Genomic DNA, 288358 nt, shown 5'->3' on the forward strand with positions numbered 1-288358 from the left:
CAGAAAAAAAATAAGGAAGACCCAAATAAATAAAATCAGAGATGAAAAAGGAGACATTACAGCCAATACTGCAGAAATTCAAATGATCATTAGAGGCTACTATGAGCAACTATATGTCCATGAATTGGAAAACTTAGGAAAAAAAATGTGTAAATTCCTAGAAACATGCAACCCAGCAATATTGAACCATAAAGAAATCCAAACCCTGTACAGAACAATAACATGTTGATATGGTATGGATTTGTGTTCCTGTCCAAATCTCATGTCCAAATTGTAATCCTCAGTGTTGCAGTAGGGACCTACTGGGAGATGATTGGGTCATGGGGGTAGACTTCCCCCTTGCTGTTCTCATGATACTGAGTGGTTCCTCATGAGATCTGGTTGTGTATAAATGTGTGTAGCACTTCCCCCTTCTCACCCTCTTCCTCCTTCTTCAGTCATGTAGGACATGCCTGCTTCCCCTTCACCTTCTGCCATGATTGTAAGTTTCCTTAGACCTCCCCAGCCATGCTTCCTTTACAGCCTGTGGAACTGTGAGCCAATTAAACACCTTTTCTTTATAAATTACCCAGTCTCAGGTAGTTCCTTATAGAAATGTGAGAATGGACTAAAATACATGTAATAAGATTAAAGCTGTAATAAAAAGTATCCCAGAAAGAAAAGCCCAGGACTCAATGACTTCACTGCTGACTTACTGAACATTTAAAGAAGAACTAATATCATTCCTACTCAAACTATTCCAAAAAAATAGACAAGAAGGAAATACTTAACTCATTCTATGAGGTCAATATTACCTTGATACCAAAATCGACAGACATATTAAAAAAGGAAAACTATAGGTCAGTATTCCTGACAAACATTGATGCAAAAATCATCAACAAAATACTCACAAATCAAATTTAACAATACATTAAAATAATCATTCATCATGACCACCCAGGGATGAAAGAATGATTCACATAGGCAAATTCATCAATGCACTACATCATATCAACAGAATGAAGGACAAAAACCATATGATCCTTTCAACTGATGCTGAAAAAGCATTTGATAACATTCAATATACTTTCAAGATGCAAACCTTCAAAAAATTAGATACAGAAGGAACATACCATAACACAATAAAAGCCAACTGTATTAGTCCATTTTCACACGGCTGTAAAGATACTACCTGAGACTGGGTAATTTATAAATAAAAGAAGTTTAACTGAGTCACAGTTCTGCATGGCTGGGGAGGTCTCATGAAACTTACAATAATGGCAGAAGGCTGACATGGGGATTACAATTCAAGATGAGATTTGGGTGGGGAAACAGAGCCAAACCATATCAGCCATATATGGCAGACCCACAGCTAGTATCATTCTGAATAGGGAAAAACTGAAAACCTTTCCTCTAAGTTCTAGAACACAAGGATGCCACTTTCACCACTGTTATTCAACACCATACTGGAAGTTCTAGCTAGAGCTGTCAGACAAGAGAGAGAAATGAATGGCATCCAAATTGGAAAGAAAGAAGTCCAATTATCCCTGTTTGCAGATGATATGATCTTATGTTTGCAGAAACCTAAAGATTCCACCAAAAGAACTATTGGAACTGATAAATTCAGTAAATTTGTGGGATACAAAATCAACATACAGAAATCAGTACCATTTCTATATGCCAACAGTGAACAATCAGAAAAAGAATTTTAAAAGTAATCCCATTTACAATAGCCACGAATAAAATAAAATACCTAGAACTTAAACAAAGACACGAGGGATCTCTATAATGAAAACTATAAAACATTAATGCAAGAAATTTAAGAAGATGAAGAAATGGAAAGATGCTTATAGACTGGGAGAATCAATATTGTTAAAATGTCCATACCAACAAAAGCAATTTACAGAGTCAGTGAAATCCCTACCAATGACATTCTTCACAGATACAGAAAAACAATCCTAAATTTTTTATAAAACCATAAAGGACTCAGAATTGCCTAAGCTATCTTGAGCAAAAAGAACAAAACTGGAAGAATCAGATTACCTGACTTCAAATTATGCTACAGAGCTATAGTAACTAAAACTACGTGGTAGTGGCATAACAACAGACACATAGACCTATGGAACAGAATAGACAACCCAGAAACAAATCTAAACACCTACAGTGAACTCATTTTTGACAAAGGTGCCAGCAACATACACTGGAGAAAAGACAGTATCTTCAATAAATGACACTGAGAAAACTGGATATCAATATGCAGAAGAATGAAACTAGACTCCTATCTCTTGCCATATAAAAAATCAATTCAAAATTGATTAAAGTCTTAAATTTATAACCTCAAGCTATGCAACTGTTAAAACATTAGGGAAACTCTCCAGGACATTGGGCAGGGCAAAGATTTCTTGAGTAATACACCACAAGCACAGGCAACCAAAGGCAAAATGGACAAATGGAATCACATCAAGTTAAAAAGCATCTGCATAGCAAACAAAATAGTCGACAAAGTGAAGTAACAACCCACCGAATGGGAGAAAATATTTGCAAACTGTCCATCTGACCAGGGAATAATAACCAGAATATATAAGTAGTTCAAACAAAGCTACAGGAAAAGATCTAATAATACAATTATAAAAATTGGCCAAAGATCTGGATAAACATTTCTCAAAAGAAGACAAACAACAAACAGGTATATAAAAAGATGCTCAGTATCATTGATTATCAATGAAGTACAAATCAAAACTCAAATGGGATTTCATTTTACCCCAGTTAAAATGGCTTTTATCCAAAGGACAGGCAATAAAAATGCACGCAAGGATATGGAGAAAAGGGAACCCTCATACACTGTTGGTGGAAATGTAAAGTAGTACAACCACTATGGAAAACACAAAAAACTAAAAACAGAGCTACCATATCATCCAGCAATCTCATTGCTATATACAAAAACGGAAGAAAATCAGTATATGGAAGAGATATCTGTACTCTCAGCACTATTCACAATAGTCAAGATTGGAAAGCAACCTATCCACAGAAGAGTGGATAAAGAAAATATGGTACATATGCACAATGTAGCACCATTCAGACATAAAAAAGAATGAGGTCCAGTCATTTGCAACAACATGGGTAGAACTGGAGGTTATTATGTTAAATAAGCCAGGCACAGAAAAACAAACTTAAAATGTTCTCACTCATTTGTGGGAGATAAAAATTAAAACAATTGAGGGGGTGGAGCAAGATGGCCGAATAGGAACAGCTCCAGTCTCCAACTCCTAGCGCGAGCAACACAGAAGACTGGTGATTTCTGCATTTTCAACTGAGGTACTGGGGTCATCTCACTGGGGAGTGCCGGACAATCAGTGCTGCTCAGCTGCTGCAGCCCGACCAGTGAGAGCTGAAGCAGGGCGAGGCATTGCCTCACCTGAGAAGCACAAGGGGGAAGGGAATCCCTTTTCCTAGCCAGGGGAACTGAGACACACAACACCTGGAAAATCGGGTAATTCCCACCCCAATACTGCGCTTTAAGCAAACGGGCACACCAGGAAATTATACCCACACCTGGCCAGGAGGGTCCCACGGCCACAGAGCCTCCCTCATTGCTAGCACAGCAGTCTGCGATCCAACTGCAAGGCAGCAGCGAGCCTGGGGGAGGGGCACCCACCATTGCTGAGGCTTAAGTAGGCAAACAAAGCCGCTGGGAAGCTCGAACTGGGTGGAGCTCACAGCAGCTCAAGGAAACCTGCCTGTCTCTGTAGACTCCACCTCTGGGGACAGGGCACAGCTAAACAACAAAAGGGGAAGCAGCAGAGGCCTGTGCAGACGCGAACGACTCTGTCTGACAGCTTTGAAGAGAGCAGTGGGTCTCCCAACACGGAGGTTGAGATCTGAGAACAGACAGACTGCCTGCTCAAGTGGGTCTCTGACCCCTGAGTAGCCTAACTGGGAGACATCCCCCACTAGGGGCAGTCTGACACCCCACACCTCACAGGGTGGAGTACACCCCTGAGAGGAAGCTTCCAAAGCAAGAATCAGACAGGTACACTCGCTGTTCAGCAATATTCTATCTTCTGCAACCTCTGCTGCTGATACCCAGGCAAACAGGGTCTGGAGTGGACCTCAAGCAATCTCCAACAGACCTACAGCTGAGGGTCCTGACTATTAGAAGGAAAACTATCAAACAGGAAGGACACCTATACCAAAACCCCATCAATACGTAACCATCATCAAAGACCAGAGACAGATAAAACCACAAAGATGGGGAAGAAGCAGGGCAGAAAACCTGGAAATTCAAAAAATAAGAGCGCATCTCCCCCTGCAAAGGAGCACAGCTCATCGCCAGCAACGGATCAAAGCTGGTCAGAGAATGACTTTGATGAGATGAGAGAAGAAGGCTTCAGTCCATCAAACTTCTCAGAGCTAAAGGAGGAATTACGTACCCAGCGCAAAGAAACTAAAAATCTTGAAAAAAGAGTGGAAGAATTGATAGCTAGAATAACTAATGCAGACAAGGTCATAAAGGAAATGACAGAGATGAAAACCATGACACGAGAAATACGTCACAATTCCACAAGCTTCAGTAACTGACTCGATCAACTGGAAGAAAGAGTATCAGCGATTGAGGATCAAATGAATGAAATGAAGCGCGAAGAGAAACCAAAAGAAAAAAGAAGAAAAAGAAATGAACAAAGCCTGCAAGAAGTATGGGATTATGTAAAAAGACCAAATCTACGTCTGATTGGGGTGCCTGAAAGTGAGGGGGAAAATGGAACCAAGTTGGAACACACTCTTCAGGATATCATCCAGGAGAACTTCCCCAACCTAGTAGGGCAGGCCAACATTCAAATTCAGGAAATACAGAGAACACCACAAAGATACTCCTCGAGAAGAGCAACTCCAAGACACATAATTGCCAGATTCACCAAAGTTGAAATGAAGGAAAAAATCTTAAGGGCAGCCAAACAGAAAGGTCAGGTTACCCACAAAGGGAAGCCCATCAGACTAACAGCAGACCTCTCGGCAGAAACTCTACAAGCCAGAAGAGAGTGGGGGCCAATACTCAACATTCTTAAAGAAAAGAATTTTCAACCCAGAATTTCATATCCAGCCAAACTAAGTTTCATAAGTGAAGGAGAAATAAAATCCTTTACAGATAAGCAAATGCTTAGAGATTTTGTCACCACAAGGCCTGCCTTACAAGAGACCCTGAAGGAAGCCCTAAACATGGAAAGGAACAACCGGTACCAGCCATTGCAAAAACATGCCAAAATGTAAAGACCATCGAGGCTAGGAAGAAACTGCATCAACTAATGCTCAAAATAACCAGTTAATATCATAATGGCAGGATCAAGTTCACACATAACAATATTAACCTTAAATGTAAATGGACTAAATGCTCCAATTAAAAGACACAGATGGGCAAACTGGAGAAACAGTCAAGACCCATCAGTCTGTATTCAGGAGACCCATCTCACATGCAGAGACATATATAGACTCAAAATAAAGGGATGGAGGAAGATCTGCCAAGCAAATGGAGAACAAAAAAAAGCAGGGGTTGCAATCCTCATCTCTGATAAAATAGACTTTAAACCATCAAAGATCAAAAGAGACAAAGAAGGCCATTACATAATGGTAAAGGGATCAATTCAACAGGAAGAACTAACTATCCTAAATATATATGCACCCAATACAGGAGCACCCAAATTCATAAAGCAAGTCCTTAGAGACTTACAAAGAGACTTAGACTCCCATACAAAAATAATGGGAGACTTCAACACTCCACTGTCAACATTAGACAGATCAACGGGACAGAAAGTTAACAAGGATATCCAGGAATTGAACTCATCTCTGCACCAAGCGGACCTAATAGACATCTATAGAACTCTCCACCCCAAATCAACAGTATATACATTCTTCTCAGCACCACATCGCACTTATTCCAAAATTGACCACATAATTGGAAGTAAAGCACTCCTCAGCAAATGTAAAAGAACAGAAATTATAACAAACTGTCTCTCAGACCACAGTGCAATCAAACTAGAACTCAGGACTAAGACACTCAATCAAAACCACTCAACTACATGGAAACTGAACAACCTGCTCCTGAATGACTACTGGGTACATAACGAAATGAAGGCAGAAATAAAGATGTTCTTTGAAACCAATGAGAACAAAGATACAACATACCAGAATCTCTGGGACACATTTAAAGCAGTGTGTAGAGGGAAATTTATAGCACTAAATGCCCACCAGAGAAAGCTGGAAAGATCTAGAATTGACACTCTAACATCACAATTAAAAGAACTGGAGAAGCAAGAGCAAACACATTCAAAACCTAGCAGAAGGCAAGAAATAACTATGATCAGTGCAGAACTGAAGGAGATAGAGACACAAAAAACCCTCCAAAAAATCAATGAATCCAGGAGTTGCTTTTTTGAAAAAATCAACAAAACTGACAGACCGCTATCAAGACTAATAAAGAAGAAAAGAGAGAGGAATCAAATAGACGCAATAAAAAATGATAAAGGGGATATCGCCACGGACCCCACAGAAATACAAACTACCATCAGAGAATACTATAAACACCTCTACGCAAATCAACTAGAAAATCTAGAAGAAATGGATAATTTCCTGGACACTTACACTCTTCCAAGACTAAACCAGGAAGAAGTTGAATCCTTGAATAGACCAATAGCAGGCTCTGAAATTGAGGCAATAATTAATAGCCTACCAACCAAAAAAAGTCCAGGACCAGATGGATTCACAGCTGAATTCTACCAGAGGTACAAGGAGGAGCTGGTACCATTCCTTCTGAAACTATTCCAATCAATTGAAAAAGACGGAATCCTCCCTAACTCATTTTATGAGGCCAACATCATCCTGATACCAAAGCCTGGCAGAGACACAACAAAAAAAGAAAATTTTAGACCAATATCCCTGATGAACATCGATGCAAAAATCCTCAATAAAATACTGGCAAGCCGGATTCAGCAGCACATCAAAAAGCTTATCCACCACGATCAAGTGGGCTTCATCCCTGGGATGCAAGGCTGGTTCAACGTTTGCAAATCAATAAACGTAATCCAGCATATAAACAGAACCAAAGAAAAGAACCACATGATTATCTCAATAGATGCAGAAAAGGCTTTTGACAAAATTCAACAGACCTTCATGCTAAAAATGCTCAATAAATTCGGTATTGATGGAACGTACCTCAAAATAATAAGAGCTATTTATGACAAACCCACAGCCAATATCATACTGAATGGGCAAAAACTGGAAAAATTCCCTTTGAAAACTGGCACAAGACAGGGATGCCCTCTCTCACCACTCCTATTCAACATAGTGTTGGAAGTTCTGGCTAGGGCAATCAGCAAGAGAAAGAAATCAAGGGTATTCAGTTAGGAAAAGAAGAAGTCAAATTGTCCCTGTTTGCAGATGACATGATTGTATATTTAGAAAACCCCATCGTCTCAGCCCGAAATCTCCCTAAGCTGATAAGAAATTTCAGCAAAGTCTCAGGATACAAAATTAATGTGCAAAAATCACAAGCATTCTTATACACCAGTAACAGACAAACGGAGAGCCAAATCAGGAATGAACTTCCATTCACAATTGCTTCAAAGAGAATAAAATACCTAGGAATCCAACTTACAAGGGATGTAAAGGACCTCTTCAAGGAGAACTACAAACCACTGCTCAGTGAAATCAAAGAGGACACAAACAAATGGAAGAACATACCATGCTCATGGATAGGAAGAATCAATATCGTGAAAATGGCCATACTGCCCAAGGTTATTTATAGATTCAATGCCATCCCCCTCAAGCTACCAATGAGTTTCTTCACAGAACTGGAAAAAACTGCTTTAAAGTTCATATGGAACCAAAAAAGAGCCCGCATTGCCAAGACAATCCTAAGTCAAAAGGACAAAGCTGGAGGCGTCACGCTACCTGACTTCAAACTATACTACAAGGCTACAGGAACCAAAACAGCATGGTACTGGTACCAAAACAGAGATATAGACCAATGGAACAGAACAGAGTCCTCAGAAATAATACCACACATCTACAGCCATCTGATCTTTGACAAACCTGAGAGAAACAAGAAATGGGGAAAGGATTCCCTATTTAATAAATGGTGCTGGGAAAATTGGCTAGCCATAAGTAGAAAGCTGAAACTGGATCCTTTCCTTACTCCTTATATGAAAATTAATTCAAGATGGATTAGAGACTTAAATGTTAGACCTAATACCATAAAAACCCTAGAAGAAAACCTAGGTAGTACCATTCAGGACATAGGCATGGGCAAGGACTTCATGTCTAAAACACCAAAAACAACGGCAGCAAAAGCCAAAATTGACAAATGGGATCTAATTAAACTAAAGAGCTTCTGCACAGCAAAAGAAACTACCATCAGAGTGAACAGACAACCTACAGAATGGGAGAAAATTTTTGCAATCTACTCATCTGACAAAGGGCTAATATCCAGAATCTACAAAGAACTCAAACAAATTTACAAGAAAAAAACAAACAACCCCATCAAAAAGTGGGCAAAGGAGATGAACAGACATTTCTCAAAAGAAGACATTCATAAAGCCAACAGACACATGAAAAAATGCTCATCATCACTGGCCATCAGAGAAATGCAAATCAAAACCACAATGAGATACCATCTCACACCAGTTAGAATGGCAATCATTAGAAAGTCAGGCAACAACAGGTGCTGGAGAGGATGTGGAGAAATAGGAACACTTTTACACTGTTGGTGGGATTGTAAACTAGTTCAACCATTATAGAAAACAGTATGGCAATTCCTCAAGGATCTAGAAGTAGATGTACCATATGACCCAGCCATCCCACTACTGGGTATATCCCCAAAGGATTATAAATCATGCTGCTATAAAGACACATGCACACGTATGTTTATTGCAGCACTATTCACAATAGCAAAGACTTGGAATCAACCCAAATGTCCATCTGTGACAGACTGGATTAAGAAAATGTGGCACATATACACCATGCAATATTATGCAGTCATAAAAAAGGATGAGTTTGCGTCCTTTGTAGGGACATGGATGCAGCTGGAAACCATCATTCTTAGCAAACTATCACAAGAAGAGAAAACCAAACACCGCATGTTCTCACTCATAGGTGGGAACTGAACAATGAGATCACTTGGACTCGGGAAGGGGAACATCACACATCGGGGCCTATCATGGGGAGGGAGGAGGGGGAGGGAATGCATTAGGAATTATACCTGATATAAATGACGAATTGATGGGTACTGACGAGTTGATGGGTGCAGCACACCAACATGGCACAAGTATACATATGTAACAAACCTTCACGTTATGCACATGTACCCTAGAACTTAAAGTATAATAAAAAAAAAAAATTAAAACAATTGAACTCATGGAGATAGTAGAAGGATGGTTACCAGAGGCTGCTAAGGGTAGTGAGAGAGTGTTAGGATGTGGGGACAATTAATGGGTACACAAATTAAGTTAGATAGATTGAATAAGACCTAGTATTTGATAGCACAACAGGACTATACAGTCAACAGTAATTTATTGTACATTTAAAAATAATGGAGTATAATTGGATTGTTTGTAACACAAAGGATAAATGCTTGAGCTGATGGATACCCCATTTACTTTATTATGCGTTGTATGACTATATCAAAATATCTCATGTACCCAATAAAATATACGTCTACCATGTACCCACAAAAATTAAAAATTAAAAAATGTTCTTCAAATATATATAATATATATAATGTTATATATTTCATATTTTTATGAATTAGAATTTAGAATATGAAAAGAATGAGAGCATTAATGTATATTCAATTTTGGGAATTAATCATTTCATTTTTTTACTACTCCCCAGCAGGGATACTTTTAGAACAAAACGTAGAAGAGAAAAACTAGATTGGGTGCATTTCTTGTACTGAATTCTTACGCTACTAAGTTGTTTTGACACATGCTGTTGTAATGGTTATTGTAATCTAATCTTTTGCTCCTGTCTTGGAGCAGTAAATGTGAATTTTCAGAGCAATCATACAATTACCAATGACTAGTGAGCTATGTGAAAACTAACAAACTCCCTGAATCACATTAGGATGATGCAGTGTACTATATGTGATGTTGAAGAATCTGATGATTCTTCTGATTAATTCCATTATTTAATTACATACAGTAGTCTATCTTTCAGTTGGAGGCACTGAAAGCAGGCAGTTTGGGGGGTGATGAGCAGCCCAAAATTACATATTCTTAGAGTTTATCCATTCAGTAATTTTCAGATACATAGTTATGATTATGAGGCCTTCAGTTTATATTTTCTTCATTATAGAAAGCATTACTTGAACCCTAAATTTTACCTACATTTTAATCCCTTCTGAAGTAAACTAGGTACAGAATGTCTGTACAGTTAAAACTAATTCTTTTAATGGAATGCACAGTCCATCAAGCTGTTTCATCTGTCTTAAAAGACCTCTTTTCTTCCTCCATCCCTCTGACATATCCAAATGTCAAAGTACTATTCTTCGCTCATTTAATAAACATTTATTGAGTGATTGCAGTACTTTTAGACATTCTGTTAGATATTGGGAAAAGAAAGTCAAAGAAATATAGCATCTATCTTCAAGGAGCTTATTATCTAGGAATGGCACTTGTTCTGGAGCCCATGGGGATTCCTTGGGAAATCCTTGTATAGGTATCTGCGTGCGCCTGAAATTGTGAACGCGTTTTTCCGGAAAGTGTGTCTAAAGTGTTTATTGGACTCTCCATAATTTAAGTGTAAATGGCTCCCCCAAAAGGTTAAAAACTATTAGTTTAAGGAAAAAGAAATGCATGTAAATGAAGAATAATTTTGATAAAAGTGTGCATGTGTTCTATGGTAGCAGAGAAAGGTCATATAAATGAAACTGTGGACCCTTGAGGAGTAGATTATAATTGAACTGACTTTTGAAGACTGGATTACTACATGAGAGGACAGAAAAAGTCCTAGGCAAAATATTGTTGGTAGGCATAAAGGCATTACACAGTACAACACTTTTTTTTTTTTTTTTTTGAGACGGAGTTTCGCTCTGTCGCCCAGGCTGGAGCGCAGTGGCCGGATCTCAGCTCACTGCAAGCTCCGCCTCCCGGGTTTATGCCATTCTCCTGCCTCAGCCTCCCGTGTAGCTGGTACTACAGGCACCCGCCACCACACCCAGCTATCTTTTTTCGGTATTTTTTTTTAGTAGAGACGGGGTTTCACTGTGTTAGCCAGGATGGTCTCGATCTCCTGACCTCGTGATCCGCCCGTCTTGGCCTTCCAAAGTGCTGGGGTTACAGACTTGAGCCACCGCTCCCACCCATGTACAACACTTTTTAATCCCTGAAAGTAATATGGTAAAATTGAGGGGAGGAGAGGTGATGAAGAGGCAGGAGGCTGATTAGAAAAGCCTTGAGTATTGAGGCTAGGGAGATAGGTAGGAGTCTTATGTGCAAAGCTACCCAGGAATGTGAAACCCCTGTTATTTCACATAATGTTCAGCATAAATACTGAGTCGAGAAAGTTTGGTTTGAGATTAAGAAGCCTTACTTTGCAGCTAGAAGACAGGTGACAGGTTGGATGCAAAAAAAAAAAAAAAAAAAAAAAAAAAAAGGAAAAGAAAAGGCAAGGAGGACTGACTTAAAGCTATTACCAAGGTAATAAAGAGGGTAGAACCAAGGGATACACTGATAAAGCACAGAATCCATAGGATTTGCTGGCTTTCTGTTAGAGGAATGAGTGAGATGAGGTTAGGGTGTCCCTCAGTCTTTTATCCCCACTCCCTCAGTGGATTGTGGTGCTGCTCATGGGATAGAGATTTCAGGAAGAGAAGCACATTTGAGAGAAATGGAATATGGTTTGAAACATATTGAGTTTAGGTATCAACAGGGTAATCAAGTAGAGTTTGATGTACAGGTTTCAAATGCAGACAGTAGGTAAAACAAGGAATGTAGATTTGGAGACATCAGCATATGTTGGAAGTATGAAGAATATTGGTATCAAAGGGAGTACATGATAAAAGAAACTTGTAGAAACACTGGTAGGAAGCATTATTATGGATAAGAAGAGGGGTGGAAAAGGAGAGAAGAGAGAGGGAGAGATAGAGACAGAAAGACAGATAGAGGAAAGGTAAAGAGAGGGGAAGAGGAAGGAGAGAGAGACAAAGGCAGGGGAGAGGGAGAGAAGGAAAATGAGAAACTGAGAGAAGAACAGCGTAACTAAAGGAACCAAAGGTGTCCAATGTTTCAGGATGATCAAGTAGGATTAAGGCAGTGAAGCATTCCACTGAATTGCTATCCTCACTGATGTATACCCATATTTTCCCTGTTGGTTTGTAGGTGAGTAGGAAGCACCTACAAGGACCCATTCCAGATTTTTCTTCCTGGAATTGATCTCTTTCAGCCCCAGTATTCTCACAGCATGTTATTTAAAACTTTATATTCCCCTCTACTTTTTTTTAGTATATAATGTGTATTTTATTTCCTTCACTAGATTGTAAATTAGAAGATGGCAGAAACCAGAAGTTATTTACCGTTGTATGTAAGACCAGATCTATATGGTTCTAGGCATAAAATAGATTCCTAATATTTGCAGTATTAAATTACATTATAGTTTTTTTGTGAATATATCCCATCTCCTATGCTAAATAGTTTTCAGTCTTTGTTTGTATAGTGATGTTTTTGGTACTTTGCTTCCATAAAACAATTTTCCCATGACTCAGCATTTATTACAATTATATAGCTGGGGTTTTTGGTAGCACTCAACCAGTGATTCCAAATTCTTATTTTGTATCATGGCACACTAGCTCAGGTAGTGTCATTAGATTTTCAAGAAGATCTTAACATAAAATGTACTATAAATTTATAAAAATAGCACATACTTCCATACCTCTTTTGAGAAGAGAGAGGCACAGATGTTTTAAAACCTAAAAAAAAAAAAAAAAAAATGCACTGCAGAATTTCACAGCACCAAACCATTTGTGTATCAAAGTTTTAGATGTTCTGGTCTGCTGGAATATAGGACATATTTGTCATTTACCTACAGATCTTGAAGTCCTGATCTTATTTGGAGGGCTTTGGCTTTCCCCTGAATCCTCTGCAAAATAAGAATCAGGGTGAGTCTTGCCTACATTTAAAGATGAATTCATTGTATATCAGCAGCTCTTTTAATGTTAATGGGGAATTTGGAGTCTCTGCAAGTTTTAACCATAGTAAAACAAGCAAACAAACACCGCTCCAAGACAGCAGAACTTATATATATATATATTTTTCCATTTAGAGAATTTCTGCAAGACCAGTTTTGAAATGTTGTTTCATCTACATTGAGCTTATAATTCCTGTAGGGCATTTAATATAAGAACATATTTTGACAATGTTCAGTTGTTAGTTCTTCAGTCATTAAAGTTGTACATGTGAGCCAGGAGGAGAGTGTGCTTTAGATGGAACAGAATGAGTTGTTGATGTGGTCTGGCTCTGTGTCCTCACCCAAATCTCATCTTGAATTGTAATCTGAATTGTAATCCTCATGTGTTGGGAAAGGGACCTCAAGGGAGGTGATTAGATCACGGGGATGGTCCCCCCATGCTGTTCTCATGATGGTGAGTTCTCACAAGATCTGATGGTTTTATAAGGGGCTTCCCCCTTCTCTCGGCACTCATTCTCTTTCCTGCCGCCTTGTGAAGAGATGCCTTCAGCCCTGATTTTAAGTTTCCTGAAACCTCCCCAGCCATGTGAAGCTGTGAGTCAGTTAAACCTCTTTTATTTATAAATTATCCAGTCTCAGATATTTCTTCATAGCAGAATGGGAAGAAACTAATACAGTCGTGAAATCTGAACTTAAGTTGTAACTCCAGCCCTGATGTGCCTTGTGAGCCACAACTCATTCAACAGAGAAGACCCAGGCCTGTTCAGTGGTAAAGCATCAGAATTCCAGACTTTGGATCTAACTCAGCACTCTGTCTGCCCTGGGGCAAGCTTCTTAACTTCTTTAAATTTTAGTTTTCTGTAACATGTGAAAAATTATAACAGATAAGATTGTTATAAAGATTAAATGGGATAACTATGTAAAGCAATTTATACAATACCTAGCTCATGATAATATCCCAGTAAGTTATACACTAAGCATAACAAAAATTCAATTTTTGCTTTTGTAAGATGAAAATGGTAATAGTCACTGCCTCATGGAGTAGCTGTGAGGATTACTTGAAGTTCAATGTGGAAGGTACCTTCTTTTTTTATTTTTATTTTTTATTATACTTTAAGTTCTAGGGTACATGTGTACAACGTGCAGATTTGTTACATGTGTATATATGTGCCATGTTGGTGTGCTGCATCCATTAACTCATCATTTACATTAGGTATATCTCCTAATGCTATCCCTCCCCTCTCCCCCCTCCCCCCTCCCCACAATAGGCCCCAGTGTGTGACATTCCCCTTCCTGTGTCCAAGTGATCTCACTGTTCAATTCCCACCTATGAGTGAGAACATGCAGTGTTTGGTTTTCTGTTCTTGCGATAGTTTGCTGAGAATGATGGTTTCCAGCTGCATCCATGTCCGTACAAAGGACAGGAACTCATCCTTTTTATGGCTGCATAGTATTCCATGGTGTATATGTGCCACCTTTTCTTAATCCAGTCTGTCATTGATGGACATTTGAGTTGATTCCAAGTCTCTGCTATTGTGAATAGTGCTGCAATAAACATAAGTGTGCATGTGTCTTTATAGAAGCATGACTTACAATCCTTTGGGTATATCCCTAGTAATGGGATGGCTGGGTCAAATGGTATTTCTAGTTCTAGATCCTTGAGGAATGGCCACACTGTCTTCCACAATGGTTTACAGTCCCACCAACACTGTAAAAGTGTTCTTATTTCTCCACATCCTCTCCAACACCTGTCGTTTCTTGATTTTTTAATGATCTCCATTCTAACTGGTGTGAGATGGTATCTCATTGTGGTTTTGGTTTGCATTTCTCTGATGGCAAGTGATGATGAGCATGTCTTCATGTGTCTGTTGGCTATATGAATGTCTTCTTTTGAGAAATGTCTGTTCATATCCTTTGCCCACTTTTTGATGGAGTTGTTTGCTTTTTTCTTGTAAATTTGTTTGAGTTCTTTATAGGTTCTGGATATTAGCCCTTTGTCAGATGAGTAGATTGCAAAAATGTTCTCCCATTCTGTAGGTTGTCTGTTCACTCTGATGGTAGTTTCTTTTGCTGTGCAGAAGCTCTTTAGTTTAATTAGATCCCATTTGTCAATTTTGTCTTTTGTTGTCATTGCTTTTGGTGTTTTAGTCATGAAGACTTTGTCCATGCCAAGTCCTGAATGGTAATGCCTAGGTTTTCCTCTAGTGTTTTCCTGGTTTTAAGTCTTATGTTTAAGTCTTTAATTCATCTTGGGTTAATTTTTGTGTAAGATGTAAAGAAGGGGTCCAGTTTTAATTTTCTATATATGGCTAGCCAGTTTTCACAACACCATTTATTAAATAGGTAATCCTATCCCCATTGCTTGTGTCAGGTTTGTCAAAGAGCAGATGGTTGTAGATGTGTGGCATTATTTCTGAGGCCTCTGTTCTGTTCCATTGGTCTATATATCTGTTTTGGTACCAATAGCATGCTGTTTTGGTTACTGTAGCCTTGTAGTATAGTCTGAAGTCAGGTAGCATGATGCCTCCAGCTTTGTTCTTTTGGCTTAGGATTGTCTTGGCAATGTGGGCTCTTTTCTGTTTCCATATGAAATTTAAAGTAGTTTTTCTCCTAATTCTGTGAAGCTCTGAGGAGGTTGTTATTACCCACCTTTTGAAACCTACTTCTGTCAATTCATCAAACTGATTCTTCATCTAGTTCCCTTGCTGGTGAGGAGTTGTGATAGTTTGGAGAAGAGGAATTCTGGTTTTTTGAATTTTCATCCTTTTTGCGCTGGTTTCTCCCCATCTTTGTGGATTTATCTACCTTTTCTATTTGAAGGCGGTGACCTTCGGAAGGGGTCTCTGAGTGGACGTCCTTTTTGTTGATTTTAATACTATTCTTTTCCGTTTGCTAGTTTTACTTCTAACAGGCCTCTCCGCTGCAGGTTTGCTGGAATTTGCTGGAGGTCCACTCCAAGACCCTGTTTGCCTGGGTATCACCAGCAGAGGCTGCAGAACAGCACAGATTGCTGCTTGTTCCTTCCTGTGGGCTTCATCCCAGAGGGTCACTTGCCAGTTGCCAGCTGGAACTCTCCTGTATGAGGTGTCTCTCAACCCCTCTGGGATGTGTCTTCCAATCAGGAGGCATGGGGGTCAGGGACCCACTTGAGGAGACAGTCTGTCCCTTAGCAGAGCTTGAGCACTGTGCTGGGAGATCCACTGCTTTCTTCAGAGCCAGCAAGCAGGAATGTTTAAGTCTGCTAAAGTTGTGCCCACAACCGTCCCTTCCCCTAGGTGTTCTGTCCCATGGAGATGGGGTTTTTATCTATAAGCCCCTGACTGGGGCTGCTGCCTTTCTTTTAGAGATGTCCTGCCCAGAGAGGAGGAATCTAGAGAGGCAGTCTGACAACATAGGCTTTGCCGAGCTGCGGTGGTCTCTGGCCAGTTCATACTTCCTGGTGGCTTTGTTTACACCATGAGGGGAAAATCACCTACTCAAGCCTCAGTAATAGTGGATGCCCCTCCCCCACCAAGCTCAAGTGTCCCAGGTCAACTTCAGACTGCTGTGCTGGCAGTGAGAATTTCAGACCAATGGATCTTAGCTCGCTGGGCTCCATCGTGGTGGGATCTGCTGGGCTAGACCACTTGACTCCCTGGCTTCAGCCCCCTTTCCAGGGGAGTCAACATTTCCGTCTTGCTGGCATTCCAGGTGCCACTGGGATATGAAAAACTCCTGCAGCTAGCTTGGTGTCTGTCCAAACAGCCGCACATTTTTGTGCTTGAAACCCAGGGCCCTAGTGGTGTAGGCATCTGAGGCAATCTCCTGGTCTTTGGGTTGCGAAGACTATAGGAAAAGTGCAGTATCTGGGCTGGAATGCACCATTCCTCATGGCACAGTCCCTCATGGCTTCCCTTGGCCAGGGGAGGGAGTTCCCTGACCACCCTGCTTCGGTTTGACCTCTGTGGGCTGTACCCACTGTCTAACCAGACCCAGTGAGATGAGCCGGGTGCCTCAGTTGGAAATGCAGAAATCACCTGCTTTCTGCATTTATCTCTCTGGGAGCTGCAGACTGGAGCTGTTCCTATTTGGCCATCTTGCCAGCCCCCCAGTATATATCAGGATCTTATGAGTAGAACAAGACATACATTAATCACTGGTCCTAGGAACAATAGGCTGGAATTATTATCTTGGTTTCTCTATTCTTTAGCTTTGCAAATTTGGTTAAGTCATTTAATATTTTGGTAGTCAGTTTATCTCCTAAATGGTGATAGTAGCAACTGCCCCCAGCCTAACTTCAGGGGTGACCTGTTGACAGGACCAAGGTAATACATGTCCATGTGCTATGTACTCTGCCAAATATTACTGTAACAGTTTGCTTCTATTCCCCTGGCTGAAGAGACAGAAGGTACAAAGTTCCTGGGTGCACTAAAAATTCTCTGAGAATGTTCAGGTGAGAAATGGACTGGGAGAAGACTGTTATGCAGATTTCCCCCCTCCTTGCTTTTGGAGTTCTGTTATTTGAAAAGTCCCAGAAGTCAAAATCATCTAAATTCCAAAGGGGACATTATCATAGATTTTAAAGGTTAAGCATGTCAATACTAATGTGAAATGGGCAAAGAATTTTGTTTAAGTGATAGTTTCTGCAATGATTCTTATAGTCCTGATGCTGCCAAATAAACTACCATCCCGTGCAGGACTAAACTTCAGATTCCAGCCCAAATCTGGATATCTCAGAAGCTGATTTAATGCCACCAAATTCTACTGGATTTGCTAATGTTATTGCTCCACACCACAAACCTCCAGTCAATTCGTGTTTGCCTGACTTAAAAGACAATTCTTCAGACTAGCAATATGCTATTTCCTGTTCTCTTATGGGCAATCTGTTTTCTTTGGTTTCTTTTAAACAGTATTTAAAAGCTTAGGAGGCTGGCCATGTGTGGTGGCTCAAGCCTGTAATCCCAGCACTTTGGGAGGTAAAGGTGGGTGGAACACCTGAGGTCAGGAGTTCAAGACCAACCTGGCCAACATAGCGAAACCCTGTCTCTACTAAAAATAGAATAACTAGCCCAGTGTAGTGGCATGTGCCTGTGATCCCAGCTATTTGGGAGGCTGAGGCAGGAGAATAGCTTGAACCTCGAAGGCAGAGGTTGCAGTGAGCTGAGATCATGCCACTGTACTCCAGCCTGGGTAACAGAATGAGACTTAGTCTCAAAAAAAAAAAAAATGCTTAGGATTCTTAGAGTGATTCAAACTGGCAACACACATTATTGGCTGCTGTAGTCACATTCTGTCATGTTTCTGTGTTTACAATCTAGAAATCTCAAACCTTACATCCAAAAAACTGTGTGAGGCAGTCAACAGTAGAGGTGCAAATGTTGAGAAACCCTTGCTTTTAAACAGGCATGGGACCAACTATGAAGTGAAGAATTTTCTTCCCAACATTTTTTATACTTTCTCTCATGGGAAGATACCATTTAACTTTCTGATACCAAATCTTTTTCATGTTGTTTTCTCTAGATGGAATTGCCAAAGTGATCTCTTTATAAATAAATCCATGTATCAATTTGAGGATTAAAGAAATAGAAATAATTGAGAAGTATGTTTTCAAAATCTGAAAATGTCAGGCAAATATTTATAAATAGTAAATAACTTTTCTCTGAATTAGATAATTTTTTTCTACATTATTTCCAGGAATAAAAGTGATCATCCTAATTTGCAGAATATCAAAAATTTCTGAAAGTTGAGAGTGTCATAATGCTGTAGCAGGGAAGGCCCCTGAAAATCGAGAGCTTCATAATGTTGCAGTAGGGAAAGCCTCTGAAAATCGAGAGCATCATAATGTTGCAGCAGAGAAGGCCTCTGAAAATCGAGAGTGTCATAATGTTGCAGCAGGGAAGGCCCCCGATGTGTTGATAGAGCAGGCAGGCCCTTTGGTGGTATGACTTGGTCAGAAGTATCTCATCTACCTCAGTGCTTCGATTGCCTATAATAACTCCTTTGGAAAACTTGTGGGGAAATGTAAGCAGTATTAGACAAATGGACAAGTAGATCAAGACTCTGACAGGGAAGTTCATAGAATGGATAAGTTTTAATGGGAAAGAAGAAAAATGGATTTGGAGCACTGTGGAATCCACTAAGTTTCTCAAAAGTCACATAATGGTATTGAGGATGTATAATGTAAACAGGAAAAAGGCAAATATGCTTCCTTCTCTACATGAATTCAACAAATATTTAAGATCATATACATGAGAATACATAGTTTCCATGTTCAAAAAACTTACAGGACCAGGTTCAGTGGCTCATACCTGTAATTCCAGCACTTTGAGAAGCTGAGGTGTGAGGACTGCTTGAGGTCAGTAGTTTGAGACCAGCCCGAGAAACATAGCAAGACTCCATCTCTACAAAAATAAAAATTAAAAAAATGACCTGGGCATGGTGGTTTATCATGGTAATTCCAGCTACTCAGGAGGCTGAGATGGGAAAATTTATTGGCCTAGGAGTTCAAGGCTGCGGTGAGCCATGACTGCACCACTGTATCCCAGCCTGAGTGACAGAGTAAGACCCTGTTTCTAAAAAAGAAAAAACAGAAAAAAGCCAAGAAGCTTACAGTACTGAGGGACATAAAGGTCAACAGTTAATTTCAATATCCTGCAAGACATGCTACAGTAAAAGTAATACAGAAAGATATAGGAGCATGAGAAAGGGGTGCTTACCAACCCAACCAACTAACCTTTTCTTGGAAGAAGTGAATTCTGAACTATGACATTTTTATGATCTAAGAGAGCAATGGTAGAGGCAGAGGAAACATCACTCTCTCCCTATCTATCTCTTGAAGGCTGCATTTCAGAAGAACTGCAATGAGTTCAGAGTACTAGGAGAGGATCTGACCAAAACAAGGCTGTTGAATATGGACTCAACCCACCTTAGTTAGGAATTGAGCTTTATCCTAAGGGCAACAGAGACAGTGCATTCTCAACAGTCCTATAAGAAGACACAGCAAAATAGAATGTTTAGGATTATGGGCTCCATTCCTCATTTTTCCTATCTGTAAAATGGGGATGACAATAACAAAACCTCCCTCATAGGGTTGTTGAAACAATGGAAAAATTTAAACCCCATAAAGTACATAGAATAGCTGGAGTACTTAACCTGGAACATAGTAAGCACTCCATAAATGTTAGCTATTGAATTATAATGTGTTTTAATCTAGGGAATGTCATGATTAGACGTGTGTTATAAAATGATGACTCTGATTTCAGAGAGGGGAATGGCTTCTCAGAACTGCAGTTTATCCAACATTGTGAGATTTTTCACTATGGGGAATACTTGGATATAGATGTTCATTGTGGGCAAGGGATGCAATGGAGTTTAGAGTAAACATTTTGTTGAAGTTAAAGTGTAGAGTTTTAAATTTCTAAACTGAAGAAAACCTTATATGATCACTTAGGTTTAACCCTCTCATTTATCAAAACTTCAAGAGGTTAAATGACTTACTCAAAGTACCACAGTAGTGGTGGCAGTTTTGGTATGAGTACCAGGTCCTTTGGATTTTAGTACGTAGTTTTTGGTGGTTGTTGTTGTTCTTCCTTCATGTTCTTAAAGGGCCTTGAGAGGAGTGAGTCAACAATGTCTAAAGTGCATTCTTTGGCCCTTTTCTCTACAGCAAGTCTCATTCAAACCATCAGGAAACACCGTGTCCTGCATTTCAGTAACCTCCCCAGGCACTGTCATCTTGTTATTAAAAGATTTTTGTTGATTCTGTTTTCTATCTTACATTTCAAAAGATGAAAGGAGCTCTTAGTTGAGGATATTCTATCTATTTTCCAATTTTTGAACCAAATCCTTTAAGTGAAATAAAAAACAAACTACGCTCTTGAATGCAAGTGACTGTTAGGAAGGTAGACAACCTGGGAAATGTTTGTTTCACAGATAGTGTCCCTTAATATAACCTTTTAAAACCTTCTTCAAGAGCAGCATTTTTTCACTGTGGAAAATAAGGAGTAATTTTGATGTTACTTTCAATCAATGAAATTGGAGCAAAGCTTTTAGGGCCTCTGGTTCCTCCTGTCTCCACTGATATGTTGTTATCAGAATATCACAAATAGCCTTGTCTGACTCTACATTGGGTGATGGGATCATGGGGTCTGGTGCTGGCATTCTCTGTTCTGTGCCTTTGGGAAAATGATTTGATCCCCATCAATGAAATAAGAAAGAATGAGTGACCTATAAAGATTGCTGTCTAGTGTGACCTGGCACAAAGTATTCAAGAGACTTTAAACTCAGAGAATTAAACTCAAAATTGTACCAGTTATGTTCCTTTTTTTTTTTTTTTTTAAGATAGAGTATTGCTCTATAGCCAGGCTGGAGTGCAGTGGCATGATATCGGCTAACTTCAAGATAGGAGTGTCATTTTTGATGCAGAGTTTTGGGGTTATAGACATGTAAACATAGAACACAATATTTATTTTGGTGGTCTATACATATCTATCTCTTACCACTACCAAAATATTGTGTTGGTGAGGGCTGCTAGTAAAAATCTTACCTATCAGAACAAGGTATATCAACAACCCTCTTCCCTAGAATCAAGTAGGATTGGAATCATGCCAAAGGGCAATGGGCATTTGCTTTATAACTTTATCTACTTGACTTGCATTAATTCAAGGTGGGAGAATGTATAATTTGGGGCCTGCTTCCCCTTGAAAGAGAGCCTCATGTTACGTAGTGCTAGCAAAGGGATTTCCATTTTCAGTATCCACCATAGATTAATAACATTCTCAACCAGGCCTAGTGCAAACTGGATAATTAATGTTTGTTCTCCAAAGGAAGGAGTTCAGGTTAACAGAGTTTGTTTCACATGTGTGTAGGAATAGAAGGGAAGATGAGAGGAAGTGGACATTTTTAGCCAAGGAGACTTTAGTGAAGAAGGTGTTTGAGTTTGAGAGGTATAAAGATATTATTGAACTAATACTTTCTTCATTCACTATACATGTAATTTTTAAGCACTTGGTTACAAATGTATACACTATCAGAAGACTTTCTTAATGACTTGCTGGGTACTGCACAATGGAGAATAGTAGGAGAATCCTGGCTGTGATAATTATTAATGGATGACATCCATTACATAGAACACAGTATACATTTAGAAAGTCATTGTGCTCACTTGGTCATTGTGAGAAGGAATTTAAGAAATAGCCTGAGAATATTCCAGAATCATAAGGGCTATCATTGCCTTTGATCAACTTTCATTTTGGTAGGGAAGACTGTCCTTGCCCAAATTTTCTTTATTATGAATTAAATTAGATAAATTACTCATGTTTAAATATAACATAAGAACCTGAAACTTGTCATCTTCATCTTGTTGCCTTAAGTTGGGTTCTAGCCTCAGCCCTATTACTATAGGCTCTGTGACTTTGGGTAAGTCATTTAACTTCTAACATTCCAGGATCTGTGATGTGGGGTCCATGGGGGACCAATGGACAGAACATAGAAAACGTTGAAGAGACTTTGGAAGGTTTTAAGCATAGGAATGTCATTATCTGGATTACTTTTGTAAAGGCTCGCTCTGTCTGCTATGTTTGCGGGCTGTTACAAAAATCCAGGTGAGAAGGGACAGTGCCTCACACATGGATGGTAGCAGGATCTGTGATAAGAAGTGATCAAATTCCAGATACATTTTGAAGGTGGAGTCAACTAGACTTATCTTGTCAGATTGTCTGTGGGACATGTGCAAAAAGAGAAGTCAAAGACAATTTCAAGGTTTATGGCCTCAGCAACTAAAATTATACAGAGTCACAGCAGCTACAATGGGAATATTGTAGGTGAATCAAGATTGTTCTTTCATGTGTGGGGTAGCAGTGGGATGATCTGAAATTCAGCTTTGGCATATTAAACCTGAAATTTCTGTTCATTTTATTCACAGATGAGATGGCAATCTTAGCCAAATGACCTCCAGGTTGTTCAAGAGTCAAAGAGGTAATGAGAAGAATGTGGACACTACAGTCTGATAGATCTGGGCTCCAGTCTTATTGTCTCATGGTTGTAAAATGGCTACTGTAGCTCTAGGCATGTTGGTTTTTCACAAGCAAAATAAATACAGGAAAAATGGATATTTTATTTTATTCATAAGAGATCTTTTCCCAATATATTTTAGAATACTTCTTCTTACCCAGAACTCAGGAATATGCCCATTTCCATATTACATAATAGGCCAGAATTCTCTGAGAGAAAAAGATCTCTTCTCAATATTGTAACAAACTCAAGATTCTGTTTGCAAGACAGAGGAAAACAACTAGCTTTTGGTTAGGTAGATGCCTGTTGCCTTCAGTAATTCAATATAGATGGAGTGTAAACTATGAAGTGGAGAGTGGTGAACTATAAGATCTGATGAGGAAACAGATCATAACATTCCTAGTATGTTATGCTAAGGAGTTCAGATTTATCATTTTAAAATGGGGCATCATTTAAGGGTTTTTAGAAAGAAAGTGACTTACCAGATTTAGAAACATATGCAAATGAAAATATTTTTGTAATTATACTACATATAACTACTATGTAATTTATATAATTTTTGTTCAAAAGTTTGTTCCTCATCCTATTTTGTTCTACCTTCTCATCCTCATTTAAAACAAAACTCTCTCTGTAGATATCATCCTAAATAAAATGCTTGTGTACTCAAAATAACTCACCTAGATGTTACATAGATGTATACAGATGAATACCAATACCAGCTTTAGTTCTATATTACTGAAGCTCCTTGCCTATTACTACAATCTTAATTATGTAACTAATTGAGCACATGGGATTTAATCTATTTATTACTGGGTAAATAAATGTTATATTTCCACTACCTCAGTTGGAAAAATAAAGGGGACTATTTTTGGTGGTACTGTGACAGACTCGATTTTATGAAGAGCCTGTCTGCTAAAATACAAGTAGATCCTACATGTTACAAAAATAAATTTTCGCCCTGTATTCCTTGAAAGTAATGAAACCTACAAGCTTACCTCTAGCCCCCAGCCTCCCCAAGATAAAATTGTGAATATGAAAGGCAATGGAGTCCTGATGATTAGTGATGCAATAGGGAAATGAAGCCATAGACAATTAGTAGCATATTTTGATGCCCTATAAAGTGATAACTAAATTATCTTGGAAGAAAGCATTTCCACTGTAGTTGCCTATAATTCTGGATTAAGTTCAATAAAATATGAACTTGAACATGAATGCATTTTTAAACCCACAGGATGAGAAATCACTATAGAGAACCAGCAAAATTAGTAAACAGGACATCTAAGAGCTTCAGATATTAGTGTTTTCAAGTTCCATATATAAAATAAATGTGTATAAAATTTTCAAGAAGTAAAATAGAAAATAAAAAATAGACCCATTGTTTGATCCAGAAATTCTGCTACTGAGTATCCACCCAAAAGAAAACAAAATAAGTTATATCAAAAGATACCTGCACTTGTATGTTTATGGCAGCACGATTCACTTTATAGCAAGGATATGAAATCCACCTAAGTGTCCATCAACAATCAGACGATTGGATAAAGAAAATATGATGCATATATACACAATGGAATACTATTTAGCCGTAAAAAGAGTGAAATCATGTCTTTTGCAGTAACATGATGGAACTGGAGACCATTATTTTAAGTGAAACAACGCAGATACGAAAACACAAATATCGCATGTTCCCACTTAAAAGTGAGAGCTAAATAATCTGTGCACGTGGGCATACAGTATTGAATAATGGTGACGATGCTAACAATGGAAATTTGGAAGATTGGGGGTGGGTAGGAGGGAGGTAGGTGATGTAAACTTAGTTAAAGGGTACAATGTTTGTTATTCAGATAATGAATACACTAAAAACCTTGACTTCACCACTACACAATAATTCCATGTGACAAAATTATACTTGTATCTCATAAAATTCTATAAATGGTAAATAAATAATCAAGAATTAAGAGAACACCAAAATTACTAGGCAGATCTGTAAAATAATAAAAGAGAAATTTTAGATAGAAATTAAATTTTAAATTAAAAGCTTAATACATGATTATACAGAATATTAGTCAAAGCTGAAGAGAGAATCTTTAGAATATAAGCCTGAATAAATTCTCAGACAATCATATGGAGAAACAAGAAGATGACAAATATAAAATAGAAGATAAGAAATATAGAAAGTAGATAGAAAGTTTTATGTATGTGCAAGGGTGTTTATATATTGCTGTGGTTTGTGTGTGTGTTCCCCAGAATTCATGTGTTGGAAGGTTCCTTATCACGGCAGCAGTGTTTGGAGGTAAAGCCTACTGGGAAGTGTTTGGGTCACAGTAGTGGAGCCCTCATGAATGTGTTCATATTATTATAGCAGGAGTGGGTTAGTTACTGGGAGAGCAGGTTGTTACAGTGAGTTTTCCCTGTGTGCTTTTGTGATCTCACAGATGCCTGCTTCCCTTTCACTTCTCTGCTATGTTATGACACAGCAAGAGGCCCTCGTCAAAAGCTAACTAGATTTGGCCGCCCATCTTGGACTTCCCAACCTCCTGAACTGTGAGTCAAAGAAAACTTTTCTCTTTCCTTGACAAATTACCCAGTCTCTAATATATTCTGTTATAGCAACAGAAAACCAAATATATCATAATAAATGTAAATGATCTAAACTTCCCAATTAAAAGATATTTTTAGATTTGACAGAATGAAAAATGAAAGTCTATGTTGTTCATTAAAAGGAACATGAAAAATATACAATCATAGAAATGTTACCTATAATATACAACTACTTGAGGGGATAGACATGTTTAGTATTATATTGCAAAGCTTCTCACCTGGTCTGTAACAGATGCTTAATAAATATTTAGCAAATAAATTAATGAGCCTAGCTATTAAATTCACACTGTAAAGTTATATTTCATTGTACATTTAGATAAATAAGATATTGACTAAAACAGGGTATGGAAGCACAGAGGGGGGCAAAATGGCTATTGATAAATAGTGTATAGTACTGGCCTCATTGGTGAAACTAGAACTTTTACCAAAGTGTCCTAACTCGTGGTCCATTTCTCCCTCCCTTCTCCCTCTTGGCTTAACATATGGCTGCTGATAATCCTGATATCATTTGTAAGGCAGCACTTAAAAGATCACATTTTGTTGGTGTAGAAATTTGCTTAAGGGATAAATAAATCCCACAGAGAAATAAGAACCATAAAAAAAATGGAATAATATATATGGAAAATATTAACACTTCATATATTCATTGTTTTAACATGTGTTCATTCTCCCTTGTGATGATTTTCTATAATTTTTGCTATATGGTTGTCATACATGAAAGACTTGACTTCACTTACCTTCATTTGTAAGACAAGATTAAAATGTTTTCTGCCTCCTCATTACTGAGCTCAAATGCCCGCTGTTTTTAGTGGAGAGAAATTACATTTTCTTGTAATAGAATACAGCTTTGTTTTTTGATCCTTGAATATTTGAGAGTTGCCTGGAAAAAGTGAAGTTTCTGTTCCTTTAACTTTACCTGCTATATTCTGATCATTGACTTCATGTTCTAGAAATAACTTTTTAAAAATTTTCTTGCTTCTGAGTCCTTTTGCACTTTCATTTTACTGTAATAATCTTTGTGGTTTCACCAGTAAGTAGCAGCAACGTGTGGGTAAATATTCTTTAGAATATAGTAAGCAATTTTTGTGTCCAAAATTAACATGGCAGAATAATGCATTCAATGGACTTATTTCCTTATTGTATATGATTATACAGGCATGAAAGAATTTGTGGAAAAACCAATTATTCATGTAAAGTTATTATCCATAGAAAATTCTCCTAAACAATTCCTGTTTTCCTCTTCCGATAAGATTATTTTTCAAGATTATTTCACTAAGTGGATAGAGACTACTTACCATCAAGCCTTGTGTTACCTCTGATGAAGCACTCTAATTTATTGGCCAAAAGACTGCAGCAAATTTTGGTTTGGGAGACTTCTAAGGACACTGAATTTGAATTTGATTCATTTATTTCCACGTCCACAGAGTTGCAATCAATTCTGTAAGTGATTCATAAGTCAACAAGCAGAACACATTGAAATGATTTGTAGTTTGTAAGAATAACATTTATCAAGTTCCTGCCTTTTTTTAAACCTGCATTATAGTTATTATTGGACAAAGAAGTACCCCTATATCATCATGGAAAATCAAGTGAACCACAAGAAAATTTAATAGATGCAATTTAGTAATATGTTAATAAAATTTCTCAGTTTGGAATATATCTTCATCCTATATTTGGCTACTTTTATTTTGTTGGCCAGCTCATATGTATTTTGTCCAATGTTCTTAGTTTTTTTTCTGACAACTCAAATGTAACATGTCTGAATCAAAATCAAGAATGGATATGGACTTTAAATGCAACACGTAAATTAAGTCTCTGTTTACTCATACATAAGCTGTATGGCTTTTGGCTAGTTAATACATCTGAAGCCTTAGCTCAAAGGAGTATATTAACAGATGCACCTCAAAAAGCTATTGTGAGAATTAATAAGACCAATGTGCAGAATGGTACAGTGCTGGCTGTTCAAAAATGGTATGTGCATTTGCATTCAATAAATGGTATCTCCTTTCACTTCCATTTTCTACACTTGGCCTAGTTGTTCATCAATTTCCAATGAAAAATAATTTGAATCAATTCCAGAGTTGGGGAATAATCCTACAACTTCCCTTCCCTCATTCTCCTATATCAATTAATTCACAGAGATTTGCTTCCCTGCCTCATATTATTTCTAGAGTTGATCTTTTCTCCATCTCTCGTATCACTAAAGAGCCTCTTCCAACAGGACATTTCACTAGTCTTTAACTGGTTCCCTATATCTACTTTTGTTACTGTCTTCTGCGTATCCATTTTCTGAGCTTATTTTGCTGTTATTTTTCTAGCTTCTAAAGACAGATGCTTAGCTCAATAAATACTAGCCACTTTTATATTCTAATGTAATCTTTTAAGGCTATAAAATGATAGGTATTGTTTTAACTGCACCCCACAAGATTTGATAGGTAGTGATTATTGATTCTATATATTTTAAATTTTTCAATGTTTCTTAACTTCCAACATACAGAGTTTATTTTGCTATCTTTTGTCATTATTTCCATTTTAATGTTGCTGATAGTAGAAAAAAATCTCTGTGATTCATTTTCTTTGAAATATGTCTTGTTTTATTGTCCAGTCTGCAGTTCATTTTTATAAATATTCTATGTGGGCTAAACAAAATAAATCTACCCTGTTGTAATATGTTCAGTGTTCTATATGTTACATCCATTAAATATGGCTTATTGTTTCATTCAAATATTCTATAATTTACTGATTTATCTGCTTATTAGTTACTTATGCAAATGTATTTCTATACTCAGCACTTATATAGCAAAAAATCACAGAGCAAAGAGAAATCAACATACCCAGGAAAAATCTCCTACTGTTTTAAATAACTACATTTTTTTAATAGTAAATTTTTCTTGGTGAATTGAACTTTCAATTTTGACAAAGTTATCTTCATTTCTGTGAATATATTTGCCTCAAAGTTTATTTAATCTGATATTTACATAATTTTTTGAGTTTTCTTTTGGTTCATATTTGACTAAAATATCATTTTCATCCTTTACCTACTATATATATATATATAATTTTGTTTTTTTTTTTCTTTTTTAACTGCTAAGTTCAGGGGTACATATGCAGGTTTGTTACATAGGTAAACTTGTGTCATAGGGGTTTGTTGTACAGGTTATTTTGTCTGTTTTTATAGTTTAATCTGCAATGTTTTGTTTGTAAACTGGAGAATTTAAGTTGTTTATATTTGTGATTACTGATAGATTTTGGCTTGTATGTATAATATTATTTTTTGCTTTTTAGTTGTTCTATCTCTTCTGTGTTTTATTTTCCTCTCTTCACTAGCTTTGGACTGACAAATTTTTGTTCTGCTTTATTCTCTACCAGCTTGAAAGTTTTACACCTTTTTTCGCTACAAGAAGCTAGGCTAGAAATTATTACATGCATATTAACTTTTCAAAACCTAAATTTAATCAGTGTCCTACTTGCTTCCTAAGCAATAGAAGAACTCAAAACAGTTAAATTCCATTTAAACCCACTCCCCAATTATATACTACTGTTTAATATGTTTTATTTTCATCTCTCTTTAAAACTGGACAAGATATTGTTATTATTATTTATAGTTAATATTTGTTTACATTTATTTATATATTTAACTATTTATTTGTTCATCATTTCTTCTTGCACCTCAGATGTTTCATTCAGTTATCACTTTCCTTCTAAGTGAGGTACATGCTTTAGAACTTCCTTTATGGAGAGTTTGCTGTAACAAGTTCTATTTGTTTATGTTTGGAAATGTCTTTATTTTGCCCTCATTTTTTACACTGCATCATTTGCAGATGATTAATAATTCTTGAGTATTCAAGTTCATGAATTATAAACTGAACACTCCTTTGTAACCATTACCTGGATCAAGACAGAGAACATCTCTGAGGCCCTAGTGACCTTCCCTTCTCTCTTCTTTCCAGAGGTAACTTCTATCCTGGTATCTAACATCATAGATACACGTTGCCTATTTTCAAACTTTACGTATAGTATGTATTATTTGACTTCTTATTTTGTACAATATCACATTGGCAAAATCCATTCATGCTCCATGCAGCATTTGTTTGGCTATTTTCATTGTTTATAGTGCTCCCTTTATATAAACATACTACAAATTATTTATCCTTTCTATGGATGATGGACATTTGGATTGTTCTTGCTCAGGGCGATTACAATAAAACAGTGTGACCTGCTTGTACTTGTCCTTCTGTGCACATATATTAATTTCTACTGGTTATATGCCTAGGAGAAGAATTGCTTGGGGATGATTATATGCATGTTCCACAGTTATTCTGCCAAAGTGTTTGCACCTAATTGTGCTTTCAACAACAGCATTTAACCATTTCTTATCCTTGCTAGCACTTAGAAATGTGGAATTGTCAGTCTCTTTAATTTTTGATATTCTGTTGTGTATCCAGTGGTATCTCATTATGATTTTTATTTGCATTAACTTTCCTGATGACTAATCCTTTTTTGTTGTTGTTTTTTGAAGATAAATCTTCCCTGAGAGAGGATTTACTTTGTGTTAGCAGTTAAAATTGGGACAGATCATTTCAATTTGAGATTATAATTGTTTTAAAGCTAGTTTTCAGGGTTTGTGTTTATTTTTAATTCACTGCTATGCCTAGAGTGTATCCCTTTGGGAGTTCCAACTGATAGCCTACAGTGTTTATTGGGTCCCCAACTCTTTCTAGACCCACATTCATTTTACCCTGGCCTTAAAAACCTACTGAAAGGTTTGGGCAGCTTTTCAGTCCCTCAATACCTGCTTCCAAGACAGCAAATGCTTCAGTGATAAAAGTGACAATGAATGTCAGGTTTGCTTCTCTCTGTTGTCCCCTCAAGTTTTTGCTTCCTAGATGGGTCTCTGACATCTTCAAATACTTTTTTTTCTTTTGCTTTGTATTTCGTTCAGACTTTCTACTTGTTTTTGAAAGAAGTAATTATCTACAGCGATCTTATTTGCAATTACCAGAATAATCTGGTAAAATATTTTGACTGGTTTTTTTCAGCACATTGAAGATTTTATTCCACTAAATCTCCACTTGCATTATGTTGCTATTGATAAGTCAATTCCCAATCTAACTACTCTCCTTGAAAAACTATTGTTTTTGTATATTATCTCTATGCTTGGTGTTCAATATTTTCATTATGAGTGCTCAAATATAGATTTCTTTTTATCCAGCTTGGGAATTATTAAACTTTTTAGATTTGTGAATTGATGTCTTTCATTAGATTTGAGCAAGTGCTTAGCAGTTATTGCTTCAAATATTGCCGGTGTCCTATTTATTTTTGGGATATCTGGATTGATATATATTGGACTTTCTTACTCTATGATCTCTGTATGTTATTTTCTCCATCATATTTTCATATATTTTGACTCTTTTTCTTCATTGTAGATTTATTTTCCTGATATGTTTTCCAGTTCACAAATCATTTAATTTTGTATAACCTATTGTTAAAATCATCCATTGATTATTTTAAATATTAATTGTTAATTTTTTTTGAATTTTTATTTGATGCTTTAATGTTTCTTTCTAGGTTTTGGTTTTCTGTACCCTGAATTGATATTCAAGCTTGTTTTTTATTTCCTTAAATATTAGTAAACACTACTGTTATGTATTTTCTACAGATATGTTTCAGTTGTTCATTGTTTCTGCTGGTTTTTGCTTATGAAGACTTGTTTTACTCCGTGTTTAGTGATTTATTTTTATTATATTTTTACTGTAAGCTGCTCATTTTCCTTGTGGGTTTATTTGTGAGAATTATTCAATGCTTAGGATAAAGGTAATTTCCCTTCATGTGGATTTGTTCCACGTCTCTGGCAGCTACTACCTGTGTGGGACCATTTTAGTTAAAATCACTACTTAAGGTATTTTGCTTTACCCAGTCACTGTGAATTTGAGCTACAAATCCGTAAGAAAGCTACCTTATGTCACATTTCTCAGAGCTATTTCCCCCTTTTTCTCAGTAACATCATTGAAACAGGAAATATTCCATGGCAAGAGCAGGATTAGGAAATCTTGAGTTTATTTCTAATTCACTCAAGTACTGAGGATGTGCCTTTTGGGGTACCAGCTTCATAAAAATAAAGGCTGTTGTTATCTTCCATACTTTGGTTGGCCTTGCACTGTGCCTCATTTTGCCTGTACCCAAAAAGCATGAAGAACAAAACTTGAGTTCAACATCTTTAGCTGAATTTAGGCCAAAAGTGGTTTCTGTGTTACTTTCATTCATATGGGTTTCTATCTGCATGAGGATTTTAAAGTCAATATTCTGTATTTTTCTTCCATGCGGTTGATGGGGTTTTGTGTGTGTGTTTTATCTAGAATTTTTTTTCAGAGGGAAATTTGGCTTGGTTACTAAGTCTATCATAACTGGAAATGGAAAGCCTGTCCAAACTCTTTTCTTCTGACAACCACATTATCTGTTTTGTTTTTGTTTTAATTTGTCATATTACATCAAGGCTGAAACTCCTTTTATAGATTTCTGTTTCTCTTAGGATAAAACTAAAACATAGTTGGCTTACAGAGCCCTGCATGATCCCCTTTTCCTGATGCTCCAGTGGCTTCTCATGCCACGTTACTTCTTGACCTTCTGTGCTTTGGTCATACTGCTCTTTTTACAGTTTTTTGCATTCCTTATTCAAATGATTGGTGATTTTGATTTTATCTCTGAATTTAAGAGTTTCTGTTTTCCCTGTAGTAAGTGCTGATTATGTGATCATGGTAAAGTGTGGCATGTGCCACTAAGTGTGGTATTCCTCATCCTGGCTTCTAGGAGTGTGTGATCTCTTTTTCTCTGAGAATCAGAACCTATTCCCTGGTTCTGTGTTGCCCCTTCTACCCCATTATCCATACAGAGCTGAAACCTGTCAGCTAAGGTTGCTGCTGCCCATTGCTCAGCTCAAGTCAGGAAGGGCAAGGAGCCAAAGGTTTACCTGCTCTGAATATAGAGATGAAGTCAATTATCCCAACAATTGTCCAATGGCTCTCTTCTGTTCATTGTTATCTGTTGGTGGCTTTGTGGAGAAGAAAATGGATTCTGGAAAAACCTTGAACTCACTCTTTTCCTCATATGGGTTGACCGTGATTCTTTATTTTTTCAGCAAATATGATTGCTTTCAGTTTCTTTTAGGAATTCCTCAAGTATCATCTGTGATAATCAATTTTATATGTCAATAGGGCTAGGCCATGGTACTTAGACATTTGATCAAACATAATTCTATATGTTTCGTGAAGGTGTTTTTTAGATGAGATTAACATTTAAATTAGTAGACTTGTGTAAAGTAGGTTACCCTCCATAATATGGGTAGGCCTCATACAATTAGTTGAAGGCCTCAATAGAAAAAGGCTGACATCCCTGAAGAGGAAATTCTGCCAGCAGATTGCCTTTGAACTTGAAGTGCAGCATCAACTCTTCCCTAGGTGTTCAGCCAGTCAGCCTACTCTGCAGATTTTACACTTGCCTGCTTCCACAACCACATGAGCCCATATATACATATATATAATTAAATAATATATATAATATAATATAATATATAAATATATAATTAAATAATATGTCATATTACATATACAATAGCTTTATTAGTGAGAATAGGAGAACCAGTCTCCTACTGGTCCTGTTTCTCAGGAGAACCCTAAATAATACATCATTCCACTTGGTGGCACTCTTTCCTGTTTTACACATTTTTTATGCTTTTATTCTTATACTCCTTTCTATTTTTCTATTTCATGGATATTTTGGTGGACTTATGTGTTCAATATACCATCTTGATTTAAAAAATCTAGAACCTTTCTTTGAGAAAATAATTCACTAGCTATAGAAGAATTTGAAAAGATTGTCAGTCATTTAGATTTATAAGTAATTCTTGAGTCAATTTTGATGACACATTTTTCTTTATAATTAAGAATAGATTTAACATTTATACAGTATATTCTGATTGTTTACTCTGTCAGTGGTGTTACCTTGTAATTTTTTATCTTTACACCCAAACTACCTCTTATCAATACAGCCTCTAAAAACTATCAGTAGGGACAGGGATAAGGGAATGAAAAAGAGATGGACTCACTTGTAAAGAAACTCAAGTTGATATCATAAGACAGTAAAATAATAAGATCTATGGAAATTCTTCCCCAAGTCTATGCCTTAATAATGATTAAGTATTGCTTTTCTGAAATAAACCTTACTTTATCATTATATGTTAATATACTACCAGATTCTATTTTTAGTATTTTGTATAACTCAATAATTTCATTTACATTTTGTACTGAGGTAACTGCTTAAGATATGGCAACTGATATGTTTTTCTTTCACTGCATTACATGTCAATATTAAAATTGTGGAATCAGGGTAGGCTTCTCTTTCTTTTTGTGCCACAAGCCTTAGATTTTTGGGTTTTGGTGCTTTTGGCCTTTTACCTCTTCCCAAGTAAGAACTGCAGTAAGGGAAATTAGCCTCACCTTTACCTGGCAATAAGCTTGACTGTCTCTTTTCAGTCCTGTGCCTTCACTAATGATGTCTTTTGCTTATTAGTGATTGCAGGGGCTGTGGTGGGGCTTCAGGGAATGATTTATTCCCCCTTTTGTGCCAAGGACCTCAAAAATTGTCTCAAAGGTTCTTACCACAATTCAATAATGGTAGATTCCAAACCAAGTAAGGTGTAGGACAGAAATCTGAGTATAGAAATTTTAAACTATCTAAAATGTCTCCAAGAATCAAATAAAACCCGTTATCACTGTGCAGACCTTCCAGGTATATCCTCATGGAGATAATCTCACCTTCTTAATGCACAAGCTTCCCCTGGAGGCCCCATCTGCCCTGCATTTCCGGGCTGTGGCCCTTCCTTGGCCCCTTCTTGTGTCTTGTTAGCTTGGTGGTATGAGTTCATAGGTTTAATTACACCCTGTGCTGCTGGCTAGGGAAAGGGAAAACTTCTGATCCTGAGCTAGGAGAAACAAAGGGAGAATTTAAGAGTAATTTTAAATCCATATGGTAGTTTATTGTTTTACTGCCTCTTATTGGTTTCGGTTGAACTCAAGCAATTTTTTTAAATGAAAGAAGTTATCTCATAGCATAAGGATTCATCTTCTGCCAGCAGCCCTTTCAGGGTCCTCCTGCAAGGTGCATGTCCTCTCTGTCAGCATAATTTTTGTTTTATAAACATAAAAGTTTATAAGAATGTCTACTTCCTTCCAGGTCTGCATTATATTGGGAAACTTTGTTACAATCACTTAGCCTTGAGGATACCAAATTTCTTAGGCCCTCTGGATCACTTCTCTTCAACTCCTGACTGGAACAGAGACATTCTCAACCTATTTCGTTCTTTCTTTTCACTAACAATTTTACTATTCATCAGTTGTGAGGAGACTACATAAGAGTAGATATATATGTGAGTATGTGTGTGCACATGTGTGTATACAAATGTATGTGGGTTTACATATATATTTTTTTGCCAAATACCTGCATTTTGTATGCTTTAGATTCACTAGCAACTACACCAAAATATTTGTCATAGAAGAGAAAATCTCATTAAAGAAATTGATGCATTTAAAAATATGTGTGTATACATATATATGCATATACACACACATATATAAACATATGTATTTACTGAGCACATGTGATGCATCATGCAGCATTCTAGTTGATAAAAAATGGTAAATAAACTAGACAAAATATATTTTCTTATGCTAGTGGAGATTAGAGACAATATATAATTTTTAAAAAGTAGTTTCAGGTTGTGATAAGTACTATAAAGAAAATGCACTCTAATCCCAGCACTTTGGGAGGCCAAGGTGGATGGATCACTAGAGGTCAGGCATTTAACTGTAGCCTGGCCAATCTGGTAAAACCCTGTCTCTACTAAAAGTAAGAAAATTAGCTGGGCATGGTGGTGTGTGCCTGTAGTCTCAGCTACTCAGGGAACTGAGGCAGGAGAATCACTTGAACATGGGAGGCAGAGGTTGCAGTGAGCTGGGATCACACCATTGCACTGCAGCCTGGGCAACAAGAGTGAAACTCTGTCTCAAAAAAGAAAAAGAAAAGAGACAGCAAGATGATAATTGTTATTTTAGATGGTCAGGATGCTTTCTCAGAGACCAGAATGAAGGATTGTGGTGATCTCAATAGGCAACTGTGAATATATTGCTAAAATAAGAAGACTGATCAAGAATTGTTATATGTGGGTAACTGGCCCCCACACTTGCGCAGGGGCATTTGGGCCCTCTCTACCTGGAGCAGCTCTCAGAGCTCCTCTGTCACTGCCGTGGGCATCCCTTTGTTTCCATATGTGTTATTCTAAGAGTATAAGTACTTAAGTCAATATCCAAGTCAGGGATTATGTAAAACATAATTCTTCTGTCTTCCTTTGTAAATAATTAATTCTATGTTTTATAGAAATGCATTCCCTGTCATTAATCCTGTTGCTATTCTGAGTGATTTTTCTTCCCTTTGGATTCACAGCTTTACAAGTACTTTTAATTTTGGATTGGATACTGAGTTCTCTTCTTGTTTTGTACAGTCTCCTTGCCCAAGCTAGGCTAGAAGAATGTGAAAAATTCACTTAGCTTTCTACATACACTTTGAATCTAAATGTACCTGTAGCAATATTCACTTGTTTTTCCAGACTAGCCACAATGTGGATTGCTACTTTGAATGATATAGCACAGTATTCCAACAGTCTTGTTTTCTTCTTGCTCCGATTAAATACAAAATGACTGTCAGATTTTCTAGCCTGTCCCAAACTTGAAATGTTATACACAAGAACACAGTGAATTTTTATCAAATTGCTCTATTGGCCACAGCCTAATTTTTCTCCAGAGTGAAAGGGTGCTGCTTTTTCTCATTTGCTTTAGTGCAGCTGTCAGAGTCAGCACAGCATTTTTCTGCTAAGGTTGAGTGGTAAGTGATAAGAAAAACATTCCAATTGTACACAGATATATTATAAAATAAAAAATACATCCCTGCTCTGTTTTTTATATGTAACTTTTATTTTTTATTTTTTTTCTTTTTATTATTATACTTTAAGTTTTGGGATACATGTGCAGAATGTATAGATTTGTTACATAGGTGTACACGTGCCATGGTGGTTTGCTGCACCCATCAACCTGTCATCTACATTAGGTATTTATCCTAATGCTATCCCTCCCCTACCCCCCAACCCCGACAGGCCCTGGTGTGTGATGTTCCCCTCCCTGTGTCCTTGTGTTCTCATTGTTCAGCTCTCACTTATGAGTGAAAGCATGTGGTGTTTGGTTTTCTGTTCCTGTGTTAGTTTACTGAGAATGATGCTTTCCAGCTTCATCCATGCCCCTACAGAGGACATGAACTCATCCTTTTTTATGGCTGCATAGTATTCCAAGGTGTATATGTGCCACATTTTCTTTATCCAGTCTATCATTGATGGACATTTGAATTGGTTTCAAGTCTTTGCTATTGTGAACAGTGCCACAATAAACATACACATGCATGTGTCTTTATTGTAGAATGATTTATAATCCTTTGGGTATTTACCCAGTAATGGGATTGCTAGTCAAATGGTATTTCTAGTTCTAGATCCTTGAGGAATTGCCACATTGTCTTCCGCAATGGTTGAACTAATTTACACTTCCACCAACAGTGTAAAAGTGTTCCTATTTCTCCACATCTTCTCCAGCATCTGTTGTTTCCTGACTTTGTAATGATTGCCATTTTAACTGGCGTAAGATGGTATCTCATTGTGGTTTTGATTTGCATTTCTCTGATGGCCAGTGATGATGACCTTTCTTTCATATGTTTGTTGGCCACATAAGTGTCTTCTTTTCAGAAGTGTCTGTTCATATCCTTCACCCACTTTTTGATGGGGTTGTTTTTTCATGTAAAATTGTTTAAGTTCCTTGTAGATTCTGGATATTAGCCCTTTGTCAGATGGATTGCGAAACTTTTCTCCCATCCTGTAAGTTGCCTGTTCACTCTGATGATAGTTTCTTTTTCTGTGTAGAAGCTCTTTAGTTTAATTAGATCCCATTTGTCAATTTTGTCTTTTGTTGCCATTGCTTTTGGTGTTTTAGTCATGAAGTCTTTGACCGTGCCTGTGTCCTAAATGGTATTGCCTAGGTTGTCTTCTAGGGATTTTATGGTTTCAGGTCTTAGATTTAGGTCTTTAATCCATCTTGAATTGATTTTTGTATAAGATATAAGGAAGGGATCTAGTTTCAGTTTTCTGCATATGGCTGCCAGTTTTTCCAACACCATTTATTAAATAGGGAATCCTTTCCCTATTGCTTGTTTTTGTCAGGTTTGTCAAAGATCGGATGGTTGTAGATGTGTGGCATTATTTCTGAGGTTTCTATTCTGTTACATTGGTCTATTTTGGTATCAATACCATGCTGTTTTGGTTACTGTAGCCTTGTAGTATAGTTTGAAGTCAGGTAGCATGATGCCTCCAGCTTTGTTCTTCTTGCTTAGGATTGTCTTGGCTATACAGGCTCTTTTTTGGTTCCATATGAACTTTAAAGTAGGTTTTTCCAATTCTGTGAAGAAAGTCAATGGTAGCTTGATCAGGATAGCATAGAATCTACAAATAAGCTTGGTCAGTATGGCCACTTTCACAATATTGAGTCTTCCTAACTATGAGCATGAAATGTTTTTCCATTTGTTTGTGTCCTCTTTTATTTCCTTGAGCAGTGGTTTGTTGTTCTCCTTGAAGAGGTCTTTCACATCCCTTGTAAGTTGTATTCCTAGTATTTTATTCTCTTTGTAGCAATTGTAAATGGACGTTTACTCATGATTTGGCTCTCCATTTGTCTGGTATTGGTGTATAGGAATGCTTGTGATTTTTGCACATTGATTTTGTATCCTGTGACTTTGCTGAAGTTGCTTATCAGCTTAAGGAGATTTGGGGCTTGAGACAATGGGGTTTTCTAAATTTACAGTCATGTCATCTGCAAACAGACAATTTTACTTCCTCTCTTCCTGTTGAATACCCTTTATTTCTTTCTGTTGCCTGATTACCCTGGCCAGAACTTCCAATACTATGTTGAACAGGAGTGTTGACAGAGGGCATCCTTGTCTTGTGCTGGTTTTCAAAGAGAATGCTTCCAGCTTTTGCCCACTCAGTATGATATTGGCTGTGGGTTTGTCATAAATAGCTCTTATTATTTTGAGATATGTTCCATCAATACCTAGTTTATTGAGTTTTTAGCTTAAAGGGGTGTTGAAGTTTATTGAAGGCCTTTTCTGCATCTATTGAGATGTAAAAGCATTCCTATTTCTCCACATCCTCTCCAGCATCTGATGTTTCCTTACTTTGTAATGATCACCATTCTAACTGGCATAAGACGGTATCTCATTGTGGTTTTGATTTGCATTTTTCTAATGACCAGTGATGATGTGGTTTTTGTCACTGGTTTTGTTTATGAGGTGGATTACATTTATTGATTTTTGTATGTTGGACCAGCCTTGCATCCCAGGGATGAAGCAGACTTGATCATGGTAGATAAGCTTTTTGATGTGCTGCTGGATTTGGTTTGCCAGTATTTTATTGAAGATTTTCACATCTATGTTTATCAGGGATATTGGCCTGAAATTTTCTTTTTTTGTTGTGTCTCTGCCAGGCTTTAGTATCAGGATGATGTTGGTCTCATAAAATGAGTTAGGGAGGAGTACCTCTTTTTCTATTGTTTGGAATAGTTTCAGAAGGAATGGTACAGGCTCCTCTTTGTACCTCTTATAGAATTTGACTGTGAGTTCATCTGTTCCTCAGCTTTTTATGGTTGGTAGGCTATTAATTACTGCTTCAATTTCAGAACTTGTTATTGGTCTATTCAGGGATATGACTTCTTCCGGTTTGGTCTTGGGAGGGTGTATGTGTCCAGGAATTTATCCATTTCTTTTAGATTTTCTAGTTTATTTGCATAGAGCTGTTTATAGTATTCTCTGTTGGTAGTTGGTATTTCTGTGGGATCAGTGGCGATATCCCCCTTACCATTTTTTATTGTGTCTATTTGATTCTTCTCTCTTTTCTTCTTTATAGTCTGGCTAGCAGTCTATCTATTTTGTTAATGTTTTCAAAAATCCGACTCCTGGCTTTTTTTTTTATTGTTTTTGAAGGGTTTTTCGTGTCTCTCTCTCCTTCAGTTCTGCTCTGATCTTAGTTATTTCTTGCCTTCTGCTAGCTTTTGAATTTGTTTGCTCTTACTTCTCTAGCCTGTTTTATTTTTTAAAGAGGAATGCCTGGATAAGAAGAAGCTTTGTGAAAATAAAATAATAATTGAAATAGAAAAATTTTCCTGAAAGTGAGAAAAAAAGTAAAAGAAATTAATTCAACACACATTTATTAAGTGTTGCCCAAGTACTAGTCATCATGCTAAGTTCTTAGGACACCAAGATAAATAAAATGCTGTCCCTGTCCTTAAAAAACTTACAGCCCATTAGGACATGGCAATTTCACTTTTTTGACACATGATTTTAGTATTGCCCTTGGACGTGTAAATCAAAAATGAAGAAGCAGAGAGAGTGATAATCTCTATTTACTGAGGAACAGTCTAGAAAGATGTTCCAGAAGATGTTATATATGAGCTGCAATTGAAAGGCTAATTGGAGTTTATTAGGTGGCTGTGATGGGGAATTGGTAGTGATAGAACAAACATTTCACATGAAAAGATAGGTAGGTAGGTAGGTAGGTAGGTAGGTAGGCAGGTAGGTAGGTAGATGCATGCAGAGGCTCAGAATCATGAAACAGCTTAGTATATGCAGGAGTTCAGGAACAATCTTGTACTGTTGGAATATAGATCCTTGAGGGGACCAGCTGGTTGACACACTAGGCTCATCGGTGAGAAAGGAAAGAGAGGTCAGATCATGATAAGTTTTAAGTAAAACAGCTTGGCTTTTATTTTTAAAACTATGATTCAAATCTTGGCCACATATGAATCCCCTGGGGGAGCTTTGCAAAAAAATTAGATTCCATTTCTGAAGATTTTTATTTCATTTGTATTAAATAGGGCATAGCATCAGGATTTTTTTAAAGCTCCTCAGTTTTTATTTACTTATTTATTTGTTTGTCTATTGTTTTGGTTTTAATGCAAAGTCAGGGTTGAGATTCATTGCTTCAGAAATTGGGTCGTCAGTAAAGAGTATGAAAATATACAATCACATATATTCTTCTTTTGAGTGGAAAGAGCACAGACTTCAGGTCTAGTTCACTGTGTTAGCATTTGCATCATGGACAGACACTTGCCTCTCTGAGCCTCGGTTCCTGCAACTGTAAAACTAGAAACCTGGTAATATCCACCCAACAGCACTGTTACACAATCATATATGCAGAAACACTTTATTAAGTGTAAGTTCTTTCCTAGGTAGAAGTGGTTCACAAGTTGAAGCAGACATTGTTCTGGATTGTCCAACATCCATTACATTCCAGTCAACAGTAATATTTCTGCCAACTTTCTACATGTTTTATTATCGATAAGCTTTATAAAGAGGTCTATATGGAGGGATGATTTCTCTTCTTTTGCGGGACTCTGTTGTTTCCGGAGGCAACTCTTGGAACTGCTCCTGCCATTTTATTAGAGAGGAAGAAATGTAAAGAGCCTATGTCCTTGAAGACTGTTGGGGATCAAACAACCAAGCTTGGAGTCCACACGATGTCTAGGTTTCTTGTTATGTGTGAGAATACATTTCTTTAATGCCAGTTTGGATATGGCTTCCTGTAGCAAAATGTATCTTAATTGATGGGCAAACTACGAATAAAAAATAAGAGGATGCATGGAGCAAATACTCAACCTTGTTGAATGAGGCAGTTTTATCTTGAGCGTGAAAAAATTGGACTGAATGAAAACAGACCTAAGGAATCTGCCTTAGGTCTGATTTAAACTGACAAAGAATGGAAAATTGATTCCTGTTGCATATGAGAAGTTACAGGACTATAATGGGGCATTAAGGACACAAGGGGGAAACTGAAATTCATGTAATACTAAGTTCCTGAAACCAATATGATTTTGACTTTGGTATCCAGAATACCAGCCTCCAGAGAGATCACAGGATCAAGTACAAGCTCGAGGGATCACTTAATTAGTGTAATTCTATTACTTTCAAACTGTGTGACCTCTGGCAGCTTACTTAACTTCTGTGAGCTTCGTTTTCCCTAATGGTAGCAAACGCATCTGTTGTAAATATTAAGTGGGACATGATAAAGCATTTAACACAGTGCGTGGTAAATAATAATTGTTATTATTACAATAATATCCATTTGTTAAGGACTAACCATGTAGATGGAGAGAGAGGAACCATGTCTGGCAGTGATGACCCCACTAGAGTTGATCCGGACTAATTCTTGTGCCTAAAGCTATGTCTAAATAGAACTTGGCCCCCAGAAAATATGATAGGGTACATAAGCTGTCTTTCTAAAAAAACTGTAAGTAATTTAAACATAGGAACATCTCTTTATTCACTGTGGAATTTCCATAGAACACTGGAAATTCCACTATTAATATAAAAAACAGAAATTGCAGTAAGTAGCATAATAACTTTCTACAATAAAACCATGATACATCCTTAAAATGTATGAGTGATTTGCTTACAACTTGATTTTTGGCCTTTTTCCTTAGATCAACAGCTTGAATTTCAGAAAATGAGATACCTCATAGTGACTAGTGTCCCTTATAATGAAGAGATGCCCAGAACCTGAGCATTCAGAGACAGAGAGATGAGATTTCCTTGGGAAAATGGAAGACAATTTTCTTTAGAATAAAATGACAAAATGTAAAATTTGGAGGGGTATTAGGGCAGAGAATTAAAAGACATATAAAGCAAGAATACTGTGGCACAAGAAAAGATGTTTAAATCCAAGTACTTAGGAACTATGCTAGATGATAAATCTTTCAAGAATGGATGCAATTATGCTACAAATCAAAATGAGGCAAAATTTCATGAACAGAAAAGCCCAGAATGAAGGGTAAGATGGCCTATAAGAGGAAAAAGGTGAAACTAGCTTATTTAAGGAATGAGCTTCTTCCTTTCAGCATTGTTCCCAATCTTCTCTTACATTGTCATCAGAAATCAAATCTGGTCAAAATCCTGCCTCAATTTAATCTCTGGGTCATGCTACTCAGCCGACTCTATAAAAACCTTCAAATTAGGTTTAGAGTTGTCCTCTGAATCCTACTACCATCTCACTGTGTGAATGGTACTACATGAACTTTGTTCTCATTCTGCTGGATGTGTTGTAACTGTGCTCTATAGCATACACAATCTGAATTCTTCACCAAATATATATAATTTCTCATAAAGAATTCTTTGCCAAATATGTACTTTAAAATTTTTGTATTCTGTTTGCTATTCGGAAAACAAAACACCAGATCTCTTTCTTCCCTTTTTACAACATCGACACACCTGCAACCATCTGATCTTCAACAAAGCTGACAAAACCAAGCAATGGGGAAAGGACTGTCTGTTCAATAAATGGTGTTGAGATAACTGGCTAGCCATACACAGAAGATCGAAACTGGACTCCTTCATTACACCATATACAAAAATCAACTAAAGATGGATTTAAGACAACTTAAGCAATACTATTCTGGACATAGAAACTGGCAAAGATTTTATGACAAAAATGCCAAAAGCAATTACAACAAAAGCAATAAATGAGATCAATAAAAGCTAACAGCTTCTGCACAGCAAAAGAAACATTTGCAATCTGTGCATCTGACAAAGCTCTAATATCCAGCATCTATATGAAACTTAAACAAATTTACAAGCAAAAACCAAGCAACGCCATTGATTAGTGGGCAAAGGTAATTAACAGACACTTTTCAAAAGAAGGCATATATGCAGTCAATAAGCATATGAAAAAGCTCAATATCACTGATCATTAGAGAAATGCAAATCAAAACCACAATGAGATGGCACTCACACAAGTCAGATGGCTGTTATTAAAGTCAAAAAATAACGGATGCTGGTAATCTGTGGAGAAAGGAAATGTTTAAATGCCGTTGGTGGGAGTGTAAATTAGTTCAGCGATTATGGAAGATGGTGTGGCAATTCCTCAGAAAGCTAAACAAAAAATACGATTTGACCTAGCAATCCCATTACTGGGTTTATGCCCAAAGAAATATAAATCATTCTGCCATAAATATACATGCACACAAATGTTCACTGCAACACTATTCACAATATTAAAGACTAAATATCCATCAATGACAAATTGGATAAGGAAAATGTGGTATGTATACACCATGGAATACTATGCACCCATAAAAAAGAATGAGCTAAAAAGTCTTTTATGGGAACACGGCATGGAACTGGAGGCCATCATCCTTAGCAAATGAATACAGGAACAGAAAACCAAATACCACATGTTTTTACTTATATAAGTGGGAGCTAAACGATGAGAACTTATGGACACAAAGAGGGGAACAGCAGACACTGGGGACTTCTCGAGGCTGCAGGGTGGGAGGAGGGAGAGGATCAGGAAACATAACTACTGGATACTAGGGTGACAAAAAATTCTGTACAACAAACCCCAGCAACATAAGGTTACCTGTGTAACAAACCTGCACATGTACCCCTGAACATAACATTTAATAATAGAATTTTATTATTGTACAGTATTTTTACTGCTATTCTTTTACAAACATTATTCTTCTTGTCAGCATTCTTTAATAGAACACTCATAAATTTTAGATCAATAACACTTTCAATCGACTATAAAAAGTATGCCATGATTGATCCAAGTATTTATTGCATGAGTATGTATCAAAAGAAGCCAATTTGACTCAGTGCATTTTAAAAATTTTATATATTTCATGGATTCATAAGACAAAGTCAGCTTATCTTTTCTAGAATTCTATCATAGAAAATTGTTATCTTGTGTGCATTAAGCTATTCTTCAAGAATGTAAGTATCTTTGGGAGGTGTTAAGAGGAAACTTATTCATACCTCCTCAGTGCTATTTATTTTAATAAGCCATCTCTCCACTCCCACCCCCAGCAACAACCATAGCCAAGATAATATTTTTCTTTAGGGGAAAGAGATTTGATAGGAATGTGGACAGTAGGCGTGGGTGATTGTAGGTTATTGAAAATTGCCCTGTGATAGCAGATTTAGGATAGTAGCTGAGGACAGTCGGTCAGAGTAAATGGAGGAATTTGGGGCACATGGATGGAAGGAAAGTAAAAACTTCAGGAAGATTAGAGGGTCAGACTGATTTCCTTGATGACTTTACTGAACGGGTCCTTAAACAGTCTTGGAGATGAGGGGAAGGACAGGCTCTCTCTCTAAAGTGGGCTCATTGAAGAAGTTGAGAAGCGACAAGGAAACCCATCTCATTCTACCTTCACTGTGGCATCTTAAGGAAAAACAGACACAGCAGGTGATACTGGAGACCTTTCTCCTCTGGAACCCAACTTCAAGACAAGAACCAAATATCCTGACCTGAGGTTCCTGTGAAAATGTTTCCATCTACCCTGTTGAATGAAGACAAGAAGACTATGAGGAATGCTCCTCTCTCCCCTGGCTTCCATTTCTAAACCATCTCTCAGCCTACGTCCCCAACTGTCGTTGCCCCAGACTACCTACAATCCCTTAGAGTTTCCTCTAAATGCACTAGGCTCTTCCCACCAAGCTCCACCTGCACTGCTCTTTCTCCAGCCTTTGAATGACTTGCTCCTTTTAGGTTGAAATACCATTTTTCTTGACTGCCCCATTTAGAAAATGACTTTTCTGCTATTCTCCATCTCAGTGCCCAAATTATTTAATTACCTTAAAAGAAATAATTCCAGTTTCTAATATGTTCCTGTTTATTCTTTGTCCCCTCTCTCTCACCAGAATGTGGGCTACTTAAATGACAGGCTGTCTTGTTTACTACTGTTTCTGTAGCACCTACCACATGACTGACTTTTGAAGAGCACAAATACAATTCTGGTTTTGGTGGAAGCTAAATGGTGTTGCTCTCAGCTCTCAAAAGAGTCAGGCTACCGCTGTGCTGTTTAAGGTTGAAAGCAAGATTTGCAGACTTGCTTTGACAAATGGACACTCATTGCAGCCTAAGGAGTAAGGGACAGGGAATGGTGGTATCAGAAGTAGATGCCAGCATTTTCCTAGGGGAGGATGTTTATCTCTCCGTGGCAGCCAAGAATACTCCCAAAGCTAAAGTAATAACCCAAGGGAGAGGATGTTGGTTAAGTTTAAGTATAACTAATATGACTATTCCTAAGGTGATTTCCATTTCTAGCTCACTACTTTTTTTTTTCTTTCATCCCCTGACATCAGACTTGAATGATCATGGTGAAGATATGTGGAGAAGTGATGATTTGTCTTGGGCTTCCTATATGGCAGACCCAGATCTACATGCAGCCCCTAGAATACCTTGTGAGATTATGTGAAATGGTATACAATGTAGTTAACTATTTTTACTGTTATACTGAAGAATATTGAGATTCAGAGTGCTTTTGCAACGTGCTTACATTTTCAAAGCTAGAAGCTTGCTTGCACTCACAAAGCTAGAAAATGGCAAGGTTGAAATTTGAGATGAAGTTGCTATGTTTGACTTGAAAACAAATTCCATTTCCATTATAAGATTCTTTTCCAGAAAATAACCTGGGAAACTAAATAAATCGCTCACAGACTCCTGTGTTCTCCTTCATAAGGAATTTCCTTTTACAATGGAAAGGGCAGGAAGAGATGGACACTTAGACCAAAAAAAGGGGCTTTCTAATATTAGAATCTTAGATATTGTAATAACTGCAGCAAATTTCTGGAAGGAAAATCCTTCTGTGCCTGTGCAAATGGCACTTACCTGATCTTCACGTAGACCAGTCCTCAAGCCTCATTATTTCTTTTCAACCACTTTTATTCTACATCTTATTTCCGGGAGTTGATCATTTTATGTTTCCACTCCCTGGTAATTTTTTCAGAATCATTGCAGCATTAATAAAACATTAGTATCCAATTTCTTGAAAGGTTATTAAATAGCATTAGTTTGGTTCTTTTTACAAATACAAACCTTGACTGAAGCCCCAAGTTCTTTGTTAACATATGACTTCCCATGATAAACATGTCAGATGTTGTTCCAACCTATGCTGTTTCCTCTTTTAAGATCACAGTGACAAACTGACTATAAATCCAGGCTGGCAACACCCATGTCAAGTTGTTCTATTTGAAACTCAACTCTGTCACAAAATAGTATGTTGCCTGAATTGAATTTCTAAAAGATCAGGTCACAGAGATAGAGACATATTCTTTTAAATTCACCTGTGAAAAGCATCTCTTGGAAGCCACTCCATTGTATTACCATAAGCTCAACAATGCACTACATCTTGCCATAACAATGAGATAGCCTAAAATTGAAATATTTCACTCCTACATCCATTATCTCTCTCATTTCCACAACAGACTTCTGAGGAAGATGTTGCCTAACCTTTATTTATTTTAAAATTTATGTTTTCCAGCTGTATTGAGATATAATTAACAAATAAAAATTGTATGCATTTAAGGTGTATAATGTGATGATTATATATATACATATTCACTAATTTACAACATATGAAATTTGCTAAGAGAGTGAATCTTAAGTGTCTTCACTGCGCATGAACACAGACACACAAAATGGTAACTGGGTGGTGATAAATGTGTTAATTTGACTGTGATAATCATTTCACAGTATATATATATATAATTATATATAGAAATATAGAAATATATTTGCAATTTAAATATATAAATATTTGACTATGATAATCATTTCATAGTATATATGTACAGTATAAATATATTGATATATAAATACATATTTTATATATAAATATATATTTTCATATAAATATATTTTATATTATATATTTATATAAATTTTAATCTATTTTATGTATTTTATTTATATTTTATATTATATATTTATATACAACACATATAAATTATATCTAAATATATATTTATGTATATCTAATATATAATATTTAGATATAATTTAACATATATAATTTATATAACATATAATTTATGTATGTATATAAATATATGTGTAAAATACATATTTATATACATACAATTAGACTTGTACTATAGATATAAATATATTTTATATGTTATAAATATATATAGCATATATATACTGTGAAGTGATTATCACAGTCAAATTAATACATTTATCAATACCCATAGTTACCATTTTGTGTGTGTGTTATGTGTGTGTTTGTGTATGTGTGCAGTGAAGACACTTAAGATCTACTCTCAGCAAATTTCATATGCTATAAATGAGTGAAGTAGCCACGGCAAAGCAAGCTGAAGTGACAACTAAGAACTAGGACTTAAATTAACTTAAGTAGTCTGCAGCAAAAGACCCTGGTGGTGGAGAACACTGACACTGGGATCCGACAGAGTTACTTTTAAATCATGCCTCCATTATTTATTAACTGTCAGAAAACTGTCAAGTTTCTTAACAACTCTATGCTTTGGTTGAAATAGGGTTAATCATTGTACCTATTTAAAGGATTATAGGAGGATTCACTAAAACGTTATCTACGATATTATTAATTATAATTATTAGTCCCCCTTTCTTAATTCTTTCCAGTTCATTTCATCTGCAAACAAATAGTCCTGCTGCAGAATGTAGCTTCAATCCAGCTGCTGGCAAGAGAGTATCTCTCCAGCTCCCAGGGTGCCTCATGCGAGTATTTTTATGGTTACTGCAGAACACATTAACAAGAAACAGTGCTGTTTTCCTCAGAAACTACATCTCAAAGTGAGAATGGTACTCGTTCTGCCTTAAGCTTAGATCAGTGTGGACACAGCTTCCAGTACTGATGATTGCAAAAGCGAGTATTGGATTCTCACTGCCTGCTAAGGGAGATAGATTCCGTAAGTATGCAAGTCCTTCTGTTTAGTTCTTTTCCAAATTCTTATACATATCACCTTCCAAAGGAGTAAATCTTCAACCACAGGCCATTGTGGTCTCTGTACTTGCAAAGAAAAAGAAACGAGTCTCCTTGATAAGGGTAGCCATGAGAAGCAAGAAGTCATGATAATGGAGCTGGCAGACAGCAGGGACCAGATCTGTAGCAGCATCTAGAGCAGTGGTGGGACTGGGAAGAGTGGGGATTGTGGAAGATCCCTAAGGCAGCCCTGAGGAAACCATTTTTAAAGCACCTGCATCAAGATGGGGGGTGGGGATGGGGTTTGAGAGCTTGAAACGGGAGGGGGGATGGGGTGGTGGTGAAGTGTTTTAGTTGTTCAGGCTGCTATAACAAAATGCCATAAACTGGCTGGCTTAGAAACAACAGAAATTTATTTCTCACAGAGAAATAAATAGAGGCTGGAAAGTCCAGACTCAAGACACTGGCAGATTTGGTGTCAGGTGAGGGCTCACTTTCTAGTTCTTAGATAATGCCCTCTCCCTGCATCCTTATATGGCAAAAGGGGTGAGGGATCTGTCTGGGGTCGCTTTTATAAGGGATCTAATCCCATTCATGAAAGTTCTTCCCTCATGCCATAATAATTTCTCCAAAATCCCACCTCCTAATACCACCTTCAGAGTTAGAATTTCCCCATATGAATTTTGAAAGGACACAGACATTGACTGTATAGTATAGACTGTCAAGATCTGAACACCCAAATAACACTTGTGCAGGAGTGGGTAGCTGCCTCTTAGCCTATGTATGGCTCCTGTCTCTAAAACAATCTCAAAAGTGTCTCAGGCTCACAGAGAAGTCCAAGGTTGGTAAGACTTCCAGGACCTTATGTGGGCTGTTTGAAAACCAGGAGGAATGTAGCAGGCTTGCCAAGGGATGAGCTGACTTTCCCCTAAGGAGGAGAGAACAGTTCTTTATTCTTTCTTTCTCCCACAGCAAAATGAAAGCATACCCAAGGCCATGGAGACCTGTTCTCTAGGACACCCTGACCTTTCCCATTCCATTTTAGGCTTAAGGGGCAGAATCTGCCATTTAAGCCATATATCTAGTTTGTGAAATTGTTTTGCATTCAAGTTCCTAGAAAATACCATGTAGTATACTTGTACTTTTTAAAAAGCTTCTCGTTTAAGATTTGATTAATGCAAATGTTTGAATATGAGGAAAAAATGATTTTGAAAGACAAAATTTAGAGGACAGTGTTCCTTTGTTTAATTATTTAATATTTTCTTCAATGACTTGTCAAGAAATATATGGAGAATCGGTTTTAATTCCTATTCATAATTCCATTTGTATTCAAAGTCAAAACTAAAAATAGCAAAAGCATTCTAGAAGATTTAATGTATTTAAGTTCAAGGAATGGTTTCATGTCAAATGCTGACTTTGGTGATAGTAAGGCTCTATTTATGTCAAAATAAATTTTAGAAGAACAATGCCAGATTAAAAATTTGGTCAAAGTGAATAATTCAATTAAAAACAATCAAGGCTATCATTCTACTTTTTATAAATGGTAATGCAAGATAAGGAACAAACTTTTAAAAAATCTCATGTTAATAAAGCCGTATCATTGCAGCTGAACATGTTGACAGCAAACCCCAAATGTCTCAGTTTGTCAGTTAGTTTTTGCTAAATTACACATTTTTCCAGAGTCATCACACACCAGCACCAGCATTCAGAATCAACAAGTGTTTCTAAGACCCTGTATGTGCTAGGAAATTTGTCAAGGAGGCGTACCTATTTTATCACATGTAATTCCCACCATAAATGTTTAGAATTGCCTTTATTCCCATTGTAACTTTTGAGTCACGTAACTTGGTACATGCCAATTAGCCTGTCTTAGACAAGGATTTGGTTTTGTTTTTCTTATCCCTCTGTGGATAAAATCCAAGGCAGACATGAGCAGTAGTTCTCAACTTACAGTGATTTTTACACCACAGGGTACATTTGGCATTGTCTGCAGACATTTTTATTGTCACAACAAGGAGGGTGCTACTAGTGTCTAACGGGTAGAGTCTAAGGATGCCGCTAAATATCCCATGATGCACAGTGAAACACAATAGTTAATTATTCATTCGAAAATGTTAAGAGTGCCGAGGTTGAGAAACCTTGGACAAAAATAATTGAATTGGGTAACTACATCACAAAAGATGAGTCTTAGATTAGCAGTAAACATGAATTCAAGTAAGTTGAATGAACAGAAGCATTTTAAAACTGGATATTAATTTTAACTCATCTACTTTTTGGCATTCCAAAGGCTTTTATTTTTTAGTAGCAGTTAACACAGATTTTCATTTATTCATTATTTATTATACATTGGTGTGTGCCAAATATTACCCATGAAGACATAAAAATAAATAAGGCATGGCTGCTGTCCTTAGGAAGTTCAAACTCAATCAAGGGGAGGTTGACCGCAAATCCAATCATTTTTATGTAATGTGTAAGTGCTCTGATAGTCATGTAATGGAAGGGTCAAGGAACTCTGTCTGGGTCAGAGAGACTTTCAATTATGAAAATTAGAAATTTTGTTTGAATAGGAAGTTTGACTCCAGTTTCAGATTTATGGTATGCTGGTATGCTTGCAGAATCTCAGTCTACTGGGTTTTTAATATGCTTTGTCATTATGTACTTCTGGTATGCTTTTAAAAATCCCAGAATTAATTTCAAATTCACTTATATGGGCTTATGCTTTTACCAAGTATGAACAAAGTAAAAGATATTTTCTACAGTCTTTGGGAATGGAGTCACACATCTGAGTTAATAGACTTTTTCTGAGGAAAATGGCCACCCAAATGTCATTCACATAATGTGAGTTCTTAGAGTGTTACTAATGCATCCACTATAGTCCCTTTTGATTGCAAATCAAGAGTCATGGTGAGTTTATTCAAATCTCTTCATTTCCTAAGCAATTTCCCATGTAGACAATTTTTTTTGTAACCTTTACTGTCTAAATAGCAACACTCAGAAGATAAATCAATATTTCTTCAGTGTCATTTGGAAATAAAGATGTGTTGAGTAAACTGATGGACAGTTCACAGATACCTGTAACATGGGACAGATACTATGCCAGGTCCTGGGGCTACAGAGACAATTAAAGGGGAGAGACAAGTGAGGAAATGAATACGATCGTTTTGCTGTGTGCAGTTCCCATCACTTCTATCTACTCAATCATCCATCATGTTGATTCTGCTCACTACATTTTGAATCTGTGCATATCTCTCAGTTACAGTCACCAGTCAAAGCCACCAACATCCTTCTTTGGCGTCTTGTAATAGCCTCTTAACTGGTCTCCCAACATTCTCTCTGGCTACAGAGTAAAGAATGGCATGGCTGGAGGGTAGGAGTGATCTCTTACAATTCAGTTTTGATCTCTTCCCTCCTCTGTTTAAATATTTTAATTGCTTTGTTGGTCTTTTATGAGGAATTAACTCTTAGAAAACTGAAAAAGATCTATGGCCTTACAGGAAATAGAGAAGTTATCAAAATGACCTAACAAGCAATAGATAATTTGTATTTCTTTAGGAGTCCATTAATCTCAGTGAGCTATTCAGATCTTTTGGCACATTTTGTAAGCTACTCTTACTAATTCCTGATAAAATGCACTTTATTTTTTACTGTTCATTTTTTGTCCTTGGGCCTTTTTCCTTTTTTCTTAATTAAATTAGCTAGTATCTTATCTATTTCGTGTACCTTTAAAGCATATCACACATATATTAGTGATCCCACTGCTTTTTTCTTTTGTAACAATTTCTAATTTGTTATCATTTCCTTTCTTTTTATAGCTTAGATTCATTTTGTGGTCCTTTTCTGACTTCTTGAGTTGAATACTTACTAAAAATTATACAAACACTCAAATTCAAGCTATGAATTTCTTTTGTCATAGATTTAGTCATATTTATTTTTTTTAGTATTTTTATATATAGTAAATTCAATATTAGTATCTTCTAGACATTCTAAATTTTGTTTTTTATCTTTGAAGATATCTGAATTTAGGAGATTTTTGAAAAAATTTGAAGTAATGGTTTTTTTTGTTTTTGTTCTTTTCATTGGAATTATTTTCTGATTATATTGCATGTTGGTCAGATAATTTCTAATTTGGTAAATTTATAGAATTTTTGCTGACTTAAACTTTGGTCGGTTTTTATAAACTGTTCCATAATTATTTAACCATCAACCTGATTAAAAGAAGGTCTATTCTGCTAAAAGACTTTAAATCATGCTGATGCAGAGGATCTGTAGTCATTGTAAGGTTATGAGAGGATTGTAAAAATGATTGATATCTTAGAAAAAGATTCAGGGCTTAAAATCCCTAAGTAGAACAATTTCAGACAAGATCAAGTTCTAATGTATAACTATGGGAGTGGTTAGTGACAGACAAAATGATGAGAAGCGAAATGTATAAGCCTCAAGCAGTAATGGAATTAAGCCATGAAAGCATCATTGAGAATTAGAAGGATGGGGCTTCACCTTCTGACCTTCTCTTATGTAAAATGAAAGAGAATAAGCAACTCTCATAGAAGTACCTTCAGAAGGCCGGGCGCGGTGGCTCAAGCCTGTAATCCCAGCACTTTGGGAGGCCAAGACGGGCGGATCACGAGGTCAGGAGATCGAGACCATCCTGGCTAACACGGTGAAACCCCGTCTCTACTAAAAAAAAATACAAAAAAGCTAGCCGGGCGAGGTGGCGGGCGCCTGTAGTCCCAGCTACTCGGGAGGCTGAGGCAGGAGAATGGCATAAACCCGGGAGGCGGAGCTTGCAGTGAGCTGAGATCCGGCCACTGCACTCCAGCCCGGGCGACAGAGAAAGACTCCGTCTCAAAAAAAAAAAAAAAAAAAAAAAAAAGTACCTTCAGAAGAAGTTGTATCTTCTAGAACAGCTATGATTTAGTTAGGTCTAGGGAAAGCTCTTTGAAAAGAGGAAATATACATATAATAGGATTGGCCCTATATCCATGTTTGGTCAGAACAGAACCAGTTCATAGTCTGTTGCCTGGCTTAAGTGTTAATATTTCTTTCACTCATTAAATGTCTTAGTTTGGAAGATAAATTATATGGTCACCCTAGATAAAAAAGATATAATGTTTTTGAAATCCATGCAAAATGATAAAGAGCTCCATGTAAATGTTGGGAAGAGAAAAGAGATGGAAGTAATGATCAAGGGATAACAAGGCACCAAATGGTTTAGAAACAAGAATTTCCCTTGTCTCTGACTTTAAAGAGAAAATTAAAGCCAGCTAATGGTAACTCCTGATATACTCTCCCACCAAACTCACATAGTTATGGAGTCCACGCAGTATTCTTTATTATTTGTCTGTTAAATAAGACATATTGTCTTCCTGCCTAAGGTTGAACTCTCTGTCTGTACTCTTGCACATCCTTTCACTTCCATAGGTGACTGACTTTCCTGCTTTACCAGTCCCTTGCCTCTTTCAATTTATGGCCAATCAGGATTTAATTATGCTTAAATGTCTCTCCTAAGAATAATAAATTCTCTCCAAAATAATAAACTTCCAGCTGCTATAATGTGGTTTTCTATATCTATTATCACTTCTTCATCTTTCATTCATGCTTAAAGCCTCTGTAAGCTGGCCTCAGCTCCTCAACTTCATTGAGACTGGTTTTCAAGTTCACCAATGATGTTCAAAGTCACTTTTCCGTGCAAATATTTCCTTAACTTTAAGTGCTACCACCTCTTCCCCCATCCTGAAACTGATGTGGATAGGAGGCAGGGAAATACTAGGCAGAAAAGGGTGGGTTCCTGGTGAAGCCCCACCCTCAAGCCTGGATCCACGGCCCAAAGTGAGAACATGCATTCCTGTTTTCCTGCTCAAATGTTGCTTTTTGGCCTGCCCCACCCTCCATTGTGTACCCCCAAAAACCTGAGGCTCGACTGGCAGAGGGACAGCAAAGTGGCTGAGTGGCAGAGTGGAGCAGCAGAGAAAGAAAGAAAAGAAACAGTCACCAGAGGTCAAAGAGAAGCAGCTTGACTTCAGAGGGATGGCTTAATGGCAGGACTTTGGAGAAGACTTCGGCCAGGGATGCCCAAACTCCAGGAGAAGACCACCCTCCTGCTGTATCCCCTTTCCAGTTCCCCATCCCACTGAGAGCCACTTCCATTGCTCAATAAATTCCTCCACATTCACCACCCTTCGATTCATTCATGCAACCTACTTGTTCCTGGATGCCAGACAACAACTCAGGTACCAAGAGGGTGGGTGCAAAAGGTTGTTACCCTGACCCTTCACTGAGCTGTTAAACATTTAAGCAAAGCTAAAAGAGCACACTGTAACATATGCCCTCTTGGGCTCCAGGGGTCATGAGTACTCCCCTAGATGCTGCCACAGGCCTCACAGGGTTCTATTCCTGCTGGTGTCCAGAAGCACCTGTCCAAGCCCCTGTACCTGCTCACCTGCATGTTCCCCTTCCTGTGAGGTGTTGAGAGCTGTGGGCTGAATAAATAAGCCAACCCCAAGGGATCTACCCCATCTCCAAACCATCTCTTCTTTTGATAACAACACATTCCCTAATGTTCTTCTTAGCTCTCTCTGAACCCTTGTTAGAGTCTCCTTTTTGGCTTCATTTTTACTATTCACCCTTTCAATGCTGATATTCATTAGGTTCTGTCAAAGTTCCTCTTATTTTCTCACTCTTCCTGATAAGTCTTATCCGTTCCTTTTTAAATTTAATTTAATTTATTTTATTTTTTTTACTATTTTGTGTTAGCTAAGGTCTCCAAAGTCTCTATCTCCTACCCAAATCCTGCTCTTTCCTCCTGAAGTTCAGATCAGTATATACAGCTGCTTACTAAATATCTCCAGTTGACTCTCCCACAAAACCTCAGGTCAGCCTGTTTAAAATCATATCTTGTGCTCTAACATTCTATTCCCCTATGGTCCTCATCTAGGTTAACAGTACTCAGTTGCTCAAGCTGGAAGTATGGGTGTTATCGTGTCCACTCTCCCTTCCCTTTGCTCTGATATCTACCTAACTCCAAAGGACTTTTCGTATTTTTTATGTCAAAATTTATCTACTTTTCTCCATTTACATAGACACTACTACACCTTCTAACTGGTCTGCCTCCTATCTCAATTTCCAAACTCTTCCCCTACCTGCCAAGTGTACACACAGAGACATATTCACCTACAACCCATTCTCCATATTGTACCAAGCAATCTCCATAAATTGTGAATATGATCAGAGCACCCTCTTTCTAAAAAAAAAAAAAAAAAAAAAAAAAATTCAATGTCTTCTCATTGCCTTGAGGAAAACTTCAAATTCTTACAACTAACTTCTTGCAGTGTCTCCATTTGGTGGGGTATAACCTTGAAATTTTATTTATTTATTTATTTATTTATTTATTTATTTATTTTTCTCCATTCACTCCTAATGGTCAGTATTGGCTCTCCTTTCCTTGCTTAGAAGCAGGATTCTTCATGACATTTTGGGCAGATTTCTTAACACCTGAGTCATTTTTGTCTATTAAAAGTCCATTAAGTTTAAAAGGCTGGTTTCCTATTAAGGGTCGATCTAATCTCCTTCACTCTTCCTTTTGTAAGTCAAGTGTATGGGGTTGGGGGAGAGAGCCGTATTCTTGAGCTCTCTGCTTGGGTGAAGCTGCAGGATGTAGGACATGCATCTGGAATACTTTATTCTTCTCTCTCTTCAAAGTTCTAACTCCTAGGCTATGCCAGGACAGGGAAGGGGCAGGCAACATCTGTTTCTCCCTAAACTGTGCTAGTGGTTCTTCCAGTCCTTTCTCTGTTGGTTGTTGCTGATTCTCTGGCCAGTGCTGACTGACCCTCTAAGCTCTTGGTGTGTCAGGCACTCAAATGCTGATTCTTCTATTGGGGTTAGGGGAAACTTACGTAGATTCTTTGGAGGGTCTTCTTGGGTGGAGAAGTGCAGGCATTATTGCCGTTCCCTGATGTGAGAGATCCAGCTCCGCATTGACCTCTTCTAACCCTGTTCAGCAACCACTCCTAGTGATTTCTACTCAGCAACTTCTCCCTGCTGGATTTTCTTGCTAGACAGCCTTGAAAGAAGGCTGGACAATGTACAAAATATTGCCATATAAAATAGTTGGATGCAGGGCACTCTGTCATAGCCTCTTTCTCTTATATCTTCCTCCAATTCATTCTGTCCTATGTGGGTGGGAGCAGGGGAGCTCCACAATTTGGCCACTTAAACAGGTATCTAGCTAGGGGCTATACATATTACTCCCTCTGCAAATCATCTGAGTGACTCTATTCAACTTTCAAGTCTAATTTGCCATGTCACTTTTTCCACACTATGTTCCTGAAATTCTGTATTTATCCATTGTGGCCCATTTAACTGCATAAAGTACAAAGACAACCTTCAGAGGAATCTCTTTCACAGAGAGCAGTCAGAGGCACAGAGGTGGCCTGATTCCTCTTATGTTTTACTTCCTGATTTCAGGGGAGCCAGCTCTGCTCTCTGACTCAAGCCCTTCTCCCCTTTTTACCTGAAGTTCTATGACATCAACACCCACTTTCACAGGCATTCCAGCTTCATCATTTTTCCCAGTTAACACTTTAGAAAACGAAAACCGGTGACCCTTTTTTGGGTATGAGAGGAGCCAAAAGTTGTAGAACACAAAGTTCTAAGTACCCTTTTGGGACAGGAGAAAAAAAGCATCCCTCATTTTTATAATGTTTTAGTTGATTAAAAATGCATAATTAATATATTAATTGGGAATTTATTCCACATTACTTTTTTTATTTTTAATTGACACGTAATAGTTGTACATATTACAGAGTGATATTTTGATACTTGTATGCAATTCGTAATGATCAAATCAAGGTTATTAGCATTAAGGTATAATTACAATTTCTTTGTGTTGGGAAAATTCAAAATCTTCATTTCTGTTTTCATGAAAATATGCAATAAGTTGTTCACTATATTCATCCAGAAAACATTTGTTAGCTATGTACCTGACAAACATCTAATAGCCAGCATCTATAAGGAACTTAAACAAATCTACAAGAGAAAAACAACCTCATTAAAAAGTAGCAAAAGGACGTGAACAACACTTTTCAAATGAAGACATACATGTGGTCAACAAGCCCATAAAAAAAGCTCAATATCACTGCTCACTAGAGAAATGCAAATCAAAACCACAATGAGATGCCATCTCATATTAATCAAAATCTTTATTATTAAAAAGTCAAAAAATAATAGATGCTGCTTAGCTGTGGAGAAAAAGGAACACTTATTCATTGTTGGTAGGAGTGTAAGTTAGTTCAATCATTGTGGAAAGCAGTCTGGAAATTCCTCAGTGAACTAAAAAGAGAACTACCATTTGACCCAGCAATCCCATTACTGGATATATACCCAGAGGAATATAAATGCTTCTACCATAAAGACACATGCACATGAATGTTCATTGCAGCACTATTCACAATAGCAAAGACATGAAATCAACCTAAATGCCCATGAATGACAGATTGGATAAATAAAACGTGGCATATACATACCATGGAATACTATGCAACCATAAAAAAAGAATGAGATTATGTCTTTTTCAGGAACGTGGATGGAGATGGAGGCCATTATCCTTAGCAAACTAAAGTAGGAACAGAAAACCAAATACCACATGTTCTCACTTATGAGTGGGACTATATGGTGAGAACTCATGAACAACACAAAGAAGAGAACAACAGATACTGGAGTCTACTTAAAGCTGGAGAATGGGAGGAGGGAGTGAAGCAGAAAATATAACTACTGGGTACTGGGTAATACCTGGGCAATGAAATAATCTGTACAACAAACACCCACGACACAAGTTTACCTACAAAATAAACTTGTACCCCTGAACCTAAAATGAAAATTTCTTTAAAAAAAAAAAAAACATATTCACCCTACAGTGCTACAGAGCACTAGAACTTTGTCCTTCTACTTAACTGTAATTTTCTATCTGTTAACTAACTCTCCCTAACTTCCTCTCCCTCCTACCCTTCCCAGCTACTAATCATGACAATTCTACTTTCTACTTCCGTGAGCCCAACTTTTTTTAGCTGCCACATGTGACTGAGAACATGCAATACTCATCTTTCTGTGCCTAATTTCACTTCACATAATGTCCTCCAGGCTCATCCATGTTGCCTTGAATGACAGGATTTTATTCTTTTTAATGGCTGAATAAGATTCCATTGTGGGGATGCACACACACATGCACACACACACACACACAGAGAGAGAGAGAGAGAGAGAGAGAGAGATACACTACATTTTCCTTATCTGTTCATCCACTGATAGATATTTAAGTTGATTTCATATCTTGGCTATTGTGAATAGTGCTGCAGTAGACATAGGGGTGCAGATATCTCTTCAATACTGATGTCTTTTCCTTGGATATATACCCAGTAGTGGGATTGCTGGATTGTATGTTAGTTCTACTTTTAGTTTTTTGAGAAAACTTCATACTGTTTTCTGTAATGCCTGGACTATCTTACATTCCCATCCACAGTGTGTAAGAGTTCCTTTTATGTTCTCACCAGCATTTACTTTTTATCTTTTTAGTAATAGTCATTCTAACTGGGGTGAGATGATATTTCATTGTGGTTTTGATTTGTATTTTCCTGATGATTAGTGATGCTGAGCATTTTTTCATATACTTGTTGACCGTTTGCATATCTTTTTTAAAAAATGTCTATTCAGATCCTTTGCCCACTCTTTAATTGGATTATTGGGTGTTTTTTTTTTTTCTATTCAGTTGTTTCTTTTTATACTCTGTGTATTAGTCCCTTGCCAAATAAATAGTTTGCAAATGTTTTCTTATATTCTACAGATTGTCTCTTCACTCTGTTGATTGTTTCCTTTGCTGTACGGAAGCTTTTTTAGTATAATATAGTGTCATTTTTCTATTTTTGTTTTTGTTGCCTGTACTTCAAGGTCTTACCCATAAAATCTTTACCAAGACCAACATTGTCTTAGTCTTTTCATGTTGCTATAAAGGAATACCTGAAGTTGGGTAATTTAAAAAGAAAAGAGGTTTGTTTGTCTACAGTTCTGCAGGCTGTACAAGCATGGCACCAGCATCTGCTTCTGGTGAAGGATTAAGTCTCCTTTCACTCATGACAGAAGGTGAAAGAAAGCTGGTGCATAAAGGTCAGATGGCAAGACAAGAAGCAAGAGAGAGACAGACAGAGGTTCCAGGCTTTTTTTGTTTGTTTGTTTTTGTTTTTGTTTTTGTTTTTGAGACAGAGTCTAGCTCTGTCGCCCAGGCTGGAGTGCCGTGGCTCAATCTTGGCTCACTGCAAGCTCCGACTCCCGGGTTCACGCCCTTTTCCTGCCTGGGCCTCCCGAGTAGCTGGGACTACAGGCGCCTGCTGCCACGCCCGGCTATTTTTTTTTTTTTTTTTTTTTTTTTTTTGTATTTTATTTCAGTAGAGATGCGGTTTCACCGTGTTAGCCAGGATGGTCTCGATCTCCTGACCTTGTGATCCACCTGCCTCGGCCTCCCAAAGTGCTGGGATTACAGGGGTGAGCCACCGCGTCCGGCCAGGTTCCAGACTCTTTTTAACAAGCAGCTCTCAGAAATTATTACAGCAAGAACTCACTCATTTCAAGGACAGTACCAAGTCATTCATGAGGAATCCTCTTTCCTGACCCAAATGCTTCCCATTAGGCGCCACTGCCAACCTTGGGGATCAAATTTCAACATGAGGTTTGGAGGGTCGAAAATCCAAAGTATAGAAAATGTCCTGAAGAGTTTATTCTGTGTTATCTTCTAATGGTTTTAGAGTTTTGAGTCTTATATTTAAGTCTTTAATTCCTTTTGAGTTAATTTTTGTGTATGTTGAGAGATAGATGGTCTAGACTCAGTCTTCTGCATATGGATAGCAAGTTTTCCTAGCACCATTTATTGAAGAGAGTTTCCCCAGTACATGTTCTTGGTAAACATTTATTGAAGAGTCCTTTCCCCATTACATGTTGGTAATGCCTTGGTAATTACCAACATGTTGGTAATTACCACATGTTGGTAATTACATGTGGAAAAAATCAGTTGGCTGTAAATATTTGGATTTATTTCTGAGTTCTATACTCTTTTCTATGGGTCTATGTGTCTGGTTTTATGCCAGTATCATACTGATTAAGTTACTGTGGCTTTGGAATATACACTTTGAAGTAAGGTAGTATGATGCCTTCAGCTTTGTTTTTGTTTTGTTTTGTTTTGTTTTTTCCTCAGTATTACTTTTGCTATTTGAAGTATTTTGTGGTTCCATGTGAATTTTAGGTTTTATTTTTCTATTTCTGTGAAGAATGTCATTGGTATTTTGATAGGGATTACATTAAATCTGTAGATTGCTTTGAGTAGTGTGGTCATTTTTGTAATATTCTAATCCATTAACATGTGATGTCCTTTTATTTTTGTGTTCTATTGAGTTCTTTTCACTAATATTTTATAGTTTTTCATTGTAGAGATTTTTAACCTCCTTGGTTAAATGTATTCCCGAATATTGTATTTTTGTAGCTATTTTAAGTGTTTTTTTTTTTAATTTTTTCAGCTAGTTGATTGTTAGTAGGAAAATGCTACTGTTTTTTAATGTTAACTTCGTATCTTGCAGCTTTACTGAAATTGCTTATCAGTTCTAAGAGTTTTTTGGTGAAGTTGTTAGATTTTTCTCTATAGCAGATCATCTGTCATTTGCAAAGAGGGACAATTTGACTTTCCCTTTTCCAGTGTGGATGCCCTTTCTTTCTTTCCCTTGCCTAATTGTTCTGCATAAGGCTTTCAGTACCACATTGAATAAGAGTGGTGAAAGTAGACATCCTTGTCTTGCTCTAGTTCTTAGAGGCAAAACTTTCAGCTTTTCTTCATTCAGCATGATGTTAGCTGTGCGTTTGTCATATAGGGACTTTGTGGTGATGAGGTGTGTTCTTTTTATACCTAATTTATTGAGAATTTTTATCATGATGGGATATTGAATGTTATCAAATGCTTTTTCTGCATCTATTGAAATGATCATATGGTTTTTGTCCTTCATTCTGTTGATGTGATGTATCACCTCTATCAATTTACATATACTGAAACATCCTTTGATCCCTTGAATGAATGCCACTAGATTGTATTGTATTATCTTTTCATTGTGCTTTTCAATTTAGTTTGCTAGTATTTTATAGGGGATTTTTCCATCTATTTTCAGTAGGGATAATGGTCTTTAGTTTTCTTTTATTGTTGTATCATTGTCTGGTTTTAGTAGTGGGGTAATACTGGTCATATAGAATAAATTAGAATTTCCTCCTCTTCAATTATTGGGAATAGTTTAAAGAGAATTGGTGCTAATTCTTCTTTCAGTGTTTCGTAGAATTTAGCAGTAAAGCCATCTGTCTTGGGCTTTGTGTTGCGAGACTTTTTATTATTTATTTAATTTTGTTACCATTGTTAGTCTGTTCAGGTTTTCTATTTCTACTTGGTTCAATCTTGGTTGCTTATATGTGTTCAGGAATTCATCTATTTCTTCTAGATCTTTCCATATGTTGACGTATAGTTGTTCATAATAGTCTGTAATAATTCTTTGTATTTCTGTGGTATCAGTTATAATATCCCCTTTGTTGTTTGTCATTTTATTTATTGGGTCTTCTTCCTTCTTTTCTTAGTCTTCCTAATGGTTTCTCCATTTTGTTTATCTTTTTTAAAAAAACAATTTTTTGTTTGTATTATTTTTATGTCTCTATTTCATTTAGTTCTGCTGTGATCTTTCTGATTCCTTTTTACTAATTTTGGTCTTAGTTCTGTTTTTCTACTTTCTTGAGGTACATTGTTAGGTTGTTTATTTAAAATCTTTTTACTTTTTTGATATAGACATTATTGCCATAAACTTTCCTCTTAGTACTGCTTTTACTGTTTCCCATAGATTTTGGTACATTGCTGTATTAGTCCATTCTTGCACTGCTATAAAGAAATACCTGAAACTGGATAATTTATAAAGAAGAGAGTTTTAATTGACTCATGGTTATTCAGGCTGCACTGGCTTCTGCTTCTGGGGAGGTCTCAGAAAACTTAAAATGATGGTGGAAGCAAAAGGAAAGCAGGCTCATTTTACATGGCTGGAGCAGGAGGAAGGGGAGAGAGGTGGGAGGTGCAACACACTTTTAAACAATCGGATCTTGTAACAACTCTATCATGAGAACAGCACTAGAGGGATGGTGCTAAACCTTGAGAAACCATCCCCATGATCCAGTCACTTCCCACTAGGCCCCAACTCCAAAATTGGGGATTAAGATTTAATATGAGATTTGGGCAGGGACACAAATCCAAACCATATTAACTCTATTTTTATTTTCACTTGTTTTAAGAAGCTATTTTGATTTCTCTCTTAATTTTTTAAAAGACCCATTGGTCATTCAAAAGTATGTTGTTTAATTTTTATGTATTTTTGCAGTTTTTCAAGTTTCTCTTACTGATTTCTAGTTTTATTCCATTGTGGTATAAGAAGATACTTGATATGATTTTGATTCTTGAAAAGTTATTGATATCTGTTTTATGGGCTAACATATCATTTATTCTGGAAAATGTTTCGTGTGCTAATGAGAAGAATGTGTATTTTACAGCTGTTGGAAAAAAAAATGTTCTGCAAATGTCTGGTATGTCCATTTGGTCTAAAGTCCAGTTTAAGTCCAATATTTCTTAGTTGGTTTCCTGTCAAGATAGTCTGTCCAATGCTGAAAGTTCAGTGTGGAAGTCTCAAACTATTATTGTATTGGGGTCTACCTCTCTCTTTAACTCTGAAAATATTTGCTTTTTATATCTGGGTGCTTCAGTGTTGGGTGCATATATATATTACAGTTGTTATCTCCTCTTGCTGAATTGACTCCTTTATCATTATATAATGACTTTCTTTGAATATTTTATGTTTTTTATTTCAATTCTGTTTTGTCTGATATAGGTATTACTGTACATTTTTTTTCCATTGGAATGTAATATCTTTTTACATCCCTTCACTTTCAGTCTATGTGTGTCTTTACAGGTGAAATGAGATTTTTGTAGGCAGCATATAGTTGGGTGTAGTTTTTTTTTTACTCCCTTCTGCCAGACTGTATCTTGTAAATGGGAATTTAAGCCATTTACAGTCAAAGTTGTTATTGATAGATGAAGACTTTCTCCTGTCATTTTGTTTATTGTTTTCTGGTTATTTTGTGTACTCTTTGTTATTGCTTCCTCTTTTGTTGTTTATCTTTGTGGTTTGATGATTTTCTGTAGTAATGATGCTTAATTGTTTTCTCTTTCTTATTTGTGTATCTGCTCTATTGGTGAGTTTTATACCTTCATGTGTTTTCATAATGTCAGATAATTGTCTTTTTTTCCCAGATGTGGAACTCCCTTAGGTATTTCTTGGAGGGCTGGTCTAGTGGTGATGAATTATCTCATCTCAGTTTTTGCTTGTCTGAGAAAGAATTTATTTCTTCATTTTTGAAATATAACTTGGCTGAATATATATACTATTCTAGGCTAGAAGCGTTTTTAAAGAATTTTTTTCAGCACTTTGAATATATAATTTCATTCTCCCTTGACCTATAAAGTTTCTGCTGAAAAAATCTGCCGTTAGTCTGATAGGGATTGCCTTATGTGTGGCTTGACTGTGTGTGGAACAGTTCCTTGCTATTTGTAGAATTCTCTCTTTGCCTTTGACTTTTGAGAGAGAGGACATTTTTTTTTGATTGAATCTAAGTCAGGATATTTGAGCTTACTGGATCTGGATGTCTGTAGCTCTCCTAAGGCTTTGGATATTTTCAGCTATAATTTCACTAAATAAATTTTATATGCCTTTTCTTATCTCCTCTCCTTCTGGAAATCCTAAAATTCAAATGTTTGTTTAATTAATGTTATCCCATATGTCAAGAAGGCTTACTTCATTCTTTTTTCTTCTCTTGATTTTTTTTTTTGTCTGACTGAATTATTTCAAGAACCCTGACTTTAAGTTTAGAAATTCTTTCTGCTGCTTGATCTACTCTATTATTGAAACTTTGAATTGTAATTTTCATATCATTCATTGAATTATTCAGCTCCAAGATATCTGTTTGGTCCTTTTTTTGTAATATCTTTCTCTTTCTTGAATTTCTCATTCAGTTCATGAATTCTTTTCCTGATTTCTTTGTATTGTCTGTCTATGTTTTCTTATATCTCACTGAGTTTTCTACAAAGACTTACTTCAAATTCCCTATCAGGTATCTCATACTTTCCTTTTCTTTGGGATCTGAGCATGGAGAATTTTTATCCTCTTTAGGAGGTGTCATGTTTCCCTGCTTTTTCATGTCTCTTTTGTCCCTATATTGACATCTCCACATCTGTTGTAACAGTCACTGCTAATTTTATGAAGTACCTTTTGTGGGAAAAGACTTTTTCCTGTAGATGTATTTATAGTGTCAATTGAGTGTGATGTTTTGTCTTTGGTTTTGGGTAGCAGTAGTGTAGGCTTTATATGATTTATTTGACTGTAATCAATGTCAGTCGTGTCTGTGAGTTTCTCAGTGGCCTATGCTGCAGTTGTTTGCGGAGGTCATGGGCGGTTTTACAAGGGATATTGATAAACCTGTCACTGGAAGGGGAGAATTTACAGGCAGTGACAATGGAGGGTCTTGGGTAGGCTATTCCTTGGGCCCCTAGGTAGAGTACGTGGGCATCAGTGATGACAGCAGTTGGCCCCAAGTTAGCTGGTCTTCAGGCTCCAAACAGCACTCATGATGCTGGCAGTGGCAGCAGACCTTGGCCAGGCACAGATGGTGGATCCACTGGAGAGGGAGGGGTTGCTGTCAATGTGCAAACCCCAAGCTGGTGGCTCTCAGGTTCTAGGGAATACTTGCTTTGGTTCTCTGTTTCCTGGATGTAGACTCTCTGATACACTTGACCACCTGCTCTTCAGGGTGTAGAGTACTGCATGAGCTCTATTTTGGGGATGTGACTGGAGACACAGACCACTGGGTCCAGCTGATGTCACAATGCTGCAGCCCTCTGTGGGTATGGGGGGATATTGGCAAGGCCCCAAGTATTTGAACATGCAGGGGCTATTGGCCTTAGGGCAAGATGTAGTCTGGTGGTGGCTCCAGCCTCAAAATAACACCATACTGTGGTGGCCTGGTTCCAAGGGAGTTTGGGGACCAATTTTTTATTTCCTCTCTGAAACAATGCAGATGTGTGAACTCCAGGAAGCTCTTTACACAATACTCAGGACCTATAAGGGCTGCAGAGCTCTTTTGTCGTCAGTATTGCATGCCTCTGTGGTGGGAATGGAGACTTCTTGGGATCTCTTGTTTACATTTCCTCACAACATGGAGTCCCTCTTGGCTCTGAGCTAATCCTGGCCAACTGCTTCACTTCCCTCTCCATGCTTGCACTGTGAATTTCTATGCTTCGTCCCATCTTTGCCATTTCTTTGCTAAATTCCCGTGTTCTTCCTCAGTTGCTCTGTTTGATATGTGATTATCTGTATGTTATTTTAGTCATTCTTTGTGGGAGAGGCAAGTTCTTGGTGATTCTTCTCAGCCATCTTGATAGCCAAGAGTATTGCGTTTAAAAAATCAACATTAAATTGTCTTTTTATATTTTTAAATTATACTTCATACATATATATATTTATGGAGTACAATTTGATGTTTCAATACATATATATGTTGTATAATGGTCAAATCAAGGTGTTTAGCATATCTAACACCTCATACATTTATTATTTTTATGGCAAGAATGTTCAGAAGCCTCTAGCTATTTTGTAATATAAAATACCTTACTGTTAACCATTGTCACCCTCCTGTGCAATGGAACACCAGAATTTATGTCTGCTATCTAATTGTAACTTTGTACCCATTGACCAAACTCTCCGTATCTTCAGTCTCTGGTAAACACTGTTTTAGTCACAAAGAGTGAAATCAGGCAGTATTTGTCTTTCTGTGTTTGACTTATTTTACTTAATATGATGTCCTCCAGATCCATCCACATTGTCCCAAATGGCAGAATTTCATTCTTTTTTTATGGTTGAATATGATTTCATTATGTATATGTGACACATTTTTAAATTCATTCATCTGTTATTGGACTCTTGGCTTGATTCCATGTCTTGGCAATTATAAAAAGGGTGAAATAAACATGGGAGTACAGATATCTCTTCTTCATATTGATTTCATTTCATTTGGATATATACCCAGTAATGGGATTGCTGGATTCTTAGGCAGTTTGATTTTTAATTTTTAAAGGAATCTCCTTACCGTTTGCTGTAGTGGCTATAGTATTTACAATCCCACCAGCAGTGTGTTAAGTACTTCCTTTTCTAATCATCTTTTCCAACACTTGTTTTCTTTTTTTTTTATTATTATTATTATACTTTAAGTTCTAGGGTACATGTGCATAATGTGCAGGTTTGTTACATATGTATACTTATGCCATGTTGGTGTGCTGCACCCATCAACTCGTCAGCACCCATCAATTCATCATTTATATCATGTATAACTCCCCAATGCAATCCCTCCCTCCTCCCCCCTCCCCATGATAGGCCCCAGTGTGTGATGTTCCCCTTCCCGAGTCCAAGCGATCTCATTGTTCAGTTCCCACCTATGAGTGAGAACATGCGGTGTTTGGTTTTCTCTTCTTGTGATAGTTTGCTAAGAATGATGGTTTCCAGCTGCATCCATATCCCTACAAAGGACGCAAACTCATCCTTTTTTATGGCTGCATAGTATTCCATGGTGTATATGTGCCACATTTTCTTAATCCAGTCTGTCACAGATGGACATTTGGGTTGATTCCAAGTCTTTGCTATTGCCAACACTTGTTTTCATTTGCCTTTTTTATAATAGGCATTCTAACTGGAGGAGATGGTCTCTCATTGTGCTTTTAATTTGCATTTCAAATTTATGAATGGTTGGTGATACTAAGCATTTTTTCATGTACCTTTTAGCCATTTGAATGTCTTCCTTTGAGAAATGTCTATTAAAATGTTGCTCATATTTTAATCAAGTTATTTGTGGGGGAGGTGTTTTGTTGAGTTGTTAAATTTCTTGTATAGTCTGGTTATTAACCCCTTATCAGATATGTTTATAGCTTGCAAATATCTCTCCAATTCTGTCGATTATCTCTTCATTCTGTAGATTGTTTCTTTTGCTCTGCAAAAGCTTTTTAGTTTGATGTAATCTCATTTTTTCTAATTTTGCTTTTGTTGCCTGTGCTTTTGAAGTCTTATTTTAAAAATCCTTCCCCAGACCAATTCCATAATATGTTTCCCCTATGTTTGCTTCTTGTAATTTCATTTAAGTATTTAATCCATTTTGAGTTGATTTTTGTATATGGTAAGAAGTAGAGATCTAGTATCATTCTTCTCCATATGGGTATTTAATTTTTCCAGCACCATTTATTGGAGACACTGTCCTTTCCCAAATGTCTGTTCTTTGTCAAAAATCTGTTGGCTGTAGGTGCAATAATTTATTTCTGGGCCCTCCATTTTGTTTCATTGATCAATGTGTCTATCTTTTTTACAAGTACCATGCTATTTTGCTAACTATAGCGTTGTAGTATATGTTGAAATCACATACTGTGATTCCTTTAGCTTTGTTCATTTTACTCTTGATTGTTTTGGCTGTTTTAGGTTTTTGTATTTCCATATGAATTTTAGAATTTTTTTTATTTCTGTGAACAATGTCATTGGAATTTCTGTAGGTATTGCATTAAATCTGTAGATACGATTGGGTAGTAAGACCATTTTAACAATATTAATTCTTCCAATTCATGAACACAAGATGTCTTTTTACTTATTTGTGTCTTTTTCAATTACTTTTATCAGTGTTTTATAGTTTTCCATGTGGAGTTGTTTCAATTCCTTGATTTAGTTTATTCCTAGGTACCTTTAATTTTGTAGTTACTGTAAGTGAAATTGTTTTATTTTTTTCAGATAGTTTGCTATTCACAAATAAAAACACTATTGAGTTTTGTATCCTGCAACTTCAGTGAATTAATTTACTAGTTCTAACAGTTTTTTTTTTTTTTTTTTTTGGTGGAGTTTTATGGTTTTCTATATATAAGATAATATCATCTAAAAACAGGGACAATTTGACAACCTCCTTTTCAATTTGGATTCCCTTATTTCTTTTTCTTCCCTAATTGTTCTGGTTAGGACTTCCAGTACTAGATTGAACAGAATAGTGAAAGTGGGCACCCTGTCTTGCTTCTAGCTTTTCCCTGTTTAATATGTTAGCTGTGAGTTTGTCACATATGACCTTTATTCTATCAAGGCACATACTTTCTATATCTAATTTGTTGAGCATCTTGTCATGAAGGAATGTTGAATTTTGTCAAATGCTTTTTCTGCAGCTATTGAAATGATCATATGAGTTTTTTTCCTCTCTTTTTGTTAATGTGGTGTATCACATTTATTGATTTGCATATGTAGGATCATTCTTGTATACTTGGGATAGATCCCACTGGCAAATATCTTGTTAAGAATGTTTGCATCTATGTTCATCAGGGATATTGCTTTGTACTTTTTTGTTGTTGTTGTGTTATGGTTTGGTTTTGGAATCAGGGTAATGCTGGCCTCATAAAATGAGTTTGGAAGGATTTCTTCCTCTTTTGAAATGTTTGATAGAATTCATCAGTAAAGCCATCATGCCATGTTTTTTTTTTTTTTTTTTTTTTGGTAAAATACTTTTAATCACTAGTTCAATTTCCTCACTAGATATCAGACTGTTTAGAGTTTCTATTTCTTCACAATTTAATCTTTGTAGGTTGTATGTGTTCAGCAATTTATCCATTTCTTCTATGTTCTCAAATTTGTTGGTGTTTAATTTTTCGTTAGAGTCTTGTGTTTTTTGGTGTTTCCTTGATATCAGTTGTAATGTCTCCCTCCTTTTTCATCTGTAATTTTATTTATTTGGGTCTTTTTTCCTTTATTTCTTGGTTACTCTAGTTGAAGGTTTGTCAATTTTGCTTATCTTTTCAAATAACCAACTCTTAGTTTTGTTGATACTTTGCATTTTTTGGTGTCTAATTTGTTTCTTTCTTCACTGAGCTTTATTATTTCCTTCTAGCAATTTTTGAATTTTTCTTGTTTTTTTAGCTCCTTGAGGTGCATTGTTAGGTTGTTTATTAGATATCTTTCTCATTTATTATGTATGGATTTATTGCTGTGAACTTTCCACTTATAACTGCTTTTGTTGTGTTCCATGGTTTTGGTATAATTTGTTTTCATTCTTGTTTGTCTCACACCATTTTTATATTTCCCTTTTAATTTCTTCATTGATGGATTGGTTACTTAGAGGCAAGTTGTTAAATTTCCATGGATTTTTATGGTTTCTGAGGTTTTTCTTTAATTTCTAGTTTTATACCATTGTGTTCCAAAGAGATACTTGATATGACATTTATCTTTTTAAAGTTGTTACTACTTGTTTTGTGGCCTAACAGGTAATCATTCCTGGACAATGTTCTATGTGCAGTTGAGAACAACGTATATTCTGCAGCTGTTGCTTAGACTGTTCTGTAAATGTCTGTGAGGACCATTTGGTGTACGGTGTAATTGAAAATTGATGTTTCTTTTCTTTTTTTTTTTTTCATTTTTTTATTATACTTTAAGTTCTAGGGTACATGTGCATAACGTGCAGGTTTGTTACATATGTATACTTATGCCATGTTGGTGTGCTGCACCCATCAACTCGTCAGCACCCATCAATTCATCATTTATATCATGTATAACTCCCCAATGCAATCCCTCCCTCCTCCCCCCTCCCCCCTCCCCATGATAGGCCCCAGTGTGTGATGTTCCCCTTCCCGAGTCCAAGTGATCTCATTGTTCAGTTCCCACCTATGAGTGAGAACATGCGGTGTTTGGTTTTCTCTTCTTGTGATAGTTTGCTAAGAATGATGGTTTCCAGCTGCATCCATGTCCCTACAAAGGACGCAAACTCATCCTTTTTTATGGCTGCATAGTATTCCATGGTGTATATGTGCCACATTTTCTTAATCCAGTCTGTCACAGATGGACATTTGGGTTGATTCCAAGTCTTTGCTATTGTGAATAGTGCTGCAATAAACTTCTTTTTTTTTTTTTTTTTTTTTTTTTTTGAGACAGAGTCTCACTCTGTCACCCAGGCTGGAGTGCAGTGGCACGATCTTGGCTCACTGCGACCTCTGCCTCCCAGGTTCAAGCAATTCTCCGCTCTCAGCCTCCTGAGTAGCTTGGACTACAGGTGCATGCCACCACACTCAGCTAATTTTTGTATTTTTAGTGGAGACAGTGTTTCACCATATTCGTCAGGGTGGTCTTGAACTCCTGACCTTAGGTGATCCACTCCCCTTGACCTTCCAAAGTGCTGGGATTACAGGCATGAGCCACCATGCCTGGCCAGAAGATTGATGTTTTTTTGTTGATTTTTTGTCTAAATGATCTATCTACTATTGAAAGGGGGGCATTGTAGTTCCCTATTATTATTATATTGCAATCTATCTCTCACCTTAGATCTAATAATATTTGCTTTATATATTTGGATACTCTAGTGTTGAGTGCATAAACATTTAAAGTTGTTATATCTTCTTGTTGTGTTAATCTCTTTGTCATCGTATAATGACCTTCTTGACCTCTTTTTGCCATTTTTGATATAAAGTCTAATTCATATGTAAGTATGGCTGCTTCTGCTTGCTTTTGGTTTCTGTTTGCATGGATTTTGTTTTTATTCCTTTACTTTCAGTGTATATTTTTCTTTAACAATGAAATGAGTTTTCTGTATATAACATATCAACAGGTCTTTTTTTTGTTTGTTTTTCTGATGTTTCAAAAATCCATTCAGTGACTCTATCTTTTAATTGGAGAATTCAATCCATTACATTCAAGATAATTCTTGATAGGTAAGGACTTACTACTGCTATTTTGTTACTCATATTCTAGTCATTTGGTAGATTATTTCTTCTTGTTTTCCTCTCTTGCTGTTTTCTTTTGTGGTTAAGTGATTTTCTTCAGCAATGTGTTTTGATTCCTTGCTTTTTAGTTTTTGTGTATCCATTATAAGTTTGTGCTTTGTGCTTACCATGAGGCTTACAAAAGACATCTTATAGTTATAACCAGTTATTTTTTACCTGATAGCAACTTAACTTTAGTCCTGTCAAAAAGAAATAATCAAAATAAAACTCAACTCTTTGAATTTATTTCTGCCACCTCCAAAATTTTGAATTTTTGATGTCACAATTTGCATATTTTTATATTGCCTATACCTTAACAAACTTTTGTAGTTACAATTATTTTTAAACTTTTTGTCTTTTATTCTTCATATTAAGGATATATGTGGTTTATATACTACAATTACCATATTATTCTGAATTTGTCTGTATGCTTAATTTTACCAGTGAGTTTTAAACTTTCAGATGTTTTCTTGTTACTCCTCTTCTTTCAGTTTGAATAACCCCCTTTAGCATTTCTTGCATTCTCTTTGTCATTGAACTTCCGTGACCCTTATATTTACTCTGTGGATGTTGTCCCTTAGAACCTGTAAGCTTTATTTCTTTTCATTTTTAAAATCTTTTCTCCTCTGTTTATTTTCAATTAGTGTATCTTCGAGCTTACTGATTCTTCCTTCTGCTTGATCAATTGTGTTGTCCAGACCTTCTATTGTATTTTTTAGTTCATTCATCACATTTTTCAGCTTCAGGCTTTCTGTTTGATTTTTTAAATTTTTTCAATATCTTTGTTAAAGTTGTCTGATTAAATATCTGAATTGCTTTTTTGCGTTATTGTGGAATTCACTGAGTTTCCCCAAAACTGCTATTTTAAATTCTTGATATGAGAGGTTACACATTGCCATCTTATTACAGTCAGTCATTGGCTTCTTATTTTGTTCATTTTTGAGGCCACAGTTTCCTGTTTGCACTTGTTTATTTTGGATGTATGTGTCTGTGTCTTTGCACTGAAGTATCAGGTATTTATTCTAGGCTTTCTGTCTGTCTGGGTTTGTGTTGATCTTTCTAGAGTATATATGTCTAAAGGTCCTAGGCAGATTATTAAGGTCACTTATCTCAAGATTGCTGATTCTTTTTCAGCACTAGATGGTGCCCTAAGCTAATGTTTGCTGTAGCTCTTTCACAGGTTCTGAGTTTTGCATAGTGCCTATTTTGGATGGGCCTGGGGGTGGGATGAAAAGTGGATACATGGCTATCTGGGAAGGCTGGCTGAAGGTTTGTGCCCAAAGCACTCATGGATAATGCCTCCCATAGCATGATGCTTCTGAGTAGCCTTTCTGATTTCTGCCTCCCTAGGCAGAAATGAAGAGCAGCCACCAGTTTTGCATGCTGACTGCTGCTAGCCTCACCTCCACTTCTTGTCTCTGGCTGACCTAAGGAGTTTTTACCCTGCAGACACTTGCAATGATTCCCACAGGTTAAGGCAGGAATGTTTTTCCTTCTAAGGAACCCAGGATGGTGGGGAAGCCAGACGTCTGCCTTGATCACTGATCTCAGTTTTTCCAAGTGTAGAGGCAACACTTTTCCAGTGTAGAAGTTCAGGGGCAGTTTTCCATGTGCTGCCTGGCAGCTTGCTGGAGGGACATCAGGTTAAAGAAATTCATTTCCCTACCTTCTGCTCCTGGTTTTTCACTTCTCTGAGGCTCTAGGGATTGTCATAGCCTCAGTTGTAAGTTCTGGGATATTCTGGGTGATAATCTTGGCACTGGATAGCTATTTTTGCTTTCCTATGAGTGAAGCCAGGTTGCTCCTACTCTGCCATTTTGATGCTATCAGTGAATCCATTTTAAATTTTCACTAAATCGTCTGCTGGAAGTGATTAGAGAAGAAACTTCAATGTTTGACATGTTAACGAAAGGCAGCTAAGTGGTTGCAAACGTCACATGGCAGAGTCCAAAATCAGCAGCTATTGCAAGGGAAGAAGGAAGGCAAGAGCAGTCTCTTAAGGTTTCTTTTTCTGAGTCCAGCACACAGCCTTGCAGAGAAGCAACTTTTCTTCCCCATGTATTTCTTGAATTGTGTGGTTGTTGTTATTCTTTTTCATCTTCGGGCTGCTACTTCATTTTTGAGTTTTTATTTCGACATAAAAGAGGCACTGCTCCACCCTTCAGTTTGTGTTATCTTCTTTTTTGTCCACTTTATTCCATATTCTCCTTCTGCCTCTTGGCTTTCACCCATCTTTCATTTGGAGAGTATCAACAGGAATCAGCCAGAGGGATAGTTTGCTGTCTATAGAATTGGCCTCTTCAAGCTGTAGACAGACTTCCCCAGAAGGTCATTTCAATGTCAGACAGGTCTTCAGGGCAGCCACACAGTACCTGGAAGGATGGGATGGCCATAAAAATGTGCCAATCAGATCTCTTGCTTCGGGGAGCATAACTAATTGGTAGCCTCAGCTGCTCTTCTTCTGGCTCTTCCCTGCTCATTTGTTTGCAACGAGATCATGTCTCCCATGAATTCCCCCCAGATAACAAATGAGCATAGTGTGGATACTGGCCTAATAGATGCAGGCCTATTCCTGTAAAACACAGGACTCCTTTTTTTGGTGACTTTACTTGAGAATTTCCATATGGCTAAAGCCTTCTTAGAACTGTGCTGCAGCTTGGAAGTCTTATTACTTAATCCCTCTTACTTTCTCCTTTGTAAGCCCCAAAGATGTTTAAATGCTGAGAAAGGTTGAAAATGGTTGAGAAAACTTGGGACCCCAAAAAATGAGATGGGGGCAACTGGATGGATTTCCTGAGGATATTGACTCTGCACACTCCTCCCCATCCTGACAATTCTCAGAGCTTTCAGCAGTTAGCAGCCCTTCCCTAGCAAGAACTAACATGACCCTCTTGCTAGAAGATAAAGCAGTGAGTCAAGAAGAATCCCACTCAAGAGCTGCCCCTACTTCCTCTCCTAGATTCCACACTGATAACTATGATTCCAGCTGAAGATGTGCTGGGCCAGATAAGGGAAGGAAGAAATTATATACTAGAGAAACTATGAATTTTAGCTAGCTTATACTTGCATTGGAATTTTAGGGATATTTGATGGAGGGTACTGGAATGTAAGAGTGGACAAGCAAAAATTCATTGACTTGGGGAAACTTTCTTGACACTGAATTTACCATTCTCGTGAGGACCCCTGGAGATAGGGCAAACTCACTGCTAGGGTGGCTATTAGAAGCCTGGAGCACTGTGGAGGTGAATTGCAGGCGCGTTCCTGTGAGAAATGCAGTTTTGCCTGGAGTACTTCAACAGGTACCCTCAGCTGATGTGTTTGCCTTTGGCCTGGCTGACACTTTCTTAGAACCACACTGCAGTTTGCTGCAAGCTGAATTGCCTTCCACCCAGTCACTCTTCTTTTCCCCTGTTTCACAGCTGTCTGTCTCTGCCCACTCTTTGAATTTCCCTCTTCTTTATCCTTATAGGTATTTCCCCCAATGCATCTCTTATACGCAACATCTCATCTTGGTGTCTGCTTTTAAGAGGAATTCAAATTAACATACGGGAATATTCTGGTATTAGTCTATGAGAGGAAAAGCCAGGAAGAGGTAGAAACTCCATAAGAACTTGTTTTTCTTGAGGAATTATTTTCCCTGGATTTTTCCCCAAGTCTCCAGTAAACAAGCAATGAGTTGTTTGTCCCCAAGCTATCATTATACCCTCAGACTTAGAATTCTTTTTCCCAAGGCTACTCCCCTTCACAGGAGAATATAAATTATAACACTCACACAGCAGAGATTGAAGAGCTTGAGCTCCAATTTAGACTTCTGAGGCCAAAGGGCTCTGATTCTATCCTCAGAGTTCCCATTCCAAGTCAGTTTTAAGCTGATAATTACGGAAACAAAAGGAAGCTTGCTGATCGCAGTCCTGTGTGGTCTCTCTGTGTGCAATGTGTCTCAATCCCTCCCTTTACTTTCATATTTAATAATGTTGTCAGTGACCCATTAGGGAGCCATAAGATCTGTTCCCACGTAGAACCCACCCCAGATGAATCCTTGTGTGGTTCTGATTAGGTTTCAGGCTCCACCCTGCCCAGGGCTTTTGTAATTTGACCGGAAGATCTGCCTTGGGGTTTAATGAAAATATGTAGAAGTGAGAGCCTGCCTTGTGCCAATTTCCTTCCATTTGAGTGAAGTTACTTTTACTTTGCCCCTTTCACTTTCATCAAACACACCCTCACTTTTGAGCAAGAATCACCTGGTTGATATTGGCTGCCTTCCCCGAGGCTCCTATATTTTGAATTTTTACAAATATTCTTCTGCATCCCTCCTCACCTGTGAGTAGTTTGTGCACCTACTTGCCAGTGTTCATTTGCTGTGTGAAGTATGTGTTACTTTGATATGCCTTTCCTAAAATGTGTATCACAGAACATCGATTCCTTGAGATGTTAATAATTGTTCTGCAAAAATGGCTTCATAGTCAAATAAATTAGAAAAGTCTGCATTAAAAAATACATTATATATAGGAACACATAAAACATTTTGACTTTAAGACTTCTTAGGGTCTTTAAGGTGATCAAGAGTGTGGTGAATATTCAGGAGGAAGATAAAGTATGTAATAACTTCCAAAATTACTTACCACAGAATTCATGGAGTCCATTTTGATTTTTACAGTAACTTCACAGCTGATGCCTCAGGGGGTGGCATGCACAAAATTCAGGGCTGCGTGCTGAGAAGGGTGTGGGGTGTGTTACCCTGATGAGGAGTCTCTACTGAAATAAGACTGATCCCTGTTGCCCCTCCAAGGAGTTTCCTGCAGCAAGAGACATGGAGAATGCGAATGATTTGATTTTAACGTCCTGGGTGCTTCTATGGCAACATAAAAGGGTTTAATGCTAGTCCCTGCCTTCAACTTTAAACAGTGCCAGACGCAGACTCTGAGATGTGCAGTTAATTATTTTAGTTCCTTTTCTTCCTGGATTCAATTGGGTCCCATCAAAAACACAAAGCTCATCGTGGCTGAGAAAAACAGGTCACAGTTGGAATTCATTTGGCAATAGAGGAGATTGGATTATGTCCCTGAATATCTGCTTTGGAAACACTAAAACTTCCAAGCTTTTGCTAAACAAACTGTTCCTGTTTATGTGACACACCATAAGCCATGGGTCCGGACTGTACTTCTGTTCGAAGGCCTCCTAAATTGTAGTTTATATTCAAATCTATTGCGCATCAAAACCCAAAGTTTAGCAAACTCCAGGATACATATACATTCAGAGACTTCTTGATATGTGCTATGGCCTAAACATAACCTGAATTGCTTTAGAATGAACATCTTTGTCAATTATTCTCTGGAATTAGGGACACCTTTCCATGTAGATCACCTGACAAATCCAGGCGGGGAATACAGCCTAAGTCAAATTGAAAAGATTTAAGTGCTTGGCTAATACAGCAAATCCTAGGGATCTAGGATTCAGGGGACATTCCCTTATTGGTGGTTTTCTTACAATCATGAGGCTCAGTCTGATGGTTGGACATAATTCAATGTTTAAATACTCCAGGAATAACTCAATGAGCCTGGGAATATAAAGAGAACTGCTGTCACACTGTGGAATATTCAGTTATTACTTGCAATTTCTTTAAAAGTTTCCATACATTTTCTTTATATACCACTGAGGATTTACTTTAATATTTATTTTTATTTATGTATTTATTACTCACTTCCTTCCACTGAAGATCTGAGGGCATGGATTTATTCCAAGAATCTGAGATCTTTCCAAATACACAAGACTTGGTTTCTATTCATTTGTTGTTCACTCTGCACTGGTCCTCCAAAAGTGAACCACATTGCTATTCCTATAGTGACAGGACATTGCAACTCCCTCTTTCCACTTGGTAATTTTTTTCCTCGTGAAGGATGACAGTGTCTACGAGCGAGACCTGTTTGTTTTGGCATGTGGCATAACAGGGAGAAGGTCCATAAAGTGAGGAGCGATGGAAGGTTTCGTTAAGGGATAAGGAGAAATGAGGACAGAATTAATGAGCACATTAGGAACAAGAAGATGTCAGGAAACTGTGTATTTGACTCTCTGAAGTTCACAGTTTCAATACATGCGTTTGTCTTGTGGTTTAACTACATGGAGCTTTGATAATGCTCTTTTCCTAAGGGAAACACTGACACTTCAGGCTTGCAGAGACAAAAGCAGTCTAGCTCAAGCTTGTCCAACCCACAGCCCACTGGCCACATGTGTCCCAGGATGGCTTTGCAGCGCAATTATGTAAACTTTCTTCAAACATGAGACTTTTTTTTTTTTTTTTGCAATTTTTTTTAGCTCATCAGCTACTGTTAGTGTATTTTATGTGGGGCCCAAGACATTTCTTCTTCCAATGTGGCCCAGGGAAGCCAGAAGTTGGACACTCCTGCTCCAGCTGAACGCATTTTCCAGGATCTTTTTTTTTAATATCCAAAGGAAATAAAATAAAAATCACAGAATATTTTGCAAGACAAAAAGATATGATATTAATGTAGTTGGAGGCCATGACACTACGACCTAGGAAGGGGTGGGGGTCATGAGCAGGGCATCTGCTAGGGGTCTGGTCACAGTAGCAAAGGTCCATCACTTGGCATGGGAGGTTTGGATAGGCAGAGAAGAAAGTCTCTCTATAAGGATGAGGCAGTCTTTTTACCCTTCAACACTTTTTAAATCACCTTACAGGAGGGAAGAATTTGAATTATGCATTGGAAGGTTGCATTCTTTAATATGATCTTCTCATTTCTATGAATTGAGATGTTTTCTACATTCTCATTCTACAGCAACAGAGTAAAGTGCCCCCTTATCTGTACTGCATCTTTGTAGCTTTTGTGCATAGATCTGTTATCACAATTACCACCCTATTTGATTACTTATCTGTCTTCTGTATTAAATGAATCTTCAAAGGACAGGGAGTATGCCGCACTCTTCTCACTTCCTCAATGCCCAGCATTGTGCCAAGTATTTAACAAGAACTAAAACAATGTTTTTGGACTTAATTGAAGGTGGCCACAGTGGAAGTGGGGAGAGATACGAAAGGTATAAAATCTACCTTGTTTTCAGAATCAGAAGGAAATTAAGGACAGAGTTCTTGGAATCATTAAGCTTCATTTTCCACCTGCAGCAACAAATCTGTTAACTACAGTTAAATTTGCACAGACATGCAAGCATTAATCACAAACCCTTCCTCCATTGTAGCTCAGGCTGAAAACCGAGGCTCTATCCTCATAGCTCACAGCCTGACCAAGCCGATCTGAGTTTGTACCAGCCACCAGCTGCTCCTCGTCCTTGTCAGAGAGAAAAATAGATACATGACCTATAGCTGTCACAAATTACAGTGCTCATGCTACCCAGAATAGTACAAGCTGTTCTTTCTTTTCTCGACAGTCAATCAACCTAGATGTGGAAAACCCATTAGGGCACCTTTGCTGTGCTTTCCCCTGCCTCCTTCATCCTGTCATTGCATCCCCACATGAAGAGCTCTAGGCTGAACTATTTCTTTTGCTAAGTTAATTAAGGCAGGGGACAGGCATCGCTGCTGGTGGGAGGCAATTACACACATGAGCAGATTTTATCATGAATGTCTCCCCCTTAAACTGTTTCATACTCAGTTTTCCAGTTCCATTTATTACTCATAATTAGAGCCAGCTCCTACTTACTCAATTCACCAGGTACTTTTGAAGCATATATGGTGAGACTAAGGCTGTGTCTGTAACCACTGGCAGAGACAAGACACATGTAAACATCTTCTATGCTTGATATTCAGCATGCTCACTCCTGACACATACAAGCAGGGCAGCTCAAAACCGCGGCAGGATGCGTAGCTGGGGAATGTGCAGATCACTTTGTTGCTGTTGGGGGTATTTAAGTATTGAAGCAGGGGCGGCACTCGCACATTCAATCACTGTTTATTAAGTGCTTCCTGTGGACAGAAGTCCTCGTGTGGTCCACTGTTGAATAGATCCGGGAAGGTGGCTGGATGAGAACTTAGGATTGGTGGTGGTGGTGGTGGTGGTGGTTTGGGGATGGGGTTAGAAATCATTCTAGGGCAGTTTAAACTCTGATTCTTCTGGTAGGGCTGGGAAAAGCTGCTGCTTCACAGACTAATCCACTCTTCCTAAAAGAGAAAGTTAAAGTTATTCGAAGTCAGACAGCAGGGACTATTGTTTGTCCTCCCAGGTCTCATTTAGTCATTGAAAAAACATTTTCTAGTGAGTTCAAAAAAATTATTTAAAGCCAGTTTCAAAGATACTAAGTTACCTGTATCCATAAAGCTCAGCTCCCTGTTTGCTTATTGGAAAATTTTTTACTGATGTTCTCAATTTTGTGGAAAGAAGATGCAGGAGCATTATGACCTGAGAAGTTTGGGACCTCTCGCCTGGACCTTTTCCTTTAGGCAAGAAAGGTGAGCCCCGTGGGCTTGCATGATTACATCTACAGGAAGGGGCAATGGCACCCTCTGCTGGCTTACCTAGGTCAAGATGCTTTTTGCTTCTATCTTTCATTGGCAAATTGAAAGACAAATTGTTCTTTAACTTCACTGCTGATAGACAGGAGCAACTTGACCTGAGTTTGAAAATTGCTTCAACACTCTTCCTCTTGAGAGAGCCTCTTCTTTTGCAATTACTCTACATGCTTGCATACATAAACTACTGGCCTTGGTCTTCAAAGTGTTGGGTTTAGAATCCTGGTCTTCAGCAAGAACAATGATTGCTACTTCTCTAAGACGCAAGATGGGGACTACTGTGAAAATTAAATTAGCAAATGTGTTAGCATAGAACATGAAGTGCACCCAGAGAAAAATAAGATATATTAAAGAAGCATTATGTAGGCATTCATCTACTTTTTTCTCACTATGAAGTACAACTTTAATAGTCAGATGGGATCCATATATATATGAAAAAAGAGGGTACAGTGATGATTAGCAAATCTTTTTGTCTTCTCCCCAAGGTACTGAGTCAAATGCTCTGCAAGGAAAAATAAAGAAATGCTATACATTTATCAGAACCTTCTATATCCATCTTTGATCAGTTGCAGAGCTTAGGCTCCAAGGGTTTCTTACTAAACAGCTAGTGTTTGTTTTAACCTATGTGATGAGGAAATTGAATTCAGAATAAACCAGCAACAAAACCAAGAGTCTCACCAAAACAGATCACTCTTTGTATGCTAGCTTTATGTTTTTGTGTCTTTGTAACCCACAAAAATAAGTCTTTTGTGTGTGTGTGAACTCTGGACATGGCAGTGCAAAATGGGCTGTCTCTCCATGACCTGAGCTTCTATAGTGCTCTGCCCGTCACAGCTCCTCTGAGTGACTAGCTTTCCTGGTGGGCTGTGATAGTGTGTGGAGTGAGTTGTTTTTCTTCTCTGAGTGGGAAATAAAGTGGGAGCTGAAACTATATCCTTCCATTTTTGCAATGCTATAACATACCGATGCAATACCATTTAATGTGTGTAAATCATCCTCCGTCCACAAAAGTCAAACACAGTCAGGTGAATTAAGGCATTTTAACTCCAATACCTGTACTTATTGTGTTTTACTGTTATTTCCAAACAGATCTTACTTAAATCCTAAGCCTATCACATATTAGCTATATAACTTTGAGCCAGCTATTTGATCTGACTGAACTTGAATGTTCTCATCTCTGAAAAAACAATATCTACATCGTAGGGTTGTCATATTCAATGAGGTGAAGTAATTAGAAGACTTAGCACAGAATCCACCATTTATGTCTGTTTAATAGATGACAGTTATTGATTAATATTACTAAATCTTCTACAAGAATTAGGACTTTTACATAGTAAAAATTAAAAATAAGTTATTTATTAAAAATCTTTATGTTTTCAGATATATTTATGTTATATTTGAATATATTTATTTGCAAAACTCAAATATTGTAGCATCTCACTCACTGCTGGGGAAGATGACATGAAGGAATGACTTGCATATGGCCCATGTACAAGTCAAGGCCATAATTGCTTTGACTCTATGAATGGTCTTCAGGGCCCCATCTCCAATGCCATTGTTATGAGCAGGGTTATTAGAGCCTACCAGTTACTCATAAAACCAGTCCATGTCACAGTGCTCCAGGCCTCCTGGCAGGCTGCTCCAGAGCTGGAGCACAAGCTGCTCCCTGCTGGCTGCTCCTTGTCTTGGAGACGACCAACTGGCTCGTCATATGAAGAAGCCTGAAACTGGACCCTTCCTTACATCATACATGAAAATCAACTCAAGATGCATAAAAGACTTAAATGTAAAACCCAAACCTATAAAAAACCCAGGAAGACAACCTAGGCAATACCATTCTGGGTGTAGGCATGGGCAAAGATTTCACGATGAAGATGCCAAAAGCAATTGCAACAAAAGCAAAAGTTGACAAATGGGATCTAATTAAACTAAAGAGCTTTGGCACAGCAAAATAAACTATCAACAGAGTAAGCAGACAACCTACAGAATGGGGGAAAAGTTTTACAAACTGCATCTGACAAAAGTCTAATATCCAGCATTTATAAGGAACTTAAATTTACAAGAAAAAAAACCCTACTAAAAAGTGGGCAAAGGACATAAACAGGACCCCTCTCGAAGGAAGACATGCATGTGACCAACAAACATATGAAAAAAAGCTCAGTGTTACTGATTGTTAGGGAAATGCAAATCAAAACCACAATGAGATGCCATCTCATACCAGTCAGAATGGCTATTATTAAAAAGTCAAAAATAACATGCTGGTGAGGTTGTGGAGAAAAGGGAACACTTACCTTCTGTTGGTGGGAGTATACATTAGTTTGACTATTGTGGAAGATGATGTGGCCATTTCTCAAAGACAGAAAAACATTTGACCCAGCAAATTATTGGGTGTATACCCAGAGGAATATAAATTTTTCTGTTATAAAGACACATGCACACATATGTTCATTGCAACTCTATTCACAATAGCAAAGACATAGAATCAACCCAAATGCCAGTCAATGATAGACTGGTTAAAGAAAATGTGGTACATATACACCATGGAATACTGTGCAGCCATAAAAAAGATTGAGATCATGTCTTTTGCAGGGACATAGATGAGCTAGGAGCCATTATCCTTAGCAAACTAACGCAGAAAACAAAACACCAAATACCGCATGTTCTCACTTATAAGTGGGAGCTAAATGATGAGAACACAGGGACACATCGAGGGGAGCAACACATACTGGGGCTGATTTGAGGGTGGAGGGTGGGAGGAGGGAGAGTAAAAATAATTAATGGGTACTAGGCTTAATACCTGGGTGATGAAATAATCTGTACAACAACCTCCCACACACAAGTTTACCTATGTAACAAACCAGCACATGTACCCCTGAACTCAAAAGTTAAAAAAAAAAAAAAAAAAAAAAAAAAAAAAAAAAAGAGCTTCACGCATCACCCCTTCTCCACCACAGGGTAGCGCTAGAGAGTGATGTGGGCACTATGGCTTAAAGTAGCTGTGGCTTGATTTAGTCACAAACCACAGTTGGTTTGCGCTGAAATGCCGGCTCCAGTCAGTCAATTTCAAAAAGAAAAACGAAGAGATTTTAGAAACTCCTTTTTGAAATCAGTGTTCATTTGGCCCTATAATTTCCTGAGGCAAGCCCTATGCTAATTTTATTGCCATTTCTTTATATAAGTAGGTGCGAGGATGAAGGAGTGGAAGCTTCCAGGGAAATACCAGGTAGCCTGGAACACTGTCAACACTGCCTTCTAATAGGTATTTAGAAAACCCTGAGGTTAGCATCAGGTTTTCTAGGGGCAAAAGAGCCCACATGAAGGAAATTATGGGGAAAGGGTGGGAGAAAGGAGGGGGAGAGAGATTCAGCTAGAAACTAGCAGGAAGAAGGAAGGCTTGTGAGGAGGGTAGGCTGGTGTTGGAGATAGTGTGAACTGGATAGTATGTTCCAGTTCAGCTCCGGCCGTTTGTCAGAACGAAAGTCTGCGTGGAATGTCACAATGTGGGTCTTTGACCCGACCCAGCCAGTTCTGATGCTCCCAATATCACAAGAAACTGCCGTTCAGGAGATGATGGCCGAGTAAGATGAGGAAAGGAAGGTCTCAGCTCTAGAAGTGAGGGTAGGAACAGGCCCCACAGACAGACAGCCAGAGAATAATGTTGCTTTCACTGTCTTCAAAATCCTGCTGGGCCTTCCTTTTCCACTCAGTGTAAAAGCCACAGTCTCCCTGTGGCTCTCACAGCTGTCCATGCTCTGGCCCCTCTTGTGGCCTCTCTGACCTCATCTCCTCCTGCTGTCCCCCTGCCTCCCTCCAACACCCTTCTCCTCCTTGCTGTTCCGCAACTCCCTGCCAGACATGCTCATGCATCCGAGTCTTTGCACTCAGGTTCACCCAGCCTAGAATGTTCTTCTTACATATCTACTTGTTCCCTCCTCTAGCTCCTTTAGATCTTTCCTCGAGTGGCCTTTCCTGACCACCCTATTTAAAACTGCAACTCCTTTACCTCTAATTATTTTGCTTATAGTCTGTTTTTACCTCCCGGAATACAAATTCCATGGGGAGGCAGAGGTTTTCCCTGTTGTCTTCATCATTCAGAACAGCTGCTGGCACATGTTAGGCACTCAGAGCGTATTTGTTTTTCAACAAATGTATCTTGGATTCGCAATTCTCAGCACCGTATCTCTGATGGGGCACACATGCTCCTGGGAGTCTTCAGTCCTGAGCAGATGGGGCTCTCACAGAAGTATCAAGGAAGGTGCTCTAGTCCAGTAGTGCCTAGGAATGCTTACGGAGTGTTTAAGATTCAGCGATAGATCCCCGGCAGTTTATGGGATCATAACCCAGCCGACTTTGAGAACGGGCATAAGACTAGGGTACCAATGACTAAGCCCCTATCATCAAGATCAGGGAAGTGTCAGAAAATAAAGCCTGGTTGAAGCCGTATCCCCACGAGAGACAGCAGCCACATATAGAAGAGAAGACCAGTGTGAAGTTTGGAGGCAAAATTTAGCACCTAGATTAACCAAGAGTTATAGACAAGAGCAGGTATGTTTGTCTTGTTGCAACTCTGGGCCAGAGCTCCCCATTTCCCACTCTGCTATCTGTCTGCTCCCCATCTCCCCAAGACTGGTCTGTTCATGTCTCAGCCTTGTCTTTATTAGCCCAGATGCATACCCCAGGTCTTGTCCTGGGATTATGTTACAGGCACAAATATCATCTCAAGATTGAGTTGGGCCTGTAGGGTAGACCTGATGCAGATGTATAAAGCATGGTATTAGCCCAGTTCCTGAGAGGGATGCTCAATTTTAAGATCCTCAAAGAAAAAGCACTTCATATACATTTTCTTGTTTAACCATCACTCAACCTCATCAAATAGGTTATTTTTAAACAGCTGAGGACAGTGGGTCTCAGAAAGGCTCAACATTTGCCCAAGTTCACCTGGGAGGTGATGAGTGGAGGCCGGTAGGTTTTGCTCCAGCTATGACTCTGGAGCTGTGTGCGTTTCCTTGAACCACTTTGCCACATGATATCAGCACCAGCGGCAGGGGGTGGGTGCTTCCCGCCTACTTCTTCACAGGCCTTGTCACCAGCCTGCCTGAACTATGTCAGTGTGACCTCTCAATCTGGAATACTGTGTATTTTGACCAGCAATCAGGTGTACAGGAAACAAAGAGAGCCCAAGTCAAGCCAGGTTTGTATGTTCTTTCTGGCAGTCTGTAAGGAGATCCCTGTGCCAGCCAGCCAGAGATAGCTCCCCTATTACCGTACAGCGCGTCCTCCACCAAGTCTCAAAGCTGACTAAGCCTGGAGAAGGTTACTGAGGCGTCTATGTCACAAGGCTCAGCCAGAAAGTCTTGAAATGGTCCCTTGGGAGTTTTTCTCTACCTAAGGCCTGTTCCACCTTTTCCCTCCCAGGCTGTGGCTACCAGCCCTTCTGGGGTTGCAAGTCGCACCAAACAAAGGATTCATTCAACAAATGTATTCATTCAGTCAATATTTTCGAGTACCCAATATGTGCTAGAATGCCTGAAAGTGACTGTGAACTAATTCCTTGGGTTATGAGTCTCTAAAGTTTGTGCAGGGTTGTTTTTTTGTGGCAATAGAATGTGAGTACTGTGAACAAGGCCACCTAAGGGAAAATTAGTCATTCGTGCTGCTGGCTGCCTATTCTTAAGGCCGCCCTTGGCCCTTACATTTCCCATAGTTATCTAATACATTACTGCTGCCCCTCAGGCCAAGGACATTGCTATGGTATTCTCGGTTATAACGCAGCCTAACAAAATGACCCCATATTCTGGATATTTTCTTAGACTCTCATTTAAAGTTATCGATTCTGGGTCTCATTCTTTAGAGGTTCAGATAAATTCTCTCATGATAACTGGTTCACGTATAACCCTCATTAAAATTTCATTTCAAAGAAGCATATCTTCACTTAAAGGAAGGACAGTGAGTGTGCAATTTGAAGGGCCTAGCTGCCTCATAAGGTGGGGAGGTGGGCCTGGGAAATCACTGTAACCAAATGATATAACTTAATGGAGTAAGCAGCCACCTATAAAAGTAGCCATGTCCCCAGGGGACAAAGATGTCACCTGGTTTAACCCCATGTAACCCCGACATTCCTTGATTTCAAAATCTCAAAGTTCCAAAACAAAATTCCAAAATTACAAAGTACCAAAAAATCTGCCACTAAATAACATTTTAGAATTCTGATGCAATCTATGACTACAAAGAGTACTGTTTCTGGCGCTGTGCGTTGGGTGTGGAGTGGATGCTGTTAGCATTCCTCCATGATCTCTTATCAATGTGTCTGTCCATGAAGACTGTGTGGTTTTGCTTCTAAATGCCTACACCTGCTGCTTTCTCTGGACGCCTACCCTTGGGCTACTGGAGCCTTTGCTGAAAGTGCCCGAGAGTTTACATCCACCTGAGGCAGCCCTTAGCCAATGACTGATAGAAAATGGAAAATGAAAGTCCAGCTCACAGAATTCCTGTGCAAGATCTGTTTGAAGTTACCCTTAGCAGGATTTTGCCTGAATTGCACAATTGCTTGGCTTTCTCCTTCCTTGTCCTGCCTTCCCTACCACTTTCAGTTCTTTCTTGGGAGCATTTCTTCATAAATTGATTGCACATGAATCCTTGTTCTAGGGTCTCCTTCTGACATCATTGTCCCAAGGAATGGAAGTAACAATGCTTCAGTCTCAGTGCAGGGTTCCCCAAAATGTATGCTACTTCCAAACAGAAGCATCTTTGACCTGAAATTCCAGCCCACCCACCCCCTTCCAAATACACACCTAGATGCTTCTCCTGGGGGCTTTAACAGCTAATTTCGTAGGCTGCATGTCTGGCTCAGAACTCTTTGAGAGCATAAACTGTCTTAGTTATTGTTTGAATTTTAAGTGAAATGATTTGTGATCCCAGAATGATTTGTGAAATGACTGTGAACCAGTCTCAATCAATTTAGAAAGTTTATTTTGCTAAGGTTGAGGACATGCCCATGACACAGCCTCAGGAGGTCCTGACAACATGTGCCCAAGGTGGTTGTGTTATAGCTGGTAGTCAGACAGACATGAACAGGCAGGAGAAGGTCCCCCTCAACCAGGAACGTCAGGCAACCATCAGGTGATGGACGGTTATGAAGCTATCTCTAAAATAATTGGTTGCAGCCAGCACCAGGGAAAGGCAGTCTCCCTATAAACAGAAACACCTGAAACTGGTAATCAGCAGCTTCCTGACAAGATCTCAGGAGCTGGGGGGAATGGGCTCAAGCGTGCACATTAAAAGACAAAAAAAAAAAAAAAATCGCAGAATTTAACTGGTGTTGGACCTTCTAGGGACATTTGACTGGTAAGGGAAGAACGCCTCAAGTGAGCATGCATACAGCTCCAGTAAACACACTGTGCATGTGTCCCCTCCCAAGTGCTAACAGGCCACTGTGTGTGTGGACAGCCCACCCCAAGGGAAGAATCAGGGCAGAAGTAGCACAATATCCTGGAAGCATGCCAGTGAGTCAGAAGGCAGAATTGTGCACTTCATCTCTCAAGTCGCCCACTTGGCCCTCTTCCAAGTAAGTGTACTTTACTTCCTTTCATTTCTGCGCTAAAGATTTTTGATAAACTTTCAGTCCTGCTCTAAAACTTGCCTTGGTCTCTCACTCTGCTTTATGCCCCCTTGGTCGAATTCTTTCTTCTGAAGTAGCAAGAAATGAGGTTACTGCAGATTCATAAGGATTCACCGCCACTAACAGTCAGGACACAGCTTGGTTTTGTCCATTTTAGGGACACATGAGACATCAATCATACATGTAAGATGTACATTGGTTCTGTCCGGAAAGGCAGGACAACTCGAATCAGGAGCTTCCAGGTCATCAGTAGATTTAAACATTTTCTGATTGGCAATTGGTTGAGCTATTATCAGTAGAAAGGAACGTCTGGGTTATAAGAGGTTGTGGAAACCAAGATTTTATGTAGACGAGGCCTCCAGATAGGAGGCTTCAGACAGAGTAGATTGTGAATATTTCTTATCAGACTTAGAGTGTGTTCTACCAGTAATCCCAAAACACAGGAGGGTATAATAAAGCATTCTAGCTCCCCATTCACATCATGGCCTTGATGAGTTTTTCAGGATAACTTTGGAATGTCCTTGGGTGAGAGGAGGGGCCCATTCAGATAGTTGGGCGGAGCTTAGAATTTATTTTTGGTTTACAGATTGAATAAATCACATGTTGCTGCGCAGCCACAAAGTCCGAGGAACTCTTCCAAGCATGGAGACTCATAAAAGTCATTGGAATGAAAATGGCATTAGATACTTCTCTTGCAAAGCACAGGTCAAGACACGTGGAGTACTGCATTACTTTGATTTTCTGATAATGCATTTCTTATGGATATTTTTGCAATTCTCATGAAATACTGGAAAATACTAGAAGGTTCTAGGCCTGGTGCCTGCTTCGAGAGGAAGGAATTGGGAATGATTTAGATTATCTCATTGGATGCAGTCAGCAGCAGGTAGGTTACAATTAATGTCTAGATTGTAACACTAAGAATAAATGAATTGCTGGAAAAGTTATGTCCTCATAATGTCAGCCTCAGGCCAGACTTCTTATTGGAAAAAGTTTATTTTTAAAAATAACTGCTGATCCTGTGACATATTAAATGTCTTTTACCAACCACAATATTGGAGGATTTCTGGCTTGTCCTGATTGATAGCAATTCAAAGGTTATAAGGGGCCATAACTGTTCCTCACACAGGTTTTCTTTATAAACCCCCCGGGGCTCTTAACTCATTAGTGAGATGTCAGTGGTTTAGGAGAGAAACACCTACCCTAAGTTCAAACCTAAATGTTTTGGGGATTTGCAAGAGAAAGTAATTAGGTCTCAGAGTGGACAGTATCAGGCAGAAGTGATGAAATTGAGACAGGTTCTTTGTGTCCTGCTTGTTAGTGAGGCTAAATGTCAAATGAACCAATGACACAAGGTATGGATTAATTATATCCTATTAGTAGATCATGAAAGACAACTGGATCATGGCTCCGAGGAGGCCTGATAGACTAGACCCATAAATAGAATAGCAGAAAAAGCTGGCATGTGATTCGTTGATTGTTTACTTCCATTTCTTCAGCCAAAAGATAGCTTTCTTATTAAACAAAAGCATGAGTGAATGAGTCAAAAGTCATCACCTTCCAAGAGAGAGATGAAAATCACTCAGGAGCCACCCGATGACTGGACAATGTCAAGGCTTTCTTACATGGATTTGGTATGCCCTCTACAAAATAGGATGAAACCACAAGCTGTGGCAGGTAAATTAACCCAACACAAATTAGTCCAGGCTTCATTCTCAAGGGTTGTATAGCTATCTAGGATGAATAAATTAAGATGGGCCTCATGGAAGTAGCTTGTATTAATCAAGTCTTTTGCTTATAAATAGACTACTTATATTCTGTTTCTAGTACTATTACTGGCAATAGCACCCAGAACACTGCAATGAATTTCACAGGTTACAAATAAAAGTTTTGTGAGCTGGACCTAGTATGGGAGTTGCCCTAAGCCATCTTATGAATGATACTATTATAAAATGATAGAAATTATCATGCTCAAAAGTAATAAAAGTGATTTGAATTTTTCCCACATATTGCTCAAATGTGACTCATCTTTTTCAAAAATGGCACATATGTGGCATGAGGGCCAACTTCCCATGGCCATGGCAAGCATTATTCAATGTCTCTATGTCATTCTTTCCTACCAATTCTGACTGGGCCTCAGAATGCTTAGCACAATGCACTAGACATGATGTACCAAGTGATCAGAGAAACATGAGTTAGAACCTAAATTTCAATAGATTTGTGAGGTTTAAGGGAGAGATGTTTAAGATAGAGTGGAAAAAGAAATTTTGAAGCCACATGCTTTCTCTATGATTGCTAGTATTAACTGAATGCTTATCATCAGCCCAAAATGTATTAACTCATTTAATCCTCACAAAAACTCAATGTAGAAGATGTTAGTGTTTTGTTTTTTTACCTGTAGAATTGGGATAATGAGGTCCAAAAAGGTTAAGAAACTTGGTGAAGAGTATACAGCTATTGTCAGAGCTGGGATTTACCCAATACTTCTGGCTATAGATGCTATACTCTGAACCATTGGCATAAAAAGAACTCAGAGATAAATAATATAGAGAGACTAGGGAGAGAGTAAAATCATTGAAATTAAGAAAAAAACAATATAAAAGGATATGTGGGAAAAGAAAAAGATCCATATTTATAATTTTTGATAGAATTATAGATAGCCGTGTTTTGAGAAATGTCTTTGAGCATATCTACAATTACATATATATGTGTTCTTTGGCTATCCATTGTATATCATGGCAGACTTTATATATATATATATGTGTGTGTGTGTGTGTATGTATACATTTTTCCCAGTGTTAACAAAGAGTGGCAACAACAGGACATGTTAACATTTTTCAAAATATAGGAAGACACTTTACAATTTGACCTTTTCCAATTATTCTGGTGAAAGTCTATTTTCTGAAGAAGAGTGAAGGGTAAATGTCACACGGCTGAATCACAGACTACTAAAAAGGTTAAAGCAAACTCAGAGCATTGCCACAGTTCTTTTAGCCTGAGACATAATAATAAGTAAACTTACTTTATTTTGAAAAAATTGTTCCTATGGTGGTATAAGAGTATCTTTTCATAGACAATAATTAGGACAAAAATGCAGGGACGTGAAATTCCAAACTCACTTCCTGAATGTCAGCATCAAGGTTTTCTTTCATTATTTAGGGGGAAAAAAGGTGTGCTTTCGATGCATTTGCGAGAGGATGTACCTCTCTGTCAACTTTTGATACACTGCTCCTACAGTTTATCAATGTACAATGATGAAAGCCTTGTGACTTCCAGGGTGGACATTAGAAAAAGAAGAAAGGTTAAAAATTCCTTTGATTCTATACAAACCAGTTGTTATGATCTGAATAGTTGTGTCCTCCCCGAGTTTATATGTGGAAATCCTAACCCCCAATGTGATGGCATTTGAAGATGGGGCCTTTGGGAGGTGATTATGTAATGGGGCCACAGCTCTCGTGAATAGGATTAGTGGCCTTATGAAAGAGGCCCTAGAGGACTCACTTGCCCCTTCCTTCATGTGAGACACGGCAAGTGGACACTATAAAAAACCAGAAAGTGAGCCCTTACCAGACACTGAATCTGCCAGTAACTTGATCTTGGATTTCTCAGCCTGCAGAAGAGTGAGAAATAAATTTCTGCTGTTTATAAGCTATCCAATATGGTATTTTATTTTAGCAGCCCAAATAGACTAGAATATCAATCTTCTGTTTTTTCTTCAGTGTTCCAGGTAACATTATACTTACGAAGTATTACAGTCATTATGAATATATGATCTTCTTAGTAGATAAAATTACCTTTGCCATTGAATAAAGTGCCTTTTGATACGTAATTTTCATGAGATTTTGAAAAATATGAGCCACTATATCTGTGATCCACTTATATTGGATAAATTGATTATCCATCAAATGGCACTAATATTAAAAATGAAATGATCATACAGTTGGTCAGTGTCTCTAGCTATTTACTCAGCTACACAAAAATCTCTAATTTAAAATGAAGTATTTTTGATAGGTCTTATCATTAAATCCATCCCAGGAAAGTGTTTTTGAAAAGCACTTCTGGTAACTTTGATAGCTGTAGCTATGAACACAGAGTAAGGAATTTGCTTTAACTACCAGGTCTTTTAGAGAGTCTCTGCTGTGTCTCTCACCTCAGCTAGCCACATATAGAAGTAAAGACTTAGACTAGCAGTCCGTGTTTTGTACAATAACAGATAACAGCTGAAGTTTCAGTTTCTATCCATTTTAGGGTTCTGGGCTGCACTACTGCACAACCTTGGTTTAACTTGGAAACATGTGCTGTCTACATCAAAGGGCAGAGACTCTAAAGTGTAGGAATTCATATTCAGCACCATTCATCAGATCTGCCAGGATGACTGTTATGACGCTCACAAACCCTGCTTGGCACACAGTGATGAAAGAGGGTTTCAGAGCCAAGAAGGAGGTAATATTTATGTGTTCAAATCAGAACTGATGCGGGGCATGCTTAGAACGTACCACCTGGAGAAACATCCTCTGTGTCTGGGGCTCTTCCTTGGTCTGAAGCTGGTAATCAATCCTGACAGTGATTTCAGTAGGGGACTGGCTGGCAGGCAAATACTGACATATAGTCTCTCCATTTTAATTGAAAGTTCAGTTTGTTTTCACCATTCACATGGCAATAAAATTCTTTCATACTGAAACAGTGCTGGAAGGGTGGGAAAGACTGTCCAAATAAAGTGAAAACATTTGCTCCTGAGTCAATCCATTCTCCTCACTGACTCATAGCCATTGCATTTACTATTGCTCTCCGAAGAACTCCCTAAGTGTCCCACACTCATGACCAGCTCTTGGTTTTGTGCATACGGTCCCTGCCAAGAAATATACATCTCCATCTTTTATTCTTTTTTTATAACTATGACAGGGTTCAGAACATGCTACTAGAAGATATGGCACCCTAGCATATTGAATATTTTGAGCTAAAGGAATTCAAGAAACAGCAGAAGCAGGAAGGTTATTCTCACCTTCCCCCCTCACCCTTCTCTCCTGGAGCAGGTTTCCCTTTCTTCCACTGAAGCAGGTCATGAGACCCTCATTCCAGAAATGTCCTTCCTGTACATGGAAGACAGGAACCTCCTTATCTCTGAAGACACGGTGTCACAGATAAGACACACACACACACACACAGGCTTCACATCTCTCAAAGCCCCAGGTCTTACTGGCTTATTGACTGTAAATAGATTTCTGTACCCTATATTTAATCACATACTTAATCACATCAGTGGTTTTTCAAAGATATTCAACTTTACTCAGACCCCTAAAGGGAATGTTAGAGATAGATCATAAATGATTAAAAGAATAAAAGACTCTTGTTACAGAACCAAATAGTAAGAGAAGAATTTGAACAGGCCTTGCTAAGTTCCCACCACTTCAGTACCATTACATAATACCCCCTTGTCCAATTCTACTCTTCGTCAAACTTAACATAAAAATACATAAGTTTAAGGATTTCTTTGAGTCCTCATTTCTGAAGGCTCATGTGTCACATAAAACACGGTAAGTAAATTTGTACGCTTTTCTTTGGTTAACCTGTCTTTGGTTATAGAGGCCTCAGCCATGAACATAGGATGAGTGAGAAAGAGATATTTCTCCTCCCCTATATCTACAATCCTTTTGAAACCAAATCCTCTCGTAACCCACAGCCTTCTTTGCCTGATGCTCATTTTTCCCTAGACTGGACATATAACAGAAGCTAGGGTGTTCAGGTACCACGTATTCTTCCTCACCTAGAAACTTAAATATAAGCTACACAATGAGACGACCACTCTTCCATAGGGCTCATCAAGACCTACAATGAATGCGAGGCAGGCATAGTGTTCATTTCTGGCTTTGACACTCCATGTGTAAGTTACCTGGCCTCTAACTCCCTCAGTTGTCTCCTTTCCAAAATGAGAATAGTGATAGCATTTACCTCATATAGTCATTGTAAGCATTAAGTTAGATTACATTTGATAATTCATAGAAAATATTTAACATTTCTCATACTTGTATTAAGGCCCATTACCCCATTTGCTTGCAAGTACCTTGAGTTCATTTTCTTCTCCTTTCAATCCCTGGTAGTTTTAAGCAGACAGCAGTTTCTGTTAATTTCTTTGATATGCCTCATAAAATCATACTGAGTTCGTGCTATTTCTCAGTTTCAGAGTAATAAGAGCAGCAGAGAGGAAACCCAGGCATTGATGGACAAAAACGAGGACTTTGCTCTATTCGTTGGTGGTGAATCTGTGGTGAGACGGTGAAGAGTGGGCAGGGCTCAGCCCTTGGAAAGCAGCTGTGTGGTCACAGAGAAAAGCAGCACTGCTTCATCCTCCTTATGGGTGCATGAGCCTCCAGAAAGCATCCACTCGGAGGGGAGAAATAGGACAGAGAGAGCAACTGGGATAAAAACGTTTCAACTTATCGTCTTAATTTCCAAGATGAAGACGACTGCGACGTGAAGGTAGGATTTAAAACCAGTGGTCTTGAGACTTTTCCCACGCTTATGACCACCTTTTGGCAATGTGCCTGTAATTAAGCTCTTGTCAGAATTTTAAAAGATTTCTTAAAATACGTTTAATTTCCTTTTACATCTTCCAACTTAGAAGAAATGCCAATTATTCTAAGTTGGAAGATGAAATTCGAAGAGATGTCAATTCAGTTGCACTTTGATGAAAATCTGACTTTAGGACATTAATTTGAACCATAGGAGCCACCAGGAGGGTAGTGCCTTTTGCTGAGGAACCCACAGTCGTGCCTGCTGAGTTTCCCAAAACTTATATCTTGCCAAGTCAATCCAACTTAAAAGACATTGAGGAATCTGAATATCTTTTCTTTAGTCTTCTGGAGTCAAGCCCATGTGCTGTCATTGAGCATCCTTGGGATGAAGGTCCATCTCTCGCATGGCACAACACACACTTTTTGTGGATGTTAGACTATTTTAATTTGCTGATAGTGCATTTAGTATGAGGTTGACTTTTTACAACTGCTGATTCAAATATTGTCACAAAATATTTGAAAATCGATCTTTATGTATCACCAAGTAACTTTTCCATAAGTAACATCCACAAATACAAAATCACTGGATATAAATTTTCAGCTGTATTTTCTGATCTGGTTACATAAATATTCTTTGATTTAAATTAAGCCAAAATCGGAGCTAAAACAGATTTTCTGCGAACATTTCATCTTTAAGATGAAATTAAAGATCTGCATTTGAAATCTCCTGTTATTGAATTGGAAGTAGCATTTCCAGTTAATGTCCATCATCCTCTGAATGCCAGTGGTCTTTGAGTAAACATATGAACCTTCATCTCTTTTAGTTGTTTAAGATACCACTTCACATGATCAGTAAGTAACAACAACCACCTCTTGGTAAATGCACATGAATGCAAATTCCTGTTTTATATATTTGGGTAGTATAGAACATATTGAAAATAACAGATAAGTATTTACAAATTCCCACCTTATTTTTCCCCTTTACATTCAATGGCTAAGTGTGGGAATTCATCTGTAAATGCCCCTAGAAATGACACAAAATTGTGCTATAATGGAACCAAATAACCACAATGTTTGGGGTTTTGATTTTTCTCCAATAAAAGGTACTTATTTAGACAGTAATTTTTTCATCACAATAAAAATTTATAACATAAAGAGCTTTCGTGTGCCCACATGAGCCAAAAAATAAATAGGGCAATTACTTTATGTATGTGTGTACACATTTATATGTATACACACATATGTATGTATGTGTGTGTGTACACACACACACACACACAAAACAGGATCATGTTTCCAGGGTTCAGTGGAGGAAAAACTTTTTTCATTGTTAAGTGTAAAGTTTTCAAATAGATGAATCAGGAAATTTTACATAGCTATAAGCCCATTTTGTATGAACAGTATCAGTCATGTGCTTTGAGGGATAAGTAGGGTAAATGGTGGTTAAACAGCATTCTAAAGAAAGGACTAAAGCATTCTAAAGGCCCATGGATGACTCTTTCCAAAATTTCAGAGCTGGGAGTCCCCAGCAGGGGATCCACAGAACAGGGAAAAAGGAACCTGAAATAACCTTCAGAGGAATAACGTAGGTCAGCCCCTGTCTGCTGGGACCCATTTTCAGGCAGACATTACATGGCAATGACATCATCACAACAGTTATATCCAAGAAAGCAGTTTATAAAACAAGCACCAAACAACTGGACATAATTTTCATCATAATCTACAGCCTTTACCCTGAACAAAGGAGTTTAATCACCAAAAAATTTAGATACTAGGGCTCCAGAAGATAGGATGGCCCAAGTATTGTTTAACTTCTTCTTGTTTAAAAGGTGGGCACATTGGCACTTAAGAAAATAAATCAGAAAATAATATGGCTTCAAGTGGACAAATAAATATGAATTTCTAAGGAAGTCTTTGCATTATCTATTGGTTTCCTCTTGATTTGGTTCCATGGATAATTTCTCTCCAAGTTCTCTAATAAGTTCTGCTAGGTCTTCTGTATTCTGAGATTTTTCTTCAAGGAGTTCATAGCGGAGACTTGAGATGTCCTGCTTAATTTCCTTCAGTTCACCTTTGAAAGCAAGAGTGATAAGAAGTCAACTATAAATACTCACTGCAGTGACTCACTAGTGACTGTGGAACGGGAGGAAATCAGCTCTAGTTTCACACACAATTTTATTTTGAATTCTTTGAAAGGAAATAACTTCCTAATGAAGCAAGTTTTTGTTTTCTAAGCTCAGTGTTTTGGTGAATGAAGAGATTATAGCAGAATGATAACAAAAAGTCCTCAAGTAAGTTAAAACGAAACGGTGGTGAATCATTCAGGGGTTGAGGCAGCAGCCCCTTCCTTGCCTTTGCCACCCACTTCCTCCTCCCTCCAAGTCCACCATAAGAAAGAGAGCTTTTTATCTAGCAAGTGGTACCTGTCCCAGCCTGTGGAGAAATAACCTATTCCCCACTCTTTAACAGCATGGTGGCTGGTGAGATCCTGTTCTACTTTGCCCCTTGCTTGAAGTTCACTCTCCCATGCCCATCTCTGCAGCTCTCCTGCCACTCTGCATTAGGCTCCCGTCCTGACTCACACTCAGGGGCTGATTTGCTTCTGCGTTCAACTCACCTTCGTTCACTTCGTCACTCTCCTTATCTATCTGGGCCTGTAGTACATATCTCTTAATGAGCCTTTTCATTATTTTCTGGAAAACAGAGAAAGGAGAAATCTATGTCAGTTTCAGGTTCACGACAAATCTCTCATTTGCAACAAGTTTCAGAGTCCTCCTCCCTGTAGTGAGCCCTTTGGAAGTGATGGCTGTCAAAGACTAAGATGATTCAGCCAGGATACATGAGATCGCCACATTTTGCTTTCCTTTTTAAAACAGTCTTCACATCACTTGGGCTAATGACTCAAAAGTGAGTTCTTACAAAAGAATGTTTAGAGCAATTATGTAATCCTGTATAGCCATTGTCTGTATTTGATTTGAAAAGTATTAGAGCAAGACAGTCTTTCAGTAGGGTAGGTAAAAGATATACACTACTGCTCATGGAAATGGGGGATTAAGCTAATGTCTACTCATATGAGCCCAACGTCTGACCCACCAAAAAATGGAACCAGTTTTTATTTTAAACTTTCTATTAATTTGGGAATGGCTAGTTTCAGTGTAATACATTTTTCAAGTACCTGGGCTTCTATCATGCAAACATTGCTTTTACTATATATTTTTCATAAAAAGAAGGCATCTTAGTGGGTGCTTAGAAAGTCCTGGTGGATATAGAACTAAACAAAATTTTACACCTAAGCCAAGGTTAAATGATAGATAGTAAAACTCTACCTTCAAGAATCTATTCTAAAGATATGGTTTAATACATTAACAAGTATGTTCATAGAACTAGTTAGATAACAGACAAAAATGAAACTTTAAATGTCCATCAATAAGGAATTACTTTTAGTAAATTATATATTTGTATAAAGGAATATGATAATTCACTGAAATTAATAGGAATATATATTTTGTGGAGAGAAAATCACAAGCTAAAAATGATTACTCATTATATAAGTACAATTAACTCATTTATGTAGTATTATATATGCGTTTTATAATAATATTAAAATATATGTAAAATTATGCATATATAGACATATAATCAGCTGGCTGAATTTTCACCAAAACAAGCAGTCTTTGTTTCTCACTGGTGGAATCCGAAATGAATTTTACTCTCTTATGTTTTTTGTAAAGTTTGCCTTTTTCAGTGAACATGGAGACTCTCAGATCTGTGATTCCAAGACTATTTTTTTAACTTATATATCTCTATCACTTACAAAATGCCTGGTGCTGGTAATTAATAAATATTTGTTGAATTAATGCATTATTTGATATTGAGAAAAATATCCTAATACTTTAAAGCATCACATAGTTCAAGAATCTAAATATTGCAAATAATGAGTCTTGTTCCTTTAAAAATCCATGCTTACCTGATACTGTCTTGGAGGATTATTGAAACTACTGAAACGGAAATCTTCTGAGCTCCTTACACTTGGTTGCTTATTGTACCCAACCTGTAATTTGAAAAGATTTAGAAATGGATTCCTAAATTTTCTTTCAAATAATATAATGAAATTAGTTATCTAATGAACTAAGAGTCTCATACACACAAGTTATCTGTATGTATAGTGCCATTTATTGTACTTAATATTCTGTCTTCCAAGACAAATCAGTGACATTTTAGGTGTGTTAGGTTAATGGCTATTAGAGGTTGTCTGAGGAGTCTCTTAGACTTTGTGGCTGCCAATCACGCTGTCATGAGAATCGCGCTTTAACCTTCTCGCAGAGACATCCATGGTAGTCAAGGAGCCAAACAAATTGAGGAAATAATGGTGGTAATCTCAGAAGTCCATTGATGAGGGATCAACAGTGCCACCTGATTACCTAAGACATCCACACCTGCAGCAGGGTCTGATGTGGATCCTGCAGAAACACCACGGTAAGATTGTGGTGGAATAGAATTCAGTTGCGAAAAAAGCTCTAATTAATGTTTGAATTTTAGATACTGAATGCTATCCCATTTGGGCAGCACTTTTCAAATTAAAATACATTTACTCAAATAGGCAAATAACAAAAAATTAAAGCAATCTGCAATAAAGGTGGTAGCATACCATATTAACATGCTAAGAGGATGATTTAAAACCTCTTTAATGCATTCTCTAAAGGAAAAAAACTGGTTTTACAAAGAAATAGGTAGAAGAACTGAAGCAAAACAAGCAGCTCTAAATTTGCATGTTTATGATACACAACTGTTTCCTAGGGGAAGAGACACCTCGAGATTGTCTTCAAAGATACACAGTAATTCATATTTCCTAGTGACATCTATGTTGCTGTAAGTAAAGCTCAATGAGACTGAATTAAAATCCTTGCATTAACTTCAGTGCTTTGCTTTGATACCTTAAATAGCCACATACTGAATTAAAACAGCTAATCAGACATTCATCTATTGAACAAGTATATATCGAGGGTCCTCAAAATGTAAGCTGCTGTGCTAGGCTCTGTGTATAAACGAACATAAGCAATTATGGTGTAGCTGAGTTATGGTAATAGCTCAATTATGAAAAATATGACAAGATTGATAAGATTAATAATAAACAATATATAAATTTGAAAACAATTTAGATAGCATCATTTTTCATGTATCTATTTCCTTTTTCCTTCACTCTAAAAATGTCTGTGTCCAAATATTTTTACTTATACTGAATTTTAAAATCACTCTGATAAATTATATAATTCATCAAATTAACCAAAGAGAGGCAGTTCAGGTTCTCAGAAAGAGCACTTGACGGGAACCTGAAGGATAAATACCATCCAGCTTTGCCACAAGCTAGCCATGGAACAGTAGGCAAGATGCTTCAATGTTCTATAACCTTGTCTGACAATGAAGGAAGTGGTCTAGCTAGCTTCTATCATTCAAGCCCCACCAATTTATAAATTTTTGAAATGCATAAAAACTTCCACATAACATTTTAAATAATATAATGGGAACCCTGGTTTGAAACTATGATTTATGCCTTAAGAATATCATAAAAGGTGAGGACCAGTGTGAAGCTCCCACTAAGCCCATTATGATAAAGTGTGCAGGTGAGGACAGGCTCATAACTATCATGTCTCTGATTTATTTACCATCTATTCATCAACTCACCATTGACATTTTTGGCTAGATAATTCTTCAGTGTGGGTGGTCTCCTGTGCATTATGGAATGCTTAGCAGCATCCCTGGCCTCTCATCTACGGATTAGATGCCAATCACAGCTCCCACCACACCCCATTGTGACAACCAAAAATATCTGCAGGTATTATCAAATGCACTAGATTAGGGGTGGAGGGCACAATCACCTGTGGCACAGTTAAATGGTATGAAACTAAATATCTATAAATTCACATGGAGCATTTTTATGTGACTAGTTTTTTTTCTAAGTATGAAATACCAAGTTTTGGATGCATATATAACATTTTATTTTCAGAAAAAAATTCTAGTCAGTTTCTAATATATCATAGAAATTCAGTAAATGTTTCTTAAAAAAACGGAACGATACAGAGAAGAGTAAACCTATCCAATGGTGCAAGGAAGTATTATTACCACTTGGTGGCAGAAAATCCTAATATACAATTATTTAATGTCTGGAAATCCAAGTCTACAACACTTTTATACATAAAAGAAAATTCAATTTGAAAATTGAATAGTATTTAAAGCTTAAGGATTTGGGTATTTATAGATGGTGCCAACATGTATACTGCCACAAGTGGGAAGCTTGTTGACTATAAGCAAGAAGGACTGGATGCACGTTTTGTTCCTAATATGGAAATAAATACTCTCTCCAATTCTGAATGAACTATTGCCTGCCCCCTTTGTTAATACCTTCTACCACATTTTATGCATTCTTTATTCATTTTCTTTTTCATTTCCTAATAATTAGTTTAACATTTCTCATCTTGTAGTTTCATTGTAGGATTAGAGTGACCGACACTAATATATTTGTTTCTAATTCATTAAAAAGAACAAGTAATCTTAAGTCTTTAAAGTTTCTTATATTGCTGGATATAGGAACAGTTCATGGAGTCACCTATTTCCCACAAGCATTAAATGTCCTGCAGCCAGGAACAGAGCAATGAACTGAAAAGATATAGACAATATATTCAGTCAGCAGTGAATGCAGATATGAAATGAAGCTGTGTTATACAGGGCTCATAAACATACTGCTCTGAATCAAGTGGATGTTGGTTCGAATTCAGGCTCTGTCACTTGTTTGAAATGGGACTGTAGGCAAATCATTTCACCTTTATATCCTTAGGATCCTCAGATACAGAACAGGGAAAATAATATTACCCACCTCCCAGAGCTATTGCAAGAATTAAAGAGATGAGGTATAGAGAATATATAGCTTGAAATACACTGGACATTCTATAACTGTCAAAAGCTATTATTTCACAGAAAGATAAATATCTACTATGTGACTTTAGGTCTATTTCATGGTTAACTTTAATCTACACATACCCCTTTACTTATGATGGGGTTATGACCTGATAAATCCATTGTAAGTAAGGTGAAAATGCACTTAATACACCTAACTACTGAACATCATAACTTAGCCTAGCTGACCTTAACCATACTCAGAGCACTTTCCTTAGCTTATAGCTGGACAAAAGCATCTAGCACAAAACCTATTTTATATTAAAGTTATTACACAAAATTTGAATCAACAGTCAAACCTTGAAGTACAGTTTCTACTGAACGCATATTGCTTTCACACCATCATAAAGTTGAAAAATCATTAAGTTGAACTATGGTAAGTCTGGGACTGTCTGTAGTCAATTCATCCTAGAGATAGTTTGCCAAGTATGACTTTTTACTGATGTGCCCAAGTCTATGACTAAGTCCTTCAGGGAATGAACAGTGATTCCCACATTCAGATGAGCATTAAAATCTCCTAAGCTCTACCCTACATGGTTGAACACCTACCCTAAGATGACAACTGGAATGAGAGCTGTTCAGAAGTTGGAACAGGGCAGTTATTCAAGAAGTTATCTGGCATTTTCAGGTTTACACATGTAATAGACTATGGAAGAGATCAATTTTTAATTTATGCATCCTTTCAGACTGTATATCTGAAAAGCTAATGCTAGCAACCATTAAACCACACTCGGTGACCTTTAGAGTTAAAGGATATGATTGAAGATAATGACTAGGTCTGCTTATTATATGAAAAGCTAATGCTAGCAACCACCAAAGTCAGTGACCTTTAGAGTTAAAGGATACAGTCAGAGATAATGAATAGGTCTGCTTACCTTGTTTCAAAATGTATTTTTATATATGGTTCATCCTACTGATATCTATGGTGCACCTGGAGCAGATGTGAATGCAGTGTTTGTGCAGCTAACTAAATACTTTAAAATTCAAGAGGTCAGAGAGAGAAGACCTGAGGGAATCAGAAATTCACTTACCATCTTAGATATAGATGTTATGAAAATAAGATTAAGCATAAGCCATATGAGTTGGGTAGGAAAGAATGAACCACGAGAGTTTTTCTTAGTATGTATACACTAGGGCCAAACCATCTCATTAGCAATGGGCAAAAATTATTTGAAATATAAATGATTGCCTTACAACTTTTTCTCAGGAATACAGTTTAATGTATGTAGTAAAACCAAGCCATGTGAAATGTATCTCAGGTTTTGTTCACCACAGGCTCATATGGCAAGGGATAAGAGATACTTTTGTTGATTTAAGCCTCCAAGAATCAAATGCCAAGACTGAATTGGAAGTATGAGATGTACCCAGGATTATATGTATGGTATATTATATATTATACCATTGTGGTATAATATGTGGGAGCGGGAGAAGGCAGAGAAAGCCTCTCCACTGTGAGGCTTTGCTCACCTGTGAAAGAGGGAGAGGTAAGAAGATTGTCTGGGAAAGTCAGTCAGCCCAACAGGGAGCGGCACATCTCCATGGCTACCACAATACACAATTACACAAAAGGCTCTCTAGAATTTTTTTTTTTTTTTTTTTTTTTTGAGACGGAGTCTCGCTCTGTCTCCCGCGCTGGAGTGCAGTGGCCGGATCTCAGCTCACTGCAAGCTCCGCCTCCCGGGTTTACGCCATTCTCCTGCCTCAGCCTCCCGAGTAGCTGGGACTACAGGAGCCCGCCACCTCGCCCGGCTAGTTTTTTGTCTTTTTTAGTAGAGACGGGGTTTCACCGTGTTAGCCAGGATGGTCTCGATCTCCTGACCTCGTGATCCGCCCGTCTCGGCCTCCCAAAGTGCTGGGATTACAGGCTTGAGCCACCGCGCCCGGCCTAGATTCTTAAATGGACAGTGGAATCAACATTTTATTCCAAACTTCACAACTGAGGTCGGACATCAAAGGTTTAGTATTTCGTCTACAATTTGTTTTAAGCTATGATTAAAATATGTGTTATTGAAAACTGTAACTCTCGTTTACAATATATAATATACATTTTGCTGATGATTAAAATAAATTTTAATTTTCCACATTTTTAGAGAAGCTACAGGGAAAATAAAATTATTTCATTTGATAGATACCATAGTTTCTATCATAAAAAAAAAGGCATTTTGATTCTATTTGAATTTTTCTCTTATCTGTCCAGTGACTTATTATACATCCTTCATGCTTTCAGGATGAGTATTTTCTTACTGGAAAAATGTAAGACCCAATTACACTGACCTATCTTTGCAAAAAATTTATTGAGTTTTTTACAACCAAATAACAAAAAGAGCCATTTCTTTATAATACGAGTATATTACATTTGCATAGTGTCTGTGATTTTCAAAGTACCAATTAAATATTTCCAATATGCTTGTGTGATGGGTTGTACAACTTGATTATTTCTATTTTATAGATAAGGAAACTAAGGTTCAGAGAAGTTAAATGAATTGCTGAAGGGGCAGAGATGTACACTTATTATAAGATCTCAATCTTCTGAGTACTTGGTTCAGTACTATTATTATATCAATTTCCAAAGTGCAGTTTTGATAAGGAAGGAAAAGTAGTGAATATAAAATAGTGATCAAACAAGCTGAATTTTATACATTCATATTAATCCATAATATATGTTATATGCAGTCAATTGCATATTATATAAAGTCAGTACATGTACCCCTTGGCATCCACAGGGGATTGGTTCCAAGACCCTTCTGAGCACACCAAAATCCACTGACACCCAGACCCCTTATAAAAAATGGTATACTATTTGCATATAACTTACTCATAGCCACTGGTATACCTTAAATCATCTCTTACTTACAATACTTACAATGCCCAATATAATGTTATGTAACTGTAATATAAATATTGTTATACTATACTTTTTTAAAATTTGTATTATTCTTATATTATTTTTGATGTTTTTATTTAATATTTTTGACCCATAGTTGGTTGAATCTGCGAATGCAGAACATATGGATATGGAGAGTGGGCTGTGTGCATGTGTGATATTTAATTGAAATGCCCTTTGCAAAATTATAAAACAATTTTGTCATATCACACATTTTGTAGATCATAAATGGGAGGTAGGTGGAAAAGAGCCATAACCATCTCCTTGGAATATTCAATTAAGAATTAGTTGTCTGCATTGTGAAAGTACTTAATGTGCCTGAACCATATGCTTAAAAATGGTTAAAATGGTAAATTTTATGCTATATATATTTTATAACAATGAAAATAAATATAAAAAAGAAGTCAGTTGCCTGTATATTCCAACCCCAAGGGTTGCTATGAATATTTAGGTTTTAAGAGGGATACTGTTATTCTTGAGATTAATAATCCATAACTTCTTATCAGTAAGAAAACATAATGGGCCACATTGTCAATTATAACACAACTCTCATAAGAAAGACTAAATAATATGACTAGCTGAAATGGCACCCCTTTCTTTTTCCTTTAAGCATTTCAATATTTAAAATACATACAGTGAAGTTAAACTTGTAAGATAGACTTGATTATATAATGCTTGGTACACATGTTACAAATGATTGAGACCAAACAATATGTCACCAGGAATAATTGAATTCTTTTCTGAATATATCCACTAACTAGGGAAGGCTTCGAGAAATTAAATCATTTCACCTTACTCCAGTTTTCTTATGTGATATGTGCAGATAATTTAATTCACACAAACAAAATAATTTACTAAAATGTCCTAGCAAATTATAAAATTGTTTGGGCCAGGCACGGTGACTGATGCCTGTAATCCCAGCACTTTGGGTGATAGAGACCCTGTCTCAAAAAATAAAATGAAATAAAAATAAAATGTTTTGAGTTGAACACTTTTTGGAGATAAGCTATTTCATATTCTTTCAGTAACTTTTTCCCCTTCATCTTTCTGTCCATACACCTTTCCCTCTGTACATTCATGCATTCTTTTTTTTCCAGACACTTGCAGGTACCAAAACTAAAGAAGTATTAAGGATCAGAGTTAAACTAAGACATGGGCTCTATCTGCAAGAACCCACACCTTCACCAGTTAGTTTGCCTCCGATTGGTTAACACACCATGACCAATATGATTTCACCAAGGAAGAGGAATGGGAGGTAGAAACAGGCATGTGAGTAGCAAAATATACTTCCTACTATGTTTCTTGCTAGGTATGTTATTTCATTAATTTAATGACCTTTCGAGACTGTAGTAATGACAAGTGAGGAAACTCAGGCCTGTGAAGGCCATAAAGTGTATCCACATCCATTGCTGGAAAGTGGTGGGAAACCAACATGACCCTGTGTATGTGTACTATGTAAGTGTGTGTTGCTGCCAAACATACCTGACAAATGCTAATTTTGTTGCCATTTTGCAAATAATGTCTATTGACATTCAAATGCATTCTGATATTACAATTCTTCATTATTGTTTTTGTTTGTTTTTTATACTTGAAGTTCTGGGGTACATGTGCAGAACGTGCAGGTTTGTTAAATAGGTATACACGTGCCATGGTGGTTTGCTGCACCCATCAACCCAAATCTACATTAGGTATTTATCCTAATGCTATCCCTCCTCTAGTTCCCTACCCCCTGACAGACCCCAGTGTGTGATGTTCCCTTCCCTATGTCCATGTGTTCTCATTGTTCAACTCCCACTTATGAGTGAGAACATGCAGTGTTTGGTTTTCTGTTCTTGTGTTAGTTTGCTGATCCAGCTTAATCCATATGCCTGCAAAGGACATGAACTAATCCTTTTTTATGGCTGCACAGTATTCCATGGTGTAAATGTGCCACATTTTCTTTAGCCAGTCTATCACTGATGGACATTTGGGTTGGTTCCAAGTCTTTGCTATTGTGAATACGGCCGCAATAAACATACGTGTGCATGAGTCTTTATAGTAGAATGATTTATAATCCTTTGGGTATACATACAGTAATGGGATTGCTGTGTCAAATGTTATGTCTGGTTTGAGATCCTTGAGGAATTGCCACACTGTCTTCCACAATGGTTGAACTACTTTACATTCCCACCAAGAGTGTGAAGCGCATTCCTGTTTCTCCACATCCTCTCCAGCATCTGTTGTTTCCTGACTTTTTAATGATCACCATTCTAATTGGCATGAGATGGTATCTCACTGTGGTTTTGATTTGCCTTTCTCTAATGACCAGTGATGATGAGCATTTTTCATGTTTGTTGGCTGCATAAATGTTTTCTTTTGAGACATTCACCCACTTTGATGGGGTTGTTTTTTTCTTGTAAATTTGTTTAAGTTCTTTGTAGATTCTGGATATCAGCCCTTTGTCAGATGGATAGATTGCTAAAATTTTCTCCCATTCTGTAGGTTGCCTGTTCACTCTGATGGTAGTTTCTTTTGCTGTGCAGAAGATCTTTAGTTTAATTAGGTCCCATTTGTCTATTTTGGCTTTTGTTGCCATTGCTTTTGAAGTCTTTGCCCATGCATATTTTCCTGAATGGTATTGCCTAGGTTTCTTCTAGGATTTTTATGGTTTTAGGTCTTACATTTCAGTCTTTAATCCATCTTGAGTTAATTTTTGTATAAGGTGTAAAGAAGGGGTCCAGTTTCAGTTTTCTGCATATGGCTAGCCAGTTTTCCCAACACCATTTATTAAATAGGCAATCCTTTCCCCATTGCTTGTTTTTGTCAGGTTTATCAAAGATCAGATGGTTGTAGATGTGTGGTGTTATTTCTGAGGCCTCTGTTCTGTTCCATTGGACTATATCTCTGTTTTGGTTACTGTAGCCCTGTAGTATAGTTTGAAGACAGGTAGTGTGATGCCTCCAGCTTTGTTCTTTTTACTTAGGATTATCTTGGCTATGTGGACTCTTTTGGTTCCATCTGACGTTTAAAGTAGTTTTTTCCAATTTTGTCAAGAAAGTCAGTGGTAGCTTGATGGGGATAGCATTGAATTTGTAAAGTACTCTGGGCAGTATGGCCATTTTCATGATATTGATTCTTCCTATCCATGAGCATGGAATGATTTTCCATGTGTTTATGTCCTGTCTTATTTCGTTGATCAGTGGTTTGTAGTTGTCCTTGAAGAGGTCTTTCACATCCCTTGTAAGTTGGATTCCTAGGTATTTTATTCTCTTTGCAGCAATTGTGAATGGGAGTTCACTCGTGATTTTGCTCTCTGTCTGTTATGGGTGTATAGGAATGCTTGTGATTTTTGCACATTGATTTTGTATCCCGAGACTTTGCTGAAGTTGCTTATCTGCTTAAGGAGATTTTGGGCTGAGATGATGGGGTTTTCTAAATACACAATCATATAATCTGCAAACAGAGATAATTTGACTTCCTCTTTTCCTAATTGAATACCCTTTATTTCTTTCTCCTGCCTGATTGCCCTGGCCAGAACTTCCAATACTGTGTTAAATAGGAATGGTGAGAGGGGGCATCCTTGTCTTGTGCTGATTTTCAAAGGGAATGCTTCCAGTTTTTGCCCATTCAGTATGATATTGGCTGTGGGTTTGTCATAAATAGCTCTTATTATTTTGAGATACATCTCATCGATACCTAGTTAATTGAGAGTTTTTAGCATGAAGCACTATTGAATTTGAATTTTGTCAAAGGCCTTTTCTGCATCTATTGAGATAATCGTGGATTTTTTCATTGGTTCTGTTTATGTGATGGATTACATTTATTGATTTGGGTATGTTGAACCAGCCTTGCATCCCAGGGATGAAGCCCACTTGATCATGATAGATAAGCTTTCTGATGTGCTGCTGGATTCGGTTTGCCAGTATTTTAATAAGGATTTTCACATCAATGTTAATCAGGGATATTGGCCTGAAATTTTCTTTTTCTGTTGTGTCTCTGCCAGGTTTTAGTAACAGGATGATGCTGACCTCATAAAATGAGTTAGGGAGCATTCCTTTTTCTATTGTTTGGAATAGTTTCAGAAGGAATGGTACCAGCTCCTCTTTGTACCTCTTGTAGAATTTGGCTATGAATCTATCTGGTCCTAGATTTTTTTTGGTTGGTAGGTTATTAATTACTGTCTCAATTCCAGAACTTGTTATTGGTCCATTCAGGGATTCCACTTCTTCCTGGTTTAGTCTTGGGAGGGTGTATGTGTCCAGAACTTATCCATTTCTTCTAGATTTTCTGGTTTATTTGCGTAGGGGTGTTTATAGTATTCTCTGATGGTAGTTTGTATTTCTGTGAGATCAATGGTGATATCCCCTATATCATTTTTTTATTACATTTATTTGATTCTTCTCTCTTTTCTTCTGTATTAGTCTGGCTAGCAGTCTATCTATTTTGTTGATAGTTTCAAAAAACCAGCTCCTGGATTCATTGATTTTTTTTTTTGAAGGGTTTTTAATGTCTCTATCTCCTTCAGTTCTGCTCTGATCTTAGTTATTTCTTGTCTTCTGCTAGCTTTTGAATTTGTTTGCTCTTGCTTCTCTAGTTCTAATTTTTAATGTAGGGTGTTGATTTTAGATCATTCCTGCATTCTCTTGTGGACATTTAGTGCTATAAATTTCCCTCTAAACACTGTTTGAAATGTGTCCCATAGATTCTGGTATGTTGTGTCTTTGTTCTCATTGGTTTCAAAGAGCATCTTTATTTCTGCCTTCATTTCATTATGTACCCAGTAGTCATTCAGGAGCAGGTTGTTCAGTTTCCATGTAGTTGTGCGGTTGTTACGACTTCTGTTCTTTTCCATTTGCTGAGGAGTGTTTTACTTCCAATTATATGGTCAATTTTAGAATAAGTGTGATGTGGTGCTAAGAAGAAGGTATATTCTGTTGATTTGGGGTGGAGAGTTCTGTAGATGTCTATTAGGTCTGCTTGGTCTAGAGCTGAGCTCAAGTCCTGAATATCCTTGTTAATTTTCTGTCTTGTTCATCTGTCAAATATTGAGAGTGGGGTGTTGGAGTCTCTCACTATTATTTTGTGGGAGTCTAAGTCTCTTTGTAGGTCTCTATGAACTTGCTTTATGAATCTGGGTGCTCCTATATTGGGTGCATATGTATTTAGGAGAGTTGGCTCTTCTTGTTGCATCGATCCCTTTACCATTATGTAGTGCCCTTCACTGTCTTTTGTTCTTTGTTAATTTAAAGTCTGTTTTATCAGAGATTAGGATTATAACTCCTGTTTTTCTGTATGTTTTTGTTTTTTGTTTTGTTTTGCTTGGTAAATATTCCTCAATCCCTTTATTTTAAGCATATGTGTGTCTCTGCATGTGAGATGGGTCTCTGAATACAGCACACTGATGGGTCTTGACTCTTCAGCCAGTATGTCAGTCATACTGACTGATAAATTGGGGCATTTATCCTGTTTACACTTAAGGTTAATATTGTTGTATATGAATTTGATCCTGTCATTATACTAGCTGGTTACTGTGCCCATTAGTTGATGTAGTTTCTTCATGGTGTTGATGGTCTTTACAATTTGGCATGTTTTTGCAGTGGCTGGTATCAGTTGTTCCTTTCCATATTTAGTGCTTCCTTCAGGAGCTCTTGTAAGGCAGGCCTGGTGGTGACAAAACCTCTCAGCATTTGCTTGTCTGTAAAGGATTTTATTTCTCCTTCATTTGTGAAGCTTAGTTGAGATGTGAAATTCTGGGTTGAAAATTCTTTTCTTTAAGAATGTTGAATATTGGCCCCCACTCTCTTCTGGCTTGTAGGGTTTCTGCAGAGAGATCTGCTGTTAGTCTGATGGGATTCCCTTTGTGGGTACCCCTACCTTTCTCTCTGGCTGTCCTTAACATTTTTTCCTTCATTTCAACCTTGGTGAATCTGACAGTTACGTGTCTTGGGGTTGCTCTTCACAAGGAGTATCTTTGTGCTGTTCTCTGTATTCCCTGAATTTGAATGTTGGCCTGACTTACTGGGTTGGGGAAGTTCTCCTGGATAATATCCTGAAGAGTGTTTTCCTATTTGGTTCCATTCTCACTGTTCACTTTCAGGTACACTAATCTAACGTAGGCTTGGTCTTTCCACATAGTCCCATATTTCTTGGAGGCTTTGTTCATTCCTTTTCATTCTTTTTTCTCTAATCTTATTTCATGAAGTTGCTCTTGGATCTCTGATATCCTTTCTTCTGCTTGTTCAATTTGGCTATTGATACTTGTGTATGCTTCACAAAGTTTTTGTGCTGTGTTTTTCAGCTCCATCCGGTCATTCATATTCTTCTTTAAACTGGTTATTCTAGTTAGCAATTTCTCTAACCTTTTTTCAAGGTTCTTAGCTTTTTTGCGCTGGATTAGAATATGTTCTTTTACCTCAGAGAAGTTTGTTATTACCCACCTTCTGAAGCCTACTTCTGTCAGTTTGTCTCCCTCCAGTTTTGTTCCCTTGGTGGCGAGGAGTTGTGATCCTTTGGAGGTGAAGAGGCATTCTGGTTTTAGGAATTTTCAGCCTTTTTGCACTGGTTTCTCACCATCTTTGGATTTATCTACCTTTGGTCTTTGATGTTGGTGACCTCTGATGGGGTCTCTGAGTGGACGTGTTATTCTTTTGTTTGTTAGTTTTCCTTTTAATAGGCCCCTCTGCTACAGGTCTGCTGGAGTTTGCTGGAGGTCCACTCCAGACCGTGTTTGCCTGGGTATCACCAGCAGAGGCTGCAGAATAGCAAAGATTGCTGCCTGTTCTTTCCTCTGGAAGCTTCGTTCCAGAGGGGCACCTTCCAGGATACACGGGGGTCAGGGACCCACTTGAGGAGGTAGTCTGATCCTTAGCGGAGCTCAAACACTGTGCTGGGAGATCCGCTGCTCTCTTCAGAGCCACCAGGCAGGGATGTTTATGTCTGGGGTTTTATCTACAAGTCCCTGACTGGGGCTGCTGCCTTTCTTTCAGAGATGCCCTGCCCAGAGAGGTGAGATCTGGCAGTCTGGCCACAGTGGCCTTGCTGAGCTGCAGTGGGCTCTGCCTAGTTTGAACTTCCTGGCCGTTTTGTTTACACTGTGTGGCTAAAACTGCCTACTCAAGCCTCAGCAATGGCAGATGCCCCTGCCCCCACCAAACTCGAGCATTCCAGGTCGATCTTAGACTGCTGCTGTGCTGGCAGCGATAATTTCAAGCCAGTGGTTCTTAGTTTGCTGTACTCCATGGGGGTGGGACCCACCGAGCCAGACCACTTGTCTCCCTGGCATCAGCCCCCTTTCCAGGGGAGTGAATGGTTCTGTCTCACGGGCATTCCAGGCACCACTGGGGTGTGGAAAAAAAAAAAAAACTCCTGCAGTTAGTTCAGTGTCTGCCCAAGCAGTCACCTAGTTTTGTGCTTGAAACCCAGGGCCCTGGTGGGGTAGGCACCAGAGGGAATCTCCTGGTCTGCAGGTTGTGAAGACCATGGGAAAAGTGCAGTATCTGGGCCGGAGTGCATGGTTCCTCGGGCTCAGTCCCTCATGGCTTCCCTTGGGAAGGGGAGAAAATTCCCCAAACCATTGTGCTGCCCAGGTGAGGTGGTGCCCCACCCTTCTTTGGCTCGCCTTCCGTGGGCTGCACGCACTGTCCAACCAGCCCCTGTGAGATGAACTGAGTACCTCAGTTGGAAATGCAGAAATCACCTGCCTTCTGCGTCAATCTCGCTGGGAGCTGTAGACCGCAGCTGTTCCTATTCAGCCATCTTGCCAGAAATCCTGTTTTTGTTTCTTCCACTCACTACTTCATTTATTTCAAGTTTTTTTTTTCCAGATATGCCCATTTATGACTTTTAATTGGACCCCTTATTTTTTTGCATTATTTTTATAGGGCTTTTAGGCCTAGTATTATTTCTCTGTCCTCACTGGATTAATATCACTACCAAATTATGTGGTATACTTACTGTTCCTGCTCTCTAGTAATAGCAATAAAAGTAATAAGTAGCTATTACATACCCACTATGTGCTAGGCCCTGTTGTCAGAACTTTACAGTATTAAGTAATTTAATATTCAAAAGAACATTTGGGTGTTGGTGTGATTACTGCCTACATCCTGTGAACAAGTAGAGTCTTAATGAGACAACATTCTAAGTAGAACACACACAGGCATGCGTTAGAATCATAGAAATTGCTCAGAAAATATTTGAACTTAATTCTGTGTTTCCTATGTATTCTCTTCATCATAACCATCATCATGAGAACAGGGGTGGTAGGCTTCTTCTGTAAAGAGCCAGATAATAAATATTTTAGGATTTGTGGGCCATATATGGTCTCTCTCACATATCCTTATTTTTTTCACAACTATTTAGGAATGTAATTTTTTAAAAATCTCTAACTCACAGTCTGAAAACAGGCTAAAGACTAAATGTGGTCTGAGGGCTATGATTTGCTGACCCCCATGCACTAGCCTCCTAACCACTAAACTATCCTTTCTAGAGTGAAATGACTTTGTAGCTCTTTTACATTCCTTATTTTCCATTTCTTTTTTTTTTTTTTTTTTTTTTTTTTTGAGACGGAGTCTCACTCTGTCACCCGGGCTGGAGTGCAGTGGCCGGATCTCAGCTCACTGCAAGCTCCGCCTCCCGGGTTCAGGCCATTATCCTGCCTCAGCCTCCCGAGTAGCTGGGACTACAGGCGCCCGCCACCTCGCCCGGCTAGTTTTTTGTATTTTTTAGTAGAGACGGGGTTTCACAGTGTTAGCCAGGATGGTCTCGATCTCCTGACCTCGTGATCCGCCCGTCTCGGCCTCCCAAAGTGCTGGGATTACAGGCTTGAGCCACCGCGCCCGGCCCTTATTTTCCATTTCTTAAATTTCCTTTATTGGAATCATTTTTAAACGCAATCTAGATTCACCTGGATAGGCAAGCCAAACACAACTTGTCTGAACAGCAAGAATGTGCCAATTTGCAATGACCCTAATCTGCTGACTCTCTTGGATGACCAGGGACAATTTCCACTTGCCTTCTTGCTGTCTTGCTCTCAGCCCATGCAGCCCCATTGCTGTGACCTAGCCCCAGACTGTGGCAGGGCTCGTAGAATTCATGCACAGGTCTCTCACCCACATGTTACCTCCCACTGAAGCCCTTCTCACCTGTGATATTGTTCTTTGGAAGTTCTTCCCAATCAAACCTCCCAATCTTACTAGGGCTAACAGCTTAGGGTTCCCCTTACCTAAAGCTCTCCTATGTTTTCTAATTTGTAATGGGTAATGGTTGACATGCTAATGGAAGGGATGGTTAGAAAGGAAGCTGGGAGGTTGAGTATCAGATAGGGCTTAACAGGATTCCTATGTTGTTGGGGGAGGTAACATAACCAGCTTAAAAAACACACAAAAAAATGGTCTTCCTCCTTATCATTTGTATTCCATGGGCTGGCCATATATCATAGTTCTGGTCAATGAGATATAACAACAGAAATTGTTGGGAGATTCTTCTGAAGGTGGTGGCAAATTCAGCTAGCATCCCCTACTTTTCCTTTGCCCTTACTCCTACATGCCTGAAAAGTGGGTATAATAGCTAAAGGTAAAGCTGTCCTGTTCCATCTGACTATGACAAAAATCCAGAAGAATCACAGAAACTCATGCCTGGTAATAGCCCCATACTGCCTAAATCTGGAGAGTTAAATGAGGCAGGGAAAAAACAAGTGTCTTGTTTAAACCACCATGATTTGGATTTTATATTACTATGCATAATTGAATGCAGGTCCTACCTGATACATTGCCCTTTTCCTAATTCATTCCTTTATAATTTCCTTTTAGCAACAAGCATTTATTGTACCCCTATTATGTACATGCCACAAAAAAGGAAACATGTCCTCATCGTTGAGGATTTTGCTACTCTCAGTTATGGAGCTGATAGATCTCTAGAGCACATTGTTCATTATACACAGTATCAACCATAATAGCCATTAAGGTCCCACAGTGCCTTTTTCCATCACTTCTTGATTATTGACAAATTAGGATGCACTGGGGACTATGCCTGCTCTTTACCTGAGCTGCAAAGAGTGAAGTTAATCATACCGTCCATCAGATTCCTGACAGATTCATCTCTTAATATTCCCTTCTGTATATCACTAATCTTATATTCCATCACCATAAGTATATGTAAGTATTTGCTTAGTATATGTCTTAAACATACATGCTATTCTTTTTTGCTTATGACACATAGCTTACTTCTACCTCTCAATAACGGAATTGTTGAGAACTGTTAAAATAGTTGAATTATTTAATGTGTCTGCTCTCTACTTCCTAAAATTGCTTCTGAACATCTGTCCCTTTCTTTTAAAAGATAAGCCCGATCATGTGCATGACTTCATATTTTCAAATATGAGCTTACCTGTTTTTTGTCAAGTGATAATTTTGAAAGGTCTTCATGACTTCCTAAAATTCCAAGTTTCTTTTCTTCATTTATCTTTTAAAGATAGATAGTAAAATGAGTATAACTGTATAACCAGTTTCACTCTTCATTCTGTATTTTAAAAGCCATTTCGTCTAATTCCCCACAAGTTTTAACGAAAGAAACATATTCTTACGGGGTTCTTCCCTTTGCAAGTGCTTGGACATTTCCTTTGGACTCTGAATTCCCTCAGGTTGCAGTTCTAACCAGACCTGTAAACCACTCATTTAATTACATAAAATAAAGGAAAGGAAATTTTTGCCACTCAATCCACAAGATATACTTCTGGAAGAATGTCATAGATGGTATTTTTTCCAAAAATTACTACACAAATTAATCATAACTACATTTAAAGAAAGCTTTAAAATTCTCAAAGTACTTTTATATACTTATTTGAGTTGATCTTCAGGATGTAGATATAATTTTTTTCACATATTACAGTTGAGGAAACTAGAACTCAGAGAATGTGTTGCTTACTTGAGAACCCTAAATAGTAAATTGTAAACAGTACAGGAATTACAACATTTTCCTTTTATTTAATGATAGAATCTTATTGTAAGGAAACTTTATAATCATTTGGTCCAATTGCCCACACAGTGCAAAAAGGAAAAATCTTCAATAAATTCCCACTGTTAGCCATCTGGCATTTATTGACTGCTTACAATGGTGGGAAGCTCACTACTTCAAAAGGCAGCCCACTCTTCTGTTGGGCAGATTTTCTTGTTAAAAGTTTGTTCTTTTTTTTTTTTTTTTTTTTTTTTTTTTTTTTTTTGAGACGGAGTCTCGCTCTGTCGCCCAGGCTGGAGTGCAGTGGCGCGATCTCGGCTCACTGCAAGCTCCGCCTCCCGGGTTCCCGCCATTCTCCTGCCTCAGCCTCCCGAGTAGCTGGGACTACAGGCGCCCGCCACCTCGCTCGGCTAGTTTTTTTGTATTTTTTAGTAGAGACGGGGTTTCACCGTATCAGCCAGGATGGTCTCGATCTCCTGACTTCGTGATCCGCCCGTCTCGGCCTCCCAAAGTGCTGGGATTACAGGCTTGAGCCACCGCGCCCGGCCAATCGAATTAAAATTTAACTATTTGAGGCCGGGCATGGTGGCTCACGCCTGTAATCCCAGCACTTTAGGAGGCTGAGGTGGGTGGATCACGAGGTCAAGAGACAGAGACCATTCTGGCTAACATGGTGAAACCCCGTCTCTATTAAAAAATACAAAAAATTAACCGGGTGTGGTGGCAGGCGCCTGTAGTCCCAGCTGCTGGGGAGGCTGAGGCAGGAGAATGGCATGAACCATGACAGAGCAAGACTCTGTCTCAAAAAAAAAATTAACTATTATTTGAATTTTTGGCCCGTTGCTTTTCTTCCCAAGTATACCTCCTAAAGATGGAAATTACAAAGATATTTTTAGTCAATTTCAATCTTCCTTTTTCAGAAGAAACAGCCAGCTCCTTCAGTTCTCCCTCATATGACACCATATCCCTATGTGTCCCATTCTGGTCTTCCTCCTCTGGATGCACCTGGTATCTCAGTGTTCCTTCTGAGTATAGTGGTCTGTGCTCAGCAGAGATCTTTGCACAGCATAACCCCTCACCTTCCACCTCCAGTTAGACAAAATTCCACATGTTCTTTAAACGTATCTGAACATGCTGTGATCGCCCTACTGCCTCATCTAAGCACTAAATCTTTTTATTTTTTTTAAAGATTGCATCGCCTTGTGGGATTATTGTTTTCAATCAATATCCTTAGCTCTTTCTTTCTTGAACTACTTATTGCCAAGACTGGTCCCCTAAATTACATGTGAGCAACTGATTTCTGAACTTTTCAACATAGCAGTTATCTAAGAGTTAATCAAGTTGCCCCCCAGTCATAACGAGCTGCTAATGATTTACCCGGCTCTGTAAATTGAAGGAGAAGTGAGGGGGCTCTATAAATTGAAGGAGAAGTGAGGGACGTGTAGCCACAACAGCAAAAAAGCAGCCCAGAATAGCTCTTCTTTCAGTACTCGCTCTAGATAACATATTATTTTAGTTATATTTCATGAATTTGTCTTACATTCTTTTAAGTAGGAAATGTCCAGTGTGCTCATGTTGAACAGACACAAGCCAAAGGACTGTGCTGTGTGAAGTGACTGCATGTGGGAATGAATGGACGAGTCATCAGGAACCAATTCTCTTTAAAGGGATGTGGCACATGTAACAAACCTTCAAGTTGTGCACATGTACCCTAGAATATAAAGTATAATAAAAAAAAAAAGGGGATGTGGCACAGTGGTTACAGTAGTCTCAGCATTTAAGAATACAATTATACGTTATCAAGCTAAGTTACCTTGTTCATCTCTGCATCTTCCTGGAAACCTTTTTTATGACCCTGGAACAGCTCAGAAATCCATTTTTTAAGCTTCAGTAAGAGATAAAACAGGGACTTTGGACTTGGCACCAGATTGAAAGGTACGGGAAGTGTTCTCCCCTCCTCAAAGTAGGAGAACCAGAGTTTGGCTCTTGCAAATTTCCACTCCACATCGGCGTCATCCTATACAAATACACATGACAGTTCAGCAAGGAAATGCATAAACAGAATTACTGGGATGCTTTTACCATTGTGTGGCTAGATGGAGGACAATGCCTATAAACACTCTCAGACCCCAATGATCATTCCAAGATTTTTTCAAAACATTAACATTCTATTCACACACTCTTTCTTAAAATTGTCTAAATTTTTAACAGTCTTACAAGACTGTGAATCTCCAAGTTCCCATGTGTTTATAAATACCTGATAGATATAAATGTATTTTCCTACGTTCTGAAAAACGGTATGAAAAATTATTCTCTTTTTTATCCCACAATATACCACTCATTTATTTGGGACACAGAGAAAGATTTCTGGAATAAAAATTTACACTATTAATCTCAACTTGAGAAAAGGTCAATTTTGAATATCACTCAAAAAAGACTTGGAGAATAATAGTATTCATAAGCAGTAATTTTTTTGAATAAAATATAAATTTATGCTGATATAGTATTTCTAAAGTGTTTTATTAAATTGATATCAAATCAGCATTTCTGCTTCTTATGCCTTACTGCCCCATGACACCTTATTGATGTTGCATTTGGAAGCAAAGAGTTAAAATTTTCCAGATTACTGGTCAAACGAGTGTATAAAACAGGGAATGAACAAAGGGGGAAGAGCGATCCATACTTTCATCCTCATTGCTGAGTTAGTCCTTGGAATAGTTAAAACATGTAGGCACAAATGATAAAAATGTATTGAGATTATACCTCAATTTCCTGGAATGAACTGTTGATCATGGCAATTAACATATTTAGCAAAACAATGACCATTGTAACATTATAGACTCCATAAAGAACGTAACCAATGTTTTCAATGAATTTGTGATTATAGTTGATGACCACTGATTTCACTTCAGAAAGTCCAAATATAGCCCAGAACAGTGTCTTAAAACTCTCTTCAACTCTGGGGAAAAATAAAAGGAGAAAAGAAATAAAGTGTATAAGTAAATAACAATATTACCATAATAAAAGTGAGTTGGTTTAGTGTCTTTGCAAATTACTGAGTATTTATTAAAAAATCTTCACTTCTCTGAAGCTCACTTTTCTTTTCTGTAAAATGGTTACAATAGGATTGCTGCAAGGATGGCGTAATATTGTGCATATGAAGTACATAATCATAACTCAATAAACACATAATAAGCACTCAATAAATGCTATTAACATAATTTCTAACCACAGATATGAACACTTAAATAATCCATAGCTTTGGCAATGGAATTGTTAAATGTACTACTTAAAAATAACACAATTTGTTAGAATCCTTTTAGTTTTCCTGCTGATCTATACTTCTACTCATATCCAATAAATAGATAATAATCATATACATCTTAATGGAAAATACGACAATATAAACAGACAATGTTACCAAAATCACTGACATGTCTTAGGTAGGAATTTCAATGCTTTAGGCCTACTTATTGACCAAAGCTAAGCCAATTTGCTTAACTTAGGTTGTTACATTTCCCTGGCAAACTGTATTTCAGAGAAATATGGAAAACAGTAGGCTTATGTTTCAGTTGTTGCTTCTCATTGTAACACTGCAGACCTAATATTTAAATAATCTATTCCAAACACACCTTATTAAAAAAAAAAAAAAACATGTGTCCATGGTGAACATAAGTCAAAACTCTTGTCACTATTGATAAGTCAGATCTACTCAGTAATAAGATCTGAGCAATTCAATTAGGAAACAGCTGTTTTCATAGTTAGTGTCCCCAGGAGTCCCCTGTAAGCAGGAGGGTAAGGGAGTTCAGAGCAACAGATCCTAGAGTCAGCAAGCAAGGGTTACACCCTGGCTGTTCCACACACAGCTATGGAATATTCAGCAAATTACTTAATTTTTGTGAATTTCAGTTTCCTCTTGGTGAAATAGAGATAATAAAGGGAGGCATGCAAGGTATTTACTTGGCTCTAAAAATGTTAGTTATTATTTAATATTAGAAAGGTTCCTACATTTTAGAGTCCCTCCAACTCACTTTTAAAATCCCCTCATTTTGCAAAAGAGGAACTAGAGATGAAGTCTTTACCAAAACATTATTTATCCCATGGACTTACATAAACACTGTTAAACTAATATTTATTTAATTTGCAGTAACTATCATCAAAACATCTGAGATCACATACGTTGTGAAGGCTTCATTTTGTTTTGCACCAATGTAGTAGGAGTAGAGGTTGAACATTCCAATCATAAAGGCCACAAACACCATAATGAATATGACCATGAACTTGAAGATGTCTTTGACTGTTCTTCCAAGTGATATCTGCAGAGGTCCGAAGCTTTCATTTGCTGGCAAAATATAAGCTATCCTAGAGAAACTTAAAACTACAGCAATTGCATAAAGACCTTCAGATATTATTTGAGGATCAGAGGGGTCCCACTTTATCCTGGCTAGGAAAAAGCAAAGATAAAGAGTTGTGTGAGTTTCTTCAAGTTGTTTATTTAGGTAACTTCTTTTTCTGTGAAAGAAATATAGTTAAGTTAGAATCCAGTTTTCGAATGGAAGTCTCCTATCTTAAAGGGCTTCTTAAGTGTCTGCTATAGTTGGGCTTCTTAGTTTATTGAGAACATGACTCTCCTGGTTTGCTAGCAATTTCTCATAAGGGGATAGCATAATAGTTAAGAGTTCAGACTATAGACTCAGTATCTGTAAAAGTTCATGTATATATATGTACGCACATACACATATATCAAAGAACTTACAAAACTACTTCTCTTAGTTTTGTTTACCCATTTTTGAAAATGAGATAATGTCCCCTCTAACTCTCTTGTCTTTGTGAGAATTCAATAAGTCAACATATGTTCCGTGTTTAGCAAGTGCCTGGCACTTAATAAATGGTAGTGTTTATTATTCAGTCTTAAACTATAATTACACTATAATTTTAGGCTTGTAGCATATTTGTAGTCATTTAAATTTATTAGGAGTAACTTTTATTGGTCACTCAAACAAGTCTATTTTTACCATAAAATGTAGCAATTATTCACTTATGAATTTTTCTGGCATTATTACATCAGGTCATCAAAAATGCAATTAAGAAACCATTATGAAGAAAAATACAAAACAGTGTGTAAGAAAGGGGAAACACATAATTACAAATTTGAATTTGCTTATTTGCTGAGAAGTGGAATTAGGAAAGGATAACAAGAAACTAATAAAAGCAGTTTCCTTTTTTATAGTGCTTTGAATATAAGTATTATCTACAAATAGCCTTGAATTTTTTTAATTAAGTGCATTTTTTAAAATCTTTCATTAAAATAAACATTAATAATAATAGAGCCCTTATGTGATATTGCCAATAAACTCACAAGTGAATGTTAACTAATTTCTTATCAGAGGGTTTGAAATGAGTATTCAAAGGGAATATATTTTCCCCGTCCAGGTTTCTATGAGGTGGCAGCCTCCTTAAGTAAATAACTGAACCAGTTTCCATCCCTTAGTCACTTTCTTCCTGGAAAGCTGGAACGACTTATCTGATTGCTCAATTGGGATGAATAACTGGACATAGCTGGCTCGGCATTGCCTTCTCTGTCCTGCGAATTCTCCTCTGGTCCTCCATGGAGCTGCCATCCTCTTTTTGTGGGGAGGACTGCCCTGGTCCATTGCTATCTAGAAATTGGAGGATATGTCTGCCTAATTCTGGGGTTCAGTATTACTGAACCCATTAGCTAATAGACTCAGACCTATGTCATCCACCCCAGATTTTATCAGTGTTAGCGGTGATGATCTGGCCTCCATTTTAATGTCTTGTTTTATTTCTCAACTAATTCTAAGACTGGTTGGGAAGCAGTGGTGTTATTGACTGGGGAACCTCTCAGAGATCCCAACAATTCCATTGCTTTCAAATACTTTTTATATATCTTAAATGAAAATGGCACTCAAATGTGAACTTTATTATGTGTATTTATGGGGCACAATTTGATGTTTTCATATATGTCCATGTACACTGTGCAAAGATTAAATGAAGCTAATTAACATATTCATCACCTCGCATATTTACATTTTTGTGTTAAGAACATTTAAAATTTACTCTCTTAGCAATTTGCAAGCATACAGTACATGATGATTAACTCTAGCCACCATATTGTATATCTCCAGAACTTATTCACCCTAACCGTGTACGCTTTGTAAACTTTGTACCTTTGACCATCTCCCCATTTTGTGCCCCTTACCCCAACCCCTGACAACCACCATTACCTTCTACCTCTTTGAGTTTGACTTTTTTTAGATTCTACAAATAAGTAAGATCATATACCATTTGTCTTTCTGTGCCTGCCTTATTTCACTCAGCATAGTGTCTTCCAAATTCATTCATGTTGTTACAAATGACAGGATTTTCTTCTTTTAAAAGGTGGAATAGTATTCCATTGCATATATATACACACACACACACGTGTGTGTATATCCATATACATATATATACACGTATATATCATATCCATATATACACACATGTATATATCCATATACATAATACACACATATTAATGTATACAGAGAGAGAGATACAGATAGCTAGCTAGCTAGATCAAATGTGAACTATTTTTAATTTTTAAAAAAGGGGGAAAAATAAATCCAGGACATAAGACATGTATTCTCAATGAAGTTTGGTAATTAGCCAGTTGATCCAAGAGATAAAGGGAGATGGCTCTTGTGATTAAGAGAGTTTTCCAGGGAGTAGAAAAATCAAAGGAAGAAGCGGAAAGCATGCTTCCTCACATATAGATGCTCACTCTTCAGATACAGATGTTGGAAACGAACAATTTTATGAGAATTGGGCAGTAACCAAACTACTACTGACATGTGTTTTACAAGAAAATTCTGCGTTTTTATTTATATTGACTGTACTGTAAACTCACCCAAATTGTAGTATTTCACATTGTCTCCCAATGTTACTTTCGTCAAGTCCTTCAAAGTATCATTTGCGTCAATGATGCTCTGGGCTTTGGAAGCATGCCAAAATGCCATGAATCTCGCAATGAATGATGCTGCAAAAATTGCTAACATACCAAAATCAAGCATATTCCACAACTCAAACAAATATTCCTTGGGGCCTTGAGTCCAAATTTCTTTACATTCAGCCCATATCATGCCTGTATCAGAAAGGGGTTAAAATATCAATTCAGTTGCATTCAGTCTTAGCTGTTCTATAAAACAAAATATGTTTGAAAGGTCTCAGCCTGACATTACAAAACCCTTCAGAATTTGGCCCCAGCCTGCCGTCCCACCATAATTCCCATATCCTCACAAATATCATAGTCCAGAAATATCGGTGCATGCCTAAAAGCAATTTGACAAAGTTCATTGAACACCTTAAAATAACAAATGTCCTACTGATCAATTCATTCCACACATGAAAATATATTTAAAAGATGATTATTGTAGGATACTTTATAATAACCCAAACACACCCACACACTCGAAATAGAAGTAAAATGAAAGTGGGACTTCCACAGATGGAGTATTATGAAGCCATTTAATGTGATATTTTATTAATTACCATGGGACAGTGACCATGAGAATGTGCCTCAGTGACATCCAACTATAGGAATTTGATTGGTCACAGGTCTCACCTACTGTCTTCTGAAAACCACTGCCATTTTTTACCAAGGCCATGTCTCCCCCGGGCTGCTCTCAGCCAATTACTGAGGGTACCTCTTCTTGGGAGACATGGGACTCTTCTGATGGCTGACTTTGGCTCAAGGATTTCATGACAGCCTTGCCAAGCTTTCCTTAGACTGTGTAAAGATCTAGGATGCTTCTACTCAACCTTCCTGCCTTCTCTCTGTCCCTTGGGGTTTGACTTATATCCCTGCCTGAGAGCCTTTGAGACCTTTCTCAGCTTTCTCGCCATTTCCTCTCACAAGAAATGTTCCTTAATAAAATTTCCATTTCCCTTAATAAACCCGTTGAACATTTAATCTTTGTGCCTGCTTCTTGGAGGACCTGGACTAACATATGTTGCAAACATCTTTATATTGTAATGCTAATTAAAAATGTGTAAAATGTTATGTATGATGTATGGTTTATATTTAAAACCAGCACAGTGAAAGCCTAGATGGGATGACAGGAACTTATTAATAGTAGTTGCCTTTTTCTGTACTTATTAATTATTAATAGTACTGCCTATTTCTTCAAAATTTTAGTGAAGTATTTAGGAACACTGGATTTGAGGAATTTAGCTACACAGGCTACCATGGATTTGAGAATTTGTTCTTCCATTTGTCAGTTATGAAGTCTTTGATAAGGTATTTAAACTATCTAAAACTCAGGTTGTCAAATGAGAATGATATTGGTTCATTCCTGCTTCACTGGATTGTTATGAGCCTTAAATAAAATAGTTCATGTGAAATACACAGCTCAGTGTCTGGCACTTGGAAAAAATTATGACTAACATTTACTGAGTGCTTACTATTTAAAATTTTCCACGATTGGCACACGTATTTTTTTCTTAATTTGAAGAATTCCACTTTTTTAATTAAAAAGAAGTTGCTTTATCCCTATTAAGATACTCTACTCTGACATCCTGTCTCCTTCTGGAGCCATCAGGAGAAATACAACCCAAACGCCAACAACAGATCAAAACTTGTCTCCATCAAGAAGTCCTTCACAGCCTCGAGTTGAAATTAATCTTTTCCTCTTACTCTCAGCAACCACCTGCCTCAAATTCTCACACTGGTCCTAAATGTCAATCACAGAACCTGCTATAGGAATAGCTGCAGAGCCCTGTGGGGATTAAGGAAACACCCCATCTCTAATCTCCAAGAGCACATCATGTGCCTTTTCTTAAAGCCACTATTCAGTGCAACATAGAAGATATGGATTTAAGAGAAGACTTCATTACTTATTTTGAGTTGTTTCAAGTTAAAAGGGGACTAGGATTGAATTAATATAAAATCTGGGGGATCAAATTTGTGACAGGAAATACGGCCGTTTTTTTCCCCCAATGTGGTCACCGGGTTCCTGTCAGCCTCACTAGGAGATGAGGATGGTTCAGAGTAACAAGCATGGGGACTAAAGGGACATTTGAACTCATGCAGCCTAGTTGTTTTCAAAACTTCCCTTCCTCTTGTTCCTCCCACTTCTCCATCTTCTTTTCTCTTTCTCTCTTTAAGAAGTAGAATTCATGACACAAATGATGTCTTCCTGAAGCTTAAAAACTAAAACAAATAAGTGAGCTATTCTGCTCAAAGGAAAAGTTCCTGTCTCATTTGTCCTGAGGACCCCTGAGAGCTGCCAAGGAGAGTTTGAAATCCCGCATCAAGTCCAAGCTCGCCGCAAGCAGGAGACTTCACAGGGATCAAGCCTCTGCTCATACAGATCTTGTGATAAGGTACTTCACTAATTCTGAAGGCTGCTCATCCCACTGATGAATTTTCAGAATATTCCTTCAACGTGGATGCAGTGGTTCTATTTTTGCCCTCTAGAGAGGTAGCAAATGAGTCAGCTCCCTCTGTCTTCAAATTTATTTTTACAAAAGACAACCAAAAAACCTACCTGTGTGCTCATTAAATCTGTTTTTCTCTAGCAGAGGCAGGTTAAACATGAAACTGAAGCTTCTAGATGTCTTTACTTGCCCAGGCTCCTTCTAAGTCCTCCCTTTGTCTTTTTTTTGCTCTAAATGGGGCCCTCTGAATAAACAAGCATCAGATTCCACTGGGTCTTACCCCATGCCTCACCCTCTAGGGTAAGCTTCCCCAGCATCTCAAGTGCTGTTCTGAGAACGACTCACTCTCCTAACTGCTGTTGTGCTTGAAATGCTCCTTAGTTTGCCAACTGGCTGCACGGGGCACCCAGGGCCTGCAGATGTGGTCTGGCCATTGGGTAATTACTGCCCTCAACTGCCATCCTCTCCTTCTGTTGAAGAGTCAGCCCAGGACTGACCATTAAGTGACAAGTGCTCTAAGGCCCTTTTCACAAGTGTCTTTAAGCATGTCCGCCTCCCTGTGTTCCTGTTATACGTCCTCTCATTGATTTGAGCTCACTGTTCTGCCTTGTCAACATCTCCTGACACATCAGTTTTATCATTTAGCCTTTCAACTTTCTGTCAACTAAACATTAGATAAATCCGCTTTGTGACTAACAGTGTTGTCCTCTACCTCAAGCCCACATAACACACCCAACACCTCATCTAAGTAGGCACTTCTTATTAATATTTCCAGAAAGTGCAACAACTTTCTTTCAGGAATAACTTTTAAAAAAATACCCATGTCAGAAACTGAACCAGGAATCTAACATATGCTACAAAAGCATCAGCTGTCCTGAGTTGTTCATTATTTTCCCTTTAAATAAACACTGTTAGCTAGTCTCTGAAGTCAAATGCAAAGACTGGTGGGACAAAAGTTATAAGGAAAATGCTTTTGATTAAAGCCTCATTTAATATTCCTGTGTTAGGTTTCTAAGTGAAAAAGGAAAAAATATATATAAAGTTTAAAATAAAACTCAGACGGCCGGGCACGGTGGCTCACGCCGGTAATCCCAGCATTTTGGGAGGCTGAGGTGAGTGGATCACCTGAGGTTGGGAGTTCCAGACCAGCTGGACCAATATGGAGAAACCTCGTCTTTATTAAAAATACAAAATTAGCCAGGTGTGGTGGCGCATGCCTGTAGTCCCAGCTACTTGGGAGGCTGAGGCAGGAGAGTTGCTTGAACCCGGGAGGCGGAGTCTGCGGTGAGCCGAGATCGCGCCATTGCACTCCAGCCTGGGCAGCTAGTGTGAAACTCCGTTTCAAAATAAAATAAAAAATAAATAAAACTAAGACTAGTATGAGGAGAATAATTTATGGCAAAGAATAAAATGAACATGTTATATAAAACATAACTCACTAAACTCATGCAGTCTAGTTGTTTTCAAAGCTTTTCATTCCTCCAGTCCCAGGCATGATCTTCCTTCTGTATCCTCCCTCTTAGAGACTGTAGTCACTACCTACTGATCCAAGGCAGAACTCACAGCTCCTCCCTTCTGATGTGCAGTAATCACCAAGTTGTTTGGGGTTTACCTTTTAGGGTGCTCTCAAGTTTATATGTATTTTATATGTAAAATATGTTCAATTTATTCTTTGCCATACATCATTCTCCTCATACCCCTCTATATAAAATTTAATTTTTAAAATTATTTACCCCTTATAGAAAATTTAATTTTTCAAAGTTTCATCTTGTCCTAAAACAGTCATGTTTTGCCTAATAGGAAATAGCACTCCTATGTAAAAGTGACATATAAACGCTTAGTGAAAAGTTGAATAATAATTATAATTTTCTGAAATTTCTTGAACATGTCCATCGTGCCAAGTACTGTATTATTTACCTTACATATACTAACACATAAAAAATAAACTATGAGACATGGGCTTTTAGTTTAACAAGATAAAGGCCATGCACAAGTGACTGTTTATTCTTATTTTAAATCAGACATTAGAAGTGAAATATAATTCCTTTTTATAGCCTCATCAATTAAATTAGAAAAGAATTAGAATAAAATCAAAGCCATCTTCTGTGTCCAAGATTTATCATTACTTTGGTGATACAATTCACATTTTATGCCACTATCCATATTTTTCCCTAAAACATATTCAGGAAATGAAGTGATTTGAAAGTTTTGAATAACTCAAATGCTATTGAATTACATTTAAAATATTCCTATGGTAACTTGAAAAATGCTTAATATTTTGATTGATCATCTCATCAAGCTCCAGCATGAAACCAAGAAGACATGTCCTGCCTTAGAAGTGACACAAAACTGACAATGCTTCTCCAGGTCCCTAGACAGGGAGATGGGATGTTATGGGGGAAATGGAGAAGTCTATGGATTATTAAAGGATTTATATGAAAACCCCTGAGCCTAATTTTCTTTACATCTTACTTATGTTAACCCGAGGTAATTTTATGCATAGTCAGGGCCTTAAGTACCATCTGGAATTGAGGATTGCTAGAACTTTATTCAAAACCCAAATACTCCCAGGGGTCATACTTTATATTACTGGATGGACATTTCCACTTTGAAATTCCATGGGCACTTCAAAGTCAGTCATAACCTACACTTTATCGGCTTTTCATTCATCCAGTCCCAGGCATGATCTTCCTTCTGTATTCTCCCTCTGAGAGACTGTAGTCACTACCTACTGATCTAAGGCAGAATCCACAGCTCTCCCTTCTGAGGTGCAATAATCACCAAGTTGTTTGGGGTTTACCTATTAGGGTGCTCTTAAGTCCTTTCCCCTATCTCTTGAGTTCCAGGCCTCATTCTCCTCGCAGGGAGCACTTCCATTGAGTCTCAGCCTCTGGACTCTTTTAAGCCACCCTCTATTTCACAACCACTGTGACCTTTCTAAAACATGATCAGATCAGATCAGATCACCAATTGCTGAAAAGCATCTAGCCATTTCTCCACCCTTATCTCCCATCACTCACATCCATAAATGCATCTTGACTCCTTCTCTGCCTAACTCATCATATTCCAAGTGTGCCAGGTGTTGCCATAGTCTCACATCTCTAATGTTCCTGTGCCTTGTAGTATCCTTGTCCCCCAAACAGGTCTGGTTAATATTCTCATATCCTCAAAGTATCGAATTGAAGGTACTGTCCAGGAAGGGCTTCTTGCCCCTTCCACTTCACAGCCCACCTCAGATTTAGATGCCCAATCTGTGTATTTTCATAATATCTCAATAACTCCTCAATGATAGCATTTGTCACATTGAATTTTAATTATTGATTTACTTACTGACCTGCCTCCCAGACTTAACTTCCTTGAGCACAGGGACTATGTCTCATTCACTTTAGTGTCTTCATTACTTAACAAAGGCACTTAACAGTCACTGGATTTATTTATTCATAAATATCTAATTGAAATATCTTTGTTTTTATTATATTTAATGGCAAGCTACATGTACAATTGATTCTTAAGACAAATAGTATAGCAACTAAGACCATATTCCTTCTCTTCCACTTACCACCCAGGAGTCCTAAAGAAAGTTACTTGATCCTTAGATAAATCCTATAAAACAGATGTGATTATACATTATAGATTAGAAAACTGAGGTGCAGAGAAATGATGTGATTTGATGTATATAAAGTGCTTGGAATAATTCTTGGCACATAATAAATGTTCAATAAATGCAAGTGTCTATCAGCTTCAATTCCTGTCAAATCTCAATGTAAAATTGTGGTTGTATTTAAGCTTGAAATCACAGCTCTCTCTTGAAATATGAATGGTATAATAGCTTTGTGTCACTGGAGGGGTGTGATTGATAATATCCTGTTGGTTTTCTTCCTGGGTTTTCCTTGGAAATGCAAAAAGCGCACAGCATGTGAGAAGACTATGGCACTGATAATGAACCCAAGGAACTGTACTTTAAGAACACAAAGAAAATTATGATGTGTGGTGCATTGTATCATGCTGCATACATTTGTATAACTGATGTGTGAAAGAATCAGTGTCATTCAGTCCAACTAAGACTGCAAAAAGAAAACATGACAGAAAATCAGTCTTTACCTATTACCCAGGATATAATGAGCATCTCCATCCATGAGAAGCAGGATGTTTTCATCCTGAACAGCTGTTTTGCATTATCTGTGCTGGTTTCATTAGGAAGGAGTTTTGTGCCTTCAAATCTGTCAGCTGCATTCATGACAAGCAGTCCCAGAAAAATGGTGAAGGAGGCTGCGTGTGCTACAAACTTCATGAATGGTCCACGCATTATCTTCCCCATCTGCCACAACACACACCAAAAGAAAATCTTAACTTTGTTTTGTACACTTTGCAAAACACACATACATACATGCAAGAATAAACATCTGCATATTCCAGTGATCTCCTGAGATAATTGTTTATATTTATGCAATTCGTGATAGAGTAATATCTTTATGCTGTTATAAAATTTTGTTCACATTCCTTACCTACATGTGCTGATGTTCTTGATTAATAACTACATGTATTTTACTAATAAAGGATATTTAGATTCTTAAAATATACAATATTGTTGACAAAATATGGCGCATAATAATGTCAGCATTATTCATATAAAGCAACTAATTTAGTGGGCCTGAGGTATTGAGGAAGTGGCAATGAAAATATGAAACTGAGTCTACTTTGCAAGGTATAGAACCTTGGTGGGTGTCCTCACATATACTTCATTGACAGGCATGCAATTGAGGCCTGAGTGGATGTTGCTATTTTGGTGATCTTGTAAATGCAGTAAAAGTCATGAGTACCAAGAAGAGAACTCCCAGCTCAGGACAGGGCAGCAGGGCAGTTCCTATAGTGTACTGGAACAATGTCCTGGAAGGACACTGGATTTGATGTTCAACATTTTAGGTTCAGGTTCCAGTTTCATTCCCTTATTAGCTGAGTGACAATGAGCACATTTCCTAAATTATGTGAAAACCAGATTCTTTGTATGAAATATGGGGACAATAAAAGCTAGTGTGCCTTTTATAGTGTAAGATTCATTTCTGTCTGAGATGTACAGATCTTCACCTAGGCAGAGTGAGGATCTAGGATATGACTAAGGGGTCTGGACATCCTCTGAAATGAACGAAACTCAAACTGTGTGTGCAGTTTCCCCCGCCCTTTAGGAGGTGGTCCATAGCTTTCAACAGCTTTTCAAATGAGTTTATTACCACAGAAAACTTTACAAACTAATAAAATGCAACCAACACTTAGTTAGCACTCTTTTAAGTGCTTTACACTGTTAACTTGTATTCATTACAACAATTCAAAAGGGTAGATGCCCTCAAATGCCCACTTTGGATGAAGAAACTGAGGAAGTGAGATCAAGAAACTTGTTCAAGGTCACATATTTCATAAGTGGTAGAGCTGGAACTTGGACCCAGGCATTCTTGTTCCTAACTTAATACTTCTATTTGGTTTACAGAATAATTTCATACTTTCTCATCAATGGGCCTACATATGTAAATTATTAGGAATTATCTTTTAAGACTCAGAAAAGATAAATGCTATCATGGAAGGAACACAATTGGTGTTCTCTATTTCCATACCTTTATTTGTCTATATGGTTTTCAAAATAATAAAAGTTAGATGACATTATCTTGACATTCTAAATGTTAGGCCAGAAACAGGAGATATTGTATTGTATCTCTCTCTCTCTCTCATGCTCTGTGTGTGTGTGTGTGTGTGTGTGTGTGTGTGTGTGTGTGTGTGCGCGCGCACAGTTGTCCCTAGGTATCCATGAGGGATTGGTTCCAGGTCCTTCCATGGATACTAAACTCTAAGGCTACTCACGTTCCTGATATAAAATCATAATATTTACAAATAACCTAGGCATATCTTCCCATATACTTTAATACTGAGATTACTTATAATATGTATTATCATGTAAATGGTATGTAAATTTTTGTTATAAGATACATTTTTAAATTGACATATATTTGTACATATTTATGGGGGGTACACAGTGATGTGTCAATACATACAACATATAGTGATTAGAGCAGGGTAATTAGCGTAGCCATCATCTCAAATATCTATCATTTCTTTGTGTTGAGAATATTCAATATCCTGTTCATCGAATAATGCCAAAAGAAGTCTCTACCTGTTCAGCACAGACACAGTTGTTTTCAAATGTTTTCAATCTGTGGTTTGTTAAATCTACAGATGCAGAACCCACAGTTACAGAGGGCCAAAGAATAGACATAGACACATAGACACACAGAGAGTTTTAAGCCAATAGATTCTAGGATTGCAGAGCCAATTCAAAGTTACTTTGTAAAAATTTGCTGTAAAAAAATGCTTAGATACAATCACCTATGGAATTGATTTAAATTTTTTTGGTTTTTTTTTAGATCCTTTTAAAATCTAACTCTCAAGTAATCAAATGATGGCAAAATTAAAAACAAATGGTAGAAAAATTAAGTTTGATTTTCTTCTGCCTATTGTCTTTTGCTATTTTTCTTTTTAAATATAAAGTTAAAAATAAACATCAATGTTATATTTCCATGATGTGTTATACATAAAATTTTAATTCTATAATGTTTTATGTATGATTTAACTGTGTATTAAACTTATTGCAGGAATCCATATCTTTCTCATGGGAAAATCCATTATAAATCCTAAACTATTTTTTTTTAATTCTCAATTTATTTGACTGTTTGGGGAAAACTGGGATTAGAGGCAATGACTGTTAGTGAAATTCATGAAAATGTTATTTATCACCTGCCTGGTTACAGGAAGAATAAGCAGCAGCTTTCAAGGACATCATACAGTAGAGCATAAGTTAAAATAGAACCAAATAAATAACATAAATAGAAAACATGAGGTTGGGGACATAAAATGGAGTTGAAATAAAGCTATCTACATTATTGATATCTGAAAACTCTGGAACCTTAGTTTAACTGTCCCGAACACCTCTAAAGTCAATCTTCAGTTTTCAAGGCAAGGTGTCTGATCTGTGTGCCTGGCCCCTACCTGGCTTCCCTTCTTCCTCCACTGGCCTACTGACCTTTAGATAATATTACTCTTCCTTTATTTTATTCTAAAGGGAGTATCAATCCAGGCATCTTCTTCTGCTTACTAAAAGTCTTAGGGTATTTTTAGGTTTGTTTGTTGGTGTTTTCTTGTTTTGTTTTGTTTTAACAATCAAACAAAAAGCTGGTTGCCTAGAAACTAAAATGGGCATGTTTGAAACCTCATAGCCTTTATTTTTCTTACAAAAGTTGAGAATTATATTTCTCTTTAAACTGAGGGAGATTTTGGCATCTCTCACTAGACTTTAGGAATTGAAGTGAGTTACCCTTTTTAGTAAGATTTGCCATCTATATACTCTGGGATATACACAAATTTCCAAAAAATAATTGTAAAGGACGAGAGCTAGATGAAGAAATTGAACAACTGATGTACTTGGAAAATTACTGAAGATAAGCATTGAAATAAATAGTTGTCTTTAAATATTATATGTCAGAGTCTTTTTAGGTGTTTATTGATGACTAAATACCTAGCTACTCAACACCACATAGAAATGAAAAAGGTTGAGACTAGCTTAAACTAAAATGATTTGTAATTGCAGTGTGACTATTCTTATTGTAATGAACAAAAACAAGTGATGTTTGCATTACAGTAGAAGGAAGAGGGCAAGTAAAAACCAAAGGGATTTCAGAAAGGGGAAAAAATAAAATAAACTTTTGTTTCCTATAGCAAAACCAACTTTAAACAGAAATGGGGACTCAGTCACATTGCATAGGCCTGAAATTTGATCTTATTGATGTTCACAGATATATTGGAAAATCCAAAATTTTAAAAATATATTTGGAATAAAAGCACCAATTTAGCTGAAGCAATCTCCTCCCACAAAAAAATCCTGTGGCCTGTAAAGCATATTTATGTTCATTACAAATGGAAAACTATAAAATAGATTTTATCATCATGCCTCAAAGGATAAAAACAGTAAAATAGGTATTGGATAGGAGAAAAAAATACCTTGACAATGTCCTTTTAATTTGATTATTTGCCTCAATGTTCATAAACGAGGATGGAAAACAGATGCCAGAAAGAAATATGGCCAGGGAAGAAGAAATAGTAAAGGAAATCAGTTTAATTAGAATTCAATCAAAATTTAAGAGATATGTAACTCTAAGGACTGCCAAAAATAGTCTGTGTCAAAGCACCAGACACTCTGGAATACATTATGCTTTCGAACACACTGGTTATGGAAAAGGAAAATTATTCGGTTTAGGAAAGAGATTATAATTTAACTGGTCACAGAATGAGAACAGGGATAATTCAAAAACTCCCCCTATTTTAATTGTTTTAAATCTCAGATGACTCAGGAAATATAAGGAGAAGAAGAACAAAGAGACTACCTACATAGATATAACTCATGTTCTAGGGAAATACATTTAGAAATGTATTTGTCTAAATTTAAGGGGTACCAGTGCAATTTTGTTACACAAATATACTGCATAGTAGTGAAGTCCTGGCTTTTAGTTTACCAGTCACTCAAATAATATGCACTGTACCCATTAAATAATGTGTCGCCACCTGTTCCTGTTCTGAGCCCCCACTTTTCTAAGTCTCCGGTGTCTATCATTCCACACTCCATGTCCATGTACACACATTATTTTTCCAGGCAAAATCTGTCATTTCTAGTAAAAAGGGGAAAAATTTCAACTTTCTAGATGAAAATCTGTACCATAGATGTCATTTCTAGTAAATCGCACTATTTTCATTTTATGTTCTTCATTTATATTTTATGTATCTAAGATACCAAATTTTGGCCTTATATATTTTAAGGGGCAAATGTCTATGATGATGGATTTTACTCTCATGAGAAAAACGTCCAGTTTCCTGTAGTTCCTATCATCATCACTAGAAATAATTAGGATGTTTCCACTGTCTAAAAGGCTTTGCACAAGCTTTCTAGCATGAGTCATTTTGAACGGTCCTTATATGGCTAAAACACCAAAAATATGACAAAGTAATTAGAAAACAGTATGTTAGTAATGGTGTTGTTTGTGTTTGCGCCCACATATTACAGATGTTTGAAAATGAATCATGCCCATGTGTAAGCACTGGAAGTAACCCAACTGATAGTTCTTTCTACATAGCACATTAATAGATGGTCCAGCAGACATTTAGCCACTAAGCTTCAGAATTATTTCAATCTGCTTCTCAGAGTTCAACAGATCCAGAAATGTGGCTTCAAAAACATGAAGAATAGGCTTGTTAGCAATGCAGGACATAAATTTCTCCACTTGTTAACAGAATGATAGGTCAATATTTCTCAAACCTATCCTGTCATGCTAAAGAAAGGCTAGATCCATCTGAACATAGCATTTTTACCAAAGCATGGGTAGATAGCTTTTGCTAAGAAAATAGGCTATTTTTGCTCTCAGGCTCTGGTGTACTTAGTCCCTAATATAGATAGATAGATAGATAGATAGATAGATAGATAGATAGATAGATAGATAGATAGATAGATAGATTCTTTACTGAAACAAGGATTACACTAGTATTTACATGACTGCCTTTGATTTAAGATTTATCTGGTCATATTAGCTAAAATAAATACAAGACAAAACTTTCATCTCACTTTTTTCCAGAGGAGAAACAGAAAAAGTTTTCATCTTTTAGGATGTCATTTGAAATATGTGCTCAATGGTACTATGACCTCATTAAGAAATATAAAAGTATATGCATGGAAGTACATAGAGAAAAGAGTAAAAGGAAATAAACTAATATAGTTACTAACTTTCCTTTCACACATTAACAGTGGTGATATTACAGGTGAATTTTATCTTTTCCATTTTTTTGTTTCCTATAGCAAACATGTATTATCTTATGATAATAAAAGCAAGAAAATTATTTAAGCCCAAACAGGAGTTATTTTGTAATATTAAAAACAATAAAGATTACTGAAACTCAACTATAATTCCTTAAATTTTCACTTTGAAGGTAAGTTTTTCCCCACTTAAGACATTCTTCTATTAGATAACAGAGGTGTAGGCTTCACATACATACCTTGCTACATGGAGCAAACCAGTAAATGAGAGCCAGGAAGGGCAGTCCAATGGCAACAGCAAGGACCACAAGGAATTTGACCGCCATTGTCTGCTGTCGTAAACCAGAAAGATTCTCATACCAAATGGAGAGAAGTTGCTGTTGGCAGTTTGGATGAGCTACAAACTAACAGGGAAGTGACAAAACATTTAAGTTTGATTAAAGAAAGATTCAGCATAAATGATTTTCATGTGTTCTAATAGTTCCATGCTTTCCAATGAAATATATTGTTAGAATTAAAGAACAAACATAAAACATCAAATTAACAGGCAACAAGCAAATGGGAAAAGGTTCTAATATGTTTTACATAAACTTGAAGATTTCAATTTATCAAGCTTTTCCTTTATAACAAACAAGCTTTCTTTCAAAGCACAGAAAAAATTTTAATGGAATATTATAAAAAGATTAATCTACTTTTTATGTACAGCTTTTATGATTATATAGTTTTTTCATCTAGAAAGAGATCATATTAACTCAGTTGCCTAAATACTTTTTAAAAAATACCACCTTTCCTGCATTGACCTACAATGTCACACAGTTAATACTAAATTCCCATTTGTATATGGGTCTGTTTCTGGACTGCCTATTTTATTCTATTGATCTCTCCTTTTATTCTTGTGCCAAAAACTCTTTCAATTAAGAAGACTTAAATTTTCAATATTTATTTTTTGAGGGAATCTTTAAATTCTCGTGTATTTATTTTTACAATTGGAACATACATCTGGCAGTTATTTAATATACAAAAAGCAATATCCCAAAATAAAAATTGGTAAAGATATTAAAAAGTTACAATATTTAATATTAATATAAAATATGACAAAGGGTGGGTTATATGAAAGAACTATAAGTGACTCTTAAGGGTGATTAACCTCAAAGATAGTTTGAGAGGTAGGTAGAAAATGGAGTTAAGTCTAAAACAAGACAGAATGTTTATCTACTCAGAATGGTCAAGTTGGATAACACCCACTGTGGGTGGAAGAAATAAGTCCTGTCACACACTGTTGGTGTTTATGGAAACTGGTACATCATTTTTGAAGGGAAACCTAGCAAATGTTTGGAAACCTAAAAATAAAAATTGACATATTAATTCCACATCTAAGAATTTTTGTTTACAAGTAAAAGTCATGCAAGTAAGCAAGCTTTATGAACAAATGTTTACTGTATAAAAAATAAATAAAAATCTAATAACAAAAATCTGAAAATTATAATAAACATCCCTAAATAGCAAACAGATGTGAATATAATGAGATAATAATACAACCTTTAAAAAGATAAAGTGGACATTTATTGACTGTTATGTAAAGTTGTCCAAGAAAGAAATTTGTGTATAGAAACATAACAATGGTTCATTATTCTCCATTCAGAACTGGAAAAATTGGGAGGAGACATGTTTATACTATTTGAAAACTTACCATAAGCATATGTTACTTTTATTAGAAAAACCTACCTTTAAAAGCTTATCTATCTATCTATCTATCTATCTATCTATCTATCTATCTGTCTATTTATTTTGAGACAGAGTCTCACTCTGTCACCCAGCCTGGAGTGCAAGTGACATGATCTTGGCTCACTGCAACCTCTGCCTCCAGTGTTCAAGTGATCCTCCCACCTCAGCCTCCCTAGTAGCTGAGGCTACAGGTGCACGCCACTACACCCAGCTAATTTTTGTAGTTTTAGTAGAGATGGGGTTTCACTACGTTGCCTAGGCTGGTCTCCAACTCCTGACGTCAAGTGACCCACTTGCCTTGGCCTCCCAAAGTGCTGGGATTACAGGCATGAGCCACTGTGGCCGGCCAGCTTTTTAAAAGATACCTCACATAATCTAAGAGAGCAGAGATTGGGACCAATGCTTGAAGACAGAGACTAAAAATATTTCACAAATAAAAATGCAGCTGGTGGAAAGTCTAATACAACACAGAAGGAATTGAAGGCATTATTGGAAAACAGCAAGAAATGGGAAAATGGACTTGAGTCTCAAATAATGATGTTCCTGTCTTATAACAAATGTTTTAGAATTTGGATTCACAAAGTCATTGTTATATCATTAGCCCAGTCAAAGAAAGTGGCAATCCCTGTAAGGTTCTACATAAATATGTCTAGATTTTAAAGACGACTGGCATTTAGTGTAGGTAAAGTGCCTCACAACTAGTGTAGATGCTTATGATTTGTTAGAGAATCTGCCTAGTGCAACTGTTAGTTAGAAAATCCCGGCCGGGAGCTGTGGCTCATGCCTGTAATTCCAGCACTTTGGGAGGCCGAGCTGGGCGGATCAGGAGGTCAGGAGTTGGAGACCAGCCTAGGCAACGTAGTGAAACCCTGTCTTTACTAAAAATACAAAAAATCAGCTGGGCACGGTGGTGGGCGCCTGTAGTCCCAGCTACTCAGGAGGCTGAGGCAGGAGAATGGTGTGAACCCAGAAGGCGGAGCTTGAAGTGAGCCAAGATCGCACCACTGCCCTCCAGCCTGGGCAACAGAACCAGACTCCGTCTCAAAAAAAAAGAAAGAAAGAAAGAAAAAAGTAAATCCCAGCTCAATCTAAAAATATCAACCCTTTATCCTTATTTAGCACTAACAAGAACCAAAATAATGTAAATAGGCTTCATGCCTGACCTTACTTTTTTTACTTCATATTTAATGGCAAGTTTTAAACGGCTGAGATTTGGGCGACCGTGATCACCACTCTGGAGCATTTCAACATCCCCATTCAGAATGGCCTCGACTTCTTCAGTGTTTCTGCACAGATCAAGGAGTCCAACAACAAAGTCTTTGCACTGCATTGACAGTTTTTTGTAGTCATTCTAAGAAAGACAAAGCAAAACAAAAGCAATAATGGAGAATAGCTCGTTTTACTATGCTTCAGAGACTTGAAGGATTTTACACTTTAGGGGAAACATTCTACTTTTTTTTTTTTTTTTTTTTTTTTGAGACGGAGTCTCGCTCTGTCACCCAGGCTGGAGTGCAGTGGTGTGGTCTCGGCTCAGTGCAAGCTCCGCCTCCCGGGTTCACGCCATTCTCCTGCCTCAGCCTCCCGAGTAGCTGGGACTACAGGCGCCCGCCACCACGTCCAGCTAATTTTTTGTGTTTTTTTTTTTTCTAGTAGAGACGAGGTTTCACCGTGTTAAGCCAGGATAGTCTCGATCTCCTGACCTCATGATCCGCCCGCCTTGGCCTGCCAAAAGTGCTAGGATTACAGGTGTGAGCCACCACGCCCGAGAAACATTCCATTTTTAGTTTTACTGTTCATTTATCGTATTTCAATTGCAGTTTCTGCTGACTTCTAAAATATTTTAGCACATGAAGATTTTCTTCATACCCTCAAAAAGGAAATTTATCTAAAGCATAATCAAAGTTATTTAAAAAGGAGTATGCTGGCCAGGTGTGGTGGCTCCCGCCTGTAATCCCCGCACTTTGGGAGGCTGAAGTGGGCAGATCGCTTGAGCCCAGAAGTTGGAGACCAGCCTGAGCAACACGGCAAAACCCTGTCTCTAAGCATTAGGAGATATACCTCATGTAAATGATGAGTTAATCGGTGCGGCACACCAACATGGCACATGTATACATATGTAGCAAACCTGCACGTTGTGCACATGTACCCTGGAACTTAAAGTATAATTTTAAAAAATACAGAAAAAATTAGCCAGGAGTGGTGGTGTGTGCCTATAGTCCCAGCTACTCAGGAGGCTGAGATGGGAGGATCACCCAGGCAGGTTGAGGCTGCAGTGATCCATGATTGTGCCACTGCCACTCCAGCCTGGGCAACAAAGCGAGACCCTGTCTCAAAAAAAAAAAAAAAAAAAAAAAAGAGTATGAAGAGTATGGTGTACCAAACTCACCTGTTGATTCAGAATAAATAAAAAATAACCAACTTTTTCCACAGCATGATCATAGGACCTTTGCATATATCATCTCCTTCATGGGCACAACTTCATCAGTTAGGCATGCAATATACATTTAATAGGTCTTTGGAAGACCTTGTAAACTGTGTTAGTAAACTTGAGAAGCATAGAACATTTGGAAAGTTTCCAGAGAAGAGCAAGTACATGTCTATTTAACAGATTTTAATGGAAGAACTTTATATGGCAGGCACAGCCTCAAAAGATGAAATCTAGACATAGAGTCTGCAATTTGAGACTCGTCTCTTTAGAGAAAAGAAAGTTGAATGAAACACTGTTGTAGTTTTGTAGTTTGTTGCTGATGACCTAATACTCTATCTGGAAGACTTAAATTGTGCAGGTCACATTCAGATTACCATAAACTCATGTCATGCTTCTATATGGCATCGTTTTACGTCTTCATTCATGCCTAATATTTCCTCCATTTTCTTACACTAAGACCACCTATAACCAAATGCTAATCAAAAAAGCCTATTAGCAGGGGTGTTCAATCTTTTGGCTTCCCTGGGCCACACTGGAAGAAGAATTGTCTTGGGCCACACTTAAAATACACTAACACTAATGAAAGCTGATGAACTTAAAAAAATGTCACAAAGAAATCTCACCATGTTTTTAGAAAATTTACAAATTTGTGTTGAGCTGCGTTCAAAACCATCCTGGGCCTCATGTTCAACCTACATGTCCCTGGGGTGTGGGTTGGACAAGCTTGAGCTAGAGCTTGTTGTATTGCAGGTGGATGGTATTATCTCATTTAATCTTTACAATTGCTCAGGTTGAATTGTGTGTCCAAAATCATGCAGCTAGTAAGCACCAAAATCAAGCTTTAAACCTAAATCTTCTTGGCCCCAAGCCTTTTGCCTTTGGGATAATGCCACTTTATCTCTCTTATTTGTGAAGTGCTTTTCTACTTTGATTTTTGAAACAATTGAGGGGACAAGCAGAGCAAATACTGTTACCATTTTGCACATGAAAAAGCTAAGGTTCTCACACAGCTTCAATGACAGACTTTTCTCTTAAACCCAGCGCTGCAGATTTAAAGTTAGTTGTCTCCTTTTCCTGAAACCAGGGTGTTATAGGATGAAGAGATTTCTTTGGAAAGATCTAGAGAAATGTATGTGATTCTGGATGTCAGTCAATAAGGCCATATTTGGGGGGTGTCTGCATGGAGAATAGCTTAATACTAGGTATGTGTAAGGTACCTACTTGGGCTCCTTTCTGTAAATCATGCCAAAAGTGAATGTCAGTGCAGTTTAGTAACTGCTAAACAGGCTACAATTTGCTAAAATGCAGGTCGAAAAAGATTCCAGAAAAGCAAATTAATAAAGCAAATTGTGTCTTACTTGAGAATCTCTAGCTGAGAATGGCTCAAACTACTTATAAACAGATGTCTAGGCAGATAGTATATAGAGTGTTACGAGGAAATGGCTTTGCCCATTTTATAAAATAGTCTGTTAGGGCCATGGGGACAAACTCTTAGACACGGAGGTACATATTTGTCCATGTCCACTATACTACAGTAGTTATGACTTGGTAGCTTAGAGCTGGATATATGTAATCAAATCCCAACTCTTTTACTTATGAGCTATGTGACCTTTAATAAGTCAGAAGCAGTCTATCAGGTAGGGGTTCTTATTACTCTCATTTTACAGATAAGAACAGTGAGGTCTAGTGAGATTAAATAAGTATTAAAAAGATTATGTATGCCAAGGACTTAGCATGGTTGTGAGCATTTAGCAAGCATTCAATAAAGTATAACTACTTTATTTTACATTATCAAAGAGAAGATCTGAAAACAGGCCATCTCTTGATATTCAAAACATACCATGGAGCTAAGACAAAATTTAATGCACCTGTCTTCTCTGGAATGTAGAGTTCAAGTATAGTGAATTCTTAGTCCTTTTAAAAGCAACAAAGTAATTGTCAAAATCAGTGCTCTCTAGAATTCAAAGAAAGCTCAGATATATTTAGATATTGGAAAAGAACGTATGATCTTACAAATGTAGGTAACAATTTTTTAAAGCAGAAACCACATGGACTGAAAAAGTAAAGTGCAAGAGTTTTGTGGTATTTAATACCTTAATCTATAAATTTTTGTCCAATTCATCACTAATTCCTAAGACATTTTCTTAAGCAAAAATACCTATTGAAAAAGGAGAGAGAGAAAGAAAGAATAAGACTATGATTTCAGAAATATGCACTTTTTCTACTTGGGAAATCATTTACAAATATTTTCATATTTTAAGTTATTGACATTACTATTAATCCATATTTTAAGTAACTGACATGTAAGCTCACTCAAATGCAATGTTGGTGGTAGTTCATTAGCTAGAATGCAGCACTATGATGTTGGTTCCGTGAGAGGAAAAGTGAAGCTGATGGGTTAACTTAATTCTGGGTCATGTCTTTGGATCACACACCTACACCGTACATTCATTAATCAGATATGGGTGCTTGCCTATTAACCTTTGAAAAGTTGAAAAGAGATAACTCATAGTGGGCTAATGAAACACAGTTTAGAAACTACAAAAAAAAAAAACCCCTGTTAAAATGATCCTTTCGAAAGTTCCTCTTAGCTGGATTTTAAATAATAGATGTTATGATTTGTGATTTTAATCTCTGGCTCTTCTTTCTATATAAAGAATGAAGTTTACTTCATAGAAATTAACAGGGTAGAGAAAAATGCATGCCTTGATTCTCAATAATCTATGTGGGCTTTGGAGATGGCAGACCTGGGTTTGAAACTTACTAGCTATGTGACTTTAGATAAATGATTTAATCTCTTAAAGCTTCTAATCCTCATGTTTAAAAAGGGAATAATATTAGTACCCATGAATTAGGGTTGCTATGAAGATTTTACAAGACAACGAATGCCAACTTCCTGGCACAGGGTAGTGCAGATCAATGGTAATTATAATTATTACTGTCTTCATTATTTCACAAACAGTATCTAGCTCTTTGCAGTCCCCATCACAAAGCTATGCTATCAAATATCAAGTCATGTTGGAATTCCTGGATATTATCTGCAAACGTTGGAAATAAAACAATTATTCATGTATTTTCACAACAAATATTTTATGCACAGCACTGTGATAGATACCACTCTCTTACTAAGATGGGAGTTTGTAAAATGAGATTATATATGTGAAGAATAAGCATATTAGTCTCTTCCTCTTTCTCAGTCAGCAACAGAGGCACTGACACTCAAGAACTACCAGAGACTGGATGATTTATAAAAAAGAGAGGTTTAATTGGCTCATGGTTCTATGGGCTACACAGGCTTCTGCTTCTGGAGAAGCCTCAGGAAACTTACAATCATGGCAGAAGGCAAAGGGGAAGCAAGCACCTTCTCCACGTGGCAGCAGGAGAGAGACAGAGTGAAGGGGAAGTGCCACACACATCAAATTTCATGAGCACTTACTAGCATGAGAACAGCAAGAGGAAAATCCATCCCCATGACGCAGTCATCTCTCACCAGGCCCATCCTCCAATTAGACATGCGATTTGGGCAGGGACACAAATCCAAACCGTATCAGTAAGATGAGTGTATAATACTATCATATATACAGTGTTGCATTGGCCAGCCATGCTTCTTGGGACCAAGTATAACTCTGGGGCTCTCTTGCTCCTCAGGATAAATGTCACCAGATGGCACATTGATCATGGAGCTCTGTGGTGATGATTAACAAGCATTTATAAAGCATCTACTATGTGGGATTCTGAGGATATAAAAGTTAATCAGGCACTATTCTATAGAAAAGGTAAAAAGAAATGGAATATAATTTCAAAACAAGAATTGGAGAAAAACATTTTCCTAGATATGTCAGGATTTTTCTATTGATTGTTGCCATCAGCAGTGGCTGCTTAGTTAATATAGTGTTTGGTTATATACACTTAGTATAATGTCTGACTAGCTTTCACTCTTCCCTTTGCATAAGAATTTTCAGGTCCCATTGAAGCTACGAAGCTTGGAGAGCAGCAATGAAGGTAAACAGTTTCAGGGGCTGGGGTTGCTCATCAAGCAAACTGTTGCACTTAACTCCCTCCCTAACTGTTGACTTGTCACAGACCTACAGTCCTATGAGAATGAGATTTTCTCTGCCCATCTGTTTCAAACTACAATAGGACATTCAAAGACAAGAACACACATACACACACACACACCCATATCACTTTACTGCATTTATTTGTTTATGTTTCTGTCTCTCTTGAATAGACTCAATATCCTTCAAGACAAGGATTATATCTTACTCACCTTTGAATCCTCCCAACCTAGCATGGAGTGAGGTACATAGTAGGTAATCAACACATTTTGCTAACTAATGTAATGAAAGGAACATAGCTGAGAAGAAAGCATACCTGGATTTGAATTTCTGCTCTGCCACTTCAATAACTATATGACCTTGAAAAGGTTATTTCATTTGCTGGCCTTCTAATTTCACATCATTATGGACAACTTAAATTTTGCTACAGCATAGAGTGTAAATAACCAAATAATTCATAAAGCTCAGCTAAGGTACATTTTCTAGTTCCTCTTTGGTCAGGATCCAAGCTCTATTCTTCTGGAGCTGTGATTCTGCCTCACAGACTATTTTGCATGTGACACCCTTTGTCACCCTGTTAAGGTCTGATAACAGTCACATCATCTTTGTCCCAACAAAAAGTACTTTTGGAAGCAGCCGTTTTCTTGGAGGATAGTTATCTTTGAAACAATGCCAGGCATTTTTTGAATATTATACACATAGCAACGGTTTAAAAACAGACACGGCGGGCATTTCTCTACCCTTCCTCTTTCTCAGAGTCAGCAGCAGAGGCATCTGGAGGGCCATGTGCACATCCATGCGCAGACCTCTAGGAAGATGTAAAGGAGCTGGAAGACCTCCAGAAAAGCACTCTATCCAGAATGACAGAGAAGAGGACGATTCCTGCTGTATAAAAGAGGGGATTTTTTTTCCCTTTTTAATTTTTATTTTAAGTTCTGGGATACATGTGCAGAACATACAGGTTTGTTACATAGGTATATATGTGCCATGGTGGTTTGCTGCACCTACCCACCTGTCATCTAGGTTTTAAGCCCCGCATGCATTAGGTATTTGTCCTAATACTCTCCCTCCCATTGTCCCCCACCCTCTGACAAGCCCCCAAAGAGAGGATTTTTAAGGGGAATAAAAGGAAACATTGTGTGTCACTACAAAGACACAAACCTAAAAGGTAAATAGGTTCAAAAAAAGAGGGAATTAGAGACGTAAGTCATAGATCCATACTGAGAACTAAAAAGAAATTAAGAATGCTGGGGAATGTATTTGTGGACAAGACCATCCCTGGTATTGATCTCTTTGTCTTTTAAGTCTGTTGTCCCTTATTTGAATGAAAACTCAAGTCAAGGAGAGAAACCAAGAGTTTTTGCTGTCCTTCTTTGGTATCAAAACCAGTCAAAGTTTTGGGTTTTCTGTTTTTTACTGACTTTGTGTGTGTTGCCAAAATTGTCTTAACCCAATTTTAAGCTTAAGATGGCTGAGGTCTCATGCTACCAAAACCTAAAACTATTTATAAACATTCAGTATAAAAATTGAATTTGAATAGGTAAAAGTATTTATTTCCCCCAGTTTCTTTTAAAACCTGCAACTCCCCAACATCTCTTGGTTTTTTTGTTTCTGTGGCTCCATCTAATTGTTAGATTTCTCTGCTGAGGTCTGGTGTCACCTCTCCTTGGAACCAGCTATACATGTGGTGATATGAGTAACAGAAAACTTAGGCTTAGAAGGTTCAAGGCACAGGATAAAACTGCCTCGGAAACCCAGTAACATCTCCCATGGTCTCTTTCATTAATGGACTACGTTATTGTAGTAGGGGACAATTTGGAAGGTGCTTAGAAAAGCAAGCTATATATTGGAGCTTATAAAATCTTTATGGAAAGTCTCATTCTCTGACTGTCATAAAATAGATGAATCGTCTTCAAAAAGAGGTACATGAATACTTCCCAAGGAGCTGTAGAATATGGACAAATTTTAGGGAATCAATTTGCAGATCTTCCGCTTTCCTAAAATGGATTTCCTTGAAAATGCATCTTTTGCTCACCCACCCACCCATGGAGCAAACAAGAGAGAGTCCCCTTTAAACAACAGATAGTCCCCCTTTTATGTATCCAGGTACTATAAACCCTGAAAGGCTGTCTGTATTTCCCTGAATAAATACACACTTCTGCTGAAGATGAAGCTTAGTGACAGAAATACAGCACCTTGGCTCGTGTTGGGATGTTCTGATTTCAGATGGCGAGTGCAGGGTGAAGACAGAAACAAAGGCCATTTTTAACGACTTTTCCCCCTTCATTTGCCAACAATTGTCAAAGAATGAACACTTCTTGAGTGAGAGTACAGAAAGAGTTAGGCAAAGACAGCATCCGTAGGGAATACCGAATAGCAAACAATGCTTTGTCAAGTATTGAAATGTAAATGATTCCTTATATTATTCTTAATATCTTTCAGACACATCATTAGCTAGAAAAGAAAAGTATCTCAAACAGGTAAGGCAGAAAAGCTTAGTGAGAATGATTCTTTTAAATGTGACTTGGAATGGTTTACAGAATTCAAAATTTTTACAGGAAAATGGTCAAAACCCATGGATGAAACTTTTATGTGATTTCTTTCTGATTTAAAATTTTAATCCAGTAAGATCGTTATCCAATTATATCTAGAAATATTTATTCCTACTATTTATCCTTTTTTAATTTTATTCCATAAAATCTTTAATAATTTATATATCCTATTAACAAAGACTAAAATAACATACTGGCTGCCATACCAACTAATTTTTAGCTACATATACATAAATATATACAAATTGTGTATACAATTACATATTTTATATATATTTTATATTTTATATTGTGTATATATATACACACACATTTGTCTTTCCTTAACTATATAGCAAAAGCGTGAACATGATTAATACCACTAAAAAATACGTCCAATAAGAATTGTGTCACATAGTTAAAATTTATTTTTCAAAAAAAATTTTTTTTTTTTTTTTTTTGAGATAGAGTCTCATTCTGTCACCCACACTGGAGTGCAGTGGCATGATATCAGTTCACTGCAACCTCCACCTCCCAGGTTCAAGTGATTATCCTGCCTCAGCCTCCTACGTAGCTGGGATTACAGGTGTGCGCCACCATGTCCAGCTAATTTTTTTGTATTTTTAGTAGACATGGGTTTCACCATGTGGGTCAAGCTGGTCTCAAACTCCTGACCTCGGTGATCCGCCCGCCTCAGCCTCCCAAAGTGCAGGGATTACCGGCATGAGCCACCGTGCTTGGCCCATATTAATTAATTTTAACAACGGGGTTTATTTTTGTATGTTTTGATCTAATATGCTAATAATAGATATAATGACAACTCTTTCCAGAGTATTTTCAATATCCAGAGCCTTTTAGCAAGAGGAAATGAAACAAATTCTAAAATTTCATATATATGTGTGTTACATGTATTTTATTTATATATGATATACATGTTGATATTATATAAAGCGATTTTAAGAGACTTTACAATAATAAAAAGCTATAATATGAGGAATCACAGTTGTGAAGGAAATTGGACTGAAAATATAACCTCAGGAGTGAAAGGAAAGATGCAGCTATTCTGAACATTAAAGATATTGTTCGCTTAGTTGACGGTGGGTATGAAATCATTATAACATTTAGAGTCCTTTGCATGTATCTGAAGGAGAACTGAAGAGTTCTATTCTTAAATAGCAATATGTATGTCATGCAGAAATCATATCCCTTAAAAACATTTATACTTACAGAAGACAAAAAAATAGATATTAATTTTAAACTGTGCAAATGAACACATGAACACAGAGTTTTTCAAACATCTTTCAGATGGAAAGGGAGCAAAATACATACATACATACACACATACATACATACATACATACATACATACATACATACATACCATGAACAGGGAGGATCTCCTGTGGCCAATGCAATCTCTCAGGTCCCTGTGAGGCTGACCAGGCCTAGGCTATCCAGCCTCAGTGACATTTATTTCCTGAGACTCTAAGGGAATTGACTATTTAAAAAGATTAAAAAGAAAAAAAAAAAAAAAGACCGAAAGGGTACGTGCTGGCATGCTTGTAGTGTGTCAGTGTTTATTTCTTGACGGCCAAAATTAGGACTGATTTTTAAAGCTTCCTTTTTATATTATTATTTTCTAACATGGCGATATATTATTTAAGGTAAGAAAAAAGAAGTTATTTTTAAGGGCAGAAGCAGCAGACTCAGCAGCAAACCTCACCTCGGAGACATCAACTTCTCTATTCCTGTAAGGTCCCACCCTGCTGTAAACTGAGGCTGGGATGCTGGGACAAGAGTGAGTGTCACAGTAGCCATGGGTGGTGGGGGAATGTGATTTCCCTGTGAGTTTACACATGAAGGCAAGGGAGGCTCAGCCTTGTATGTGGCAAGGCTGTCCAAACTAATCTCAGAGAAAAAGAGTATTTGTTTTAATGCTTGATACCTGGCAGGGAAGAAATCTTTTCTTGTTTGTTTTTGTAAAAAGGCCTTAAAAATCAAGCCAACAACTGCCCTTTCTCCTTATGCAATACTTTTGAGTCAGGTTTCTAATTATAAAAATTGTCAAGTTCTAGGATATACTTTATAAAAGCATTTTTTTAAACTGCTACTCTTGTTTAACAGTAATCTAATTTTTGAAAGTGATTTTTAAAAGACATTAATAACATACTCCTAAAAACATTCATGTTTTCAGTTAGATTTATCTTTTCTTTGCCTTGAAACCTTCACAGAGGCAGGGCATTAGAAAAAGGTATGCATGTTCAGAGGCTCTGGGTAACTGCTCAAGACAATGGAGCAAATAGAGAAGCATAAATGGGAGGAAAGTGGCTAATCCATACACTTCACACTGATGAGAGCAGAAAGAAGGGTGTGATGAACAAACAGAAGAATGTCCAGATCTTTACATCTTCATCATCATGTGGAGACCTCAACATTTTGCAATGCATTTAGGGACCATGAAGAGTTTACATCCTGGTTAAATGTGATTCTTCCCACCTTTGAGCCACTAGCCCCCTCCTCACTCCATAAGGTCATGCCTAATATGATAGTTACTACACACAGATCTTTTCTATCACATTGGATTATAAACTAATTGAGGACAGGATTGCTGACTGAATTATCTTTGTATTTTGTACTGCCTCACCATCCTCATCCTCAACTATCCCCAATAAAAAAGAGCAGGGACTCAAAAGATGTAGGCAAGTGAATTAATGAACAAATAAAGAATATAATACTCTTCAGTGGTTTAGAGAAAGCATGTAAACAAGGATACAGTAAAGCAAACAGAAATGTTGAAATTATGTAAATTTAGTAATATAGATTTTGAAAATAATTAATATTTATCAGAGTTCAAAATGCTTTAATTTGAATCAGGTGAATTTCTCTGTGTCCTAGGAGTCAAGCAAAGAGTAGGTAAGAATCTGAGACAGGGTTGAAAAGGACCATTTGCTTGTCTTGCCCTGTTAGCTGCCAGGTAGCTGCAGGAAAACACCTTCCTCTACCTTGAGAGCCAAGCACATACTGAGTGTTTCAGTAGCCATTTCCTCCTTCTATCCTTTCTGGATAGACTGGACCTGAGGATAGATGGACACATGACATCTGATACTGGGGTGAAACATCAGTGACAGTGGCACCAAGAAGCTGCCCAGGAAAGCCTGGGCTGAAATACCTCAAGAACAGAGTATAGAAAAACAAGCCTTCTCATAGCATATAGAATGGAAAAAAATGAAACCAATATTCACTTTTGTAAAACATTGTAACTTGATGAATCAAACCTGTTTCCAACCTGCATTATTTAGTAAAGGAGATAAGTACATCATAAAAAACAATAATCCATGGTAAAAGGTGATGGGCACTAGAAGATAGATCAGAACTACCTCAAACAGGTAGAGGGAGTTTAGAGATACCCGTGGGGAAGATCTTGGCTAGGGATGCAAGCTTTCATCCTCTCCACATGTAGCACAGCCCATATGGACAATGGCAGCATCTGACACCATTTATCTCTCCATATACCTCTTATTAAGAGATTGACTGGTCAAAGTTCTAATTTCCTACTATTTTATATCTCCAATCTTTTGCTTTTGCTGGTACCTTGGCCTAAAATATCTTTTCTGTCATTCTCTGCTTCCAAACTCCTACTTGTTCCACCACATACAGCTGAAATGCCATATTCCACATAACTTCCCTGCAGCCTAATAGGAATTAAATATTGTTTCTCTGAATTTCTACAGTATGTTGCTTTTACCTCTACCTGGTAGTTTTATTTTTTATTCATGTGTGCATTTGTCTCTCAAGTCAACTGTGACTTCCTTAAACTTATTCTTCTTTCTGACATCAACAGCATCTATCACTGTGCTCTGAACATAGAAATAGTGTTTTCTGGGAGGAAAATGCCTGGACTTTTCAGAGAACACTATACCTGGATTCTGAACCCAGATGTGTCATTTCCCATTTGTTGATCTTGGGCATTACCAAAACTTTCTATGCCTTCATTTACCCATCTAGACAGGAACTAATAATGTCTCCTCAAGGGGGAGGGATAAAGATTAGACATAATAAATGTAAAATGTCTGGCGGACAGTAGAGCATCACTAAATGGTAGCGATCACAACTTTCGCTACAATGATTATAATAAAAGGCTTGTTAAATAAACTTATAAAATTGCCTAGTGTCCACAGTAACTAGCACAGTGCTGAGCACATGGTGGAAGCTGGTAAATACACCTTGACTGTGGCTTGTGGAGGGTGAAGTCTCTGTTGTTAATGACCTACCTTGAACTCTTTCTCAATATTGGCCAGCACCGCCAGTTCATTGCTGAGTTCTAAAGCCGTCATGACTGGATCTTCACTAGACAATGACAGGTAAGCCGGACTTGCCAGGCCTTTATAGGCATTAATCCTAGATCTGGAGTGGCTAAACGAGTCATGCTTCTGTTTCTGGTTGCAGTCATTGCACTTGCAGAAATAATCATGAGGCCGTTCAATCCTAGCACCCTTCCGCAGGAGGGTGTGCACAATTTCATATTCCTGGCAGTGGGCAGCCAGAATGATTGGAGTCACATCATGGGAGAACCGTGTCCCATCTTCATCATAGGCATAAAAATCATCTTGCTGGAGTTCAGACTGGCTAGGGCTGGTTGCTAACCTCTTGCCTTCAGCAAAAGCTGGATGACTGAGAATTGCTTCCACAATCCGAACATAACCTTTACTAATAGCTAGAAGCAAAGCATCCCCAACTCGAGAGAGGTTTTCTTTCTTGAGAAGAAGTTCTGTAATTTCCAGATGCTCATTGGCCACTGCCAACTGTAGGGCATTCTGGCCCATGTAATCCACACAGTTAACGTTGAGTGAGTGGCATTCTTCTAACATCTTCCGCACCACTGGGACGTTACCATATTCAGCTGCATCTAAAAAGCGTTCCTCCTCTATAGATAGGCTTGTTGAGCGATCACTAAACATGTATGCTGGTCCTCGATTAGCTAACCTTCTCCCCTTCTCACGGAGAACTGTCTGCCGCCGGTGAGCCAGTCTGTTGTCAGATCCCCGGCTGCAATAAAACAGAAAGATTGTAAACAAATCATATTAAGAGCATTTTAGTGTGCCAAATGACTTGCCATTCATCTAATACAATCCTCAAGTATATTAGATGTTGTCTCATCATCTCTAGACCTACTGTATTATAAAATGAAGATGCATTTATTTGTTAATGGATTCCAAGAACTTCACGTCTAAGAAAGCCAAGCACTTTACAGATTTTAACATTCCAATTTGGGGTGGAGACTAGCAATTGCCATAATTACTCTGTGCCATTCAAATAGAAACTAATGTACTATAGATGGTATAGACTTAGGAAAGATGGACTCTCTTATTCATAATCAGTCACAATGTGATAGAGAATATAAGACTACATTTTAAGAAGTAGAGACAATAGCAAATCCAGCCAAGCTAACAAATATTTATTGAGTCCCTCTGATGCCAGGTCCAGGAACTATATTAGGTCCAACAAAGCCAATAGTGGAAAAAATAAATAAATAAATAAAAACAGATGGGTTTCCTGCCTCTACAAGTCTTACAGACTAAAGGGAGAGATGGGCAATCAGCATATTGATTTGTTATCAGCTGCTTAATTATAACGATAAGCCTATAGCGGGGCATCTAGCCCAGATTCTGAGGGAAAATGACAAGCTGAAAATGGAAGTATGAGTAGAAGTCAGGTGAGAGTGTTTTTCGGGAGGGTGAGACAGGGGTTGGGTATAGGTAGAAAGTTTTCTCTAGCAGAGGTATCAGCTAGATGTTAGAGTATAGGTTTCATTAATATGGGCAATAAATGCTTGAACTCTGTTGTCCTAAAAATCACTGCAAACTGGAGAAAATTGCGATCAAGGTGTCAGGTAGGAAAAAACACTTTTGTGGTGCAGGCAGTGGTCAGAGCAGTGGCCAGCCTTCAATGTAGTCCTTCAATCTGTTATAAGAAGGGAAAGTGAGCCGGGTGCTATGGCTCATGCCTATAATCCCAGGACTTTGCAGGGCCAAGGTGGGCAAATCACTTGAGCCCACGAGGTCAAGACCAGCTTGGACAACATGGCAAAACCCCATCTCTGCAAATAATAGAAAAATTAGCGGTGCATGGTGGCACATGCCTGTAGTCCCAGCTACTCAGGAGGCTGAGGCAGAGTATCAGTTGAACCCAGGAGGTCAAGGCTGTAGAGAGCCATGATTATGTCTGTGCATTCCAGCCTGGGTCATAGAACAAGATCCTATATCAAAAAAAAAAAGGGGGGTGGGCGGATGTGATTCTTCCTCTGATCAAAATGCTATAATGAAGATTTTTTTTGTTATTGATTCATAACTTTGTGTCTTAAGGTCTTCTGAGCTTGAAGGGATCTCATTACAATTAGAAGTTCAACTCTTACCGGTATCACTAACTGAACCCAAAGAAGGCATGCTTTTGCAGAACTGGGACAGGGCTAGGTTATAGGGGAGGCTAAAGAGAAAGAAAAAGGTGTGATAAATGAGTATTGTTTCTTCTCTTTATGAATGTTCCAAGATTCATCCCTCTTTAAAAACTGTCACAAACTTCCCAGTATAAAGAGGACAATAAAAAGATCCAAGGACCTCATAAGCCATCTTTCCCTCCAATATGTTCAGGTCTGGAGAATCTTAGTTGCTTTCCCTACTGGCCTTTATCAATCTTGATTCCACGTCTCCAGACAATGCTGTCCGTGGCAGTGTAATGGCCAGGAATAGAAAGGAAGACAGTAAAGTTTCAGCAACTCACAAACAGATTTTGCTTCTTGGAGGAGCTTGAAGAGTATGCTGCCATATTCACAAATATTTTTCATAGATTTTCATTCAACAGTGATTCCTTTAGCTACCCAAGTCCTATTTAAAATCAACCAAAATGATGTTTTTTTAAAGAGACAACTTTGTTAGTTTCAAAAAATGACATGAAGGACTAATATCAAATCATACAATATAATAATAATTTCTAAAATGGGTCAGAAGATAATATATATGCAACTTTTATTATAAAGGAATAGCATCTGTGACTATTTTGTCGTGTAGCTATTACTTCATTTTTAATTCCATTTTTAATTTTAGTAAAGTTGCACATGTGCATATTTTAGTTTATTCTCTCCATGTCTTGATCTCCAGAGGTAATACATTTCAATTTAACTATTTTCGCTGGCTCTTTTATAATTTTAAATGTTATAACCACATGGCTTTGGTTATATTGTTACTTCTTGATTTTTCAGGTCTGGCATTACCTATGGACTTCCCATTACACCATACTTTCACACTTCTCTCTCTCTTACACACAAACACAGAGACCCCCTTCATGGTGCCGTATCATTCCAGAATTGCTATATCATGACTTTTTTAGATAACTATTTACTGTTTAAAATATGACAATGCAAGTGCTAATCACAGCTAAGTGGTATACTATAGTGTCTTTTCAGGTACAGCTTCATTATATAACCTCAAACCTAGTAGATAAAAATTCTCTTCATTTTCTCAGTGCTCTATATACATATGACTAATTCAATCAAACTCTCTTCTCCATCAATGTAAGTCTTATTTTAATACATTCGACATATTATGTGGGTATTTTTTTTCAATTTTGGAAAATCTGGACCAGTTGCTGTTTAGACTTGATACATGTATGTTGTCTTTGAATCTTCCTACAGTATCACTCCAAGGATTCTCTTTGCTTCTGTGTATTGTAGTCCTTGTTTTCTGTATCTCAGATCTTCTTTTTTCTGAGTTGACTTCTTTGTTCTAGTACAGCAAATATTCCGACAGCTGCCTAATAAAGCATGCATAGGTGAATTTTTAAAGAAGGTGTACATCTAAAACTGACTTTGTCCTACCTCTAAACTTAACTGATAGTTTGGCTGGGTAGAGAATTCAAGTTGAGGATAATTTTGGAGGCCTTGCTCTAATAAATTATAGTTTTGTGGCTACTATTGAGAAGCATGATGCAATTTTGATTCTGGATATTTTCTTTGTCTCTGGTGTTCTAAAATTACATGGTTGTTTATTGAAGGGAGTCTCTTCTTCTCCACAGTGCTGACCATTTAATCTGGAAAAAAATATGTGCCCTTTTCTAAGAAATATTCTTGCCCTATTTATCTGATCATTTTGTTTCCTGCTTTCAATGTACCATTTCTGGAACTCCTTCTTTTTGCATGTTGGACATCTTGGAATTGTCCTTTAATTTTCTTATCTTTTCTATTTCCAATTATTTATGTTCAATATTATTTATTATATTCTGGGAAATTTCTTCAACTTTAGATTATATCTATGAAAATTGTTATTATATTTTTGATTTTCAAAAACACCTTCTTTATTTTCAAATGTTACTTTTTATCAGACCTTTCTGCTTTTAAAGGCACAAAAATTTTCTCTTCTCTCTCTGGGGATGTTAATGATAAAGACTGCACAGATCACAATTCAGAGAACTTACTCCTGAGTTGCTTTTTTGTGTTTGTTTGCTTTGGTCTCTGTATTTCACAGAATTTTTCCTCATATAGCTAGTGATTCTTAATAGATATTCTTTGCTTCTTTTTAAAGAAATATTCCGTATAATGTCTTTTCTAAGAGAGTATAATTTCCCCTTATAAAAACTAGACTGAGCCTAATGCTGGTTTTGGCAAAAGGTGATTCCTGAGTAAGGGGTGAGTTTCTAGAAGAATCACATTATTTCTGAGTTAACAAGATGGATGAGGTAGAAGAGACAGGAGATCATCAAGGTTTGTTACATGAGGAACCATCCATCATCTTCCTACTGAAATTCTTAACCCTCTTCCTTTCTCTCTGTCACTTTTCTGGCTTCTACTAACCTCTTTAGGTTTTCACTTCCTCTCTCTTATCTTCTGTATTTATTGCTTTGCATAGTTTCTATTGCAGACAAGAGGAAGTTCAAAAATTAGGGGGAGAGACAATATCTTCCAAACATGGAGAATGCTTTGAAAAAGAAAAACTGTAAAATTAAGGGAGAAACAAAATAGGATCAGGGATCTACAAAAGTAAGATGAAAGAACTGGGAGTGAGAACTTGCAAGATAAGTTCTCATGTAACTAAAAAAATGACACAAAACTGACACAAAATAGTAATATACCAAAACATCAAGAACAAGCCTCCATTTTGTTCATCCATTAAAATGGGAGAAACAATTATTCTGACCTATCTTAACAGACAATGCCTCCTTTGTAGCTGGGCTAAAGGCACATGCTACCTCACCCAGCTAATTTTTGCATTTTTTTTTGTAGAGACGGGGTCTCACCATATTGCCCAGGCTAGTCTCAAACTGGTGGGCTCAAGTGATCCTCCCACCTCAGCCTCCCAACATACTGGGATTACAGGTGTGAGCCACCACACCTGCCCTTTGTTTGTCTTTTTAAAGAAAGAAAAATAATAATTAGCAACTTTACTTATATCTCAATTTTTAATCTGGTTTACAAAACTTTATTTTTTCATCCAATTCTAAGTTTACATTGAGCTAAATAGAATGTCTGAGTTATGACATCTTTTATTGTAAAACTTAAAAATAACAATCTATGATTTTCCAGCCCATTTATTTGAAAAATGACAAGTTCTATCTTAGCAAGTCACTAATCCTAATGATGTGTCCTATTTCCTTCTAAATTACTATCGCTTTTGTACTTATAACTGCTTGAAGGAACAGCAAAGATATTTCCGTAGAATTTTTTTTTTCAGTTTTAAAGCATCTTCTGTCTTAGTTGTTGTGACCACACATATTAATCATATGCAATGATATAATTTTCAGATACATTTTTTTAAAGTCCTAGATTATCATAATCTCTTTAGCACTGTGTCAACTATATATGAGTCTGTGACAGAATTACAACTCTGTCATTCTGTATCTGAAAAGCCAGAATGTATCTGATACATTTTTGTTTGTTTTTGCTTATTTTAGGAATATTACAACTGCAGGCACAATGAATTTTTATTGTTTTAGGCATATTACAAATGCAGGCACAATGAATTCAGCACCCCTTGCATGAGTAGTGAACACAGTAAAAGCTGCTCACATGTTGTTGACAGAACAAAATGCTTGCCTTGCTGTTCTCCTTATCTTTCTTAACTGCAGCCTGGAGAAGCAATACAAGATTCTATTTGTATTTTTATGTCACAAGTAGTGTCGCTTAATCCCTGCCTCTCCTACACAAAAGCAAAATGTGTAAAACAACTTTTTTTTTTTTTTTTTTTGAGGCGGAGTCTCGCTCTGTCGCCCGGACTGGAGTGCAGTGGCCGGATCTCAGCTCACTGCAAGCTCCGCCTCCCGGGTTTGCGCCATTCTCCCGCCTCAGCCTCCCGAGTAGCTGGGACTACAGGCGCCCGCCACCTCGCCCGGCTAGTTTTTGTATTTTTAGTAGAGACGGGGTTTCACTGTGTTAGCCAGGATGGTCTCGATCTCCTGACCTCGTGATCCGCCCGTCTCGGCCTCCCAAAGTGCTGGGATTACAGGCTTGAGCCACCGCGCCCGGCCTAAAACAACTTTTTAAGTAACAGGTATTTGAAAGCAATTCAAGAAAGATACTAGATGTTACTAGATTATATTACAAACCTCTCTGCAAATGGTTTTTATAAAACTATGTTGTAGAATTTTACATTAACAGCAAATGAAACCCAGCAAAGTCATCTATTAAAAAGAGGAACAACTCAGCCCATAGTTCCATAGCACTACGTCAGCAAAAGACATGTTCATTTCAGCTCAAGGGCACACTTTTCAAATACGGTTCTTCTATTTATGAAAATATTTATTATGAAATTTTCTTCACCCATTTAGCCACATTTAGCAAGGTTAAAAGCTTAGTTACCTACATTTTCATGTCTGTATTTTTATAAGGTGTTTATCACAACATATAAATACTGGTTCTAAGAAAGAGTGTAATTAGCCACCACCCCTATGGCACTCAAATATAGATTAGGTCATGAAAACCGTGTTTTTATATACCTCATTTTCCTGATTCCTTTAGTGCTTGTTGCCCTACATAGTGAGAGATGGAATAATCCATCTCTATTGAAAATGCCAGCAATGCAAATTAGCTTCTGAGTAGAGTGGACTGCATGCTTGAGTCCAGAGCATGTGTAGTAATTTTCTCTACTTCCTGTTCAACTATGATACACTTTTATCACATGGAACTGCTTTTATACAAACTAAGCTCCATATTAAGTACTCAGCTTAATTTTGCGTTTTAAAAATCCTTACAAATATTTTAAAGCACAATTCTATTACAGCAGAAGTTTTAAAATTGTAAATGGAATGTAACTATTCCAGGCAGTGTGGTCAGCCACAAGAGTAATGTAGATTCATCCTAGGAAAGTAAAAATAAAAGAAATTCCAGAATTTGCATTTTATTACATGCACAATTATCAATGGGAATAATTAGACTCAGATATTTAGAGATTAACATTATACACAACTAGCAAGTTTGCAAACCACTTTAGGGAGAGGAATGAAATAAGTCATTTGTTCTCGTTTTACAACACTGACACTGTTTTTGCCCTGACTACTTAATCTCTGGGCACATACCCTAGGCCCTTCCTCTGGGGTTGAGGAAGCAATAAACAATGAAAGTGGTTTTCCTTAGTCCTATGAAAGCAATGATGATTTTGCCTTATTCACACTGAATTCACCCCTCTTTGCAGAGGGACACATTGTAAACTCTCAGAACATAACTGCGGAATACATTAATTCCTCCTGTCAAAGGAGTAAAGTTTAAAGCCTGTTTGTTCCCTATTAACCTGACTGCAAATGACTACAATGTACAATCCTACACAGAAAAAAGGAACAAAATATAAAGGTCGAGCCACAGTGTGTTCTAGTGTATATATAATATTTTATATTCATTTCAAATAAGTAGTGAGCTCAACAGGGGACAAAGGAAGTTGAAAGCCATGTTTTTAATGGCATCCTTGTGACTTGTTTATGATCCAGAAGCAGAGATTTTCTTGACTTTAAAGGCAGAACGAGGGCCAGGCACGGTGGGTCACGCCTGTAATCCCAGCACTCTGGGAGGCCTAGGTGGGTGAATCACCTGAGGTCAGGAGTTTGAGATCGGCCTGGCCAACATGGTGAAACCCTGTCTCTACTAAAAAATACAAAAATTAGCCAGGCATGGTGATGGGCGCCTGTAATCCCAGCTACTTGGGAGGCTGAGGTGAGAGAATCACCTGAATCCAGGAGGCAGAGGTTGCAGTGAGCCGAGATCACACCACTGCACTCCAGCCTGGGTGATAGAGCAAGACTCAGTCTCAAAAAACAAAACAAAACAAAAAAATAAAAATAAAGGCAGAACTAATATTTTCTTACCCTGTTCTCTCTCCCTCTTGTTTACACTGTACATAGAGTGTGAGCACCCATCTTCACAATGCACTACCAAATCCCTTGAACTTCCAAATAGTCTTCTAGATAGCAATTCTTCGTTTTGTTTCAATTTTTCCCATGAACTCTTCTCATTTCTTCAAATACGAACTTTCTGTTTGATCAGTCACACTACATCACACCCTGCCTTAGTATTCTATGAATGAAATGATAAGAGCCTGAGCTGCTTGTCACTTTCAGTCAGGAGCCAGCTAAAGCATGACTGAAAAATGTCAGGTGCATGTAACAAATTTTTGGTTTGTGTGTATCATCAATTGACATCTTTTTTGTATAAATTAGAACTCAAACTGTGAGAGAATGAAATTGTGAGTAAATAACGGAAGTTATGGGAACTTGCCTTTTTATAAAACAATGTCTGAAATGTCATTGTTCCCTTTTAGCTTCTCCTTGGTGGTTTAATTTATTTCATGTGTCATGTCTCCCTACTTTGAAATGCTCTTTGGAAGAGTTCTGGGGCCAGACATTTATGGTGAGAATAATTAAAGACAAGTTGAGGGAAACTGAGAACTGAGTCCTTGGGGATCTGAACTTGAGAAAACTTTGGGGAACCTTGAAAAATATTTGGAAGAACAAAGCTTTAAGAACAAAATAGAGTACTCTTGGGAATATTAAAAAGTTTCTGTGTAATACTAGTAAACTATATCCAAATTATCTCATCAAAGAAGAGGTTTAAATTCTTTGCTTCTATTACCAATGACTACCATAATCATGTGTATTATACAAGCATTTTCCAATTCCACAAATATCCTGGGCATAAGATAGATTCTGGGGAGGAAAAAACATACTTCAATTATAAGACAATCTAAAAAAGTTAATGAAGGAACTGTAGGAGTATGTGTTCCGAAGTTAGGGAAATCCAACATGGCACCCAGCAGTGCTCACATCTAGGACAATGTAGGCTTAAGTCTGAAGGGGCATAAGGAGGGAACAGTTACCAGACAGGATAACTATAAGACAAGGGATACTTGACAGTGGCCCCTGACCTTCTATGAAGGCTGACAGCCCACCATCAAGGAGAGAGCCAAGGGAACTGATACTCTGACCTCACTCTCCTGCCCTCTGATATCCCACAAGTGCCTCTGATGGGCTGAACTCAGCCCAGTGCTGGGGGACAAAGAAGCCCATTGATGCAGTACACACAGGTCTGCATTGGTGCTATTGCCACAGTCAGAGAACAGTATGCAAAGCATGAAGAGTAGGCCAAGAGGACCAAGTCAACAACACCCAGCATGTGCTCTATATACGATAATTTGACTTTGCCATAATTAACTCCCTGCTCCGGTGATGAGTGCATTAAAATCTCGGAAATCATCACTAAAGAACTTATCTATGTAAAACACAACCTGTTCCCCAAAAAACCTATTTAAATAATTTTTTAAAAGATTTTAAACTACGAGGGGGGGGAAGAAATTACTGATGAAAACATATGCACCAAAAAAATGGTAAGTATATTTTTGATGATGAGTAATTATGGCATCATTGGTTCACACCTTTCTGAGCTTATTTTTCCCTTCTTTAAGCTGTCAGGAAAGATACCCACATTCAAGTTTATGCAGTCTATTATCTTAAAAAATGAACCTGTAACTAAGATTCATCCAAAGAAATTCTAAGTTGATGTTCATATGAGGCTTGGGATGAACAACTCTGATGTGGAGGGTGAGAAGAAGGATAATCTGATGTCATAGAAACATTCAAAATGTGAAGAGCACAAGCTGAAGCTGCTGATTACCAGAGATAAGGGTGCTGAAGAAAGACTTTGATAATAGGTCTGGAACATGCTCTAACTCTCCACAATGGGGGACAGCTCCAAATGCTCACAGTACAGGTTTCAGTCTGTATGAGGCTGCTATGTGTAATAGAGTACATGGAGAGAGAAATTGGCAGGACCATGCAGCACATAGCTTTCATTTATTAAAACCAAAATTGTGAAATGCTTTTCTTTGCTGATATGGTATGATTTCAGACATCTTTATCAACCCTCACACCCACCACCACTGGGATCGTGACAGTTCATTCATTCATTCATTCATTCATTCGTCAATTCAAATAGTTACTGAACCTCAGCTTCAACATGTTCTAGGTACTGTGTTAGGCACATGGGGGTACAGACAGAAAAAAATAGGGTATGGCAGAAAAAAAGAGAATAAGCAAAAGATTACAGGGTGATGAATGTCACCAAAAAGGAAGTAGTGTGGCATATAAATGATTAGCAAACAGTTTTCAACCCAATAGGAAGGTCAGGGAAAGCCTTCTGAGGACATGTCACTTAGCCTAAGAATGAAGGAGAGTTAGTTGAGAGGAGGGAAGAGGAGACTCAGCCTGCAGGCAGAGAAAATTACAGTTGTATAAGTCAGCAGCCCAGAAAAAACTCTGAAAAATGTTTATTATGGCTGGAATACATGAGAGTTCCCATCCCCAACACGATTTCTGGTTCCTGGCTCAGTTTAACTAAAGGTCTAGCACTCAGGTTTAGAAGAGAAACATCCATTGATATTCACAGTTTAGCACTTAGCACTTCCACCATAGGGCAGAAAGGTAAACATTTAGGTAATTCCTTAACAGCTCAGGATTCCGATTTAGGAGACTCAAGCTTCAAAACTCGGAGACTGGATTGCCACCCCAAAAGGTTTTGTTCTGAGGGGTTTGGAGCTTTTATAATTCAAGATCTCAAGTTGAGAATAATTGTGGACAAATTGAGGGAAACTGAGAACTGAGTCCTTGGGGACCTAAACTTGAGAAAACTTTGGGGAACCTTGCAAAATATTTGGAAGAACAAAGCTTTAAAGAAAGATAGACTGAGTTGGGAATCCTTACTCTGTCAGGTACTACCTGGGTCATCCCTCTCAGCTTCGGATTCCTTAACTGTAAAACTGGAAAGGGAACAGCATCAAGGATAGCAGTTACCTGTTAGGGTTACTATGAAATTGGTGATTTGTGGAATTCTGCTTAAGGTAATTCAATGCCTCATCTGTCATGGACCTCAAATCCTTCTTAATCATAATTATTCAAGACTTCCCAGTTTGAAAATGCTCTGCTTATTAAATGAGATAGAAACTAAGAAATCATTAAATGGCTTCTCTTCCTTTAATGCCAGCTGTTAAATCTGCACCATGTATCCAAAGAACACAGTTTGACCCCCCTTTTTTGTTTTTGTATTTTCCCTTGCTATGATGTCAACATGGCCAAAAGGACATTATGTTTTTACTCTTCAGAATACTCTGTGCTTTGTTTTGCTACCACTGTTCTTAAAGTGTGTTCTATTCTTACACCTTCATCTCTGACTATATATTTCCCTTTCCCTTCTTACCTGTATTCCTTAAACCTGAACTTATCTTTGAATTCCAGTGCCAATCACAGAGCCAGGCACAAAATGTTTTATGCATCTACAAATGAATTAAAAAGCAATAGAAAGAAGAATATGAAAAGAAAATTGAGTGGAGAGCACCCTAGTTTGTCACAGTTTTAGGAGTTTCTCAAACTATTTTACTCCCTATCAAGAACCTTTTTAAAAATTAGATAGAATTTCACGTATCAATCAATAATCAAATGCATAACAACATACTACTACACAAACTACCTCTACCGTCAGAGTTAAATTTTGCAAGGAAGTGTATCCTGTATTTACCAAGTAAGTTCTCAGTAGTCATAATTGTATTTTTTCACGGTATTTTAAACTAATTTTTACTTGTCATAAAGAAATGTACTTATCCACCCTAAGTAAAAATGAAATATAGCAATTTGATGGAGTTTGATTTTTGAGCATACTAATTGTGTCAAGTAAATTATAAGTTTACTATATATTTACCCTCTAGCTTTATCAATAAAAATACTATATAAACTTGTAAGTACACATATATTAAGTTAATTTGACTAAGGCTAGGAGGATGGAAACTGATATTTATTAAAAGTTTTTACTATGACCAAATAACTTTATAGGTGTTATTTAATTTTCACGGCATTTGGCGAGGCTGGGTTTGTTATTTCACTGCATGAAGAAATATTTGGAGATCACTCCTGAACAGGCATGGCAATATAAGGAAAAACGTTTGGGGGCTTTTTTTTGTTTTCTGAATTTCTTTCATAATGCAGCTGAAAGAAAAAATAAAAGCAGGGTTTCAATATCCCCTCCCCCAAAACTGTGAACATCTGTGGATTTCAACAATACTAGAATTGGTTATAAACCGGTTGATATCTAGAAACTTCCCTCTTAAGTTCATGCTGGCAATGAGTGGTAAGGCAAGACTGTAAACCTAGGTTTGCAGATGTCCTATTTCATTTTTTAAATCTTATTTTTTATTATTGTGAAGCACACATGCTGAAAAGAACTAGTTTTAAGATTAATAACAAAATTAACACCATTTTCCTACCCATCTCCACTTAAGAACGTGATCACTGATCACTTTTAAGACCTCTGTGTGCCTGTTTAAATTATTATCTTCCCCTGAACCCCAACAACCAACCATTATCTGGTTTTTATGTTAAGCATTCTTTTATTTTATAGCTTTTCCACCTTTGCATGCCCTAAACAACACAAATTAGCTCAGAAAAAGTAATTACTTAGCACAAGCTTGGTAGAATAAGGAAGGGAAATACTGCACTGCTACACTCTTAGAGGAAGGCTCCTAAAATAAGATAAGCAGAACAGAGTCTGTGGTTCATTATCTGACTCCAGCTTCCTTGAGAGTTTGCAAGAGCCCTTGTAGGTTGGTCAGAGGCTGACCATGAATTTCATCCTGGAACACAGGGCTCCTCAGAGCTGCAGCAGCTGGCAGGGTAACCAGTAGGGCATCTGGCCATGCATCTGCTGCTCTCTACTCCCTACTCCGCTACAAAAGAGCAGGTCAGAACACATTACCTCAGAGGCGAGAGAGGGCTCACCCTCATTGAACTCTTCCACATTGCCTTTAGGAGTAAGGTTGTCAATCAAGGTTTTTTGCCATGTTTCCCCTTTTGCCCACATTTTTAAAAAATCAATTTTACAAAAGCAAAACACTGAACTACACTGAAAGCTACATAATATGAGCAGCCAGTAGCTGGAAAGCTACCCATTATGTTGAGCCAATAATGGAATTTGTCTATATCCATTTGCAGCTGTATTCAACTTTCAGGGATGTGATCAATGTGCCTCTACTTATAATAGTGTGTTCAAGCTATAAAAGTTATATGACTTCCCTAAAGGAAGGTGAAAAGGAAAACAAATTCAGTGAAACTAGTGAAGCCATTGCTTTGGTATACCATAAAGCAAATCTAGTTGACTAAAGCCTTGGTGTTTTGGTACAACATGAAAAAAAAGTTCTATTTTCCATGGACAAGTGATTCTTATCTTACCCTTTTGGTAAGATAAGAACTCTCTTATGGTAAGAACTCTCGTTTTCAGTCTTTACAGATATAACTCAAACCATTTTTACTAAATGTATTTTTATTCCTATGCTAGTAAATTTAAATTTGAGAACTCTGCTGAAGGGTTATATTTCCTCTATGCATCCTACTCGGTGATTCTTTATTACTAACATTAGTCACTGACTGAATGCTAGTTATTTAAGTGTTTGCATGCATGGAATACATTTCTACATTACTTCCACTTTACCCACCAAAGTAATAATGATATAAATACCAGAAGGGTACTTAAAATTGGTTCAACCTTGTCACTTTTCAAGTACCTGCTTTAAGTTTTCCTAGAGGAGGGAGTATATAAAAATTATTAATTATGTAGTTAATTTCTACCTGAGGAAACCAATATACAAACTAACTTGCCCAACGTTAAACAGCTGCTTAGAACCCTGAGCTGTTAATTCATTTTTATTCCAAAATGCTGTTACCTAAAAACAAATGTTATTGAAACGAAATTAGTTTCTGGTCCTGTTAAGGAGAATTTTCTTATGATGAAGATCCAATTCAATAAACAACATATTCTTCCCTATATATTCCCATAGCTGGTGTTAAATTTGTTCCCATTTATGCTGTGGCCAAATAAAAGCAGAAGAATTGGCCTAGATTAAAAAGTTGTTTGAGTCAATATTCTTCAGATCTTAGCTGGAGCCCAGAGTTGTGATATACCAGTATATCTGCTCATGAGATGTTATTCTGGAACTTAATCAATAGAATCAGCCAGATTTTTGCCACCACTTCAGTTGAAAGAAAAGCATCATTTGCCCTCTTTGGTCTTCTGTTTCCTTGCTTCTAAAGTAATCTCTCTTCTGCACAGCAAAGGATACAATCAATAAAATCAAGAGACAATCCACAGAATCGAAGAAAATATTTGCAAACTGCCCCTCTGACAGGGATTAATAGCCAGAATATATAAATTGCTCAAACAATCATATAGGAAAAAAATTCATCATCTAATCAAAAAATAGGCAAAATATTTGAATAGACATTTCTCAAAAGAAGACATACAAATTGCAAATAGGAATATGAAAAGATACTTAACATCACTGATCATCAGAGAAATGCCAATCAATATTACAATGAGATGTCATCTCACCCAAGTTAAAATGGATTACATCCAAAAGACAGTTAATAACAAATGTTGGTGAGGATGTGAAGAAAAGGAAACCCTTGTACAGTGTTGGTGGGAATGTAAATTAGTACTATGAAGAATAATTTGGAGGTTCCCCTCAAAAAACTAAAAATTGAGCTGCCATACGATCCAGCAATCCCACTGCTGGGTATGTACCCAAAAGAAAGGAAATCAGTATGTCAAAGAGATATCTGCACTCCCATGTTTGTTGCAGCACTGTTTACAATAGCTAAGATTTGGAAATAACCTAAGTGTCCATCAACAAATGAATGGATAAAGAAAATGTGGTACTTATACACAGTAGAGGACTAGTTAGCCATAAAAAAGAATGAGATCCAGTCATTTGCAACAACATGGATGGAAATGGAGATATTATGTTAAGTGAAATAAGCCAGGCAAGGAAAGACAAGCTTTCCATGTTCTCACTCATCTGTGGGAGCTAAAAATTAAAACAATTGAATTCCTGGACATAGAGAGTAGAAGAATTGTTACCACAAGCTGGGAAGGGTAGTGGAGGTTTGGGAGAAGTTGGGGATGGTTAAGGGTACAAAAAGGATGAAAGAACGAGTAAGACCTACTATTTGATAGCACAATAGGTTAACTATAGTCAATAATGGCTTAATTGTGTATTTAAAAATAATGTGAAGAATGTAATTGGATTGTTTGTAACTCAAAGGATAAATGCTTGAGGGGATGGATACCCCATTCTCCATGATTTGCTTATTTCACACTGCATGTCTATCAAAACATCTCTTGTACCCCATAAATATACCTACTATGTACCCACAAAAATTTTTAAAAATAATTTTAAAAAACTAAAATAAGATTAAAAAAAAAAAAAGCAGCCTCTAAGGACCCTTCCAGTTAATACAACATTTAATTCTATTTCTCTGTTTTAACTAAGTGGAACATTTACTTTCGTTTTCAACAGCTTTGAGGACAAAGACTAAGCTAAATAACCTAGTCAGGTGAGAACTTGGTGAAAACTTGCTGCAAAACGATGTTCTCTCCAATATCTGCTTCACCCATCTTGTTCCTTATGTAAGTTAGTGGCACCCCAATTTTCTAGTTACTCAGAAAAAAAAAAAAAATCATGGTGGTGTCCTGGGCTTCTTTCTTTCATGCTCCAAAACCATTTAATCAGGAAATCCTGCTTATTTTTCAAAATTCTGAGCTGTATCTCAAAATGTATCCAGAATCTGAACACCTCTTGCTACCACCACAGTCCAAGCATCTAGATACTAGATCTAGATTCAATGACCTGAAGGCCTGGCACAATCTGATCTTTACTGAGTGAGGGTGTCAGAGAGTTAAAAGAATCAGTACAATCTCACCTGTACTAATTCTCTTAACTCTCTGACCCCTTCACTCAGTCTCTCTCCTCCAGCCACACTGATCTTCTTGCTCTTCCTCAATGTACCAAGCATGCTTGTGCTTTTGCACTTTCTCTACCCTCTGCCTGGAAGCTTTTATCCTGATACCTGAGCACACACTCTCAATTCATTAGGGTATTTCTTTACTTAGAAGTCACTGATATAGTTTGGATTTGTGTCCCTGCCCAAATCTCATGATGAATTATAATCCCCAGTGTTGAAGAAGGGGCCTACTGGGAGGTGATTAGATCATGGGGGTGGATTTTCCCCTTTCCATTCTCATGATAGTGAATGAGTTCACATGAGATCTGGTTGTTTAAAAGTGTGTCTCACCTCCCCTTTCACCCTCTTCCTCCTTCTCTGGCTATGTAAGAAGTGCCTGCTTCCCCTTTGCCTTCCACCATGATTGTAAGTTTCCTGAGGCCTCCTCAGCCATGTTCCCTGTACAGCCTGCAGAACCTATTTTCTTTATAAATTACTGAGTTTCAGTAGTTCTTTAGAGCAATGTGAGAACGAACTAATATAGAAATTGGTACCAGAGAAGTAGAGCATTGCTATAAAGATACCTAAAAATGTAAAAGCAACTTTGGAACCAGGTAAAAGACAGAGGTTGGAACAGTTTGGAGGGCTCAGAAGAAGTCAGGAAGATGAGGAAAGGTTTAGAACTTCCTAGAGACTTGTTAAATTGTTTTGGAGGGCTCAAAAGAAGATAGGAAGATGAGGAAAGGTTTGGAACCTCCTAGAGACTTGTTAAATTGTTATGACCAAAATGCTGATAGCAATATGGACAATGAAGTCCAGGATAAAGTGGTCTCAGATGGAGATGAGGAACTTACTGAGAACTGGAGTAAAGGTCACTTTTGCTATGCCGTTGCAAAGAGGTTGGAGTCACTGTGCCCATCCCTTAGGGGACTATAGAACTTTGACCTTCAGACTGATGGATTTAGGGTATCTAATGGAAGAAATTTCTAAGCAGCAAAGCATTCAAGATGTAGCCTGGCAGCTTCTAACAGCATTTGCTCATATACATGAGCAAAGGAATGATCTGAAGCTGGAACTTATATTTAAAAGGGAGGCAGAGCATAAAAGTTTGGAAAATTTGCAGCCTGACCCTGTAGTAGAAAAGAAAAACATTTTTCAGGAAAGGAAGTAAAGCTGGCTGCAGAAATTTGCATAAGTAAAGAGGAACCAAATGTTAATAGCCAAGACAATGGGGAAAATGCCTCAAAGACATTTCAGAGACCTTTGTGACAGCCCCTCCTGTCACAGGCCTGGAGGACTAGGAGGGAAGAATGGTTTCATAGGCCAGGCCCAGGGCCCAGCTTCCCTGTGCAACCTCAGAACACTGATCCCTCTTTCCCAGCCACTCCAGCTCCAGCAGTGGCTAAAAGGATCCCAGATATGTCTTAGGATGCTGCTCCAGAGGGTGCAAGCCATAAGCCTTGGTGGCTTCCATGTCATGGTAAGGTTGCAGGTGCACAGAGGCAAGAGTTGAGGCTTGGAAGCCTCTGTCTAGATTTCAGAGGATGTATGGAAACTCTTCGATGTCCAGGCAGAAGTCTACTGTAGGGGAAGAGCCCTCATGAGGAACTTTTACTAGGGCAGTGGTAAGGGGAAATGTGAGGTTGGAGCCCCCACACTAAGTCCCCACTGGAGCACTGCCTAGTGGAGCTGTGAGAAGACAGTCACTGTCCTCCAGACCCCAGAACAGTAGATCCATTGACAGTTTGCACTGTGCACCTGGAAAAGCCACAGGTACTTAACACCAGCCCTTGAGAGCAGCCATTGGAGCTGAACCTTGCTGAGCCACAGGGGCAAAGCTGCCCAAGGCCTTGGGAGCTCACCCCATGCATCAGTATGGCCTAGATATGAGACATGGAGTTAAATGAGATTATTTTGGAGTTTTAAGATTTAATGACTGCCCTGTTGGGTTTCAGACTTGCACAGGGCCTATAGCTCCTACCTTTGGCTGATTTCTCCCCTTTGGAACAAATGTATTTACCCAATGACTGTACCCATCACATCTTGGAAGTAAGTAACTTGTTGTTTACTTTATAGGCTTATAGGCTGACGGGACTTGCCTTATCTCAGATGAGACTTTGAACTGTGGACTTTTGAGTTAATGCTAAAATTAGTTAAGACTTGGGGGACTATTAAGAAGCGATGATTGTATTTTGCAATGTGAGAAGGATATGAGATTTAGAAGGGGCTAGGGGCAGAATAATATGGTTTGGATTTGTGTCTTCACTCAAATCTCATGTTGAATTGCAATGCCCAGTGTTGAAGAAAGGGGCTGGTAGGAAGTGATCAAATCATGGGGGTGGATATTTCCCTTACTATTCTCATGATAGTGAGTGAGTTCTCACAAGATCTGCTTCTCTGGTCATGTAAGATGTGCCTGCTTCCCCTTTGCCTTCCACCATGATTGTAAGTTTCCTGAGGCCTCCCCAGTCATGCCTCCTGTACAGCCTGCAGAATTGTGAGTCAATTAAACCTCTTTTCTTTATAAATTACCCAGTCTTAGGTAGTTCTTTATAGCAATGTGAGAACAGACTAATACAGTCACCTTTTCACTAAGGCCTTCCCTGGTTATTATTTTAAAGTAAAATCTCAACCCCTACCATTCAAGGTCTATATTCTCTTCTTTATTTTTTTCATCCTGTCACTAACATCTGTACATTTTACTTATTTATCTTGTTTATTGTTTGTCTCTTTCATAAGAATGTAGGTTCTATGAAAGCATTTATTTTCCCCCAAAGTATTCCCAGTGCATAAAACAGGGCCTGCACCTGTTAGGTACTCAGCACATATTTGTTGAACGGATGAAAGCATGCATAGAAATAACCTAGGTATCTATGTCTGCAAGGAAATGTTAGGCATAGCCTCAGTGCCAGCATTATAATAGAATTATTTGAGAAAATCCATAAAATTTGTAAAGCTCTATCAGACTAATTAGAAACAAAAATGATAGAAAACACAAATAGCCAATACCAAGAATGAGAGATGATATCCTTAGAGTCTACAGATGTCAGAAGGATTATAGTATATTGTGGACTAATTTATGCCTATACATTTGACAGCTTGAATTGGCGAAAGACTTTTAGATATGACACCAAAAGCATGATTCCATGAATGTAAATATTGACAAATTGGGCATCATCAAAAGAAAGAACACTTACTCTTCATGCTCTGATCTACCAAGGCACTTTTTTAGTATTCTTCAGACTTAAGGTCAAGTGAGTCTTTCTGGCAGCAGTTTTAGATCAACCTGTGGCTGTTCACTAGCTGTCTTTGCTTGTCCCAAAACAGGTCAGAGTGAAAGCAGGAAGCAGGAGGATGAGAGACCTGCATTAGGATTTAGCAGAGTTTTTTCTTTCACTGGTCAGAGTTATTTTGAAATTGGTGATTCTCTGTCTTCAAGTTATGCCATGGGCATGACATCTGTGAAGTTTTATTTCTCCTTTCTTAGTCTATATCATTTCTAAGATATATTAGAAAATGGAACTGAAAAGTTGCCATTGTCTTCAACTATCTGTAATTTTCTCTTATCTTTCTTATAAAACATTTTAAATCAATAATAGCAGAAATAAAATATAGATTACACTAAACTTTGTAGACTAAATCTTTGAAGAAACCAATTTCAAACTTCACTGCAGAGTAAAAAAGCAAAAATTCCACATTTTCTCTTAGTTTAGACAGGAGTTCATTTCACAGGTACTTATTGTTAGCTGAAACTGAATAGAGCAAATTGAAAAAGACTAAACCATTTCAGTGGTTCTACATTTGAGATGAAATATATCTAATCTCTACTCAAACACTTTGCTCCCCTTACAGTGATCATTTAAGACATGTGCATACAAGTAGGAAACAAGGTTGTTTTAAAATTTTTCTATTATTGCATAAAATGATTCAGAATGGAGATGGTGATTCATGTGACATTTTCTGCTCTTTTCCCTGCCTACATTTTAGTAAAATATATTGTCCCCTGCTATTCCTCTCACCCTGATTCTTCTGTGGTTTTAAAATTATAATGGCTGTTAATTTAGAAGGCATTCCTCTGAAAGGAACAGCCATTGTCTTTGTCAAAGTCAACATAGCATTACCCATAGATACTCAGCTGCCTACATCCCATTGTTTATCCTCCAATCTAAAAGTAGCCTCTCATTCATTTCACTTTAAAACAGCCTTCCATTTTCAAATTTGGGATTATAGGTTGATCAAGGTCCCTTAAGTGAATTTACCAACAAATGGAGAGGTAGGGGATTCTGCCTCAGGCCATTTTTATCCCTTAAGTTTAAATGTATTTAAATCATAAATGTAATTCTACCGTTAAATATAATTCTACCATGCTTGCAAGAGCTTTGATTTCAGCACTTTGTTTTTTGTTTTTCCATGTCAATATTCTCCATTTATCAAAATAGTGAGTAGCAGGTAGTAGGTGGTATGTATACAATGTGATACATAGACTTAATTTAAGAAAAGTAGACAGCAAAATTTGATGCAGTGTTATCCATAGAAGGAATAAGTACAGGTGATTTTATCTTTCACTTGTTTCTTGTCATTATTTTATGAATTTCCCACGGTGTGCCTGCAATACTTTTTAAATAGTACTTACTCCCTTGATACAAAATGAAACGCTGCTTCAATTCACTTTCCAACTATTTCTCCATTTCTACGCCTTAGAAATACCTAAGCAACAATCAATCAAGTCTCATTGCCTCACTTGAAATAGCCTTTGCTTTAAGTAGAAATCTTAAAGGAATTGTTGAAGAGATGAGTATGTTTAAAAGTCTGGCGCAAGTTACATTAGCCACTGATTTTTGCATAACCACAGAAGAAACAAATAAACAAAATGAAAAGTATCAAAGTACTATTGTTTTGGAACAAACACGTAATGGTCATTAGCATATCTCTTGCAATGGAAACGCAAGGTAGTAGAGCATTTTGGCTTTGGAGTCAAATGGACTTTGGCTCGAATCCTAGCTTGAGTTATTAAGAGTGTGATCTTGAGTGACTAACTTATTATCTCTTAGCTTCAGTTTCACCACCTTTGAAAGAGGAACAAGAAAACCAACTGTGCGGTTTTATTTTAATAAGTAGGGGAAATTCAAAAAGTAACCCATAGCAGACATGCTTAGCCTTAGAATTTCCAAGACATGGTGATGAATTGAATGGAAAGGAGGAAGTAAAGGGAAGAGACTAGGACAACACTCATAGTTCTGGCTTGGATGAACAGATACAAACTGAGACCTACAGGATGAGTATGAATTAGCCAGGTAAATGTTCAGTAAGAGGAAAGAGACTATTCTAGAACTTGGGAGCGCATGAACAAAAGGCAGAAGAGAGAACATGACACATTTTTGGAACTCAAAAGTATTTTGATATACTTTGACAGTCAAGTACAACAGGGTAGCTAGAGATTAAGATGGAGGGAAAGGGAAGCCAGTCATGAAGAAACTTTTGAGTTATGATGCAATGTTTGCATTTTATCCTGAGCATAATGTGGAGACACTGAAAACTTCTAAATCATATTTGAAGTTGAGAGGAGAAGGGTCAGGAAGCAGAATGACCAGGCAAGAGACTATGGCTACAAGCCACAGTGGTGGCCTAAAGGAGGTATCACCAGCAGGAACTAAGAGAACACATCAGGACAGCCTTCCCTGATTCCATAGGATGGGCAGGGCAGCTCCTTTTCTTCTGTGATCCATAGTCCTTTGTACTCATGGCCCTCATTGCAGAGTGCTTATCACAGTATATTTTAATTACATGGTAGAACAGATTCCAACAAGACAAGAGATGTGTCTTGTTTCCAGTCCTTCATGCAATTTCTGGCACCTGAAGAATTCTATATATGTACATTAATGAAAGGGTGTGAATATGAATCTCTCTCTCTCTTTGTTCTTCTCTTTTTAACAATGACCACTCATGTGCATGATGCAGACCCCTCTAATTAATGGAACTGTTTCCTCCAATAGAGAGAAGATCACTGTTATTCTTGTGGAAACTCTCAGTGCTAATATCCACGCAAAATGGTATTACATGCTGAACATTAAGTTAAATATGGCACATTTTCTGACCTCAGAAACTTTTATATAAGATACTTGCTTTGAACTTAAAAAAATAAACTTGGGCATAGTTTAGTTTCTCTTCCTTCTTTTAAAGTCAAGATCAATAAGTATAGTTGTTTTCTTAGTAAGTGAATCTTTTCAGATGTGTTATTCCTAAACTGTCTCTTTATTTGTGTACATAAATTCTTTCCAAAATTTTCTGATTAGAAGATGATTTAATTAAATAGTCTTGGCCAGGCGTAGTGGCTCACAGCTGTAATCCCAGCACTTTGGGAGGCAGAGGCAGGCAGATCATGAAGTCAGGAGTTCGAGACCAGTCTGGCCAACATAGTGAAACCCTGTCTCTACTAAAAATGAACAAAAAATTAGCTGGGCATGGTGGCAGGCGCCTGTAATCTCAGCTACTCGGGAGGCTGAGGCAGGAGAATAGTGTCAACCCAGGAGGCAGAGTTTTCAGTGAGCTGAGATGGCGCCACTGCACTCCAGCCTGGGCAACAGAAGGAGACTCCATCTCAAAAAAATAAATAAATAAATAAATAATCTTAGTTCCTGGACAATAGAAAATGTATTTTTAAAGTATATCTGATTTGGTCATGTTTCTGGTGAGCAATACTATTCACTGTTTACATAAATGTTAAATGAATGAACAAGGCTACAATTTCAAAAAATACTGTATAGCTACAAGGCTGTGTAGTATTTTACAAAGCACACTACTAACACTGGAGAAGAAAAACATGCTGGAAACATGAACAATTGTAATGACTGATGACTATTCAGGAAGAAAATTTGTTTTAAATCATTTACTGCAATATATTATTTGCCTCTGAAAGGTATACTTCCTCTTAAATACCAAATAGGGTTTCTTGGTTAGACAAGGCTCTGTTGAATTACTGCCTCCAAGTCTTGGTTAAAAATGTTTCTGTTTTCTCTAATTACCCTGAAGTTTGAAAAACAATACTGGAAAGCACTATAATCATAATAGAAACCTCTAGGACACTTAATAATTTTATGAAGCAAGTCTTTTGCTTGATCATTTCATGCCCATAATGATTTGACTGGGCTAGTACGTGTTTTTATGCAACATTCAAGGAAATATGTATTTCAAAATTTACATTTTTGATGACAGAATTCCAATACTGTATCCTAGGTTAACAGGAGATTATATGCATTTGTGAAGTGTGTGTGGTGGGTGGATGGTGTGCATACATGCACATTTTTTAATTCTTTTTATGGGCATTTTGAAGCCTTTATAAAAACAATGGTATAAAATTTGAATTTTGCTAATTGACTTTATAAAGTTATTTGCAGAAAGACATTTTAAAATAAAGCAACTAAATAATTGATTAAGGTTTTTTTCTATAGTTCTGATAAAATTCATGATAGTACAAACATTTTCCGGAATGTGATGGAGTGTAAAATATTTTTGTCGGCCAGGCACGGTGGCTCACGCCTGTAATCCCAGCACTTTGGGAGGCCAAGGCGGGCAAATCATGAGGTCAGGAGTTCGAGACCAGCCTGGCCAACATGGTGAAACCCTGTCTCTGCTAAAAATTAAAAAAATTAGCTGGGCATAGTGGTGGCACCTGTAATCCCAGCTACTCAGGAGGCTGAGGCAGGAGAATCGCTTGAACCCCGGGAGGCGGAGGTTGCAACAAGCCAAGATCATGCCATTGCACTCCAACCTGGGCGACAGAGACTCCGTCTCAAAAAAAACACCCATATATATATATGTCTATGTCTATGTCTATCTGTATATCCATATCTATAAACATATTTCTATCAATATGAATAAATAAATCTATGTTAAATTTACATATTCTTTATTATCTTAAAAAATGTGTAATGGGAAAGGTAAAAGTCAGATTAGTGGAGCATTATCTAATCATTAAAACTTAAGATACTGACATGGAAAATTGTCTACCACATGGGACCCGGAAAAATGAAGTAGATCATAAGGTGGTATATGCAATATGGGAAGAGTTTTCAATCAGCAATATTGTGCCTTGGATAAACCTCATTGCCTACACATTGCAAACCTCATAGGCACTGTCACTGCATAAAGCTTAATATATGCAATATGATCTTTTTTTATACGATCTATTATGAAATACTTAAAATTCTCTTTAAACTGATATTACTTTAGAGGGTTGTTGGCATCTATATTACATGAGGCAACATGTTATAAAGAGTTGCACATAATATGCGCTCAATAAATGAGTTTATTACTATTGTGTTATTGTTTATACCATTATGTGTGTCTGCTTTCTCTTACAGAAATCTGTGCAGATGCAGGACCATCACCTTTGCCATATGGTACTTTCTTAGCCTGTGCATATCTGAAAAACATAAACATGCTTAGCAGTATGAGGTAAGAATTAATTGCATCAATAAAAATTCATTGGGCCAAACGGAATGTCAACAGACTGAAAGATACTTAAATGTTTTCTGGAAGGCTGAGTTGACCTAAGAATGTGTATGAAGAAATAATTTGTAAAAAATACTACAGGCCAATTGGCATCTGGAATCATGAAAATATTAATGATTCTTCCCAAGCCATATATTCTGGAAAATTCCAACTAATGAGCACACAGCTGCATTAGCAAGCAGGAGACATGAACAGTGGATAGGCACTATTTTTCTCCTTTGAACAACTCATGTACTGAACATTAGTTGAAAGTAAGAAATAATAAGTACGTTTTCTAAGGAATTCCACATACTTTAAATAAAGACTTCTGGATCCACAAGACTTCATGTTGTAACACATGGGTTCACAGATCGAACTTCAAACTTCACTAAAAACCTAGAAAGATCAGAAAGGATGAAGGGAGTTCACTGCCCAATACCTGCTCCTGAGGATGGGAGTAGGATAATGCATATACAGTCGATTAGGAGGGATGGTGAGACATAGACTAAATGAGAGGTCTACGCTAAATATCAGGGCAGCATCTTGGCAATGAAAGCTCCTGCCTTTGGAACACTCCCCTAAGGGAAACAGTAGATGCTGCTGCTTCATCAAAGGAATTAAATTGCCTGGATAAAAGCATGAGCATGCACTGAGTCATCTCTTGCCCTTTAACTAGGACTTCAGACATACGTAGTACTTCAAAATTGTTTGTTTTAATGCAGAATCATCTGAATGCAAAGTAAACCAATGCTAAAGCCTGGCTAGAATAGATCGTCCTACAGAATCTGATAATCTCAGAATTAGGAGGGACCTTAAAAAACACGCGCTTATTTATGAGCTATAGATACTGCTTCCTATGTACATGCCAGGTACAATTTTAAACATGATTTTATAAATAATAAGTTAATCACAGTTGGCAGGATAGTGGAATAGGAGGCCCCCTACTCACATACCCACACAGCAAGAAGGATTTGGCAGCCATCCACTGATAAAAGTGCCTCAGTGGGAGCTTTGGGATCCAGGGAGATTTTAAAACTCTGGTACAGGCCAAAACCAAGTGGGCTCATTTTAATAGGGCAGGCCCACACTTGGGTGGCCATTTTGCTGACTATGGTATAAGCCATTGATCAAAAATGAACCCATCCCCTGTGGACCCAGCTACAATCCTGTTTAGCCTTGGTCCTGCCACCAGAACCATCCTCCAAGAAGGAGTCATGCTCATTCATGCCTGAGGTGAGAGGTCCACCAACCACAGGCCTGGCAGCAGATGCTAAAGTGCCCCTGTAACTCAGCTCCAGCCCCTCATCTACAGTCTGAGAACAATCATGCCTGCCCAGAGACCTGCTGGGAGACACACCCATCTGTGCAGTGGAAAGCAGGCTTGCTACCCTCAGTCCCATAGCAGACCCTGAAAAAGCTCTAACTTGGCTGTAGCCCCTATAAACTGTAGTCTGAAAGTAGTCCTGCCTACCCAGGAACCTGCCAGGAGTCATACCTGTATGTACCCTGGGAAGCAGGCTTGCGGAACTCCATCCCATAGCAGATCCTAAGACAGCCCAGAAATTTATCTCCAGTGCCCTTCAGTTGTGATCCATGGTCAGTTCTGCCTGTCCAGGAACCTGGCAGGAGACACGTCCATCTGTGCCTCCAGAGGCAGGTCTGAGACATGAGGCTGGGCTGTAGACCCTGAAGCAGCTGGAACTCACTCAGTTCTAGCTCCTCTTATCTGCAGCCTGGGGTCAGTCTTACCCACCCAAGGACCCAGAAGAAGCCACGCCTGTCTACAGACCTGGTAACAGGCCCATTATCTGCAGACCCTGAAGTGGATCCTTGTATCAATACCAGCCCTACTGACCAAGATCCTGGAAGTCCAGTCTACCCAGGGACCAGATAATATTCACGCCAGCTCGAGCCCCTGGTAACAGGCCTGCCAACCACAAATTGTAATCTGGAGGCAATCCCATCAGCCCTGGGACCCTACCAAGCACAAAACCAATGCATCAACAAAATAAGATATTTAATAAATAAATAGAAACCATAAAAAAGAACCAAACAGAACGACATATGTATTATCTCACTTATAATGTAGAATCTTAGAAAGTCAAACACATAGCATTGCCAGGGCCTGGGGTTGGGGGCTATGGGGAGGTGTTGGTCAAAGGATACAAACTTTCAGTTTTGGAATCTAATGTACAGCATGGTGACTATAGTAAATAATACTGTATTGTTGACTTGAACTTTGCTAAGAGAGTAACCTAATGTGTGCTTAACACATACACACACACATACACACACACCAGTTACAATGTGTGGTGATGGATGAGTTGGTTACTTTGACTATAGTCATCATTACCCAGTGCATACATATATCAAATCATCATGTTGTATACCTTGAACACATATAATTTTTATCTGTCAATTATACCCTAATAAATCTGGGAAAAAACTCAATCCCTATAAGAACTCTATGAGGTACATAATATTAGTACCACCACTTTACAGGTGGGAAGACTGAAGAACAAGAGTATAAATAACTTGGTCTTGGTAGCACAGCTGCTTACTGGTGGAACAGAGACTTGACTCCAGAAAGTCTGGACCCAAAGTCTGCATCCTAAACCTTTCAAATGCATTGCCTTTTACCTTGGTAGGCAGTCAGTATTACTTTTTCTAGATATGAAAGATTGTGTTAGTGTGTATGAACAGCATGCATAGCATTTATTCTAAAAAAGAATTTGACTCACCATCTTGATTCTGGGAATATCTGATTTTACTGAAAGAAGATTATTTGCTAATTACTCTTCCCAAATCTTATGAATAGGATGAATGAAGCAGGCATAATTTGAGACTTTTTGTATTTAATACTATTTTACTACCTACCATATTTTCACCCAATCTATATATACAAGGCCCAAATCAGCAGCTTTTCCACATCCATTGTTCCCACTTCCAGTTAGTATTGACATTATATATTACATTTTATTTGCATCTTCTATAACCAGTTGAGTTCATTGTCTGTTCCCCCCATTCTTTCTGCTCCACTGAGGTTCAAAAGCCCATTCCCGGGTTATTGCAGAACTGCCCTAAGCATTCTCTCCCTCTCCTATCTGCCTGTTTTAGTCATAACAGAAATTGCAGGTTCAGGAGATTTGGGAAAGTGTCGGCTCTGCAGTTCCTGGGCATGGCAAGAAGGGTCCTGAGGCAGACACACAGTTAGATGGACAAGGACCAAAATGAGATCATCCATGGTGCTAAAGCAAAAGCAAGTCCAGGGTTTAGATCAAGCAACAACATCATACAGTTGAACCCAAGGGCACATATATCCTGAAATGAAGTTACTCAGTCTTCAGAGTATCTCAGTGGTACAGGTCTCTTTCCAAGTCTTGGGAAAGACTCTAGCAAAGGTCTGTAAAATTATATAAGTGCAAGAATCCACAAAACCTAAATCTTCTCATTGAAGCTATGGCTTTAATTACACCGTCAAGGTGGAATTTGCTTCAGCTATTTAGAAAATTGGAAACCAGACAAAATGTGTATCTGGTGTCCTACAGTCTGCTTCACTCCACCTTTGAAGAATTCTTACTTTGTTTTATAAATTATTGAAGCTAACCTGAGTTTGAGATAGATCTTGTTCTTTTCCTAAAAGCATCCAGGAATAAAAATGATTTGCCAGCATTTTGAGTCCTAGCCTAGGGTCAGTATGCATGAGGGTCACTCATAGCATGGCATGAGAACAACTGAAAGATACATGGCCTGTTCATCAGGACTGTCCAAGTGGTGGAAGTAACTGGGAGAGGACAATGTAGTGAATTTAAGCAACTCCTGAAAAAAGAAGAGGGCTAAGGAAAAGTGTGGCTGCAGCCCTCAGCCAACATTGTTTTGCTGGTGAAATTCAGCTGCTAAGAAGGATGCTTTGAGGAGGACAAAGAATTAGCCAAGAGCACCCAGTAGCATGACAGAGGAGTGTGGGAGAAAGGGAGAAGCTGTTCCCCTCCCTGTGACTTGGGGGTGGCAGTTAAGAGGGTGAGGCAGTGTATGGGACGGCACATCAGATTTCCAAGAACAAAGGTTCTTGAGACCATGTGGCAGCCTCAGATCCTTCTTCCTCCCAGCTTCCCCAAGGATTCATTACCAAGCCAGCAGCCACTCTGAGCTCCTCAGAAAAAAAGCATCACAAAACCTCAGTGCTGGCTGAGCTGCATGGCTAGACATTCAACAGTGCCATGGTGAGCCACAAACCAAGAAGTTCAGGGTAGAGGAAGCACTTAGAAAAATGGGCTTGAGAATATAGAAAATGAACAATGAATAAGGTTCAGTCTTTGGGAGGTGATCAGGAATGAAAAAGATAGGAGTAAGAGTTTGTATTAGGCTGTTCTTGCATTGCTATAAAGACATACCTGAGACTGGGCAACTTATAAAGAAAAGAAGTTTAATTAGTTCACAGTTCTGCAGGCTGTAGAGGAAGCATAGTGGCATCTACTTCTGGGGAGGCCTCATGAGGCTTCCAATCATGGTGGAAGGCAAAGCGGGAACAGGCACATCACATGGCAAGAATGGGAATGAGAGAGAGAGTTTGGTTGTGGGGAGAAGGGTGCGGGCGGTGGTGCCACACACTTTTAAATGACCAAATCTCACTAGAACTCACCGTCACAAAGATGGCGCCAAGCCATGAGGGATCTGCCACCATGACCCAAACACCTCCTGCCAGGCCCCACCTCTAGCATTGGAGATGACAATTCAACATGAGGTTCAGGCAGGGACAAATATGCAAACCATATCAGAGTTATAGGTCTGAAGTGCCAAGTGAAACTCAAGTGTCAGGTTCAGGGAGTCACAGCAGAGAGAGCCTGACCATATTGGGATCTTGGTGTCACTCCTAAATTTAACTGGGGCTTTGCTTAAGCTTTGGCCATTTTTTTTTTTTAATGGTATTTCAGTTTATATACAGGGACTTCTATCTTTCTCACCATTCCTTTATTCTAACTTGCTTTCTGGTTAGGATTCCATTCCTTTCTGGGACTTAATCCTACCCTGAACCTCAGCCCAATATCAAAGGCCAGTTTGATGTATTCACAGCCCCGCTCAGGCAACTAAGGGCTCCATAATATATTGGCTTATGGCTGATGGTCATCCATTCCTGTAACTCCACATTAGCTATTAATAGGTTCATTGATGCTGTGTGCTATATGCCTGTCTGGAAGCTTCCATTCCATCTAGCTCAGGAGGCAGCTCTTCAAAAATCAGGCTCTGCCATCAGGAAGTTCCCTCTGTTCTTATCCTTTCTCAATGATGGATACTGAACTGGGCCCCAATTCCTTCCTCCCTTCCTTCCTTCCCTTCCTTCCCTCTCTTTTCTTTCTGATGGAGTCTCGCTCTGTTGCCTAGGCTGGAGTGCAGTGACACCATCTCGGCTCCATGCAACCTCTGCCTCCCAGGTTCAAGTGATTCTCCTACTTCAGCCTCCTAAGTAGCTGGGACTACAGGTACCTGCCACTATGTCTGGCTAGTTTTCGTATTTTTGGTAGAGATGGACTTTCACCATGTTGGCCAAGCTGGTCTCGAACTCCTGACCTTAAATGATCCACCCACCTCAGCCTCCCAATGTGCAGGGATTATAGGCATGAGCCACTGTGACTGGCACCCCTTCACTTCTTATATAATCTGAACTACTACTGCCCACACTAAAGTATCATTTCAAGGTATAACAGTAGGGATTTGGTGTAAACATAATCCTAAAATAAATGAATTCACCTAGAATTATGTTTTGAAAATGTCAAGGATATTAAAAAAAAAAAAAACCCAGGTCGCTAAATAATACTATAGAAAAAAGATTAATAACTCTATACATTCCTAATTAAAAGAAAGATTAAATAACAACTGATACAAATTTAGAATTAGTGGTTCATTTAGCAAGAGATGGCTCACATCTTTTTAACACAACTACTTCACAGCTGAGTGAGGTTTCAATCTAATCTGCATTTCAGAAAAAATTTTAAAAGGTTTATTAGGAGATTTCTAAACACCAGAAACATAAATGGTTCATATACACCTGTAAGATTTACATGAGAAAATAAACACAAACCAAACTGGGCATAGTAGCTTATGCCTGTAATCCCAGCACTTTGGGAGGCCCAGGTGAGCAGATCACCTGAGGTTAAGAGTTCGAGACCAGACTGGCCAACATGGTGAAACCCTGTCTCTACTAAAAATAAAAAATAAAAAATAAATAAAAATTAGCCGGGTGTGGTAGTGCATGCCTCTAATCCCCGTTACTCAGGAGGCTGAGGATCAAGAATCGCTTAAACCTGGGAGGCAGAGGTTGCGGTGAGCCAAGGTCGTACCACTGCACTCCAGCCTGGGTGACAGAGCAAGATTCTGTCAGAAAAGAAAAAGGAAAAAAGGAAAAGAAAAGAAAAAGAAAGGAAGGACACAAACACAAAGGCTCTGAGGAGCCAAAGTGATTAAGAAATGTGTAGTAACGTAAAAGTAAAGGTAAAAACTTTCCAGAATGCTCAGAAGTAGCACGTTCTAGTTAACTTATTTTTATGGATACCTTAGTTACTAGCCAACTAATTCCTAAATCTTATTATTTTTTTTTTTTTTGCTTTAAACCTTTGTTACTGAAAGTATTCAGTAAAAGATATTTGTCTATTTCTGTTTCAAACTTTCTGAATCTTTTTAATGACACAGAACTTCTGAGGACTACAGAGTCATTATTCTGAACAATTATGTTTACCTCAAATATAGAACATACAGAAAACTGGGCTGACTAGGATATGACTTAATAGATTTTTTTGTTTACTTGTTAGTAAAATCCCTGATAATGGACTATTTCTCCTTTGTGATTTGTCTAGTGTGATCACAGCAGAGCATAAAAGCATTATTGATTAGGCATACCAATCAGCTTTTATTGAAGTTAGAAGTTAAGATGGAAAGAATAAAATGATCTGTAGATAAATGAAATGACCTGCCTGGAAAAATTTTAATAACAAAACAGTTTGTAACCAGATTAATGGCTATAGAATATGAGGATATCCTTTAAATAATATTCCTGTAAATAAAATAGATGACATCATGCTTGATTTTAATTAATGCAAAGATTAACAAGGAAAATGGCAGACTGTTTAAAATGCTCCAATCCTGTCTATTCAGACAGTAATTCCCTTATCCATTCAATAAATATTTATTTAATCAGCATTGCTATGTGCTAGGAAATGGGGAAACTGTGGGAAATAAGCAGACAGATTTCTTTCTTCATGGAATTTCCCTGTTGATGAGAAAAACTGCCATTGAAATGTAACTGCAGGCCAAGCTCAGTGCCTCATGCCTATAATCCCAACACTTTGGGAGGCCAAGATAGGCGGATCATCTGAGGTCAGGACTTTGAGACCAGCCTGGCCAACATGGCAAAACTCTGTCTCTACTAAAAATACAAAAATTAACCAGGCTTGGTGGTGGGCGCCTATAATCCCAGCTACTCGGGAGGCTGAGGCACCAGAATCGCTTGAACCCGGGAGGCGGAGGTTGCAGTGAGCCGAGATCACACCACTGCACTCCAGCCTGGGCAACAGAGCGAGCCTCGGCCCCCTACCCACCCCTCCACCCCCGTAAAAAGAAAATAAAGAAAAAGAGAAAGAGAAAGTGAAGAAAAGAAAAGGTCACTGCAAGTGCTCAGAGTGTGATAAGAACTGCAGAATGCAATACACTCCCAGGTATATTCTCTAGTCCAGGGTAGGAATCAGGAAAATCTTCCCGGAGAAAATGATTTTTAAGATGAAAACCAAAGAAAAAGTAAGATGTAGTAGAGGGGAGAAGAAAGCATTCCAGAAAGGGAAAATAACTAATATCACGGCCCTTAGGATCCTGGCATGTTTGAGGAGCCAAAAAGTCCAGTAGGGCTGGGGGATCAGAGAGCTGAAAGGAGAGTGAGGCCTCTCTGGGCTCAGTCATTAGTCAGGGGCCAGAGCATTCAGGCCACTGTACCATTCTTAGGATTCTGGGATGTCACTGACGAGTTTAAAACCTGGAGTGATGCAATCAGATTTGTTTTGTAGAGATAGTTTGCAATCTGAGGAATAGATGGGAGGGTGGCAAGACTAGATGCAAGGAGACCAGTTAGGAGACTATTGCAGTACTCCAGGTGAGAGATGGCACCATTAGGATGGAAAGGGGTTGATGAATTTGAGAAATCTTGGAAAGGTAGAATTAATAGGATTTACAGACTGGTTGTGAGCAAAGAGTTAAGGATGTAAAAGGTTAAATGTGTTTACCAAGTGTCAGGACTGAACATCTGGGGTTACAGTGCTGCCATCTACACTTGGAGCACTTTGGGATAAGATAATGCAGACTTTGAACCTCACTTCCTTTAGAAAATTTTAAGATAATATTCAAAATAGTACTTCCGATTTAAATCCAAATTCAGGACTACAATGTTTTTCACTTAATCTCTTTTATATCTTTTATTCAACTATACCAAGAATCCTGATTCCCAAGGATACAAGGGATTACAGAATATTCCATATATATTCATTTACTTTATCCCACATTACAGCCATTAAGTCTCACTGTTACATTAATGCTACTGTTGCCTATGCAGTTACTGAGAATGGGTTTATTTTTTTCTCCCTGTGTATTTTTTTTTTGTAGTTACACCATACTCTGTCTGAATATTTGGCCATATATACTACATTCTCTCTCTTTCAAAAACACTTGTCTGAATTCTATAAGTAACTTATAGAATTCTCTAATGCTGTCACACAGCCTTATGTTGATGTTCCTCTAGCCATTTTGGATGTCCGGGGCACATTTTCTAGAAGCTTCTTCACAAATGGATCTTGGGAACTATTTCCCTGAGTTCTTGTATGTTGTTCACAGTTAAACTGAACCCTTTCTACTTGAAGGTCAGTTTGCTGAATATAAAAATCACTGTCTAATATTTCTTTCCTGGAATATCTTAAATATGTTATTCCATTTTCTGCTAGCAAAAAAAAATTGCTGTCAAAAAAAAAAGTCTGATGATAATTTACATTTCTTTGCCTTATAATTCACCTACTGGTTTTGCTTAGATGCCAAATTATTTTTTCTTTAAAATGAATAATTTTACTAGAATGTGTCTGATGTTGGTCATTTGGGGTTGATATTATTAGGTACTCCATGTACCCTCAATATATAGTTTTAAATGTATACATATTTTTTGCAGTTTTTTTTTTTTGGATTGCAGTTCTTAGTATAGTTTTCTGTCCTCTTGCTTTGTTTTTAATTTTTTTCCATAGATCTCAATTACCTTTATGTTGATTCTTCTTTGCCTATTCACAATTGTTAACTTTCTAATTCTTTTTAAAATCCCTTTCTTCATTTTTTAAAAATTTTTTACTTAGCACTCTCTAGTGTGTTTCTTCTCTCTTGTGTGGATTTTTGTTATTTCTAATACCTCAGTTCTGTTACCTCCTTTCTGAATTCTCATTCTGATGAATATTGCTCTTATATCATTCTTTTTCAAGTATTTTAGCTTATTTTGAAAAAGCTATTTCTATACTTTTCTATTGCCTGTTTTTCTATGAAATTAGTTTGAGTTTTTAGGAGGTATATAGTTCAGGGTAACCTTCTAATGTCACAAAGCTCCCTCTTCTGTCATTTCTGTACAGCAGCTTTGCTTCCCAAGACTCCCTGGCTCTGTGGCCCCTTACCTTACCCCCTCAACCAAATCCTGTGTGGAAGGCTGAATGGTCTTCCAAAGATGGCTGTGCCTTAATCCCCGGAACCTGTAAGTATGTTACGTTACATGGCAAAAGGGACTCTGCAGATGTAATTAAAGTTATAGACTATGAAATAGTCTGGAGAGATTTTCCTGGATTATCCATGTAAACTCAATCTAATCACATGAGCCCTTAAAAAGAGAAAACTTTCTCCAACTAAAGGCAGGAGACATAAGGCAGAGTGAGAGATCAGAGAGATTTGAGACATAGTAAAGACTGGACCCATGTGAGAAGGCCACTGCTGCTGGCTTTGAAGATGAATAGAGCCATGAACCAGAGAATGCTGGCAGGCTCTAGAAGCTAAGAATGATCCCCAGAACAGACAGCAAGGAAACAGAGACCTCAGTCCTTCAACTACACACTACAACGTTCTGCCACCGGCCTGAATGAACATGGAAGTGAACTGTTTCTAAAGTCTCCTAACAAGAGCCCAGACAGCTGATACCTTGGTTTGTGCTTCGTGAAACTCAGAGAAATCAGCCATGCCCATCCAGACTGCTAACCTGCAGAACCGTGAGAAATATATTTATGTTGTTTCAAGTCACTAAATTTGTGGCAGTGTTTTACGCTAGTAATTTGAAAACAAACATATCCACTTTTATTTGAATATTTTTCATTTCTTTCCATCATCTTTATTATGCTCAATTTTGACTCCAACCCTCAGTGTGAGGTCTAGTCCTAGAAAGCAGCCCTAAAGTCTCAGTTTTCAGATTCCTTAGAGCTAGACTTCTCCAACTCTGAGGCTAGACTGCTCTTATGTTTAGAATTGATCGTAAGCCTTGTGCACTTTGCTATTAGAGTGAGGAAAACCCTCCCATTTTCAGCTGCTGTTCTCAGACTGCCTGGGCCTTCTATTAAATATCTATTTCTATGTGGAGCTAACCTGTTCTCAGTTTCTCAGATGCCACACTGAGTTTTCCTCTGAAGGCACTTATTCTAAGCAGACCTATTGGCTATTGCTGACTTGCCTCATCAATGTACATTTTGGGGTTGTGGAGACACCTTGTCACCAATTTTATCATAAATATTGTCCGTCATTTTTTGGTTTTACTAAAGAGTTGCCTTGGCTGTTTGTAGGAGGGAGTTTGAAGACATTTTTAAAAACTATGCTTCTTCTGCCATAAGCATCTTTCCAGAATCCTGGGCCTAATCTAAACATACTTTAGAAAAATTACTCATATTATTCTTAAAACAGGCCATATTTCAATCTTCTAATGGCATTTGTCTTTATAAAGAAATTTAGTAATAAGTTTCTGCATAAGGAGAGTTACATTAAAATTTATTTAACTTGAGTCCTAGGCCATCTATTTTATGAATTTGGGAGTGTTTGTGAAATGAAGCCCACCTGTCTAGACATCAATGCTGGAGAATTGGCAGGTAGTGAAGGAACAGCCATTCAGAGTCAATCATGGAAGTTTCAATGGGAGCATTTGTTTTTATTATGTAATTAATTATAGATTTGAAATACTAAATCATTTTTAAACCTCTAGCTATGTCAAAATACAGCAAATAATTGAACGAGTTATATAAGATTAAAAAGCTATTCAAAAGTTCTTTAGCTTCTCTTAGCTGTGAACAACACGTATGTGTAAAATTTCCTGTTCTCTAGGAAATGCTGAAACAATTATCAGCAGTGGAAATGAGGCAACACCGATGGGGTAGACACATGGTAGACTGCCTGAGGCCTCTGCTCTTCAGCTGTGATGGGAAGGGCACAGACAGAACAAGAGCAGATGAGGAAACAAAATAACGCAGGGTCTGAGGAACATTGTGAGAGTTAAGCAGACTTAGGTACTCAGAGCAGGACATTAAATTACAGCAAATTAAATTATCTTCTGATGTTTTAATTTTTCTTAAAGACATGGAGGAAAAGAACAATGTGATATTCTTCATACCATGAAGTATTTTATCCTTTGCATTTCCTAGGCATATGTAGTGTTAAATGGCCGCATCCTACACGCTTGGAGTCTCCTGAATTTCATTCTGTGTTTTCTATGATGAAAACATAACCAAAATTTTTAAACTCATTCAGCTTGCTGGTTATCTATCATCCAATTATGTGAGGTTTTTGACAAAATGGGGTAGAAGAGTTACAATGCTTTCAACAAACTAATTTCTTCTTAAAGTGACAGTATTTTTTGTTTTTTATTTCGTTTTGAGACAGAGTTTTGCTCTTTTGCCTGGGCCGGAGTGGCCTGGCGCGATCTCAGCTCACTGCAACCTCCACCTTCCGGTTTCAAGCGATTCTCCTGCCTCAGCCTCCCAAGTAGCTGGGATTACAGGCACCTGCCACCATGCCCGGGTAATTTTTGTCTTTTTAGTAGAGATGTCGTTTTACTGTGTTTCTTATAGTCTATATAAGACAGAAAGCTTAGGCCAGAGGCAGTAGATGGATATGGTGAGGGAATTCTCCATGGGCAATTTCTGATTAAGGGCTCCACTCATGCCTACTTTTGCCAAGGGCTGAAGAACACCTTGGAGGATGTCAGGCTGGAGGATACCTTCTTCAATTGCTATGCAGCGCAAAAGAAAAAAAGTATTACATTATTAATTTTCTTAATAATTCAAGAGCTAAGGCGCAGAGCATGCTAATGTATATGCATGTTTAGCATTAGTAATGACAATGGGCTCTCAAGAGGCTTACAGGGAGGAGTCAAGCAGAGAGCCTCCAACCAAGAACCACCCTATTATCTTGAAATACATACTATGTCTAGAAGTTTGGAATATCTGGAAAATATCAGACAACTCTTGGATAATTCAGTTGAAATCAGCAATTGTCAGGTCTAAAATGTAATCGGTAGAATGGCTGGTGCATTCTCTACTGGAAGAGAAAGAAGGATTCCTAATTTTTTTTAATAATTGAAAGAACTGAAATTAGAGCCATAATTGTACTTAGCATATTTACTGTGTCTTAATCTATGGTTTTGACCATTGTAATTTCAAGGATGGGATCAGATGAGACACAGAGTAAAAGAGAAGTGCAAGGACTGTTGAGCACCTGCCTGTGGCAACCTATCTAAATATGTAATAAATGAATACCAGGATCAATTATAAATAGGGTGCCAATTAACTCCTCATGACTGAAAAAATGTACATTGGCCACACTATTCAGACCCACTGATAAAGATAGTCCCCTTAAGTAAAAATCTAAAATACATCTTTCTGGGACCAATCTAGCTGTGTTAGGTAGTTTTGCAAGTTTGTCTTGTGTAAATGCGGATTTCAACTAGCTGATAGTCACCACTAAAGTCAGCAGTCAAACTCAACTCATATGCGGAAACCAAATGATATATTTGGGTTTTGCATCCTGCATTTTACCCAGAATGAGTAATTAATTGCCTAAAGTTTAAACCATTTATTATGAATCCTAAAAAGTCACAACATTAAAAAAAAACACAAGAGGCCGGGCGCGGTGGCTCAAGCCTGTAATCCCAGCACTTTGGGAGGCCGAGACGGGCGGATCACGAAGTCAGGAGATCGAGACCATCCTGCCTAACACGGTGAAACCCCGTCTCTACTAAAAAAGTCAAAAAACTAGCCGGGCGAGGTGGCGGCGCCTGTAGTCCCAGCTACTCGGGAGGCTGAGGCAGGAGAATGGCGTAAACCCGGGAGGCGGAGCTTGCAGTGAGCTGAGATCCGGCCACTGCACTCCAGCCTGGGCGACAGAAGGAGACTCTGTCTCAACAACAACAAAAAAAACACACAAAGGAAACTAAAGAGAGAATAGTGTCTACTAAAAAATAAGCATACTTTGCCATTATGAAGACCAGTGAATAAAACAAATTCTATCTTTATAGTTAGATTTATATAATCTATTATGCCTAGTGAATGTGATATATATAATTTTTAAATGAAAATAAAAGACACACCTAAACAGATTAAAATTCTATGAACTTCAGACTTCAACACAAGAGAAAAACCTTAAGAAAACATGAGAAAATCTTTGTGACCTTAGATTAGACAAAGGTTCCATAGATAGGATATTAAAAACATTAACTATTTTAAAAATTAGTAAACAGTTCTTCATAAAAATTATAAGTTTCTGCTCTTTGATAGATACTCAAGAAAATGCTAAAAACAAATTATAGACAGAAAATATTTACAAAATACATGCACAGTAAAGAAACTCTATCCAGAATATATAAAGAATTATTACAACTCAATTAAGACAAACAACCCAAAACAAAGGGCAAAAAATGAAAACATAAATATGCAAATGTCCCTAAGCACGTGAAAAGGTGCTACATAATTAATCAGGAAAGAGTTAATAAGAAAGACTGACCACATCTAGTTTGGCAAGGATGTGGAACACCTAGAATTCATACATTGATGGTGGGAATGCAAAATGGTGTAGCCATTTTGAAAAGCACTTTGGCAATTTCTTATAAAGTTCAGCTTACATGTACTGTATGACCATGCAGTCCCACTCCAAGATAAATTGGAAAAAACTACTTTAAATTTCATATGGAACCCAAAAAGAGTCGGCATAGCCAAGACCATCCTAAGCAAAAAGAACAAAGCTGGAGGCATCACGCTACCTGACTTCAAACTACACTACAAGGCTACAGTAACCAAAACAACATGGTACTGGTACCAAAACAGATATATAGATCAACAGAACAGAACAGAGCCCTCAGAAATAATACCACATATCTACAACCATCTGTTCTTTGACAAACCTGACACAAACAAGCAATGGGGAAAGGATTCCCTATATAATAAATGGTGTTGGGAAAACTGGCTAGCCATATGCAGAAAGCTGAAACTGGATCCCTTCCTTACACCTTATAGGAAAATTAAGTCAAGATGGATTAAAGACTTAAATGTTAGACCTAAAACCATAAAAACTCTAGAAGAAAACCTAGGTAATACCATTTGGGACATAGGCATGGGCAAAGTCTTCATGAATAAAACACCAAAAGCAATGGCAACAAAAACCAAAATAGACAAAAGGGATCTAATTAAACTAAAGAGCTTCTGACAGCAAAGGAAACTATCATCAGAGTGAACAGGCAACCTACAGAATGGGAGAAAAATTTTGCAATCTATCCACCTGACAAAGGGCTAATATCCAGAATCTACAAAAAACTTAAACAAATTTACAAGAAAAAAAAAACCCATCAAAAAGTGGGCAGAGGATATGAACACACACTTCTCAAAAGAAGACACTAGGCAGCCAACAAACATATGAAAAAATGCTCATCATCACTCATCATTAGAGAAATGAAAATCAAAACCACAATGAGATACCATCTCACACCAGTTAGGATGATGATCATGAAAAAGTCAGGAAACAACAGATGCTGGAGAGGATGTGGAGAAATAGGAACACTTTTACACTGTTGGTGGGAGTATAAATTAGTTCAACCATTGTGGAAGACAGCGTGATGATTCCTCAAGGATCTAGAAGTAGAAATACCATTTGACCCAGCAATCCCATTACTGGACATATACCCAAAGGATTATAAATCATTCTACTATAAAGACACATACACACATGTTTATTGTGGCACTGTTCACAATAGCAAAGACCTGGAACCAACCCAAATGCCCATCAATGGTATACTTGATAAAGAAATTGTGGCACATACACACCATGGAATACTATGCAGCCATAAAAAAGGATGAGTTCATGTCCTTTGCAGGGACATGGATGAAGCTGGAAACCATCATTCTGAGCAAACTATCACAAGGAGAGAAAACCAAAGAGCGCATGTTCTCACTCCTAAGTGGTAGATGAACAATGAGAATACATGGACACAGGGAGGAGAACATCACACACAGGGGCCTGTTGGGGGTGGCGGGCTAGGGGAGGGATAGCATTAGGAGAAATACCTAATGTAGATGACGGGTTGATGGGTGCAGCAAACCACCATGGCACATGTATACCTATGTAATAAACCTGCATGTTCTGCACATATACCCCAGAACTTAAAGTATAATGATAAATTTTTAAAAAGTTTGTTCAGTGGTCTTCAAATTAATTGACACTTTGTTAACTTTTCTAGGAATGTACTTGGAGCACCAGTAGTGCTATATGTAGAAACCCTGCCCTGTGAAATAACATTGTAGGAATTCGTTCAATTTATGAAGATCACCTAGCCTTTAAGTATGAGACTCCTATAAGAGTTACTGTTCTGAATGAAAAATAGGTCTGTATTAGTCTTTACACACACACACACACACACATCATATACAGTCAGCCCTATGTATCCATGGGTCCTACACCCACTGATTCAATCCATTGTGGATCCAAAATATTTGAAATAAATAAATAATAACCATACGCAATAAAAATATTGCAAATAAACAATACAATATAACAACTATTACACAGGATTTACATTGTATTAGGTTTTGTAAGATATCTAGAGATTATTTAAAGTACATAGGAGGGTGTGCCTAGGTTATATGAAAATACTACCCCATTTTATATCAGGGACTTGAGCATCCATAAATTTTGCTATCTGCATGGGGAGTGGGGAACCCAAAACCAATCCCCTATGGATACTAAGGAACAACTGTATACATATCCATTATGTTGCCACAACAGTTGAAATTAAAAAACTTCTATTTTACAAGGCACATTGGCTCATTTTGTAATCCATAGAATAGCTTTCTTGAAATTATTAGATCGTCTGCGTCTTTTGACTGCTAATCCAATACTCTGTTAACATCATGAAGTCTCCTGATAAAAACCGAATAGTCGGATAAAGCACTCATTTGGATTCAGGCTTAATACATTTCTTCTAAGTAACACATTAGGAGTTTCCCCCATTCCTTAAAATAATTTTTAGGTAGATTATGGAGAGGCCTTTATCATTTACCTTCCTTTAATTAAGACATCTTCCCTCTTGCTTGAGATAGACTTTATTTTTCATATCAGCTACTAATCATAGGCATCGATTTTGTCTGACCTAATTACACATGTAGCATTCCTGGTGTTTTCTGGTTTTCACACAGATAGGGCTATAAAGAACAAGAGAGAGTGAAGATAAACTGAGTTCACAGGAAACAGAAAAATAATGGATCTAGTATCACATTTACAACTCTTTATCGTCAGACTCGTGTGATGAGATAAAGGAAGCACTGCAAAGATTTCAAGATAAGATAGACGTTCCTCGGTAATAAGTTAGTGAATAAACAAATGCATAAATTAATGAATGAGTGCGTGAAGTGGCCAGAGAAACCTGACTTTGAATCTTAGCTCTTCCACTTAGTACCTAGAAATTTGGGCAAGCTACTTAGCCTTTCTGAGCTTTGGCTTTTTGATGTACAAGATGGGAATTGTAACACTTACTTGTAACACTGATCTGAGGTTTTTTTTTTTTTTTTTTTGAGATGGAGTCTCGCTCTGTCACCCAGGCTGGAGTGCTGTGGCCGGATCTCAGCTCACTGCAAGCTCCGCCTCCTGGGTTTACGCCATTCTCCTGTCTCAGCCTCCCGAGTAGCTGGGACTACAGGCGCCGCCACGTCGCCCGGCTAGTTTTTTGTAGTTTTTAGTAGAGACAGGGTTTCACCGTGTTAGCCAGGATGGTCTCGATCTCCTGACCTCATGATCCGCCTGTCTCGGCCTCCCAAAGTGCTGGGATTACAGGCTCGAGACACCGCGCCCGGCCTGATCTGAGTTTTAAGCATGATGTATATAAAGCATCTATCACATCATTTGGGAAGCAGTGGCTTTCAAAAAAAGTGAAGTGCAGCTGCTGGAAAATTGATGAAATTTTACTTCTATTCATCATTTTTTTAATAAAGATGTCTTTTACCAAACGGAGACTATATACATATAACACAAATATCTATCAATAATAGAATGGATAAATAAATGATGGTATATTCATACAAGAGATACTGTACAGTAATAAAAAGAATCAACTAGAGAGACACTAACATTTTACGAATGTCAAAATTATCAGGTGAACAAAATAAGCAAGAAATAAAAAAAAACAAACGACATCATCCACTTATAGAAAGTTCAAACACATTATATTGTTTAAGGATAAATATATACATGTTAAGTGATGATGAAAAACAATAAACGATCTTCACAAGAGTCAGGTCAGAAAGAGGTCCATGGGAATCTCCTGGGTTTGGTGGCATTTGGTTCCTAGATCTTGACCATTGCTACATGGAATTCATTTTATAATTATTAAACTGTATATGTATTGTTTACTTTTCTATGTGCGTATTGTGTCTCCCAATAAAGAATGAGAACAAAAATGTCATTATTATTACTAAGTATTAATTAGTTTTGGTTAATTAATGTTCCTTTTCTTTCACAAACACATGACATCTAAGTATATATGGGCCCTGAGATTCCCATGTACTCACAAACATTAATGTAATATTTCCTTTTTGACATGAGAATAACAAAGCATCTCAAGTACTCTAAAGCACAAATAGGATGGCATGGCATGGAACAAAGGCTCTGCTGCCAAGAACATTTTGTAGGAATCTAATAACTTATTTAGAAATTCCCAAAACCTTCTTGGTTCAAACTAAGGAGAACTTACATTCCCTGTGTGTTTAGCACAAGTCCTATCAATTACGTCAACCATGCCCCCAGTATATCAGTTGAGACCATCAATTTCTGTTATGAATATTTCTTCCTGTCTGTAATTTAGAAAGCAATAAGTTATCAGAAATTTTGTGTAGAAGACATACTATGTTAACAGGTATCCAGGTAGTAATCTTTCTGACTTGTATCCTAGAAAACTGCCTCAAAGTCCAGCATACACTAACAAATGGACATGGAGAATGGAACAGGTGCACGCGGGTGTGTATCTTCCTTAATCCCAGTAGGCACTATATGCTCCTAGCCTGCTACCTGTCTCCTCCTACTCATTAATTCCCAACATTCAGAATCATATAGCAAACTAAGGAACACTGAAATAAGACTACTAGACAATTCTGACACCAAAATGTAACTGTTATGTCAATAAATATGCTGCAAATATACTCACACATACTTCTCACATATAAACTGTCTCCAGGAGATGCCAGTTATGACTTGAAGATTCCTTAAGACTATTGAGAGTATGGAAGTCTTGCCACGTACAGTGAATCTATTATTTCAGTAATGGGGCTAAAATAGGATTTTTATTCAACCAACTGTAAGAGAACTTCAACAAATAAGTTTCCTGAAATATTCTCTCCTTTCACTTCTTCAACTGTATGCCAAGCATTTAAAATTTACCATCTCATTTAATCTTCCCAACAGCCTAAGAACTAGATCATATATATATAATATATAATTATAATTTATATATAATTATATAAATATATTATGTATAATATATAATTATATATACTGATATTATAGTTACATATACTGAGATCTCTCTCTCTCTCTCTCTCTCTCAGACACACACACACACACACACACAGATCAGGAAAGTGAGGTTGAAAGAGATTAAGTAACTTATCCAAAGAAGCATCCAGCCCTTTAACCACAGTAAGAATCCAATTCTTTTTTTTTATTCACACCAATTCTGTGTGATAGCAAAGCTCACACCACTCTCACTTCAAGAGATGCTGCATCCATAAACGATCATGCTTATTTATAAAAAGAAAACTGAGATAAAATGATTATTTAAAACTTTTAAGAATATTTCCACACAATGAAATACAGTGCAGCTATTAGAAAGAATACAATAAATGTGTATTTGCTAAAATGCAAGATTTTACAAAATACATATACTATTGAGTGAAAAAAATCATGGTGTAAAAGACTATGAAGATATCACATAATTTTGCCTTGTCAAAAAGTATACAGGGTTGCATATGCATTGACAAGTTCTGAAAGAATGTGCAAGGAAATATCAGTGGGTAACTCTGGGGGTAGTACCAAGGGTAGGGTTCATGCAGAGAGACTGACATTTTTCCTTTGTATCCTTCTGTATTTTTTGATGTTTCATGTTCAAATGCCACTTTCTAAAATTAAAGATAATCCAGTTCTAGAAAAGATTGTGAGATGTACAGATCAGAACGAAGGCCTACTAATGGGAGGAGCTGAATACTAGACAGGCTTGCTTTAATCACCTGAAGTGATTTAAGAGCAAGTGAAGTACAAAATCAAACACTTCTGTAAGTTGAACAGAACTCAAAACCTAGAAATACATCTAACTTATTCAATAGGTTGATTTAAAAAGGGATATATTGTAAAATTGAAAAATAATTATTGAAACAATGTGAGGATGGTCAGCTATATGGAAAAATAATTATATATCCACACCTCGTATTACACCATAAAGCAAAAAAAAAGTGAATAAAACATTTATACGTGTTTTATTTAGCTAGCTAAATAAAAACAAATCCAAGAAAATAGCAAAAAGGCAAGTCAACATTTATCAGATCTTATATTGGTAGTTACAAACTTTGATGTGTTACAAGAGGCTATAATAAAAAGAAATATTTAAATCTTTATGATAAAATCATTTCAATAAAAAGTGGCAGAGAGAAAAACATTATATTGAATAAGATAGAAAAGAGGAGTTATGTTTAAAATTGAGAGAAAAATTGACAAAGAAAAAAGGGATAAAAAAGAAAACTCTTGTATGTAAAATGAACTATTACAAAATAAATTAAATAATAAAAATATAAAACACAAATAAAAAATGCCAAAAAATAAATAAATAAAATAAAATTGAGAAAGAACTAGTATGGCCCTAATAGATAAATAGGTAAATTTCATGTAAATGTAATTTTTAAAATATAATTAATAAAGCAATACTTAGAAAAATATTCGTTTAACGAATAGACAAATAAATGCAAATTAAAAACAATATGAGGTATTATTTTTTCCATGCTGAGTTAGTAGTTTTTTTTTTTTTTTTTTTTTTTTTTTTTTTTTATTATACTTTAAGTTCTAGGGTACATGTGCATAACGTGCAGGTTTGTTACATATGTATACTTATGCCATGTTGGTGTGCTGCACCCATCAACTCGTCAGCACCCATCAATTCATCATTTATATCATGTATAACTCCCCAATGCAATCCCCCCCTCCTCCCCCCTCCCCCCTCCCCCCTCCCCATGATAGACCCCAGTGTGTGATGTTTCCCTTCCCGAGTCCAAGTGATCTCATTGTTCAGTTCCCACCTATGAGTGAGAACATGCGGTGTTTGGTTTTCTCTTCTTGTGATAGTTTGCTAAGAATGATGGTTTCCAGCTGCATCCATGTCCCTACAAAGGACGCAAACTCATCCTTTTTTATGGCTGCATAGTATTCCATGGTGTATATGTGCCACATTTTCTTAATCCAGTCTGTCACAGATGGACATTTGGGTTGATTCCAAGTCTTTGCTATTGTGAATAGTGCCGCAATAAACATACGTGTACATGTGTCTTTGTAGTAGACTAATTTATAATCCTTTGGGTATATACCCAGTAGTGGGATGGCTGGGTCATATGGTACATCTAGTTCTAGATCCTTGAGGAATTGCCATACTGTTTTCCATAATGGTTGAACTAGTTTACAATCCCACCAACAGTGTAAAAGTGTTCCTATTTCTCCACATCCTCTCCAACACCTGTTGTTTCCTGACTTCTTAATGATTGCCATTCTAACTGGTGTGAGATGGTATCTCATTGTGGTTTTGATTTGCATTTCTCTGATGGCCAGTGATGATGAGCATTTTTTCATGTGTCTGTTGGCTGTATGAATATCTTCTTTTGAGAAATGTCTGTTCATATCCTTTCCCCACTTTTTGATGGGGTTGTTTGTTTTTTTCTCGTATATTTGTTTGAGTTCTTTGTAGATTCTGGATATTAGCCCTTTGTCAGATGAGTAGGTTGCAAAAATTTTCTCCCATTCTGTAGGTTGCCTGTTCACTCTGATGGTAGTTTCTTTTGCTGTGCAAAAGCTCTTTAGTTTAATTAGATCCCATTTGTCAATTTTGGCTTTTGCTGCCGTTGCTTTTGGTGTTTTAGACATGAAGTCCTTGCCCATGCCTATGTCCTGAATGGTACTACCTAGATTTTCTTCTAGGGTTTTTATGGTATTAGGTCTAACATTTAAGTCTCTAATCCATCTTGAATTAATCTTCGTATAAGGGGTAAGGAAAGGATCCAGTTTCAGCTTTCTACTTATGGCTAGCCAATTTTCCCAGCACCATTTATTAAATAGGGAATCCTTTCCCCATTTCTTGTTTCTCTCAGGTTTGTCAAAGATCAGATGGCTGTAGATGTGCGGTATTATTTCTGAGGACTCTGTTCTGTTCCATTGGTCTATATCTCTGTTTTGGTACCAGTACCATGCTGTTTTGGTTACTGTAGCCTTGTAGTATAGTTTGAAGTCAGGTAGCGTGACGCCTCCAGCTTTGTCCTTTTGACTTAGGATTGTCTTGGCAATGCGGGCTCTTTTTTGGTTCCATATGAACTTTAAAGCAGTTTTTTCCAATTCTGTGAAGAAAGTCATTGGTAGCTTGATGGGGATGGCATTGAATCTATAAATAACCTTAGGGAGTATGGCCATTTTCACGATATTGATTCTTCCTATCCATGAGCATGGTATGTTCTTCCATTTGTTTGTGTCCTCTTTGATTTCACTGAGCAGTGGTTTGTAGTTCTCCTTGAAGAGGTCCTTTACATCCCTTGTAAGCTGGATTCCTAGGTATTTTATTCTCTTTGAAGCAATTGTGAATGGAAGTTCATTCCTGATTTGGCTCTCTGCTTGTCTGTTACTGGTGTATAAGAATGCTTGTGATTTTTGCACATTAATTTTGTATCCTGAGACTTTGCTGAAGTTGCTTATCAGCTTAAGGAGATTTTGGGCTGAGACGATGGGGTTTTCTAAATATACAATCATGTCATCTGCAAACAGGGACAATTTGACTTCTTCTTTTCCTAACTGGATACCCTTGATTTCTTTCTCTTGCCTGATTGCCCTAGCCAGAACTTCCAACACTATGTTGAATAGGAGTGGTGAGAGAGGGCATCCCTGTCTTGTGCCAGTTTTCAAAGGGAATTTTTCCAGTTTTTGCCCATTCAGTATGATATTAGCTGTGGGTTTGTCATAAATAGCTCTTATTATTTTGAGGTATGTTCCATCAATACCGAATTTATTGAGCGTTTTTAGCATGAAGGGCTGTTGAATTTTGTCAAAAGCCTTTTCTGCATCTATTGAGACAATCATGTGGTTCTTGTCTTTGGTTCTGTTTATATGCTGGATTACGTTTATTGATTTGCGAATGTTGAACCAGCCTTGCATCCCAGGGATGAAGCCCACTTGATCATGGTGGATAAGCTTTTTGATGTGCTGCTGAATCCGGTTTGCCAGTATTTTATTGAGGATTTTTGCATCAATGTTCATCAGGGATATTGGTCTAAAATTCTCTTTTTTTGTTGTGTCTCTGCCAGGCTTTGGTATCAGGATGATGTTGGCCTCATAAAATGAGTTAGGGAGGATTCCCTCTTTTTCTATTGATTGGAATAGTTTCAGAAGGAATGGTACCAGCTCCTCCTTGTACCTCTGGTAGAATTCAGCTGTGAATCCATCTGGTCCTGGACTTTTTTTGGTGGGTAGGCTATTAATTGTTGCCTCAATTTCAGAGCCTGCTATTGGTCTATTCAGGGATTCAACTTCTTCCTGGTTTAGCCTTGGGAGAGTGTAAGTGTCCAGGAAATTATCCATTTCTTCTAGATTTTCTAGTTGATTTGCGTAGAGGCGTTTATAGTATTCTCTGATGGTAGTTTGTATTTCTGTGGGGTCAGTGGTGATATCCCCTTTATCATTTTTTATTGCGTCTATTTGATTCCTCTCTCTTTTTTTCTTTATTAGCCTTGCTAGCGGTCTGTCAATTTTGTTGATCTTTTCAAAAAACCAACTCCTGGATTCACTGATTTTTTGGAGGGTTTTTTGTGTCTCTATCTCCTTCAGTTCTGCTCTGATCTTAGTTATTTCTTGCCTTCTGCTAGCTTTTGAATGTGATTGCTCTTGCCTCTCTAGTTCTTTTAATTGTGATGTTAGAGTGTCAATTTTAGATCTTTCCTGCTTTCTCTTGTGGGCATTTAGTGCTATAAATTTCCCTCTACACACTGCTTTAAATGTGTCCCAGAGATTCTGGTATGTTGTATCTTTGTTCTCATTGGTTTCAAAGAACATCTTTATTTCCGCTTTCATTTCGTTATGTACCCAGTAGTCATTCAGGAGCAGGTTGTTCAGTTTCCATGTAGTTGAGCGGTTTTGATTGAGTTTCTTAGTCCTGAGTTCTAGTTTGATTGCACTGTGGTCTGAGAGACAGTTTGTTATAATTTCTGTTCTTTTACATTTGCTGAGGAGTACTTTACTTCCAATTATGTGGTCAATTTTGGAATAAGTGCGATGTGGTGCTGAGAAGAATGTATATTCTGTTGATTTGGGGTGGAGAGTTCTATAGATGTCTATTAGGTCCGCTTGGTGCAGAGATGAGTTCAATTCCTGGATATCCTTGTTAACTTTCTGTCTCGTTGATCTGTCTAATGTTGACAGCGGAGTGTTGAAGTCTCCCATTATTATTGTATGGGAGTCTAAGTCTCTTTGTAAGTCTCTAAGGACTTGCTTTATGAATCTGGGTGCTCCTGTATTGGGTGCATATATATTTAGGAGAGTTAGCTCTTCCTGTTGAATTGATCCCTTTACCATTATGTAATGGCCTTCTTTGTCTCTTTTGATCTTTGATGGTTTAAAGTCTGTTTTATCAGAGACTAGGATTGCAACCCCTGCTTTTTTTTGTTCTCCATTTGCTTGGTAGATCTTCCTCCATCCCTTTATTTTGAGCCTATGTATGTCTCTGCATGTGAGATGGGTCTCCTGAATACAGCAGACTGATGGGTCTTGACTCTTTATCCAGTTTGCCAGTCTGTGTCTTTTAATTGGAGCATTTAGTCCATTAACATTTAAGGTTAATATTGTTATGTGTGAACTTGATCCTGCCATTATGATATTAACTGGTTATTTTGCTCGTTAGTTGATGCAGTTTCTTCCTAGCCTCGATGGTCTTCACATTTTGCCAAGTTTTTGCGATGGCTGGTACCGGTTGTTCCTTTCCATGTTTAGGGCTTCCTTCAGGGTCTCTTGTAAGGCAGGCCTGGTGGTGACAAAATCTCTAAGCATTTGCTTATCTGTAAAGGATTTTATTTCTCCTTCACTTATGAAACTTAGTTTGGCTGGATATGAAATTCTGGGTTTAAAATTCTTTTCTTTAAGAACGTTGAATATTGGCCCCCACTCTCTTCTGGCTTGTAGAGTTTCTGCCGAGAGATCTGCTGTTAGTCTGATGGGCTTCCCTTTGTGGGTGACCCGACCTTTCTCTCTGGCTGCCCTTAAGATTTTTTCCTTCATTTCAACTTTGGTGAATCTGGCAATTATGTGTCTTGGAGTTGCTCTTCTGGAGGAGTATCTTTGTGGCGTTCTCTGTATTTCCTGAATTTGAATGTTGGCCTGCCCTACTAGGTTGGGGAAGTTCTCCTGGATGATATCCTGAAGAGTGTTTTCCAACTTGGTTCCATTTTCCCCCTCACTTTCAGGCACCCCAATCAGACGTAGATTTGGTCTTTTTACGTAATCCCATACTTCTTGCAGGCTTTGCTCATTTCTTTTTCTTCTTTTTTCTTTTGGTTTCTCTTCTCGCTTCATTTCATTCATTTGATCTTCAATCGCTGATACTCTTTCTTCCAGTTGATCGAGTCGGTTACTGAAGCTTGTGCATTTGTCACGTATTTCTCGTGTCATGGTTTTCATCTCTGTCATTTCGTTTATGATCTTCTCTGCATTAATGAGTCTAGCTGTCAATTCTTCCACTCTTTTTTCAAGATTTTTAGTTTCTTTGCGCTGGGTACGTAATTCCTCCTTTAGCTCTGATAAGTTTGATGGACTGAAGCCTTCTTCTCTCCTCTCGTCCAAGTCATTCTCTGACCAGCTTTGATCCGTTGCTGGTGATGGGCTGCGCTCCTTTGCAGGGGGAGATGCGCTCTTATTTTTTGAATTTCCAGCTTTTCTGCCCTGCTTCTTCCCCATCTTTGTGGTTTTATCTGTCTCTGGTCTTTGATGGTGGTGACGAACTGATGGGGTTTTGGTATAGGTGTCCTTCCTGTTTGATAGTTTTCCTTCTGACAGTCAGAAGGACTCTCTGTTGGTCTGTTGGAGATTGCTTGAGGTCCACTCCAGACCCTGTTTGCCTGGGTATCAGCAGCAGAGGTTGCCGAAGATAGAATATTGCTGAACAGCGAGTGTACCTGTCTGATTCTTCCTTTGGAAGTGTCCTCTCAGGGGTGTACTCCACCCTGTGAGGTGTGGGGTGTCAGACTGCCCCTAGTGGGGGATTTCTCCCAGCTAGGCTACTCAGGGGTCAGGGACACACCTGAGCAGGCAGTCTGTCCGTTCTCAGATCTCAACCTCCGCGTTGGGAGATCCGCGGCTCTCCCCAAAGCTGTCAGACAGAGTCGTTCGCGTCTGCACCAGCTCCCGCTACTTCCCCTGTTGGTCTTCAGCTGTGCGCTGTCCCCAGAGGCGGAGACTACAGAGACAGGCAGGCTTCCTTGAGCTGCTGTGAGCTCCACCCAGTTCGAGCTTCCCAGCGGCTTTGTTTACCTACTTAAGCCTCAGCAATGGCGGGCGCCCCTCCCCCAGCCTCGCTGCTGCCTTGCGGATAGATCGCGGCAGACTGCTGTGTTAGCAGTGAGGGAGGCTTCGTGGGCGTGGGACCCTCCCGGCCAGGTGTGGGATATATTCTCCTGGAATGCCTGTATGCTTACAGCGCAGTATTGGGGTGGGAGTTACCCGATTTTCCAGGTGTTGTGTGTCTCAGTTCCCCTGGCTAGGAAAACGGATCCCCTTCCCCCTTGCGCTTCCAGGTGAGGCGATGCCTCGCCCTGCTTCAGCTCTCGCTGGTCAGGCTGCAGCAGCTGACCAGCACCGATTGTCCGGCACTCCCTAGTGAGATGACCCCAGTACCTCAGTTGAAAATGCAGAAATCACCGGTCTTCTGTGTCGCTCGCGCTGGGAGTTGGAGACTGGAGTTGTTCCTATTCGGCCATCTTGCTCCGCCCCTGAGTTAGTAGTTTAAAGAACAATACCGAAAGTATACAAGACTGATACAAAATTATAACTTCACATTTTTCTGATGACACAGAAATTGGAACAGTCTTTTTGGAAATTATAATATAGTCTAAGACTCATGAAAATAATTCTATTCAGTTTTTTTGCTTTGAAGATTATTATTGATGAAATTTAGTCTAAAAAGAATCTAAATTTTTTTAAATTAAGATTTTTTTGCAACATTATGGATAAGAATAAAAATTTAGAATCAACTTACATATGCCCAACAGTTACAAAATCATCATATAATTAATTCCTCAACAAAAAGTTCCTTGACAGAATTTTATCTGCCTTTTATCATAATTATTATGAAGAATACATATTACACATATGAAAACACAAGTATGTTACATTAAATTAAAAAAGACACAAATATATAAGCTATGGATGTAAAATTACGCATATATATGGATAGGTAAAGTAAGGTAACTGAGAGAAATATAATTTGATTTGTTAGAGTGCAGATTTACTGATACTTTTTTCTTAATTTCATTTCTGCTAATGCTATTATGCAAAAGTGTTCAACTGATAATTTTCATAACCTTAAAACACACAGTAGTGTTTTTAAGCAACAGAAATAAAGAAAAAATAATTTCAATAGCAAAATCTGTAATATTCGTCATAAGCATTAATAAATAAGGATAAAGGGCAATTGAATAACAGTATTATCCTTTATATATAAATGTTGCCTAAGGCCTTTGTAGGATGATACATTATAAAACACAAACAGATTAAGTAAAAAATATGCAGAACATGGAGAGTATGTGGTATAACCTCACTATACTGAAAAAAATGTATTCTTATCAAATGTAGTACTTTGAAATATTGCATATTTATATATTTCATTTTTATTTTAAAAATAATATATGTGCTTAACTATACATTCATTGAGCTCACCTAATATCATTGTGATACAAAAGATGATTCCCATAGTTTATTAGATCATAGTATTTAAAGTAAATTGAACCATGAGATTTAATAAGGAAATATTTAATTTTGGTGCTGCATTGACCAAAATTAAAATAATCTTTTCATTAAGAGCAACTATACGACTACAAATACATAAGTACACAGGACAAAGTGGTCAGTATCCCTAGTCTAGTTTGCTTAGAGAAAATGCTTCTGTACTTTAGGAATCAGAAAATAGTTTCTCCATATAAGAGCATATCTTCAAGTCAACATCCTTCTATAAATAAATAGTTCAATTTCAAACTTCCTGGAAATGAGTATTTAACATTTAATCATTAAATACAGTCAGTGAAACTACTAAATGAATTCAAAGGACTAAATCAATATTATGAAGTGGCAGTCATTAACTGCAACCATAAAGTATTCAAGAATAAACAGTATTGATGGCCAATCTGGAGTGATAATCTTAGTAACAAAATATTTTTATAAACTGTTTGTCAAAAAGAAGGCCAAAAAATACATTAGAGTTGGCCATTTGAAGTATTTTATTTGTTGGCATAATTTCTCTTTTTAAAAATTACTTAATACAAATTATTCTTCTAAGAAATAACATTCTTTAGGAAAAACAACTTGATTCATCAGTGCTCCATGAAATTGCTTTTCATCACTCTCTCATACAGTCATAAAGTTGTACATTTTTTCTGTAGTTCTAAACAAGGTTTAAATCAACTTCCCCCTCCCTCACCAACAATTGTCTCTGCCAATTAATGATTCAAAAACTTTCCTAAAATTCCATTATTTAAGATGGGTCTAGAGTTTCTACACATATTGTGTGCAAGGCAATGTTTGCACTTTGATCCAAACTATATTTTCAAGGACATCTCTAAAGCAAACAAACAGTCTTGGAAGATAGGATGTCTCCCACCAGAGCCTCAGGGCCATCATGGTTATTGCTCATTACAAAAGATTTAGGTTCTCTAAGCTCAGAGATCCTTTCTGTAACACAACTCACTGTGAGTGCAGGTACCATCCCATCCTGTTGTGTCTCCTTGTAGAAACTGGGACTTGGGGAACTGATATAAAAATGAGAATAAACTAGCTCCTGTTATTGCTGTGATTAAAGGCTGTCCAACTTTGCCTAGGAGGTTTGTGTCTTTTATCAGCATCCATGAAACTGTGTCAGGCCATCTTGTAAATTTGCAAATAAAAATCTCAGACCCTTCACAGTTCTTTACACCAATAAGATCATATACTTTATTTACCCTTTATAAGTTATTTTCAGAACTTAGAAACTTATAGTTTTCTTTTGTTAAGTGAAGCCAAGGCCATTCAGTGCACATTTTCCACTGGGCAGCAGGTCACCTCTAGCTGTAAGAAACAAGAAAGATGACGAAGAGGAGAAATCAAGGTAACCCACATTTGAAACACACAGTGGCTTATATTTGAAAACATAGTAACAAAGCCACATGAGTCTGGCTTTCCTAATCACCCAAAATTACTTGGCTGTAAATATTTTCATCACCTTCTGTCTCAGCAGTTTGTATGTCAAGAAACAAAATGGTCCAGAAAGTATTTGTACCAAATAATAAAGCTTTAATCAATCCATTCTGACACAAGGCAAACTAAGGAGGTGAGTCAGAAAGTTCAAGTTTTGCTCTTCAGACATCTTTCTTCTATTTAGGCTTATTTATTTGTTGCCCAAATCAAAAAGAGAACACTGGTTTATGATCCAACAACAAATCCTAAAAGAAGTTTAGTCTTAGCTATTAGATTACCCATTTTAAAAAAAAAATCTCCATCTAATTAAGATGATAAATGTCTCAAACTCCGCATAGTTCCTCTATAATTCCTACATTATTATTTTTCAATTGGTACCAAATATACATCTTAGAGCAGCTGAGAATCAGGTCTAATTCTGGGTTCTGGTTAGTGTTTGAAATAACATGAGTAAATGATATGGCATAAATATAAATGACAGTGACAAACATTGTCAGACTTTATCCAGTGTGGTTTTTCTGTTTCAAGCAGCAGAAATTAAGTGAAAATATCAGAACCAATAAATGTTTATTCTTTTATCAGATAATGGCAAAGAAATATGTGGCATTTGGCTAATGTGAAAAGAGAAGCTTCCTTAAAGTCTGGGTTTGCAGAAATTTGGGAAGTAGAGTATTAACGGGAAGTAAGATGGGGTGAGGTAGAGTATTAATAGGAAGTAAGATAGGTGATGTAATCAAAGAGTCAGTGCCAGTCCCCTCTTTCTTTGTCTGATTCAAGACTGTGAACCTGAGCCAGCTCTGATAAATGTAGTAACTCTAGCCAGTGAAGTTTACCATTGGAACACTGAAGTTTACTGCAGAAGCCAAATGCCGTTCTAAGCTAACTCTTTCCTGTAACCTAACCCATCTTTGCCTACTCTGATACCAGCCTTATTTTTTTTTTAATTTTGCTTTTGTGTCCTCCACTAGACTTTGTAACCCTCTCCCTGAACGTTTATCACAGCTGGTATTCTATTTCAAACTGAATAAACAAAAGAATCATTGAGATGAAACCATAGGCTAAATGCAAATATCTCCCTGCCTATTACCTCCTACTGCCTTCCTCACCTGTCACATCAGCCCCTCTTGGATGCCAATGTTAGTTTAAAGCAAGTAATGTTAGTCCCATGCCTTTGGACAATATACTCTAGATTGCTGATCAATACTTTAGAATCCACCAGGTTGTGTTTCTAATAGTTTCCAGCTTTCCTCCCTCTCAACCAGCTCACCTACTGAGAACTTAGCATACATAGTGGATCTCATTCACTAAGAATTATAACATATTCTAGCACACATGTATGGAGAAGCTCCTCTATTTTATTTACGTCTCTTTTGGCTCCCATAGTTACTTTTAGAAGAACAAGTGCACTCATACATCATTCTTTCCACAAAAATGTTCTTAAGATGTATCATGTTCCAGATACCAAGCTCGGTAATAGGGTACATGTAAAGGAAAATGAGACAATTGAAAAAAACATTAAGTCTCTGCTCTATACTCGATGCTGTTTTAAGTGTTCATAGTTCTGTGAGGAAAACGTTCATGTGAACACATTTCACACATGGTTTAAATGCTATGCTAGAGGTATGCACAATGCACATGGAAATACAGATATAGACACAATGGACTCTGCATCAGTTGAAGCTGAATTCACCGGCCAGTGACTTTTAAAGCACACGTGGTCATATGCAAAAGGGTTCCATAAATAAAGAGGAAGGAGAAATCAGCGCTCCAGGCAGACAGACCAGCATACTCAGTGACATGGATGTTTGAGACAATATATTCTATACTGTGTATATTCCTTTTCAATTCTGCTTTTTATTAAGAAGCCAGTAGCAGAGAAGCTGGAACAACAAATATTAACTGGGCATCTAAGCTTATTTCAAAGTGGAGTAATAGTAAAATAAATAAATAAATAAATAATAACCTGTTAAGAGAATAAACAGTAACCTATGTTGGAATCCTTAATGTTTACCATGTTTGCATGAATGTATATATAAAACATATATATAAATTGGGAATATGGTAGGTTTTCCTGGTTTCAGTGTGAGACACTGACCTCTACAGTATCCTTCAGTGCCCTGGCCAATTTCAGGTGGTGGTTGCCCAGTGCCAGGCAATGGGAAGAAGCAAGTTATCAGCCTCACTATATTCCTTTCCCTGCATCACCCAAAAAGTGAGGAAAAATTTTAAAAAACAAAAATGAAAAATAACCAATCAACAAAATTCTTTATTAACTAAAAGTTAATGAAAGTTATTGTAAACTCCAGTCTAAGATGGATAGCAGCTGATCTTCTTTCAAAGCTGAGTAACACCCTCAATCAATCCCAGCCCTATTTCCTTGCCCTACCTTATCCTCCCACTGGGTGTAGGCACACCACCTGCTTAACTCCCTTCCCTCTCTGTCCTCTCTAAGTTTGTCTTGTTCTCTATGCCTGAGTCTTAAAACAGGCCACAAAGACGCCACTCCATGGGTTAAAGTTGTTCCGGGTTCCATTCGTGTTTGCTGTTTCTTCTTACCTAGATAATGTTCAGTGTTATGACAGCGCAGTCTGATAGTCACTGAGCCCTCACTCTGTGGTAGGCCAAGGGACACTGCCATGAGCAGGAGAGTTTCAGGCTTTGGGAACTCAACCTTGTGAAGTGTACATTCACTAGATGACTATACACCTAAATCGCTTTTTGATGAAATCAGCCTTCACCTATTATTCAAAGGCAGGATGTTTTAGGCTTGGTGTCAACTGGTCATGGAACATATGAGGACTCCACGTTATTTCTTCCGTTCCAAAGGCTGTACCTTTCTTTTCAATTTTGTCACATGACATCCTACTCTTTCACCATCCTGCAATGGACTTCTCTTCTATTATTTAACAATGACCACAAAAAGGCTTCCTTTTCCTGTCTAGGAAGGGTCCTGTGTACTCAATGTATTTGCTCATGACCTGAGCTTGGTAAGTGGTTGAGCTGATATATTCTGCTCATAGTTATCAATGTGAGTCATCTGCTTTTCCGCATCCTGGTATGAATACCCCTGAGCATGCGGTGTGACCTAAGGACACACAAAGTTATGGATAAACATATTTCATCTTTTTGGAAGAAGGGATGGTAGAAAAACAATTTTATTTTTAGATGAACATGGGAACATTATGTAACGGAATGCAAACTTTTAATGTAAAACAGATGTCAAAGAATATCTGTGTTTATGGTGGACTGTACCAGATTTCTATGAGAACCAGTCATTTTTTTTTTTTTTTTTTTTTTTTTTGTAGTCAGGAACATAAAATGTGGAGAATTTTATATAAATAAAATTTATTTATAAAACTTGAAGAACAGTGCATACAAAACATTCTTCAAGATAGATCACATGTTAGGGCACGAAATACACCTCAGCAAATTTCAAAAGACTGAAATTACAGAAATCAGTAACAAGAGGACTTTGGAAAAATTTGCCAGTGCATGGATACTGAATAGCATGCCCCTGAGCAACCAATGGGTGAAAGGAAAATTAAAAGGGGGTTTTAAAAAATGTTTTGAGGCAAATGAAAGTGAAAACACAATATACCAAAACTTACAGAATACAGCAAAAGCAGTTCTAAGAGGAAAATTTATAGCAATAAACACCTATATCAAAAAAGAAGAAAGATCTCAAATTAACAACCTAATATTGGCCGGGCGCGGTGGCTCAAGTCTGTAATCCCAGCACTTTGGGAGGCCAAGACGGGCGGATCACGAGGTCAGGAGTTCGAGATCACCCTGGCTAACACAGTGAAACCCCGTCTCTACTAAAAATTACAAAAAACTAACTGGACGAGGTGGCGGGCACCTGTAGTCCCAGCTACTCAGGAGGCTGAGGCAGGAGAATGGTGTGAACCCGGGAGGCGGAGTTTGCAGTGAGCCGAGATCCAGCCACTGCACTCCAGCCCGGGCGACAGAGCGAGACTCCGCCTCAAAAAAAAAAAAAAAAACACCTAATATTATACCTCAAGGAAACAGAAAAATAAAATTAGCCCATAGTTAGCAGAAGGGAGCAAATAATAAACATTAGAGCAGAAATAAATGAAATAGAGACTAGGGAAACAATCGGGAAGATCAACAAACGAAGAGTATTTTTTTGAAAAGATAAAATCAACGAACCTTTAGTTGGGTTCACTAAGAAAAAAAGAGATCATTCAAATAAAATGAGAAACAAAAAGGAGACATTAAAACTGATGCCATAGAAATACAAACGCTCATAAGAGAGATTACTAGAAATAATTATATGCCAACAAATGGGATAACCTACAAGAAATAAATTCCCAGATACACTGAACCTGCCAAGACTGAATAACAAAGAAATAGAATATGTGAACAACCAATAATGAGTAAGGAGATTGAATAAATAACCAATAATTAAAAGTATTTCATCAAAGAAAAGCCTAGGACCTGATGGCTTCACAGCTATATTCTACCAGACATTTAAAGAAGAAATAATACCAGTCCTTTTCAAACTATTCCAAAAAATTAAGGAGGAGGGAATACTTCCCAACTCTTTTTAAGAAGCCAGCCCTACCCTGATATCAAAGTCAGAAGAGAGCTCTACAAGAAAAGAAAATTATAGGCCAGTATCCTCAATGAACATAGATCCAAAAATCTTCAACAAAATATACAAGCAAACAAAATTCAACAACACATTAAAAGATCATCCACCATGATCAGGTGGGATTAATTCCTGAGATGCAAGGATGGCTCAACATACACAAATTAATAAATGTGATCCACTACATTGAAAAACAAAAGGACAAAAAACCATATGGTCATCTAATTAGATGCAGGAAAGCATTTGACAAAATTCAACATTCTTTCATGATAAAAACTCTTACCAGATTACATATAGAAGAAAGGTACCTCAATAAAATAAAGATGGCCGGGCATGGTGACTCATGCCTGTAATCCCAGCACTTTGGGAGGCCGAGGCAGGCGGATCACTTGAGGCCAGGAGTTTGAGACCAGCCTGGTCAACATGGTGAAACCCTGTCTCTACTAAACATACAAAAATTAGCCAGGCATGGTGGCACACGCCTGTAATCCCAGCTACTAGGGTGGCTAATGAATGAGAATTGCTTGAACCTGGGAGTCAGGGGTTGCAATGATTCGAGACTGTGCCACTGCATTCCAGCCTGGGTGGCAGAGTGAGACTCTGTGTCTCAAAAAATAAAATAAAAGTCAAATATGAGAAACCCACAGCTAACATTATACTCAATTGTGAAAAAATGAAAGCTTTTTCTCTAATATCTGGAACAAGACAAGGATGCCCACTCTTACCACTTCCATTCAACATAGTACCGGTAGAGCTTGCCAGAACAATTGGGCAAGAGAAAAAAGTAAAAGGCATCCAAATTAGAAACGAAGAAGTTAAATTTTCTCTGCTTGTAGATAATTTTACATACAGAAAACTCTACTGATTACACACACACACAAACCTGTTATAACAAATGAATATAGTAAAGTTGTAGGATACAAAATCAACAGAAAAATCAGTAACATTTCTATACACTAACAAAGAACTATCTGAAAAAAGATATCAGGGGAACAATCTCATTTACAATCGCTACAAAAAGGGTAAATTATTTAGGAGTAAATTTAACCAAGGAGGTGACTGTCTTCTACAAGGGAAGCTATAAAATGCTGATAAAACAAATTGAGGAAGACACAAATAAATGGAAAGGTATTCCATGTTCATATATTACAAGAATTAATATTATTAAAGGTTTATACCAGCCAAAGTAATCTACAGATTAGTGATCTACAGTTTCAATGGAATCCTTTCCAAAATTCCAATGTCATTTTTCATAAAAAGAGAAAAACAGTCTTAAAACTCATATGGAACTGCAAAAATCCTCAAATAGCCAAGGCAATTCATAAGCACAAAGAATAAAACTGAAGTTATCATATTACCTGACCTCAAAATCTAGCACAAAGCTATAGTAATGAAAAGAGCATAGTACTGGCAAATACACACACATGCACATATATAAACATACATATATATGTGTGTATACATATATATATATATACATGTGTATACATGTATATGTGTATACATATATAAGTATATATATACACACACACACATATATATACACACACACGCACACACACACCAACCAGTGGAACAGAATAGAAAGCCCAGGACTGATTTATGCATGGTCAATTGATTTTTTGTGTGTTTGTTTGGGACAGGGTTTTGCTCTGTCACCCAGACTGGAGTGCAATCATAGCTCACTGCAGCCTTGACCTCCAGGCTCAAGCAATCCTACCTCTTCAGCTTCCAAGTGTGCTAGGATTATAGGCATGAGTTATCATGCCCAGCCTATGGTCAACTGATTTTTTGACAAAGGTGCCAAGAATACACAATGTTAAGTATCAAAAGGATAATCTCTTCAATAAATGGTATTCAGAAAACTAGCTATCCACATGCAGAAGAATGAAATTGGGCCTTTATCCCATGCCATATGCAAACATCAACTCAAAATGGATTAGATATTTAAACATAAGATCAAAAACTGTAAAACTGCTGGAAGAAAACATAGGGGAGAAATTATACAACACTGATCTAGGCAATGTTTTTTTTTTTTTTTTTTTTTGGATTTAAGCCCCAAAGCACAGGCAACAAAAGCAAAAACAGACCAATGGGATTATATCAAACTAAAAAGCTTCTGCACAGCAAAAGAAACAAGAGTACAGAGACAACCTATGAATTGGAAGAAATATTTGCAAGCCATATATATAAGGGGTTAATATCCACACTATATAAGGGGCTCAAACAACTCAAAACAAAACAAAACACAGCTAATAAATGAGCAAGAGACTTACATAGACATTTCTCAAACGAAGACATCCAAATGGCCAGCAGACATATTTTTAAATGTTCAACATCACTAATCTGTTGAGCTAGTCTGTTTAGTGATTAGCCTAAATCCCTAATTTCACACCGTATTCATAAATCCTAACACTTTGTACCCTATAAAATTATACAATTATAAATTGCCAATTTACAATTTTAAAAGTTTGAGGAGCACTATCCCAGCTATTCCCTAGGGAGTTATTTTCCATGAAGTTATCATCATAGATTTTAACAAAACAAATAATGATCATGACATATCGTGAATACACCTCTAAATAAAAGTGAACTTTTTTTCACAGGGAGCTAAGAGAATTTATTGGCAATTTGAAAGAATTTTTATTTCAGTGATTTTTCAAAATTTATTTTTCTCTACACCTAAAAGCATCTACTATAATGTCTTTTCTTATAGTTCATTTTTAAAGCAACAGCTGACCATCTTGTGAAAAAGTAACATCTGTGAGATCAAGTTCTGAGATAAAAATAAAACCTGTTTGACAACAAGATAACTTCAATTTTGTTTTGGATCAACAGAGTTTTAGGTTTCATTATGGTGGCATAAGAGTGGGCAAAATGTATTCAATTTCCAATTAGAATTTCATGGAAACTGACCTATTATTCATTCTAAATCTTTTAAAAATGATTAGTCTGCGGGTGAGCCTGGTGTACACTTCTTTTGGACCATTTAGCAATTGAAAAAATCAGAACACTTCACATATAAAACCTTAATTCTGGCTTCTCTTTAAAAAAAATAAAGAGAGAATTTTGGAACACAAGCCTCTAGAGTCTCCAGGCAACAACTGATCAGAGCTGAATGAACACTATCAATTTTATGTAAGGCTCCTCTCAAGGTCACAACGTCCCCAACTGTCCTTTACAACAGATTTGCTTTACTTGTTTTCATTTCTTGCACTTAAGCATTTGAGTTGGCAGGACTGATTCATTCAACCATCCTTCCATGCATTGAACGTTTTTAGATAATGTGTGTGACAAACTGTTCCATAACTAACAGGTATATCACTAAGCCATAGCCACTGCCCTCAAATACCCGAAAGCCCCATACAGCAGACACAGAAATAAATCATTGTACTACAGGGTGATTAAAAAAAAAAATAGCATAGATCTGCCCAGAACATTATGAGAGCTCTGAGAAGCAACCCAGAGTGCAGAGGAAAATTCAGGCAAGGATTCTCTGAAGGGCTGTTCCTGAAGAAAAAAGAATCAGAGTCAAAGGCAATCTAGGCAGAGAACAGTGTAGGAATGGCACAGCAGTCAGAAGCACTGATCATTTATTATTAGAGCACAAAGATGGGGAAGAAGGTAAGGAGAGTTAATGTTGGTGAGGGCAGGCAGAAGTCAGAGTGAAAGTCAACCTGAACTACCCACAATAGGGTCTCAGATTGTTGTCAATGAGTTAATCCATATAAAAGAGCATCCCAGTTTAATACAATGTCTTACAGCATGAACATTTTTGTTGTACTGGATTTGAAATCTTTCTAAAATACATTGGATACATCTCTCTTTTCTTAAATTGTATTCACAACGATCAGATTAAGTTTCTTTAGATGACTCAAGGATACATTATGAATGTCAATCATTATAGCACGCTGCTGATAAAGTATCAATGCTATCAGTGGGTTTGAGGGTTATGGGACTTTTCCTCCTACACTAATAATATTCCACTTGAGTAACTCATCTTTTTAAAATATAAAGCGTTAAGCAAATTGACAACCACAAAATCTCAGTCTCAAGTACTGTCTGCTGCTTCTCATTTGTTCTGATATACTATAAGTTAAAAGGGCAAGTTCATTAGATATATAAGAAGTCATTTATTTCAGTTATAATAAGCACCCTTATAAATTGTATACATGAGTTCCACGCCAACTCTTTTATTTACTTAGAAGCCTCTCCATACTTTTTGTTTTAAATTTTCATGGAAACTGTTGAGAATATTTGAGAACAGTAGTTCTCATCCTTTATATCCTTCTGCTCTACATCTGATCTGGTGGATATCTAATGAGAGAGAGCTCCCTTACTATATAGAGGCTATAGTGCTATATAGAGGCACTGACAGTGTAGGCTGGGACTTTCAAAAACCTGATTCCTCTCTCTTCTACTCAGGAAACATATGAGAGAGCATGCCAGTATCAGAGTTCCAGGGCTAAACTTAAACCCCCTAAAATTCATCATCATGTTAAATGGGAAAGGAAAACAATTGCACTATAAGTAAGCATAGTATGACCCCATTAAAAATATATATAATATAGATAGGAAGACATTAAATAATATATATTAAATATACATATATTAGTTTATATATTTATACATATTAGTTTATATATATTTATAAATACAAGGATTTTAAAGAATATATATTACAATGCTTTTAAAAGTAAATCATTTTAAGAGTTTGGTTCTGTATTCTGATTACTAACAAGTTGCCTGGGGCACAGCTCACAAATGCCTAAGATATACCATAGGATCACAAAAAGATGGTGCTGGTTGCCTGGGTGAGTGAAGTGAACCTGTGGTAAATAAACATCCTGGGAAACTAACATTCAAACTACCTTTGATTGGGGATGGTTCCTATTTCTCAGCTCTTGTCCTCTTCTAATACTCCTGAAAATGGATAAACCTGGTCATAAAACGGAAGAGAAAGAGACACAATTGACTTAAAAATAAAGATGGTAACAGAAGAAAGGAATACAAAGAGGAAGGTACGAAACTAGGGGAAATAACCCAATTTCAGTGGGACTTGCAAGGATTTAAATGAGCGGTTATGTATTTAGTACATAATTTAGTTAGTACCTATGAATTTGGGACAGTCCCTAAATTCAAAAAGCTTATGGCTTCATCTTGAGTCCCAGAATATTTCCAGGGTAAATCCCTTTGCAAATCCCATATTTTAAAATTCTTTCTGTTCTCTTTTTCACTAGACACTTTTTATATATTATACAAAAATGCTTGTTTCTGTAAAACCTGAAATTGTAGAACTAGTCATTTAAATTTTGATCTACAGACCTCATACCAAAAATTCTAGTATACATAAAAACAAAAAAAAATCTGAGCCATACTCATATGTAGGTAGCTACCTACTGTTGTGAGTTGAAGCATAATAGGAAAAATGCCTTTATCGTTCTTTTTGACCCCTGTGAAATATGACATTGAAAGTAAGTATTAAAAACACCTTGTCCAAGAGGGTAAAGAATAAGCCCTAAGAGCGGGGGGAGCAAGATGGCCAAATAGGAACAGCTCCAGTCTCCAACTCCCAGCGCAAGCGACACAGAAGACCGGTGATTTCTGCATTTTCAACTGAGGTACTGGGGTCATCTCACTAGGGAGTGCTGGACAATCGGTGCTGGACAGCTGCTGCAGCCTGACCAGCGAGAGCTGAAGCAGGGCGAGGCATCGCCTCACCTGGGAAGTGCAAGGGGGAAGAGAATCCCTTTTCCTAGCCAGGGGAACTGAGACACACGACACCTAGAAAATCGGATGACTCTCACCCCAATACTGCGCTTTAAGCAAACGGGCACAACAGGAGAATACATCCCACACCTGGCTGGGAGGGCCCCATGCCCACGGAGCCTCCCTCATTGCTAACACAGCAGTCTGCAATCTAACCGCAAGGCAGCAGTGAGGCTGCGGGAGGGGCGCCCGCCATTGTTGAGGCTTAAGTAGGTAAACAAAGCTGCTGGGAAGCTCGAACTGCGTGGAGCTCACAGCAGCTTAAGGAAACCTGCCTGTCTCTGTAGATTCCACCTCTGGGAACAGGGCACAGTTAACAACAACAACAACAAAAGCAGCAGGAACTTCTGCAGACGCAAACGACTCTGTCTGACAGCTTTGAAGAGAGCAGTGGATCTCCCAACACCGAGGTTGAGATCTGAGAACGGACAGACTGCCTGCTCAAGTGGGTCCCTAACCACTGAGTAGCCTAACTGGGAGACATCCCCCACTAGGGGCAGTCTGACACCCCACACCTCACAGGGTGGAGTACACCCCTGAGAGGAAGCTTCCAAAGTAAGAATCAGACAGCTACATTCGCTGTTCAGCAATATTCTATCTTCTGCAACCTCTGCTGCTGATACCCAGGCAAACAGGGTCTGGAGTGGACCTCAAGCAATCTCCAACAGACCTACAGCTGAAGGTCCTGACTGTTAGAAGGAAAACTATCAAACAGGAAGGACACCTATACCAAAACCCCATGAGTACGTCACCATCATCAAAGACCAGAGACAGATAAAACCACAAAGATGGGGAAAAAGCAGGGCAGAAAAGCTGGAAATTCAAAAAATAAGAGCGCATCTCGCCCTGCAAAGGAGCACAGCCCATCGCCAGCAACGGATCGAAGCTGGTCAGAGAATGACTTTGACGAGATGAGAGAAGAAGGCTTCAGTCCATTAAACTTCTCAGAGCTAAAGGAGGAATTACATACCCAGCGCAAAGAAACTAGAAATCTTGAAAAAAGAGTGGAAGAATTGACAGCTAGACTAATTAATGCAGAGAAGGTCATAAATGAAATGACAGAGATGAAAACCATGACATGAGAAATACATGACAAATCAACAAGCTTCAGTAACCGACTCGATCAACTGGAAGAAAGAGTATCAGCGATTGAGGATCAAATGAATGAAATGAAGTGAGAAGAGAAACCAAAAGAAAAAAGAAGAAAAAGAAATGAACAAAGCCTGCAAGAAGTATGGGATTATGTAAAAAGACCAAATCTACGTCTGATTGGGGTGCCTGAAAGTGAGGGGGATAATGGAACCAAGTTGGAAAACATTCTTCAGGATATCATCCAGGAGAACTTCCCCAACCTAGTAGGGCAGGCCAACATTCAAATTCAGGAAATACAGAGAATGCCACAAAGATACTCTTCGAGAAGAGCAACTCCAAGACACATAATTGCCAGATTCACCAAAGTTGAAATGAAGGAAAAACTGTTAAGGGCAGCCAGAGAGAAAGGTCGGGTTATCCACAAAGGGAAGCCCATCAGACTAACAGCAGATCTCTCAGCAGAAACTCTACAAGCCAGAAGAGAGTGGGGGACAATATTCAACATTCTTAAAGAAAAGAATTTTCAACCCAGAATTTCATATCCAGCCAAACTAAGTTTCATCAGTGAAGGAGAAATAAAATCCTTTACAGATAAGCAACTGCTTAGAGGTTTTGTCACCACCAGGCCTGCCTTACAAGAGACCCTGAAGGAAGCCCTAAACATGGAAAGGAACAACCGGTACCAGCCATTGCAAAAACATGCCAAAATGTAAAGACCTTCGAGGCTAGGAAGAAACTGCATCAACTAACGAGCAAAAAAACCAGTTAATGTCATAATGGCAGGATCAAGTTCACACATAACAATATGGACCTTAAATGTTAATGGACTAAATGCTCCAATTAAAAGACACAGACTGGCAAACTGGATAAAGAGTCAAGACCCATCAGTCCGCTGTATGCAGGAGACCCATCTCACATGCAGAGACATACATAGGCTCAAAATAAAGGGATGGAGGAAGATCTACCAAGCAAATGGAGAACAAAAAAAAGCAGGGGTTGCAATCCTAGTCTCTGATAAAACAGACTTTAAACCATCAAAGATCAAAAGAGACAAAGAAGGCCATTACATAATGGTAAAGGGATCAATTCAACAGGAAGAGCTAACTATCCTAAATATATATTCACCCAATACAGGAGCACCCAGATTCATAAAGCAAGTCCTTAGAGACTTACAACCAGAGTTAGACTCCCATACAATAATAATGGGAGATTTCAACACTCCACTGTCAACATTAGACAGATCAACGAGACAGAAAGTTAACAAGGATATCCAGGAATTGAACTCATCTCTGCACCAAGCGGACCTAATAGACATCTATAGAACTCTCCACCCCAAATCAACAGAATATACATTCTTCTCAGCACCACATCACACTTATTCCATAATTGACCACATAATTGGAAGTAAAGCACTCCTTAGCAAATGTAAAAGAACAGAAATTATAACAAACTGTCTCTCAGACCACAGTGCAATCAAACTAGAACTCAGGACTAAGAAACTCAATCAAAACTGCTCAACTCCATGGAAACTGAACAATCTGCTCCTGAATGACTACTGGGTACATAACGAAATGAAGGCAGAAATAAAGATGTTCTTTGAAACCAATGAGAACAAAGATACAACATACCAGAATCTCTGGGACACATTTAAAGCAGTGTGTAGAGGGAAATTTATAGCACTAAATGCCCACAAGAGAAAGCAGGAAAGATCTAAAATTGACAATCTAACATCACAATTAAAAGAACTAGAGAGGCAAGAGCAAACACATTCAAAAGCTAGCAGAAGGCAAGAAATGACCAAGATCAGAGCAGAACTGAAGGAGATAGAGACACAAAAAACCCTCCAAAAAATCAATGAATCCAGGAGTTGGTTTTTTGAAAAGATCAACAAAATTGACAGACCACTAGTAAGACTAATAAAGAAGAAAAGAGAGAGGAATCAAATAGACGCAATAAAAAAATGAAAAAGGGGATATCACCACTGACCCCACAGAAATACAAACTACCATCAGAGAATACTATAAACACCTCTATGCAAATCAACTAGAAAATTTAGAAGAAATGGATAATTTCCTGAACACTTACACTCTTCCAAGACTAAACCAGGAAGAAGTTGAATCCCTGAATAGACCAATAGCAGGCTCTGAAATTGAGGCAATAATTAATAGCCTACCAACCAAAAAAAGTCCAGGACCAGATGGATTCACAGCTGAATTCTACCAGAGGTACAAGGAGGAGCTGGTACCATTCCTTCTGAAACTATTCCAATCAATAGAAAAAGAGGGAATCCTCTCTAACTCATTTTATGAGGCCAACATCATCCTGATAACAAAGCCTGGCAGAGACACAACCAAAAAAGAGAATTTTAGACCAATATCCCTGATGAACATCGATGCAAAAATCCTCAATAAAATACTGGCAAACCGGATTCAGCAGCACATCAAAAAGCTTATCCACCATGATCAAGTGGGCTTCATCCCTGGGATGCAAGGCTGGCTCAACATTAGCAAATCAATAAACGTAATCCAGCATATAAACAGAACCAAAGACAAGAACCACATGATTATCTCAATAGATGCAGAAAAGGCTTTTGACAAAATTCAACAGCCCTTCATGCTAAAAACTCTCAATAAATTCGGTATTGATGGAACGTACCTCAAAATAATAAGAGCTATTTATGACAAACCCACAGCTAATATCATACTGAATGGGCAAAAACTGGAAAAATTCCCTTTGAAAACTGGCACAAGACAGGGATGCCCTCTCTCACCACTCCTATTCAACATAGTCTTGGAAGTTCTGGCTAGGGCAATCAGGCAAGAGAAAGAAATCAAGGGTATCCAGTTAGGAAAAGAAGAAGTCAAATTGTCCCTGTTTGCAGATGACATGATTGTATATTTAGAAAACCCCATTGTCTCAGCCCAAAATCTCCTTAAGCTGATAAGCAACTTCAGCAAAGTCTCAGGATACAAAATTAATGTGCAAAAATCACAAGCATTCTAATACACCAGTAACAGACTGCAGAGAGCCAAATCAGGAATGAACTTCCATTCACAATTGCTTCAAAGAGAATAAAATACCTAGGAATCCAACTTAAAAGGGATGTAAAGGACCTCTTCAAGGAGAACTACAAACCACTGCTCAGTGAACTCAAAGAGGACACAAACAAATGGAAGAACATACCATGCTCATGGATAGGAAGAATCAATATCGTGAAAATGGCCATACTGCCCAAGGTAATTTATAGATTCAATGCCATCCCCATCAAGCTACCAATGAGTTTCTTCACAGAATTGGAAAAAACAGCTTTAAAGTTCATATGGAACCAAAAAAGAGCCCGCATTGCCAAGACAATCCTAAGTCAAAAGGACAAAGCTGGAGGCATCACGCTACCTGACTTCAAACTATACTACAAGGCTACAGTAACCAAAACAGCATGGTACTGGTACCAAAACAGAGCTATAGACCAATGGAACAGAACAGAGTCCTCAGAAATAATACCACACATCTACAGCCATCTGATCTTTGACAAACCTGAGAGAAACAAGAAATGGGGAAAGGATTCCCTATTTAATAAATGGTGCTGGGAAAACTGGCTAGCCATAAGTAGAAAGCTGAAACTGGATCCTTTCCTTACTCCTTATATGAAGATTAATTCAAGATGGATTAGAGACTTCAATGTTAGACCTAATACCATAAAAACCCTAGAAGAAAACCTAGGTAGTACCATTCAGTACATAGGCATGGGCAAGGACTTCATGTCTAAAACACCAAAAGCAACGGCAGCAAAAGCAAAAATTGACAAATGGGATCTAAGTAAACTAAAGAGCTTCTGCACAGCAAAAGAAACTACCATCAGAGTGAACAGGCAACCTACAGAATGGGAGAAAATTTTTGCAATCTACTCATCTGACAAAGGGCTAATATCCAGAATCTACAAAGAACTCAAACAAATATACAAGAAAAAAACAACCCCATCAAAAAGTGGGCAAAGGATATGAACAGACATTTCTCAAAAGAAGACATTCATACAGCCAACAGACACATGAAAAAATGCTCATCATCACTGGCCATCAGAGAAATGCAAATCAAAACCACAATGAGATACCATCTCACACCAGTTAGAATGGCAATCATTAAAAAGTCAGGAAACAACAGGTGTTGGAGAGGATGTGGAGAAATAGGAACACTTTTACACTGTTGGTGGGATTGTAAACTAGTTCAACCATTATGGAAAACAGTATGGCAATTCCTCAAGGATCTAGAACTAGATGTACCATGTGACCCAGCCATCCCACTACTGGGTATATACCCAAAGGATTATAAAATCATGCTGCTATAAAGACACATGCACACGTATGTTTATTGCAGCACTATTCACAATAGCAAAGACTTGGAATCAACCCAAATGTCCATCTGTGACAGACTGGATTAAGAAAATGTGGCACATATACACCATGGAATACTATGCAGCCATAAAAAAGGATGAGTTTGTGTCCTTTGTAGGGACATGGATGCAGCTGGAAACCATCATTCTTAGCAAACTATCACAAGAACAGAAAACCAAACACCGCATGTTCTCACTCATAGGTGGGAACTGAACAATGAGATCACTTGGACTCGGGAAGGGGAACATCACTCCCCTATCATGGGGAGGGGGGAGGGGGGAGGGATTGCATTGGGAGTTATACATGATATACATGATGAATTGATGGGTGCTGACGAGTTGATGGGTGCAGCACACCAACATGGCACAAATATACATATGTAACAAACCTACATGTTATGCACATGTACCCTAGAACTTAAAGTATAATTAAAAAAAAATTTTTAAAAAAAGACATAAAATGTGAAAAGGTATATGAAAAAATGTCAACATCGCTAATCACCAGAGAAATGCAAATCAAAACCACAATAAAATATTGTCTTATCCCAAAAAAAAAGAAAAAAAAAAGAATAAGCCCTAAGAATAAACTCTGGAGTCAGACTGCTTGGATTTGAATCTCAGTTCTCCGAATTACCTATGTGACTTTGCGAAAGTTAGTTTATGTCTGGGCTTTCACTTCCTAAGCTGCAAAAATGGAGAAAATAATAGGCCTACTTCATGGCGCTGTCATTAAGTATTAATAGATTCCTATGTGTAAAATGCCTGGCAGACAGTATGTTCTTTATTAGCGTTTCTTCTGCCAGTAATCTGGAAAACTAATACATGTAAAGAGGTTAGAATTGTGTTGTCCAGTATATATGGTAACCTCTAGCCATATATAAAAATTTAAATTCATTAAAATTAATTAATTAATACTGAAAATGCAGTTCCTCCATTGCACTAGCCATGTTTCGAGTGCTCAATACCAGTGGTGGCTACATTGGGCAGAGCAGATAATGAACACATCCACCACTTCAAAAAGTTCTACCACATAGTGTTGTACTAGAAACTGATTATGAGATTGATTACAAGAATAACAGAGACCCAAGGGAATAGAACAGGATAAGAATGTATTGTTGAGTCAGGTAGTTGTGAAAATACTGAGTGAGGGTTTACTCTGGACCAGAAGCTGCATGAAGTGCTGAGGATGCTTGTGTGTGCACATGCATGTGTCTTTTCCCATGTGTCCTCACTAGAGTAGGGCAGGGCTGATATGTTAGAAAACTGAAGCTTAAGGAGTCTTGGAGAGTGAATAGGTTTTAGGAAGGAAAACATTACAAAAAATGTTAAAGCTATTTATTGTCTGTAGGCTGTGTATGTCCTGTCAATCTTTTTTCTTAATTTCTTGTTCCTAGTACAATATTTACTGCCTAATAGTAGTCACCATACATTCGTTGAATTTATAAATTTTAAAAGTCAAGTATGAATGGAGTGAGGATAGAGAGGATGGGCATATCTGAAAATGGGGCTGGAGGGAGAAGAAAAGAGAGGGGCAGGATGGGAGGAGACACTGGGGGTTTGTGTACAACTGGGTATGCAGAGCATGAAGGAAGAAGTGAACACACAGAGGGGCTATAGAGTGAAGGTGAGGGCAGTACAGGCCTCTGCATCCCTCTACCCAAGAATCATCCAACTAGTTTCATATTAAGTGTTTTCCTTCTTTGTTCCATTTTCTACTTGTACATTTAGAGTGAGAAAGAGATGGCCAGAGGAAAACAGGGTTATATGTTTAACTGCATAAAGCTACAGAAACAGAGAATGTTACTGCACACATTGCAGTATTTAACAGACTTGTCCTTCCTACTCCCACCTCCCCAACAAAGAATCCAACGTGAGTCATCAGTTCATAAAGAAAAAAAAAAGACTGGCATCTTTAATACTGAGTTTTATTATCTATGAAGATGGCGTATACTTTTGCATTGTATGAATACTCTTTAATGTCTTTCAATACAATTTTAAATTTTATTCCATTAAAGCCATGTTTTTTGCTAGGTTTATTCCCAGTGACCTTAAGTTTTGTTGCTTATGTGAACCATATGTTTTCTAACAGTTCATTGCTGATTTGAGTATGATTGATTTTATATATCAATCATATATACAACAATTTGCTAAACTCTCTTACTGTATCTAATAATTTTTCCATGGAATTTTTGAACTTTATTATACAATCTCATGCTAATAGTGGCACTTTTATTTCTTCCTTTACAAACTTATTGTTTTTATTTCTTTCACTTTCTACCTGTGCTAGTTAAGGTTCCAGTACATGCTTATAGAAGCAGCAGTGTAGGCATCATTGTCTTCCTCCTGAATTTAAAAAGAGATGCTTCCAATACAAAAGAAATTGAAGAAGGCACAAACAAATGGAAAGATATTCCATGCTCATGGATTAGAAAAATTGATATTGTTAAACCTTTCACATTACCCAAAGTGATGCAGAGATTCAAAACAATCTCTATCCAAATTCCAGTAGCATTTTTCACAGAAATAGAAAAACAATTCTAAAATGTATACAGAACAACAAAAGACTCCAAACAGCCAAAGTAATCTTGAGAAAGAAAAACAAAATTGGAGGCATCACACAACCTAATTTCAAATTATATTTGAAAGTTATAGTAATCAAAACAATATGGTACTGGTTTAAAAACAGACACATAGATCAATGGAACAGAATAGAGAGCCCATAAATAAGCATATAGGGCTAAATAATTTTCAACAAGGGTACAAAGAGGACATAATGGAAGGAAAGACAGTTTCTTCAATAAATGATACTGGAAAAACTGGATAGCTACACACAAAAGAATTAAATTGGATCCTTTTCTTACACCACACACAAAAATCAGCTCAAAATGGATTGAAGAGCTAAACATAAGACCTTTTCCTAGAAGAACACACAGGAAAAAAGCTCCTTGACATTGGTCTTGACAATAATTCTTTGGATATGACACCAAAAGCATAGGCAACAAAAGCAAAAGTAAACAAGTAGGACTTCTTCAAACTAAAAGTTTCTGCACAGCAAAGAAATCAACAAATGAAAAGAAGTGTTCAAAACTACGTTATATTCAGAAAAAGAAGAAACCCACCTAAGTGATAATGAGTTTAGTTACTGGCAAAATTTTCATCCTTTGGAGAGATTTTACCCTAAAAATCTTGAGTGATTTGAAAAAGGTCAAATTTCCTCAACACTTTCTGAAATTACAGAACTTGAAGTTTACACTGAGAATCCAAATAAGGAAGAAAGTCAATATTAAGATTAAAATAAAATTCTGAGAAATTCTTTTATCCTTTAATTCAAATATAAAATTATTCCAACAGGCGGTTCTTTAAGAAACAAACTGGAATGGGAATTTTTTTCATATACTTTCTCAAAAAACAACTCTCTGACATTACTCTGCTGACACCTTATCAAGCATATCATAGAGACCCATCATTTCTGCTCCTAAAATATATTAAGAATAGTACCTTTTATATAATAGGTATTTGATGAAAATTTGCTAAATTAAAATATTTTTTTTCTAATTTATTTGACAATATCTGATCATTGGATCCTAAATGGCATAATTTTTTAATCTCATATGTTTTTTCTTGGATAAATACACAGTAACAGCTTCCTTGATTGAAATTAGGTTTATTTTCAACTCTGGTTTTCATAGTGAATCTAAAATAGTTGAAATAATAGGTTTCAAAACTACCTACATATTAGAATCATCTGAATAATTTTTTTAAAAACATGTCATTGCTAGGCTCTGTCCTCAGAAATTCTGATTTATTTGGACTCTTGTCAGCCTTAGGGAATCTATATTTTTAAAAATCATTTAAGTGATTCAGAAACATAACCAGATGTGAAAACCACTAATTAAAATATTTGTTAATCCCCATCATCTGGCATACATGTTTAGACAAGGGTTTGCTAATATTTTCTCTATGTTCACTTAACACACAACACTCTTTCTTCAGTGATATCTTCCGCCATAAGTTTCTAGTAAAAGGATATTAGATTCTCGCAGGTAAGAAGTGACATGTGGATAATTTCTAAGCCACTTTGGGTATATGGGGCATATTGTAATTAATTTGAAAATGATTGACCTAATTTTGAGAAGACAGATTACAATAAAAATCAAATAAATCACTTTGTAAGTTTTGCCTAGGCACAACATGGTACAAATCAAAATTACGTTATCAATAATGTGTAACTTTTAGACCATTTTTTGCTTACCCATTCTTTTCTAACTTTCTTAAGTTGGATTTCTTCATTTCAGTATTTAAGATTTTTTTCCTGGAGATACTGAGCTCTGGTCTCAGGAAGTTTAGTTTTCACAAATTCTTTCAACTTAAATAAAAATTTATACCCCTTTCCTCTTGTTATTAAAAAAAAAAAAAATGTATCCTCACAGGCATTCTATCAACATGAAAAGAAAAATTGTTTATATACACATCTTGTTTGTAGGATTGTTAAAAAATATTTAACAAGCACCATTTTAGAGATCAGGAATGTATCATAGAACTCTTATTACTCATCAAGGTTGCTGGCAAGATGGCAGAATAGGAACAGCTCCCGTCTGCAGCTCCCAGCGAGATCAACACAGAAGGCGAGGGATTTCTGCATTTCCAACTGAGGTACCCAGTTCATCTCACTGGGACAGGTTGGACAGTGGGTGCAGCCCAAGGAGGGCCAGCCGAAGCAGGGTGGGGCATCACCTGGGAAACGCAAGGGGTCAGGGAACTCCTTCTCGCAGCCAAGGGAAGCCATTAGGGACTGTACTGTGCACTCCCGCCCAAATACTGAGTTTTTCCCATGATTCTGACCACCCGCAGACCAGGAGATTCCCTTGGGTACTTACACCACCAGGGCCCTGGGTTTCCAGCACAACACTAGGCAGCTCAGCTGTTTGAGCAAACACCAAGCTAGCCACAGGAGTTTTTTCATACCCCAGCGGCACCTGGAACCGCAGTGGCACCTGGAACCCCAGTGAGACAGAACTGTTCACTCCCCTGGAAAGGGGGCTGAAGGCTGTCTCTGCTGGTCCAAACCCCATGAAGCCCAGCAAGCTAAGATCTGCCGGCTTGAAATTCTCATGGCCAGCAAAGCAGTCTGAGATCACCTGGGACACTCTAGCTAGGTGCAGGGAGGGGCGTCTGCCATTGCTGAGGCTTGAGTGGGCGGTTTTATCCTCACAGTATAAACAAAGCTGTGGGGAAGTTCTAACAGGGCGGAGCCCACCACAGCTCAGCAAAGCCCCTGAGGCCAGACTGCCTCTCTAGAGTCCCTCCTCCCTGGGCAGGGCATCTCTGAAAAATAAAAGAAGCAGCCCTAGTCAGGAACTTAGAGACAAAACTCCCACTCCCTGGGACAGAGCACCTGGGGGAAAGGGCGGTTGTACGCACAGCTTCAGCAGACTTAAATGTCCCTGCCAGGCAGCTCTAAAGAGAGCAGCGGATGTCCCAGCACAGTGTTTGAGCTCTGATAAGGGACAGACTGTCTCCGCAAGTGGGTCCCTCAACCCCGTGTATCCTGACTGGGAGATACTTCCTAGTAGGGGCCGACAGACACCTCATACAGGAGAGCTCTGGCTGGCATCTGGTGGGTGCCCCTCTGGAATGAAGCTTCCAGAGGAAGGAACAGGCAGCAATCTGGGCTGTTCTGCAGCCTCCGCTGGTGATACCCAGGCAAACAGGGTCTGGAGTGGACCTCCAGCAAATTCCAGCAAACCTGCAGCAGAGAGGCCTGTTAGAAGTAAAACTAACAAACAGAAAGGAATAGTATTAAAATCAACAAAAAAGACGTCCACTTAGAGACCCCTTCTGAAGCTCACCGACTTCAAATACAAAAGGCAGATAAATCCACAAAGATGGGGAGAAACCAAAGCAAAAAGGCCGAAAATTCCAAAAACCAGAATGCCTCTTCTCCTCCAAACGATCACAACTCCTTACCAGCAAGGGAACAAAACTAGATAGAGAATGAGTTTGATGAATTGACAGAAGTAGGCTTCAGAAGGTGGGTAATAACGACCTCCTCAGAGGAGTATGTTCTAAGCCAATGCAAGGAAGCTAAGAACCTTGAAAAAAGGCTAGAATAATTGCTAACTAGAATAATCAGCTTAGAGAAGAACACAAATGACCTGATGGAGCTGAAAAACAGCACGAGAACTCGGTGAAGCATACACGAGTACATGCCAAATCGATCAAGTGGAAGAAAGGATATCAGAAATTGAAGATCAACTCGAAATAAAGCATGAAGACAAGGTTAGAGAAAAAAGAGTGAAAATAAACGAACAAAGCCTCCAAGAAATATGACACTTTGTGAAAAGGCCAAATCTACGTTTGATTGGTGTACCTGAAAGTGATGGGAAGAAAGGAACCAAGTTGGAAAACATTCTTTAGGATATTATCCAGGACAACTTCCCCAACATAGCAAGGCTGGCCGACATTCAAATTCAGGTTATACAGAGAATACCACAAAGATATTCCTTGAGAAGAGCAATGCCAAGACACGTAATTGTCAGATTCACCAAGGTTGAAATGAAGGAAAGAATCTTAAGGGCAGCCAGACAGAAAAGACTGGGTCACCCACAAAGGGAAGCCCATCAGACTAACAGCAGATCTCTCTGCAGAAACCCTACAAGCCAGGAGAGAATGGGGGCCAACATTCAACATTCTTAAACAAAACGATTTTCAACCCAGAATTTCATATCCAGCCAAACTAAGCTTCATAAGTGAAGGGCAAATAAAATCCTTTACAGACCACCAAATGCCGAGAGATTGTGTTACCACCAGGCCTGCCTTACAAGAGCTTCTGAAGGAAGCAGTAAACATGGAAAGGAACAACAAATACCAGCCACTGCAAAAACAAACCAAATTGTAAAGACCATCAACGCTATGAAGAAACTGCATCAACTAACGGGCAATATAACTAGCTAGCATCATAATGGCAGGATCAAATTCACACATAACAATACTGACCTTAAACATAAACGGGCTAAATGCTAAATGCCCCAATTAAAAGACACAGACTGGCAAATTGGATAGAGTCAAGACCCATCAGTGTGCTGTATTCAGGAGACCCATCTCACAGGCAAAGGCATACACAGGCTCAAACTAAAGGGATGGAGGAATATTTACCAAGCAAATGGAAAACAAAAAAAAAGCAGGGGTTGCAATCCTAGTCTCTGAAAAAACAGACTTTAAACCAACAAAGATCAAAAGAAACAAAGAAGGCCATTACATAATGGTAAAGGGATCAATGCAACAAGAAGAGCTAACTATCCTAAATATATATGCACCCAATACAGGAGCACCCAGATTCATAAAGCAAGTCCTTCGAGACTTACAAAGAGACTTAGACTCACACACAATAATAGTGAGAGACTTTAACACCCCATTGTCAATATTAGAGAGATCAAAAAGACCAAAAATTAACAAGGATATCCAGGACTTGAACTCAGCTCTGGCCCAAGCAGACCTAATAGACATCTACAGAACTCTCCACCCCAAATCAACAGAATATACATTCTTCTCAGCACCACATGTCACTTACTCTAAAATTGACCACATAACTGGAAGTAAAACACTCCTCAGCAAATGCAAAAGAATGGAAATCATAACAAGTCTCTCAGACCGCAGTGCAATCAAATTAGAATTCAGGATTAAGAAACTCACTCAAAACTGCACAACTATACGGAAACTGAACAACCTGCTCCTTAATGACTAGAGGGTAAATAACAAAATTAAGGCAGAAATAAAGATGTTCTTTGAAACCAATGAATTGTCTTTGAAACCAATGTTGTGTCTTTCAGGCCAAAGACACAACATACCAGAATCTCTGGGACACAGCTAAAGCAGTGTTTAAAGGGAAAAGTATATCACTAAATGCCCACAAGAGAAAGCAGGAAAGATCTAAAATTGACACCCTAACATCATAATTAAAAGAACTAGAGAAGCAAGAGCAAACAAACACAAAAGCTAGCAGAAGACAAGAAGTAAGATCAGAGCAGAACTGAAAGAGAGACATGAAAAACCCTTCAAAAAATCAATGAATCTAGGAGCTGGTTTTTTGAAAAGATCAAAAAACAAACTTTTTTGAAAACAAACTACATAGACCACTAGCCAGACAAAGAAGAAAAGAGAGAAGAATCAAGTAGATGCAATAAAAAATGATAAAGGGGATGTCACCACTCATGTCACAGAAATACAAACTACCATCAGAGAATATTATAAACACCTCTACACAAATAAACAAGAAAATCTAGAAGAAATGGATAAGTTCCTGGGCACATACACCCTCCCAAGACTACCTCAGGTAGAGGTCAAATCCCTGAACAGACCAATAACAAAATGGGGCAGCAATTATCAGCCTACCAACCAAAAAGAGCCCAGGACCAGACGGATTCACAGCCAAATTCTACCAGAAGTACAAAGACGAGCTGGTACCATTTCTTCTGAAACTATTCCAAACAATAGAAAAAGACAGAATCCTCCCTTACTTATTTCATGAGGCCAGCATCATCCTGATACCAAAATCTGGCAGAAATACAACAAAAAAGAAAATTTCAGGCCAATATCTCTGATGAACATTGATCCAAAAATCCTCCATAAACTACTGGCAAACCAAATCCAGCAGCACATCTAAAAGCTTATCCACCATGATCCAGTTGGCTTCATCTCTGGGATGCAAGCCTGGTTCAAAATACACAAATCAATAAATGTAATCCATCACATAAACAGAACCAATGACAAAAACCACATGATTATCTCAATAGATGCAGAAAAGGCATTTGACAAAATGCAACAGCCCTTCATGCTAAAAACTCTCAATAAACTAGGTATTGATGGAGCATGTCTCAAAATAATAAGAGCTATTTATGACAAACCCACAGCCAGTATCATACTGAATGGGCAAAAGCTAGAAACATTCCCTTTGAAAGCTGGCACAAGACAAGGGTGCCCTCTCTCACCAATCCTGTTCAACATAGTATTGGAAGTTCTGGCTAGGGGATTCAGGCAAGAGAAAGAAATAAAAGCTATTCAGTTTTGAAAAGAAGAAGTCAAATCGTCTCTGTTTGCAAAGAACATGAATGTATATTCCCATTGTCTCAGCCCAAAATCTCCTTAAGCTGATAAGCAACTTCATCAAAGTCTCAGGATACAAAATCAATCTGCAAAAATCACAAGCATTCCTATACACCAATAACAGACAAACAGAGAGCCAAATCATGATTGAACTCCCATTCACAACTGCTACAAAGAGAATAAAATACCTAAGAATACAACTTACAAGGGATGTGAAAGACCTCTTCAAGGAGAACTACAAACCACTGCTCAAGGAAATAATAGAGACATAAACAAATGGAAAAATACTCCATGCTCATGGATAGAAAGAATCAGTATCATGAAAATGGCCATACTGCCCAAAGTTAATTCATAGATTCAATGCTATCTCCATCAAGCTACAAATGACTTTCTTCACAGAATTGGAAAAAACCAATTTAAATTTCATATGTAACCAGAAAAGAGCCCACACAGCCTAGGCAATCTTAAGCAAAAAGAACAAAGCTAGAGGCATCACTCTACCTGACTTCAAACTATACTACAAGGCTACAGTAACCAAAACAGCATGGTTCTGGTACCAAAACAGATATATAGACCAATGGAACAGAACAGAGACCTCAGAAATAACACCACACGTCTACAACCATCTGATCTTTGACAAACCTGACAAAAACAAGCAATGGGGATTCCCTATTTAATAAACAGTGTTGGGAAAACTGGCTAGCCATATGCAGAAAACTGAAACTGGATCCCTTCCTTACACCTTATACAAAAATTAATTCAAGATGGATTAAAGACTTAAACATAAGACCTAAAACCATAAAAACCCTAGAAGAAAACCTAGGCAATACCATTCAGGACATAGGCATGGGCGAAAACTTCAAGGCTAAAACACCAAAAGCAATGGCAACAAAAGCCAAAATAGACAAATAGGAGCTAATTAAACTAAAGAGCTTCTGCACAGCAAAAGAAACTATCATCAAATTGAACAGGCAACCTACAGAATGGGAGAAAATTTTGCAATCTATCCATCTGACAAAGGGCTAATATCCAGAATCTACAAAGAACTTAAGCAAATTTACAAGAAAAAAATAACCCCATCAAAAAGTGGGCAAAGAATATGAACAGACACTTCTCAAAAGAAGACATTTATGCAGCCAACAAACATATGAAAAAATGCTCATTTTCACTGGTCATTAGAGAAATGCAAATCAAAACCATAAAACCATCTCATGTCTGTTATAATGGTGATCATTAAAAAGTCTAGAAACAACAGATGCTGGAGAGGATGTGGAGAAATAGGAACACTTTCACACGTTGGTGGGAGTGTAAATTAGTTCAACCATTGTGGAAGACAGTGTGGCAATCCTCAAGTGTCTAGAACTAGAAATACCATTTGACCCAGCATTCCCATTACTGGGTATATACCCAAAGCATTATAAATCATTCTACTATAAAGACATATGCACACGTATGTTTACTGCAGCACTGTTCACAATAGCAAATACATGGAACCAACCCAAATGCCCATCAATTATAGACTGGATAAAGAAAATGTGGCACATATACACCATGGAATACTATGCAGCCATAAAAAAGGATAAGTTCATGTCCTTTGTAGAGACATGGATGAAGCCAGAAACCATCATTCTCAGCAAACCAACACAAGAACAGTAAACCAAACACCACATGTTCTCACTCCTAAGTGGGAGATTAACAAGAAGAACACATGGACACAGAGAGGGGAACATCACACACCATAGCCTGTCGGGAGGTGAGGGGCTATGGGAGGGATAGCATTAGGAGAAATACCTAATACAGATGACAGGTTGATGGGTGCAGCAAACCACCATGTCATGCGTATACCTATGTAACAAACCTGCACGTTCTGCACATGTACTCCAGAATTTAAAGTTTAATTTAAAAAATGCAACTTGTCAAATGACCTAAGCTTCAAGAATATAAAACTCCAATAATGTGTTTCTAAAAATGCTAAGATGAAAACTTGATACCCTAAAGGCAAAGTCTGGTGATACCGTATGATGTCCGTAGAGGTAAGAATTGTAGAGATAAGGCCAATACACTGAAATCATTTTGTATAAGGCAGGCATTGATTTATTCATTTCACAAATATGTCTTGAGTCCCTACCAGATGCTAGTCATTTTTTACAGAGTACATCCTTTCCTCATCAAACTGGTATTCTACTTCAGAGGAAGCGTAGAACAGTAAAAGCAAACAAGCAAATAAACAAAACAGTCAAATATGAGCCCAAATCCTGAGATACTTAAGAACCATTAATTCTTTGGCAAATTATTTTACCTTTCTGAACTTCTTTTTCTGCATTTACAAGTAGAAATAATATTACCAACCACCCAGGTTTGTTATCAGGATCAAATAAGCTAATGTAAATAAAGCAAGGGCCTGGCATAGTCTTATCTGTGTTTTAAAGTCAGCTAGAGAATAAAATCCAAACTTCTTAGCTTTTGGACAGATCATAAACAATACTGTTTGCCTTGTAATCTTTCATGTTTCCTCTTCTTCCTCATTTACAGTAACTCTAGCACACTGAACATCATATTTCATTGATTCTAAGACACATATTTCTCCCATTTTAACTTCTCTAGATACAACATGTCTTATAACCTAAGCCTTCTTGCAATCACTGTCAGTCAAGTGTCAGTCATTACCGTGACATAGTTTTCATCATCAGTGCATGTGCCAACATTAAAAACAATGGCATCCAGAGTTTCAGAATGAATGGCATGGCTTGAAAAAAATCCTGGAAACAGTAGTGAAGCTCCTTTCAAGCCTAAGAAACGTGTGTGTGTGTGTGTGTGTGTGTGTGTGTGTGTGTGTGTGTGTGTGAGAAGGGTGGAGAATACATGAGGAACAGTGTGGAATCAGATTTGTTTAGCCACGTTCTGGAACTGTTAGTTGAAATAGGCTAGCTATATGTAATTGCAAACTCAGTTTAATAGTCTAGCACCAAAAGCTTTTGGTCTATTATGGATTCTTTAGATTGTTTTAAAGAAACCCTTTATCACCAATGTCCTTTCAGCACAGAGCACAGCACTGTGAAAAAATATGGGCACTGAAGCTTCTGAGTTGAAAAGCGATTCTGAAGACTCCATCCCTAAATGTGAAGGAACTTAGGAATACCATAACAAATGTATTTTGTTTATATCTTTTTTATTATGTGCTTGAGTTATATATGATCCAAATCTATATCTAATTGAGTATAAAGAACTGTTTTAAGAAGTATAAAATACAAATCTAAGATATAATTTAACTGATAACCCTTCTTTTTGCTTACTTCTTAAAGATACATAAAATGTCAGAGCAGGTTACAATTGATAGAAGCTTAGACTTCGTGCTATATGGTACTCATGGTTACCCTAACATGGTGCCTAATGTACCAAAGGAACTTAAACAAATGTTTGTTGAAATAAATTAAGCATCTTTCCAGATGGAATACAGTGTCTGGCCTTCAATGCCCTTCCAAGAAAAAGGTTCCTGCAGAAATCCTTCCTCTAGGTAAGTGTGAGGATTTTCTTACTGCCCAGGGATCAGCTTTTTATAGCTGCTTCTGCCACCCTTCAATCTACTCCATGCAAAATTCTGTTTCAAGAAGGCTAACACAGTAACAACAAAAATGATTTTTATCTGTAACAGTTTAACTCCCTAAAAGAATTTTTAAGTTACCTTTAGAAATTGCCATTTATAATTCTTATTATGACTCATAACTCTTAAGATAGTTTTGTTAGCGAGTCCCATGAAAAGAATGCTTCCTAGGTTTTTTTTTTTTTTTTTTTTTTTTTTTTTTTTGAAGGTTTTGTGCTACTACAAGTCAGGACAAAATGCTTTTTGTGTCACAAACCAAAGCTGCTGCAATTGAAACATGAACTCTGCTTTGAATAGGCAGTCAATCTTAACATGACTATCCACACTATAATTGATTCCCAGCAACTTATATTTTTAGATGAATACCATGTAAATGCTTTAAAATTATGCAAATCTTGTGGTGAAATCCCCAGTTTCACACTGTCATGTGAGTCAATGTCTCTAAAACAACCTGCATTATAGCAGAGAAGCAATTTTATCCACATGATGGCATTGAAAAGTAAAAGAAAGCCTTGCCTTTCACCATCTTTAGTCATGATCAGTTTGTAGATCTTTGGTAACATTAGCAATCGGAATGTAACACAATTTTGTTACGTTCATAGTCTTCCTTTGGTGACAAAGATTGGCAATTTTCCAAAACCTAGTTTCACTCTTTATTGAAATAAGAGATAAAACAAAATCCTTTGCTCTTCCCTTTCTTTCTTCCCATTTGTGCCAACTGCTAGCTGTGTAGCATTTGGCAAGTCACCTACCTTCTTTTTACTGTGATTCCTTTCCTCATCAGTAAAGTAAGGATTATACAAATGCGTATCTCATAGGTTATGAGGATTAAATGAGTTAATACCTACAAAGCACATGGAGAATGGCCTAGCACACAGAAATCTCTAATAAATCTAGCTATTATTTCTATGCTTGCTGGACATAATCATATAAAATCAATAGAGATGAATGAATAAATAGATTAATGACTTAATGAAATAAGGGAGATATAAAGCTTGACCTTCAAAGATGGCTAAGATTTCAACAGAAAGAGAAAGTGAGGGTTAAGTATACTTATTACTGCTATTTATGCCCCTTTCTTCCAGTCTTCTGCCTGCACCCAGGATATAACTTAGATATAATGAGCACAGCACAAGGAATGTTAGTTCACTAGATCAGAGCCAATGTGTGGCTCTCCAAATTCCTATGAAAAGGGAGAAGAGAAGGAATGGGGGTGAGTGCACTTTTGAAGAGCATAATCCACCTGTATCCAGCTGTGCCTGGCTGAATACTGAGAGAATAGAGGACTGAGATATGGGATACTGAGAGAATAGAGGACTCCGTGCAACCTGCCAGCCCCTCGGTCCGCGTGTTCCAGCCCAAAATATATTGGGTTTTGCCCACTTGACAACGACTTACTGGCTGTATAACTTTCTCCACATTGTTTAACATTTCTAAATTTCAACATTGTTCTTTATAAAATGGACGCTAAAAATAGCTGAGTGGATGCTCTGAAGATCAAATTACATTTGTATGACAACTAGAAAATAACCTGCTACAGAATAGGTATTCAAAAAATGTTAGTTGCCCCAAATATACATAAATATTTTGGATTAGTCCTTTACAGAAACAGCAACTTACATTAAACTGTATCTAATTCTAGTTAACATCATTTCTCCTCTTTGTCATGGCTGAGAGCTGAATTAGGTGGAGAACAGTTATGCTGCAATCATATAGGTTGTTTGAGTATGTGTAACACTCATTTCTGTATTCTGCTCTAAACAGAGATTCTATAAGAACTGTGATTCAGTCAGTTCCAATGGCTTAAAGCCTCTTGAGCAGCATATCAAATTTTAGATGCCAAAGTTTAATTGAAATTTGGCATATGGATGAGCACTTCTGCATGTACTGAAAGCCATCAGAAGATTCCTAAACAAAGAGCAATCACACATGGTAATTGTATCCAACTGGAACCAATTATATTTGGCATTTTTTATGAAAGAGGGAGAAAAATAAGAATGGACTCAAGAAAATGTTTTCCTTTTATGACTTTTACCTTCTTTAAGATGAATTGCCTTATGAAGTTACTTCTTACAACTCAAGGAGCATAACTGTCTAGAGAAAAAAAAAATTATGCAATCTCTTCCTGGAGGCAAACATTTTGTTACAGAATAAATGTGGGCTTTTAAGAACATCTGGCAATCATTCCACAACCTACAATGCTAGCATCCTAAAAATGTTTCATGATAATAATGTGTTACCAGTGCAGTTGATTACTTCAAGCCAGGGGAGGTTTCAACACAAAACAGGTCGTTTCCATGCAGAACACAGAGCTTCAAAGTCATCAGTTATGAGACCCCCCATTAATCCAAGTGGTTGGGGGAGATGATTACTCCTAATAGAAGGTGAGCCAGATTCAAAGGTGGTTTTTACACGTGCTTTTCCCCTGGAAGAGCAAGCTTCCACACTGCAAATCTTTCACCAAAGTCCAGGTCTTGGCTTTATGGTTATAGATGCTATTTCAAAGGGTATAATAAATTATAGGATTCTTTCTGCATTCTAAACCACTACATATGTATAAGAAATCATGGTGTCGTGCATGTTCTCTTTTATTGATTTCACGTATCATTCAATAAATATGTCTTGTAAGAAAATCAGCCCTTTAATTTTATTTGGAAATACCTTATACTGCTGCTGGGCTGTCATGTTCTGATGTGACTGCCCCTTTGGGGTCAGAAAGTAAAGCCACACCTCTGTGGGTCAGTGGTGGTATCTTTGCTTAAAGCAGTAGACATATCTAATGTCAATCCTCTAGGAAAGAAGGAGAATTTTTAAAAGACATAAAGTTTGGAAAGTAGATATTACACCAAAGAAAAAGGTTGTGGTGGGAGGTGGGAAGGCAGTCATTCTTCAGTCTGGGCTAGGACTAAGGACTAGATTGATTGAGGACAGTCTGCAGAGGGAAAGCAAGAACACTCACTGCCAGAGAGATGATGCTTGGGTCCAGGCAAGGGTCGGTCCCTAGGAGACTCCATAAATGAGCTGAAAGAGCAGTTATAGCCAGCCAGGAGTTTTTCCCTTTTTAGTAATTCTCTTTGGTAAAGATATCCTCACCTCAGGTGTGCAGAGGGAACTTTAAGGGAAGAGCCTCAGGCTAGAGAGCTAAAAGAAGCGTGTAGTGATTAGTGAAGATTCCCTGAAAGATGAGTCTTTGTGACAGGCAGCTGGAATATAAGATAAAGGTATCTCTTTTGATATAGACATTCACTCTTCTACCTAACTTAGCTGTCCAGATGCTATTTTATTAAAGTGGCTGGCATCATTGTATTTCTTATTAGAATAAATACCAAGGAGGAGGAAATATCTTTGTTGAGGAATAAATTACATGGCACCTCTCTTTGCCAGGCACTGTGTTAAGCATAGGGGGATGAAGGACAGACCCACTTCTTGTGGCCTACGCTCTAGTAAGAGGAAAAGGACATGTGAACAAATAAGTGTAGAAATGTGTAGCAGATGTTTCAATGAACAGGGTTGCCAAAAACAAGGGAGAGATAACAAGGGTATGATAATTTAATATGATGCATAGGCCTGAGTCCATGTTCTTCAATCTTAAACTTCTTTAAGAGAGTAAGTTACCCTATTGGCAAGTAATATCAGGAAAGATTCTCTAGCCTATAGTTTGAGTGTTTCATTCCCTTATTTATTTATCAGTGTGTTCAACACTAACTTTTTTTGCCTGGAGAAAAGAAAGCACTATGTGGGGGATTTTATTTATTTGTGGTCTCTGATATTACATTACTTTAAACTGGGAATTCAAACTCTGGATCTTGGGGTTCATAAATGGGGTTCAGGTCATCCAAAACCCTCTTGAAGTCAATAAAGTTTTAAAGGATCTGTGACTCATTTTTTAAAAGTCATTTTTTGTTTTTTATAAAAAAGTCATTTTTTATAAATGACATGTTTATATAAAAAAGTCATTTTTTATCCTCTATTTCATATGAAATAGAGGATAAAATTAAGAATCACTTTCAGTTTCCCCTAAGACTGCGATTCAATAAGTCACCTTTAAAAAAATTTTAGTACATATCCATCAGAGACCTTATCAGCATTGGAGCACTGACTCCATTAAAAACTAGAGAGTAAACCTTTTATGTAATGGCAAATCCATAGTTCTTACAAGCTATACATTCTATAACCAAGGTAATATCAAAATATACTATGAGTGCATTTCCACTGTAAATACTTTGAATTTTAAAACTCTCATTCAGATCTCTATGTTTTGATTAATTTTTAGTATTTCCTCTTCTTTGGTGTTCTGCAATTTAAACGATATGTTTAAAAGGGTTTTTCTGTTTTACAGTAATATTGGTATACTTCATGAACATGAAAATTCATTATTTCTGGAAAATCCTCACCCATTATCTATTCAAGTGTTGCCTATCCCACTTCTACATGTTTTCTTTTCCTGGAATTCTTACCTTCTAGCTCCATTACTCTTAACAATGTTCATATAAAATATTTTTTATGTCTCTGCATTTTGGGTATTATCAATTATGCTCTAATCTGCATTTAACCCTTCCATTGAATTTTTGTAAGAATTGTATTTTTTACTTATAGATGTTCTATTTGTCCTTTTCTTTAAAAATGTCATTTTTTTCTTAAGGTTTGATTTCTTGTTTTATATTGTCAACATTTATACATACTTTAAAATATTCTTTTTCATGTTGATTATCTCAACTTTTTAAAAAATCCACTCGCTACTGCATGTCTTATATTGCCTCTCACTCATGGATTGTATCATCCACTGACTCTCACTCTTGGTTGACTGTTCTCTTGTGTGTTTTGTTATTCATTATAGCAAGCATATCTTTAGCAGGACTTGCTTTCTTCTTGAAAAGCCTAGGCAATCTAGATGCTTGGTACTAGTCTTTCATAATGATTTTATATTTTACTCTTGTAGGAGCCTCAGGAGTATTTTCCAAGTTGAGAATTTCTAGGCTAGTTAGGTAGGATATAAAAACAAAAACCCCAAAATCAATATTCTCAAGGGGGAGAGTTCTCCTTACTAATAAAATTTCCTGTTCTCACTCTATGCTGGTGGGCATATATTTCTAGCCTACATTTTTATTTAATGGTTTTATGCAGGGGACAGGGATATCTCAGTTCCAGCTCTCTGCCTCATCTGGCACCAAGAGTTTGCCTTCTTTCTGTCTCATATGGACATTAGATTCCAGGTTCCTTGGTCACTGAGATGCATAACTCACAGGACAACCACATCTTTACTTCACAATCTTTGTCTTTGTTCTTAGCACATGGTAGATTACCCTTTTATTTTTCACAAAATTGGGAAATGTTTTAAAATCATTTAAAATCTTTTATTCAGTACTGCTAGGTGTCTGTAACCATAAATTTTTCAGATTGTCTTAGTCAACTGCATTGCCAGTGCTTTAGTTTACAGTTTACTGTTTCATCATTCATAATTAATCAATTACTCCTTCCCAGTTAGGAAGTTTAGTTGGACTGTGTTTCCAGATCCTGAGATTTTAGAACTGCTTAACTTTTTTTTAATGTCTGGGATTCTTCCCCAAGTTCAGAAGTGATGAACTACAGACATGTCTTTAAAGTTCTAAATAAAGGAAATCTGAAATGCCTCCTGGGACCTTGGCAGGACATGGGCCTTTCTTGCTAATAGCCATTACAAATTGATAACAATAGAGTGTATTAATTGATTTGCTGTTGAAAGTTGAACAAAGAGAAAATCTGAGTCATTTTCTTCTAAACACCATTTCAATTTGTTACTACTTTAACAATTAAGGCCTTATAACACATAATTGCTCACAAATAAGATAATTTACCACAATTTTCAGAAGTAAAAGCCCCATAAATATATGTAAAATCTTTCTAAATAAGAAAACTGAAAGAGAAATTTTTGGCAAGAGTCATATAATTCATTCCACAGAAATGACAACTTACAAAGACTTGGAATCTCATAAGGGAAAATCTCAATGATTTGAGAGAGTGGCAATATTCATATCTAAAATGTACTAGTGATTGCCACTTTCAGAAATGGTATACCCCCCACTCTGAAAAAAAAATCAAATTGTGTAACTCACAAGTCAAAAGCATATGGAAGAGTTGATTTCTACTCTACCAGAGGGAATAATTTTCTTTAGCTCTTTCTTATACATCATAGGTGTGAAGTACGTTTGTTTATTGGTTAAAATTTTTCTGTTAGTTGATTATTCAACTGGAAAACAATTAAAACCTTGTCAGAGAAAACAGTGGATGAAATGTAGCTATAGAACATTTTGGAAATAATAGATTAACATAAAACCAAGCTCAAATTCTAGAGCATGGCTCACTCTTACATGTATTATAGTACCTCTGACATCATGCAGAGGGTGGATGTTATGAATTGAAGCACATTAAAATATTTCTGTTGATCACTCTGCTGCTCAGTTCTATTTTTTAATAGTCCAGGATTCTTGAACTAAGGGAGAAAAATACATATTCACTAAATACTGCATGTTGAGGACAGCCTGGGTAACAGTGAGAACCTATAGCTAAAAAAACGTAATGACAATAATTAGACAAATTAGGCAGTAAGGCACATTTGAAGAAAGCACTAGGGAAAGTTTTCAGGACAACTTGGCATTATTACTTTAGTCTCTCTCACTACTGACACATAACCACAAATTTTTTTAATCAAATAATTTTTTGACAGACACAGTGACAAGTGATTATAGGGATTACAGAATGAAAAAAGGTTTTGTTCATGGGACAGTCTAATTTTTAAAAAGCAGTATAAATTTTTAGTCACCTAGTTTAGCCAGGAGGCAATGTTGCCAAACCTATAACCCTCAGACATCAGAGATCTCAAGTTTAAGCCAATAAAAATTCCATCTATGTCTTAAACTTACACCTTCGAAGCAAATTTTAAAATAGCATTTCAGAATATCCAGGATTAATTTATTTTTTTCCACTCTTTTTTCTTGTCATATATCACCTTGCTATTCAGAAGGTGATCCACGGACTAGCAACCTTGTCATCATCTGAGGGATGTCAGAAATGGAGAATCTTGGGCTGTATCTAAGACGTGCCTTCTCAAAATCTGCATTCTAACAAGATTTCCAGATGATTTGTATGCTACCCATTAAAGTTGGAAGAGTCTGTACTATGAGAAATAAAAATATCTTCTAATTTAACATATGAAGTATAAGATTTCTTTGAAGGACGATGAATTGTCCTGGAATTAGATATTGGTGATGGCTGTACAACTTTAAGGATGTATTAAACAATAGTGCATTGTACAACTTAAATGGGGGAATTGTATGGTACGGAATTATGTCTTGAACTTTTAAAAAGAAAAATATATGCATAATTGTAAAAGGTCTTAACTTGCACAGCACAAAGATGAATGAAACCAGTTCTAACTATTTTCCTTTATCTTTGAGAAAAGTTAGATGCTCCCTTTACTGGGGCTCACCTCTTACTTCAGAAGGGCACCGCAGGCCTTGAGGCTGGGCAGCCCTGACACAGCACCCATCTATCAAGAGGGTATGCCAGGCACCTATGGGGAGGATTCCTCCCTACAACTAAAGCTGTTTATAGAGTTAGAACCTCGGGAAACCGCCTGCGGGTGGATGTGACAAGTCAGGAAACTTGACTACTCAATCACCCAAAGGGGCAATGGGACAGAAATGCTATCTGCCCGCTGCACATGTGGTCACAGCAGTGTTGGGGAAGCAGAGTCTTTTCTTCTGGAGTCCACTCTGCTTACTCCTTACCTCCCCTCCCACACCCACCCAGCCAAAAGAAAAAAATACCCTAGATTCATAAACAAAAGCTTGTAGTTACCCATAGCCCAACACAAACGACCCCGACGCCCTCACTTTTATAGCCCGTGAGTCTCCCAGCCCACGCCCCTAACAGCCTGGTCTCCCCAGACGCCCCTGGTAAAAAGCTTCGCGCTGCCGGTGGAGAGGCCTATTGGTTCTACTTCTGTCTTCATCCCAAGGCCCCAGGAGCGGGGAGAGGTCCTGATCTAACTTTGGCTGTCCCACGGTCCAAGGACTTGAGCACTTAGCCCGAAACGCTAAGCCAAGCGTGGAGACCGCCGCCGGGCGCACGAGTTCAGGAGTTACCCGCACGCACCCAGGCGGCTCCAGCCCTTGGAGTTCTAGTTATCTCTCCCACAGAAGCTAAGAGTCACCCGAGCGCACATCTGAATCAGCCCCCTGTTCAGATCACGCCTGTTACGCAGCGATCCTGTCTCTTGGAGAGCACAGGATGAAGGGGTCTGGAGAAATCGACCACCCATCTGATCACCTGCAATGGTGTTGGTACTCTGCGGTCTCACTCTCGTGGGCAAACATATCCATGCGTACCTACGAGGAGCAAACCTAGACACCCTCTTCCCCCCAACTCCCCGCGCGCCCCTCCATTCACTCAGGTCCCAGCCCTGGTTCTCGCTGACCTCCCAGCACCGTCCTAGGAGGTACACACGCGGGTTCAGAACGCGCGCGGACCGGGTTCGGCCACTCCTGCGAGTGCACAGCCTCCCTCCGCGCAGCCCGCGCCCTATCCGCCCCGCTCCGGCACTCACAAGCAGGGGTAGTAGCCGTAGCAAGGCAGCGGGGCTTGCGGGCAGCCGTCGTCTCCTAGCTCCGAGTCCATGAGCAGATAGTCCTGACTCTCGTTGCGCCGCGCACCGGCTCCGACAGCGCCGCGGGGAGAACCGCCCCTCCGGGGTCCGAACGCCGGGCTCTGGCTCATGGCGGGAACGCCCGACTGGCCTGGGTCCCGCTCCCGGGGGAGCCGAGTGGGCAGTCCCAGCGGCCACCCGGTGCCGAGGGCGCGCGTCAGCGGCTGAACTGGTCCTGGGCAGACCGGTGCCCAGGGGACGGCGATGAGGCAGGAGGTGCAGACGCCCGCCGCAAGTAGCTCGCCCACTGGCCCGGGGAGAAATCACCACTTAAGGGGGTGCAAAGGGGACCTTGACCTCAGCTGGTCAGGCCGAGGAGACCCCGCGAGGATGCGTCCGGGACTCCCGGGCAGAGAGGGCACAGGCGGGGCCGCTGGTGGTAGCGAAGCCTAAGAGCGGAGAGCAAGGGAGACAGAGCTGAAGAGTTACTATGTCAACAGAGACTCTCCAGCCCTCAGCTCCCGCCTTCATCCCCCGGCATTCTGCATTCTCCGTCAAGATCCCCACCTTTAAAGGGATCCGAGCGACGTTCTAGAAAACAGCCAAAGCCTGTGCTGTAGCCACAACTTTCAGGAGGCGGTATGAGCCTGAACTAGGAGGAGCCAGGCACGCATTATTTTTTTCCCCTCTACTATTTAGTTGGCTTATTTAGTAAGGATACCAACTGCGGACTTTCTAGGAAGCTTCCTTTAGGTATCACTCTCGAAAAGCCAGGGAAATCTGTTCCTTAAAAGGGACACGAGCCTCTTCTTTCTCCAGAGTGCCTTCATTTCCTTTGGGCATTTTCTCTCTTATTCTCAACTCCTAAAGTTATTATGACTCTGCTTTAAAAATGGACTTTTTATGTTCCCAACGTCAGATGTTCCCAGTTCCTGAGAAAATCAACAAAAATAGGCAAGCATTTTCCAATGATACCGATAAAGAGGCCAACAACCTGCTTACTTCAGAGAAAAAAATTTCCCTTCCATCACTGCCAATGCCAGAATGATTTCTCTGCCAGATGTTTCCCACGTTTCCAAGCTGTTTTTATTTTTAAGACTTAGTTTTAAAGTCTGATTAATATGCACACGTGTGAGAAGTAAAAACTTGTCAACAAGGATGAATCAGTATTTGTAGACCTTCAAGCAGTAGTAGCCAATTAAGAATCCATTCATTCAGTCAACAAATATTTAATGAATGCCAACTGCGTTTCAAATCATTTCAGAATTCGCAGGCAAACAAGCAGATGAGGCACCTGTCTGCCCTCATAGAGCTTTCATGGCAGAAAGGGGGACCAATTAAATAAGCAAATGAAAAAATACCAAGGACAAATGCTGCAGTGAAAATAAAACAGGTTGATGTGATGGAAGCTGGTGAATGACTACTTCAGATGAGATGGTTAAAAGAGGCCCCTCCAAGGAGGTGCTCGTTGAGAAGTGCATGGCAAGCAGCCAGCCATGAAAAGATCAGAGGCCCATTGCAATTGGATGAAAGAAAGCCAGACTGAAATCTGTCTGCAAAGGTGCCCTTGCTTCCCATGAACAGGTGGACAACAAAATGAATGTTGGAAGTCTGGGAAAAGGCAATTGATTTGATAGAGGGGAAAAGAGGTCACACATTTAGAAACTTCTGAGTTTGCCTTTAAATTTAAAACTGAAACTCAGAGAGACCAGAAGCCACTGTGTCCTGAGGATCCAGCTTTGTATTTGACACAGGTGTGTAGGGAGCCTGCCTGCATGGGTGGGTGGATGGATGGAATATAGAAACAATAAGAAAATGCTCTTGGCCCTGGAAAGAACATTTTCCCTGGGGAAACAAACAACCCTCGTATCATTCTGAAGTCTGTTTTTTCTGATTTAAGTTAGAGCCTTCCTTTTTGATCTCTCAACATGTGGAGCCATAATTTAAAATTCTTACAATTTTCTAGTTTTTATGCCTAGCAATAAGATATTCTGCCTAATATTTGTTTGTGGCAACTGCTGTCTGTAAGTATTCATGAGCTTTGATGCTTGAATGAATTAGCCAATAAATGTTAAGTTAAACAGTGCCAAGGTAATCTCTTTGGCAACACCAAGTATGGGGAAAACATTCATGGGAAAAGTAATATTCAAAGGTTTTCCACCCAATTCAAATTCTGTGAGCTAAAGCCAAATTAGTAAACACTTGTAGTGTCAGTTGAAGTGTTAACCTTTCATGTGAAAGGAAAAAAACAAAAATTGAGACAGCATTTATTTTACTGTTGTTACAGTTAGTTGAGCTGTTTGTGCCTTTTCTCATAACACTGTTTTTCATTCACAGTTAACAACCTTCACACTGAAAAAATTACTACAGTAAACTTTTATTCTGACATCAATTTATCACGTGGGAAGATAAGACATGCTTTTCTCTTTTTTTTTTTTGAAGTATAGTGAGTACTGGACCAACAAGCCCAGGCATTTATTGAGTACCCAGAAGGAATAAGGTGGTGTACAAATGTTAGAAGATTCTGAAAGAGCTTATGACATGATGAAGTGGAATCATTAGGTCAAGTCTCAAAGCCTGGATTTTTATTTCGGCCACTTCCCTAACTGAAGTTGCATGATTTCAGAGAGGTCATTAAATCTCTCTCTGCCTCAGTTTTTTCATCAATAAGCTGGTATACAATTACACCTCACTCTCTAACTTCCTGCATTCTATAGTTATCTATGCAGTTTTATCACTTTACATTAAAAACATGATGAAACCAATTTTTAAAAAAGACCAAATATGATTAAATAATATATTTTTGAATCAAGTATGGAAGTATTGAGTAGATCTGGAGTCATGAAGAAAGCTGAGTGAACAAAGAAACGATAGTTTTTAAAGTTAAAAAAATTGTTGGGTGAATGCAGGACTGATAGTTCTTACAGAGTTGGAAGTTGCTATGCAATTATAGGTTATGTAAGTTTATGTAGTATGTTTATGCCATTGAAATAAAAAAAATTCATTCTGAGAAATGAGGATGAAGGTGAGTTATGTGTCTCTGTGGACGGAGGAAGAGATGTTACTGAGAGAGGACCTTTGCCTCATTATACATCTGCACTGTTTGATTAATAGTTTGATTTTGCAAAAATTGATATTTTACATATATACATGTAATATATATATTATGTGTATATATGTTATACATATAATATATGTAACACAGTGTTTTGAAAAGCTGATAGAAGAAAAATGAGTAAAGCAAAAGGGTTGTCCTCTAGAACAGTGGTCCCCAACATTTTTGGCACCAGGGACTGGTTTCGTGGAAGACAATTTTTCCACAGACCTGTGGAGTGGGATGGATGGTTTGGAGATTATTTAAGTACATTAAATTTATTGTGCACTTTATTTCTATTATAATTACATTGTAATATATAATGAAATAATTATACAACTCACCATAATGTAGACTTGATTGGATCCCTGAGCTTGTTTTCCTGCAACTAGGTGGTACCATCTGGTGGTGATGGGAGACAGTGACAGATCATTAGGCATTAGATTCTTGTAAGGAGCACACGACCTAGATTCTCACATGCATGGTTCATAATAGGGTTCATGCTCCTAGGAGAATCTAATACCTCCACTGATCTCACAGGAAGCAAAGCTCAGGCGGTAATGCAAGTGATGGGAAAAAGCTGTAAATACTAAATACAGGTGAAGCTTTGCTGGCCTGCCCACTGCTCACCTCCTGCTGTGTGGCCCAGATCCTAATAGGCCACAGATGGATAGCAGTCCATAGCCCAGGGGTTGAGGACCGCTGTTCTAGGAAGTCTCAGGCAAGGAACCTAAAGGGAAAGGAAAATAAATTGCCACCAGGAGCAAAAGGTTGAGAAAACATTAAATGCTTAATGACTCCAGAAACTCAAAAGTTACACAAAGCTGCAGTTTGTGAGTTGCTGTTGCTGATGGAAACCCACTAACATAGAAGTCTCTCTGGGAAATGTACTTCTGGTTGGCCAGAAGTACAGATAAAAGTTTAGTCATGATTTCATCTGGATATTTTAAAGCATGGAAACCCTGAGCTCCGATTCCTATCACATGTAGAATTAACCAGGTGAAAACAGAAACACCTCAGAAGCTTCAGAGGGGCTGCTGATTCTCTATGAATGAAAGTGCTCCGCAAACTCCAGTTTGAGTAAAATCTGAGCAGGTGCTGCTGTATCTTTGAACCTCACTTTCTTGTTTAAAATAAAGAGGTAATAGTAATTTACATTTGGTATCTCTCTTGCAGCTAAAATGTTATTAATCATCAGAAACAAATAGAAGAATCTATGGATTGCTAATTTCATTTTTGCTCTAATTTGAGCTTGACATAGATGTTGTCCAAAATTCTGACATTATCATATGCTTATTTTGTAAGGACTTGTGATTAATATGGTTTCACTTAGAGAACAATTGTGTGATATGTTTGTCAGCGCGATTGAAAAATAAGAACTGGGTAACAAAGGAGTGATTCATAAATAGTTAGAAGACCATTGAAAAGATTGTTGATTTATAGATCAATGTCACCCAAGTTTAGTAAATGAAGACATATCAAGAATGGACTGAGCTGCTTTTGGTTTTTTGTTTTATTTTGTTTCTGCTGGTTTTTGTCTTGTTTTGTTTTTGTTTTTTTTTTTTCACTGGACATGTTCAAATACAACCTGGACCTCAATTTTCCACATATACTACAAAGGAAATTAATATATTTATGGAAAATTAAATGAACACTAAGGTCCTTTAAGAAAAAGTCTAAAATTCAAAAACTAATCATCTCCATGGATCCAAAAAGTTGATAATATTTAATATCTATTCTTCATTTGGTAAAAGAAAATAAGAAAAAGCTTCGTAAACTAAGAGTAACAAATTTTTAACATGGTGAAGAAAACTATTTTAGATAAAAACATGGAGAAACACCAAAGATGTTTCCATTAATGTAAGAAATCAAAGATGTTTGTCATTATCATTACTATTTTACATAGCTAAGAACTTCAACCATAAGTAAAATAAAACGTGATAAAAAATGAGATGAAAAAGTTTGAAATAAGAACATAAATCTATTACTTTACACATTATCTAATAGTCTACTATAAAAAATTCAAGATTTTTAACGAAAAATAGTTAGATTCAGAAGTAAGAAATGTGTTTGGTACAGTACCAGATAATAAAAGTAAATATTAAAAATTCAGTACTTTTCCCTTATATTAGCAATAGCTAGCCAAAATATAATAAAAGCCATAAAATATAAAGTAGAAATATATTTAACAGAGAATTGTAAAACCTATTAAAAGAAAATTCTAAATCTTCACTAAGACCTAACTGAAAAATAATCAAACGTCTGTATCAAATTATATAATACATTTTATTGATAGTTTCATTATACTTCTATTAAATTTATACATTTAGTTAGAATGTAGTAGTTTCAATACTTATGTCTTCCTGTCTAAGGACAGGTTTTTCTCTACTGTTTATTTTTTCACATTTCTAAAAATAAATATCTAAAAGAAAAATCCAAAAAAGAAAATAAATGAAAGAAACTTGGGTCTAAAAAATATCAAAAGATTTAATAAAAACACAATAAATAATATAAATTAGTACTCACAAACTACAAATATATAAAGAATGTAATAAAGGATACAAAATATTTTGTGGTATGATAAAGAGCACATCTTAAGTCAATGGGAGATATGAAGGAACGTGGAATAAATCAAACTGGATAAGAGATTTCTATCTCGTACTTTTGTCAAAAATGGCATGCATTAATAAGTCAAATATAATTCAAGAAGTTGTAAAACCTACTAAAGAAAGATATAGGTGAGCCTTTTAAAGCATATAATCAACACATTTAAGAAGATTAAAATCATATCAAGTATCTTTTTTGGCCACAATTTCATAAAACTAGAAATAAATAACAGGAAGAAGACTGGAAAATTCACAAGTATTTGGAAATTAAAAAACATGCTTCTGAACAACCAATGGATCCCAGAAAAATCAAAGGGAAAATAAAAGAACATACTGAGACAATGATATGTAAACACAACTTACTCAATTATGGGAAGAAGCAAAGGCAATTTTAAGAGAAAAGTTTGTAGCAATAAACACCTACATTATAAAAGAAGAAAAACCTCAAATAAACAACCTAACATCATTTCTCAAAAAAACTAGAAAAAGAGAACAATCTAAGTCCAGAGCTAGTAGAAGGAAGGAAATAACAAAGATCAGAGAAGAAATAAATAAAACAGAGACTCGGAAAGCAATATAAAAGAGCAACAAAATTAAGAGTGGACCTTTTGAAAAGCTAAAGTTGATAAACCTTTATCTAGGCTAATAAAAAAATGAAAGAAGACTCTAAAATCAGAAATGAAAAGGAGAACATTACAACTTATACAGAAATACAAAGAATCTTAAGACACTATTACAAATAACTATACACCGACAAATTGGATAGTTTAGAAGAAATAAATTCCTAGAAACTTACAATCAACCACGACTAAACTATGAAGAAATAGAGTATCTGAACAAACCAATCACAAGTAGGAAGATTGAATCAGTAACCAAAATCTTTTTCAAACAAAAGCCCAGGACCTGATGTCTTCACTGGTGAATTCTACCAAATGTTTAAAGAACAATCAGTACCAATTCTTCTCAAATTACTTCAAAAAACTGAGGCAGGGGAAATACTTCTAAGCTCATTTTATGAGGCCAACATTACCCTGGTTCCAAAGCCAGACAAAGGCATTACAAGAAAAGAAAATTATAATATCCTCAATGAATATTGATGCAAAAATCGTCAACAACATGCTAGCAAACTGAATTCAACAATACATTAAAAGGATGGTATACCATGATCAAGTGGCATTTTTCCCTGGAATGTAGGATGGGTCAACATGTACAAATCCATAAATGTCATACACCACATTAACAGAATAAAGAACAAAAACCATATGACCATCTCAATAAAGAAAAAGCAGTTTACAAATCTCAAAAAGTTAAATCTTATAAAAGTTAAATTGTCCCTGTTTGCAGATGACATAATCTTATAGTTAGAAAATATTAATGACTCCACCAAAAAAAAAACTGTTAGACCTAATAAACAATACAGTAAAGTTGCAGGATACAAAATCAATATACAATAGTCAATTGCATTTATATTTTAAAAAAGCTATCCAAAAATGAAATCAAGGAAACAATCCCATTTACAATAGTTAAAAAAAAAAACTTAGGAATAAATTTAACCAAGAAGGCAAAAGACTTTGACACTGTAAACTATGAAACACTGAAGAATGAAAGTAGACATGGATAAACAGAAAGATACTTTATGTTCATAGATTAGAAGAATTAATATTGTTAAAATGTTTACACTACCCAAAGTTATCTACAGATTCTCTCCATCAAAATTCCAGTGACATTTTCCCAGAAAGAAAAAGAATTCTAAAACATTCATGGAACCACAAAAAACCCTGTGATGGTTAACTTTGGAGTTGACTTGATTAAGGCATACTCAGATAGCAGGTAAGGCATTATTCTTAATGTTTCAGGAGGAACTGATTCCTCTTTTGCTAAAAGGGAAGCCCAGGTAGTTGTGGTTTTGATTAGATGATCAGGCTATCCCAGGTGTGTCTGTGTGGATGTTTCCAGAGGAGATTAGCCATGTGAGTTGGTGGTCTGAGTGGGGAAGATCCACCCTCAATGTGAGTGGGCATCATCCAATCAGTTTTGGGCCTAATGGAGCAAAGGCAGAGGAAGGTAGAATTCTCACTTTTTCTCCCTGAGACAGGACACCCTTCTTCTCCTGCCCTTGGACATCAGAACTCCAGGTTGTCTGGTCTTTGAACTCCAGGACTCATACATGTAGCCCTCATGCTCACCAGCATTCACGATTGAAAATTACACCACAGCTTTGTTGGTTCTGCAGTTTGGACTTGGACTGAGACACATTACTATCTTTCCTGGTTCTCCCACTTAAAGATGGTCTGCAAGATTTCTCAACCTGTGAAATCAAGTGAGCCAATTCTAATAAATCCTTCTTCATATATCTCTCTACATATTCTATCAGCTCTGTCTCTTTGGAGAACCCTGACTAAAACAACCCCAAATAGTCATACCAATCCTGAGGAAAAAGAACAAAACTGGAGGCATCACGTTACCTGATCTCAAAATCTGCTCTAAAACTATAGTAATCAACACAGCACAGTACTGACATAAAAACAGACACCCAGACCAATGGAACAGAATAGAGAGCCCAGAAATAATAATAATAATTTTTTTCTGTGCTGTTATTATTTTCTTTCCTGTGCTGTTCTCATGATAGTGAATAAGTCTCACAAGAGCTGATGGTTTTATAAAGGGGGAGTTCTCCTGCACATGCTCTCTCTTGCCTGCCTCAATGCAAGATGTGGCTTTGCTCCTCTTTTGCCTTCTGCTATGATTGTGATTCCCAGACATGTGGAACTGTGAATCCATTAAACTTCTTTTCTTCATAAATTACCCAGTATGTCTTTGTTAGCAGTGGAGAACAGACTAATACAGAGGTAAATCTCTAGGATGAATTCCTAGAAGTGGAATTGATGGATCAAAAGCAAGCAAGAGTTACCTGAATCCAAAAACCTGTGCCTAACTAAATTTGGATAAAATTTGGGTGATTATATGTTCAAATATCTTTTTCTGGCCCATTCTCTTGTCTCTTTCTCAGACTCCAGATAAATACATGTATGTTATTTGTTTACTTTATTTAGAACTTATTTTTCTGGTTCTTCTTCGTATTATATATATATTTTTTAAATTATACTTTAAGTTCTAGAGTACATGTGCACAGCGTGCAGGTTTGTTACATATGTATACATGTGCCATATTGGTGTGCTGCACCCATTAACTCGTCACTTACATTAGGTATATCTCCTAATGCTATCCCTCCCCCCTCCTCCAACCCCACAACAGGCCCCGGTGTGTGATGTTCCCCTTCCTGTGTCCAGGTGTTCTCATTGTTCGATTCCCACCTATGAGTGAGAACAAGCGGTGTTTGGGTTTTTGACCTTGTGATAGTTTGCTAAGAATGATGGTTTCCAGCTGCATCCATGTCCCTACAAAGGACATGAACTCATCATTTTTTATGGCTGCATAGTATTCCATGGTGTATATGTGCCACATTTTCTGAATCCAGTCTATCATTGATGGACATTTGGGTGGGTTCCAAGTCTTTGCTATTGTGAATAGTGCCGCAGTAAACATACGTGTGCATGTGCCTTTATACTAACATGATTTATAATCCTTTGGGTATATACCCAATAATGGGATTGCTAGGTCAAATGGTATTTCTAGTTCTAGATCCTTGAGGAATCTCCACACTGTCTTCCACAATGTTTGAACTAGTTTACAGTCCCACCAACAGTGTAAAAGTGTTCCTATTTCTCCACATCCTCTCCAGCACCTGTTGTTTCCTGATTTTTAATGATCGCCATTCTAACTGGTATGAGATGGTATCTCATTGTGGTTTTGATTTGCATTTCTCTGACGGCCAGTGATGATGAGCATTCTTGTATCTGTTGGCTGCATAAATGTCTTCTTTTGAAAAGTGTCTATTCATATCCTTTGCCCCCTTTTGGTTGTTTTTTTCTTGTACATTTGTTTGAGTTCTTTGTAGATTCTGGATATTAGCCCTTTGTCAGATAGATAGATTGCAAAAATTTTCTCCCATTCTGTAGGTTGCCTGTTCAATTTGATGATAGTTTCTTTTGCTGTGCAGAAGCTCTTTAGTTTAATTAGATCCTATTTGTCTATTTTGGCTTTTGTTGCCATTGCCTTTGGTGTTTTAGACATGAAGTCCTTGCCCATGCCTATGTCCTGAATGGTACTGCCTAGGTTTTCTTCTAGGGTTTTTATGGTTTTAGGTCTAATGTTTAAGTCTTTAATCCATCTTGAATTAATTTTTGTATAAGGTGTAAGGAAGGGATCCAGTTTCAGCTTCCTACCTATGGTTAGCTAGTTTTCCCAGCAACATTTATTAAATAGAGAATCCTTCCCCCATTGCTTGTTTTTGTCAGGTTTGTCAAAGATCAGATGGTTGTAGATGCATGGTATTATTTCTGAGGGCTCTGTACTGTTCCATTGGTCTGAATCTCTGTTTTGATACCAGTACCATGCTGTTTTGGTTACTGTAGGCTTCTAGTATAGTTTGAAGTCAGGTAGTGTGATGCCTCCAGCTTTGTTCTTTTGGCTTAGGATGGTCTCGGCAATGCAGGCTCTTTTTTGGTTCCATATGAACTTTAAAGTAGTCTTTTTCCAATTCTGTGAAGAAAGTCATTGGTAGCTTGATGGGCATAGCATTGAATCTGTAAATTATTTTGGGCCGTATGGCCATTTTGATGATATCAATTCTTCCTATCCATGAGCATGGAATGTTCTTCCATTTGTTTGTGTCCTGTTTTATTTCATTGAGCAGTGGTTTGTAGTTCTCCTTGAAGAGGTCCTTCACATTCCTTGTAAGTTGTGTTCCTAGGTATTTTATTCTCTTTGAAGCAATTGTGAATGGGAGTTCACTCATGATTTGGCTCTCTGTTTGTCTGTTATTGGTGTATAGGAATGCTTGTGATTTTTGCAGATGGATTTTGTATCCTGAGACTTTGCTGAAGTTTCTTATCAGCTTAAGGAGATTTTGGGCTGAGACAATGGGGTTTTCTAAATATACAATCATGTCATCTGCAAACAGGGACAATTTGACTTCCTCTTTTCTTAATTGCATACCCTTTATTTCTTTCTCCTGCCTGATTGCCCTGGCCAGAAATTCCAACACTATGTTGAATAGGAGTGGTGAGAGAGGGCATCCCTGTCTTGTGCCAGTTTTCAAAGGGAATGCTTCTAGTTTTTGCCCATTCAGTATGATACTGGCTGTGAGTTTGTCATAAATAGCTCTTATTATTTTGAGATACATCCCATCAATACCTAATTTGTTGAGGATTTTTAGCATGAAGAGCTGTTGAATTTTGTCAAAGGCCTTTTCTGCATCTATTCAGATAATCATGAGGGTTTTGTCTTTGGTTCTGTTTATATGCTGGATTATGTTTATTGATTTGTGTATGTTGAACCAGCCTTGCATCCCAGGGATGAAACCCACTTGATCGTGGTGGATAAGATTTTTGATGTGCTGCTGGATTTGGTTTGCCAGTATTTTATTGAGGATTTTTACATCGATGTTCATCAGGGATATTGGACTAAAATTCTCTTTTTTGTTGTTGTGTCTCTGCCAGGCTTTGGTATCAGGATGATGCTTGCCTCATAAAATGAGTTAGGGAGGATTCCCTGTTTTTCTATTGATTGGAATAGTTTCAGAAGAAGTGGTACCAGCTCTTCCTTGTACCTCTAGTAGAATTCAGCTGAGAATCCATCTGGTCCTTGACTTTTTTTAGTTGGTAGGCTATTAATTATTGCCTCAATTTCAGAGCCTGTTATTGGCCTATTCAGGGATTTAACTTCTCCTGGTTTAGTCTTGGGAGGGTGTGTGTGTCCAGGAATTTATCCATTTCTTCTAGATTTACAACCTGCTTCTGAATGACTACTAGGTACATAATGAAATGAAGGCAGAAATAAAGATGTTCTCTGAAACCAATAAGAACAAAGACACAGCATAACAGAATCTCTGGGACACATTTAAAGCAGTGTGGAGAGGGAAATTTATAGCACTAAATGCCCACAAGAGAAAGCAGGAAAGATTTAAAATTGACACCCTAACATCACAATTAAAAGAACTAGAGAAGCAAGAGCAAACACATTCAAAAGCTAGCAGAAGGCAAGAAATAACTAAGATCAGACAGAACTGAAGGAGATAGAGACACAAAAAAAAAAACCCCTTCAAAAACTCAGTGAATCCAGGAGGTGGTTTTTTGAAAATATCAACAAATTGATAGACCGCTAGCAAGACTAATCAAGAAGAAAACAGAGAAGAATCAAATAGACGCAAGAAAAAATGATAAAGGGGATATCACCGCCGATCCCATAGAAATGCAAACTACCATCAGAGAATACTATAAACACCTCTACATATTAGAGATTTTCTATTGGTCATCTTTAAATTATCCGTTCTTTTCCTCTTCCATCTTGATTCTGCTAATATGATGAAATAAATTTTTAAATTTCAGATATTACTTCCAAAATTTTGGATACTTTTTTATACATAAAGGATAAGATAATGAAGAATAAAGATAAAAGCATATCTATTCTTTATTTCTATATATATGCAAGCTATATCTTCCTTTACTTTAGATATTTTCTATTAATGTTTTATTTTACTTCATTGCACATAGTTATAACAACTCCTTTCAAGCCCTTATCTTCTACTTCCAACAACTGCATCATCTTTGTTCATTATCTTTTCCTTTAACAATAGGTAGCATTGGGGCAGTGTTGTCTGGTGGGAGCTGGAGACCTTCCGTGTCATTGCTGCTCTCACCATGGCTTGGGTCCAGACTGCACCACATCCTCTCAGGAGACGTGGGCCCTCGGAACCTCTTTAGTGCCAAATTCCAGGCTGCAGGCAGCCTGGTGGCAGCAGGATAACAGAACCTCTGGATGGATACTTCCTGGGAAGTTTTGCTAATTTGTAGCAGCTAGACCATGTTTCTCATTAACATCTATCTATCAGCTTAGTCATCACATCATTTCACTGTGGTGGCAGCTTGGAATTCTAGATAGAAAAAGCACCTGGATCCCAGTTTTTCAATGGCTTCAAGACAACCAGGAGTGCCTGCTCTTGAGGCTAGTGGGCCTCTAGGCAAGACGTTCCTGCCCATCAGGATACACCGTTGGGCATCAAGCTACGATGATGCCCTCAAGGACCCTGCGCTCATGACTCTTCCTCTATCAAAAATGGGCACTGTGCCCTGGAAGCCAGTTATTCCAGAGCACAATAGCAGTACCTCACCAAGGTGGAGCAAGATGAGGCCAGCCTATCCTCCCCAGCCATGACCCTGTCATTGGCCATCGACAGTGTGGACAAAGTCCCAGTGGTGAAGGCTAAGCTACCCATGTCATCTTGAATTATCTGATAACAAAACAGACCCAGGAAAGCATTTCAGCATTTTGGGTGACAGGCAGCGCTGAGAGATGCTGGCTACATACCCCACAGGGGCCTCACCACCAAGGAGACCAACTACCTTACAGTGGCAGAAACACAGCACAAACTAAAGCTACAGAGTGGACAGATAACAAAAGAAGAGAGGCAGCCTGTATCAGCCCAGTCACTCCAAGCACCACTCTTCATTCTTCCCCTAAGCAGAAGCCCAGAGGCTGGTTCACCTCTGGTTCTTCCACAGCCTTACCTGGCCCAAATCCTAGCACCATGGATTCTGGAAGTGGGGATAAGGACAGAAACTTGTCAGATAAGTGGAGCCTCTTTGGACCAAGATGCCTTCAGAAGTATGATTCTGGAAGTTTTGCCACCCAGGCCTACCAAGAGCCCAGAAGCCTTCTCCAATGGAATTGATCCATGCCCAGGCCAACTGAATGGCTGAAGATCCAGTAACCTTGAAGCTGCCCAAGATGAACATCCTAGTGATGGAAGGGAAGAAACAGCCACCATGGACCCATAAGCTCAAACTGCCTGACTTGAATGTGCTCACACCCACTGGCTTCTAGAGCCCTTTCTATTCTAGGGACTCTACCTCCGCTGTGACATGGGAAAGGTACATTTTTAAAAACCTGTTAAATTGGGGCTAGCACTGGAGACATAATTGGTGTTTGAGAAACATTAGTGCAAAGCTTGCCCTTGTCGTGTGCAAGAAGCCATTTTGTACTGCTTTAAAGTTGGACTAAATAATCTCAGCAGTGATGTATGGGGGATCTCATTACCTATTTTTTCATCATTTCCCCTAGATAAGAACTTCAATCATTGCTTATTAGGTAAAGAATGTTTGTGCTGTTCTGAAACCCAGGCTTCCTGATTCCTTTACCACTATCCATATGAGCATTGACAAATCATAGCATAGAGGTATTCACTGACTCGTTGAGAGGACTCTGACCCTCTTGACTGCATGTGCCATGCCCCTGCCTTGTCAGTTAGGGGACCCAAGATCTGTTTAGAACCTGGGTACAGGTAAAAGCCACACTTGGCATGGACCCCTCTTTCTAGGCTGAACCTTGACTCCCCCTGCTTTTTGATAGACCTAATGGATCACTGTCCTGCAGCCAGTTCTTCATGTGGGGCCTCTTAGGCCAGTGCTGGGGGAGGCATGCTTCTCTTTCTATGCCACAGAACAAACATTAGTCTGTCAAAGGCTTTCTTGCTCTTTAAAGTGAAATTAATTTAATTCCAATTTGGTCGAAGACTTCCTAAGAGAGAAAATACAGTTCACTGAATTGGCATTGGTAAATGGATGTTAAACTTTTTTAAAGTAACATAAAGTAAGATGGTAGGTACAGTTAGAATACAGTCTTGAGGCTCATGTGAAACCAGTGTTACCTTATTTTGATATCCTTGTTCAAGTCAGGGCCTGAAACGTCTGCACCGGGAGGTGAAAGAATTCAAAATTTTTTGTACGAAAGCATTTTTCACCAAAATGAGCCTCATTCCTTTACATAACACATAACTTTACTGAGGAAAAGAAATAGGGAAACTGCCTTTTTATTTCTCCTCACTGTGTACAATTTCAGTCATTGTCTTTAACACTGTCTCAAACACCCACTTTTGTTTTGGATAGTATCTCATCTGCATAAGAAATTGACCTTTCCATAGAGCCGCTTGGAAGCTAGAATTATCAGAACAATTAATTTATTTGCATCTTCTATTATAATATCTTGTTTAACAATATAAATTCTCACTACTTTCTCAAAAAAATAAAAAGGTCACATTTCCCTATTTTATTTTTATTTTATTTTTTTTCTGAGATGGAGTTTTGCTCTTGTTGCACAGGTTGGAGTACAATGGCACCATCTCGGCTCACTGCAACCTCCGCCTCCCGGGTTCAAGCAATTCTCCTGCCTCAGCCTCCCTAGTAGCTGGGATTACAGGCATATGCCACCATGACCGGCTAATTTTGTAGTTTTGGTAGAGATGGGGTTTCTCCACCTAGTTCTTTATTTGTCAATTAATAAGAATGAGACCCTGTCATTTGCAGCAACATAAAACTGGAGGTCATTGTGTTAAGAGAAATAAGCCAGGCACAGAAAGACAAACTTCCCATGTTCTCACTCATTTGTGGAAGCTAAAACTTAAAACAGTTGAATTCATGGAGCTGGAGAGTAGAATAGTGGTTCTAGAGGCTGGGAAGGGTAGTGGGCATGGAGGGGGGATTGTTAATGGGTACAAAAATAGATAGAATGAATAAGATCTAGTATTTGATAGCACAACAGGGTGACTACAGTCAACAATAAATAAAATATAATTTATTGTACATTTTAAAATAAGTAAAAGAGTATAAGTGGATTGTTTGTAACACAAAGAAAAGGTAAATGCTTGAGATGATGGTTATTCCATTTACCCTAATGTGATTACTGTGCATTGTATGTCTGAATAAAAATATTTAATGTATACCATAAATATATACACCTACTATGTACCCACAAAAATTAAAATATATATATATATATATATATATATATATATATATATATATATATGAATGATTGTAACCTGAGCAAAGTGAATATAAGGTTTTGAAGACTCTGCAAAAGTCTTATGTTTTTACTGGAAAGCAATTCATTTGATCAAACTTAAGTTGCAAATATTTCTTTGGGGTGGCCGCTCAAGGCAGTTCTTTTATTTTCAGATGTGCTACTTTGAATCTACCCCCATGTATGCTTAGTTCCAGTGTAATGCCCAGACCCGCGACGACCCAAAAGCAACCACCAGAGTCCAGAGACAAAGCCAAGCGGCAGGGATCACTTTATTTCGAGTTTGAACTCGGTTCCCTCCAGCTAGGTATCAGATCCTAGGGAGAGACCCCGAGCTCGGTGTTCAGCCGTCTTTTTTAGTCAGACACAAATGAGTTACAGCAAGTTACAGAGTCACTGGGGATTTTTACAGTTGTAGGTTTACAATTGACTGACATTTAAAGTTAAACATTAGTCAGTTGTTCATTGGTTCCCGCCCTTTGACCAAACCACAAACGGCCGCTTGCCCTGCTAGGGACTTTCCAGATAACCTTGTTGTTTTAGCATTAAGGGGAGTTTCCTGACTTTTCTGACCTCTGATATTCAGTATTTTTCCACTCCTCATTCCCCCCTCTCTCTGGTACCTTGAGAGCCAATCTTGGGTCTTATATGTCTGACTCGGAAGTCTCGGTGAGTACAGGTTGGTACTGGGCTCTCAGGACCATAAGCTGGACAGTGTTGAGTCTTTCTTTTACAAAGTTTGTTGATCTGTTTATTATACATGGTCCTATAGTGAGTAAGAGAAGTATACTTATGAATGGTCCTATGAGGGGCACTAGAAGGGAGTACATGGAGGAATTCCACCAGCTGTTGGCCGCAGAGATGAATTGTTGTTTCTGCAATTCTAGGCTGAGTTTATGTAGCTGTTGAACTCACGTTTCTATGAGTCCAGATTCATTTATGTAGAAACAACAATCTTCTCTGAGGAAAAGACAGGTCCCTCCTTTTTCGGCCGTTAACAGGTCTAGTGCATGGCGGTCTTGTAAAGTAACTTGGGCAAGGGAAGACAATTGTCTCTGTAATGAGGCAAGGGATTCGGTGGAAGCTTCCATAGCTATGGAGAATTGATGAAAGAGTTTTGCAGTGCTGATAAGGGAGTGACCTAAAGCTCCCCCGGCTAGTCCTGCAGCAACTAACGATGTGGTGAATGAGACTCCGGCTACTAGGAGGAGGAATATAGCTCGTTTTGGTCTAGGGAAAGGGGTGGAGTCCCACCTGGAAAATTCTGCAGGGGTGCGCAAAGTTAGTTGGGGGACTAGCGTGACAGGGAGACACAGTAGGGTTATAGTGGCCTGAGTGGAAAGGTTCTTATATAGGGTCCCATTGCACCAGAAGAAAGAACCGGGATGGGCAAAGAGGGTTGAGTTGGGAGTGGAAGTTGTATTACAGAGGGTAGTGCCGGCATTTGAATAACAAAAGGAAACTTGTGTCTGTCCAGGGTTTAGGAACAAGGGGACATCAGGGATCAGGGGTGGTATGTGGCTATTGTTAGGGTTTAGGCTGAGAGAAGCGTTAGACGGGCCTGGAAGTGGAACTGCGGTTAATGGCGGTCGCCCTAGAGCAGCACAGAAGAAGCATGCAGAGAGATTGCCTAGGCCAGTGGCGTTTGCGATTTCTAACCCTTCTCTTAATAGGGATAACCAGGAAAAGGGGTGGGTAGGAGTTAAAGTTGAAAGCTGGACATTTAATTCCCTTTCCTGGTTCTGTATAGCCGCGTGTAGGGTGGTCTGGATCTGAACAAGGGAACGCCAGAGAAAGAGATGGCTACTAGGCCAGGTAGTTCCTGAAGTCAAGTACATAGCCCCTTTTTGCTGGGAAGTCCAACGGGGGTCCCAGGGGTCCCAGATAACCCAGGTGTAGCCTGATGTAGTTTTAAAGAAATTGTGTGACTGCCACGTTTGACTGGATAGGGACTCAGAATTTTTTAGGATTTTAACAGTGTGGATTTTGCAGGACCTATATGGACAGCTGACACTTTGTTCTACCCATGAGTTATTACAATAAGAGAGTGTTTGGTCAAAGAGGAAACAAATTGTGGGTGCTGCTTTTCCTGGCTGGTGTTTAAAATCAGTGAAATTTAAATGGATGGGAGTGCTACAACCCCCAGGGGGACAGTCAGCAGTGCCTAATACATAGCCCTTTTGTTCTGTCTGAGCATAATTGGTCCAGTTCTCAGTCAGGAAGAAACGCCAAGCGAAAGGGGATGTTGCCAGGTTCGCCTGGGTCTCCCCACAAGGGATCCATAAGAGTAGAAGAGTTATAAAGGAGGTAGGTGTCATAGTTACAGTTTAGGTTGCTGACGGCAAAGAACAAGTTTTAGAGGGTTTTCTTTGGTCCGGTCAACTGTCCAGGTTGCTGCCTCTCCCGTCGAGGATGTAACAAGGTCCGAGAGCGGGTCTATAGGCTTGGCGTGGGTGTGATGAATCCAGGCAGTGATGCCTTCCACTTTGAGGGCCATAGGCGTAGTCAGGATCACCTGGAATGGTCCTTTCCACCAGGGTTCTAGGGTTTCTTGTCGGTGGCGCTTGACGAGGACCCAATCTCCTGGTTTGTATTGATGTGGAATGGGTGGAGGTCCAGCTTCATATAGTTCTTTTAGCTTGGGCCAGACTTCCTCATGAACTCTCTGTAGGGCTTGTAAGGAGAACAAAAAGTTCAAGACCATTATCTGTGTCAGCTTTGAGGAGATTGTCTTTAAGGTTAGGGATGATGGGGGTGGTTTGCCATACATTATTTCATAAGGGGTAAGTCCTAGTTTATAAGGAGAGTTACGTGCCCAGAACAGAGCGTAGGGGAGGAGGACTACCCACTTAGCGCCAGTCTCCATGGTCAATTTAGTTAGGGTCTCTTTTAATGTTCTATTCATTCTTTCTACCTGACCTGAGCTTTGGGGTCGATAAGCGCAATGTAGTTTCCAATTAGCCCCAAGGATGGAAGCCAGTCCCTGACTTACCTTTGTGGTGAAGGCCGGCCCATTATCCGACCCTATCATGACTGGAAAGCCGTACCTGGGCAGGATTTCTTCTAGGATCTTTTTGGCCACAATCTGTGCAGTTTCTTTCTTTGTCAGAAAATCTTCTGCCCATCCTGAGAATGTATCTATAAAAACTAGTAAATATTTGTATCCATATTTTCCTGGCTTTATTTCAGTAAAGTCAATTTCCCAATATATACCAGGTCTATCTCCCCTGTGTCTTTTTCCCGTGGTCTGGGTCCCGTGACTGGCGTTATTGAGTTGACATACTACAGTTTTTAACCGTGGCGTCTACTTTTTCAGGGGCATTTTTAATTTTTAGTCCAGTGTGTTGAATCAAATCTAACATCCGCCGCGGGTCCAGATGAGTGCTTCGGTGGATTTGTGCTATTATTCGCTGCCCCAACCTGTCTGGGAGAATGGTATTGTTGTTAGAATCTTTCCACCACTGATTACTGACCTGTGTTCCGGGGAGTTTACTTATCCACTGGAGGTCTTCTTCTGAGTATTCTGGGTGAAAGGGCAACTCTCTGGGCCCGGGATCAGGCAGCTGGAGGGTCAGCAGCTGAGGAGTGGTTTTAGCCACATCTTTTGCAGTCTGATCAGCCAGGTTGTTACCTCGAGTGACTGGGTTAGTGGCCTTTTGATGTCCCGGACAGTGGACGATAGCCAGCTTTCTGGGTTCCCAAAGGGCAGCCAGAAGATTTAAGATTTCTTCTTTATTTTTAATGTCTTTTCCTTCAGCTGTGAGGAGCCCACTCTCTCTCTGTATATAGCCCCATGTATGTGGGCGGTGGCAAATGCATACCGGCTGTCAGTATATACTGTCAGTTTACGGTCTTTGCCTAGTTTTAGGGCTTGTGCCAAGGCTATTAACTCAGCTTTTTGAGCTGATGTTCCTGGAGGTAAAGGCTCAGCCCAAATTATCTCAGTCTCTGAGGTTACCGCTGCCCGCGCATACCTCTGTCCTTGGTGAACGAAGCTGCTTCCATCAGTGAACGAGGTGAGATCTGCATCTGGCAGCGGTCGGTCCTAGAGGTCTTCTCTGACTCCATGCACCTGGGCTAGTATTTCAGCGCAGTTGTGGAGCGGCTTACTTAAGTCTGGGTCTGGCAGCAACGATGCTGGCAGACGTTAGGGTTGTCGGGGGCTTAAATGTTATTTTGAGGGGGTTTAGCAACAGCCCTTGATAATGAGTAAGCCGAGCATTGCTGAGCCATCGGTCAGGGGGTTGTCAGAGGATGCCTTTGACAGCATGAGGGGTGGTGACTTGTAATTCTTGGCCCATGGCCAGTTTGTTAGCGTCTTTGACCATCAGGGCCATTGCAGCAATCATCTGGAGGCAAGGAGGCCATCCTGCAGCTACCGGGTCCAGTCTCTTTGAGGGGTATGCAACCAGTCTGCACCAGGGACCAAAATTTTGAGTTAATACTGCTTTCGCTATGCCCCAGCTTTCGTCCACGTATAAGTGGAAAGGCTTAGAGACGTCCGGAAGACCCAGCATGGGGGCCGAGAGCAGAGCAGTTTTGATTTGCTGGAAAGCTTGCTCAGCCTCTTCAGTCCAATTGAAGGGCTGCTGCTCTTTGGTAGCCTGATAGAGGGGTTTTGCCAGTTCAGCGAAGCCAGGTATCCAGAGTCTGCAGAACCCTGCGTATCCCAGGAACTCTCTTACCTGTCGTGTTGACTGCGGTCTGGGGATCTGTAGGACAGTCTCTTTTCGAGCATTTGTTAGCCAGCGCTGTCCCCCTCTAAGTAGATACCCCAAGTAGGTTACCTCTGGCCTGCAGATCTAGGCCTTTTTAGCTGAGGCTAGATAACCCAGGTTTCCCAAGGTTTTCAGGAGGTCTTTGGTTCCTTGGATGCAGGCCTCTGGGGACGTTGCCGCTATTAAGAGATCATCAACATACTGCAAGAGAGTTATACTGGGGTGTTGGCATCGGTACTCACCAAGTCTTTGTGGAGGGCTTCATCAAATAGAGTTGGGGAGTTTTTGAATCCTTGTGGCAGTCTGGTCCACGTCAGTTGGCCACTTATGCCTCTCTCAGAGTCTGTCCACTCAAAGGCAAAAATTTCCTGCTTTTGGGGCTAAAGGCAGGCTTAAAAAAGCATCTTTTAGGTCTATATCATTGATTCTCAGGACTCAAGGTACTCAGGAGGGTGTATGGATTTGGCACCGTCGGGTGTATGTCCATTACCCTTTTATTGACTTCTCTTAAGTCTTGTACCGGCCTATATTCTTTACTGTTGGGTTTTTGTATTGGTAGCAGCGGAGTGTTCCATGGTGAGTGGCAGGGGCGTAGGACTCCATGATCTAGGAGTCGGCGGATGTGTGGTATAATTCCCTTTGGCTTCCAGGGCCATTGGGTATTGGCGCACGTGAACAGGGTCCATCCCAGGCTTAAGCTCAACAAAAATGGCAGGACGGTGCTTTGCTAGCCCTAGCCCTCCTGTTTCTGCCCAAGCCTCTGGGAAGTTCTGGAGCCAGGAGTCTATATTTTGGTTAGGAGGCGTTAACTCCTGGTGAAGCTGGTACTCATCCTCTAGAGTTACGGTAAGAACAGATAGTGGCCTGTTTTGGGAGTCAGTCACTTTGGGCCCTTCTGGTTGAAAATGGATTTGTGCCCCCATTTTTGTCAACAGATCTCTCCCCAACAGGGGACAAGGCCTGTCAGGGATGACCAGGAAGCTATGGGACACTTTCCCGGTTCCCAAGTTTACTGCTCTCTGGGTTGTCCATGGATATTTCTTGGTTCCTGTGGCCCCTTGAACCCAGGAGGAGTTGGAAGATAACTTTCCATAGGGCTTGACTAAGACCGAATGTTGTGCCCCGGTATCGACCAGGAACTGGACCGGGGACCCCTCCACTTGTAAAGTTACCCTAGGTTCGGGGAGGAGATCCGAACCCCGTCTCCCCTAGTCTGTATCTTGGGTAACTAGTATCGGCATAGATTTGGGCTGCCATTGTCCTTGGCCTGGCTGGCGCTGTTTCTTTTTGGGGCAGTCTTTTATCCAGTGACCAATTTCTTTACAGTATGCACATTGGTCTTTACTCAGATTGCGCCTAGGGGCATGCGTGGATTGGGTGCTTCCTGGTGGTGGTTGTTCTTTTTGGACGACCACCACCAGGACTTTGGTCATTTTCTCAGTGGCCCTAATTTGTCTTTCCTCTGGAGCATCTCTGTTGTTATAAACTCTCTGTGCTATGTGAAGGAGGTCCTGGACCTGTTTTCCCTCCAAATCTTCTAATTTTTGTAGCTTTTTCTTAATATCTGGGGCCGCCTGGTTGACAAAGGACATAACGACTGCTGCCTGATTTTCAGGTGCCTCTGGATCTATAGGCGTATACTGTCTAAAGGCTTCCATTAGTCTTTCTAGATAAACAGTGGGGCTTTCTGTCTTTCCCTGTAAAACAGAATATACCTTAGCCAAATTAGTGGGCTTGCAAGCTGCAGCCTGGAGACCCTCCATTAGAGTCTGGTGATAAACGAGTAGCTTTCCCCTACCTTCTGCTGTATTGTAGTCCCACGTTGGCCTGGTCAAGGGAAATGCTGCATTAATGAGGTCGGGGTTTGCAGTCGGTTGACCGTCATCTCCAGGAAGCAACTTTCTAGCCTCTACCTGGATTCTCTCCCGTTCCTCCGTTGTGAACAGAATGCAGAGGAGCTGTTGGCAGTCATCCCAGGTGGGCTGATGAGTGAACATGACACTATCTAGAAGGGCTGTTAGGTCCTTGGGGTTATCAGAGAACTGGGCATTCTGAGTCTTCCAGTTGTACAGGTCACTGGTAGAGAATGGTCAATACTGGAGTCTAGGGTTACCTGTGTCATCGGGGGGGTCCTATTTCCCTTAAGGGGAGCGCTACAGGGGAATCGGGAACTCGTGGAGTTGCCTCACGCTGGACACGCCCGCACATTCGCCCTGCCGGCCCTCCTGAGCCATGTTCACTTTCAGTTTCTCCTGGTGCGGCGGCCGCTTCTTGGCCCTCATGGCTTCCTGGGAGTGCGGCTGGTTGGGCTTGGGCATGGGGTCCGGGAGGGGGAGGATAAGGCAGGGTTCCAAGGATGCGAGGTCCTGGCTGTCAGGCAACACAGGGGGCAAGGGGGCAGTTGGAGTTTTTGGTCTTTTGGTGGTCCCAGTTGGTTGCGTGACTAGGGTTTTACAGGGTTCAGAGGTCAGCAGAAAGGGAGCTAGCCACAGGGGCGGATTTTCCACCAGATCTTGCCAGACTAAAATGTAGGGGATCTGATCTGGGTGTCCGGAACGACCTGGCAGGAAAACCCTTGATTTTACCTGGAGGATAATGGGGAGGCAAAGAGTTCCCTCAGCTGGCCAGCCTACGCCGAAGGTGGGCCACTCAGAGTGGCAGAGGGTTATTAATTTTCCCTTTTTAAGTTCTATACTGAGATCATGTCCCCTTGCTCTCACATCTTTAAAATTATTGACAAGGAGAGAAAGTGGTGTGGTCTGGGAGTTGCCCATTCCGAGGAAGTCCTGTTGATAGACGATGGGTGGTAAGGGATATTAGTGCCTGGTACAGGACTGGCTCCGAAGCTCCTGTAAATCAAGGTAAATTAGTAGCAACAGATAACTTCCAACAACCAAGATATATTGATCACTAGCGCGTCTCGGGCTTAGGACCCGACCAGAAGCAGATGGGCCACAGAATACAGAGCCCCAGATGAGTACCGGAGGACGTCTCCCACCGGCCTCCACTGACTGTCCTATAGCGCGTTCGCCAGGACTACATCAGTCTCATATACAGACCCCGCGGGATTATTCAGAGGCAGACAGACAACATATAAACAGAGCCAGCTTACTCACTTTTGCGATGACCCGTTGGCCTGGGGTCTGGTGGGCTTAGGGGCAATCCCGGACGAGCCCCCAAGATGTAATGCCCAGACCCGCGATGACCCAAAAGCAACCACCAGAGTCCAGAGACAAAGCCAAGCGGCAGGGATCACTTTATTTCGAGTTTGAACTCGGTTCCCTCCAGCTAGGTATCAGATCCTAGGGAGAGACCCCGAGCTCGGTGTTCAGCCGTCTTTTTTAGTCAGACACAAATGAGTTACAGCAAGTTACAGAGTCACTGGGGATTTTTACGGTTGTAGGTTTACAATTGACTGACATTTAAAGTTAAACATTAGTCAGTTGTTCATTGGTTCCCGCCCTTTGACCAAACCACAAACGGCCGCTTGCCCTGCTAGGGACTTTCCAGATAACCTTGTTGTTTTAGCATTAAGGGGAGTTTCCTGACTTTTCTGACCTCTGATATTCAGTATTTTTCCACTCCTCACCAGCCAGACTTGCCCAAAGTTGTTTACATAACTTGAAAATCACCCCCATTCTGGCTCTCTTCATTTAGGAATCTTCCCTGACTTCCCAGCAGCTGAGACTGCCCTGAATTTTGTCCTCTTGTCTACATGCCATAAAGGTTATGCGTTTTCTACTGAAGATTTGGTGGCAGTTTTGGCCTGGCCTCCCATAAAAGTCAAAAAAGGAGAAATGTACTCCAAATGAGACTCTTCTTTCAAGTTTTCACTCCCCTCAAGAATTATTCTGCTTTCATTCATTCTCAAGTGCCTTTGTGTATTTTTTTTTTTTTTGCTTTTTTTCCCAAAATTAATAGTTGTTATATATGGCAGTTGTGAGTCTTGTAGAAACTTAATTTACCATATAGAAGCTGACATGTAGTTTAACCACTGCAAAACTGAAGACCATGAGATAATCTTGAAAGAACCAGTAGAAACACAAAATATACAAAGGTGAACAACAATTCAATTAGCCAATGATTTCTTTCTAAAGTACCAGAACGTAGTGATATAACTTCTTCAAATCTTATCTAATATGAATTTTGAGTCATAAATTTCCTTTCCCTACAGCCAAGGTATAAGAGACGATACAATTCCCAGAGCTTATATGGCTTTGTTTTTATATCTATATATCTGATTCATTTTGAAATTTATTCTTGTGTATAGTGTGAGTTATGGATTCAATTTTGTCTTCTTCCAAATGACTATCTACTTACCCCAGCAGCATTTATTAAAAACTTCACCTCTGTCCCAGTGTTCTTAGGTAGCATCTTTTTCACATATTGAATTTCCACATGTACTTGGGTCTACTTCTAGACTTGGTTTTCTATTTCATTTATATGTTTATTCACTTGTGAGTTCCACATTGTTATAATTGTAGAGGATTTATATTTTAATGTATTGTAAGACTAGTCTCTTAGCATTTCTTTTCTGTATATTCCTAGCTATTCCTGTATGCTTATTTTCTCATATGAATTTTAGTATCACTATTCCTGACACTGGAAGAAGTGTCTGGTAGTATTTTTATTGGGATCACATCTTTATGTGTTTAGTCATTATATCCAAATACAAGGGATGTCCTTTTTATCTGCTCAAATCTATATCTTCATCTTTCAGAACTGTTTTAGTTTTATTCACACAGGTTTTGTGTATTTCTTGTTAAGCACATTTTTAATTTTTAAAATTTTTATCAATCTATTTAAATATAGTTTTATTTTCCATTATGTTATATGCATAGTTATTTTTATTTACATTAAGGTCACTGATTTCTATATGTTAATTTTATATCCTGTTGCCCTACCAAGTTCTTTCTTTCAGTTACTTCTGTCATTGATTATTCAGGGTTTTCTAGGAGTACCATCATACCATTTGCAACTAGAAACAGCTTTTCTATTCTTTTTAAATTCTTATGAGCCTAGTTGTTTTCTTTTCTCTAATTGCACTGGTTAATACCACCAGTATAATCCAAAATAGTAGTGTAGTATAGATAATATGATATATTTTGAATTAGTAAAATTGATAAACCTATTGCAAGCTTACCAAGAAGAGAAAAAAACAACAACAAAGCAATTTTAGAATTGCAAAATAGAATGTCACTGTACATCTTAGAGGTGCACAGTTCCATTAATAATGGAAAGATATTATAAACAAAGTTATACCCAAATGAAAGCCAAAAAATTCCTAGAAAAATACATCTTATCAAAACTAACACAAGAAGAAATAAGAAATCTTTCCAGTTCCTGAATAAAAGAGTGAATCAGTGTTTAAAACTGTCTCATAAAGAAAACAATGTTAAATCGCTTCACTAGCTAATTCTACCAAACATTTCAAGAGGCAATGAATCCAGTCTTACACCAACTTAGCCACAGAATAATGAAAGGGGTAATACTTGCCAATTATTTTTATGAGAACAGCATAGGCTTAATATCAAAGCAGATTAGAAGATGTAAGAAAATAAAATTATAAGCCAGTTTCACTCATTACCATGCACTACATAAATATCTAAAAATTATGCACATCATGAACATATTGATATTATCTTAGGAACATACGGGAAATTTAATATTAAAAAATCAAACAAGTTTTTTGTTACATTGATTGCATAAAGGAAAAAACCTCAAAAGATCATTTGTCTCATAATTCCTACTTTTGATGTTTATTCCTTAGAATAAGTGGGGATGTGGGTAAAGATGTTCCAAGTCCCAGTTTTTTACCCATTTCTCTCTCTATGATCTTTGCCATGTGACTTTGCAGTTTTTTTCTGTTAAAGATGGAGTCGATTTTCTTACCCTTGACTCTGAGTTTGGCTGTATAACTTGCTTGGCTGTGGTATTAGCAGATATGGACCCTGCAGAAACTTGCAAACATGGTGGTTCTACATTTCCACTTGTTTCTTGTTGTTTCTCAAACAGGCAGAGAGTGCTTCTGCCTTAGGGCCTTAGTTGTGTATGCTCCCTCCATCTGGAATGATCCTCCCTGTGGTTATCAGCACAGTTGACTCTTTGCCTTCATTCTTGTTTCTGCTTATTGCTACCCCATCAGAGGAGCCTTCTCAGAATATACAAACTAAATAATGTATCCCAGCAAAATAAGTACAGGGCATCACTATCCTGTTTTCCGGTTTTCTTTTGTGCACTCATTACATATAGAATGTTCATGTGTTAACTGGCCATCTTCCATGATTGGATTATGAGATCCACCAGTGCAGGAACCTTTTCTATTTTACCATTGAATTCTTAGTGCCTAGAAGAGTACATAGCAAATCAGTATTCAAGAATTATTTACCATACAAAGACTATGCCTTGGGTCTTACTGACTCAATCAATCTTTATTAATTTAGCAAAATGTAAGGCACCAGAACCTCACACATGCTGGGGGTGGAGGTGATAAAGTGAGGTGGAAGTTAGAAATTGCCTAAAGATGGAATACTCAATACTTTTAAAGTTCTTAACATGATAGAAATATTAGAAATATACTGCCCTTGACCTTGTTCTTTCCAGCAATCCCATACACTGAGAAAATCACAAACTGAACCTTCATAAAAAGCCACATGAAGGAAACAAGATGATAGATATACTTTGGAGAACATGAAGGAACTTCAAAGGAAGAACTTGAAAGATATAATGAGTAAGAAACATAAACATGGATAAAGCATTAATGAATGATGATCACAGTGTGCACGGAAGAAAATGAAGGAAAATCTTGAATAAAACATATATATATATATATATATATATAAACTGCAAGGACTCGGGTACTCAATATAAAGTGACCTATGAAATCCAGAAGTCAAAGAAATGAAAATGTGTAAAACTAATTTTCTCCTTTTATAACCAAAATATTTAGGTGTTGAGAATGTGGTTGTTTGCATAGTTGAATGTGTTGTCAATAATCAGGCAGATAATAAAGGATTTGTGGCTGTAACACGAAAACATAATTTGTAACAAAATGCAATTGAAGAGAGAAATAACAGATGCTCAACAAAAGCTGAATTCTGAGAATTACTTTCAAGGAAGTGACTCAATATGTATAGCAGTCTTGTCAGTCTTGTTCATACCACATAGACGCTTTCATAGCATTAATAGAATAAACTAGATGTTTCAGAAGAAAAAAAAAACCAACTATGTACAACAGAAGAAATAGCTTGCCTAACGGAGCCTAAATTAGTCTAATCTATTTTTAGTCTATTCTGCCCTAGTAGGCCCTTGAGAATTGGAGGGAAATATGGATAGAAAAAATTTGTTTTTTCCCAGCTTAATGACACTGAGATAGTCCTGAAATACATTTAAAAAGGCTTTATGTTCCAAAGATAACTCAGCTTCTGTCAGTCATAGAGAAAATAGGTGGAAAGTTTATTTTTATAACACATTTCCTCCAGTGGCCCTCTCCAGGGTAACTGCTTTGCAATACTACAAGCAATGGAAATAGAGAGGGATATCAACTCTGTGAGTACATTAAACATGTGTAAGTTACACAATGAATGTAGTCGAAAAAAATTCTTTTTGTTAATTTTGTTTCTCTGAATATTTCTGATCTCCCTTTCAAATCTAAGTCTAGATTATTCTCAGTCCAACATTTCTTCTTTAATATCTTTAAAAAATGTATTGAGTTCCACTTGGTGCTTGGCACTGTTGGAGGCACCAAGAATACAATGGTGAAAATTTATATGGCACCGACTCTAAAACCCTGTCTGCTTTTTGTCTTGAGGGCAGAATGGATGCACTGTGATAGCACCTACAATAAGAATAAACACAATGGTATGGATGTGCTTGGGTCAGAGACTTACTTTGTTTTGAGCATCGGAAGAGATATCATAGCATCTGACATCAGGAGACTGATAACCCTAGGAGTTAGGGGAGAAGGTGGTCATGTTCCAGGAAGAGGGAATAAACTGAATGTGAAAGGCAGCATGGAAGATTCAGGGATGCTGCAGACTTCATGATTGGAACACAAAATTGAAACAGGAAGTGGAGTGAGAAGAGGCTACCTCACTCCTAAGGGAAATCTATGTTCTCTTTTCAAAGTATCTCCCTTCTCTTCTTAAAAATTATTGTCTCTTCAGTGAGAGAGAACTGACATAACCAATTCTACCTTGCTTCTAACTTCCAAGATGTCCTTGTTTGTTCCTGGGCATAGGCCGAACTAACTTTGGGAGCAACTTTCTAGTTTAAGTCAAAGATGATAACAGCCCTTTATCAAAACAAACCCCCTTCTTATCTGGGGACTAGACTGCCTTTGCAGAACTAACAAATTAGTCAAAAGATTAGAAATTATGATTTAGGAGTTACGCAGCTGGAGGCTACAAGATTCTGACACTCCCCAAATTGCTCCTGGGAATAAAATCACCATTATAAAACCTAAGCCCAGGTTTGGGCTTAGATATTTTGCAGACCATGCACTTGATGGATCACCTGGGACCACTTAGATTGATAAACTGGCTCATCTGGCCTTGGGGGCCCCCCAGGAACTGACTCTGTAAGAAGACAGCTTCAACTCCCTGAATTCAGCTCTGACCAGACCAATCAGCTCTCCTGGCCCAATGGCTTACCCCCACCCACCAAGCTGTCTTTGAAAACTCTGATCCCTGAATGCTCAGGTAGACTGATTTGAGCCATAATAAAATTCTGATCACACACACAGAGACACACACACACACATAATTGTCTCATTTTGAATATTGTTTACACTGAAAATCTCTCTTCCTCACACCCTCCTAGGTGAAGTTTGATTCCATTCACTCTGTTTACCCTAAGATCTTAACATACTTTTAAAAACTAGGAAAATTTGTTTTCCACAAAATAGACACTCCATCCCACCCTCTCGTCTCCTGCCATTTAGCGTAACCTGAGGATAACAGATCCTCACACTGCCTTCCCTTCTCATATACAGAAGATAACAGAGCGTGCCCCACAAATGTATTCTCAAGATTTCCCTGGCTCAGCAGCAAAGAAGGAAGCATTTCAATGTGTGTGTGTATATATGGCAAGGAAACCTCAAAGGACGTCAGATGTGAGATTAAGCCAAACTGGAGTCTGAATTATTCTGCTGATATTCCTACATAATGTTCTTCTAATCTAGGGTGCATCTCCTAAAGATTGCTCTGTCCCCGACACTATTTGACAAAGTCTCTGGCTGGGGAATGAATGATGCATTTCTCAGAGCCCAGACAGCTATTGTGTGGGTGGGAATTCACACTCTGGAGGTCTGAAGGAAGATTTGCACTCTCAAGAGAAACATGGTGCAAAGAACATGTAAGCATGGCTAAGTTCCAGAAGCTAACTATAAAGAAATTCTTGTGTAGGGCCTTAGCTTTTGATGTGGTTTTCTCAAGGACAATAGAGATTATCTCATGAAGCATACAGGGTAAAAACTGTGGTGGCCCCTTTCCACCAAGCACACACCATATCATTGCTTTGTTAAGCTGGTCATTTCACCACTATGTGAGGACAATGTGGGGAGCAAAAGGAAGTGTGCCCTGATGCACATTTATGTCTCCACTGACTCATACCCAAGGGAATCAGCAATGCAGGAATGTCCCTGAAGAGCCTTCCTCATCATGAGCTTCTCAGCCAGTTAATTCTATTTCCTAAAATATTTTCCCTTTTATATTACAGACCAAACATTTATGTTACAAAATATAAACAGATGAAACACTCAAAGTAAAAATCATACCACTTCTATCATTCCAAAACAACCATTGTTAACATTTGATGTAGGTTCTTCTGAAAATTTTATCTTTCTATTTATACTTTTCTCTTTTACAAAATCTATAAATATGACTTTGTATCCTACTTCTTTTATCTAACCACAAGTAGTAAATATTTACCTGTATACTTTAAATCTTCTTTTATAATAACATTTTATGTCTGTATAGTGTTCCATTGTATAATTTCATTAATTTTGTATTGTTTGTTTATTCATAAGCTCAAACTTTTAGAAATGTTTGAACAATGGCTATCTCAGAGTACTTAAATATTTGAATTTTGGTTATAGTATTCTCTCTTCGTTCAGTAAACATTTAAAAATTTTTATCTAGGTGCCAGGTATTATTTAGGATTTATGAGAAAAAAGACCAATACATTTAATAAGTCTTCTGATTCAAAGTTATGTGATTGCGAAGAAATTTTAACCTTCTTAACTCTAACTCTAACCCTACTTGTGGAAGAAAGGTTCAGAGATGAACCTTGATGAAGAATCGCTTGAGTTGAATTTTGAGGGGTGATTTGGTGTTAGCCAGTTGAAGAGTGAGGGGAAGTGATGTTTCAGACAGAGAAAGCCATACGTCCAAAACCCCCAAACTGGTTAATTATCCTCAAAGTATAAAAGAGAGGACAGGGACAAGAAAGATAAGACTGCGAAAATATAAACGGTCAAACCATGCCTAGAGGTTGAGTCATACTCCTGAAGTATATGATGAATCTTTGAAAAGTTTTAAAGTGGCAAGTAACAGAGTGAGGTTCTAGAAATCGTGCTCTATTTCTACGGTAAGAGTGTGGGATGGGGATGGACTAGAAGGAAACAAAACTTGAAAACATACTGAGGAAGAATAGGAATACTCACTTGAATCTTCAGAATCAAGCCCATTCAAATTCATGTTGATGTTTGACATATTACCAGATACCACCTTCCAAGCTGGCACCAGTTCATTTATGAGCACTCATTGGACGTAAATGCTTTGTTTTAAAACTAACTGTACTAAACTCTTTCCTGTATTTCCATGGTTTTTTTTTAATTTTTTTTTTTATTATACTTTAAGTTATAGGGTACATGTGCATAACGTGCAGGTTTGTTACATATGTATACTTGTGCCATGTTGGTGTGCTGCACCCATCAACTTGTCAGCACCCATCAATTCGTCATTTATATAAGGTATAACTCCCAATGCAATCCCTCACCCCTCCCCACTCCCCATGATAGGCCCCAGTGTGTGATGTTCCCCTTCCCGAGTCCAAGATTCCTCATTGTTCAGTTCCCACCTATGAGTGAGAACATGCGGTGTTTGGTTTTCTCTTCTTGTGATAGTTTGCTAAGAATGATGGTTTCCAGCTGCATCCATGTCCCTACAAAGGACGCAAACTCATCCTTTTTTATGGCTGCATAATATTCCATGATGTATATGTGCCACATTTTCTTAATCCAGTCTGTCACAGATGGACATTTGGGTTGATTCCAAGTCTTTGCTATTGTGAATAGTGCTGCAATAAACATACGTGTGCATATGCCTTTATACTAACATGATTTATAATCCTTTGGGTATATACCCAATAATGGGCTTGCTAGGTCAAATGGTATTTCTAGCTCAGTTCCTCCTTGTACCTCTGGTAGAATTCAGCTGTGAATCCATCTGGTCCTGGACTTTTTTTGGTGGGTAGGCTATTAATTATTGCCTCAATTTCAGAGCCTGCTATTGGTCTATTCAGGGATTCAACTTCTTCCTGGTTTAGTCTCCGAAGAGGGTAAGGGTCCAGGAAATTATCCATTTCTTCTAGATTTTCTAGTTCGTTTGCGTAGAGGTGTTTATAGTATTCTCTGATGGTAGTTTGTATTTCTGTGGGGTCGCTGGTGATATCCCCTTTATCAATTTTATTGCGTCTATTTCATTCTTCTCTTTTTTCTTCTTTATTAGTCTTGCTAGTGGTCTGTCAATTTTGTTGATCTTTTCAAAAAACCAACTCCTGGATTCATTGATTTTTTGGAGGGCTTTTTGTGTCTCTATCTCCTTCAGTTCTGCTCTGATCTTAGTTATTTCTTGCCTTCTGCTAGCTTTTGAATGGGTTTGCTCTTGCTTCTCCAGTTCTTTTAATTGTGATGTTACAGTGTCAATTTTAGATCTTTCCTGCTTTCTCTTGTGGGCATTTAGTGCTATAAATTTCCCTCTCCACACTGCTTTAAATGTGTCCCAGAGATTCTGGTATGTTGTATCTTTGTTCTCATTGGTTTCAAAGAACATCTTTATTTCTGCTTTCATTTCGTTATGTACCCAGTAGTCATTCAGGAGCAGGTTGTTCAGTTTCCATGTAGTTGAGCGGTTTTGATTGGGTTTCTTAGTCCTGAGTTCTAGTTTGATTGCGCTGTGGTCTGAGAGACAGTTTGTTATCATTTCTGTTCTTGTGCATTTGCTAAGGAGTGCTTTACTTCCAATGATGTGGTCAATTTTGGAATAAGTGTGATGTGGTGCTGAGAAGAATGTATATTCTGTTGATTTGGGGTGGAGAGTTCTATAGATGTCTATTAGGTCCGCTTGGTGCAGAGATGAGTTCAATTCCTGGATATCCTTGTTAACTTTCTGTCTCGTTGATCTGTCTAATGTTGACAGTGGAGTGTTGAAATCTCCCATTATTATTGTATGGGAGTCTAACTCTCTTTGTAAGTCTCTAAGGACTTGCTTTATGAATCTGGGTGCTCCTGTATTGGGTGCATATATATTTAGGATAGTTAGCTCTTCCTGTTGAATTGATCCCTTTACCATTATGTAATGGCCTTCTTTGTCTCTTTTGATCTTTGATGGTTTAAAGTCTGTTTTATCAGAGACTAGGATTGCAACTCCTGCTTTTTTTTGTTCTCCATTTGCTTGGTAGATCTTCCTCCATCCCTTTATTTTGAGCCTATGTATGTCTCTGCATGTGAGATGGGTCTCCTGAATACAGCAGACTGATGGGTCTTGACTCTTTCTCCAGTTTGCCAGTCTGTGTCTTTTAATTGGAGCATTTAGTCCATTTACATTTAAGGTCCATATTGTTATGTGTGAACTTGATCCTGCCATTATGACATTAACTGGTATTTTTGCTCGTTAGTTGATGCAGTTTCTTCCTAGCCTCGAAGGTCTTTACATTTTGGCATGTTTTTGCAATGGCTGGTACCGGTTGTTCCTTTCCATGTTTAGGGCTTCCTTCAGGGTCTCTTGTAAGGCAGGCCTGGTGGTGACAAAATCTCTAAGCAGTTGCTTATCTGTAAAGGATTTTATTTCTCCTTCACTGATGAAATTTAGTTTGGCTGGATATGAAATTCTGGGTTGAAAATTCTTTTCTTTAAGAATGTTGAATATTGGCCCCCACTCTCTTCTGGCTTGTAGAGTTTCTGCCGAGAGGTCTGCTGTTAGTCTGATAGGCTTCCCTTTGTGGATAACCCGACCTTTCTCTCTGGCTGCCCTTAAGATTCTTTCCTTCATTTCAACTTTGGTGAATCTGGCAATTATGTGTCTTGGAGTTGCTCTTCTCGAGGAGTATCTTTGTGGTGTTCTCTGTATTTCCTGAATTTGAATGTTGGCCTGCCCTACTAGGTTGGGGAAGTTCTCCTGGATGATATCCTGAAGAGTGTTTTCCAACTTGGTTCATTTTCCCCCTCACTTTCAGGCACTCCAATCAGACGTAGATTTGGTCTTTTTACATAAGCCCATACTTCTTGCAGGCTTTGTTCATTTCTTTTTCTTCTTTTTTCTTTTGGTTTCTCTTCTCGCTTCATTTCATTCATTTGATCTTCAATCGCTGATACTCTTTCTTCCAGTTGATCGAGTCGGTTACTGAAGCTTGTGCATTTGTCACGTATTTCTCGTGTCATGGTTTTCATCTCTGTCATTTCATTTATGACCTTCTCTTCATTAATTAGTCAGCTATCAATTCTTCCACTCTTTTTTCAAGATTTTTAGTTTCTTTGCGCTGGGTACGTAATTCCTCCTTTAGCTCTAAGAAGTTTGATGGACTGAAGCCTTCTTCTCTCATCTCATCAAAGTCATTCTCTGACCAGCTTTGATCCATTGCTGGTGATGAGCTGCGCTCCTTTGCAGGGGGAGATGCGCTCTTATTTTTTGAATTTCCAGCTTTTCTGCCCTGCTTCTTCCCCATCTTTGTGGTTTTATCTGCTTCTGGTCTTTGATGATGGTGACGTACTGATGGGGTTTTGGTATAGGTATTCATCCTGTTTGATAGTTTTCCTACTAATAGTCAGGACCCTCAGCTGTAGGTCTGTTGGAGATTGCTTGAGGTCCACTCCAGACCTGTTTGCCTGGGTATCAGCAGCAGAGGTTGCAGAAGATAGAATATTGCTGAACAGCGAGTGTACCTGTCTGATTCTTACTTTGGAAGCTTCCTCTCAGGGGTGTACTCCACCCTGTGAGGTGTGGGGTGTCAGACTGCCCCTAGTGGGGGATGTCTCCCAGTTAGGCTACTTAGGGGTCAGGGACCCACTTGAGCAGGCAGTCTGTCCGTTCTCAGATCTCAACCTCCGTGTTGGGAGATCCACTGCTCTCTTCAAAGCTGTCAGACAGAGTCGTTGGCATCCGCACAGGCCTCTGCTGCCTCCCCTGTTGTTGTTTAGCTGTGCCCTGTCCCCAGAGGTGGAGTCTACAGAGACAGGCAGGTTTCCTTGAGCTGCTGTGAGCTCCACCCAGTTCGAGCTTCCCAGCGGCTTTGTTTACCTACTTAAGCCTCAGCAATGGCCGGCGCCTCTCCCCCAGCCTTGCTGCTGCCTTGCGGTTAGATTGCAGACTGCTGTGCTAGCAATGAGGGAGGCTCCGTGGCCGTGGGACCCTCCTGGCCAGGTGTGGGTATAATTTCCTGGTGTGCCCGTTTGCTTAAAGCGCAGTATTGGGGTGGGAATTACCCGATTTTCCAGGTGTTGTGTGTCTCAGTTCGCCTGGTTAGGAAAAGAGATTCCCTTCCCCCTTGCGCTTCCCAGGTGAGGCAACGCCTCGCCCTGCTTCAGCTCTCGCTGGTCGGGCTGCAGCAGCTAACCAGCACTGATTGTCCGGCACTCCCCAGTGAGATGACCCCAGTACCTCAGTTGAAAATGCAGAAATCACCAGTCTTCTGTGTCACTCGTGCCGGGAGTTGGAGACTGGAGCTCTTCCTATTCGGCCATCTTGCTCCGCCCCTCCCTGTATTTCCATGTTAACTCACAGAGCTATCATGGTGGTCTTACTAACTACAGTAATCTAAAGGATTCCTGATCTACTGGCAATCCCATCAGAAAGAAAATTAAATGAAATCTAATAAGGAATAAAAAATTTCCTTTCTCCCAATTTCTCCCACCATGTTACTAGAAAACTCTCTGCAGAGGGTCAGATCTGCCTGTGGTTTCAAGCAGAACTTAAGTAATCCCCAAATATCATGAAATATTTAGGTCTCTGAAGGTCTACTGGTTTCCTCACTATTTCAACAAGGCAGAAAAACTTAAACGTTATTAACTATATGCATTTTTCATCAGAAAGGGAATTTAAGTGAAGACTTAGAGTATAATCATCCCAGGAGTTTTTAACACAGCGTGTGGCATGAACCTCTATTCTCCACCTTCTTTGACCCACCTTGCTAAGTGCAGCTCCACCAAGTGCTATAGATAGAAGATATATTATCTCTCATAAATTAAGCTTATTTGACAACATGTGAACTTAAGCCATAACCTTTTTGCTTTTCCCATAAACTTTTTTTATATTCTAACTGCTACTAATAAAACTTTGTGTACATTATTTTGAAAAGCTGAAGCTGGATCCCAGAGGACCTTGCTGGGTTAGAGGAGGTAATGAGACTTACCAAAATCTCCTTTTGTACCTTTCTCACATTTGCTCACTTGAAAAACACTTTTGCTTTTTCATCTTGATCTTACATTAAATGGAATCCCATCTTCCCCATATGTAGTCAATAATAATTGCTTAATATATTATAGAAATTTAATGCTAAATTTTTAAGTTGCATATTGTCTTAGATTTTATTAAGAAACCTTTCAAAGCTAGATGGCTGAATATGAAGAGCTCCAGTCTCCAACTCCCAGTGCGAGCGACACAGAAGATCAGTGATTTCTGCATTTTCAACTGAGGTACTGGGGTCATCTCACTAGGGAGTGCCGGACAATCGGTGCTGGTCAGCTGCTGCAGCCTGACCAGCGAGAGCTGAAGCAGGGCGAGGCATCACCTCACCTGGGAAGCGCAAGGGGGAAGGGAATCCCTTTTCCTAGCCAGGCGAACTGAGACACACAACACCTGGAAAATCGGGTAACTCCCACCCCAATACTGCGCTTTAAGCAAACGGGCACACCAGGAGAATATATCCCACACCGGGCCGGGAGGGTCCCACGCCCACGGAGCCTCCCTCACTGCTAACACAGCAGTCTGTGGCGATCTATCCACAAGGTAGCAGCGAGGCTAGGGGAGGGGCGCCGGCCATTGCTGAGGCTTAAGTAGGTAAACAAAGCCGCTGGGAAGCTCGAACTGGGTGGAGCTCACAGCAGCTCAAGGAAACCTGCCTGTCTCTGTAGACTCCACCTCTGGGGACAGGGCAGAGCTAAAAAAACAACAGGGGAAGCAGCAGAGGCCTGGGCAGACACGAACGACTCTGTCTGACAGCTTTGAAGAGAGCAGTGGATCTCCCAACATGGAGGTTGAGATCTGAGAACGGACAGACTGCCTGCTCAAGTGGGTCCCTGACCCCTGAGTAGTCTAACTGGGAGACATCCCCCACTAGGGGCAGTCTGACACCCCACACCTCACAGGGTGGAGTACACCCCTGAGAGGAAGCTTCCAAAGTAAGAATCAGACAGGTACACTCGCTGTTCAGCAATATTCTATTTTCTGCAACCTCTGCTTCTGATACCCAGGCAAAAAGGGTCTGGAGTGGACCTCAAGCAATCTCCAACAGACCTATAGCTGAGGGTCCTGACTGTCAGAAGGAAAACTATCGAACAGGAAGGACACCTATACCAAAACCCCATCAGTACGTCACCATCATCAAAGACCAGAGACAGATAAAACCACAAAGATGGGGAAAAAGCAGGGCAGAAAAGCTGGATATTCAAAAAATAAGAGCGCATCTCCCCCTGCAAAGGAGCGCAGCACATCGCCAGCAACGGATCAAAGCTGGTCAGAGAATGACTTTGACGAGATGAGAGAAGAAGGCTTCAGTCCATCAAACTTCTCAGAGCTAAAGGAGGAATTACGTACCCAGCACAAAGAAACTAAAAATCTTGAAAAAAGAGTGGAAGAATTGACAGCTAGACTAATTAATGCAGAGAAGGTCATAAATGAAATGACAGAGATGAAAACCATGACACGAGAAATACGTGACAAATGCACAAGCTTCAGTAACCGACTCGATCAACTGGAAGAAAGAGTATCAGCGATTGAAGATCAAATGAATGAAATGAAGCGAGAAGAGAAACCAAAAGAAAAAAGAAGAAAAAGAAATGAACAAAGCCTGCAAGAAGTATGGGCTTATGTAAAAAGACCAAATCTACGTCTGAGTGGGGTGCCTGAAAGTGAGGGGGAAAATGAACCAAGTTGGAAAACACTCTTCAGGATATCATCCAGGAAAACTTCCCCAACCTAGTAGGGCAGGGCAACATTCAAATTCAGGAAATACAGAGAACACCACAAAGATACTCCTCAAGAAGAGCAACTCCAAGACACATATTGCCAGATTCACCAAAGCTGAAATGAATGAAAGAATCTTTTTTTTTTTTTTTTTTTTTTTATTATACTTTAAGTTCTAGGGTACATGTGCATAACGTGCAGGTTTGTTACATATGTAAACTTATGCCATGTTGGTGTGCTGCACCCATCAACTCGTCAGCACCCATCAATTCATCATTTATATCATGTATAACTCCCCAATGCAATCCCTCCCTCCTCCCCCCTCCCCCCTCCCCATGATAGATCTTAAGGGCAGCCAGAGAGAAAGGTCGGGTTACCCACAAAGGGAAGCCTATCAGACTAACAGCAGACCTCTCGGCAGAAACTCTACAAGCCAGAAGAGAGTGGGGGCCAATACTCAACATTCTTAAAGAAAAGAATTTTCAACCCAGAATTTCATATCCAGCCAAACTAAATTTCATCAGTGAAGGAGAAATAAAATCCTTTACAGATAAGCAACTGCTTAGAGATTTTGTCACCACCAGGCCTGCCTTACAAGAGACCCTGAAGGAAGCCCTAAACATGGAAAGGAACAACCGGTACCAGCCATTGCAAAAACATGCCAAAATGTAAAGACCTTCGAGGCTAGGAAGAAACTGCATCAACTAACGAGCAAAAATACCAGTTAATGTCATAATGGCAGGATCAAGTTCACACATAACAATATGAACCTTAAATGTAAATGGACTAAATGCTCCAATTAAAAGACACAGACTGGCAAACTGGATAAAGAGTCAAGACCCATCAGTCTGCTGTATTCAGGAGACCCATCTCACATGCAGAGACATACATAGGCTCAAAATAAAGGGATGGAGGAAGATCTACCAAGCAAATGGAGAACAAAAAAAAGCAGGGGTTGCAATCCTAGTGTCTGATAAAACAGACTTTAAACCATCAAAGATCAAAAGAGACAAAGAAGGCCATTACATAATGGTAAAGGGATCAATTCAACAGGAAGAGCTAACTCTCCTAAATATATATGCACCCAATACAGGAGCACCCAGATTCATAAAGCAAGTCCTTAGAGACTTACAAAGAGACTTAGACTCCCATACAATAATAATGGGAGACTTCAACACTCCACTGTCAACATTAGACAGATCAACGAGACAGAAAGTTAACAAGGATATCCAGGAATTGAACTCATCTCTGCACCAAGCGGACCTAATAGACATCTATAGAACTCTCCACCCCAAATCAACAGAATATACATTCTTCTCAGCACCACATCACACTTATTCCAAAATTGACCACATAATTGGAAGTAAAGCACTCCTCCGCAAATGTAAAAGAACAGAAATGATAACAAACTGTCTCTCAGACCACAGCGCAATCAAACTAGAACTCAGGACAAAAAACTAAATCAAAACCGCTCAACTACATGGAACCTGAACAACCTGCTCCTGAATGACTACTGGGTACATAACGAAATGAAAGCAGAAATAAAGATGTTCTTTGAAACCAATGAGAACAAAGATACAACATACCAGAATCTCTGGGACACATTTAAAGCAGTGTGGAGAGGGAAATTTATAGCACTAAATGCCCACAAGAGAAAGGAGGAAAGATCTAAAATTGACACTCTAACATCACAATTAAAAGAACTAGAGAGGGAAGAGCAAACCCATTCAAAAGCTAGCAGAAGGCAAGAAATAACTAAGATCAGAGCAGAACTGAAGGAGATAGAGACACAAAAAGCCCTCCAAAAAATCAATGAATCCAGGAGTTGGTTTTTTGAAAAGATCAACAAAATTGATAGACCGCTAGCAAGACTAATAAAGAAGAAATGAGAGAGGAATCAAATAGACGCAATAAAAAATGATAAAGGGGATATCACCACCGACCCCACAGAAATACAAACTACCATCAGAGAATACTATAAACACCTCTATGCAAATCAACTAGAAAATCTAGAAGAAATGGATAATTTCCTGGACACTTACACTCTTCCAAGACTAAACCAGGAAGAATTTGAATCCCTGAATAGACCAATAGCAGGCTCTGAAATAGAGGCAACAATTAATAGCCTATCCACCAAAAAAAGTCCAGGACCAGATGGATTCACAGCTGAATTCTACCAGAGGTACAAGGAGGAGCTGGTACCATTCCTTCTGAAACTATTCCAATCAATTGAAAAAGACGGAATCCTCCCTAACTCATTTTATGAGGCCAACATCATCCTGATACCAAAGCCTGGCAGAGACACAACAAAAAAAGAAAATTTTAGACCAATATCCCTGATGAACATCGATGCAAAAATCCTCAATAAAATACTGGCAAAACGGATTCAGCAGCACATCAAAAAGCTTATCCACCATGATCAAGTGGGCTTCATCCCTGGGATGCAAGGCTGGTTCAACATTCACAAATCAAAAAACGTAATCCAGCATATAAACAGAACCAAAGACAAGAACCACATGAATATCTCAATAGATGCAGAAAAGGCTTTTGACAAAATTCAACAGCCCTTCATGCTAAAAACTCTCAATAAATTCGGTATTGATGGAACGTGCCTCAAAATAATAAGAGCTATTTATGACAAACCCACAGCCTAATATCATACTGAATGGGCAAAAACTGGAAAAATTCCCTTTGAAAACTGGCACAAGACAGGGATGCCCTCTCTCACCACTCCTATTCAACATAGTCTTGGAAGTTCTGGCTAGGGCAATCAGGCAAGAGAAAGAAATCAAGGGTATCCAGTTAGGAAAAGAAGAAGTCAAATTGTCCCTGTTTGCAGATGACATGATTGTATATTTAGAAAACCCCATCGTCTCAGCCCAAAATCTCCTTAAGCTGATAAGCAACTTCAGCAAAGTCTCAGGATACAAAATTAATGTGCAAAAATCACAAGCATTCTTATACACCAGTAACAGACAAGCAGAGAGCCAAATCAGGAATGAACTTCCATTCACAATTGCTTCAAAGAGAATAAAATACCTAGGAATCCAACTTACAAGGGATGTCAAGGACCTCTTCAAGGAGAACTACAAACCACTGCTCAGTGAAATCAAAGAGGACACAAACAAATGGAAGAACATACCATGCTCATGGATAGGAAGAATCAATATGATGAAAATGGCCATACTGCCCAAGGTAATTTATAAATTCAATGCCATCCCCATCAAGCTACCAATGAGTTTCTTCACAGAATTGGAAAAAACTGCTTTAAAGTTCATATGGTACCAAAAAAGATCCCGCATTGCCAAGACAATCCTAAGTCAAAAGGACAAAGCTGGAGGCGTCACGCTACCTGACTTCAAACTATACTACAAGGCTACAGTAACCAAAACAGCACGGTACTGGTACCAAAACAGAGATATAGACCAATGGAACAAAACAGAGTCCTCGGAAATAATACCACACATCTACAGCCATCTGATCTTTGACAAACCTGAGAGAAACAAGAAATGGGGAAAGGATTCCCTATTTAATAAATGGTGCTGGGAAAATTGGCTAGCCATAAGTAGAAAGCTGAAACTGGATCCTTTCCTTACGCCTTATACGAAGATTAATTCAAGATGGATAAGAGACTTAAATGTTAGACCTAATACCATAAAAACCCTAGAAGAAAATCTAGGTAGTACCATTCAGGACATAGGCATGGGCAAGGACTTCATGTCTAAAACACCAAAAGCAATGGCAGCAAAAGCCAAAATTGACAAATGGAATCTAATTAAACTAAAGAGCTTCTGCACAGCAAAAGAAACTACCATCAGAGTGAACAGGCAACCTACAGAATGGGAGAAAATTTTTGCAATCTACTCATCTGACAAAGGGCTAATATCCAGAATCTACAAAGAACTCAAACAAATATACAAGAAAAAAACAAACAACCACATCAAAGAGTGGGCAAAGGATATGAACAGACATTTCTCAAAAGAAGACATTCATACAGCCAACAGACACATGAAAAAATGCTCATCATCACTGGCCATCAGAGAAATGCAAATCAAAACCACAATGAGATACCATCTCACACCAGTTACAATGGCAATCATTAAAAAATCAGGAAACAACAGGTGTTGGAGAGGATGTGGAGAAATAGGAACACTTTTACTGTTGGTGGGATTGTAAACTAGTTCAACCATTATGGAAAACAGTATGGCAATTCCTCAAGGATCTAGAACTAGATGTACCATATGACCCAGCCATCCCACTACTGGGTATATACCCAAAGGATTATAAATTATTCTACTACAAAGACACATGCACACGTATGTTTATTGCAGCACTATTCACAATAGCAAAGACTTGGAATCAACCCAAATGTCCATCTGTGACAGACTGGATTAAGAAAATGTGGCACATATACACCATGGAATACTATGCAGCCATAAAAAAGGATGAGTTTGCGTCCTTTGTAGGGACATGGATGCAGCTGGAAACCATCATTCTTAGCAAACTATCACAAGAAGAGAAAATCAAACACCGCATGTTCTCACTCATAGGTGGGAACTGAACAATGAGGAATCTTGGACTTGGGAAGGGGAACATCACACACTGGGGCCTATCATGGGGAGGGGGGAGGGGGGAGGGATTGCATTGGGAGTTATACCTGATATAAATGATGACTTGATGGGTGCTGACGAGTTGATGGGTGCAGCACACCAACATGGCACAAGTATACATATGTAACAAACCTGCACGTTATGCACATGTACCCTAGAACTTAAAGTATAATAAAAAAAAAAAAAAAAGAAACCTTTCAAAGCTATAAATTAATCTTGGAATTCTTTGGCAACATAAATTCCAATTCCTTACTGTGGCTCGAAAACTTTCCACGTTACCTCTTATGACTTCTTTGTTGTTGTTGTTGTAGCTTTGAGACAATGTCTTGTTATATTACTCGGGCTGGCATGTCATGGCTATTCACAAGTGCTAGCATAGCGCATTATGGCCTCCAGCTATCTTCCTGTGCCTCAGCCTCCTGAGTAGCTGGGAGTACAGGTGTATGTTACCACGCCTGGCTGTCTTCCTGCTTCTTTATACTTCTTCAACATCATATTGTACACCTTCCTTCAATTTGTAGCCCTTCCCACTGAATGTATCTATACGGGTCCCTCATAGCCCTTAGTCTCCAATGTAATGCATTATCTGCATCAAGTCTGTTTCACCCTGGATTTAGTACTGGAGTAACAAAAATGCATATAACCCAAGGAATTGGCTCACCTACCATTCAGTCAATCTGGGCCCAGTGCTATCCAAACTGGGCAACAAACCTACTTTTTCCTAGTATCTACTATTGCCAAAGAGCAAGTATGATAAGGTCAGGGCAACTTCATATTGGATTGCAGCAACGTGGTGCAGGTTTTCTTTGCCTTCTCCAATGACCAGAGAGGAAGATTACAATTTCTTGATTCTTTATGCATAAAAGAACTACTTGGCTCTATTTTCCTCTGAAGAAAACAGTGTAACTGGAAACATTTGGGGGTTTCATGCTGTGGTTCAGCACCAGTGGTTCAGAGGTGAGGCCTCTGGGATACAGCAGAGAATATCTGGGTTCTTATCCTGGTTTTGTCACTATCTGGTCCACATGCCTGGCACATTGTAAACCATAAAAATACTTAAAAATAAATGAATGGGTATGTGACTTGGACTCTCTTCCAACCTTTTCAGCCTTCTTTATCTCCATTTCCAAAATGAAAATGTTAGATTATCTGATGTCTAAGATCCCTGAAACTCTAAAATTGCATGATCTAGGCTAAGAATGCCCTCTAGAGCTCTATCCTTACACTAAACCCTTTTGAGCAAAGTAAAATTGATAATTAATCAATAAAAATTTTTATGTATTTTTTATTACATGTGTACCACAAGCAGAGAACTCAGCTATCTAACCTGCCTTGATAACAAGTTCTCATTTTGCTGGTACAGGACTCTCTCAAAAACTTTCTATCAAATTTCTATCAAATTTTCATTCTGTAGTCTCCTATCCCAGGTTTTGTTTACTTTTTCTCTTAATAACTAAATTTTAGCATGAAAATATAAGTTCTCATTCCAAAGTAGAAAAGATGTAAGGATAGCCTTTACTGGCTGTTGGGCAGGAATGGGTGTCTGGTGAGCAGAGTCCTCCATCAATGACCAAAAGTGATGGAGAAGAAGCTGCAAGGCTGCTTTCAAGTCACCAGGGACAACTATCCAGGGCAATTCAAACATTGCAAATGTTTTCTAACCCCATCTGGCCTTTCTACACCACCCACAACTTCCTTGGGAGTTTAAAAATCACTTGACTCCAGTGCCATGTTCTCAACTGTTTATTGTTCTGTGTTCTTGTTATTGTTGTTCCCTGCCTTCATTCTTCCTGGGTTTGACCTAGAACCCCATCTTTCATCCAAAGAACCTAGAGTTCCAGGAGAGTAAAGGGCCCAGGCATGCACTACGTCAGCTCAGATCTGATCTGAGTGATTGTCACTACTGGCCTTTTGTTTGTTTTATACACATGGCTGCTTTCATGCTGGTGAGGAAACAAGTCAGTACTATCTCGCTCTCTTGCCATCCAGTCTTCACCATCAGGCACTTTAATAACGCATAGGACACACGCACATTTAAAGAAGCATACAATTATGTAAATATGTTGAATATTGGATAAGTAGGTATTAGACAAATGAGTACTTGATTGGTTATACTAATGTTTCTTCACTCTAAAAAAAGAATTTTAAATAGAAATTTGGTGCTGTGTATCAAAATTCCCTTTCTTAAATTTTGTGTCAAAGTTCACATATTTATAAATTTTTCAGGAAGAAAGTTAAGTGAATTTCCATACAGTGCTGGGGTTATGAATTGGTACCTTGCTTTATAATTATTTACAGGGGATATTGACATGTGGAAGGTCATAAGCCCTGCACATCAGCTCTTTTCAATATGATTTGCTTTCCAATGAGTCTTTGTGGTTCTATGTCCTCTGTTTTCTCAGTATGGATTTTGAACGTTGGAAACACAGATGGATTCTGTTTAGAATCTAATGGAACTGAAAAAGTCCAGCAGTCAGATAACCCAGACAGTCTCAACTTCATTCTGTTTTGAGCTCTTAAATATATTTAGGTCTGCCTTGTCTCTCCCTGAAGCAGCAAAAATAAGCAAGGGTGACCTTTACTATTCTGCTTAAACAGAACCTACTCTTTCCTTTGAGCTTCCCACTGAGGATTTATTGGACATTCCACTACAGGTTCAATGATCCCTATTTCCTGTACTTACCTGCTCCCATACTCCTTGGCTTGCCTTTTCATATACATGGAATTAATACTTCAGGGAAGAATTTTGATTAATTTTTGTTTCTCTGAAAGGATGTGACATATTCTATTAATAAGTTGAGCTCTGATGACTACTAATGCAGATCTCAGGAAAAATTTGGAACTCATTCTCTGCATATTGGTAAGAGGACATTCTGAGAAAAGCATCATTAGGTGATGTCCTTGTGCAAACATCACAGACTACACTTACACAAATTTAGATGGTATATCCTACTACACACCTAGGCTATATGGTATAGCCTGTGGTTCCTAGGCTACAAACCTGTATGGTATGTTACTGTACTGAATATTGTAGGCAACTGTAACACACTGGTTTGTGTATCTAAACATATTTAAACATAGAAAAGGTACAGTAAAAATATGGCATTATAATCTTATGAGACCACCATTGTAGACGCAGCCAGCCCCTTGCTCACTGAAAAGTCATTATGTTGCACATGACTGTAGTTTCTGCTCTGTACAATAGTAGAAAAAGTGAATAGTGTTAAAACGGTTTAAGATAAAGGAAGTAGATGACTCAGAAATTTTAATTCCATTTTGTTCATGACTATGAACCTACAAACAGTTCTGAAACACTTTAACCTTTTCCATTCTTGTTCTCATGTCCTAAAATAAAATTAAAATGTAACCACCAGGCCGTTATGGGTGGGGGCGGGGTGCATAATCCAAGCACTTTGGGAGGCCGAAGCTGGCGGATCACGAGGTCAAGAGTTCGAGACCAGCCTGGCCAACATGGTAAAACCCTGTCTCTACTAAGAACACAAAAATTAGCTGGGTGTAGTGGCAAGTGCCTGTAGTCCCAGCTACTTGGAAGGATAAGGCAAGAGAATAGCTTGAACCTGGGAGATGGAGGTTGCAGTGAGCCAAGATCATGCCACTGCATTCCAGCCTGGGGAACAGAGCAAGACTCTGTCCCAGAAAAAAAAAAAAAAAATGTAACCACCAATCATTAAGCAACTGTGATATATCAGGAACTATAATGTACCAGACATTTTTATACCAAAATTTTTAAAAACTTGTCTGAGTTTGTCAGACAGTTAAGCAGTAGACCTGAGAGTTCTAATGCAGAGCTTCTTGAGTTCAAAACCCATGATCTGGTGTACATGGCCACTCTGCATTTTGTTACCCCATTCCAAGTGATGAGCTGTGCAGAATGGGTGTGATCAGGGTTGTGAGGACTGAAACCGTCCCCAGTAGCAATGGGTGAATGGTGCAATGGGACACTTAATTAGATTAGAGAGGTGAGAGGGGGAGAAAGACAGCCAAGAGTCTAGTTTAGTAGAGTTAATGGAAGAAATTATTTCCATTCCTTATACTGCCCTTTACTCTCACATCCTCAGCTACTCATTGGGGCTTGGTTTTAGAGATTGCTTTTGGCTCCAAATACCTGTTAGAGGAGATATATATTTTAGTGTTTCTGAATGCTTGTGGTGAAATTTTTCTTTTTATTTTTGCCAACCAATGTGAAATTTTTAATGATCTCAGTTAAAAAGTAAAAATAATAACACTATCTAGTGAATTCTACATAAAGCTAAAAGTACCACATTAATGTCATAGCCTATATTCTAAAAGACATCTATTCTACTATCTTCAAAATCATTGCATTAAAAACTGTTAAAGGAAAATTAGGTTTTAGCTTTTATTTTGTTTTGCTTTTTGAGGCTAGTTGGAAATACTCTTTGAAATTCTGTTTTGTTATCACAGTTCTAATTGATGCAAAGTTGAGAGGGGAGGATTCAGGAAGATAAATCCAGCAGGTGTATATAGAAATGGAGAGACAGAAATACAGGAGTTGAAGAAATGGTTAAGAAATTACTGCAGTCATTTATCTTGGGGTCTAGAGCCTATAGGTATGGTGGCAATGAAGATAGAAGAATTGGGATATAAGGCCTATTTCAGAGGAAGAACCACAAGGACATTGTGCCATAGGAAATAGAACAGAATGGGTATTAAAGGCATGTAATGATGATATGATTAGCTAAGCAGCTGGAATATACCTAGCCAGTTGTCTTGAAATTAACCTCATAGCTTCAATTCAATGAGACTTCACGTCACTATGAGGAAACTATCTCAGGGCAGCCCCACTGAGAATAGGTAGTGTCCTAGCAGATTAGTAGCTAAGTGAAACCACTCCAGACTCATAGTAGGTGGCTAATAACTGTTATTCACTCCCAGTTACATGATTTTCTTTAACCCTCAGAACTCACTGAATGTAGGTATGGGTAGTCCACCTTGCAAATGCAAAAGCTTATTTTCAGAGAAGCTAATTTCCCATGACCCAAGACTGGTACAATGAAGATCTGAATACAGGTCAGAGAGCATCAGAGGAGACCAAAAAGTCTACCCTTCATCAGAAGCACTACTTCAAGCCTCATTTGCATGACATTAGAGTAACAGAAAGAATAGAAATGAGACCCTCTTGTGGCCTCCTTAGTAAGAATATTCTGAAGTGAATTTAATGAGAGCAAATTGGCAAACATGAACTTGGCTCCTGCCATGTGCTAGGCAGTGTGCTAGGTCCAGGGCATAAGAAGATATTTCAGAAACATAATGCCCCAGAGGAGATCAGTGCCTGGCAGCAAATAAGCAGAGACAACATTGTAGGGTAGTTTCCTGGGGTATGAACTCACCACTGCCAATTTGCTACATGGAAAGAAAGAGATCTTTCTGCATCGTAATCTGCATGGATCACTAGATTTATATTACACAAAGGCTTCAAATAAAATTCACTAAGAGAGTGGAATTTTATGAGACTATACATTTTCAAAGAAGCTGTATAAACATTTTGCAAGTAATCTTTGAATTAAAAATGATGATTAATGAGGCCAGGTGCAGTGGCTCACACCTGCAATCTTCAGCACTTTGGGAGGCCGAGGCGGGTAGATAACTTGAGGTCAGGAATTTGAAACCAGCCTGGACAACATAGTGAAACCCCACCTCTACTAAAAATACCAAAATTAGCCAGTCATGGTGGTACATGCCTGTAATCCCAGCTACTCGGGAAGCTGAGGCAGGAGAATTGCTTGAACCCAGGAGGCGGAGGTTGCAGTAAGCCAAGATCGCGCAACTGTACTCCAGCCTAGGTCACAGAGCAAGACTTCATCTCAAAAAAGAAAAAAAAAAAAAATTTTTTTTTTTTTTTTTTTTTTTTTTG

General features: G+C 38.2%; 1 protein-coding gene and 1 pseudogene across 1 annotated transcript; one reads left to right on the plus strand and one right to left on the minus strand.

Moving 5' to 3' along the window:
- Positions 1-94651: 94651 nt before the first annotated feature.
- TRPC6 (transient receptor potential cation channel subfamily C member 6) lies at positions 94652-240716 on the minus strand. The gene is made up of 14 exons (XM_010358883.2): positions 240688-240716; positions 240082-240569; positions 149195-149969; positions 137075-137257; positions 134421-134585; positions 128442-128658; positions 121813-122046; positions 119082-119346; positions 117666-117861; positions 116716-116919; positions 114336-114410; positions 98106-98189; positions 96756-96831; positions 94652-96209 (listed from the first exon to the last, which is right to left on the minus strand). Exons 2-14 carry the CDS (start codon positions 240249-240251, stop codon positions 96058-96060), a joined length of 2796 nt encoding a protein of 931 aa, XP_010357185.1. The 5' UTR covers positions 240252-240569; positions 240688-240716; the 3' UTR covers positions 94652-96057.
- Positions 240717-252849: 12133 nt separating this feature from the next.
- Positions 252850-253764, plus strand: LOC104658786 (annotated as a pseudogene).
- Positions 253765-288358: the final 34594 nt, after the last annotated feature.

This window comes from Rhinopithecus roxellana, chromosome 15, assembly GCF_007565055.1.
Source record: "Rhinopithecus roxellana isolate Shanxi Qingling chromosome 15, ASM756505v1, whole genome shotgun sequence".
Classification (NCBI taxonomy): Eukaryota; Metazoa; Chordata; class Mammalia; order Primates; family Cercopithecidae; genus Rhinopithecus; species Rhinopithecus roxellana.

Bases quoted from the DNA above. Each gene is read 5' to 3' on its own strand.
- TRPC6 (XM_010358883.2), bottom strand. From the start codon at position 240,251: ATGAGCCAGAGCCCGGCGTTCGGACCCCGGAGGGGCGGTTCTCCCCGC. The intron at 149,970-240,081 runs GTGAGTGCCGGA...GTTTTATTGCAG, and splicing joins TACGGCTACTACCCCTGCTT to CCGGGGATCTGACAACAGAC. The intron at 116,920-117,665 runs GTATAATCTCAA...GTATTTGTATAG, and splicing joins GTTCATTCCAGGAAATTGAG to GATGACGCCGATGTGGAGTG.